This window comes from Phocoena sinus, chromosome X (genome assembly GCF_008692025.1).
Source record: "Phocoena sinus isolate mPhoSin1 chromosome X, mPhoSin1.pri, whole genome shotgun sequence".
NCBI lineage: Eukaryota > Metazoa > Chordata > Mammalia > Artiodactyla > Phocoenidae > Phocoena > Phocoena sinus.
In genome coordinates, this window is record NC_045784.1 from 53,490,682 (window position 1) to 53,779,039 (window position 288,358).

General features: G+C 38.5%; 1 protein-coding gene and 1 non-coding gene across 2 annotated transcripts; one reads left to right on the top strand and one right to left on the bottom strand.

The window, feature by feature from the left end:
• Positions 1–38,074: 38,074 nt before the first annotated feature.
• Positions 38,075–235,155, bottom strand: MTMR8 (myotubularin related protein 8). Its single transcript, XM_032618908.1, has 14 exons — positions 234,974–235,155; positions 221,035–221,158; positions 217,644–217,806; positions 216,203–216,360; positions 201,031–201,159; positions 199,712–199,846; positions 196,822–196,954; positions 195,158–195,267; positions 168,951–169,076; positions 168,039–168,088; positions 164,913–165,113; positions 162,369–162,497; positions 40,932–41,058; positions 38,075–38,545 (listed from the first exon to the last, which is right to left on the bottom strand). Exons 1-14 carry the CDS (start codon positions 235,153–235,155, stop codon positions 38,075–38,077), a joined length of 2,238 nt encoding a protein of 745 aa, XP_032474799.1.
• On the top strand, positions 160,357–160,460 carry LOC116748160. Its single transcript, XR_004348178.1, has one exon. It is a non-coding gene; the product is annotated as a U6 spliceosomal RNA (small nuclear RNA).
• Positions 235,156–288,358: the final 53,203 nt, after the last annotated feature.

The following is a 288,358-nucleotide window of genomic DNA, read 5'->3' on the forward strand; positions in this document are numbered from 1 at the left end:
CAGGTCCAGAGGGCTAATTTTAGGTTACCCTCCACCCTCCCTCCCAGGGCCGTATTATCTTACTAATGCCATACTGGGAGAGATACCAGTGAGAGAAGGGCCATCCTCAGGGAAGTCCTGGAAGGACTGACAGGAAGGTGTCTGGCTGGGTCAGGACTCAGGCTCCTAGTGTGTCCTAGGGTACCCCTCCCCACCATTCATATGGACTACAAGGCCAGACTCCTGTGCTGTGAGTGTTCTCATCCTTTCACCAACTGGCCTGAGAAGGCCTGGTCTCCCTTAGTGCACCTTCCTCTGGCCCAGGCCTCTTCTTTTTCTCTCCCTAACTTAGCCACTCTGGAATTCCTTTTTCCTTTTTTGAAGGACCCAGCAGCACATTGCTCTCTCCTTCCCCCACCCCAATGCCCCCACTCCCAAGAGTGAGGAGGATGGTGGGAAGCAAAGACCTCCATACTGGTACATATATCAACAAGGTTTTCTAAAATTTAAAAGGCCTGATCATTTATAAATGCCTCCCCAGTCCACCAACCTACCAGCTCAGCTTGAAGAAAATACCCATAGCCTCTACACTCTTCTCACACCTAAGGGATCAAACCAGATTCATGTGTCCAGCACTGGGAACTTTGTCAAAGCTCAGGTCTTAAATGTATTGTTTTAGCTCCCTGGTTGCCATGAAATGAAGGAAGTGGTAGGGAGCTACCTTTAGAAATAGTCACATTATCTACTTTAGATGTCACCCAAAAGAAAGTGGAAGCCAGCTCTTTCTTCCCTCTGGGAGGAAATGCCAGCCTAGCATTTGGTATACAAACTACATTACAAACCATCTGATCATGTCTGAGAAACACTTTATGGAGAAACTATCAAGAAGCCACTATGTGTAAGGTTCCAAATGCAGGAATAACACAAAGAAATGTAAAATATAGTATCCCTGAAAGAGTTTAGAGTTTATTAGGAAAAACAGACATGAAAACAATTGTATTTCTCATAATGCAAAAATGCCAGAACTAAAAGCTGTCTATGGTTATCTTGTGTCCTTGTCAATCTCCCAGATTAGTCTGGGGGGGTTACTGCAGGGTTCTATGTCCCTACATCCACCAAACCCAATAGTAACTTGAATTTTCCTGCAAAGAGATTCCAGTCTATATAGAATATTGATCCCAAGGCCTCAGAGTCCCTTTCTTTCCCTTCTAGTCATCAAGGAAGAGAAGGTTCCAGTCAGGAAAAAAGAAAAGCCAGTGAGGGAATGAGATATGTGTTGGGATAAAGCACTGGCAGCCCTGTTTCACATGATTACTTTGGTGTTAGAATCTGCACATTGAAAGGAAATTTCCACATTTCTGAGAGATGTTCAATGACTTCTGCTTAAATGCTTCCAATAATAGGACACCCTCTACATCCAGAAGTAACACATCTCATTATTGAACAGCTCAGCTAGTCCTTCTTTTTGCTAAGCCTATATCTGCATCTATAAAGCATCCCTGAGGTCAACTGCTGATCCGTTCTTCATTTACCCTTAGGACCTCAAAGAACACAGTTACTTTCTTTGCCTCAAAACAGCCCTCTAGGGATCTGAACCCAGGTATCTTATCCTTCATGTCACCTTATCTCAGTGAAAACAGCTCAGCTCCTTCAAGTATTTATTTCAAGCTGGTATCTATCCAGTCACTTCCCAAGTATTGTCTACCACACTCATGAAGTGGTCATGCAGCCTGCTTACACATTAACAGCACCAGGGAGTTCACAGGAGGTCAGATGACTTCTTAGGAAAGTGTCAAGTGTGTCTCAGTGTGATCAATGACTCTGACTATCAGAAACATCAAAAAGCATATCTGTTTCACCTCAGTTTGAACCAGTGGCCTGTAGCTGTTTATTATGAGGTTTCATGCAAACCTGATTAGCAGCCAATAAACAAGCTATTATGATGCAGTATTATTCTTGAAATAAAAGATTAGTAGGATTTTTAATAGAAAATTTTGGAGATAATTGTATATTAACATACAGTTGTAAAAATAATACAGAGATCCCCTGTAGACTTTACTATTTCCTCCAGTAGAATTTTGCAAGACAATGCAGTGCCACAAGTAGGATATTGACATTGATACAATCCACCTATCTTATTCAAATTTCCCAAAGTTTACCTGTAGTCGTGTGTGTGTGTGTGTGTGTGTGTGTTTACTTCTGTACAATTTTATCACATAGTAGGCTCTTGCATATACCACCACAGACAATATACAGAATAGTTCTATCACAATAAGGATACCTCAGATTTTCTTTTTATAGCCATATCCACTCCTTTCCCACTCTCCCTCCTTGGTCCCTAACCCCTGGCAACATCTAATCTCTTTTCCATTTCTATAATTTTGGCATTTCAAAATTATATAAATGAAACCATACTTTTCTTAAAAAAGTATTTTCCATGTCTCTATTTGACTTAAAAAAATTATTTATTTTTGGCTGCGTTGGGTCTTCGTTGCTGCATGAAGGCTTTCTCTAGTTGCAGTGAGCTGGGGCTACCCTTCATTGTAGTGCGCAGGCTTCTCATTGCAGTGGCATCTCTCATTGCGGAGCACAGGCTCTAGGCGCAAGCTTCAGTAGTTGTGGCACATGAGCTTGGTAGCTGTGGCTCACGGGCTCTAGAGAACAGGCTTAGTAATTGAGGTGCACAGGCTTAGTTGCTCTGCAGCATGTGGGCTCTTCCAGGACCAGGGATCAAACCTGTATCTCCTGCTTGGCAGGTGGATTCTTAACCACTGCACCACTAGGGAAGTCCCGAAACCATACCTTTTGAAAGTAGCTTTTTTTCATCCAGCATGCCCTTGGGACTCATCCAAGTTGTCGCCTGTATCAAGTTTTTGTTTTTGTGGTATGTATGTACCATGATTTTTTTAACCATTGACCCAATGAAGGACATCTGAATTGTATGTAGTATTTGGCTATTAAGAATAAGGCTTCTATGAACATCTGTGCACAGGTCTTTATCACTCTAGTAATATCATAGGCCTTATTGAGTAAAGTGATTACCCTAACCCTAACCCTAAAGTGATTACTCCCACTTTACTCTTCTGTGTCAGAATTCCTTTAGCTATACTAGGGCCTGTGGCTTTTAATATACCTTTTAGAATAAGCTTGCCTATGTCTACTAAAAAAAAAACTTGATGAGATTTTGGTAGAAACTGTGTTAAGTCTATATAACAATTTTAGGAGAATTGACTGCTTTACTGTGTTGAACCCATGCACATGGTATGTTTTTTTTAATTGTTATTGGAGTATAGTTGATTTACAATGTTGTATTAGTTTCTGCTGTACAGCAAAGTGAATCAGTTATACATATACATATATCCACTCTTTTTAAGATTCTTTTCCCATATAGGCCATTACAGTGTCTTGAGTAGAGTTCCCTGTGCTATACAGTAGGTTATTATTAGTTATCTATTTTATATATAGTAGTGTGTATATGTCAATCCCAATCTCCCAATTTATCCCTCATCTCCCCCCACTTTCCTCCCTGGTAGCCAAAAGTTTGTTTTCTACATCTGTAACTCTATTTGTATTTTGTAGATAAGTTTACTTGTACCCTTTTTTTAGATTCCACATATAAGCAATATCATATGGATTTTGATAAATGCTTTTACTGCATCGATAGATGTGGTCATGTAAGTTTTCTTCTTTAACCTGTTCCTATGGTGGATTATGCTCATTGATTTTGAAATGTTGAATCAGCCTTTCATCCTTGGAATAAATTCCACTTGGTAATGGTGTATAATTTTTTAATGCATTGTGGGATTAGGTTTGCTAATGTTTTGGCAAGAAATTTTATGTTTAAGTTGATGAGAAATATTGGTGTGTAGATTTCTTATTTTATTTTTCTTCTCTCTTTGATTTTGGTATCAGGGTAATACTGACCTCCCAAAATGAGTTTAGAAGTCTACTCTTTTCTTCTGTTTATGGAAGAGATTGTGTAAATCCATAAGATTGGTGTTAATTCTTTAAATGTTTTGTAGAATTCTCCAGTGAAACCATCTGGGCCTTGAGATTTTGGGGGCAGAGGAGCTTTTACATAATGAATTGCTGTTCTTTAATGGGTATAGAACTATTCATATCAGATACTTCATCTTTATTAAAGTTTTAGTAGTTTGTGGGTTTTGAAGGTCAATTTTCTCTAAATTGTCATATTTATAAGTGTGAAGCTGTTCATAGCATTCCCTTTTACAATTAATCAATTATTTTATTGTGGATATATATTTACCATTTTACTCACATTAAAAACATTATTTTTTGGTTTTATGTTCTGTTTTATGTATTGTTTTATGTTCACAGCAAAATTGAGAGGAGGCAAATAGATTTCCCATATGCCCCACCCCTATGCACAAATAGCCTTCTCCTTTATCAACATCCCCCACCAGAGTGGGCTATTAACAATTCATGAACCTACATCAACACATTGTAATCACGCTAAGTCCATAGTTTGCATTAGGGTTCATGCTGCTCAGTGTTGTACATTCTATGGGTTTGGACAAATGTATAATGATATGTATCCATCATTACAATATCATACAGAATATTTTCATTGCCTAATAATTACTCTGTGCTCCACCTATTCATCCCATCCCCAACCAAGCTCAGGCAACACTGACTTTTTATTGTCTCCAAAGTTTTGCCTTTTCAAGGATGTCATATAGTTAGAGTCATACAATATGTAGCCTTTTCAGAATGGCTTCTTGCACTTAGTAATATGCATTTAAGTTTATGTTGACCTAAAACAAATAGAGTACCAAATATTTCTCCAGCAAAAATGGCTTTCTTCAACATCAGCAGAGAATTGTAATTTGGGGTCTGTAATCATGGTGAGACATGTGCAAGTCCCCCCACAACAAGGGAAGAAGCACACTTTTTTTTAAAACACCTTTATCGGAGTATAATTGCTTTACAATGTTGTATTTGTTTCTGCTATATAACAAAGTGAATCAGATATATGTATACATATATCCCTATATCCCCTCCCTCTTGCATCTACCTCCCACCCTCCCTATCCCACCCCTCTAGGTGGTCACAAAGCAACGAGCTGATCTCCCTGTGCTATGTAGCTGCTTCCCACTAGCTATCTATTTTACATTTGGTAATGTATATATGTCAATGCTACTCTCTCACTTCATTCCAGCTTATCAATCCCCGTCCCCGTGTCCTCAAGACAATTCTCTACATCTGCGAATTTATTCCTGTCCTGCCCCTAGGTTCATCAGAACAATTTTTTTTTAGACTCCATATATATGTGTTAGCACATGGTATTTGTTTTTCTCTTTTTGACTTAATTCACTATGTATGACAGACTCTAGGTCCATCCACCTCACTACAAACAATTCAATTTTGTTTATTTTTATGGCTGAGTAATATTCCATTGTATATATGTGCCACATCTTCTTTATCCATTCATCTGTTGATGGACAACTAGGCTGCTTCCATGTCCTGGCTATTGTAAATAGTGCTGCAATGAACATTGTGGTACATGTCTCTTTTTGAATTATGGTTTTCTCAGGTTATATGCCCAGTAGTGAGATTGCTGGGTCATATGGTAGTTCTATTTTTAGTTTTCTAACGAACCTCCATACTATTCTCCATAGTGGCTGTATTGATTTACATTCCCACCAACAGTGCACGAGGGTTCCCTTTTCTCCACACCCTCTCCAGCATTTATTGTTTGTAGATTTTTGATGAAGGCCATTCTGACTCCTGTGAGGTGATATCTCATTTTAGTTTCAATTGGCATTTCTCTAATGATTAGTGATATTGAGCATTCTTTCATGTGTTTGTTGGCAATCTGTATATCTTCTTTGGAGAAATGTCTATTTAGGTCTTCTGCCCATTTTTGCATTGGGATGTTTCTTTTTTTGATATTGAGCTGCATGAGCTGCTTGTAAGTTTTGGAGATTAATCCTTTGTCAGTTGCTTCATTTGCAAATATTTTCTCCCATTCTGAGAGTTATCTTTTCGTCTTGTTTATGGTTTCCTTTGCTGTGCAAAAGCTTTTAATTTTCATTAAGTCCCATTTGTTTACTTTTGTTTTATTACAATTTCTCTAGGAGGTGGGTCACAAAGGATTTTGCTGTGATTTATGTCATAGAGTGTTCTGCCTATGATTTCCTCTAAAAAGAGTTTTATAGTGTGTGGCCTTAGATTTAGGTCTTTAATCCATATTGAGTTTATTTTTGTGTATGGTGTTAGGGAGTGTTCTAATATCATACTTTTACATGTAGCTGTCCAGTTTTCCCAGCACCACTTATTGGGGAGGCTGTCTATTCTCCATTGCATATTCTTGCCTCCTTTATCAAAAATAAGGTGACTATATATGTGCGGGTTTATCTCTGGGCTTTCTATCCTTTTCCATTGATCTATATTTCTGATTTTGTGCCAGTACCATACTGGCTTGATTGCTGTAGCTTTTTTGTATAGTCCGAAGTCAGGGAGCCTGATTCATCCAGTTACATTTTTCTTTCTCAAGATTGCTCTGGGGCTTCCCTGGTAGCACAGTGGTTGAGAGTCCGCCTGCTGATGCAGGGGACATGGGTTTGTGTCCCAGTCTGGGAAGATCCCACATGCCATGGAGCGGCTGGCCCATGATACATGGCCGCTGAGTCTGTGCATAGGAGCCTGTGCTCCACAACGGGAGAGGCCACAACAGTGAGAAGCCCACGTATTGCAAAAAAAAAAAAAAAAAAGATTGCTTTGGCTATTTGGGGTCTTCTGTGTTTCCATACAAATTGTGAAATTTTTGGTTTTAGTTCTGTGAAAAATGCCATTGTTACATTAATAGGAATTTCATTGAAACTGTAGATTACTTTGGGTAGTATAGTCTTTTCCACAATGTTGATTAATCCAATCCAAGAACATGGTATATCTCTCCATCTCCTTGTATCATCTCTAATTTCTTTCATCAGTGTCTTATAGTTTTCTATATACAGGTCTTTTTTCTCCTAGGGTAGGTTTATTCCTAGGTATTTTATTCTTTTTTTGCAAAGGTAAATGGGAGTGTTTCCTTAATTTCTCTTTCAGATTTTTCATTAGTTTATAGGAATGCAAGAGATTTCTGTGAATTAATTCTTATTTTTTGTGGTACGTGGGCCTCTCTCTGTTGTGGCCTCTCCCATTGTGGAGCACAGGCTCCAGACGTGCAGGCTCAGCAGCCATGGCTCATGGGCCCAGCTGCTCCATGGCATATGGATCTTCCTGGACCAGGGCACGAACCCGTGTCCCCTGCATCAGCAGACGGACTCTCAACCACTGGGATGCCAGGGAAGCTCCCTGTGCCTTAATTTTGTATCATGCTACTTTACCAAATTCATTGATTAGCTCTAGAAGTTTTCTGGTAGCATATTTAGGATTCTCTATGTATAGTATCATGATATCTGCAAAGAGTGACAGGTTTACTTCTTCTTTTCTGATTTGGATTCCTTTTATTTCTTTTTCTTCCCTGATTGCTGTGGCTAAAACTTCCAAAACTATGTTGACTAATAGTGGTGAGAATGGGCAACCTTGTCTTGTTCCTGATCTTCGTGGAAATGGTTTCAATTTTTCACCATTGAGAACGATGTTGGCTGTGGGTTTGATATATATGGCCTTTATTATGTTGAGGTAAGTTCCCTCTGTGCCTACTTTCTGGAGGGTTTTTATCATAAATGGGTGTTGAATTTTGTTGAAAGCTTTTTCTGCATCTATGGAGATGATCATATGGTATTTATCCTTCAAGTTGTTAATATGCTGTATCACATGGATTGATTTGCGTATACTGAGGAGTCCTTGCATTCCTGGGATAAACTCCTCTTGATCATGGTGTTTGACCCTTCTAATGTGCTTTTGGATTCTGTTTGCTAGTATTTTGCTGAGGACATTTGCATCTATGTTCATCAGTGATATTGGCCTGTAGTTTTCATTCTTTGTGACATCTTTGTATGGTTTTGGTATCAGGGTGATGCTGACCACATAGAATGAATTTGGGAGTGTTCCTCCCTCTTCTATGTTACCGAAGTGTTTAAGAAGGATAGGTGTTAGCTCTTCTAAATATTTGATAGAATTCGCCTGTGAAGCCATATGGTCCTGAGCTTTTGTTTGCTGGAAGATTTTTAATCACAGCCTCAATTTCAGTGCTTGTGATTGGTCTGTTTATGTTTTCTATTTCTTCCTGGTTTAGTCTCAGAAGGTTGTGCATTTCTAAGAATTTGTCCATTTCTCCCAGGTTGTCAATTTTATTGGCATATAGTTGCTTTTAGTAATCTCTCATGATCCTTTGTATTGCTGCAGTCAGTTGTTACTTCTCCTTTTTCATTTCTAATTCTATTGATTTGAGCTCTCTCCCTTTTTTTCTTCATGATTCTGGCTAATGTTTTATCAATTTTGTTTGTCTCCTCAGAGAAACAGGTTTTACTTTTATTGATCATTGGTATTGTTTCCTTCATTTTTTTTTTCATTTATTTCTGATCTGATCTTTATGATTTCTTTCCTGCTGCTAACTTTGTGGTTTTTTGTTCTTCTTTCTCTAATTGGTTTAGGTGCAAGTTTAGGTTATGTATTTGAGATGTTTCTTGTTTCTTGATGTAGGATTTTATTGCTATAAACTTCCCTCTTAGAACTGCTTTTGCTGCATCCCATAGGTTTTGGATCATCGTGTTTTCATTGTTATTTGTTTCCAGGTATTTTTTGATTTCCTCTTGGATTTCTTCAGTGATCTCTTGGTTATTAAGTAGGGTAGTGTTTAGCCTCCATGTGTTTGTAGTTTTTACAGGTTTTTTTCCAGTAATTGATATCTAGTCTCATAGCATTGTGGTCATAAAAGATACTTGATGAGATTTCAATTTTCTTAAATTTACCAAGGCTTGATTTCTGACCCATGGTATGATCTATCTTGGAGAAAGTTCCATGACCACTTGAGAAGAGAGTGTATTCTGTTGTTTTTGGATGGAATGTCCTATACATATCAATTAAGCCTATCATTTTTAATGTATCATTTAAAGCTCTGTTTCCTTATGTATTTTCATTTGGGATTATCTGTCCATTTGTGAAAGTGGGGTGTTAAAGTCCCCTGTTATGACTGTGTTACTGTTGATTTCCCCTTCTATGGCTGTTAGCATTTGCCTTATGTATTGAGGTGCTCTTATGTTGGGTGCATAAATTTTACTATTATTATATCTTCTTCTTGGATTGATCCCTTGATCATTATGTAGTGTCCTTCTTTGTCTCTTGTAATAGTCTTTATTTTAAAATCTATTTTGTCTGACAAGAGAATTGCTACTCCAGCTTTTATTTGATTTCCATGTGCATGGAATGTTTTTTCTATCCTCTTGCTTTCAGTTTCTATGTGTCCCTAGGTCTGAAGTGGTCTCATGTAGATAGCATATATACTGGTCTTGTTTTTGTATCCATTCAGTCAGTCAATGTCTTTGAGTTGGAGCATTTAATCCATTTACATTTAAGGTAATTATCAACATGTATATTCCTATTACCATTTTCTTAAATGTTTTGGGTTTATTATTGTAGGTCTTTTCCTCCCTTGTGTTTCCTGCCTAAAAAGTTCCTTCAGGCTTTGTTGTAAAGCTGGTTTGGTGTTAGTTTAGCTTTTGCTTGTCTGTAAAGGTTTTAAATTCTCCATCAAATCTGAATGAGATCTTTGCTGGATAGAGTAATCTTGGTTGTAGTTTCCTCCCTTTCATCACTTTACATATGTCCTCCCACTCCCTTCTGGCCTGCAGAGTTTCTGCTGAAAGATCAGCTGTTTACCTTATGGAGATTCCCTTGTATGTTATTTGTTGTTTTTCCCTTGCCACCTTTAACATTTTTTCTTTGTATTTAATTTTTGATAGTTAGGTTAATATGTGTCTTGGTGTATTTCTCCTTGGGTTTATCCTGTATCAGACTCTCTGCATTTTTTGGACTTGATTAACTGTTTCCTTTCCCATATTAGGGAAGGTTTCAACTATAATCTCTTCAAAAATTTTCTCAGTCCCTTTCTTTTTCTCTTCTTCCTCTGGGACCTCTATAATTCGAATGTTGGTGCATTTTATATTGTCCCAGAAGCCTCTGAGACTGTCCTCAATTATTTTCATTCTTTTTTCTTTATTCTGCTCTGTGGTAATTATTTCCACTATTTTATCTTCCATGTCACTTATCTGTTCTTCTGCCTCAGTTATTCTGTTATTGCTTCCTTCTAGAGAATTTTAAATTTCATTTATTGTGTTGTTCATCACTGTTTGTTTGCTCTTTAGTTCTTCTAGGTCCTTGTTAAATGTTTCTTGTATTTTCTCCATTCTATTTCTAAGATCTTGAATCATCTTTACTATCATTATTCTGAATTCTTTTTCAGTAGACTGCCTATTTCCTCTTCATCTGTTTTGTTTGGTGGGTTTTTACCTTGCTGTTTCATCTGCTGTTTGTTTACCTGTCTTCTCATTTTGTTTAACTTACTATTTTCGGGATCCACTTATCACAGGCTGCAGGTTCCTAGTTCCTGTTGTTTTTGGTGTCTGTCCCCCATGGCAAATTTTGTTTCAGTGTGTTGTGTAGGCTTCCTTGTGGAGGGGACTAGTTCCTGTGTTCTGTTGGATGAGGCTGGTTATTTTCTTTCTGGTGGGCAGGACCATGTCCGGTGGTGTGTTTTGGGGTGTCTGTGACCTTATTATGATTTTAGGCAGCCTCTCTGCTAATGGTGGTGTTGTGTTCCTGTCTTGCTAGTTATTTGGCATAGGGTGTCCAGCACTGTTGCTTGCTGGTCGTTGAGTGGATCTGGTTCTTAGCATTGAGATGGAGATCTCTGGGAGAACTTTCACCATTTGATACTACCTGGAGCCAGGAGGTCTCTCGTGGACCAATGTTCTGAACTTGGGTCTCCCACCTCCAAGGTACAGGATGACACCTGGCCAGAGCACCAAGACCCTGTCAGCCACATGGTTCAGAGGAAAAGGTAGAAAAAAAGATAAATAAAATAAAGTTATTAAAATAAAAAATAATTATTAAAACAATTAAATAGTAATTTAAACAAGAATAAAAGAATGAAAGAAAGAGAGCAACCAAACCAGAAAACAAATCCACCAATGATAATGAGCACTAAAAAGTATACTAAAAACACCCAAAACAAATAAAACGGACAGAGAGGCCCTAGGATAAATGGTAAAAGCAATGCTATACAGACAGAAACACACAACAAAGCATAAACATGCTCACTGACAAAAAGAGCAAAAGTAAAAAAATATATATATCGTTTCTCCCAAAGTCCACCACCTCAATTTTGGTATGATTCCTTGTCTATTCAGGTATTCCACAGATGCAGGGTACAGCAAGTTGACTGTGGAGATTTAATCCACTGCTCCGGAGGCTGTTGAGAGATTTCCCTTTCTCTTCTTTGTTTGCACAGCTCCTGGGGTTCAGCTTTGGATTTGGCTTTGCCTCCACATGTAGGTCACCTGTGGACATCTGTTCTTCACTAAGACAGGATGTGGTTAAAGGAGCAACTGATTAGGGGGCTCTGGCTCACTCAGGCCTTGCGGAGGGTTAGGTACAGAATGTGGGGTGAACTTGCAGCAGCAGAGGTTGGCGTGATGTTGCAACAGCCTGAGACATGCTGTGTGTTTTTCCGGGGAAGTTGTCCCTGGATCATGGGACCCTGGCAATGGAGGGCTGCACAGGATCCCTGGAGAGGAGGTGTGGATAGTGACCTGTGCTTGCACACAGGCTTCTGGGTGGCTGCAGTAGTAGCCTTAGCGTTTCACGCCCATCTCTTTTGTCTGCGCTGATTGCCACAGCTTGTGCCCATCTCTGGAGCTCGTTTATGCAATTCTCCGAATCCCCTCTCCTTGACCACCCCAAAACAATGGTCTCTTGCCTGTTAGGCAGGTCCAAACTCTTTCCCAGACTCCTTGATGGCCAGCTGTGTCACAGTAGCCCCCTTCTGGCTGTGTGCACACAGCCAACCCCAGTCTGCTCCCTGGGTTCTGAACTCTGAAGCCTGAGCCTCAGCTCCCAGCCCCCACCAGTCCTGGTTGGCGGGTGAGCAGACAAGCCACTCGGGCTGGTGAGTGTTGGCCAGCACTGACCCTCTGTGGTGGAATCTCTCAGCTTTGCCCTATGCACCCCTGAAGCTTCCCTTCCGCCACATGCCCCAATCTCCACCAGTGAAGGGGCTTCCTAGTGTGTGGAAACTTCCTCCTTCACAGCTCCCTCCCAGAGGGGCAGGTCCCATCCTTCTTTTTTTGTGGTATGCGGGCCTCCCACTGTTGTGGACTCTCTCGCCATGCAGCACAAGCTCCAGACGCGCAGGCTCATGGGCCCAGCTGCTCTTCAGCATGTGGGATCTTCCCAGACCAGGGCACGAACCCATGTCCCCTGCATCGGCAGGTGGACTCTCAACCACTGTGCCACTAGAGAACCTCCCCATCCTTATATTTTTGTATCTGTTGTTTTCTTTTTTCTTTTGCGCTACCCAGATATGTGGGGAGTTTCTTCTCTTTGGGGAAATCTGAGGTCTTCTGCCAGTGTTCAGTAGGTGTTCTGTAGGAGTTGTTCCATAGGGAGATGTATTTCTGATGTATTTGTGGGGAGGAAGGTGATCTCCACATCTTACTCTTCTGCCATCTTGAAGGTCTCCCCCAGTACCATGCTGACTTGATTACTGTAGCCTTGTAGTATAGTCTAAATTTGGGGAGCCTGATTCCTCCAGCTCCATTTTTCTTTCTCAAGATTGCTTTGGCTCTTCAGTCTTTTGTGTTTCCATACAAATTGTGAAATTTTTTATTCTAGTTTTGTGAAAAACGTCACTGGTAGTTTGATAGGGATTGCATTGAATTTGTACATTACTTTGGGTAGAATAGTCATTTTCACAATGTTGATTATTCCAATCCAAGAACATGGTATATCTCTCCATCTCTTTTTATCACCTTTAATTTCTTTCATCAGTGTCTTATAGTTTTCTATGTACAGGTCTTTTGTCTCCTAGGGTAGGTATTCTATTCTTTGTGTTGCAAAGGTAAATGTGAGGGTTTCCTTAATTTCTCTTTCAGATTTGTCATCATTAGTGTATAGGAATGCAAGAGCTTTCTGTACATTAAGTTTGTATCATGCTACTTTACCAAATTCATTGATTAGCTCTAGTAGCTTTCTGGTAGCGTCTTTAGGATTCTCTATGTATAGTATCGTGTCATCTGCAAACAGTGACAGCTTTACTTCTTTTCTCGTTTGGATTCCATTTATTTCTTTTTCTTCCCTGATCACTGTGACTAAAAGTTCCAAAACTATGTTGAATAATAGTGGTGAGCGTGGGCAACCATGTCTTGTTCCTCATCTTAGTGGAAATGGTTTCAGCTTTTCACCTTTGAGAATGATGTTGGCTGTGGGTTTGTTATATATGGCCCTTATTATGTTGAGGTAAATTCCCTCTGTGCCTACTTTCTGCACATTTTTTATCATAAATGGGTGTTGAATTTTGTTGAAAGCTTTTTCTGCATGTATTGAGATGATCATATGGTTTTTATCCTTCAATTTGTTAATATGTTGTATCACATGGATTGATTTGCGTATATTGAAGAATCCTTGCATTCCTGGGATAAACCCCACTTGGTCATGCTGTATGATCCTTCTAATATGCTGTTGGATTCTGTTTGTTAGTATTTTGTTGAGGTGTTTCGCATCTATGTTCATCAGTGATATTGGCTTGTATTTTTCTTTCTTTGTGACATCTTTGTCTGGTTTTGGTATCAGGGTGATCGTGACCTTGTAGAATGAGTTTGGGAGTGTTCCTCCCTCTTCTATATTATGGAAGAATTTGAAAAGGATAGGTGTTAGCTCTTCTCTAAATGTTTGAAAGCCTTTGCCTTTGAACCCATCTGGTCCTGGGCTTTTGTTTTTTGAAAAGTGTTTTAATCACAGTTTCAGTTTCAGTTTCAATGCCTGAGATTGGTCTGTTTATATTTCTATTTCTTCCTGGTTCAGTCTCAGAAGGTTGTGCTTTTCTAAGAATTTGTCCATTTCTTCCAGTTTTTCCATTTTATAGGCATATAGTTGCTTGTAGTAATCCCTCATGTTTCTTTGTATTTATGCAGTGTCAGTTGTTACTTCTCCTTTTTCATTTTTAATTCTGTTGATTTGAGTCTTCTCCCTTTTTTTCTTGATGATCCTGTCTAGTGGTTTATCAATTTTGTTTACCTTCTCAAAAACCAGCTTTTAGTTGTATTGTTCTTTGCTATTGTTTCATTCATTTCTTTTTCATTTATTTCTGATCTGATCTTTATAATTTCTTTCCTTCTGCTAACTTTGGGTTTTGTTTGTTCTTCTTTCTCTGATTGCTTTACGTGTAAGGTTAGGTTGTTTATTTGAGATGTTTCTTGTTTCTTTAGGTGGGATTGTGTTGTTATAAACTTTCCTGTTCGAGGTGCTTTTACTGCATCCCATAGGTTTTGTGTTATCGTGTTTTCATTGCCATTTGTTTCTAGCTATTTTTTGATTTCTTCTTTGATAGCTTCGTGATCTCTTGGTTATTTTGTAGTGTATTGTTTAGCTTCCATGTGTTTGTATTTTTTACAGGTTTTTTTCCTGTCATTGAAATCTAGTCTCACAGCATTGTGTTCGGAAAATATACTTGATAGGATTTCAATTTTCTTAAATTTACCAAGGCTTGATTTGTGACCCAAGATATGATCTATCCTGGAGAATGTTCCATTAGCACTTGAGAAAAATGTGTATTCTGTTGTTTTTGGATGGAATGCCCTATAAACATCAATTAAGTACATCTTGTTTAATGTGTCACTTAAAGCTTGTGATTCCTTCTTTATTTTCATTTTGAGTGATCTGTCTAGTGGGAAAAGTGGGGCGTTAAAGTCCTGTACTATGATTGTGTTACTGTCAATTTCCCCTTTTATGGCTGTTAACATTTGCCTTACATATTGAGGTGCTCCTATGTTGGGTGCATAAATATTTACTATTGATATATCTTCTTGGATTGATCCCTTAATCATTATGTAGTGTCCTACTTTGTCTTTTGTAACAGTCTTTATTTTAAACTCTATTTTGTCTGCTTATTTGCTACTGCAGCTTTCTTTTGATTTCCATTTGTATGGAATATATTTTTCCATCCCCGTACTTTCAGTCTGTATGTCCTTAGGTCTGATGTGGGTCTCTTGTGGACAGCATATACATGCATCTTGTTTTTGTGTCCATTCAGCCAGTCTACATCTTTTAGTTGGAGCATTTAATCCATTTACATTTAAGGTAATTATTGATATGTATGTTCCTATTACCATTTTCTTATTTGGTTTTGTTTTGTTTTTTTAGACCTTTTCCTTTTCTTGTGTTTCCTGCCTGGATAAGTTCTTTTATCATTTGTTGTAAAGCTGGTTTGGTGGTGCTAAATTCTCTTAATTTTTGCTTGTCTGTAAAGGTTTTAATTTCTCTGTCGAATCTGAATGAGATCCTTGCTGAGTAGAGTAATCTTGTTTGTAGGTTTTCCCCTTTCATCACTTTAAATATGCCCTGACGCTCCCTTCTGGCTTACACAGTTTCTGCTGAAAGTTCAGCTGTTATCCTTATGGGGATCCCCCTGTATGTTATTTGTTGTTTTTCCCTTGCTGCTTCTTTATATTTTTTCTTTGTATTTAATTTTTGATAGTTTGATTAATATGTGCCTTGTCATGTTTCTCCTTGGATTTATCCTGTATGGGACTCTCTCTGCTTCCTGGACTTGATTAACTATTTCCTTTCCCATATTAAGGAAGCCTTCAACTATAATCTCTCCAAATATTTTCTGTCCTTTTTTTTTCTTCTTCTTCTGGGACCCCTATAATTCGAACGTTGGTGCATTTAATGTTGTCCTAAATGTCTCTGAGACAGTCCTCAATTTTTTTTAGTCTTTTTTCTTTATTCTGCTCTATGGTAATTATTTCCACTATTTTATTTTCCAGGTCACTTATCTGTTCTTTTGCCTCAGTTATTCTGCTATTGATTCTTTCCAGATTATTTTTAATTTCATTTATTTTGTTGTTCATCATTGTTTGTTTGCTCTTTAGTTCTTCTATGTCCTTGTTGAACGTTTCTTGTATTTTCTCCATTCTATTTCCAAGATTTTGGATCATCTTTACTATCATTACTCTGAATTCTTTTTCAGGTAGACTGCCTATTTCCTCTTCATTTGTTTTGTTTGGTGGGTTTCTACCTTGCTCCTTCATCTGCTGTGTATTTCTGTGTCTTCTCATTTTGCTTAACTTACTGTGTTTGGTGCCTCCTTTTTGCAGGCTACAGGTTCATAGTTCCCGTTCTTTTTGGTGTCTGACCTCAGTGGGTAAGGTTGGTTCCATGGGTTGTACAGGCTTTCTGGTGGAGGGGACTGGTGCCTGTGTTCTGGTGGGCGGTGCTGGATCTTGTCTTTCTGGTGGGTAGGACTGTGTCTGGTGGTGTGTTTTAGGGTGTCTGTGAACTTACTATGATTTTGTTCAGCCTCTCTGCTGATGTGTGGGGTTGTGTTCCTGTCTTACTAGTTGTTTGGCATGGGGCATCCAGCACTGGAACTTGCTGGTCATTGGGTGGAGCTGGGTCTTAGTGTTGAGACAGATACCTCTGGGAGAGCTCTTGCTGATTGATATTACGTGGGGCCTGGAGGTCTCTGGTGGTCCAATGTCCTGAATTTGGCTCTTCCACCTCAAATATTCAGGCCTGACATAAGGGTGGAGTGCCAAGACCCTGTCAGCCACACCATAGATGAGTGGCTTATTATTGAGGATATTTAACCACACAACAAATTGCCAGATGAAGAGATTCATAGGCTGAGGTTGAGAACAAAGAAACTTCAGTCCTCTTGGAGTTTAGAGCCCAGCACAGTGGCACATGGAGGCATTCTGCTTCACCAACCTGGAAGCTCTCTGAAACCCCTCCTTTTGGATTTTAATGGTGGCTTCACTACACAGCCATGGTTGATTAAATCCTTAGTCATTGGTGATTAATTCAACCTCCAGAACCTTTCTCCTCCTTCTGGGTAATCAGGGTGTCAGCCTGAAAGTTCCAACTGTCTAATCAAGTTGGTTTCAGAACACTTTTATAGAGGGGAAAAGGAAGTTGGGAAGGCTATAGTAAACAGAATTCATCACTTTTCATTGGCAGAGTCCTTGCCAGGAAAAAAGTCCTCTTCTTCCTATTGGGTTCTGCTATCCTCACAGGGCATGAGAGCTCCCCCTTCTTTTCTCCCAACTATTTAATTGAGGGTTCTCTTGTTTTACTTTTACAGTTCTTCCATGTCTTTTTATCACTTAATATCTCATTTATTTTCAGTTGTGGATTACTTTCCATTGTTTGGATGTTCCACAATTTATTTGTGAATTCACCTACTGAAAGACATTTTGGTGGCTTTCAAGTTTTGGCGATTATAATGCTGCTAGAAACATTTGTATGTGAGTTTTTTGTGTGGATATAAGTTTTCAATTCCTTTGGGTAAATTCCAAGGAGTGCAGTTTCTGGAATGTATGGTAAAATTATGTTTAGCTTTGTAAGAAACTGCCAAACTGTCTTCCAAAGTGGCTGTACCATTTTGCATTCCCACCAGCGATGAACAAGGGCTCCTATTATTCCAGATCCTTCACAGCATTTGGTCTTAGTGTTCAGGATTTTGGCACTTCTAATAAGTGTGTAGTAGTATCTCATTTTTTAAATTTTGCATTTCCCTGATGAATATGATGTAAGCATCTTTTCATATGAATATTTGCCCTCTGTATATCTTTTTTGGTGAGGTGTCTGTTATGACCTTTGTCCCATTTTTTAATTGGGTTGTTTGTTTCCTTATTGTTAAGTTTTAAGAGTTCTTTGTGTAATTTGTATAGAAGTCCTTCATCAGATGTGTCTTTTGTGAATATTTTCTCCCAGTCTTTGGCTTTTCATTCTCTTAAAAGTGTCTTTTGCTGAGCAGACTTAAAAAAATTTAACTAAGTCTTGCTTATCAATAATTTCTTTCATTGATCATGCCTTTGGTGTTGTACCTAAAAAGTCATTGCCATACCCAAGGTCATCTAGGTTTTCTTCTAGGTTATCTTCTAGGGGTTTTGTAGTTTTCCATTTTACACATAGGTCTGTGATCCATATTTAGTTAATTTTTGTGAAAGTGTAAAGTCTGTGTCTAGACTCATTTTTTTTGCATGTGGATGTCCAGTTGTTCCAGCACCATTTGTTGAAAAGACTATCTTTGCTCCATAGTATTGCCTTTGCTACTTTGTCAAAGATCAGTTGACTATATTTATGTGGGTCTATTTCTGAGCTTTCCATTGATCTATTTGTCTATTCTTTGCCAATAACACACTGTCTTGGTTACTGTAGATTTATAGTAAGCCTTGAAGTCGAGTAGTGTCTGCTCTCCATTATTCTTCTCCTTCAATATTATGTTGCTTATTATGGGTCTTTTGCCCCTCTATATGAAATTTATAATAACTTTTAAATCAGTTTGTTGATATTCACAAAATAACTTCCTGAGATTTTGATCGAGATTGCATTGAATCTATAGATCAAGTTGGAAAGAACTGACATCTTGACAATATTGTGTCTACTATCCATTAACAAGAGCTATCTCTCCATTTATTTCATTCTTGATTGATTTCATTCATCAGAGTTTTGTAGTTTTCCTCATGTAGATCTTGTACATATTTTGTTAAGTCTATCCTTATGTATTTCATTTTTGAGTGCTAATGTAAATGGTATTGTGTTTTGGATTTCAAAATTATTCTTATTCATTGCTGGTATATAGGCAAATGATTGGCTTTTGTATATTAATCTTGTGTCCTGCAAGCTTGCTATAATTGCTTATTAGTTCCAGGAGTTGTTCTGTCCATTCTTTTGGATTTTCTACATGCAGTAATGTCATCTAGTACAAAGACAGTTTTATATCTCCCTTCCAAATTTTATACCTTTTATCTTCTTTTCTTGTCTTATTACATTATCTAGGACTTCCAGTATGATGTAGAAAAGGAGTGGTGAGAAGAGATATACTTGCCTTCTTGCCAATCTTCATTGGAATGCTTTGAAGTTCTTACCATTACATATGATCTTAGCTGCAGGTTTTTCACAGATATTGTTTATCAATTTGAGGACATTCCCCTCTACTCATGTTTTAATGAGTTTTTGCCATAAATGAGTGTTTGATATTGCAAAGGCTTTTTCTGCATCTATTGATATGATGATGTGATTTTTCTTTTTCAGTATGTTGCTATGATGTATTGCATTAATTGATTTTCAAATGTTGAACCAACCTTGTTATCATTCCACTTGTTCATGTTGTATTATTCTTTTTATACATTGATTTTATTTGCTAATATTTTGTTAAGGAGTTTTGCATCTATGTTCATGATAGATATTGGTCTGTACTTTTCTTATGAAGTCTTTGCCTGGCTTTGGTATTAGGATAGTGCTGGCCTCATAGAGTGAGTTAAGAAGTACTCCCTCTGCTTCAACTTCTGGAAGAAATTATAGGTAATTGGTATAATTGTTTTCACTTAAGTGTTTGGTAGAATCCACCAGTGAACCCATCTGAGACTGGTGATTTCTGATTTGGAAGGTTATTAATTTTTTTAGAAATTATAATTGACATACAATATCATATGAGTTTCAGGTATACAAGATAGTGATTCATCAACATGATAGGTCTAGTTACCATCTGTCACCAGACAGGGTTATTACAATATTATTAACTATATTCCATATACTGTACTTTACATCCCCATGACATTTCTTTTATAGCTGGAAGTTTGTACCCCTTAATCCCCTTCATCCATTCACCCATCACCCAACAATCCTCCCCTCTGGCAACCACCAATTTATTCTTCATACCTATGAGTCTGTTTCTGTTTTAGTTTGTTTGTTTGTTCATTTGTTTTGTTTTATAGATTCCAAAACATATAAGTGAAATCATACAATATTCATCTTTCTCTGACTTATTTCACTCCACCCATATTGTCATAAATTGCAATATTTCATTTTTTTATGGATGAGTAATATTCCATTATTTATATATCCCACCTCTTCTTTATCTATTTGTCTATCGATGGACACTTAAGTGGCTTCCATATCTTAGCTATTGTAAATAGTACTGCAATTAATATAGGGGTACATATATCTATTTGAATTAGTGTATTTTTATTTCTTTGGATAAGTATTCAGAAGTAGAATTGTGGATTACATAGTAGTTCTATTTTTAGTTTTTTGAGGAATCTCCATACTGTTTTTCATAGTGGCTGTACCAATTTACATCCCCACCAACAGTGTATGAGGGTTCCCTTTTCTCCACATGCTCTCCAACACTTGTTTCTTGTCTTATTGATAATAGCCATTCTGACAGGTGTGAGGTGGTATTTCATTGTGGTTTCAATTTGCATTCCCCTGCTGATTAGTGATACTGAGTATATTTTCATGTGCCTGTTGGCCATCTGTATGTCTTGCTTGGGAAAAAACATCTATTCAGCACCACTGCTTATTTTTTAATAGAGTTGTTGGTGTTTCGATATGGAATTTTTTATATATCTTGGATATCAACCCCTTATGGGATATATTGTTTGCAAACATCTTCTCCAATTCAGTAGGTCGCCTTTTTGTTTTGTTGACAGTTTTCCTCACTGTGCAAAAGCGTTTTTGTTTGTACTGTCATTTGTTTACTTTTTCTTTTGTTGCCATTGCCTGAGAAGACATGTCCCAAAAAAAATTGCTAAAACCAATGTCAGAGAGCATACTGCCTATGTTTTCTTGTAGGAGTTTTATGGTTTCAGGTTTTACATTTAAGTCTTTAATCCATTTTAAGTTTATTTCTGTATGTGGTGTAATGAAGTGGTCCTGTTTCATTCTTTTGCACGTAGCTGTCTAGTTTTCTCAACACCATTTATTGAAGAGACTGTCTTTTCCCCATTGCCTCCTTTGTTGTAGATTAATTGAGCATGTAAGTGTGGGTTTATTTCTGGGCTCTCTATTCTGTTTCATTATAATTTCTTTTTTTTCTTTTTCCGATACGCAGGCCTCGCACTGTCGTGGCCTCTCCCGTTGCGGAGCACAGGCTCCAGACGCGCAGGCTCAGTGGCCATGGCTCAGGGGCCCAGCTGCTCCACGGCATGTGGGGTCCTCCTGGACTGGGGCACGAACCCGCATCCCCTGCATCGGCAGGCGGACTCTCAACCACTGCGCCACCAGGGAAGCCCTCATTATTATTTCTTGATTAAATGTTTAAATAGATATATGCCTATTCAGATTGTCTATTTCTTCTTGTGTGAATTTTTGTTGATTTTGGCTTTCAAGGGATTGGTCTGTTTCATCTGGGTTATCAAATTTCTGGGCATACAATTATTCATAATATTCTCTTGCTATCCTTTTATTGTCCAATTAATAATTTGTGTCTTCTCTCTTCTTTGCATAATTAACTTGGCTAGAGGCTTAGCAATTTTAGTAATCTTTGCAGAGCACCAGCTTTTGGTTTTGTTGATTTTCTTTACTGAATTTCTGTCTTATTTGATTTTTTGATTTTCCTCAATGTCTGCTGTAATTTTAATTTTTTTTCTTCTCCTCTCTGGTTTAATTTGCTCATTTTCCCTAGTTTCCTAATGTGGAATCATTTGTTTTAGATCTTTCTTGTTTTCTATTCAATGCTATAAGTTTCTCTCAATGCATTACTTTCACTGCATCCCATGAATTTTGATAAGTTGTATTTTAATTTTCACTTAGTTAGAAACATTAAAAAATTCTCTTGAGGCTTCTTCCTTGACCCATGTGTTATTTAGAAGTGTGTCATTCAATCTCCTAGCATACTGGGCTTTTCCAGCTATATTTTGATTATCAGTTTCTACTGTAATTCTATTGTGGTCTGAGAATAAACTTTGTTTAATTTCTATTCTTTTATTTATTTTTCCAGCTTTATTGTGATATAATTGACATACAACGTTATGTAAGTTAAAGTATACAGTGTGATGATTTGATACACATATATATTGTAGAATATCTACCAAAATAAGGTTAGTTAAAACATCTTTCACCTCACATAATTATCATTTGTTGTTATGGTGAGAACATTAAAACTCTGTTCTCATAGAAACTTTCAAGTATAGAATATAGTATTGTTAACTGTATTTAACATGCTGTACCTTAAATCCCCTGAACTTATTCATCTTGTAATTGAAAGTTTGCACACTTTGACCAATGTCTCCCAATTTGCCCCATCCCTCAAACCCTGACAACCACCATTCTACTGTTTCTATGCGTTTGATGTTTTTAGATTTCACATTTAAATGAGATCATTCAGTATTTGTCTTTGTTTGTCTGAGTTATTTCATTTAGCATAATGCCCTCAACGTCCATCCATGTTGTCACAACTGGCAGGATTTCTTTCTTTGAAATGGCTGCATAATATTATATATCTGTATCTATATTTAAAATATTTTCTTTATCCATTTATCTTTCAGTGGACACTTAGGTTGTCTCCATGTCTTGGCTGTTGTGAATAATGCTGCTATGAACATGGCAGTGCAGATATATCTTTGAGACAATGATTAAATTTCCTTTGGATACACACTCAAAAGTGAAGTTACTGGATCATATGGTAGTTCTACTTTTAATCTTTTGAGTAACCATACCATTTTTCATAGTGGCTCTACTAATTTACATTCCTACTAGCTGTGCACCAGGATTCCCTTTCTCCACATCTTTGCCAGCATTTTGCCATCTTGTCTTTTTGGTAATAGTCCTTTTGAAACATGTGAAATGATATCTCATTGTGGTTTTCATTTGTATTTCCCTGATGATTAGTGACATTGAACACATTTTCATGTACTTATTGCCATTTGTATATCTTCCTTAGAGTCATGTCTCTTCAAGTCCTTCGCCCATTTTTTTTTTTTTTTGCGGTACATGGTCCTCTCACTGTTGTGGCCTCTCCCATTGTGGAGTACAGGCTCCAGACGCGCAGGCTCAGTGGCCATGGCTCATGGGCCTAGCCGCTCCACGGCATGTGGGATCTTCCTGGACTGGGGCATGAACCCGTGTCCCCTGCATCGGCAGGCAGACTCTAAACCACTGTGCTACCAGGGAAGCCCTGCCCATTTTTAATCAGGTTCATTTTGGGGTTTTTTTGTTGAGTTGTAACATTTCTTTATATATTTTAAGTACTAATCCCTTATCAGATATATGCTTTACAAATATTTTCTCTTATTCTATGTTTTACCTTTCCATTCTGTAAGTAATGTGTTTTGATAGACAAAAGTTTTTAAATTTGGTGAAATCCAATTTATATATCTTTCCTTTTGTTGTCTCTGCTTTTGATGACATGTACAAGAAATAACTGCTAAATCAAATATCATGAAATTTTTCCCCTATATTTTCCAATTCTATTCTTTGGTAGTAGATATCATTTTACCAGTACCACCTGTTGAAAAGACCATCCTTTCTCTATTGAATGATCTTAGCACTGTTATTGAGAATCACTTGATCATATGTATGAGAGTTTACTTCTTGACACTCTACTCCATTAGTGCATTTGCCTATCTTTATGCAAGTACTACATTGTTTTGGTAACTGTAGCTTTCTATAATTTATGAAATCAGGAAGTGTGAGGTCTCCAGCTTTGTTTTTCTTTTTCAAGATGTTTTTGTCTCTATGGGGATACTTAAAATTCCATATGAATTTTTGGATGGAATTTTCTCTTTCTGACAAAAAAATGTCTCTGGACTTTGATAGGGATTGTACTGAATCTGTAGATTACTTTGGGTAATATTGACATTTAACAAAATTAATTCTTCCGATCCATGAATATGAATGTCTTTCCATTTGTGTCTTATTTCTTTCAGCATCCTTTTGTAGTTTCAGTGTACATTTCTTTTACCTCCTTTGTTAAATTTACTCCTAGGTATTTTATTATTATACATGCTTTTGTAAATGGAGTTGATTTCTTAATTTCCTTTTCAAATCATTCATTGTTAGCATATAGAAATCCAACTGATTTTTTGCATGTTGATTTTGTATCCTGCAGTCTTGCTGGGTACATTTATAAGTTCTAACACTATATTGTATATTTCATTTATTTTATATCTTTATGTCTTCAAACATAGACAACAGATTATTTTGCCTCTTACTTTCCAGTTTGGATCCCATATATATATATATATATATATATTTTTTTTTTTTTCTTGCCAATAGCTCTTCCTAAAACTTCCAGTACAATGCTGAGTAGAAATGGTGTAAGCAGGAACTATTGTCTTGTTTCTGACTTTAGAGAAAAAGTTTTCACCATTGAGTATGATGTTCACTTTGGATTTTTCATATATGACCTTTATTATGTTGAGATAGTTTCCTTCTATTCCCAGTTTATTGAGGTTATTTTTTAATCATAAAATAGTGTTGAATTTTTTTCAAATGCTTTTACTTCATGAATTGAAATGATCATGTGATTTTTTCCCCTTTCATTTTATTAATGTAATAGGGAAGAACATATCTGACTCCATATTAGATCTGTTCTTTTTACTTTAACCTTAATTTAAGCTTTGTACTCTGTTGCCTGTGCTTAGGCTGTCTCTGCACCTTTTGTAAGAGAATGTTGCCTATATCTTGAAATATACAAAATAGCCTGACCATGACCTGACCTGAACAGAGAATAGCATTTGTCTTGTTGGAGGTTTACAGGAACATTGTGACCTGACTGTGACTTGACCTACATGGACAGCTGCAAGAACAAAGGATTCGACACCAAGAAGTTTGCAACAACTAACTACACTCCTCCCTCACCTTGCCTTTAAAAGGGCTTTGCTGAAAGCCTTCGGGTGTTTGGGCTTTTTAAGGCATGAGCTATCCGACTCCTTGCATGGCCCTGCAATAAACCTTTCTCTGCTTCAAACTCTGATGTTTTGGTATTGTTTGGCCTCACTGTGCATTGGGCACACAGACTTGCATTTGGTAACATTAATGTGACATATTATACTTATTGATTTTAGTATGTTGAACGATTTTTGTATTCCAGGAATGTATCCCACTTGGCTATAGTGTATGTGCTTTCAATGTGCTGTTGAATTGTTTGCTAGTATTTTGTTGAGGACATTTACTTCAATATTCAAAAAGAATATTGGCCTGTACTTTTCTTATAGTGTCTTTGTCTGGCTTTTGTATCAGGGTAATGCTGGCCTCATAGAATAATGTAGTAGGTGTTCACTGCTCTTCAAGTTTTTCATAATAGTTTAAGAAGAATTGAATTAATTCCTCTTCAAGTGTTAGAATCCACCAGGATTGCCATTTTGTACTGGGTTTTCTTTGTTGGGAGGTTTTTGATTATTGATTCAATATCCTTAGTAGTTATGGGTCTATTCAAATTTTTCTTTCTTCATGATCCATTCTTGGTAGGTTGTGTGTTTCTAGAACCTTGTTTATTTCATCTAAGTTATCCAAGTTTTTGGTATCCTCTATTATAATCCATTTCTATAAAATTCTATAATTAGAATATAGAAATGTATGGAAAATTTATAAAATTAGTAGTAATTCTATTAAATTCTATGTTTTAGATATATAGAAAATTCTATAAAATTGGTAGTAATTCTATAAAATTAGTAGTAATGTCCACTCTTTTGTTTCTAATTTCTGATATTTGAGTCTTCTCTCTCTCTCTTTTTCCTTAGTAAATCTAACTAAAGTTGCATGAATTTTGTTGATCTTTCCAAAGAGGCAACTCTTGTTTTTGATTTCCCTTATTGTTTTTGTATTTTCTATTTTACTTATTGAAGCTCCAGTCTTTATTATTTTCTTATTTCTGGCAGCTTTGGGCTGCTATATCTTTCTGGTGAATTGATACTTTTGTTATTATATAATGTCCTTCTTTGCTTTTTGTAATAGTTTTTACTTTAAGTCTATTTTGTCTAGTATTAGTATAGCCACCCCTCTTCTTTTTTGGTTACTATTTGCGTGGAATATCCTTTTCCAACCTTCTTCAATCTATTCATGCCCTTGGATCTAAGTTGGGTCCCTTGTTGATAGCATACAGTTAGATTCTATTTTTTTTAATCCATTTTGTCAACATATATCTTTTTATTGGGGAGTTTAATTCATTTACATTTAAAGTAATTACTGTTGGTGAAAAGCTTACTATTGTAATTTTGTTATTTGTTTACTGTGTTATACCTTTATTGAACCTCATTTTCTCCATTATTGCCTTCCATTGTGCTCAGCTGACTTTTTTTGTAGTGATACATTTTGATTCCCTTCTCATCGCCTTTTGTATATCTTCTTTAGATATTTTCTTTATGGTTACCATGGGGATTACATAAAACATCTTAAAGTTATAATAATCAATTTTAAATTTATACCAGCTTAACTTCAATTGCATCCAGAAACTACCCTTTACAGTTTTGCCTCCCTTTCTTTATGTTAGTGATGTCACAAGTTACATCTTTATACAACGTGCACCCATTGACACAGATTTCCAATTATTTTTTAGGCATTTGTCTTTTGCTTCAACTTGAAGGACTCAAGGTTTTTGAGTAGGGAAGGTCTTGTGATAACAAATGGCTGCTTATAAATGTAATAACTCCCCTAAGAGTTAACACCCCAGCTTCTCAAGGCTTTTGCTTTTATACTGTGTTCCTCTACCAGTATTTTCTTGCCTCCATTTTCTGTGGCTCTGTAGTCCTTCTGCGACTTTGAGCTGTGCTCACTTTCACGTGGTTTTTCCTAGCCCGAGATCTGAAGTCCATTTTAAACAACACAGAGGCTGATCCTTCCAGCAGCCCCCAGGAAGGTTACAGCATTGCAAATTAGTTCCACTCTGCTTTCTATGGTTTGACAAAGTAACTGGGGACGGGGCCACTGCTTCCCTCCATCCACACCATGCCAGGGAGGGAGTGGGTCAAGGATGAGTAAAAAAATCACAAAATTTTCTAGGTTTTTGAATGGGGCTTTTTCTTGATTGGGCATTTGCTTGGATACTATAGATATTTTTCTGATATCCAGAAGTCTTATAAAGTCATTTTATTTAGTCTCTAGTCATTTTAAAAAATGTTTCTATGGGGGAATGAGGATTTGGATCTTCCTATTCTACCATCTTGCTTTAAGCTTTTATCTCCTTCACATTTGAAGAATAATTTTACTGGCACAGAATTTTAGATTGGTGGTTTTCTTCTTTTAATGCTTTAAATATTTTATTCTACTCTCTCTGTGCTTGCATGGTTTTGAAGATTAGTTTGATATAACACTTATCCTTGATTTGTTATGGGTATAGCATTTTCCTCTCTGTGGCTCCTTTCAAGATTTTCTCTTTGTGTTTTATCTTCTGCATTTTAAATATGATTTACATATGTGCAGATTTTTTTGGTATTTATTCTTCTTGGTATTCTGTGAACTTCCTGGATCTGTGGTTTGGTATCTATCCTTAATTTTCAGAAATCTTTAGTCATTATTGCTTCAAATAGTGCTTGTTTTCCTCCCTCCCTCCTTCTTTCTTTCTTTCTTTCTTTCTTTCTTTCTTCTTTCTTTCCTTTTCTTTCTTTCTTACTTTCTTTCTTCTTTCTTTTTCTTTCTTTCTTCTTTCTTTTTCTTTCTTTCTTTCTTTCTCTTTCTTTCTTTCTTTCTTTCTTTCTTTCTTTCTTTCTTTCTTTCTTTCTTTCTTTCTTTCTTTCTTTCTTTCCTTCCTTCCTTCCTTCCTTCCTTCCTTCTTTCTTCTTTCTTCTCCTTACACCCATGTTATGCCTTATGTAATTGTTTCACAGTTCTTGGTTATTCTGTTATGTCATTTCCATTTTAAAAATCTCTTCAGATTTTAGTTTTGGAGGACTCTATTGATGTTTCTTCAAGTCCCTGATTCTTTCCTTGGCTGTGTCCAATCTATTGATGAGGTGATCAAAGGCATTCTTCATTTCTATTACATTGTGCTTCATTTCTAGCATTTCTTTTTCATTCTTCCTTAGCGTTCCCATTACTCAGCTAAAATTACCCATCTGTTCTTGCATGTTGTTCATGTTTCCCTTCTGTTGAAGAACTTCATTTAACCAGTATTTAAGAGTAGGTCTGAAAGCAATAAATTCTTTTAGTTTGCCATCATCTGAGGATGTCTTTTTCCTATGCATTCCTGAAGGATAGTTTCAGTGAGCACAGAGTTTGCAGTTAATAGGTTTTTTTTCAGCAGTTGAAAAAATATCCAACTCTTCTCTGGCTTCCACAGTTTCATATGAAAAAATCACTCTCACTTGAATTGGTAGCTCCCTATAAAATCTTACTGATAATGTGTCATTTCACTCTGGCTGTTCTCAATAGATTTTTTTTCTCTCAATATGTTTTGCCTTTAGTTTTTAGAAGTTTAATTATGTTGTGTCCTGACATGGATTTCTCTGGGTTTATTCTGTTTGGGGTTTGCTCAGCTGAAATCTGTAAGTTTGCACTTTTCACCAAATTTGGGAAGTTTTCAGCCATTATTGCTTCACATACTCTTTCAGCCCCATTCTCTTTCTACTTTCCTACTCCAATTCCAAAGATACGAATGTCGGCTTTAAAAAATGTTACACAGAGGCTTCCCTGGTGGCTCAGTGGTTGGGAATCCACCTGCCAATGCAGGGGACATGGGTTCAAGCCCTGGTCCAGGAGGATTCCACATGCCATGGAGCAGCTGGGCCTGTGCACCACAACTACTGAGCCTGCACACCACAGTCACTGAGCCCACACACCACAACTACTGAAGCCCACACGCTTGGAGCCCATGCTCCATGGCAGGAGAGGCCACCACAATGAGAAGCCCACACACCTCAATGAAGAGTAGGCCCCCCTCGCCACAGCTAGAGAAAGCCCACGTGCAGCAACAGAATCCCAACACAGCCAAAAATAAATAAAATAAACAAACAAAAAATGTTACACAGGTCCCTGACGCTCTATTTATTTATTTGTTTATTTTAAAAGTCAATTTTCTATGTTTTTCAGATTGGGTAAATTCTATTAACCTGTCCTTAAGTTCACAGATTTTATCCTGTTATCTTTATTCTACTAGGATACCATCCAGTGAAGTGTTTTTCTTTCTATTTTTTAATATGAAGTGAGAGAGTAACATTGACATGTACACTACCAAATGTAAAATAGATAGTGGGAAGCAGCTGCATAGTACAGGGAGATCAGCTCTGTGCTTTGTGACCACCTAGAGGGGTGGGATAGAGAAGGTGGAGGGATGCTCAAGAGGGAGGGATATGGGGATTTATGTATACATATAGCTGATTCACTTTGTTATACAGCAGAAAACTAACACAACATTGTAAAGCAATTATACTCCAATAAAGATGTTAAAAAAATTTATTGTATTTTTCTGTTGTATAATTTCTGTTTGGTTTTTTTTTTTAAATAACTTCTATTTCTTTGCTGTGACTTTCTATTTTTCATTTGTTTTAAAATAATTTACTTGCCTTTTTATTAGTATTTTATGATGAGTTGTAAAATCCTTTTCAGATAATATGATTCATCTCAGTGTTGATGTCAGCTGTTTGTCTTTTCTTATTCAAATTGTGATTTTCCTGGCTGGAAAATGACTTTCTATTGTATCCTGAACATTTTAGTTTAGTATGTTAGGAGACTCTGGGTCCTATTTAAATCTTTTTTAGTAGGCAGTCACCTTAATTTTAGCATGTGGATTCTGGCCTACTTCTCTCAGCTGTGGTTCCAATGGAAGTTTAGGTTTTAGAACCTTTGTGGTGCTATTTTTATGCCTGATTTATCTGGTGTCACCAGGGCTCCCACTGGTTTTTGCTTGTGCTACCTCAGAGGGTGGAAGGGCTTTCATCAGGCCTGTTGCCCAGTGTCTCTCACTGGGGGATGGAAATCTCAGGTCTGCAAGAACAAAGAGGCTTCCCTGGCTGGTCATTTACTTTTACAGGGTCCTCCCTGCCTGTGGAAATGGAGAGAGCTTCCTGGGATGAGCACTTGTTGTGGCAGGTCATCTCTTTTTGATGCCTCCTGGCTACTGCAGTGTCTCTGGGTGAGAAAGGGCAGAGATGAGAGTCCTTCATTTAGTTTATTATTATTAGTGGGGAATATGGTCTTGATCAATCCTCTTTGCTGATGCTGCCAGGCTCACCTCCTGTTAGAGGGAATCCTGTTCAATCTGGGGGAGAAATGATCCTCCCTGGGCTGCCTTCTGTTGTTAAGTTGGAGGTCAGGAAATACCCAAGAGAGGCCTAGAGAAATGAGGGAGACTTTCAAATGTGCTGTGACTCACATATACCCAAGTGGCATTTTCCACTTAAAGAATTGACATTGTCAGTTCTCAATTATTTGGTTCTTTGCTTCTGTGTGATAGCTTCTATGTTTGATGGGAAACCTGAAACTTCTAGGTTCAGTTTGACGGGATTTACCAATTTATATATGAAAAACACCTCCAAACTTATAAAGTGCTTTTGCAGCTACAACTTCCCTTGATTTCCACAATCACAGTGTGAGACCAGCAAGATTGAGATTATTCTTATTTTGCTAATAAGAAAACATAGTAAGTTGGGAGACTGAGACTCATCCAGAAGTGATTTCTCATTCAGAGCCTTCCATTGATACTTTTCCCCTTGTGAAACTAGACCTTTACTGGGTGACAGGAGGCTGTGGAAATAGTTGATTTAAGGGGACCCAGCTTGCCATGTCCTCGGCTGCAACTAACACAGTAGGTTACCATGGAACTATAGAGTGGATAAATTCCAAGTTCAAGCTTATATTCCATATAAAGTACCCTGAGAATTTGGAAATCAAATTACCCTTAGAGAATCTGTTGGCAAAAAATCTTCCCAGGTAGATGAAATTATCCACCTGAACAGGTCACCTCAGGGAAGAGGGTATCATATCAGAAAGGAGGTTGCTAAATTCCAATAGAGGGAAATGGGGTGTAATCCACAGAGGCAAGATTGAAATTTGATGTAGAAAGCTGTAGCCTGACCAAACAATAGGGAGTTGGTTGAATAGCTCATATAGTGAGATACAATGTGATCATTAAAAGTGAGATCAATTTATATAGATAGAAACGTGTTCAAAATATATAAGCAAGAAACATATAGGAGTGTATAGTATGATCTGATTTTTATTCTATATGCATGCATGTAGATTTACCTCTGCATAGAGGAATTATGAAGTCTTTTTTTGGTTCTCTATATTTTAAAAACATTCTATAATGAACAAGTGTTTCTCAGTTAATTATAAAAGAGCCATAGCCTAATCCACTTGTTATGAACTGAATGTTTGTGCCCACCAAAATTCATATGTTGAAATTCTCCCTCCCCCAATATGATAATAGGAGATGGAGCCTTTGGAGGTGATTTGGATTAGATGAGATGATGAAAATTGAACCCTCATGAATGGGATCAGTGACATTTTAAGAGTCATGAGAGAGCATGCTTCTCTGCTCTCCACCATGTGAGGATACAGTGAAAGATAGATGTCTAGAAAGCAGGCTTTCATCAGACACCAAATCTGCCAGGTCTTGGGCTTCCCAGCCTCCAGACCATGAGAAATAAATGTTTGTTTTTTATAAGCCACCCAGTGTTTGGTATTTTGTTATAGTAGGCTAAATGGACTGACAGAAATTGTATTGTAACCTTATTGTATTGTAACTTGATTGTCTAAAGACAATGTGTCAAGAATAAGAAGGGTGTTGAATGGATTGAAGAAAAAGGAAGCCTAAGAGTAAGAATTGGTTAGTTTAATTAGTAGCAACAGGGCTGAAATTAGAAGGAGCCTGACTAATGTATTTTGATTGATTTTTTAAAATTTGCCAGGCACTTAACCAGGTAGTACTTCACATGTTAGCTCAGTTAATCTGCATAACCACTCTGTGTGGAAGGTATGATTATTACCCCCATTTTCCAGATGAGGCCTCTGAGGCTCACAGAGGGGAAGTAACTTGCCCAAGGCCATACAGCTAATAAGTGGCAAAGCCAGGACTAGAACCCAGATCTCCTTGTGTTCTACCTGCTGGAGGCCCTGAGCATGTAGTTTCCAGAGAGGGAGGCTCTGCTTTGGGGCAAGGAGAGATCACTGGCCTCTTTTGTGGCCTGGAGGAAATAACCCCTGAGTTCATGAGGCTCCATGTGTGAATATTCTTGTTGGATGGGAGGTGGAGAAAAGAGAAGGGACCCTGGAGGGGGTGAAGAGCCAGATCCCTGGATAGATCTATCCCCCAATGTGAATTAACAAACTGGTGTTCAGTCAGTATGCTTTTGTGAGTTAAGTGGGTGTCAGTCTTTTCCTCCCATCTCATCAATGCTAGATAGACTCTGCACTCCACAGTGCTGTCAGAACCAGGCATCCTCTCTGATACCTGTTTTGTCTTATTTTAACATCAACATTTAACCTACCTGCAGATTCTGTCTTTATAAAGAGTTTCATCCATTAAGGCTAGGTTAGGGTACCTTTTTTTGAAGGTACGCCACCTTTCCTTTAATTTGTAGTTATTACACAGTAAACTCACACACATAAATGATTGAAGGTTTTAAATTCTAGACCAAAAAACTGTATCAACCAACATCTTCAAATCAGAACACAAGTGCAGAAGGGAGCCAGTGAGCCATTTAGCACTGGACTAAACAAATGACAGTGAACATTCTGACGGGGTCACACACCCATACTCCACTGGTGTGACAGGTTCAAGATAACACACGACAGGAAGTTTAAAGTCAATCATATACACTGTTGTGCCTTGGAAAGTTCAGACTTGATCTGTTGTGACAATCATTCTGTAAACCTGGGGCTAATGAAAAGTCAGGTTCTCAAAGAACCTACACAGCCTGGGTTCTGATTTATACATCAGTTGCATGATGTTCATGCAGGTATATGGCTAACATTATCACACTACAGGTAACAATGGTCATATATTTGAATACTACTTTTAAAGCTGCCTGATCAATACACCCCAGCAAAAAGGACAATTACTTCGCCATCACTTTGGTTTATATCTCTGGCTTAACAAGTCCTAAAGTCCCCATGGCACTTAGCTGGACAATATCAAAGTTAGAGGTCTAGCACTAAAACAGTTTTTTATTCTTGGATAAATTCTCTTCATCTGAATGCCCAAATGACCTGTCCAAACAGATGCTACTGAAGTTACAGTAAACACATACACATACACAAATACTCTTACTATGAGTTACATTCCAAAAAGACTGAATTTATTACCTGTTCCTAAGCCTGAGGCACTGTTAACTAGAATACAGGACATGGTATGTTTCAAAACTAGTATACATGCTCTGCATTTCTATTGGCATTCACAAAATACAGAAATAACCCTGTCTGCAAATGTGAGGTGGTGGCATGGAAATACTTTATATGAACTGGTGTGGCCAACTGCATGTGAGGTAGGATCAGAGACATGAGTCTTTTGACAGTGATCACCTAGTGACTTTGGTGTACATAGTCTCATGTGACTGGTGGAAGGGGGTCCAATGATGTTTCACCTACAAAGAGGCAAAGAAGGAACTCAGGACCCAACAGCCTTAGACACATATATTAATAGGAGAGAATACCACTTGCCATCCTTGACACTTTAAAAGAAAACCCAGGACCACATAACCTAGAAGAGAAAATTGTTGACGTAGAAAGTACACAACTCAGAGCATTCTAAAGGAAAGAATTTCTACCAGTGTAAAAGACAGCCTTAAAAGAAAATATGTCAGCCATAATACTACCTGGAAAAGAGGACCTTTTTTGGACCTTATTGGAGCACATTCAATCTTAATTAATTGGTATGCTGGTCATCCTGGACTAGCATATACTCCTTCAGCTTAATTGGCCAGGTGTATTTCTATATTACCTTCTCTTTCCTCCTCCATTCCCCCCACCTTCTCCACAACTGGGATCTATAAGGGCTAGTGTAGAGCTCTCTAAAGAGTCAGAGTACAAAGCCATGAAAGTGGTTGAAAAGCAACAAAGCTTTGGAAGAGAAAGAGGCTTTTAGGTCACCCCCAAAGCTTTAGAAAATGCCAGGGAAGAGGGCACCGGGCTTAACACAGAAGCTGTTGGTTTCACACAGGCCAACTTCTGAATATGTTTTTGTTTAGCCCCAGCAAGACACATGGGCCTAAATTAGCTTTCAACGCGCACTTGCCTTTTGTGAAGACAAGTCACAAATCACAGAGCATGTAACACACTTTTACTTGCACTGACATCTAAAGGAGACATGGGCTGCTGTGACTGGTGATGAAACCAATACTTCCTATTTAAGGGGAAGGCACAGACTGTCAAGTCTCACAGCCAGGGAATCAGAGAAGACATGTTCTGTATGGCTTGAAAATCACTTTTTTTTTTTTGCATTGGAAAAGCTTCTGTTACTGCCATCAAATGCTTTGAAAATGGAACTGCCTCTAAAAGGGAAACAAACTAAGAGTCCTTTACAACCCCAAATATTTTCCCTTGTCCTTTTTTTGTTTGGCGTCATCTAATAGCTAAGCCATTTCTTCACATTATGTTTAAAAAATAACCGAATAGGAAAAAAATTTAAGGCTTAATCCATGTTTACTTTTTGTTTATAAATGTCTATATAAAAACTCAGGTCTAGATTTGGCACTTAGAAGAAAGTAACCAGATTTGGTTACAATCACATCTGCCTGTATCATACATAGAATTCTGGGAAGGTGAGGCCTGAGGGTGGGGGAGAGATTTGGTACAACAGATATCATTAAATCATATACTTTGGAAACTGAGAGAGAAAGTGAGAATAATCTTCTTAGGAAGAAACCAATCTGAAGTATAGTATACCCCTTTTGAGACAAGTATTTTTTTCTTACAGGAAATTTACTTTTCCCTACACAACTGTTTTTATAAAATGCCACTTTATAAAACGCTCTCAGAAAGATTTCCCAGTGGTACATCAAAGCTTAATAGCATCAAGAAAAGGTGTTATGTGTTTAATAAAATTCACTATGTAACAAAGATCGGACATAGTTATTAAACTTCTCTGTCTGCTAAATTCAGGCCAAGCTTAAATATTTACAAATCTGGTTTGAAAGTAACTCATAAAAAGACTTGGATTCCTTCTGGTTGGAAGTATTCAAGGAAAGATCTTGCATTCTGTGAAGTGTGAAGTGTTTCTTAGACAAAGTATGTCCATGCATGTTGACAGGCATGACAACTGACTTGGTAGTAATTTAACAGTTTCTAGGGTGACTTTCCAAAAGATACCTGTGCCTAATACATGTACCATAAGCTTTACGTTCTTGCCCAGTTAGTGCCAAATAAAGTTTCATGCTTTCTTTCATACAGCAAACCCCATCCTTGAATTTCTTCTTTAAAAAGCTGTTACTTAGGTCTGTTATTTAGGATTGTTTTAGTTATTACCATGAGGAATCTGTTATTCTATAAACTAATCTTAATGAATTTTTAAGAAAGGTGTTCATGTAGAATCTGAGCATGGCCACACTCCCAGGCACAGAGCCTGCCTCACGCTTGGAAAAGATAAGGAGTGACCCCAGGCCCATGTAAGCTGTGTAGGAAAGAGGCAGATGTCAGGCTCATGGATAAGACAGTGGCAGGTGGTTAAATGCCTTCCTATTTAAGTCAGGCAGTCACATGAGAATGGAATTTTCTGCTCAGGGAACTGGAAGCATAGGGCAGTGGCAGAGGGCGTCACATTTCTTTCACAGCATAGGTGCTATATGAGGGTATGAAATGAAAGCCATTAATAGATGATATTTTCTAGTACACTCAGTAACTTTCCTTCAGGAGCCTCCCCTCTATTGCTAGGCTCCTGACTACAGATAGCTACTGGGTTTTTACCAGTGCATAAATATTTGGATTCTACTGAACTTTTTTCCTCCTTCAGATTTACAAATCCAACTGTAAAACAGAGAGGTGTTATGTGTTGAGATTAAATAGGGGACTTTTACAAGGTTTTCCTTAGTTCCATGTATGTCATATACAGGTAACATAGGACATGCTGGGGAATAAAAATAATAAAAGACCAAACAAATTGACTGGAATAGCAGTGTTGCTCTTCACCACTTCTCAGTCTAGAACTATATTGAAAAGAACTTTTCACTAATGATTAATTTTGTTTTGGATCTAAGAAATAAGGTTTGGTACTATATGCCACCCTTGTACAGGTCTGTAGAAATAAATCTGAGACCCTTAAACTAACTTTTTATAGGATTTGCAAAGGTTATTTGCCTTTTTTATTTCTCTGAAAAGACCTTAACACACTATCAGAAATATCATACTAGTTAATGGACTATAAAATTCAGATTGAGATATGGGAGAAAGCCCTGGGTATAAAGCAAGATCCAGAATAAACTCATTTGTAGCAGATGATTGGTATTGTCATACTCTTTGATAACTTCCTTCACAAAGCCAGGGTTTAGATGGAGCTTTCAGATCAAAATGACTTGTACAAATCCCAATTTTTTTCCAGAAGTAAGAAGTAAAGTGACAACTGGCAACATCTGATGATTTATGTTATACAAGCCAAAGACCAAACAGTGGAAAGAGGGGATGAGAAGATACAATAGGAAATCACATTGATGTTTTAAAATTATAGGAACAAGGCAGCTATCAAGGAGAGATAAGTAGAAAAATGGCCCCTATTTACATATAAAAAAGATAACCAAAATGACTTAGAGTTCTTCCTCTAAATAGGAATATTTTTTTATGTCCGTAGTTTAGCTAGGGGTAAGAAATCAAGGAACTATCCTTGGTCTTCTCTGCTACTTCTAACACTTCGATTAAAAGATCCCTCTTTCTTATAGAGAAAAGTAACAAATGAGGTGATCCTTCAGAGATGTCTGTATTTACAAATGGATATGGTAGTAACAGAGGTGGCTTTTTCACTAAGACATCTATTTTTTTAGCTTAAACCAGACATATGGTATACAGAATAGACATCCTATGTGAAGACATGGATGCTGTTGGCAATGGGAGTTCTGAAAATGCTGACAATATGTAGTGAACGACCCAAACTACCCAAGACTCACCTTACCCCAGCATGTGGAAGTGGATAAACTATGACTGGATATCCAATAGGAAAGTGTACAGCGTGCATCAACCCCAAATGGGGGAAAGTTTGGTGTTTAAACAACACATCCCCTTCTCCCTGGAGTATTTGGGCAAGCCAGGGTATAAAGCACTGAGATTTTCAGTTGTCTCCTGAACTGATGTTGAGAATGCTATTGATCAATATTATTAATTCAGACCTCACTATTTTGGAATTGATCATTTTAGAATGTAGTGGATTTAAGTTTATCAATGGGCTATCTATGAAAAAGGGATTTGGCTGAGACCTAACCAGGGTGTGAGTTGGGGAAAACAAGTGTTGTAACTTAAGAAAACTATTTTCTTATATGTTCTAAACCACCAAGCACACATGGATCTTTTGTTTGTTTGTTTTTTGCGGTACGCAGGCCTCTCACTGTTGTGGCCTCTCCCATTGTGGAGCACAGGCTCCAGACGCGCAGGCTCAGCGGCCATGGCTCACGGGCCCAGCCGCTCCGCGGCATGTGGGATCTTCCCGGACCGGGACACAAACCTGTGTCCCCTGCAACGGCAGGTGGACTCTCAACCACTGCACCACCAGGGAAGCCCCCCATGGATCATTTTGATTTATTTCTCAGGCAAATGTTGGGGTCTCTATTGGCAATAATGTTAGCTTACATTGTATGGCTAAATGTAATTGCAAGTAAAATTTTCTTTTAAGCTATTCTGCAATCCAGTTACCTGTTGCACACCATCTCTCCACCCCCTCAACAGGGTCTTAATTCTCCACTGTGACAATATTACAACTTGTTCTCATGCTATATGTTTTCATCTTCCTCATGTAAGGGAGGCTGATCTTTAAGGAAATTGGAATAATGGAACCAGCCTAATATCTCAGCTGAAAAGCAGTATTTTTAAAGCTAAATCCCATTCTAGAATAATAACATATTCTTTCTCTTGCCTATATTCTGGCCTGCTTGACATGCATATACTGGTTGCTTAACTAGTAAAGGCCCTAAATCCCCTTCCAGACTCTTAACTGGGAGGAGGGGTGCCCTGGCCCTGCCCATTTAATCCAATTAGAAAAGCAGCACAGCCTTTTTTGAGACAAGGATCATTGTGGGTGTTTCAGTTGCACCTAATATGGAAGCAGATGAATAGCTCACTGTTGCTTAGAGAAACCTGCCTCCTTGGTGATGGCCTTAAAGAGTCCTGTGTCTTCAGAGATGCCTGTGGTCCCAGAGAAGCTCATGGCCCCAGAGACGCTGATGTCTTCATAGAAGCCCATAGCCTCAGAGGTTCCCGTGTTGCCAGAGATGCCTGAGACCCCAGAGATGCCTGTGTCTCCAGAGAAGCCGACATCCCCAGAAATGTTTATGGCCCTAAGGCTGCCCATGGTCCCATAATAGTCAGGGTGGAGGTCTGCACACTGGATTTTTACTTGATCCATCTGAACTTGAAGGCCTCCTTCCCTAGAAAGAGTGCCACTCTCCATCAAGGTATTCAGGTCTCCATCAATACCCATAAAGCTGAGAGGATTGGTTAAAGGAGTTCCCAGGTGTTGAGATAATAAACGCCCTAATTGAGAGCAGGTACAGAATTCTTCTTGTGGCTCATCATGGGCTTTCATTTTCTGTCATGGGAACAAGGAATGATTGAAAAGAATTAGAAACCGGAGTAAAACTAGGCAAATATCACATTGACCTATACGGATCCTGCCTGCTGTCACTTATATGGTAGCAAATGACCTTTTGCCCCCTCCTCATCCTCAAACATCTTTTATTCATCACTTGACATAGTGCTTTAAAAGCCCTACTACTAAAGACCCTCAAGGGTCTTGTATATATAAAAGTTCCCTTTTCTGATAAATGCAATTTTATTACTGGGAGCAGGGAGGGCAAGGGAAAGGATCACTAACATTTATTGAATACCTCCATGTGCCAGGCACTTTACATATAGTGTTTCCTTTTATACTTAAGAGTCTTATTAGTTAGGAATTAGCTGTATTTTACAGATGAGGAAACTGAGGCTCAGAGAATTTAAGTCACCCCAAATTCACACATTTAGGAAGTGGTAGAGCTGGGATCTGATCCTGCCTCTCCTTAATGCCAAAGTCTATGATCTGTCTACTACTTCATGCTATGTCCAATGGATATTTTCACCTTCAGGGATAAAACAATGATTCACTGATACTTTACAACAGTGATTCTTAACTTTTTGTGGGTCATAGACACCTTTGAAAATCTGAAGAAAATGATGGACCTTCTCAGAAAACTGCATGAATTCACATATGAGTGGATGAGATGGAACACAGTTTTTAGGTATAATTTCAGGGGTTTCACAGATCCCCTGAAGGGCATCTGTGGACATCTATGGGTTCATGGACTCCAGTTAAGAGCTCCTGCCTTAGGGTATAAGCATACCACTCTTATTTTCCTGGAAATCACAAAATCTCACACACACACACACACACACACACACACACACACACAGAGTGATAAACCTTGGAGAGAGAAACTGAATGGGTAGGTGGCTGGGAGAGTTTTTTCAACATTCCATTTTGTACATTTTTATATTCTGCATATTCTAACTTTATACTTGTACTGCCTTTTTTTTTTTTTAAACGTCAACAGGGTTATCTGTTGGGCTGCTTTTGTTTATCTTCTCTGTATTAAAAAAGGAATGTTAATAGTTATTATTTTATTATTTTTTTGTGGTATGCGGGCCTCTCACTGTTGTAGCCTCTCCCATTGTGGAGCACAGGCTCCGGACGCACAGGCTCAGTGGCCATGGCTCACGGGCCCAGCTGCTCCGCGGCATGTGGGATCTTCCCGGACCAGGGCACGAACCCGTGTCCCCTGCATTGGCAGGTGGACTCTCAACCACTGCGCCACCAGGGAAGCCCAATAGTTATTATTTTAAAGGGAAGCCTTACTTACTTTTGAACTTTAGAATCAGAAAGTGATCTGATTCTATCTAGAATGAATCTGATTCTCTCAGGAATTAGGCAGGAATAAGTGAAAGGGCTGGGTTTACAATAGGACACCTGCTCGGGAGACCTTGTGGAGAAGGTTGCTAATAGGTAAAAAAAGGAGGCAGGAGACATCAGGAAAAAGGTTTCCTACTTCTCAGTTCTGCCTAGGGCTTGACCTTCCTGGGGCTGCTTGTTTCCTTTGTTTCCTATGATTTTAAGTTATGCTTCAGTTTTTTCCTTCCCCTTCCCCTTCTTCTTCTTTTTTTTTTTTTTAATGGAACCAAGTAATTAACTGACTGTTACCTGCCAAGAGGACATTCAAAAGTTTAGGATCTGATGTAGTCACAATACATTTATTTTCACAATAAAAGGATATTTGTTTACTTACAGTGAGCAGAAAAGCTATGCCTTATCTGGTCAAAAGGAGTTTCACACCCAGCACCTAAACAGCACACCCTTTCTAAGAATTCTTTTCTAAAAAATATCCCTCCCCTCTACTTCAAACATACCCCTAGGAACCTCTGGATTCCAGAAGCAGCTCAGCATTTTCCATTTATTGAAAGGAAATCCCTGTTGACTTGTTTAACCTCTAATTAAAAACAAGTGTGTGACTTTGGTTTTGCTGGTACAATGAGCAGAGTTTATAATCTACATGGGAAGGAAATCAGATTTTTTATAAGGTTTTCCTAATTGGAAATATAACAATTTCATTGTTCTCATTAGTACACCCAAGAAGTTATACTTATTGATGGATAACAAATACTTGTATTACTTCCCTGTCATTCCCTCTTGTTCCTCCTAATAATTCCATCCAGATCCAAAAAGGGAACCAATCCACTTGTTTAACTGAGTGTTATATTTACCACTTAATATGGAACATAAAAAAAGAGTTGTGCCTTAGAGCTTTATAGACACAGGATGCTTGGAATGCAGAGAGTATAACAAGCCAGCCAGGCAGCTTCTCACAAGTACCAATTCAACTCTCAGTGGATTGGGCCTACTCAGAAGGGACAAGAGGTTCTCATTTTGAGATTTAACTCTTCACCTTTTCTAGTTTGTGCACATCTGCCTCCAGCATTGATCTCTGCTTCTTAATTTCCAAGAGGCTCTCTAGTATACTCTGCTTGGGCTGCAGCCCTTTGTCAAAGTGGTTATACATCCCACACCAGAACCTTGAATAAACAAAAAGAAAAAAAGTGGGTTAGCTTAGCTGGAGAAATAGATTATTTATGTTTTCCTCATGTCAAGAAAATATTAGCCTGGCAGGTAGGCAGATCTCAAAAGTAAGGTAACTTTGATGACATTAAAAAGACTGGACATGCTCATAATTTAAGAGTAAAGTTCCTAGCAGAAAGATCTCTGCTGAAGACAGGCTTCCTAAAGTCATACTGAGCTCACAGCCACCTCTAAACCCACCCCTTGACATGGCCCTGCCCCCATAGGGACAAGACACAACTTCACCCACCAGTGGGCAGGCACAAGCCCCAGGACCAACCTTAACCACCAGGGGGTAGACACCAGAAGCAAAAGGAGCTACGATACTGCAGGCTGCAGAAAGGAGACCACAAACACAGAAAACAGACAAAATGAGATGGCAGAGAAATATGATCCAAAAGAAGGCACAAGATAAAAATCCAGAACAGCTAAGTGAAATGGAGACAGGCAATCTCCCTAAAAATATAATTCAGAGTAATGATAATAAAGATCTCAGAAAAAGAATGGAGGTACAGACAGAGGAGATATAAGAAATGTTTAACAAAGAGCTAGAAGATTCAAAGAACAACAAACAGATGAACAATACAATAATTGAAATGAAAAATACACTAGAAGGAAATCTATAGCAGAATGAATGAGGCAGAAGAATGAATAAGTGAGCTGGAAGACAGAGTGGTGGAAATCACTGCCACAGAACAAAGAATGAAGAGAAATGAGGACAGTCTCAGAGACCTTTGGGAAAACAGTAAATGCACCAATATTTGCATTATAGGGGTCCCAGAAGGAGAAGAGAGAGAGAAAGGGTCTGAGAAAATATTTGAAGATATAATAGCTGAAAACTTCCCTAACGTGAGAAAGGAAATGCTCATTCAAGTCCAGGAAGTGCAGAGTCCCATACAAGATAAACCCAAGGAGGAACACAGCAAGATACATATTAATCAAACTGACAAAAATTAAAGACAAAGAGAAAACATTAAAAGTAACAAGGGAAAAGAAACAAATAACATACAAGGGAATCAAAATAAGGTTATCAGCTGATTTTTCAGCAGAAACTATGCAGGCCAGAATCCAGTGGCATGATATATTTAAAGTGATAAAAGGGAAGAACCTACAACCAAGAATACTCTGCCTAGCAATGCTCTTATTCAGACTTGACAGAGAAATCAAAAACTTTACAGACAAACAAAAGTTAAGAGAATTCAGCACCACCAAAAAAGCTTTACAACATATGCTAAAGGAACTTCTGTAGGAGGAAATGAAAAGACCACAACTAGAAACAACAAAATTACAAATGGGAAGGCTCACCAGTAAAGGCAAACAAGAATTTGGTAAAGCTGCAGGATACAAAATTAATACACAGAAATCTCTTGCATTCCTTTACACTAACAATGAAAGATCAGAAAGAGAAATTAAGGAAACAATCCCATTTACCATCACATCAAAAATAATAAAATACCTACAATAAACCTTCCTAAGGAGGGAAAAGGCCTATACTTTGAAAACTATAAGACACTGATGAAAGAAATTGAAGATGATGCAGACAGATGAACAGATATACCATGTTCTTGGACTGGAAGAATCAAAATTTTGAAAATGACTATACTACCCAAGGCAATCTATAGATTCAATGCAATCCCTACCAAATTACCAATGGCATTTTTCACAGAACTAGAATAAAGCATTTTAAATTTGTATGGAAACACAAAAGGCCCCAAGTTACAAAATCAATCTTGAGAAAGAAAAAGGGAGTTGGAGGAATCAGGCTCCCTGACTTCAGACTATACTTCAAAGCTACAGTCATCAAAACAGTATGGTACTGGCACAGAAACAGAAATATAGATCAATGGAACAGATAGAAAGCCCAGAAATAAACTCATGCTCCTATGGTCAATTAATCTATGACAAATGAGGCAAGAATATACAATGGAGAAAAGACAGTCTCTTCAATAAGTGGTGCTGGGAAAACTGGACAGCTACATGTAAAAAATGAAATTAGAACATTCTCTAACACCATACACAAAAATAAATTCAAAATGGATCAAAGACCTAAATGTAAGGCCAGACATTATAAAAGTCTTAGAGCAAAACAAGCAGAACATGCTCTGACATGAGATTAGCTCAAGTTGGTGGAGTATAAGGATGTAAGCTCACACTTTTTTATGAGAACACCAAAATCACAACTAACTGCTAAACAAACATTGACAAAAAAATGCTAGAACTGACCAAAATGACACGCTATATCCAAAGGCAAAGAAGAAGCCACAATGAGATGGTATGATGGGCACAACTGTGATAAAATCAAATCCCATTCCCACCAGGTGGGTGACTCACAAACTGGAAAACAATGAAACCACAGAAGTTCTCCCACAGGAGTGAAATTTCTGAGCCTCACATCAGGCTTCCCAGCCTGGTGGTCAAGCACTGGGAGGAGGAGCCCCCAGATGATCTGGCTTTGAAGGCCAGCGGGGTTTGATCTCAGGAATTCCACAGGACTGGGGGAAACATAAACTCCACTCTTGGAGGGTGCACACATGGTCTCGTGTGTACCAGGACAGAGGGGAAAAAAGCAATGACCCCATAAAGACTGGGCCAGACCTACCTGCTAGTATGGGAGCATCTCCTGCAGAGGCAGGGGGCAGCTGTGGTTCACTGTGGAGACAAAGACACTGGCAGCAGCAGTTCTGGGGAGTACTCACTGGCATGAGCCCTCCTGGAGGCTGACGTTAGTCCTACCCAACAGCCTGTAGGCTCCAGTGTTGAGACACCTCAGGCCAAACAACCAACAGGACGGGAACACATCCCCACCCATCAGCAGACAAGCCTCTTAAAGTTTTCCTGAGCATGGTCCTGCCACCAGAGGGACAAGACCCAGCTCCACCCACCACTGGGCAGGAACCAGTCCCTCCTATTAGGAAATCACAGCAATATCTTTTCTGATCCACCTCCTAGAGTAATGAAAAAGAAACAAAAATAACAAATGGGACCTAATTAAACTTAAAAACTTTTGCAAAGCAAAGGAAACCATAAACAAAACAAAAAGACAACGCACAGGTTGGTAGAAAATATTTGCAAACAACGTGACCGACAAGGGGTTAATCTCCAAAATATACAAACAACTCATGCAGCTCTATGTCACAAAAACAAACAACACAATAAAAAAAATGGGCAGAATATCAAAATAGACATTGCTCCAAAGAAGTCATACAGATGGCCCAAAAGCACATGAAAAGATGCTCAACATCACTAATTATGAGAGAAATGCAAATCAAAATTACAATGAGGTATCACCTCACACTGGTCAGAATGGCCATCATCAAAAAATCTACAAACAAATGCTGGAAAGGGTGAGGAGAAAAGGGAACGGTCCTACACTGTTGGTGGAATGTAAATTAGTACAACCAATATGGAGAACAGTATGGAGGTTCCTTAAAAAACTAAATGTAGAAGTACCATATGATCCAGCAATCCCACTCCTGGGCATATATCCAGAGAAAGCCATAATTCAGAAAGATACATGCACCCCAATTGTAATTGCAGTGCTATTTACAATAGCCAAGTCATGGAAGCAACCTAAATGTCCATTGATAGAGGAATGGATAAAGAAGATGTGGTACATATATACAATGGAATATTACTCAACCTTAAAAAAGAACAAAATAATGCCATTTGCAACAACGTGGATGGACCTAGAGATGATCATATTAAGTGAAGTAAGTCACACAGAGAAAGACAAATAACATATGATATCACTCATATGTGGAATCTAATTTAAAAAATGATACAAATGAACTTATTTACAAAACAGTTTCACAGATTTCAAAAACAAACCGATGGTTACCAAAGGGGATACATGGGGAGCGGAGGGATAAGTTAGGATCCTAGGCTTATCATACACACACAACTATATATAAAATAGATAACCAACAATGACCTACTGTACAGCATAGGGAACTCTACTTAATATTCTATAATAACCTATATGGGAAATGAATCTGCAAAAGAATGAATATATGTATATGTATAACTGAATCACTATGCTGCACACCTGAAACTAATACAACATTGTAAATCACCTATACTCCAATAAAACAAACAAAAAACAAAGGACCTGAATCATTTTTTCAAATAAGAGATACAAATGGACAATAAGCACATGAAACTATCGTCACTACTCATTAGGGAAATGCAAACTAAAACCATAACATATCATCTCATACCCAACAGAATGGCTACTATTTGAAAAAACAAAAAGAAGTGTTGGCAAGAAGGTGGAGAAATTGGAACTCTTGTGCACCACTGTTGGACTGTAAAGTGCCACAGCTTCTATGGAAAACGCTATGGTCATTCGTCAAAACAATTAAAAATAGATTAACCATATGATCCATTAATTCCACTTCTCAGTATATATCCAAAAGAATTTGAAAATAGGGCCTCAAAAATACTTTTACACCAACATTCATGGCAGCATTATTTATAAGAACCAAAAGGTGGAAGTTATCCAAGTGTCTATAAATAGATGAATGGATAAACAAAATGTGATATGCAATCAATGAAATATTAGCCTTAAAAGAGAATGAAACTTCTGACAGAAGGTTCATATGGATGAACCTTGAGGACATCATACTAAGTGAAATAAGCCAGAGATGAAAGGACAGATAATATATGGTTCCACTCATATGAGGGATCTAGAGTATTCAAATACATAGAGACAGAAAGTAGAATGATAGTTGGCAGGGGATGGAGTGAGGCGGAAATTGAAAACTGTTTTAATGGATACAGAGATTTCAGTTTCGTAAATGGAAAATTTCTGGAGATTGACTGAACAATGCAGATATACTTAACATTACAGAACTGTACACTTAAAAATGGCTAAGATGGTAAATTTTGTGCTATGTGTATTTTACCACAATTAAAAAAAGTAATAGGGCTTCCCCGGTGGCGCAGTTGTTGAGAGTCCGCCTGCTGATGCAGGGAACGTGGGGTCGTGCCCCGGTCCGAGGGGATCCCGCATGCCGCGGAGCGGCTGGGCCCGTAAGCCATGGCCGCTGAGACTGCACGTCTGGAGCCTGTGCTCCGTGGTGGGAGAGGCCACAACGGTGAGAGGCCCGCGTACCACAAAAAAAATAAATAAATAAATAAATAAAGAGTGATCCCCAAAATGCTTTACCCAGGTTCTTCAAAGGATAACTAATATAATATCACAACTAGGATGATATTGATATAGTAAAGATAACAATTCCCTCACCATAAGGAGTACTTCTATTGTACTTTTATAGCCACACACACCTCCGTACCCTCTATCCTCCACCCTGTCCTTAACCCCTGGTAACCATTAATCTTAACCATTAATTTTGTCTTTTTAAGAAATTTATATAAATGGAAGCATAAAGTATGTAACATTTTGAGATTAGATTTTAAGATTCATCACAATTCTCTGCAAGGTCTTGCATGTATCAATAGTTCATTCCTCTTTATTGCTGAGTAATAATCTCTGGCAGTGATGTACCAGAGTTATTTTTACCTATAAACAATTTACTTGTTGAAGGAAATTTGGGTTGTTTTCAGTTTTTGGCTATTATGAATACAATTGCTATGAACATTAGTGTACAGGTTTCTGTGTGAACAAAGTTTTAATTTTTCTGGGATACATGTCCTGGAGTGCAATTAGTGCAATTGTTAGATCATATGGTAGTTGCATGTTTAGTTTTTTAGGAAAGTGAAAATCAGTTTTCCATAGTGATTATACTATTATACATTACTGTTATATAAATGAGCTAAAAATGGTCTCTGCATAATGGCTCTTTATTGTTTACTCCTTCATAGAAGGCTGGGACCTGTTAGCTGCAAAGCACATCAGTACCAAACTCAAAATTTTACCCATCCAATTGTTTTAAACATAGCCCAAATAAGCAGTTTTTAGCTATTTAAAGCCTACTTGTTTTGCATACCCTGAGAAACTGCACTCAGTATCTGCAAGCCATAGAAAAGATGAATTTCTGCGCAATAACTGAACAGGTGCTCTGAACCACTAGACATGTGTTGAATTCTGCCAGAGGGTGCTTCTCACCAGGGCACTGCCTAAATATGAGGTAGAAACTTAAACTTCTGGGGGAGATGAAATGGAAGACAGGACCCTATGAAAGAGGACTAGTGCCCACTAGAGGGAAAGGCAGCACGATACCATCATGATAGTGATGAGGATATATTACCCTCTGCTTTCCTGGTAACTACTTGCAAAAGTTAGATATAGAAATGGCACAAGGGCAAGGCCAAAAAGGAGGGGCTGGTTCTCAGTTGGATAAAGAGATATATCCTCTCCTTCTTCCTGAGGCCCAGTCTCTCCTTAAAGACCTAACCCTGGAATCAAGTAAAAAAGGGGCTGCCTGGCTATATAGAATAGATCTGGTGAGGAACAAGCTTCACCTTATGGGGGCTGAAGTTAAGCAATTGGTTGCCAGAATTGGTGGCTCAAAATGGAAAAAAATGGTGTCCCTACTAATTAGTGTGAAAGGTGGGAATGACCAACAGAGGAGGCTTTGGACCCCAGTCTATATATACCTTTTGATACAGATTTTTATGGCTTGGAGGGCTAACCATCCTATGTTAGGCCTCATAAAGGCCTAGGAAGACTGGCAATGGAAAATGTTAACTGAGGCCAAATATCTCCTCCATCAGCTGGGACGTTGGAGTGGACTTACTAGGTAATAGAGGATGCAGTATGGCGTGAAGTATGATGACTCTGCAAGTCCAGAGGTGACTTAATTAGGTCCTGAGTCTACCTAGTTGTTTGTCAGGAGGGCTTCTCTTAAGTATAAGTTCTTTTTATTAGCCATGACAGCTAATGCTAAAACAATTGAAGAGGTCAGAGCTGCCCTACATTTAAAAGAAACTCATGAAAGACAAACCCAGAGTTGTGTCACTTGTTAACTCTACAAACAATACCCTATTTGGCCTAAATTGAAATTGCTATCAACAGTGATGCCTCTTTCTCTAGGCTAAACAAACCAATTACAACCAGGTCCATGCTTAAGTGTGAACTATGAGATGAACAAGAGAGGTTATACTGGATCCAAAGAAACAAAGGGAATCCAAATTGGATTATCTCTGGTAAACTGGTGGAGTAATTACAATATTTACTAGGGTTAGATTACAATCCTCAAAATGCATCACCTTCAAAGACAGCTACCCCTGCAAAGACTACTCCTGATCTCCAGTGGCAGGCACCAGCCCCCATATAGGGATCTGGTAGGTTGTAGAAGCTGGCCCCTTCTAGTAGACAATCACACTTTCAACATATTAACTATAGTTTTTACTTTTTTGATATTGAGATGCATGAGTTGCTTGTAAACTTTGGAGATTAATCCCTTGTAGGTTGCATCATTTGCTAATATTTTCTCCCATTCTGTGGGTTGTCTTTTTGTTTTGTTTATGGTTTCCTTTGCTGTGAAAAAGCTTTTGAGTTTAAGTAGGTGCAATTTTTAAATTTTTGTTTTAATTTTCATTACTCTAGAAGACTGATCAAAAAAGATATTGCTGGGCTTCCCTGGTGATGCAGTGGTTGAGAGTCCACTTGCCGATGCAGGGGACATGTGTTCGTGCCCCAGCCCGGGAGGATCCCACATGTCACGGAGCGGCTGGGCCCGTGAGCCATGGCCACTGAGCCTGTGCGTCTGGAGTCTATGCTCTGCAACGGGAGAGACCACAACAGTGAGAGGCTCGTGTACCGCAAAAAAAAAAAAAAAGATACTGCTGCGATTTATGTCAGACAGTGTTCTAAGTTTTCCTCTAAGAGTTTTGTTGTGTCTGGCCTTACATTTAGGTCTTTAATCCAATTTGAGCTTATTTTTGTATATAGTATTAGGGAGTGATCTAATCTCATACTTTTTTATGTACCTGTCCAGTATTCCCGGCACCACTTATTGAAGAGGCTGTCCTTTCTCCACTGTACATTCCTGCCACCTTTATCAAAGATAAGGTGACCATATGTGCGTGGGTTTATCTCTGGGCTTTCTATCATCTTCCATTGATCTATCTTTCTGTTTTTGTGCCAGTACCATACTGTCTTGATTACTGTAGCTTTGTAGTATAGTCTGAAGTCAGGGAGCCTGATTCCTCCAGCTCTGTTTTTCTTTCTCAAGATTGCTTTGGTTATTCAGGGTCTTTTGTGTCTCCATACAAATTTTAAAGTTTTTTATTCTAGTTCTGTGAGAAATGCCATTGGTAATTTGATAGGGATTGCAGTGAATCTGTAGATTGCCTTGGGTAGTATAGTTATTTTGACAATATTGATTCTTTGAATCCAAGAACATGGTATATCTTTCCATCTGTTTGTGTCATCTTTGATTTCTTTCATCAGCATCTTAGTTTTTGGAGTACAGGTCTTTTGCCTTCTTAGGTAGGTTTATCCCAGGTATTTTATTCTTTTTGATGCAATGGTTAATGGGATTGTTTCCTTAATTTCTCTTTCTGATCTTTGGTTTTTAGTGTATACAAATGCAACAGAATTCTGTGTATTAACTTTGTAACCTACAGCTTCACTGAATTCACTGATGAGCTCTAGTAGTTTTCTGGTAGCATCTTTAGGATTGTCTATGTATAGTATCATGTCATCTGCAAACAGTGACAGTTTTACTTCTCCGTTTCTAATTTGGATTCCTTTTATTTCTTTTTCTTCTCTGATTGCTGTGGCTAGGACTACCAAAACAATGTTGAGTAAAAGTGGGGAGCGTGTACATTCTTGTCTTTTTCCTGATCTTAGAGGAAATGCTTTCAAATTTTCACCATTGAATATGATGTTAGCTGTGGATTGGTCCTATATGGCTTTTGTTATTTTGAAGTAGGTTCCCTCTATGCCCACTTTCCAGAGAGTTTTCATCATAAATTGGTGTTGTATTTTGTCAAAAGCTTTTGCTGCATTTATTGAGAGGATCATATGTTTTTTAGTCTCCAATTTGTTAATGTGGTGTATCACACTGATTAATTTGTACATACTGAAAAATCCTTGCATCCCTGGGATAAATCCCACTTGATCATGGTGTACAATCCTTTTAATGTATTGTTGCATTTGGTTTGCTAGTATTTTGTTGAGGATTTTTGCACCCATGTTCATCAGTGATATTGGCCTGTAATTCTCTTTTCTTTGGTATCCTTGTCTAGTTTTGGTATCAGGGTGATACCATAGAATGAGTTTGAAAAAACCAAACAACCCAATCAAAAAATGGGCAGAAGACCTAAATAGACATTTCTCCAAAGAAGACATACAGATGGCCAAGAGGTACATGAAAAGATACTCAACACCACTAATTATTAGAGAAATGCAAATGAAAACTACAATGAAGTATCACCTCACACCAGTCAGAATGGCCATCATTAAAAAGTCTACAAGCAATAAATGCTGGAGAGGTTGTAGAGAAAAGGGAACCCTCCTGCACTGTTGGTGGGAATGTAAATTAGTACAGCCAGTATGGAGAACAGTATGGAGATTTCTTTAAAAACTAAACATAGAGCTAGCATATGATCCAGCAATCCCACTCCTCAGCATATATCTGAAGAAAACCACAGTTCGAAAAGATACATGCATCCCGATGTTCACTGCAGCCCTGTTTACAATAGCCAAAACACGGAGGCAGCCTAAATGTCCATCTACATGTAAAGAAGATGTGGTACATGTAGACAATGGAATATTACTCAGCCATTAAAAAGCATGAAATAATGCCACTTACAGCAGCATGGATGGGCCTGGAAATTATCATACTAAGTGAAGTCAGACAGAGAAAGACAAATATCTTATGATATCACTTATATGTGGAATCTAAAACAAAAACCAAAAAGCAAATGAACTAATTTACAAAATAGAAACAGACTTACAGACATAGAGAACAAATTTTTGGTTACTAGGAATGAAGGGTCAGGGGCAGTGATAGATTGGGAGTTTTGGATTGACATATATACACTACTATATTTAAAATATATAACCAACAAGGATCTACTGTATAGCATAGGGAACTCTGCTCAATATTCTGTAATAACCTAAATGGGAAAATAATTTGAAAAAAGAAGAGATATGTGTATATGTATAATTGAATCACTTTGCTATACACCTGAAACTAATACAACATTGTAAATCAACTATAGTCAATATAAAATGAAAAAAAAAAACTATAGTTTGGGTTTCAAGATCTACACAGCACTGGCTGGCTTTATTGGCCACGTTTTTCCAAATCTCCCTTATCCCAGAAATCACTCATGTTTTAAAGGGACCCCTCGACTCCCCACCCCACCCAAGAGGTGATCAGCTTGAGAGGAAGAATAATTAAAATAGTAATTACCCACTTTATTAAAATTGGCCCAGTTGTACAGAAAGAACTTTCTGCTCTGGTTGTAACTGTCACCCCCTATACAAAGATTATCCATTTTTCTATTATGGGAATGGAGCTCTTCAGTCAGCAAGTATTACATGGAACAAGTTTAAGTGGTGGGCATTGCATGGTAGAAAACAGTTAATCATCCATTACTGGTGCAGGTGGTAAATATGACACAGTATCAGCTAAGACAAGGCACTGAAGGATTATGGCCTGACTTAAAGATCCCAGTAGGAAGCCTCACCTGTAAAAGGGTGCTATCAGGTGATCCATCCAGAACATCAAGGTATGCTGACTAGGAATACCCTTGTTGAAGTGAATCTGTGAGGTCTGGAAGAGGAGACTGTTTACTCAAATGTGCAGATCAGGTAAACATGACACCACCAAAGGAAATTAATAAAGTTCCAATAACTGACCCTAAAGAAACAGAGATCTATGATATGTCTGGCAAAGTATTCAGAATAATGCTCTAAAAGTTTAGTGAACAACAAGAACACACAAACAACTAAATAAAACTAGGAAAACAATCCATGAACACAATCAGAAATGCAATAAAGAAATAGAAACAAAAAAGTATATTCTAGAGCTGAAGAATACAATGACTGAACTGAAGAATTCAACAGAGCTTCAACAGCAGACTGAATTAAGAATAAGAAAGAATCAATGAACAAAAAGAAAAATCATATGAACTTATCCAGGCAGAGGAGCAAAAAGAAATAAAAAGTATGAAGAAAGCCCACTGGATTTATGGGAAAAACCAAAAGAAACAAAAAATGCATTATGGGAATCCAGGAAGAAGAGAAAGATAAAGGAGCAGAAAATATATTTAAAGCAATAAAGGCTGAAACTTACCAAATATATTGAGAGAAATGGACTTCCAGATTCATGAGCCCCAAAAGGCCCCCAAAAGGTTGAACCCTTTTGACACCAAAAGCAAAGGCAACAAAAGCAAAAATAAGCAAGTGGGACTATATCAAACGAAACATGTTTCTGCACAGCCAAAAAAAAAACATCAACACAATGAAAAGGCAACCTACCAGTTGAAAGAAAATATTTTCAAATCAAATATTTGACATGGGGTTAATAGCCAAAATACATAAAGAACTCATGCAACTCAGCAGCGACAAAAAAAACAAACAAACAAACACCCATTTTAAAAATGGGCAGAGGCTCTGAATAGGCATTTTTTGAAAGAAGATATACAGGTGGGCAAAAGGCACATGAAAAGATGCTCAACGTCACTAATAACCAGGCAAATGCAAATCATATCCACAATGAGATATCATCTCACATATGTTAGAATCACTGTTATCAACAAGACGAGAAATAACAATTGTTGGCAAGAATGTGGAGAAAAAGGAACACTTGTGCATTGTTGGTGGGTTAGTTGGACCACTATGGAAAACAGTATGGAGGTTGCTCAAAAAATTAAAAATAGAATTCCCAGATCCAACAACTCCACTTTTGGGTATATACCTGAAAGAAATAAACTCACTATTTCAAAGACATATCTGCACCCCTATGTTCACTGCAGAATTATTTACAATAGCCAAGACATGGAAATAACCCAAGTGTCCATTGATGGATAAATAGATAAAGAAACTGTGATATATATATATATATATATATATATATATATATATATATATATAATGGAATCTTATTCAGTCATAAAAAAGAGGAAATCCTGTCATTTGTGACAATATCGATGAACTTTGAGGGCATTATGCTAAGTGAAATAAGTCAGTGGAAGACAAATACTGTACGCTCTTACTTGTATGTGAAATCTTAGAAAATAAAACTTAAACCTAATACTAATACACTATTAAATGTCAATCAAATCTCAATTAAAAAAAGAAATGGGCAAACAATTTGAATAGACATTTCTCCAAAGAAGATACACAAATGGGTAATAATTACATGAAAAGAGGCTTAGTACTAACCATTAGGTAAATGCAAATCAAAACAATGAGATACAATTTCACACTCATTTGGATGGCTATCATAAAACAAACACACAAAGTAAAACAGAAAATAACAAGTGTTGGCAAGGATATTGAGAAATTGTGCCCATTATGCAATGCTGGTAGGAATGTAAAATGGTGCAGTTATTATAAAAAACAGTAAGGAAGTTCCACAAAAAATTAAAAATAGAATTACCATATGATCCAGCAATTTCATCTCTGGGTATATGCCCAACAGAATTAAAAGCAAAAACTCTAACTGATGTTGTGCAACCATGTGGATAGCAGCATTATTCACAGTAGCCAAAAAGTGGAAGCAACACATCCATCAACAGATAAACTGACAAACAAAATTTCATGTAAACATACAATGTAATATTATTGAGCCTTCAAAAGGTAGGAAATTACTTTTCATTGAGGTTTAGATGACGTAAAATGTTATATAATTTTCAGGTATACAATATAGTGATTCACAATTTTTAAAGATTATATTCCATTTACAGTTACCATAAAATAGTGGCTATATTCCATGTGTTGTACAATATATCCTTTTAGCTTATTTATTTTATACATAGTAGTTTATACCTGTTAATCACGTACCCCTATCTTGCCCCTTCCTCTTTCCCTCTCCCCACTGGAAACCACTAATTTGTTCTCTGTATCTGTTAGTCTGTTTCTTTTGATATATTCACAAGTTTGTTTTATTTTTTTAGATTCCACATAGAAGTGATAACATACACTATTTGTATTTCTCTGTCTGACTCCTTTCACTAAGCATAAAGCCAACCAGGCCCATCCATATTGTTGCAAAGGGCAAAATTTCATTCTTTCTTATGGGTGAGTAGTATTCCATTGTGTGTGTGTATATATATGTATATATACACATATATACCACATATTCTATTTAAAAACTTTTTATTGGAGTATAGTTGATTTACAATGTTGTGTTAATTTCAGGTGTATAGCAAAGTGAATCAGTTATACATATATATGTATATATATATATACATTCTTTTTCAGATTCTTTTCCCATATAGGTTATTAAACAATAATGAGTAGAGATCCCTGTGCTATATAGTAGGTCCTTGTTGGTTATCTATTTTATATAGTGTGCACATGTAAATCACAGTCTCCTAATTTATCCCTTCACCCCATGTTTCTCCTTCAGTAACCATAAATTTGATTTTGAGATCCATGAGTCTGTTTCTCTTTTATAAATAAGTTCATTTGTATCATTTTTAAATTAGATTCCAGATAGAAGTGATATCATTTGACATTGGTCTTTCTATGTCTGACTTACTTCACTTAGTATAATAATCTATAGGTCCATTCATGTTGCTGTAAGTGGCATTATTTCATTCTTTTTTATGGCTGAGTAGTATTCCATTGCATATATGTACCAATCTAGGTTTCATAAAAAAATTTTATGAGTATAGTTGATTCATAATGTTGTGTTAGTTTCAGGTGTACAGTAAAGTGAATCAGTTATACACATACATATATCCACTTTTTTTAAGATTATTTTACCATATAGAGTATTGGGTAGAGTTCCCTGTGCTACACACTAGGTCTTATTAGTTATCTGTTTTATATATAGTAGTATGTATATGTCAATCTCAATCTCCCAATTTATCCCTCCCCACCTTCCCCCCTGGTAACCATAAGTTTGTTTTCTACATCTGTGACTCTATTTCTGTTTTGTAAATAAGTTCATTTGTATCATTTTTTTAGTTTCCACATATAAGTGATATCATATGGTATTTGTCTTTCTCTGCCAGACTTCCTTCATGCAGTATGACAATCTCTAGGTCTATCCATGCTGCTGTGAATGGCATTATTTCATTCTTTTTTATGGCTGAGTAATGTTATATTGTATATATGTACCACATCTTCTTTATCCACTCATCTGTCAATAGACATTTAGGTTGTTTCCATGTCTTGGCTATTGCAAATAGTGCAGCAATGAACATTGTTATGCGTGTATCTTTTCAAATTATCTGGTTTTCTCCAGATACATGCCCAGGAGTGGGATTGGTAGATCATATAGTAGTTCTATATTTAGTTTTTTTTTTTTTTTTTTTTCCAGTTATATCTGTGTTATTTATTTATTTTTTTTTAACATCTTTATTGGGGTATAATTGCTTTACAATAGTGTGTTAGTTTCTGATTTATAACAAAGTGAATCAGCTATGCATATACATGTGCTCCCATGTGTCTTCCCTCTTGCGTCTCCCTCCCTCCCACTCTCCCCCTCCCACCCCTCCAGGCTGTCCCAAAGCCCCGAGCTAATATCCCTGTGCCTTGCGGCTGCTTCCCCCTAGCTATCTACCTTACTACGTTTGTTAGTGTGTATATGTCCATGACTCTTTCTCGCCCTGTCAAAACTCACCCTTCCCCCTCCCCATATCCTCAAGTCCGTTCTCCAGTAGGTCTGCGCCTCTATTCCTGTCTTATCCCTAGGTTCTTCATGACATTTTTTTCCCCTTAAATTCCATATATATGTGTTAGCATACGGTATTTGTCTTTGTCTTTCTGACTTACTTCACTCTGTATGACAGACTCTAGGTCTATCCATCTCATTACAAATAATTCAATTTCATTTCTTTTTAAGGCTGAGTAATATTCCATTGTGTATATGTGCCACATCTTCTTTATCCATTCGTCCGATGATGGGCGCTTAGGTTCTTTCCATCTCCGGGCTATTGTAAATAGAGCTGCAATGAACATTTTGGTACATGACTCTTTTTGAATTTTGGTTTTCTCAGGGTATATGCCCAGTAGTGGGATTGCTGGGTCATATGGTAATTCTATTTTTAGTTTTTTAAGGAACCTCCATACTGTTCTCCATAGTGGCTGTATCAATTTACATTCCCACCAACAGGGCAAGATGGTTCCCTTTTCTCCACACCCTCTCCAGCATTTGTTGTTTGTAGATTTTCTGATGATGCCTATTCTAACTGGTGTGAGGTGATATCTCATTGTAGTTTTGATTTGAATTTCTCTAATAATTAGTGATGTTGAGCAGCTTTACATGTGCCTCTTGGCCATCTGTATAACTTCTTTTTTATTTTTTCAAATTTATGCATTTAATTTTTTTTTTTTTTAAACATCTTTATTGGGGTATAATTGCTTTACAATGGTGTGTTAGTTTCTGCTTTATAACAAAGTGAATCAGCTATACATATACATATGTTCCCACATGTCTTCCCTCTTGCGTCTCCCTCCCTCCCACTCTCCCCATCCCACCCTTCCAGGCTGTCACAAAGCACCGAGCTAATATCCCTGTGCCTTGCGGCTGCTTCCCCCCAGCTATCTACCTTACTACGTTTGTTAGTGTGTATATGTCCATGACTCTCTCTCGCCCTATCAAAACTCACCCCTCCCCCTCCCCATACCCTCAAGTCCGTTCTCCAGTAGGTCTGCGCCTTTATTCCTATCTTACCCCTAGGTTCTTCATGACATTTTTTTTCCTTAAATTCCATATATATGTGTTAGCATACGGTATTTGTCTTTTTCTTTCTGACTTACTTCACTCTGTATGACAGACTCTAGGTCTATCCATCTCATTACAAATAGCTCAATTTCATTTCTTTTTAAGACTGAGTAATATTCCATTGTGTATATGTGCCACATCTTCTTTATCCATTCATCCGATGATGGGCGCTTAGGTTGTTTCCATCTCCGGGCTATTGTAAATAGAGCTGCAATGAACATTTTGGTACATGACTCTTTTTGAATTTTGGTTTTCTCAGGGTATATGCCCAGTAGTGGGATTGCTGGGTCATATGGTAGTTCTATTTGTAGTTTTTTAAGGAACCTCCATACTGTTCTCCACAGTGGCTGAACCAATTCGCATTCCCACCAGCAGTGCAAGAGTGTCCCCTTTTCTCCACACCCTCTCCAGCATTTATTGTTTCTAGATTTTTTGATGATGGCCATTCTGACTGGTGTGAGATGATATCTCATTGTAGTTTTGATTTGCATTTCTCTAATGATTAATGATGTTGAGCATTCTTTCATGTGTTTGTTGGCATTCTGTATATCTTCTTTGGAGAAATGTCTATTTAGGTCTTCTGCCCATTTTTGGATGGGGTTGTTTGTTTTTTTGTTATTGAGCTGCATGAGCTGCTTGTAAATTTTGGAGATTAATCCTTTGTCAGTTGCTTCATTTGCAAATGTTTTCTCCCATTCTGAGGGTTGTCTTTTGGTCTTGGTTATGGTTTCCTTTGCTGTGCAAAAGCTTTGAAGTTTCATTACGTCCCATTTGTTTATTTTTGTTTTTATTTCCATTACTCTAGGAGGTGGGTCAGAAAGGATCTTGCTGTGATTTATGTCATAGAGTGTTCTTCCTATGTTTTCTTCTAAGAGTTTGATAGTTTCTGGCCTTACATTTAGGTCTTTAATCCATTTTGAGTTTATTTTTGTGTATGGTGTTAGGGAGTGATCTAATCTCATACTTTTACATGTACCTGTCCAGTTTTCCCAGCACCATTTATTGAAGAGGCTGTCCTTTCGCCACTGTACATTCCTGCCTCCTTTATCAAAGATAAGGTGTCTATATGTGCGTGGGTTTATCTCTGGGCTTTCTATCCTCTTCCACTGATCTATGTTTCTGTTTTTGTGCCAGTACCATACTGTCTTGATTACTGTTGCTTTGTAATATAGTCTGAAGTCAGGGAGCCTGATTCCTCCAGCTCCTTTTTTCGTTCTCAAGATTGCTTTGGCTATTCGGGGTCTTTTGTGTTTCCATACAAATTGCGAAATTTTTTGTTCTAGTTCTGTGAAAAATGCCAGTGGTAGTTTGATAGGGATTGCATTGAATCTGTAGATTGCTTTGGGTAGTAGAGTCATTTTCACAATGTTGATTCTTCCCATCCAAGAACATGGTATATCTCTCCATCTATTTGTATCATCTTTAATTTCTTTCTTCAGTGTCTTATAATTTTCTGCATACAGGTCTTTCGTGTCCTTAGGTAGGTTTATTCCTAGATATTTTATTCTTTTTGTTGCAATGGTAAATGGGAGTGTTTTCTTGATTTCACTTTCAGATTTTTCATCATTAGTATATAGGAATGCCAGAGATTTCTGTGCATTAATTTTGTATCCTGCTACTTTACCAAATTCATTGATTAGCTCTAGTAGTTTTCTGGTAGCATCTTTAGGATTCTCTATGTATAGTATCATGTCATCTGCAAACAGTGACAGCTTTACTTCTTCTTTTCCGATTTGGATTCCTTTTATTTCCTTTTCTTCTCTGATTGCTGTGGCTAAAACTTCCAAAACTATGTTGAATAAGAGTGGTGAGAGTGGGCAACCTTGTCTTGTTCCTGATCTTAGTGGAAATGCTTTCAGTTTTTCACCATTGAGGATGATGTTTGCTGTGGGCTTATCATATATGGCTTTTATTATGTTTAGGAAAGTTCCCTCTATGCCTACTTTCTGGAGGGTTTTTATCATAAATGGGTGTTGAATTTTGTCGAAAGCTTTCTCTGCATCTATTGAGATGATCATATGGTTTTTCTCCTTCAATTTGTTAATATGCTTTATCACATTGATAGATTTGCGTATATTGAAGAATCCTTGCATTCCTGGAATAAACCCCACTTGATCATGGTGTATGATCCTTTTAATGTGCTGTTGGATTCTGTTTGCTAGTATTTTGTTGAGGATTTTTGCATCTATGTTCATCAGTGATATTGGCCTGTAGTTTTCTTTCTTTGTGACATCCTTGTCTGGTTTTGGTATCAAGGTGATGGTAGCTTCGTAGAAGGAATTTGGGAGTGTTCCTCCCTCTGCTATATTTTGGAAGAGTTTGAGAAGGATAGGTGTTAGCTCTTCTCTAAACGTTTGATAGAATTCACCTGTGAAGCCATCTGGTCCTGGGCTTTTGTTTGTTGGAAGGTTTTTAATCACAGTTTCAATTTCAGTGCTTGTGATTGGTCTGTTCATATTTTCTATTTCTTCCTGATTCAGTCTTGGCAGGTTGTGCATTTCTAAGAATTTGTCCATTTCTTCCAGATTGTCCATTTTATTGGCATAGAGTTGCTTGTAGTAATCTCTCATGATTTTTTTTATTTCTGCAGTGTCAGTTGTTACTTCTCCTTTTTCATTTCTAATTCTATTGATTTGAGTCTTCTCCCTTTTTTTCTTGATGAGTCTGGCTAGTGGTTTATCTATTTTGTTTATCTTCTCAAAGAACCAGCTTTTAGTTTTATTGATCTTTGCTATTGTTTCCTTCATTTCTTTTTCATTTATTTCTGATCTGATTTTTATGATTTCTTTCCTTCTGCTAGCTTTGGGGTTTTTTTGTTCTTCTTTCTCTAATTGCTTGAGGTGCAAGGTTAGGTTGTTTATTCGAGATGTTTCCTGCTTCTTAAGGTGGGTTTGTATTGCTATAAACTTTCCCCTTAGAACTGCTTTTGCTGCATCCCATAGGTTTTGGGTCGTTGTGTCTCCATTGTCATTTGTTTCTAGGTATTTTTTTATTTCCTCTTTGATTTCTTCAGTGATCACTTCATTATTAAGTAGTGTATTGTTTAGTCTCCATGTGTTTGTATTTTTTAAAGATCTTTTCCTGTAATTGATATCTAGTCTCATGGCGTTGTGGTCGGAAAAGATACTTGATACAATTTCAGTTTTCTTAAATTTACCAAGGCTTGATTTGTGACCCAAGATATGATCTATCCTGGAGAATGTTCCATGAGCACTTGAGAAAAATGTGTATTCTGTTGTTTTTGGATGGAGTGTCCTATAAATATCAATTAAGTCCATCTTGTTTAATGTATCATTTAAAGCTTGTGTTTCCTTATTTATTTTCATTTTGGATGATCTGTCCATGGGTGAAAGTGGGGTGTTAAAGTCCCCTACTATGAATGTGTTACTGTTGATCTCCCCTTTTATGGTTGTTAGTATTTGCCTTATGTATTGAGGTGCTCCTATGTTGGGTGCATAAATATTTACAATTGTTATATCTTCTTCTTGGATCGATCCCTTGATCATTATGTAGTGTCCTTCTTTGTCCCTTTTAATAGTCCTTATTTTAAAGTCTATTTTGTCTGATATGAGAATTGCTACTCCAGCTTTCTTTTGGTTTCCATTTGCATGGAATATCTTTTTCCATCCCCTTACTTTCAGTCTGTATGTGTCTCTAGTTCTGAAGTGGGTCTCTTGTAGACAGCATATATAAGGGTCTTGTTTTTGTATCCATTCAGCCAATCTGTGTCTTTTGGTGGGAGCATTTAGTCCATTTACATTTAAGGTAATTATCGATATGTATGTTCCTATTCCCATTTTATATATTGTTTTGGGTTCGCTACTATAGGTCATTTCCTTCTCTTGTGTTTCGTGTCTAGAGAAGTTCCTTTAGCATTTGTTGTAAAGCTGGTTTGGTGGTGCTGAACTCTCTCAGCTTTTGCTTGTCTGTAAAGGTTTTAATTTCTCCATCAAATGTGAATGAGATCCTTGCTGGGTAGAGTAGTCTTGGTTGCAGGCTATTCTCCTTCAGCACTTTCAGTATGTCCTGCCACTCCCTTCTGGCTTGTAGGGTTTCTGCTGAGAGATCAGCTGTTAACCTTATGGGGATTCCCTTGTGTGTTATTTGTTGTTTTTCCCTTGCTGCTTTTAATATGCTTTCTTTGTATTTAATTTTTGACAGTTTGATTAATATGTGTCTTGGCGTGTTTCTCCTTGTATTTATCCTGTATGTGACTCTCTGTGCTTCCTGGACTTGATTAACTATTTCCTTTCCCATATTAGGGAAGTTTTCAACTATAATCTCTTCAAATATTTTCTCAGTCCCTTTCTTTCTTTCTTCTTCTTCTGGAACCCCTATAATTCGAATGTTGGTGCGTTTCATGTTGTCCCAGAGGTCTCTGAGACTGTCCTCAGTTCTTTTCATTCTTTTTTCTTTATTCTGCTCTGCAGTAGTTATTTCCACTACTTTATCTTCCAGGTCACTTATCCGTTCTTCTGCCTCAGTTATTCTGCTATTGATCCTATCTAGAGTGGTTTTAATTTCATTTATTGCATTGTTCATCGTTGCTTGTTTCATCTTTAGTTCTTGTAGGTCCTTGTTAACTGTTTCTTGCATTTTGTCCATTCTACTTCCAAGATTTCGGATCATCCTTACTATCATTATTCTGAATTCTTTTTCAGGTAGACTGTGTATTTCCTCTTCATTTGTTAGGTCTGGTGCGTTTTTATCTTGCTCCTTCATCTGCTGTGTGTTTTTCTGTCTTCTCATTTTGCTTATCTTACTGTGTTTGGGGTCTCCTTTTTGCAGGCTGCAGGTTCGTAGTTCCCGTTGTTTTTGATGTCTGTCTCCAGAGGCTAAGGTTGTTTCAGTGGGTTGTGGAGGCTTCCTGGTGGAGGGGACTAGTGCCTGTGTTGTGCTGGATGAGGCTGGATCTTGTCTCTCTAGTGGGCAGGTTCACGTCTGGTGGTGTGTTTTGGGGTGTCTGTGGCCTTATTATGATTTTAGGCAGCCTCTCTGCTAATGGGTGGGTTTGTGTTCCTGTTTTGCTAGTTGTTTGGCATAGGTTGTCCAGCACTGTGGCTTGCTGGTCGTTGAGTGAAGCTGGGTGCTGGTGTTAAGATGGAGGTCTCTGGGAGATTTCCGCCGTTTAATATTATGTGGAGCTGGGAGGTCTCTTGTTGACCAGTGACCTGAAGTTGGCTCTCCTACCTCAGAGGCAGAGCCCTGACTCCTGGCTGGAGCACCAAGAGCCTTTCATCCACATGGCTCAGAATAAAAGGGAGAAAAAGTAGAGAGAATTAGTAGAAGTATGAGGAAAGAAAGAAGGAAAGGAGGAAAGGAAGGAAGGAAGAAAGAAGCAAAGAAGGAAAGAAAGGAGGGAGGGAGGGAGGGAGGGAGGAAGGAAGGAAGGAGGGAAAGAAGGAAAAAAGACAGAAAGAAAGATGATACAGTAAAAATAAAATAAAGTATAATATAGTTATTGAATTAAAAAATATTTAGAAAAAAAAAAAAAAGGGACGGATAGAACCTTAGGACAAATGTTGGAAGCAAAGCTATACAGAGAAAATCTTACACAGAAGCATACACATACACCTTCACAAAAAGAGGTAAAGGGGGAAAAATCATAAATCCTGCTCCCTGAGACCACCTCCTCAATTTGGGGTGATTCGTTGTCTAAAGGAGGGAAGGAAGGAAGGAAAGAAAGAAAGAACGAAGGTAAAGTATAATAAAGTTATTACAATTAAACTTAATTATTAAGAAAAATAATTTTTAAAAAAAAAGTCATGGACGGATAGAGCCCTAGGACAAATGGTGGAAGCAAGAGTATACAGACAGGATCTCACACAGAAGCATACACGTACACATTCACAAAAAGAGGAAAAGGGAAAAAAATCATAGATCTCGCTCCTAAATTCCACCTCTTCAATTTGGGATCATTCCTTGTCTATTCAGGTATTCCACAGATGCAGGGTATATCAAGTTGATTGTGGAGCTTTAATCCGCTGCTTCTGTGGCTGCTGGGAGAGATTTCCCTTTCTCTTCTTTGTTCTCACAGCTCACAGGAGCTCAGCTTTGGATTTGGCCCTGCCTCTGCGTGTAGGTCGCTGGAGGGCGTCTGTTTTTTCGCTCAGACAGGACGGGGTTAAAGGAGCCGCTGATTCGGGGCCTCCGGCTCACTCAGGCCGGGGGTTGGGGGATGGGGGTAGGAGGGGCACTACGTGCGGGGCGGGCCTGCGGCTGCAGAGGCAGCGTGACATTGTGGCAGAGGCCGGCGTGATGTTGCACCAGCCTGAGACCCGCCGTGCGTACACCCGGGGAAGTTGTCCCTGGATCCCGGGAACCTGGCAGTGGCGGGCTGCACAGGCTCCGTGGAAGAGGGGTGTGGAGAGTGACCTGTGCTCGCACACAGGCCCCTTGGTGGCGGCAGCAGCAGCCTTAGCGTCTCCCGCCCGTCTCTGGGGTCCGCGGTTTTAGCCGCGGCTCGCGCCCGTCTCTGGGGTTTGCGCTTTCAGCCGCGGCTCGCGCCCGTCTCGGGGGCTTGCGCCCTCAGCCGCGGCTCGCGCCCGTCTCTGGGGTTCGCGCTTTTAGCCGCGGCTCGCGCCCGTCTCTGGAGTTCCTTTAAGCAGCGCTCTTAAACCCCTCTCCTCGCGCACCAGGAAACAAAGAGGGAAGAAAAAGTCTCTTGCCTCTTCGGCCGGTGCAGGCTTTTCCCGGAACTCCCTCCCGGCTAGTCGTGGTGCACTAACCCCTTCAGGCTATGTTCAAGCCGCCAACCCCAGTCCTCTCCCTGAGCTCCGTCCAAAACCAAAACCCGAGCCTCAGCTTGCAGCCCCGCCCGCCCCGGTGGGTGAGCAGACAAGCCACTCGGGCTGGTGAGTGCCGGTCAGCACCGATTGTCTGTGCAGGAATCTCCCCGCTTTGCCCTCCGCACCCGTCGCTGTGCACTACTCCGCGGTCCCGAAACTCCCCCCTCTGCCTCCCGCAGTCTCCGCCCGCGGAGGGGCTTCCTAGTGTGTGGAAACTTTTCCTCCTTCACAGCTCCCTCCCACTGGTGCAGGTGCCGTCCTTATTCTTTTGTCTCTGTTTTTTCTTTTGCCCTACCCAGGTACGTGGGGAGTTTCTTGCCTTTTGGGAGGTCTGAGGTCTTCTGCCAGCCTTCAGTAGGAGTTCTGTAGGAGTTGTTCCACGTGTGGATGTATTTCTGGTGTATCCGTGGGGAGGAAGGCGATCTCCGCGTCTTACTCTTCCGCCATCTTCAAGGTCCCCCCTCTATATTTAGTTTTTTAAGGAACCTCCATAATGTTCTACAAAATGGTTGAACCAATTTACATTCCCACCAACAGTGTAGGATGGTTCCCTTTTCTCCACACCCTTTCCAGAATTTATAGTTTGTAAATTTTTTTGATGATGGCAATTCTGACTGGTGTGAGCTGATATCTCACTGTAGTTCTGATTTGCATTTCTCTGATAATTAGTGATGTTGAGCATTTTTTGATGTGCTTTTTGGCCATATGTCTGTCTTCTTTGAAGAAATGTGTATTTAGATCTTCCATCCATTTTTTAATTTTTTTTTCATATAGGTGCATGAGCTTTTTGTATATTTTGGAGATTAATCCCTTGTCAGTCACTTAATTTGCAAATATTTTCTTCCATTCTGTGGGTTGTCTTTTCATTTTGTTTATGGCTTTCTTTGCCATATAAAAGCTTTTACATTTAATAAGGTCACATTTGTTTATCTTTGTTTTGATTTTCATTACTCTAGGAGATGGATCAAAAAGACATTGCTGCAATTTATGTTAGAGAGTATTCTGCCTATGTTTTCATCTAAGAGTTTTATAGTATCCGGCCTTAAACTTAAGTCTTTAATCCATTTTGAGTTTATTTTTGTTTACAGTGTTAGAGAATGTTCTAATTTCATTCTTTTACATGTAGCTGTCCAGTTTTCCCAGCATCACTTACTGAAGAGACTGTCTTCACCATTGTATAATCTTGCCTCTTTTTATTGAAGATTAACTGACCATAGGTGCGTGGGTTTATCTCTGGACTTTCTATCCTGTTCCATTAATCTATATTCCTGTTTTTGTGCCAGTACCATACAGTCTTGATTACTGTAGGTTTTTGGTATAGTCTGAAGTCAGGGAGCCTGATTCCTCCAGCTCCATTTTTCTTTCTCAAGGTTGCTTTGGTTATTCAGGGTCTTTTGTGTCTCCATACAAATTTTAAAGTTTTTTTATTCTAGTTCTGTGAAAAATGCCACTAGTAATTTATAGGGATTGCAATGAATTTGTGGATTGCCTTGGGTAGTAGAATCATTTTGAAAATATTGATTCCTCCAATCGAAGAGCATGTTATATATTTCCATCTGCTTGTGTCATCTTTGATTTCTTTTGTCAGCATCTTATGGTTGCCAGAGTACAGGTCTTTTGCCTCCATAGGTAGGTTTATGCCTAGGTATTTTATTCTTTTTGATGTGATGATAAATGGGATTGCTTCCTTAATTTCTCTCCCTGATATTTTGTTGTTAGTGTATAGGAATGCAACAGATTTCTGTGTATTAATTTTGTATCTTGAAAATTCACCTAATTCATTGATGAGCTCTAGTAGTTTTCTGGTAGCATCTTTAGGATTTTCTATGTATAGTATCATGTCATCTGCAGTGACTGTTTTAGATACTCTTTTTCAATTTGGATTCCTTTTATTTCTTTTGCTTCTCTGAATGTCGTGGCTAGGGCTTCCAAAAACTATGTTGAATAAAACTGGCAAGTGTGGAATCCTTGTCTTTTTCCTGATATTATAGGAAATGCTTTCAATTTTTCACCTTTGAGTCTGATGTTCGTTGTGGGTTTGTCATATATGGCCTTTATTATGTTGATGTAGGCTTGCTCTATGCCCAGTTTCTGGAGAGTTTTTATCATAAATGGGTGTTGAATTTTCTCAATAGATTTTTCTGCATCTGTTGAGATGATCTTGTGGTTTTTATTCTTCAGTTTGTTAATATGGTGAATCACACTGATTGCCAATATTGAAGAATCATTGCATCACAGGGATGCATGGTATATGGTCCTTTTAATGCATTGTTGGATTCGATTTGCTAGTATTTTGTGGAGGATTTTTGCGTTTGTGTTCCTCAGTGATATTGGCCGGTAATTTTCTTTTTTTTTTTGTAGTATCTTTGTCTGGTTTTGGTATCAGGGTGATGGTGGCCTTGTAGAATGAGCTTGGGAGTGTTCCTTCCTCTTCAATTTTTGGAAGAGTTTAAGAAGGATAGTTGTTAACTCTTCTCTAAATGATTGATAGAATTTGCCTGTGAAGCCACCTGGTCCTGGACTTTTGTTTGTTGGAATTTTAAAATCACAGTTTCAATTTCAGTACTTGTGATTGGTCTCTCATGTTATCTATTTCTTCCTTGTTCAGTCTGGGAAGGTTGTACATTTCTAACGATTTGTCCATTTCTTCTAGGTTGTCCTTTTTATTGGCATACATTTGCATATAGTAGTCTCTTATGATCCTTTGTATTTGGGTGGTATCAGCTGTAACTTCTCCTTTTTCATTTCTAATTTTGTTGATTTGAGCCCTCTCCTTTTTGTTCCTGATGATTCTGACTAAAAGTTTATCGATTTTGCTTATCTTTACAAAGAATCAACTTTTACTTTCATCAATCTTTTCTATTGTTTTCTTTGTCCCTATTTCATTTATTTCTGCTCTGATCTTTATGATTTACTTCCTTCTAAGAACCTTGTGTTTTTTGTTCTTGTTTCACTAGTTGCTTTAGATGTAAGCTTAGGTTGTTTATTTAAGATTTGTCTTGTTTCCTGAGGTAAAATTTTACTGCTATGTACTTTTCTCTTAGAACTGCTTTCACTGAGTCCCGTAGGCTTTGGATCATCGTGTTTTTGTTCAAATCTGTGTCTAGGTATTTTTTGATTTCCTCTTTAATTTCTTCAGTGATCCATTGGTTGCTTAGTAGTATATTGTTTAGGCTCCATATGTTTTTGTTTTTTAGAGTTTTTTCCCGCTGTAATTGATTTCTAATCTCATAGTGTTGTGGTCGGAAAAGGTGCTTGATATAATTTCAGTTTTCTTAAATTTATTGGGGCTTGATTTATGCCTCAAGATCCTCAGAAATGTTCCATGTGCACTCATGTGTTCCTTGAGAAGAAAGTGTATTCTGCTTTCAGATGGAATGTTCTATAAATATCAATTAAGTCCATCTGGTCTAATGTGTCATTTAAGGCCCATGTTTCCTTAGTGATTTCCTGTCTGGATGATCTGTCCATTGGTGTAAGTGGGGTGTTAAAGTCCCCCACTATTATTTTGTTGTCAATTTCTCCTTTTATGGTTGTTAGCATTAGCCTCATATATTGAGTTGCCCCTATGTTTGGTACATATATATTTGCAACTGTTATATCTTCTTCTTGGAGTTATCCCTTGATCATTATGTAGTGTCCTTCCTTGTCTCTTGTAACAGTCTTTATTTTAAAGTCTATTTTATCTGATATGAATATATTGCTTCTCCAGCTTTCTTTTGATTTCCATTTGCATGTACACCAGTTTCCATCCCCTCACTTTCAGCCCATATTTGTCCCTAGATCTGAAGTGGGTCTCTTGTAGACAGCAAATATATGGGTCTTATTTTTGTATCCATTCAGCCAGTCTATGTCTTTTGGTTGAAGCATTTAATCCATTTACTTTTAAGGCAATTATCAGTATGCATGTTCTTATTACCATTTTCTTAATTGTTTTGAAATTTATTTTTTAGGTCTTTTTTCTTCCCTTCATCTTTTGTTCTCTTCTCTTGTGATTTAAGGACTATATTTAGTGTTGTGTTTGGATTCCTTTTTATGTTTTGTGTGTGTATCTATTTTAGTTTTTTGGTTTGCAGTTCCTATGAGGTTTTGATACAGCATTGTATACATATACAAGTTAGTTTTAAGTTGCTGGTCTCTTAATTTCAGATGCATTTCCCATTTCCTGCATTTCTACTCTCCTCATTGTTGCTGGTTTTGATGTCATATTTGTGTATGGATGATTGCTTACATCTACTGTATGTTTGCCTTTACCACTGAACTTTCCTATTTGTGATTTTCTTATTTTTTTACTAATTTTTAAATTTAAATATAGTTGATTTACAATGTGTCATTCTCTGCTGTACAGCAAAGTGACTCAGTTTTACACATATAAACATTCTTTTTTAAAATATTCCTTTCCATTATGGCTTATTCCAGTAGGTTGGATATAATTTCCTGTGTAATACAGTAGGACCTTTTTGTTTATCCATTCTAAATGTAATAGTTTGCATCTACCACCCCAAATTCCCAGTCCATCCCTCTCCCTCCTTCCTGCCCCTTGGCAACCACACAGTCTGATCTCTATGTCTGTGAATCTGTTTCTGATTTGTAGATAGGTTAATTTGTGTCATATTTTATATTGATATATATGTGATATCATATGGTATTTGTCTTTCTCTTTCTGACTTACTTCACTTAGTATGATAATCTCTAGTCACATCCATGTTGCTGCAAATGGCATTATTTTCTTCTTCTTTATGGCTGAATAGTATTCCATTGTATATATGTACCACATGTTCTTTATCCATTCATCTGTCAATGGACATTTAGATTGTTTTCACATTTTGTCTATTGTGGATAACACTGCTATGAACATAGTGGCACATGTATCTTTTGGAATTATAATTTTGCCCAGGTACATGCCCAGGAGTGGGATTGCTGGATCATATGTTAATTCTATTTTGAGTTTTCTTAGGAACCTCCATACTGTTTTCCATAGTGGCTGCACCAACTTACATTCCCAACAACAATGTAGGAGGGTTCCCTATCTCCACACCCTCTCCAGCATTTGTTATTTGTAGACTTTTTGATGAAGATAGAATAATGGAAATTACCCAGTCAAAATAGCAGACAGAAAGTAAAATGAATAATAAAATGAAAGCAATATAAGAGACCTGTGGGATAATATAAAGCATCCCAATCTATGTATAATAGGGATTCCAGAAGGAGAAGGAAGAGAAAAGGGAATTGAAAATGTATTTGAAGAAATTATGGTAGAAAACTTCCCAAACGTAAAGAAGGAAACAGATATCCAGATACAAGAAGCACAGAGGTTTCCAAACAAGATGAACCCAACAGACATATGCCATGACATAGTATAATAAAAGTGGCAAAAAAATTAAAGATAAAGAGAGGATTATAAATGTGGCAAATGAAAAGCAAAGAGTTAATTACAAGGGAACCCCCACTAAGGCTGTCAGCTGATTTCTCTACAGAAACACTGCAGGGTAGAACGAAGTGGCAAAATACATTCAAAGTCTTGAAAGGGAAAAATCTGAAACCTAGAATACTCTATCCAACAAGATTATCATTTAGAATAGGAGAAAAAATAAGGAATTTCTCAGACAAGCAAAAACTAAAAGAATACAACAATACTAAACCTATCCTAAAAGAAATATTGAAAGATCTTCTCTAAATAGATAAGGAGCAAAAAGATATAGAAAGAAGGAAATAATAATTTGAAAGTAAATCAAATTAGCCAGTACATAGATCAAATAGAGAAAAACAAACCTATTTGTGAAAGTGATCATAAACACAAACAACATCAAAAGGATGAATATGAAGATGTAAAAAAGGAAATAAAAATCATAAAATGTGGGAAAGGAGAGTACAAAAATGCAGGCTTTTTTAGAATGTGTTTGAGCCTGTATGACTATCAGTGTAAAGCAAGAAGATATAGGAAGGGCTTAACATTCATGAAAAACAGGGCAACAAAATATAAAAAACATACAATATATTCATAAAAGCCAAAAAGGAGAGAATATGAGCATAAAATAAAGGGAAATCATCAAAACACAAAAATAAAGACAAAAAGAGAAAGAAAAGAACAAAGAAGAAACAAAGAATCAACAGGAAAACATGGTGTAAAATGGCAATAAATACACATATATCAATAATTACTTTAAATATCAATGGACTAAATGCTCTAATCAAAAGACACAGAGTAGTAGATTGGATGAAAAAAAAAGAAGAAAAACAAGAGCCAACAATATCCTGCCTACAGGAGACCCACCTTAGGGCAAAGGACACACACAGGTTGAAATTGAGGGGATGAAAAAAGATATTTCATGCAAACTGAAATGAAAAGAAAGCAGGAGTTGCCATACTCATATCAGATAAAATAGACTTTAAAGCAAATGCTATAAAGAAAGATAAAGAAGGACACTATATAATGATAAAAGGATCAATAAAAGAAGAGGATTTTACAATCATCAACATATATGTACCTAACACAGAAGCACCCAAATATGTAAATCAAATACTAACAGACATAAAGGGAGAAACTGATTGGAATACAATAATAGTCGGAGTTTTTAACACCTCACTCACATCACTGGACAGATCTTCTAGAGAGAAAAATCAATAAGGCAACAGACATCCTAAATGATACAATAGAAAAGTCAGACTTAATTGATATTTTCAGGACATTACATCCAAAAAAAAAAAACCACATTCTTTTCAAGTGCACATGGAACATTCTCTAGGATTGACCACATACTAGGGCACAGAAATAACCTCAACAAATTTAAGAGTATAGAAATTATTTCAGTCATTTTCTCTGACCACAACAGCATTTCTAATTTCTAACTGAAATTAGAAATCAACCACAGGAAAAGAAATGAGAAAAAAAATGGCTACATGGAGACTAAAAAACATGTTACTAAAAAAAACAATTGTTCAACAAGGGAATCAAAAAAGAAATTAAAAATTACCTTGAGACAAATGACAATGAAAACACCACCATACAAAATCTATGGGATGCAGCAAAAGCAGTTCTTAGGGAGAAGCTGATAGCAATATAGGCCTTCCTCAAAAAACAAGAAAAATCTCAAATAAACACCTAATCTACCACCTAAAAGAATTAGAATAAGAAGAACAAACAAGGAGGGGGACCTTGAAGATGGCGGAAGAGTAAGACGCGGAGATCGCCTTCCTCCCCACGGATACACCAGAAGTGTATCCACACGTGGAACAACTCCTACAGAGCTCCTGCTGAAGGCTGGCAGAAGACCTCAGACCTCCCAAAAGGCAAGAAACTCCCCACGTACCTGGGTAGGGCAAAAGAAAAAAAGAAAAAACAGAGACAAAAGAATAAGGACGGCACCTGCACCAGTGGGAGGGAGCTGTGAAGGAGGAAAAGTTTCCACACACTAGGAAGCCCCTCCGCAGGCGGAGACGGCGGGAGGCGGAGGGGGGAGTTTTGGGACCGCGGAGTAGTGCACAGCGACGGGTGCGGAAGGCAAAGCGGGGAGATTCCTGCACAGACGATCGGTGCCTACCAGCACTCACCAACCCGAGAGGCTTGTCTGCTCACCCGCCGGGCGGGCGGGGCTGCGAGCTGAGGCTCGGGTTTTGGTTTTGGACGGAGCTCAGGGAGAGGACTGGGGTTGGCAGCTTGAACATAGCCTGAAGGGGTTAGTGCACCACGACTAGCCAGGAGGGAGTTCGGGGAAAACCCTGCACCTGCCGAAGAGGCAAGAGACTTTTTCTTCCCTCTTTGTTTCCAGGTGCATGAGGAGAGGGGTTTAAGAGCACTGCTTAAAGGATCTCCAGAGAAGGGCGCGAGCCGCAACTAAAAGCGCGAACCCCAGAGACGGGCGCGAGCCGCGGCTGAAAGCGCAAACCCCAGAGACGGGCGCGAGCCGCGGCTAAAACCGCGGACCCCAGAGACGGGCGGGAGACGCTAAGGCTGCTGCTGCCGCCACTAAAGGGCCTGTGTGCGAGCACAGGTCACTCTCCACACCCCTCTTCCGCGGAGCCTGTGCAGCCCGCCACTGCCAGGTTCCCGAGATCCAGGGACAACTTCCCCGGGACAACGCACGGCGGGCCTCAGGCTGGTGCAACGTCACGCCGGCCTCCGCCGCAACGTCACGCTGCCTCTGCCGCCGCAGGCCCGCCCCGCACGCAGTGCCCCTCCTTCCCCCATCCCCCAACCCCCGGCCTGAGTGAGCCGGAGGCCCCGAATCAGCGGCTCCTTTAACCCCGTCCTGTCTGAGCGAAAAAACAGACGCCCTCCAGCGACCTACACGCAGAGGCAGGGCCAAATCCAAAGCTGAGCTCCTGTGAGCTGTGAGAACAAAGAAGAGAAAGGGAAATCTCTCCCAGCAGCCACAGAAGCAGCGGATTAAAGCTCCACAATCAACTTGATATACCCTGCATCTGTGGAATACCTGAATAGACAAGGAATGATCCCAAATTGAAGAGGTGGACTTTAGGAGCGAGATCTATGATTTTTTTCCCTTTTCCTCCTTTTGTGAATGTGTACGTGTATGCTTCTGTGTGAGATCTTGTCTGTATACTCTTGCTTCCACCATTTGTCCTAGGGCTCTATCCGTCCATGATTTTTTTTTAAAAATTCTTTTTCTTAATAATTAAGTTTAATTGTAATAACTTTATTATACTTTACCTTCATTCTTTCTTTCTTTCCTTCCTTCCTTCCCTCCTTTAGACAACGAATCACCCCAAATTGAGGAGGTGGTCTCAGGGAGCAGGATTTATGATTTTTCCCCCTTTACCTCTTTTTGTGAAGGTGTATGTGTATGCTTCTGTGTAAGATTTTCTCTGTATAGCTTTGCTTCCAACATTTGTCCTAAGGTTCTATCCGTCCCTTTTTTTTTTTTTCTAAATATTTTTTAATTCAATAACTATATTATACTTTATTTTATTTTTACTGTATCATCTTTCTTTCTGTCTTTTTTCCTTCTTTCCCTCCTTCCTTCCTTCCTCCCTCCCTCCCTCCCTCCCTCCTTTCTTTCCTTCTCTGCTTCTTTCTTCCTTCCTTCCTTTCCTCCTTTCCTTCTTTCTTTACTCATACTTCTACTAATTCTCCCTACTTTTTCTCCCTTTTATTCTGAGCTGTGTGGATGAAACGCTCTTGGTGCTCCAGCCAGGAGTCAGGGCTCTGCCTCTGAGGTAGGAGAGCCAACTTCAGGACACTGGTCAACAAGAGACCTCCCAGCTCCACATAATATTAAACGGTGGAAATATCCCAGAGACCTCCATCTTAACACCAGCACCCAGCTTCACTCAACGACCAGCAAGCCACAGTGCTGGACAACCTATGCCAAACAACTAGCAAAACAGGAACACAACCCCACCCATTAGCAGAGAGGCTGCCTAAAATCATAATAAGGCCACAGACACCCCAAAACACACCACCAGACGTGAACCTGCCCACTAGAGAGACAAGATCCAGCCTCATCCAGCACAACACAGGCACTAGTCCCCTCCACCAGGAAGCCTACACAACCCACTGAAACAACCTTAGCCACTGGAGACAGACATCAAAAACAACGGGAACTACGAACGTGCAGCCTGCAAAAAGGAGACCCCAAACACAGTAAGATAAGCAAAATGAGAAGACAGAAAAACACACAGCAGATGAAGGAGCAAGATAAAAACCCACCAGACCTAACAAATGAAGAGGAAATAGGCAATCTACCTGAAAAAGAATTCAGAATAATGATAGTAAGGATGATCCGAAATCTTGGAAGTAGAATGGACAAAATGCAAGAAACAGTTAACAAGGACCTACAAGAACTAAAGATGAAACAAGCAACGATGAACAATGCAATAAATGAAATTAAAACCACTCTAGATAGGATCAATAGCAGAATAACTGAGGCAGAAGAACGGATAAGTGACCTGGAAGATAAAGTAGTGGAAATAACTACTGCAGAGCAGAATAAAGAAAAAAGAATGAAAAGAACTGAGGACAGTCTCAGAGACCTCTGGGACAACATGAAACGCACCAACATTCGAATTATAGGGGTTCCAGAAGAAGAAGAAAGAAAGAAAGGGACTGAGAAAATATTTGAAGAGATTATAGTTGAAAACTTCCCTAATATGGGAAAGGAAATAGTTAATCAAGTCCAGGAAGCACAGAGAGTCACATACAGGATAAATACAAGGAGAAACACGCCAAGACACATATTAATCAAACTGTCAAAAATTAAATACAAAGAAAGCATATTAAAAGCAGCAAGGGAAAAACAACAAATAACACACAAGGGAATCCCCATAAGGTTAACAGCTGATCTCTCAGCAGAAACCCTACAAGCCAGAAGGGAGTGGCAGGACATACTGAAAGTGCTGAAGGAGAAAAGCCTGCAACCAAGACTACTCTACCCAGCAAGGTTCTCATTCACATTTGATGGAGAAATTATAATATTTACAGACAAGCAAAAGCTGAGAGAGTTCAGCACCACCAAACCAGCTTTACAACAAATGCTAAAGGAACTTCTCTAGACACGAAACACAAGAGAAGGAAACGACCTATAGTAGCGAACCCAAAACAATATATAAAATGGGAATAGGAACATACATATCGATAATTACCTTAAATGTAAATGGACTAAATGCTCCCACCAAAAGACACAGATTGGCTGAATGGATACAAAAACAAGACCCTTATATATGCTGTCTACAAGAGACCCACTTCAGACCTAGAGACACATACAGACTGAAAGTAAGGGGATGGAAAAAGATATTCCATGCAAATGGAAACCAAAAGAAAGCTGGAGTAGCAATTCTCATATCAGACAAAATAGACTTTAAAATAAGGACTATTAAAAGGGACAAAGAAGGACACTACATAATGATCAAGGGATCGATCCAAGAAGAAGATATAACAATTGTAAATATTTATGCACCCAACATAGGAGCACCTCAATACATAAGGCAAATACTAACAACCATAAAAGGGGAGATCAACAGTAACACATTCATAGTAGGGGACTTTAACACCCCACTTTCACCCATGGACAGATCATCCAAAATGAAAATAAATAAGGAAACACAAGCTTTAAATGATACATTAAACAAGATGGACTTAATTGATATTTATAGGACACTCCATCCAAAAACAACAGAATACACATTTTTCTCAAGTGCTCATGGAACATTCTCCAGGATAGATCATATCTTGGGTCACAAATCAAGCCTTGGTAAATTTAAGAAAACTGAAATTGTATCAAGTATCTTTTCCGACCACAACGCCATGAGACTAGATATCAATTACAGGAAAAGATCTTTAAAAAATACAAACACATGGAGACTAAACAATACACTACTTAATAATGAAGTGATCACTGAAGAAATCAAAGAGGAAATAAAAAAATACCTAGAAACAAATGACAATGGAGACACAACGACCCAAAACCTATGGGATGCAGCAAAAGCAGTTCTAAGGGGGAAGTTTATAGCAATACAAGCCCACCTTAAGAAGCAGGAAACATCTCGAATAAACAACCTAACCTTGCACCTCAAGCAATTAGAGAAAGAAGAACAAAAAAACCCCAAAGCTAGCAGAAGGAAAGAAATCATAAAAATCAGATCAGAAATAAATGAAAAAGAAATGAAGGAAACGATAGCAAAGATCAATAAAACTAAAAGCTGGTTCTTTGAGAAGATAAACAAAATAGATAAACCACTAGCCAGACTCATCAAGAAAAAAAGGGAGAAGACTCAAATCAATAGAATTAGAAATGAAAAAGGAGAAGTAACAACTGACACTGCAGAAATAAAAAAAATCATGAGAGATTACTACAAGCAACTCTATGCCAATAAAATGGACAATCTGGAAGAAATTGACAAATTCTTAGAAATGCACAACCTGCCAAGACTGAATCAGGAAGAAATAGAAAATATGAACAGACCAATCACAAGCACTGAAATTGAAACTGGGATTAAAAATCTTCCAACAAACAAAAGCCCAGGACCAGATGGCTTCACAGGTGAATTCTATCAAACATTTAGAGAAGAGCTAACACCTATCCTTCTCAAACTCTTCCAAAATATAGCAGAGGGAGGAACACTCCCAAATTCCTTCTACGAAGCCACCATCACCTTGATACCAAAACCAGACAAGGATGCCACAAAGAAAGAAAACTACAGGCCAATATCACTGATGAACATAGATGCAAAAATCCTCAACAAAATACTAGCAAACAGAATCCAACAGCACATTAAAAGGATCATACACCATGATCAAGTGGGGTTTATTCCAGGAATGCAAGGATTCTTCAATATACGCAAATCTATCAATGTGATAATGCATATTAACAAATTGAAGGAGAAAAACCATATGATCATCTCAATAGATGCAGAGAAAGCTTTCGACAAAATTCAACACCCATTTATGATAAAAACCCTCCAGAAAGTAGGCATAGAGGGAACTTTCCTAAACATAATAAAGGCCATATATGACAAGCCCACAGCAAACATCATCCTCAATGGTGAAAAACTGAAAGCATTTCCACTAAGATCAGGAACAAGACAAGGTTGCCCACTCTCACCACTCTTATTCAACATAGTATTGGAAGCTTTAGCCACAGCAATCAGAGAAGAAAAGGAAATAAAAGGAATCCAAATCGGAAAAGAAGAAGTAAAGCTGTCACTGTTTGCAGATGACATGATACTATACATAGAGAATCCTAAAGATGCTACCAGAAAACTACTAGAGCTAATCAATGAATTTGGTAAAGTAGCAGGATACAAAATTAATGCACAGAAATCTCTGGCATTCCTATATACTAATGATGAAAAATCTGAAAGTGAAATCAAGAAAACACTCCCATTTACCATTGCAACAAAAAGAATAAAATATCTAGGAATAAACCTACCTAAGGATACGAAAGACCTGTATGCAGAAAATTATAAGACACTGATGAAAGAAATTAAAGATGATACAAATAGATGGAGAGATATACCATGTTCTTGGATGGGAAGAATCAACAGTGTGAAACTGACTCTACTACCCAAAGCAATCTACAGATTCAATGCAATCCCTATCAAACTACCACTGGCATTTTTCACAGAACTAGAACAAAAAATTTCGCAATTTGTATGGAAACACAAAAGACCCCGAATAGCCAAAGCAATCTTGAGAACGAAAAAAGGAGCTGGAGGAATCAGGCTCCCTGACTTCAGACTATATTACAAAGCAACAGTAATCAAGACAGTATGGTACTGGCACAAAAACAGAAACATAGATCAGTGGAACAGGATAGAAAGCCCAGAGATAAACCCACGCACATATGGACACCTTATCTTTGATAAAGGAGGCAGGAATGTACAGTGGAGAAAAGACAGCCTCTTCAATAAATGGTGCTGGGTAAACTGGACAGGTACATGTAAAAGTATGAGATTAGATCAGTCCCTAACACCATACACAAAAATAAGCTCAAAATGGATTAAAGACCTAAATGTAAGGCCAGAAACTATCAAACTCTTAGAAGAAAACATAGGAAGAACACTCTATGACATAAATCACAGCAAGATCCTTTCTGACCCACCTCCTAGAGTAATGGAAATAAAAACAAAAATAAACAAATGGGACGTAATGAAACTTCAAAGCTTTTGCACAGCAAAGGAAACCATAACCAAGACCAAAAGACAACCCTCAGAATGGGAGAAAACATTTGCAAATGAAGCAACTGACAAAGGATTAATCTCCAAAATTTACAAGCAGCTCATGCAGCTCAATAACAAAATAACAAACAACCCCATCCAAAAATGGGCAGAAGACCTAAATAGACATTTCTCCAAAGAAGATATACAGAATGCCAACAAACACATGAAAGAATGCTCAACATCATTAATCATTAGAGAAATGCAAATCAAAACTACAATGAGATATCATCTCACACCAGTCAGAATGGCCATCATCAAAAAATCTAGAAACAATAAATGCTGGAGAGGGTGTGGAGAAAAGGGGACACTCTTGCACTGCTGGTGGGAATGTGAATTGGTTCAGCCACTGTGGAGAACAGTGTGGAGGTTCCTTAAAAAACTACAAATAGAATTATCATATGACCCAGCAATCCCACCACTTGGCATATACCCTGAGAAAACCAAAATTCAAAAAGAGTCATGTACCAAAATGTTCATTGCAGCTCTATTTACAATAGCCAGGACATGGAAACAACCTAAGCGCCCATCATCGGATGAATGGATAAAGAAGATGTGGCACATATACACAATGGAATATTACTCAGCCTTAAAAAGAAATGAAATTGAGCTATTTGTAATGAGATGGATAGACCTAGAGTCTGTCATACAGAGTGAAGTAAGTCAGAAAGAAAAAGACAAATACCGTATGCTAACACATATATATGGAATTTAAGGAAAAAAAATGTCATGAAGAACCTAGGGGTAAGATAGGAATAAAGACGCAGACCTACTGGAGAATGGACTTGAGGATATGGGGAGGGGGAAGGGTGAGTTTTGACAGGGCGAGAGAGAGTCATGGACATATACACACTAACAAACGTAGTAAGGTAGATAGCTGGGGGGAAGCAGCCGCAAGGCACAGGGATATTAGCTCGGTTCTTTGTGACAGCCTGGAAGGGTGGGATGGGGAGAGTGGGAGGGAGGGAGACGCAAGAGGGAAGACATGTGGGAACATATGTATATGTATAGCTGATTCACTTTGTTATAAAGCAGAAACTAACACACCATTGTAAAGCAATTATACCCCAATAAAGATGTTTAAAAAAAAAAAAAGAAGAACAAACAAAACCTAAAGTCAGCATGAAGGAAATAATAAAAATTAGGGAGGAAATAATAAAATAGAGATAAAAACAATAGAAAAAAATCAATAAAATCAAGAGCTGATTCTTTGAAAGGGTAAACAAAACTTACAAACCTCTGGCTAGGCTCACCAAGAAGAGAGAGAACCCAAATAAACAAAATAAGAAATGTGAAAGGAGAAATATCAAATGATACCCTAGAAATACAAAAAAAAAAATGAGAATACTATGAACAATTACATGCCAACGAATTTGACAACTTAGAATGGAGAACTTTCTAGAAACATACAGCCCACCAAAATTGAATCAAGAAGAAATAGATAATTTGAACAGACAGATCACTAGATGTGAAATAGAATCTGTAACAATTTAAAAAACAAATCCTGGGCTTCCCTGGTGGCGCAGTGGTTGAGAGTCCGCCTGCTGATGCAGGGGACACGGGTTCATGCCCTGGTCTGGGAAGATCCCACATGCTGCGGAGCGGCTAGGCCCATGAGCCATGGCCGCTGAGCCTGCGTGTCTGGAGCCTGTGCTCCGCAACGGGAGAGACCGCAACAGTGAGAGGCCCGCATACCGCAAAAAAAAAAAAAAAAAAAACAATTCCCTACAAACAAAAGTCCAGGACCAGATGGCTTCACATGCAAATTCTACCAAACATACAAAGAAGAACTTATACTGATTCTTCTCAAATTGTTCTAAAACACTGAAGAGGAGGGAACACTCACAAAGACATTCTCTGAAGCCACCATCACCCTGATACCAAATCCAGACAATGATACCACCAAGAAAAGAAAATTACAGCAAAAATTCTCAGCAAAATATTAGCAAACTGAATCGAACAACACATAAAGAAGATCATAACCCATGACCAAGTGAGATTCATCCCAAGCTCACAAGGATGGTTCAACATATGCAAATCAATTAATGTAATACACTACATTAACAAAAGTCAAAATCCCATTTCTGATTTTCTTGTTTCTAGTTGTGGCCTTTTTTTTTCTTTTTCTCCCTCCTAGAGAAGTTCCTTTAGCATTACTTGTAAAGCTGGTTTGGTGGTGCTGAATTCTCTTAGCTTTTGCTTATCTGTAAAGCTTTTGATTTCTCTATCAAATCTGAATGAGAGTCTTGCTGTGTACAGTATTGATTTGAGGTTTTCCCCTTTCATCACTGGAAATATATCATGCCACTCCCTTCTGGCCTGCAGTGTTTCTGCTGAAAAATCAGCTGATAACCTTATTTTGATTCCCTTGTATGTTATTTGTTGCTTTTAACATTTTTTCTTTCTATTTAATTTTTGTCACTTGGATTAATATGTGCCTTGGCATGATCCTCCTTGGGTTTATCTTACATGGGACTCTCTATGCTTGCTGGACTTGAGTGCTTCCTTTCTCATGTTAGGGAAATTTTTGGCTATAATCTCTTCAATTATTTTCTCAGGACCTTTCTCTTTCTCTTCTCCTTCTGGGACCCCTATGATGCAAATGTTGGGGCATTTAATGTTGTTCCAGAGGTCTCATTTCTTTTAACTTTTTTTCTTTATTCTGTTCTGTGGCAGTGATTTCCACCACCCTGTCTTCTAGCTCACTTATTCATCCATCTGCCTCAGTTAATCTGCAATTGATTCCTTCTAGTGTATTTTTCATTTCAATTATTGTATTGTTTATCTCTGTTCTTTAAATCTTCTAGCTCTTTGTTAAACATTTCTTGTATCTTCTCGGTCTGTGCCTCCATTCTTTTTCTGAGATTTTGCATCATCTTTATTATCATTACTCTGAATTCTTTTTCAGGTAGATTGCCTATCTCCTCTTCATTTAGTTGTTCTTGTCTGAAACCTATTTCTCTCTCATCTCATTTTGTCTAAATTTCTGTGTTTGTTGTCTCCTTTCCACAGCCTGTAGGGCTGTAGTTCCTCTTGCTTCTGTTGCCTGCCCCCTGGTTGGTGAGGTTGGTCCAGTGGCATGTGCAGCCTTCCTTGTGGGAGGGTCAGGTGCCTGCCCACTGGGGGTGGAGTTGGGGTTTGTCCCTCTGGTCAGCAGGGCCATGTCAAGGAGTGTGTTTAGAGGTGGCTGTGATCTCAATATGACTTTAGGCAGCCTCTTTGCTAATGGATGGGTCTGTGTTCCTATCCTTCTGGTTGTTTGGCCTGGGGCATTCCAATACTGGAGCTTGCAGGCTGTTGGATGGGGCCAAGTGTTGCTGCCAAAATGGGGACCTCCAGGTGAGCTCACACGGATCAGTATTCCCTGGGGTCTCTGCCACCAGTGTCCTTGTCTCTACAGTGAACTACAGCCAACCGCTACCTCCCCAGGAAACCCTCTAAGACTCATAGGTAGGTCTATCCCAGGTTCCTGTGGAGGTACTGCTCTGTGCTGGGTCACAGTGCACCGGAGAACTTGTGTGCACCCTCCAAGAGTGGAGTCTCTGTTTTCCCCAGCCCTGTGGAGCTCCTGCACTCATGCTCCACTGGCCTTCAAAGCCAAATGCTCAGCAGGTTCTTCCTGTTGATGTCAGACCCTCGGACTGTCTTAGAGGGCTATTTTTATGTGGGAACACCCCTTTGTAGCCTGCGTGGGATAAATAATTTTTGGTATGAGGGCTGTTTTAAGTATGGATGTCTACCACCTCTTTCAGTGTATGCTGGCCATTATCTCATTGATAGGTGGTATGACTGATGCTATGGTGACCAGAGCCTGCACTGTATATTGAGTGGGTCCTCTCTGTTGCCCTGTGTTTGTCACTGCCCTTTCAGAGGCAGGGTCTGTTTCTTAGTTGTTGGAGTAGAAGCCTCAGGCCTATTTTTGAGCTGTGTTTCTGATCTGTGGTACGAGGTAGGTGGGATTGGAGCACTCCCATTGGGAAAGAAGACACTATTACTCCTCTGGAGCTGTTCACCTGTTGAGTGTGCTCTGTTGTGACACCTTTCACTTGCTGTGTGGGCTCACAAAAGTACACTGTTGTTGGAACTGCTCTCAGCACCACCTTAACTGTGGGTATGCTGACAATTGGCCCTGGTGTCTCTCGGACATTGTTTTCATCAGCCCACCAGTGCAGATCTACTGAAGTCAGGTCCCAGGACTGCAGTAGTCATGCACCTGGACCCGTTGTGGGAACTATGGAGGCAGCTCAGACTCTGGCCTGGCTCACCTCCACATGTATGTGCCCACAAAGAGCATAGCTGCTAAAGCCAGACCCGTCTCAGCTGCAGGAGCACTTGTCTGTTCAAATGTTCTTCAGGCATTGAATTTACAAAGCCGGCAATGGAGGTGTAAATCTGTGGTTTGCACAGCTGCACAGAGAGATTTCAGCTCTTTTTCCTTAGCTGCACAGCCCTGGGGCTTAGCTGTGGTTTCAGCCCTACCTCTGTGTGTGGACCACACACTGGCATCTGCTCCCAAGGCAGCCCTGGGGTACACAAGCCTGCCCATGTGGGAGTGGGCCAGGGCCATATTCAAGGCTCACAAGCCCACTCAGGTGGTAGTGGGTCAGAGCAGTGATTGGTTTGTGCAAGCCTGCTCAGGCAGAGGCCAGAGCAGTGATCAGGGCAACCATACTTATTCAGGTGGGAGGGGGCTGGAGTGGCAACTGAGGTGCATGAGACCACTCAGGTGGGAGGGGGCCAGGGTAGCAGTCGGGGTGCATGTGCCTGACCAGGCAGGAGGGAGCCAAGGCAGCGACTTGGGCACGGGAGCTTGCTCAGGCAGGAGGGGGCCAGGGTGGTGATCTGGGTGTACAAGCCTGCTCAGGTGGGATGGGGCTGAGACAGAAGTTGAGGCATGTGGGCCGCCCAGGCAGGAGTACTTCCTAGTGCCTGTGGAGGCACGGGTTGGCGTGTGAGGAAAGAGGCTGCAATGGTGGCCCCACTCTGTGTACCACTCAACAGTGGTGCTTTGCTTCTATGGCAGCCTGGGCTTATTGCATGAACATTCCTGGTTGTGGAGCTCCACACTCCTGTCTCTTCAAGCTGTCTCCATGCAGCCAACCGCAGTCCTCTCTGCAGATCTGCTCTCCCAACCCCATATTCCAGCACTCAGCCCCCCTCCACACCAGCAGACATGTCTCAGGCAGGGGCACACAGGGCTGTGGCACTGACCATCTGTGTAGGTCTCACTCTGTCCTGCCTGCCACAGACCAGTTGCCACACTCTCCTCCAAGCCCCTGAAGTTCTCCTTCTGTTCCTGAAGATCACTCTGCTGGTGAGGGGGCTTCCCTGGGTGTGGAACCCTCTCCTCTCCTTCAGCTCCCCCAGAGGCACAGGTCCCATTCCGCTTCCTCTTTTCTTTTCTTTTTTTTTTCTTTCATCCTACTCAGTTACGCAAGGATCTTTCTTGTCCTTTTAGGTGTCTGAGGTCCTCTGTTAGTGTTCAGCAGCTGCTCTGTGAGAATTGTTCCATTTGTAGATGTATTTTTGATGTATTTGTGGGAAGAGGTGTGCTCCATGTCTTCCTACTCCACCATCTTGACTGATACCACATATTCTTTATCCATTCATATGTTGATGGATGCTTAGGTTGTTTCCATAACTTAGCAATTGTAAATAATGCTGCTATGAATATTAGGGTGCATGTATCTTTTCAAATTAGTATTTTTTGGGGGATATATACCCAGGAGTGGAATTGTTGGGTCATATGGTAGTTCTATTTATAGCTTTTTGAGAAACCTCCATACTTTTTTCCACAGTGGCTGCAAAAATTTACATTCCCACCAACAGTGAACTAGGGTTCCCTTTTCTCCACATCCTTGCCAACATTTGTTGCTTGTGGCCTTTTTTTTTTTTTTTACGGTACGCAGGCCTCTCACTGTTGTGGCCTCTCCCATTGTGGAGCACAGGCTCCAGACGCACAGGCTCAGCAGCCATGGCTCACGGGCCCAGCCGCTCCGCAGCGTGTGGGATCTTCCCGGACCGGGGCACGAACCCTTGCCCCTGCATCAGCAAGCAGACTCTCAACCACTGCACCACCAGGGAAGCCCCACAATTTTTAAATCTATGCTCTATTTATAGTTATTATAAAACGTTGGCTATATTCCCTGTGTTATAAAATGGTCAACAGAGTTTTTACAAGGGTTCTAAGACCATTCAATGTGGAAATAACAGTCTTTTCAACAAATAGTGCTGGGAAAACTGGATATCCACATGCAAAAGAATAAAGTTGACCACACACAAAAATTAACTCGAAATGTATTAAAAACCTAAATATAAGAGCTAGATTATAAAATTCTTAGGAGATAAATAAAGAAAATCTTCACAACATTGGATTTGACAATGATTTCTTGGATATGACACCAAAAACACAGACAACAAAAGAAACAAATAGGTGAAATGGACTTGATCACAATTAAGAAATTTTGTGTATGAAAGGGCACTATCAAGAGAGTGAAAAGACAAAATAGAGAATGGGAGAAAGTATTTGCAAATCATATATATGGTAAGGAATTAATATACAGAATACATAAGGAATTGCTAAAGCTCAACAACAAAAAAACAAACAAGCCTATTAAATAATGGACAAAGGACATAAGTGCCTATCCAAAGAAGGTATACAGATGGCTAGTGAGCACAATTAAAGATGCTTACCATCACTGATTGTGAGGGAAATGCAAATCAAAACAATAATGAGATACCACTTCACACACATTAGGATTGCTGCTATCAAAAAAAATTGGAAAAAAGAAGAGTCAACAAAGATATGGAGAAATTGGAATACTTGTGCATTGCTGGTGAGAACAGAAAACTGCAGTCACTGCTGAAAACAATTTAGCAACCCTTCCAAAAGTTAATCATAGAATTACCATGTAATCCAGTAATTCCACATCTAGGTATATACTCAAAATAACTGAAAGCAAGGACTCAAAAAGGATATTTTTAAACCAATGTTAATAGGAGCATTATTCACAAGAGCCAAATATGGAAACAACCATATGGCTATCAACAGGTGAATGATTAAACAAAATGTTGTACAGACATACAAAGGAATATTATTCACCCTTAAAAAGCAATAAAGTTCTGGGAGAGTGGACAAGATGGGGGAGTAGGAAGACCATAAGCTCACTTCCTCCCAAGGGCACAATAAGATTACAACTATTTACAGAGTAACTATCAATAAGAATGACCTGAAGACTAGAAGAAAAGATCTTTTAGAAATAAAGGTATAAAGAAGGAACCACAATGACACAGGCAGAGGGGTCGAGATACAGTATAGTCAAAACTCATACACCCAGGTGGGCAACACATAAATGGGAGGATAATCACAGCTGCAGAGGTTCTCCCCAATGAGCGAGGGGTCCAAGGTCCACATTGGGTTCCCCAGTCTGAGGGCCTTGCACTGGAAGACAAATCCTAGAATATCTGGCTTTGAAGGCCAGTGGGGCTTACTTTCAGGAAAGACAGAGAGTTGTGGAAAAAAGACTTCACACATAAAGGCTACACACAAAATCTCACACACACCAAAACCCAAGGCAGCAGCAGTAATTTGAAAGCAGTCTAGATTAGACCTACTTGCTGATCTTGGAGAGCCTTCTGGAGAGGCAGGAGGCAACTGGGACTCACCCTGGAGAGACAGATATTGGTGGCAGCCATTTTGGGGAGCTCCTTCTACCACAGGGACACTGATACTGTCAAGCAGTATTTTGGAATCCCCCTCTCTAGCAGATTAGAGACAGGACTCCACCACACTGACCAGCTGGCCCTCACCAGTCCTGGGATACCCCAGGCAAAGCGGCTACTGTACGATTCCCTGAGCACCAAGTCTCCCCTTGATCCTGCCCCACCCACAAGAAGGCCCAGGACCCGGCCTCAACTACTAGTGGGCTGGCACTAGCCCCAGGACCCCTGAGGCCTGCAACCAGGAAGAAACTCAGCCCCACACTTCAACAGGCAGACACCAGTTCCAGGACCCTTGGGCCCTGCAGCCAAAGATCCCAGGACATGGCTCTGTTCACCAGTGCTATCCTCAAGATCCTCTGGGCCCTGGCCTTGCCCATCAATGGGCAGAAACCAGCTCAGGGAAACCTGGGCCCTGAAGGCAGAGACTCTAGCACATGATGGCACCCACCAGTGGCCAGACATCAGCCCTAGGATCACCTGGAACCCAACCTGGCCAACCAATGAGCTGACACCAGCTCTGGGACATTTTGACATTGCAGCCAGAAACTCCAGGAACTGCTTCTGTATACCAATGGGCTGAATCAGCCCCAGGACATGACCTCATCCACCAGAGGACCAACACCAGCTCTGGGATAACTTGGAACCCACAGCCAGCCAAGTCAGAGAACAGCCCCACCCATCAGCAGGCTGACACTAGCTCCAGGACCCACAGCATCACATACAGCCATCCTGGGACAAATTCCACCCACCAACGGGCCAGGAGTAGCACTGGGACCCTCCAGGGCATTGCACCCAACTGCCTCATGACCTGGCTTCACTCACCAGCAGACTAGCAACAGGACTGGGACTGCCCAGGACATGCAGCCAGCCATGCCAGGACCTGCCCACACCCACCACCAGCTAGCAGTCTTTGCACTAGGCAGGGCCTGGCAACCAAGTGGACTGGGGACCATCCAGTCAGGGCTACAAGCACATCCACAGTAGTAAACCTGCTACAACAGAAGGACCAATGCAGGCCATGTAGAAGGTAACCTTAGAACATATAGCACTAATGACCAGAGGAGAGTGTGCTGATGGAACCCATAGCATGTCTCCTACATAAGGCCACTTCTCCAAGAAATGTAACATGCCAAATATATAGAAATAAAAACAGCAAATTACACAAAATGAGACAACAGAGGAATATGTTCCAAACAAAAGAACAAGATAAAATACCAGGAGAACTAAGTGAAGTGCAGATAAACAACTATCCCGATAAAGAGTTCAAGGTAATGATCATAAAGATGCTCAAAGAACTGGGGAGAAGAATAAATGAACACAGTGAGAAGTCATAAGTTTCTAAAAAACGGTAAGAAAATATTTTTTTAAAAAGCAGAGCTGAAAAATACAATAACTGAAATAAAAAAAAAATAGACTGAGAGGAACCAACAGTAGATTCAATGATATAGTGGAAAGGATCAGTGAACTAGAAGAAAGAGTAGTGTAAATCACTCAAGCTAAACAACAACAAAAAATAATTTTAAAAAATGAGGACAGGACTTCCCTGGTGGTCCAGTGGTTCAGACTCCATGCTTCGACTGCAGGGGGCATGGGTTTGATCCCTGGTTGGGGAAGTCCCACATGCCGCGTGGTGTGGCGAAAAAAAAAAAAGAGACCTCTGGGATAACATCAAGCATACAAACACATCCTCATTATAGGGGTCCCAAAAGGAGACGAGAGAGAGAGGAAGTTGCAGAGAGTATGTTTGAAGACATAACAGCTAAAAACTTCCCTAACCTGGGAAAGGAAACAGACATCCAAGTCCAGGAAGCGCAGAGAGTCCAAAACAAGACGAAACCAAAGAGAACCAAACAAAGACACATTGTAATTAAAGTGGCAAAAATTAAAGAGAATGTTAAAATCAGCAAGGGAAAAGCAACTAGGTATGTACAAGAGAAATCCCATAAGGCTATTACTTGACTTTTTGGCAGAAAGTCTGCAGGCCAGAAGGCAGTGGCATAATATATTTAAAGTAAATATAGGAAAAAAACCTGTAACCAAGAATACTCTACCTGGCAAGGCTATCATAAATATATGAAGGAGAGGTCAAGAGTTTTACAGAGAAACAAAAGCTAGAAGAGTTCAGCACCATAAAACTGGCTTCAGAAGAAATGTTAAAAGGACTTCTCTAAGTGGACAAAAATGTCACAATTGGAAATATGAGAGAAAAATATCTTTGGTAAAGTAAAATATGCAGTAAACATAAGTAGATCAACCATTTATAAAGCTAGTAGGAAGGTTTAAAGACAAAAGTAGTAAAATCATCTGTTCCACAATAAGTAATTAAGGGATACACTGAAGAAAAAGCTGTAAAACATGATTCCTAAGACATCGAATGTTGGGGGGGTAGTAAAAATGCAGGGTTATGAAATGTGTTTGATCTTAAGAGATCATCAACTTAAAATATCATACATGTGTGACCCAGCAATCTCACTCCTAGGCATATATCCAGAGAAAACCATAATTTGAAAGGATGCATGAAACCCAATAGACTATTTACAATAGCCAGGACATGGAAGCAACCTAAATGTCCATTGACAGAGGAATGGATAAAGAAGATGTGGTACATATATACAATGGAATATTACTCAGCCATAAAAAGAAATGAAATAGTGGATGGACCTAGAGATTGTCATACAGAATGATGTAAGTCAGAAAGAGAAAAACAAATATCGTATAATATCACTTATATGTGGAATCTAGAAAAATGGTACAGATGAACTTATTTGCAAGGCAAAAATGGAGTCACAGATGTAGAGAAAAAACTTATGGTTACCAAGGGGGAAAGGGGGGGTGGGACAAATTGGGAGATTGGGATTGACATATATATACTACTATGTATAGAACAGATAACTAATGAGAACCTACTGTATAGCACAGGGAACTCTACTGAATGATCTGTGGTGACCTAAATGGGAATGAAATCTAAAAAAGAGTGGATATATGTATATGCATAATTGATTCATTTTGCTGTAGAGCAGAAACTAACACAACATTGTAAAGCAACTGTACTCCAATAAAAAATATCACATATGTGTATATGTAGATTTCTATATATAAACCTCATAGTAATGACAAACCAGAAACCTATAAGTGATACATATGCAGAAAAACAGAAAGGAATCCAAAAATAACACTAAAGATAGTTATTAAATCAAAAGGGAAAAGAGAAAAAGGAAAAGAAAGACAAAAAAAGTCCTAAAAAAATGTGAGTGGACTAAATGTTCTGATCAAAAAATACAGAGCAACTGAATGGATAGAAAAACATTACCCATCTATATGCTGCATACAGTAGAATCACTTCAGATCTAAAGAAACACATAGACTAAAAGTGAGGCAACGGAAAAAGTTATTCCATGCAAATGGAACTCAAAAGAAAGCTGGGGTAGCAATACTTTCATCAGAGAAAATAGACATTTAAATAAAGACTATAACAAGAGATAAAGAAGAACATTACAGGGCTTCCCTGGTGGCGCAGTGGTTGAGAGTCCGCCTGCCAATGCAGGGGACACGGGTTCGCGCCCCGGTCCGGGAAGATCCCACATGCCGCGGAGCGGCTGGGCCCGTGAGCCATGGCCGCTGAGCCTGCGCGTCCGGAGCCTGTGCTCCGCAACGGGAGAGGCCACAACAGTGAGAAGCTGGCGTACCGCAAAAAAAAAAAAAAAAAAACAAAAACAAAGAAGAACATTACATAATATTGAGATCAATCTAAGAAGAAACTATAACAATGGTAAATATATATGAACCAAAAATAGGAACACTTAAATATATAAAGCAAATATTAAGAGACATAAAGGGAGAAATTGATAGTAACACAATAATAGTAGGGGACTTTAAACCCCACTTACATCAATGCACAGATCATCCAGATGGAAAATTAAAAAGGAATCACTGACCTTAAGCAACACATTAGACGTATGAATATGTATATATATATATATATATATATATATATATATATATATATATAACATTCCATCCAAAAGCAGCATAACAAACATTATTTTTAAGTGAACATGGAACATTCTCTAGGAAAGAGCACATGATAGAACACAAAACAAGAGTCAATAAATTTTAGAAGACTGAAAGCATATTAATCATCTTTTTCAAACATAATGCTGAGTCTAGAAATCAATGATAAGAAAAAAATGCAGAAAAGACAAACATATGGAGTTTAAACGCTATGCTACTAAAGAACCAATGGGACACTGAATAAATCAAAGTGTAAATTAAAGAAATACCTAGAGACAAATGAAAATAAAAACACAGTAATTCAAAAATTATGGCACACAGCGAAAGCAATTCTAAGAGGAAAATTTATAGTGATACAAGCCTACCTCAGGAAACAAGATAAATCTCAAATAAACAGCCTAATCTTATACCTGAAGGAAACAGGAAAACAAGAACAAACAAAACCAAAGTTAGTAGAAGGAAAGAAATAATAAAAGTCAGAGTAGAAATAAATGAGAGACTGAAAAACAATAAAAAGATTAATGAAACTAAGTGCTGGTCATTTGAAAAGATTTTAAAAAATGATAAAACATTAGCCAGACTCATCAAGAAAAAAAGACAGAGGGCCCAAATAAATAAGTCCAGAAATGAAAGAGGAAAGTTACAACAGATACCACAGAAATACAAACTATCATAAGAGATTACTACGAACAATTATTTGCCAATAAAATGGACACCTAGAAGAAATAAATTCCTAGAAATGTACAGTCTCCCAAGACTGAACCAGGAAGAAATAGAAAATATGAAAAGACCAATTACCAGTAATGAAGTTGAACCAGAAAAAAAAACAAGAAAAACAAAAAATCAATGAAACAAACAAACAAAAAGCAACTCCCAACAAATGAAAGTCCAGGGCCAGAAGTCTTCACAGGTATATTCTGTCAAACATTTAAGAGTTAACATTTATCTTCTTCAACTATTCTGAAAAAATAACAGATGAAGGAGTGCATCCAAACTCACTTTATAAGGCCAACATCACCCTGGTACAAAAACCAGAAAAAGACACCATAAAGAAAGAAAATAGCAGGCCAATATCACTGATGGACATAGATGTAAAAGTCCTCAAGAAAATACTAGCAAACAGAATCCTACAGCACATTAAGAGTATCATACACCATGATCAAGTGGGGTTTATCCCAGGAGTGCAAGGATACTTCAGTATATGCAAATCAAACAAAGTTATACACCATGCTAACAAATTGAAGGAGAAAAACCATATGATATTCTCAATAGATGCAGAAAAAGCTTTCAATAAAATTAAACACTGATTTATGATTAAAACCTTCCAGAAAGTAGGCATATAGGGAACGTTCCTCAATATAACAAAAGCCATATATGACAAACCCACAGGCAACATCATCCTCAATGGTGAAAAACTGAAACCATTTCCACTAAGATCAGGAACAAGACAAGGTTGCCAACTTTCACCACTATTATCCATAGTTTTGGAAGTTTTAGCCACAGCAATCAGAGAAGCAAAAGAAACAAAAGGAATGCAAATCGAAAAGGAAGTAGTAAAGCTGTCACTGTTTGCAGATGACATGATACAATACATAGAGAATTCTAAGGATGCCACCAGAAAACTACTAGAGCTAATCAATTAATTTGGTAAAGTAGCATGGTACAAAATTAATGCACAGAAGTCTCTAGCATTCCTATACACTAATGATAAAAAAATATGAAAGTGAAATTAAGGAAACACTCCCATTTACCATTGCAACAAAAAGAATAAAATACCTAGGAATAAACCTACCTAAGGAGACAAAAGACCTGTATGCAGAAAATTATAAGACACTGATGAAAGAAATTAAAGATGATACAAATAGATGGAGAGATATACCACGTTCTTGGATTGGAAGGATCAACATTGTGAAAATGACTATACTATGCAAAGCAAACTACAGTTTCAATGCAATCCCTATCTAACTACCACTGGCATTTTTCACAGAAATAGAACAAAAAATTACACAATTTGTATGGGATCACAAAAGACCCCGAATAGACAAAGCAATCTTGAGAAAGAAAAATAGAGCTTGTGGAATCAGACTCCCTGACCTCAGACTATACTACAAAGCTACAGTAATCAAGGCAGTATGGTACTGGCACGAAAACAGAAATATAGATCAATGGAACAGGAAAGAAAACTCAGTGATAAAGCCAACCACATAAGGTCACCTTATCCTTGATAAAGGAGGCAAGAATATACAGTGGAGAAAACACAGCCTCTTCAATAAGTGGCGCTGGGATAACTGGACAGGTACATTTAAAAGTATGAAATTAGAACACTCCCTAACACCATACACAAAAATAAACTCAAAATGGGTTAAAGAACTAAATGTAAGGCCATACACTGTCAAACTCTTAGAGGAAAACTTAGGCAGAACGCTCTATTACATAAATCACAGCAAGACCCCCCTCCTATAGAAATGGAAATAAAAACAAAAATAAACAAATGGGACCTAACGAAACTTAAAAGCTTTTGCACAGCAAAGGAAACCATAAACAAGACCAAAAGACAACCTTCAGAATGGGAGAAAATATTTGCAAATGAAGCAACTGACAGACGTTTAATCTCCAAAATTTACAAGCAGCTCATGCAGCTCAATATCAATAAAACAAACAACCCAATCCAGAAAAGGGCAGAAGACTTAATACACATTTCTCGAAAGAAGATATACAGATTGCGAACAAACACATGAAAGAATGCTCCACATCATTAATCACTAGAGAAATGCAAATCAAAGCTACAATGAGATAACATCTCACACAAGTCAGAATGGCCATCATCAAGAAATCTAGAAAACTAGAAAAGGGAACACTCTTGCACTGTTAGTGGGAATGTAAATTGATACAGCCACTATGAAGAAGAGTATGGAGGTTCCATAAAAAACTAAAATTAGAAGTACCATACGACCCAGCAATCCCACTACTGGGCGTATACCCTGAGAAAACCATAATTAAAAAAGAGTCATGTACAAAAATATTCATTGCAGCTCTATTTACAATAGTCAGGCTGTGGAAGCAACCTATGTGTCCATCAACAGATGAATGGATAAAGAAGATGTGGCACCTATATACAATGGAATATTACTCAGCCATAAAAGGAAACGAAATTGAGTTATTTGTAGTGAGGTGGATGGACGTAGAGTCTGTCATACAGAAAGAAGTAAGTCAGAAAAAGAAAAACAAATACCATATTCTAACATATATATGGAATCTAAAGAAAATGGTCATGAAGAAACTACGGGCAAGATGGGAATAAAGACACAGGGCTACTAGAGAATGGGCTTGTGGATATGGGAAGGGGGGGGATGTAAGCTGTGACAAAGTGAGAGAGTGGCATGGACATATATACACTACCAAACGTAAAATAGATAGCTGGTGGGAAGCAGCTGCATAGCCCAGGGAGATTAGCTCGGTGCTTTTTGACCACCTAGAGGGGTGAGATAGGGAGGGTCGGAGGGAGGGAGATGCAAGAGGGAAGAGTTATGGGAACATATGTACATGTGTAAATGATTCACTTTGTTATAAAACAGAAACTAACACACCATTGTAAAGCAATTATACTCCAATAAAGATGTTTAAAAAAGTGAGTCTCTTGAAGACAGCATGTAGTCAGATGCTTTTATCCCTTTTGCCAACTTTTGCATTGTAATTAGACAGTTTAGTCCATTTATATTTAAAATAATTAGTGGTAGGAAGACTTCTGCTACTTTGCTGTTCTTTTCTTTGTATCTTACACCTTTTTTTGTTCCTTAGTTTCTTCATTACTATTTTGCTTTGTCTTAAATTGAATGTTGTGTGTATCATTTTGATTTTCCTCTCCTTTCCTTTTCTGTATGTTTTAGTTATTCTCTTATTGTTAACATTGGCTGTTACAATTCACATCTTAAATTCATAACAATCTAGTTTTAATTCATGCCAACTTTGCTTCAATAGTGTACAAAATATCTGCTTATATAGAGCTCCATTCTCCTCTTTATGTTATTGCCACAAATAACATTCTGTATATATTATACCCAATAACAAAGACATAGTTATTTAAGGGGGGAAAATCAGAATTATGAACCAAGAACACAATAATGTTGGCTTTTATATTTATCTAATTAGTTGCCTTTACTGGTATTGTTTATTTTTTGTTTGGATTAGAATTACTGTATAATGTCTTTTAATTTCAGCCTGAAGTTTACTTTACAGCTTTTCTTATAGTTTGAGACTGCTAATGATGATCTCCTTCAGCTCTACTTTATCAAGAAATATCTTAATTTCTCCTTCATTTTAGAAAGATCTGCCAGATACATAATTCTCGGTTGACAGGTATTTTTCTTTTAGCATTTTAAATACACCATACTACTGCCTTCTGTCCTCCATGGTTTATAATGAGAAATCAGCTGTTAATATTATTGAGGCTGGATCCCTTGTATGTGGTGAGTAGCTTCTGTTTTGTTGCTTGCCCGACACTCTCACAGTGTGGACCCCTTTGAATTCATCCTTCTTTTTGTTTATTGAGCTCTTTAGATGCACAGATTCATATCTTTCATCAAATTTAGGATTTTTGGGGGGGTGTTATGTTTTGAATATTTTTCCTTCCCGTTTCTTTAGTTTCTTTCTTTCTGGGACTGTCGTTGTGTGTTTGTTGGTATGCTCATGGTCTCCCACAGGCCCCTTATGCTCCCCACTTTTCATTGTTTTTCTTTCTGCCCCTTAGAGTGGGTAATTTCAGTGAACTTATCTTTGAGTTAAGTAATGCTTCTGACTGCTCAAATCTGTTGTTGAGTACCTCCAGTGAATTTTTCATTTCACTTATTGTACTTTTCTTCTCCAGAAACTCTATCTGGTTCTTTTATTAAAAATAATTTATCTCTCTTTATTAATACTCATTGTCTCCTGAGATTTCATTTACCTCTTTTCCTTTAGTTCTTTTAGCATATTTAAGACAATTAATTTAAAGTCTTATCCTAGTAAGACCAATGTCTGTGCTTCCTCATGGACAGCTTATATTTGCTTCTTTTTTCCTGTGAATGGGCCATACCTTCTTGCTTCCATGCATCATTTTTGGTTGAAAACTGGACAGTTGAATAATATAATGTGATAATTTCAGAAATCAGATTCTCTCCCCTCTTTAAAGTTTGTTGTTGCTAATTTTTGTGTGTTGTAGTTTTCTGATTACTGGCTTTTGAAAACTATTTTTGTCTAGATTGTATTCATTGTCATCAGTCATGACTGAATTCTCTTTCCATTAGCTTAGTTGTCAACTAGTGATTTGCAGAGATTTCTTTAAATGCCAAAAATAAAAATAGTCTCCTGTCTGTGCAGATTGACTCTGTATTGGTGTATACCTTCAGTGCTTAACCAGGTCATTTATAACTCTTCCTTAACCATCACTTCCTGCTTGAGCAGAACCTAGAAGTCACCAGCAGATGAAAGCTTAAGGTCTTCTCAGATATTTTCTGAACATGTGTCCAGCCCTGGTCATGTACCTGGCTGTCTACTTTCCCTTGTATATACAGGAGCTTTTCAGTGGCCTTATTTTCTCATGTATCTCCTTGCCAAGCCTCTTCCTAGGCTTTTCAGTCTGTCTGCTGTTTGCCCCATATATTAGCCCTTCCCTCAGGTGGCTGTGGATGGTATATTTGCCTTTAAATTTTTTGACAATGCCAGGAAGGCCACTCTAGCCCTGAAAAAGTTCTGAAGTGGACAAAAAAAGCCCCTGAACTCATCCAGGAGAAGCTACCAGGGAGGTCAAAATATACAACCACAATAATTTAATAACGAGGTCTGTGTTGTCCCCTCTGGTACCAGAAAGCCCCACTGTTAATGTGAACTGCCATTCCTAAAGTTTCTGGTAAGCTGGAGAGTGAGACTGGAAGGCAGGTAAATCAAAATGTTATAATACTCTTTTACCAAAATTCAGCAGGTTTTTCTTTGATTAAGTCTTCCCCTGATTGTTGTAAGCTTTTGCTTAGACTTTGAAGTTTAAAATAAGTTGATTATTGCCTGCTTAATCATTGCTTTAGTGAGAGGACAGAGTTTTGGAGATCGCTACTTCAGCCTCATCTTGGTTGCTTCCAGGTTTTAGCATCTATGAATTAGGTTGCTATAAACATTTTTGTGCAGGTTTTTGTGTGGACATAAATTTTCAACCCCTTTGGGAAAATATCAAGGACCACAGTTGCTGGAATATATGATAAGAATATGCTTAGTTTAGTAATAAACAATCAAACTATCTTTCAAAGTGTCTATACAATTTTGCATTCCCACCAGCAATGGAAAAGAGTTCCTGTTGTTCCAGAGCCTTCTCAGCATTAGGTTCTGATATTTTGGCCATTCTAATAGGTATGTAGTGGTATCTCATTGTTTCATTTTGCATTTCCATGATGGCATATAATGTAAGCATCTTTTCATATGCTTATTTGTCATCTGTAGACCTTCTTTGGTGAGGTATGTATTATGATCTTTGGCCCATTTTCTAATCAGGTTGTTTGTTTCCTTATTGTTGAGTTTTAAGATTTCTTTATATAATTTGTATAGCAGTCCTTAATCATATTTGTGTTTTGTAAATATTTTCTCCCAGGTTTTGGCTTCTCATTTTCTTAAGTGTCTTTAGTAGAGCACACATTTTTCTTCTTAACTTTAATGAAGTCCAGCTTATCAATGATTTCTTTCATGGATTGTGCCTCTAGTGTTTTACCTAAAAAGTCACTGCCAGACCTTCAAGATGGTGGGAGAGTAAGACATGGAGATCACCTTACTCCCCACAAATATATCAGAAAAACGTCTACATGTGGAACAACTTCTACAGAACACCTACTGAAAACTGGCAGAAGACCTCAGACTTCCCAAAAGGAAAGAAACTTCCCACGTTCCTGGGTAGGGCAAAAGAAAAAAACAGATACAGAAAAATAGGGACAGGACCTGCAACACTGGGAAGAAGCTGTGAAGGAGGAAAAGTTTCCACACACTAGGAAGCCCCTTCACTGGCGGAGACAGGGGGTGGCGTGGGGGAAGCTTCAGAGACACAGAGGAGAATGCAGCGATAGGGAGGGGTGCAGAGGGCAAAGTGGACAAATTCCCACACAGAGGATTGGTGCCAACCAGCACTCACCAGCCCAAGAGTCTTGCCTGCTCAACCGCCAGCCAGGACAGATGGGGTCTGGGAGCTGAGGCTTGGCCTTTGGAGGTCACATCCCAGGTAGAGGGCTGGGGCTGGCTGCATGAACATAGCCTGAAGGGGGCTAATGCACTACAGATAGCCAGGAGGGTGTTCGGGAAAAGGTGTGGACCTGCCAAAGAGGCAAGAGACCATTGTTTCAGGGTGTGCCAGGAGAGGGGATACAGAGCACCACCTAAACGGGTCTCAGAGATGGGCAAAAGCTGAGGTTATCAGTGCAGACACCAGAGACTGGCATGAAATGCTAAGGCTGTTGCTGAATCCACCAAGAAGCCTGTGCGCAAGCACAGGTCACTATTCACAGCTCCACTCCTGGAAGCCTGTGCAGCCCACCAATGCCAGGGTCCCGTGATCCAGGGGCAACTTCCCCGGGAGAACACATGGCACACCTCAGGCTGTTACAATATCATGCTGGCTTCTGTGACCACAGGTTCAACTCGCATTCCGTACAGCTCCCTCCCCACAGCCTGAGTGAGCCAAAGCCCATTAATCAGCTGCTACTTTTTTATTTTTTTTTAAACATCTTTATTGGGGTATAATTGCTTTACAATGGTGTGTTAGTTTCTGCTTTATAACAAAGTGAATCAGTTATACATATACATATGTTCCCATATCTCTTCCCTCTTGCATCTCCCTCCCTCCCACCCTACCTATCCCACCCCTCCAGGCTGTCACAAAGCACCAAGCCGATATCCCTGTGCCATGCGGCTGCTTCCCACTAGTTATCTACCTTACGTTTGTTAGTGTGTATATGTCCATGACTCGCTCTCGCCCTGTCACATCTCACCCTTCCCCCTCCCCATATCTTCAGGTCCGTTCTCCAGTAGGCGTGTGTCTTTATTCCTGTCTTACCCGTAGGTTCTTCATATTTCTTTTCTTAAATTCCATATATATGTGTTAGCATACGGTATTTGTCCTTTACTTTCTGACTTACTTCACTCTGTATGACAGACTCTAGATCTATCCACCTCATTACAAATAGATCAATTTCATTTCCTTTTATGGCTGAGTAATATTCCATTGTATATATGTGCCACATCTTCTTTATCCATTCATCCGATGATGGGCACTTAGGTTGCTTCCATCTCCGGGCTATTGTAAATAGAGATGCAATGAACATTTTGGTACATGACACTTTTTGAATTTTGGTTTCCTCAGGGTATATGCCCAGTAGTGGGATTGCTGGGTCATATGGTAGTTCTATTTGTAGTTTTTTAAGGAACCTCCATACTGTTCTCCATAGTGGCTGAACCAAATCACATTCCCACCAGCAGTGCAAGAGTGTTCCCTTTTCTCCACACCCTCTCCAGCATTTATTGTTTCTAGATTTTTTGATGATGGCCATTCTGACTGGGGTAGGATGATATCTCATTGTAGTTTTGATTTGCATTTCTCTAATGATTAATGATGTTGAGCATTCTTTCATGTGTTTGTTGGCATTCTGTATATCTTCTTTGGAGAAATGTCTATTTAGGTCTTCTGCCCATTTTTGGATAGGGTTGTTTGTTTTTTTGTTATTGAGCTACTTGTAAATTGTGGAGATTTATCCTTTGTCAGTTGCTTCATTTGCAAATATTTTCTCCCATTCTGAGGGTTGTCTTTTGGTCTTGTTTATGTTTTACTTTGCTGTGCAAAAGCTTTGAAGTTTCATTAGGACCCATTTGTTTATTTTTGTTTTTATTTCCATTACTCTAGGAGGTGGGTCAGAAAGGATCTTGCTGTGATTTATGTCATAGAGTGTTCTACCTATGTTTTCCTCTAAGAGTTTGATAGTTCCTGGCCTTATATTTAGGTCTTTAATCCATTTTGAGCTTACTTTTGTGTATGGTGTTAGGGAGTGATCTAATCTCATACCTTTACATGTAGCTGTCCAGTTTTCCCAGCACCACTTATTGAAGAGGCTGTCATTCGTGCACTGTACAGTCCTGCCACCTTTATCAAAGATAAGGAGTCCATACGTGCGTGGGTTTATCTCTGGGCTTTCTATCCTGTTCCATTGATCTTTCTTTTTTTTGTGCGAGTACCATACTGTCTTGATTACTGTAGCTTTGTAGTATAGTCTGAAGTCAGGGAGCCTGATTCCCCCAGTTCCTTTTCTCGTTCTCAAGATTCCTTTGGCTATTCGGGGTCTTTTGTGTTTCCATAGAAATTGTGATATTTTTTGTTCTAGTTCTGTGAAAAATGCCAGTGGTAGTTTGATAGGGATTTCATTGAATCTATAGATTGCTTTGGGTAATAGAGTCATTTTCACAATGTTGATTCTTCCAATCCAAGAACATGGTATATTTCTCCATCTATTTGTATCATCTTTAATATCTTTCATCAGTGTCTTATAATTTTCTGCATACATGTCTTTTGTCTCCCTACGTAGGTTTATTCCTAGATATTTTATTCTTTTTGTTGTAATGGTACATGGGAGTGTTTTCTTGATTTCACTTTCAGATTTTTCATCATTAGTATATAGGAATGCCAGAGATTTCTGTGCATTAATTTTGTATCCTGCTACTTTACCAAATTCATTGATTAGCTCTAGTAGTTTTCTGGTAGTGTCTTTAGGATTCTCTATATATAGTATCATGTCACCTGCAAACAGTGACAGCTTTACTTCTTCTTTTCTGATATGGATTCCTTTTATTTCCTTTCCTTCTCTGATTGCTGTGGCTAAAACTTGCAAAACTATGTTGAATAAGAGTGGTGAGAGTGGGCAACCTTTTCTTGTTCCTGATCTTAGTGAAAATGCTTTCAGTTTTTCACCATTGACGATGATGTTGGCTGTGGACTTGTCATATATGGCCTTTATTATGTTGAGGAAAGTTCCCTCTATGCACACTTTCTGCAGGGTTTATATCATAAATGAGTGTTGAATTTTGTCAAAAGCTTTCTCTGCATCTATTGAGATGATCATATGGTTTTTCTCCTTCAATTTGTTAATATGGTTTATCACATTGATAGATTTGCGTATACTGAAGAATCCTTGCATTCCTGGAATAAGCCCCACTTGATCATGGTGCATGATCCTTTTAATGTGCTGTTGGATTCTGTTTGCTAGTATTTTGTTGAGGATTTTTGCATCTATGTTCATCAGTGATATTGGCCTGTAGTTTTCTTTCTTTGTGACATCCTTGTCTGGTTTTGGTATCAAGGTGATGGTGGCCTTGTAGAAGGAATTTGGGAGTGCTCCTACCTCTGCTATATTTTGGAAGAGTTTGAGAAGGATAGGTGTTAGCTCTTCTCTAAATGATTGCTAGAATTCGCCTGTGAAGCCATCTGGTCCTGGGCTTTAGTTTGTTGGAAGATTTTTAATCACAGTTTCAATTTCAGTGCTTGTGACTGGTCTACTCATATTTTCTATTTCTTCCTGATTCAGTCTTGGCAGGTTGTGCATTTCTAAGAATTTGTCAATTTCTTCCAGATTGTCCATTTTATTGGCATAGAGTTGCTTGCAGTAATCTCTCATTATCTTTTTTATTTCTGCAGTGTCAGTTGTTACTTCTCCTTTTTCATTTCTAATTCTATTGATTTGAGTCTTCTCCCTTTTTTTCTTGATGAGTCTGGCTAGTGGTTTACCTACTTTGTCTATCTTCTCAAAGAACCAGTTTTTAGTTTTATTGATCTTTGCTATTGTGTCCTTCATTTCTTTTTCATTTATTTCTTATCTGACTTTTATGATTTCTTTCCTTCTGCTAGCTTTGGGGTTTTTTTGTTCCTCTTTCTCTAATTGCTTGAGGTGCAAGGTTAGGTTGTTTATTCAAGATGTTTCCTGCTTCTTAAGGTGGGCTTGTATTTCTATAAACTTTCCCCTTAGAACTGCTTTTGCTGCACCCCATAGGTTTTGGGTCATTGTGCTCCATTGTCATTTGTTTCTAGGTTTTCTAAAATTTCTTCTTTGATATCTTCAGTGATCACTTCATTATTAAGTAGTGCATTGTTTAGCCTCCATGTGTTTGTATTTTTTACAGATCTTTTCTTGTAATTGATATCTAGTCTCATGGCGCTGTTGTACGAAAAGATGCTTGATACAATTTCAATTTTCTTCAATTTACCAAGGCTTGATTTGTGACCCAAGATATGATCTATCCTGGAGATTGTTCCATGAGCACTTGAGAAAAATGTGTATTCTGTTGTTTTGGGATGGAGTGTATTATTAATATCAATTAAGCCCATCTTGTTTAATGTATCATTTAAAGCTTGTGTTTCCTTATTTATTTTCATTTTGGATGATCTGTCCATGGGTGAAAGTGGGGTGTTAAAGTCCCCTACTATGAATGTGTTACTGTCGATCTCCCCTTTTATGGCTGTTAGTATTTGCCTTATGTATTGAGGTGCTCCTATGTTGGGTGCATAAATATTTACAATTGTTATATCTTCTTCTTGGATCGATCCCTTGATCATTATGTAGTGTCCTTCTTTGTCTCTTCTAATAGTCCTTATTTTAAAGTCTACTTTATCTGATATGGGAATTGACACTCGAGCTTTCTTTTGGTTTCCATTTACATGGTATATCTTTTTCCATCCCCTTACTTTCAGTCTGTATGTTTCTCTAGGTCTGAAGTGGGTCTCTTGTAGGCAGCATATATAAGGGTCTTGTTTTTGTAACCATTCAGCTAATCTGTGTCTTTTGGTGGGAGCATTTAGTCCATTTACATTTAAGGTAATTATCGATATGTATGTTTCTATTCCCATTTTCTAAATTATTTTGGGTTCGTTATTATAGGTCTTTTCCTTCTCTTGTGTTTCTTGTCTAGAGAAGTTCCTTTAGCATTTGTTGTAAAGCTGGTTTGGTGGTGCTGAACTCTCTCTGCTTTTGCTTTTGTGTAAAGGTTTTAATTTCTGCATCAAATCTGAATGAGAACCTTGCTGGGTAGAGTAGTCTTGGTTGCAGGCTTTTCTCCTTCATCACTTTCAGTATGTCCTGCCACTCCCTTCTGGCTTGTAGGGTTTCTGCTGAGAGATCAGCTGTTTACCTTATGGCGATTTTCTTGTGTGTTATTTGTTGTTTTTCCCTTGCTGCTTTTAATATGCTTTCTTTGTATTTAATTTTTGACAGTTTGATTAATATGTGTCTTGGCGTATTTCTCCTTGGATTTATCCTGTATGGTACTCTCTGTGCTTCCTGGACTTGATTACCTCTTTCCTTTCCCATATTAGGGAAGTTTTCAACTATAATCTCTTCAAATATTTTCTCAATCTCTTTTTTTTTTCTCTTCTTCTTCTGGAACCCCTATAATTCGAATGTTGGTGCATTTAATGTTGTCCCAGAGGTCTCTGAGACTGTCCTCAGTTTTTTTTCATTCTTTCTTCTTTATTCTGCTCTGCAGTAGTTATTTTCACTATTTTATCTTCCAGGTCACTTATACATTCTTCTGCCTCAGTTATTCTGCTATTGATCCCATCTAGAGTACTTTTAATTTCATTTATTGTGTTGTCCATCGTTGCTTGTTTCATCTTTATTTCTTCTAGGTCCTTGGTAACTGTTTCTTGCATTTTGTCCATTCTATTTCCAAGATTTTGGATCATCCTTACTATCATTATTCTGAATTCTTTTGCAGGTAGACTACCTATTTCCTCTTCATTTGTTAGGTCTGGTGCATTTTTATCTTGCTCCTTCATCTGCTGTGTGTTTTTCTGTCTTCTCATTTTGCTTATCTTACTGTTTTAGGGTCTCCTTTTTGCAGGCTATAGGTTCGAAGTTCCTGCTGTTTTTGATGTCTGTCTCCAGTGGCTAAGGTTGTTTCAGTGGGTTGTGTAGGCTTCCTGGTGGAGGGGACTAGTGCCTGTGTTGTGGTGGATGAGGCTGGATCTTTTCTCTCTAGTGGGCAGATTCACGTCTGGCAGTGGGTTTTGGGGTGTCTGTGGCGTTATTATGATTTTAGGCAACCTCTCTGCTAATGGGTGGGGTTTTGTTCCTGTTTTGCTAGTTGTTTGGCATAGGTTGTCCAGCACTGTAGCTTGCTGGTTGTTGAGTGAAGGTCGGTGTTGGTGTTAAGATGGAGGTCTCTGGGAGTTTTTTGCTGTTTGATATTATGTGGAGCTGGGAGGTCTCTTGTTGACCAGTGTCCTGAAGTTGTCTCTCCCGCCTCAGAGGCAGAGCCCTGACTCCTGGCTGGAGCACCAAGAGCGTTTCATCCACACAGCTCAGAATAAAAGGGAGAAAAAGTGGAGAGAATTAGTAGAAGTATGAAGAAAGAAAGAAAGAAAGTAAGAAAGGAGGGAAGGAAGGAAGGAAGAAAGAAAGAAAGAAGCAAAGAAGGAAAGAAAGGAGGGAGGGAGGAAGGAAAGAAGGAGGGAAGGAAGGAGAAAAGACAGAAAGAAAGAAGATACAGTAAAATAAAATAAAGTATAATAAAGTTATTGAATTAAAAAATAATTATATAAAAAAAATAAGGGCAGATAGAGTCTTAGGACAAATGGCGGGAGCAAAGCTATACAGACAAAATCTTACACAGAAGCACACACATACACACTCACAGAGAGAGGTAAAGGGGAAAAATCATAAATCATGCTCTCAGAGACCACTTCTTCAATTTGGGATGATTCGCTGTCTAAAGGAGGGAAGGAAGGAAAGAAAGAAAGAAAGAGAGAAAGAAAGAAAGAAAGAAAGAAAGAAAGAAAGAAAGAAAGAAAGAAAGAAAGAAAGAAAGAAAGAAAGAAGAAAGAAAGGAGAAAGAAAGAAGGTGAAGTGTAATAAAGTTATTAAAATTAAAATTAATTATTAAGAAAAATATTTTAAAAAAACCATGGACGGATAGAACCGTAGGACAAATGGTGGAAGCAAAACTATACAGACAAGATTTCACACAGAAGCATACACATACACATTCACAAAAAGAGAAAAAGGGGAAAAAGTCATAGATCCTGCTCTCGCAGCCCACCTCCTCAATTTGGGATGATTCGTTGTTTATTCATGTATTCCACAGATGCAGGGTACATCAAGTTGATTGTGGAGCTTTAATCCGCTGTTTCTGAGGCTGCAGGGAGAGATTTCCCTTTCTCTTGTTTGTTCTCACAGCTCACATGGGCTCAGCTTTGGATTTGGCCCTGCCTCTGCGTGTAGGTCGCTGGAGGGCATCTGTTTTTTGCTCAGGACGGGGTTAAAGGAGCCGCTGATTCGGGGGCTCTGGCACACTCAGGCTCGGGGGAGAGAGGGGCAATGCGTGCGGGGCGGGCCTGCGGCGGCAGAGGCCAGCATGACGTTGCACCAGCCTTAGGCCTGCTGTGCGTTCTCCCAGGGAAGTTGTCCCTGGATCCCGGGAACCTGGCAGTGGTGGGCTGCACAGGCTCCATGGAAGAGGGGTGTGGCTAGTGACCTGTGCTCGCACACAGACCCCTTGGTGGCGGCAGCAGCAGTCTTAGTGTTTCCTGCCTGTCCCTGTGGCCCGTGCTTTTAGCTGCGGCTCGCGCCCGTTTCTGGGGTCTGCGTTTTTAGCCGCGGCTCACGCCCATCTCTGGGGTTCGCGCTTTTAGCCGCGGTTTGCAGCCGTCTCTGGAGTTCCTTTAAGTAGCACTCTTAAACCCCTCTCCTCACGCACCAGGAAACAAAGAGGGAAGAAAATGTCTCTTGCCTCTTCAGCAGGTGCAGACTTTTCCCCGGACTCCCTCCCGGCTAGCCGTGGTGCACTAACCCCTTCAGGCTATGTTCAAGCTGCCAACCCCAGTCCTCTCCCTGTGCTCAGACTGAAACCGGAGACTCAGCTCGCAGCCCCGCCCACTCCGGCGGGTGAGCAGACAAGTCTCTCGGGCTGGTGAGTGCCGGTCGGCACCGATCCTCTGTGCAGGAATCTCCCCACTTTGCCCTCCGCACCCCTGTTGCTGTGCACTCCGTGGCTCTGAAGCTCCCCCCTCCACCTCCTGCAGTCTCCGCCCACAGAGGGGCTTTCTAGTGTGTGGAAACTTTTCCTCCTTCACAGCTCCCTCCCACTGGTGCAGGTGCCATCCCTTTTCTTTTGCCTCTGTTTCTTCTTTTTTTCTTTAGCCCTACCCAGGTACGTGGGGAGTTTCTTGCCTTTTGGGAGGTCTGAGGTCTTCTGCCAGCCTTCAGTAGGTGTTCTGTAGGAGTTGTTCCACGTGTAGATGTATTTCTGGTGTATCTGTGGGGAGGAAGGTGATCTCTGCGTCTTACCTTTCCACCATTTTCTAGGTCCCCCCAATCAGCTGCTACTTTAAGCACATCCTCTCTGAGCAAAGAACAGATGCCCTCAGGTGACCTACATGCAGAGGCAGGGCCAAATCCAGAGCTGAAACCCAGGAGCTGTGTGAACAAAAAAGAGAAAGGGAAATTTCTCCCAGCAGCCTCAAGGGTAGCAGATTAAAACACCACAATCAACTAGATGTACCCTGAATCTGTGGGAAACCTGAATAGACAACGAACCATTCCTAAATAGAGGCAGTGGACTTCGGGAGGAAATATATACATACATTTTTTTTCCTTTTTCTCTTTTTTGAGTGTGTTTCTATATGTTTCTTTGTGTGATTTTGACTGTATAGCTTTGCTTTTACCATATGTCCTAAGGTTCTATCTGTCTGGTTTTTTTTTTTTTTGTATAGTTTTTAGTGCTTGTTACTATTGGTAGATTTGTTATTTGGTTTGATTGCACTCTTCCTTCTTTCTTTCTTTGTTTTTTTTCTTTTTTAAATTACTTTTTAATTTTTTATTTTTAATATTACTTTTAAAATCTTATTTTAATAACATTATTTTATTCTTTTCTTTCATTCATTCTTTTTTTTTTCTCCCTTTTCTTCTGAGCCATGTGGCTGACAAGGTCTTGGTGCTCTGGCCGGGTGTCAGGGCTGTTCCTCTGAGGTGGGAGAGCCGAGTTCAGGACATTGGTCCACCACAGATGTCCCGGCTCCATGTAATATCAAACCGTAAAAGCTCTCCCAGAGATCTCCATCTCAACACTAAGACCCAGCTCCACTCAACAAAGAGCAAGCTACAGTGCTAGAGAGTCTATACCAAAAAACTAGCAACAGAGCACAACAACCCCACCCATTAGCAGAGAGGCTGCTAAAAATCAACATGTCACAGACACCCCAAAACCCACCACCAGACGCCATCCTGCACAACAGAAAGACAAGATCCAGCCTCATCCACGAGAACACAGGCACTATTTCCTTCCACCAGGAAGCCTACACAACACACTGAACCAACCTTAGCCACTGGAGGAAGACACCAAAAACAATGGGAACTATGAAACTACAGCCTGCAAAAAGGAGAAACCAAACACAGTAAGTGAAGCAAAATGAGAAGACAGAGAAACACACAACAGATGAAGGAGCAAGGTTGAAACCCACCAGAGCAAAAAAATGAAGAGGAAATAGACAGTCTACTTGATAAAGAATTCAGAGTAATGATAGTAAAGATGATGCAAATCTTGGAAATAGAATGGAGAAAATAAGAGAAACATTTAAAAATGACCTAGAAGAACTAAAAAGCAAACAATGATGAACAAGATAAATGATATAAAAAATTCTCCAGAAAGAAATTATACCAGATTAACTGAGGCAGAAGAAAGGAAAAGTGACCTGGAAGATAAAATAGTGGAAATAACTACTGCAGAGCAGAATAAAGAAAAAAAAATGAAAAGAATGGAGGACAGTCTCAGAGACCTCTGGGACAAGAGTAGATGTACAAACATTCGAATTATAGGGGTCCCAGAAGAAGAAGAGAAAAAGAAAGGGATTGAGAAAATATTTGATGTGATTATAGTTGAAAACTTGCCTAATATGGGAAAGGAAATAATTAATCACGTTCAGGAAGTGCAGAGAGTCCCATACAGGATAAATCCAAGGAGAAACACGACAGGACACATATTAATCAAACTATCAAAAATGAAATACAAAGAAAAAATATCAAAAGCAGCAAGGGAAAAGGAACAAATAACATACAAGGGAATCCCCATAAGGTTAACAGCTGATCTTTCAGCAGAAACTCTGCAAGCCAGAAGGGAGTGGCAGGACATATTTAAAGGGATGAAAGGGAAGAACCTACCACCAAGATTATTCTACCCAGCAAGGATCTCATTCAGATTCTATGGGAAACTAAACGTTTACAGACAAGCAAAAGCTAAGAGAATTGAACACTAACAGCTTTACAACAAATGCTAAAGGAACTTCCCTAGGCAGGAAACAGAAGAGAAGGAAAAGACCTAGAATAACAAATCAAAACCAATTAAGAAAATGGTAATAGGAACATACATATTGATAATTACCTAAAATGTATATGGATTAAATGCACCAACCAAAAGATGTAGAGTAGCTGAATGGATACAGAAACAAGACAGGTATGTATGCTGCCTACAAGAGACGCACTTCAGACCTAGGTACACATACAGACTGAAAGTGACGGGATGGAAAAGGATATTCCATGCAAATGGAAATCAAAAGAAAACTGGAGTAGCAATTCTCATATCAGACAAAATAGACTTAAGTAAAGACTATTAGAAGAGACAAAGAAGGACACTACATAATGATCAAGGAATCCATCCAAGAAGAAGATATAAAAAGTGTCAACTTTTATGCACCCAACACAGGAGTACCTCAATACATAAGGCAAATGCTAAGAGCCATAAAAGGGGAAACTGACAGAAACATAATGATAGTAAGGGAGTTTAACACCCCACTTTCACCAATGGACAGCTCATACAAAATGAAAATAAATAAGGAAACACAAGCTTTAAACGATACTTTACACAAGATGGACTTAATTGATATTTATAGGACACTGCATCCAAAAACAACAGAATACACTTCCTTCTCAAGTGCTCATGGAACATTTTCCAGGATAAATCATATCTTTGGTTACAAATCAAGCCTTGGTAAGTTTAAGAAAACTGAAATCATATCAAGTATCTTTTCTGATCACAATGCTATGAGACTAGGAATCAATTACAGATAAAAATATGTAAAATATAGACACATGGAGACTAAACAATACACTACTTAATAACCAGGATATCACTGAAGAAATCAAAGAGGAAATCAAAACATACCGAGAAAGAAATGACAATGAAAACACGACGACCCAAACCCTATGGGATGCAGCAAAAGCAATTCTAAGAGGGAAGTTTATAGCAATACAATCCTACCTCAAGAAACAAGAAATATCTCAAATAAACAACAACCTAACCTAACAACTAAAGCAATCAGAGAAAGAAAAACAAAAGAACCCTCAAAGTTAGCAGAAGGAAAGAAATCATAAAGATCAGATGAGAAATAAATGAAAAAGAAAGGAAGCAAACAATAGCAAAGATCAATAAAACTAAAACCTGGTTCTTTGTGAAGATAAAAAAAATGATAAGCATTAGCCAGACTCATCAAGAAGAAAGGGAGAAGACTCAAATAAATAGAATTAGAAATGAAAAAGAAGTAACAACTGACACTGCAGAAATATAAAGGATCATGAGAGATTGCTACAAGCATCCTTATGCAAATGAAAGGGACAACCTGGAAGAATTGGACAAATTTTGAGGAAAGTACAACCTTCTGAGACTGAACCAGGAAAAAATAGAGCATATAAACAGACCAATCACAAGCACTAAAGTTGAGACTGTGATTAAAAATCTTCTAACAAACAAAAGCCCAGGATCAGATGGATTCACAGGCGAATTCTTTCAAACATTTAGAGAAGAGCTAACACCTGCCATTCTCAAACTCTTCCAAAATGCAGCAGAGGGAGGAGCACTTCAAAACTCATTCTACGAGGCCACCGTCACCCTGATACCAAAACCAGACAAAGATGTCACAAAGAAAGAAAACTACAGGCCAATATCACTGATGAACATAGATGCAAAGATCATCAACAAAATACTAGCAAACAGCTTCCAACAGCACATTAGAAGGATCATACACCATGATCAAGTGGGGTTTATCCCAGGAATGCAAGGATTCTTCAATATATGCAAATCAATCAATGTGATACACCACATTAACAAACTGAAGGTTTAAAAACCTATGATCATCTCAATAGATGCAGAAAAAGCTTTTGACAAAATTCAACACCCATTTATGATTAAAAACCCTCCAGAAAGTAGGCAAAGAGGAAACTTACCTCAACATAATAAAGGACATATATGACAAGCCCAGAGCCAATTTCCTTCTCAATGGTGAAAAACTGAAATAATTTTAACTAAAGTCAGGAACAAGTTTGTCCACTCTCACCACTGTGATTCAACATAGTTTTTGAAGTCTTAGCTTGAGGAATCAGAGAATAAAAAGAAATAAAAGGAATCCAAATAGGAAAGGACGAAGTAAAGCTGTCACTGCTTGCAGATGATACTGTACATAGAGAATCCAAAAGATGCTACCAGAAAACTACTAGAACTAATCAATGAATTTGGTAAGTAGCAGGATACAAAATTAATGCACAGAAATCTCTTGCATTCCTATACACTAATGATGAAAGAGATATTAAAGAAACACTCCCATGTACCACTGCAACGAAAAGAATAGACTACCTAGGTATAAACCTACCCAAGGAGATAAAAGATCTGTATGCAGAAAACTATAAGACAGTGATGAAAGAAATTAAACTTGATACAAACAGATGGAGAGATATACCATGTTCTTGGATTGGAAGAATCAACATTGTGAAAATGACTCTACTACCCAAAGCAATCTATAGATTCAATGCAATCCCTATCAAACTACCAATGACAATTTTTGCAGAATGAGAACAAAAATCTTCACAGTTTGCATGGAAACACAAAAGACCTGGCATAGCCAAAGCAATCTTGAGAACAAAAAACGGAGCTGGAGGAATCAGGCTCCCAAACTTCAGACTATACTACAAAGCTACAGTAATCAAGACAGTATGGTACTGATACCAAAACAGAAATATAGATCCATGAAACAGGATAGAGAGCCCAGATATAAACCCATACTTATGGTCACCTTATTTTTGATAAAGGAGGCAAGATTATACAATGGAGAAAAGGTAGCCTCTTCAATAGGTGGTGCTGGGAAAACTGGACAGCTACATGGAAAAGAATGAAATTAGAACACTCCCTAACACCATACACAAAAATAAACTCAAAATGGGTTAAAGACCTAAATGTAAGGCCATACACTGTCAAACTCTTAGAGGAAAACATAGGCAGAACACCCTATGACATAAATCACAGCAAGATCCTTTGTGACCAACCTCCTAGGGAAATGGAAGTAAAAACAAAAATAAACAAATAAGACCTAATGAAACTTAAAAGCTTTTGCACATCAAAGGATACCATAAACAAGATGAAAAGACAACCCTCAGAATGGGAGAAAATATTTGCAAATGAAGCAAGTGACAGTGGATTTATCTCCAAATTTTACAAGCAGCTCATGCAGCTCAATATCAAAAAAACAAACAGCCCAGTCCAAAAAATGGGCAGAAGTCCTAAATAGACATTTTTCCAAAGAAGATATACCGATTGCCAGGAAGCACTTGAAAGGATTCTCAATGTTGCTAATCATTAGAGAAATGCAAATCAAAACTATAATGAGATATCATCTCACACTGGTCAGAATGGCCATCATCAAAAATTCTACAAAAAATAAATGCTGAAGAGCGTGTGGAGAAAAGGGAACACTCTTGCACTGTTGGTGGGAATGTAAAGTGATACAGCTACTATGGAGAACAGTATGGACGTTTCTTAAAAAACTAAAAATAGAACTACCATACAACCCAGCAATCCCAATACTGGGCGTATACCCTGAGAAAACCATAATTCAAAAGGAGTCATGTACCACAGTGTTCATTTCAGCTCTATTTACAACAGCCAGGTTATGGAAACAACCTAAGTGTCCAACGACAGATAAATGGATAAAGAAGATGTCGCACATATATACAATGGAATATTAGCCATAAAAAGAAATGAAATTGAGTTATTTGTAAAGGTGGATGGACCTAGAGTCTGTCATAAAGAGTGAATTAATTCCGGAAGAGTAAAACAAATACCATATGCTAACACATTTATATATGGAATGTAAAAAAAAGAAAAGAAAGGAAAAAGGTCTGTAGAACCTAGGGGCAGGACAGGAATAAAGATACAGACGTAGATAATGGACTTGAGGACACGACGGGGGAAGGACCAGCTGGGATGAAGTGAGAGAGTGGCATGGACTTATATATACTTACAAATGTGAAATAGACAGCTATTGGGAAGCAGCTGCATAGTACAGGGAGATCAGCTCGGTGCTCTGTGACCACCTAGAGAGGTGGGATAGGGAGGGCGGGAGGGAGATGCAAGATGGAGGAGATATGGGTATATATGTATATGTATAGCTGATTCACTTTTTTATAAAGCAGAAAGTAACACACCATTGTAAAGCAATTATACTCCAATAAAAATGTTTAAAAAATTAAAAAATAAAAATAAATGTACCAAAAAAATTTCATTGCCATACCCAAGGTCAACTAGGTTTTCTTTTGTGCTATCCTCTAGGAGTTTTATAGGTTTTCATTTTACATGTAGATATCTGTGATCAAGTTTTAGGTAATTTTTGTGAAGGTGATAAAGTCCGTGTCTAGATTCCTTTTTTTTTTAAGTTTGTATGTGGATGTCCAGTTGTTCCAGCAGTTGTTCAAAAGTTTATCTTTGCTCCACTGTATTGTATTTGCTACTTTGTCAAATATCAGTTGATTAAATTTATCTGGGTCTGTTTCTGGGCTCTCTATTCTGTTCCATTAATCTATTTGTATATTATTTTGCCAATAGCACACTGTCTTGGTTACTGTAGGTTTATAGTAAAAAAAAAGTTTATAGGTTTATAGTTGAAGTTCAGTAGTGTCAGCCCTCCATTGTTCTTATCATTCAATATTGTGTTGGTTAGTATGGGTCTTTTGCCTCTCTCTATAAACTTCATAATCATTTTCTTGATATTTATAAAATAACTTGCTGGAATTTTGACTGGATTTGCACTGAATCTATAGATCAAGTTGGGAAGAACGAAATATTTAGTCTTCCAATCCATGAAGAAGGGCTATCTCTCTATTTATTTAATCTTTGAGTTCCTTCATCAGAATTTTGTAGATTTCCTCATGTATAGCTTGTACATGTTTTATTAAATTTATACCTATATATGTGATTTTTTCAAGTGCTAATATAAATTGGTATTATTTTAAAATTTATTTTTTATATTTGAATTATAATTAAACTATAATTTAATTTATAATTAAATTAAATTTAATTGGGTATTAATTTCAAATTCTACTTGTTCATTATTGGTATATAGTGAATTGATTGACTTCTGTATATTAACCTTGTATCCTGCAACCTTGATATAATTGCTTATTACTCCCAGGAGATTTTCTGTCCAGTCTTCCATGTTTCTACATATAATCATGTCATCTGTAAACAAAGACAGTTTTATGTCTTCCTTCCCAATCTGTATACCTTTTATTTCCTTTCCTTGTCTATTACATTAGCTAGGACTTCCAGTATGATGTTGAGAAGGAGTGGTGACAGGGGACATCCCTGCTTTGTTCTTAATCTTAGGCTTTGAGTTGCTCACCATTAGTTATGACGTTATCTGTAGGATATTTGAAGATATTCTTTATCAAGTTGAGGAAGTTCCCTTCTATTCCTAGTTTACTGAATGTTGGATATTGTCAAATGCTCTTTCTGCAACTGTTGACATTATGACTTTTCTTTTTATCATGTTTCTGTGATGGATTACATTAACTGATTTTCAAATGTTGTACCACCCTTGCATACCTGGAATAAATCCCCTGTTGTTATGGTGTATAATTCTTTTCTTTTCACTTTTATTTATTCAGTTTATTGTTTGAGCACCCACCTGCCCACAGGGACAGGAGTTCCCCTTATTTCCCAAGACCTCCTCCAACCACCCTACTTGGGCAGGAACACTAGGAACTTAGTTCAAAGAAGACTGGTCCTGCTGCAAGAAGCCAGGAAGAGAGCGAAAACCAGGAAGCACACCAGTCCACTAACACCGTGGCTTGGGTCTCTGCCACATGAGGTTACGGGTGGTCCTGCACATTCTGATGGCAGGAAATTTGTTCATGGTTGCTATGATACTCCTATTAACTCAGCTCTTTTCTTTGAATCACCCCTGAAGCATCCCAGAGCTCTGAGGACGCTTCTCTTTTAGATCACAGTCCCATACTCAACCCTTTCTGCCTAATGCTTAGCACAGTGCCAGGTGGGCCACATTGGAGAAGAACACAGCCCCAGCCTCCTGAGGTGCTGGAATAAATCTTCCCCATGGAGCCCGGTTCACTCCCCATGCATGGGACCACCTCAGCACATCCCAACAAGGGATCTCCTCATTGCACATAAAGGGAAAAGGCAAATGTTGATAAGCAACACACATTTTACATACCTACACCTATGCCTACACACAAACTTTCACTGGCAAGGATTGCCTGTTTGCCTTAAATTTTCATCACTTAGGGAGTCTTTTAAATCCTTCTCTACAATGAAGCAGTATCCTCCAAGGGACTGTTCTTGGCTTTACAGTAGAAATGGCACCTCATTCCAATACTAATTTTTCATAAAGAAAAGTCTGCTCCAAGACTATGGCTATTGAGTGAGTCCAGGTAATCATTATTCAGGACTTGAATGCTCATGGGGGAGAGTTAATCAGCCATTTTCATCTTCCCCAGCATCTGGTAGTTTTACCCAGCATTAACATTTTTTTAATTTGTAACACATGTAACTGCAAAGGATTAATATCCAAAATATATAAAGGGTGCCAATGGTCAAGAAAGAGTGTAGTAGAAAAATGGTCATTTCACACAAAGGACTAATATCCAAAATATATAAAGGATGCCAATAATTCTTTTTATAAATTTTTGGATTTGATTTTGTTGAGGACTTTCACATCTACCTTCATGAAACGTATTGGTTTATACTTCTTTTTCAAACTGTTTTAATGATTCTGGTTCCTTTGCCTTTCTATATACATTTCAAAATATTGACAATATCTCCAAAAATCTTTCTGGAATTTTGATAGGAAATGCATTATATCTATATAACAATTTGAGGAGAATGGACATCTTTACTATATTAAGTTTTCCAATCCATGACTATCTTATGTCTTCCCATTTATTTAGTCTTTTATTTCTTTCAGCAGTGTTTTGTAGTTTTCAGCACACAAGACCTATATATATTTTGTTAGATTGTCACTTAAGTATTTCTTTTTTTAAAATTAGATTGGTTAGATGAAATGTTTCCTGGTCACATTTTTTTTTTATTGTGGTAAAAAAGACATAACATTAAAATTACCATCTCAACCATTTTTAAGTGTAAAGTTCAGTAGTGTATCATTACATTATTGTGCAACAGATCTCTAGAACTCTATTTTGCAACACTGAAACTGTACACTTACTAAACATAAATTCCCTCCTCACCTGCACTCAGACCTTGGCAACCACCCCTCTACTTCCTGTTTTTCTGATTTTGACTACTTTAGATACTTCATAGGAGTGGAATAATACAACAGTTGGCCTTTCATGACTGACTGATTTCACTTAGTATAATATCCTCAAGGTTCTTCCATGTTGTAGCACATGACAGAAAGCCCTTATTTTTTAAGGCTGCATAATATTCCATTTTGTTGTATATACCATATACCCTTTATCCATTTCTGTGTCAATGGACATTTGGGTCACTTCTAACTTAATTCTTGGCTATTGTGAATAATGCTGTGATTAATGTGGGTATGCGAAAGTTCTTAGAGATACTGAATTATTTTAGATATAAATCTAGAAGTAGGATTGCTGTACCATATGGTAATTCTATATTTAATGTTTTAAGGACTGCCAAATTATTCTCAACAGTGAGTACATCATTTTACATTCCAACCAGCAATGTACAAGGGTTCCAACTTCTCTAAATCCCTACTGATTTATCTTTTTTACCATTTTTTTGATAGTAACAATCCTAATGGGTGTGAAGTAGTATCTCACTGTTGTCTGATTTGCATTTCCCTTATGATCAGTGATGTTGAAGGCTTATTGTCCTTCTTGTGCTTATTGGCCATCTGTATGCCTTCTTTGGAGAAGCGTTTATTTAAATCCTTTGCCCATTTTTGAGTAGGATTATTTGTTTTTTTGTTGTCAAGCTTTTAGAAGTTCATTATATACTCTGGATATTAATCTCATACCATATATGTGACTTGAAAATATTTTCCCATTTTCTAGTATGACTTTTCACTCTCTTGATAGTACCATTTTTTTGAGGGGGGGCACACCATGTGGGATTTTAGTTCCCTGACCAGGGATCGAACCCGTGTCCCCTGCAGTGGAAGCAAGGAGTCTTAACCACTGGACTGCCAGGGAAGTCCTGATAGTACCCTTTCATGCATGAAAGTTTTTAATTGTGATCAAGTCCATTTTGCCTAGTTTTTCCTTTTGGTCCACTCTTGGTGTCATATCCAAGAAACCACTGCCAAATCTAATGCTATGAAGATTTTCTCTATGTTTACAAATTTTATAGTCTAGATCCTACATTTAGGTTTTTAATCAATTTTTAGTTAATTTTTGTATTTGGTGTAAGGTAAGGGTCCAACTTCATTCTTTTACTGTGGATATCCAGTTTTTCCAGTACCATTTGTTGAAAAAACTGTCCTTTCTCCATTGAATGGTCTTCCAACTCTTATTGAATATCTATTGACTATATATGTGTGGGATTATTTTTAGGCTCGCTATACTATTCCATTGGTCTATTGTCTGTCCATATGCTAGTACACTATTTTGATTACTGTTGAGTTGTAGTAAGATTTGAAATCACAAAGTGTGAGTCCTTCAACTTTGTTCTTGTAATTTAAGATTGTTTTCTGGCTAGTCAAGATCTCAAGCATTATATTTATGGAAATGTTTATAAACAGTATACACATTTTTGTTTCTGTGTCCCTTTTTTCATTACTAATGCATGCAAACACAATTGATTTTTGTACATTCACCTTGTATCCTGTAATCATGAACTCACCTATTAGTTCTAAAAGGATTTTTACAAAATTTTTATTAGATTCCTTGGGCTTTTGAGCTTATCCATTCAGTATTTTTTTTAATTCCTATTATTTTATTTTTCAGTTGTATAATTTCCAATTGGTTCTATATGTTTTCAATTTCTTTTCTGAGTTTCTTCATTTGTAAATGTTTGTTGAAGAATTTTAATGATGGCTATCTAAAATCTTTGTCAGACAATTCTAACATCACTGTTATCTTTCTGTTGATGTCTACTGAATGCTTTTTTAATTTAAGTTGATACTTATGTTTGGTATGATGAGTAATTTTCAACTGAAACTTAAGAAATTTTGGTAATATTGTTAAAAGACTCTGGTGCTTACTTAAACCTTCTATTTTAGCAAGCTGACTATGACACTGTACTGGCAGAGGAAATATGGGTGCTTCTTATTAGTGCCAGGAGGAAACAGAGTTTAAGGTTCCCCACATGGCTTCCACTGACACTCAAGTTGGGGAGGGCCCCCACAGTATTGCTGCATGGGTGTGGGGATTCAAGCACCTCACTAGTGTTATGCTGAAAGTACCCCAGCTGGAGTGGGCAGACGTATTTCATTACTTCTCCCCATGTAAATTCTAATGATGCCATAGGGTTTGGCCTCATTAATGCTGGGTGGTAGTTAAATTCATGACTCTCCACTAGGCCTCCTTCAATACCATCAAACTGGGGAGAGGGAAAGGTAACTTATCATCAATGAGTAGAGGTGGAAATCCAGGTTCCCCACATGATCTCTACTGACACTAGCAAGAGGAGAGTATCTGGTGGTGATAAAAATCCCAGCTCCTCACTTGACCTTCTTTGACACCACTCTGGGGAGAGGATATAAGGGCACTTGGGTGCTTTGTTACAGCTTTATGAGGGTAGAAATCTAGGCTCTTTACTTGGCCTTTGCTAGATAGGTAGGGCCACAGTCTGCTTTCATAGTGTTTGACTGGAGGAGAACAGTTATTACCTAAAAGTTTTGTTTTGGTAGGCTGCTCCATTTTTGGTCCTTTGGCTAAAGAGAGCAGGCTTCACATATGTCTATTTCTTCTGTCTCCTTGATGTTTCTTGGTTGCCAACTTCTTCAGCTTCAAGTCTAGAATATATAAAGCAAACAAACAAAACAAAACAAAAAAACCAAAAACCATGGAACTCACCATTGTGTTTTCCTTTAGTTCTGTGGACCACAGTCGGTCTGCCATCTTCTTTCCACCTTTGGTAGTAGCTTAATGTTTGCTTTATAATACCCAGGGGTTTTAGTTTTACTTAGTGGGAGAAGCAGGGAAAAACATTTCTCCTACATCATTCCCTTAATAGGTATTTTGTTGCTTTTTAATAACAAAAAAATATCTATCATTGGTGATATTACTGAAAAGGATGAAGTAGGGATCTCCAAAACTCTGTCCCCTCACTAAAGCAATGATTAAGCAGGCAACAATCAACTTAATTTAAACTTCAAAATCTAAGCAAAAGCTTACACAATCAGGGGAAGGCTTAATCAAAGAAAAACCTGCTAAATTTTGGTAAAAGAGTATTATAACATTTTGATTTACCTGCCTTCCAGTCTCACTCTCCAGCTTACCAGAAACTTTAGGAATGGCAGTTCACATTAACAGTGGGGCTTTCTGGTACCAGAGGGGACAACACAGACCTCGTTATTAAATTATTGTGGTTGTATATTTTGACCTCCCTGGTAGCGCCTCCTGGATGAGTTCAGGGGCTTTTTTTGTCCACTTCAGAACTTTTTCAGGGCTAGAGTGGCCTTCCTGGCATTGTCAAAAAATTTAAAGGCAAATATACCATCCACAGCCACCTGAGGGAAGGGCTAATATATGGGGCAAACAGCAGACAGACTGAAAAGCCTAGGAAGAGGCTTGGCAAGGAGATACATGGGAAAATAAGGGCACTGAAAAGCTCCTGTATATACAAGGGAAAGTAGACAGCCAGGTACATGACCAGGGCTGGACACATGTTCAGAAAATATCTGAGAAGACCTTAAGCTTTCATCTGCTGGTGACTTCTAGGTTCTGCTCAAGCAGGAAGTGATGGTTAAGGAAGAGTTATAAATGATCTGGTTAAGTACTGAAGGCATACACCAATACAGAGTCAATCTGCACAGACAGGAGACTATTTTTATTTTTGGCATTTAAAGAAACCTCTGCAAATCACTAGTTGACAACTAAGCTAATGGAAAGAGAATTCAGTCATGACTGATGACAATGAATACAGTCTAGACAAAAATAGTTTTCAAAAGCCAATAATCAGAAATCTACAACCCACAACTAGTAGCAACAACAAACTCTAAAGAGGAGGGAGAATCTGTTTTCCGTAATTATCACATTATATTATTCAACTGTCCAGTTTTCAACAAAAAAAGAGGCAGGGAAGAAAGCAATAAAGTATGGCTCATTCACAGGAAAAAAGAAGCAAATATAAACTGTCCATGAGGAAGCACAGACATTGGTCTTACTAGGATAAGACTTTAAATTAATTGTCTTAAATATGCTAAAAGAACTAAAGGAAAAGAGGTAAATGAAATCTCAGGAGATAATGAGTATTAATAAAGAGAGAGAAATTATTTTAAAAAAAGAACCAGTAGAGTTTCTGGAGATGAAAAGTACAATAAGTGAAATGAAAAATTCACTGGAGGTACTCAACAACAGATGTGAGCAGTCAGAAGCATTACTTAACTCAAAGATAGGTTCACTGAAATTACCCACTCTAAGGGGCAGAAAGAAAAACAATAATGAAAAGTGGGGAGCATAAGGGACCTGTGGGAGACCATAAGCATACCGACAAACACACAACGACAGTCCCAGAAGGAAAAAAGATAAAGAAAGGGGTAGGAAAAATATTCAAAGACATAATGCCCCCCAAAAAATCCTAAATTTGATGAAAGATATGAATTGTGCATCTATAAAGCTCAGTAAACAATAAGAAGGATGAATTCAAAGGGATTCACACTGAGAGAGTATCAGGTAAGCAACAAAACAGAAGCTACTCACCACATACAAGGGATCCAGCCTCAATAATATTAACAGCTGATTTCTCATTATACACCATGGAGGACAGAAGGCAGTAAGAGAGTGTGTTTAAAGTACTAAAAGAAAAATACCTGTCAACCGAGAAGTATGTATCTGGCAGATTTTTCTAAAATGAAGGAGAAATTAAGATATTTCTTGATAAAGTAGAGCTGAAGGAGATCATCATTAGTAGTCTTGAACTATAGAAAAGCTGTAAAGTAAACTTCAGGCTGAAATTAAAAGACACTATACAGTAATTCTAATCTAAACAAAAAATAAAGAATACCAGTAAAGGCAACTAATTAGATAAAAATAAAAGACAACATTATGGTGGCCTTGGTTCATAATTCTCCTTTTTTCCCCCTTAAATAACTACGTCTTTGTTAATGGGTATACAATGTAGAGAATGTAATTTGTGACAATAACATAAAGAGGAGAATGGAGCTCTATATAAGCAGAGATTTTGTTCACTATTGAAGCAAAGTTGGCATGAATTAAAACTAGATTGTTATGAATTTAAGATATGAATTGTAACTTCCAAGGATAACAATAAGAGAATAACTAAAATATATACAGAAAAGAAAGGAGAGGAAAATCAAAATGATACACATAAAACTCAATTTAAAACATAACAAAATAGTAATGGAGAAATGAAGGAACAAATAAAGGTGTAAGATACAAAGAAAAGAACAGCTAAGTAGCAGAAGTCCTCCTACCAGTAATTATTTTATATATAAATGGAGTAAACTGTCTAATTACAATGCAAAAGTTGGCAAAATGTATAAAAACATCTGACTACATACTCTCTTCAAGAGACTCACTTTTTTTTTAGCATCTTTATTGGAGTATAATTTCTTTACAATGGTGTGTAAGCTTCTGTTTTATAACAAAGTGAATCAGTTACACATATACATATGTTCCCATATCTCTGTCCTCTTGCATTTCCCTCCCTCCCACGCTTCCTAGCCCACTGCTCTAGGTGGTCAAAAAGCACTGAGCTGATCTCCCTGGTCTATGCAGTTGCTACCCACTAGCTATCTATCTTACGTTTGGTAGTGTATATATGTCCATGCCACTCTCTCACTTTGTCACAGCTTACAATTCCCCCTCCCCATATCCTCAAGCCAATTCTCTAGTAGGCCTGTGCCTTTATTCCTGTTTTGCCCGTAGGTAATCCATGACCATTTTGTTTTTTAGATTCCATATATATGTGTTAGAATATGGTATTTGTTTCTCTCTTTCTGACTTACTTCACTCTGTATGACAGACTCTAGGTCTATCCACCTCACCAGAAATAACTCAATTTCATTTCCTTTTGTAGCTGAGTAATATTTCATTGTACATATGTGCCACAGCTTCTTTAGCCATTCATCTGTTGATGGACATTTATGTTGTGTCCATGGCCTGGCTATTGTAAATAGAGCTGCAATGAACATTTTGGTACATGACTCTTTTTGAATTATGGTTTTCTCAGGGTATATGCCCAGTAGTGGGATTTCTGGGTCGTATGCTACTTCTATATTGAGCTTTTTTAAGGAACCTCCATACTGTTTTCCATAGTGGCTGTAACAATTTACTTTCCCACCAATATTGCAAGAGGGTACCCTTTTCTCTACACCCTCTCGAGCATTCATTGTTTGTAGATATTTTGATGATGGCCATTCTGACTGGTGTGAGATGACACCTCATTGTAGTTTTGATTTGCATTTCTCTAATGATGAATGCTGTTGAGCATTCTTTCATGTGTTTGTTGGCAATCTGTATATCTTCTTTGGAGAAATGTCTATTTAGGTCTTCTGCGCATTTATGGATTGGGTTGTTTGATATTTTGATATTGAGCTGCATGAGCTGCTTGTAAATTTTGGAGATTAATCCTTTGTTATTTGCTTCATTTGCAAATATTTTCTCCCATTATGGTTTATGGTTTCCTTTGCTGTGCAAAAGGTTTGAAATTTCATTAGGTCCCATTTGTTTATTTTTGTTTTTATTTCCATTTCTCTAGGAGGTGGGTTTTGCTGTGATTTATGTCATAGAGTGTCCTGCCTATGTTTTCCTCTAAGAGTTTGACAGTGTCTGGCCTTACATTTAGGTCTTTAATGCATTTTGAGATTATTTTTGTGTATGGCGTTAGAGAGTGTTCTAATTTCACACTTTTACATGTACCTGTCCAGTTATCCCAGCGCCACTTATTGAAGAGTATGTCTTTTCTCCACTGTATATTGCCTCCTTTATCAAAGATAAGGTGATCATAATTTGGTGGTTTTAACACTGGGCTTTCTATCCTGTTCCATTGATCTATATTTCTGTTTTTCTGCCAGTACCATGCTGCCTTGATTACTGTAGCTTGTCAGGGAGCCTGATTCCTCCAGCTCCATTTTACTCTCTCAAGACTAATTTGGCTATTCGGGCTCTTTTGTGTTTCCATATAAATTGTGAAATTTTCTCTTCTAGTTTTGTGAAAAAATGCCAGTGGTACTTTGATAGCGATTGCATTGAATCTGTAGATTGCTTTGGGTAGTAGAGTCATTTTCACAATATTGATTCTTCCAATCCAAGAACATGGTATATCTCTCCATCTCTTTGTATCATCTTTTATTTCTTTTATCTGTGTCATAATTTTCTGCATACAGGTCTTTTGTCTCCTTAGGTAGGTTTATTCCTAGGTATTTTATTCTTTTTGTTGCAATGGTAAAGGAGAGTATTTCTTTAATTTCACTTACAGATTTTTCATCATTAGTTTATAGGAATGCTAGAGATTTCTGTGCATTAATTCTGTACCATGCTACTTTACCAAATTAATTGATTAGCTCTTGTAGTTTTCTGGTAGCATCCTTAGGATTCTCTATGTGTACTATAATGTCATCTGCAAACAATGACAACTTTACTACTTCCTTTTCGATTTGGATTCCTTTTATTTCCTTTTCTTCTCTGATTGTTTGGCTAAAACTTCAAAAACTATGTTTATTAATAGTGGTGAGAGTGGACAACCTTGTCTTGTTCCTGATTTTAGTTAAAATTGTTTCCGTTTTTCACCATTGAGGATGATGTTGGCTGTGGGTTTGTCATATATAGCCTTTATTATGTTGAGGAAAGTTCCCTCTATGCCTACTTTCTGGAGGGTTTTAATCATAAATCAGTGTTGAATTTTGTTGAAAGCTTTCTCTGCATCTATTGACAAGATCATATGGTTTTTGTTTTTCAATTTGTTAATATGGTGTATCACATTGATTGGTTTGTGTATATTGAAGAATCCTTGCATTCCTGAGGTAAACCCCACTTGATCATGGTGTATGATCCTTTTATTGTGCTGTTGGATTCTGTTTGCTAGTATTTTGTTAAGGACTTTTTACATCTATGTTCATCAGTGATATTGGCCTGTAGTTTTCTTTCTTTGTGACATCTTTGTCTGGTTTTTTTATCAGGGTGATGATGGCCTCGTAGAATGAGTTTGGGAGTATTCCTCCCTCTGCTATATTTTGGAAGAGTTTGAGAAGGATAGATGTTAGCTGTTCCCTAAATGTTTGCTAGAAGTCGCCTGTGAAGTCACCTGGTACTGGGCTTTTGTTTGTTGGAAGATTTTTAATTTCAATTTCAGTGGTTGTGATGGTCTGTTTATATTTTCTATTTCTTCCTGGTTCAGTTTTAGCAGATTGTGCATTTCTAAGCATTTGTTCATTTCTTCCTGGTTGTCCATTTTATTGGCGTAGAGTTGCTTGTAGTAATCTCTCATGATCCTTTGTACTTCTTCAGTGTCAGTTGTTACTTCTCCTTTTTCATTTCTAATTCTATTGACTTGAGCCTTCTCCCTTTTTTCTTGATGAGTCTGGCTAATGGTTTATCAATTTTGTTTACCTTCTCAAAGAACCAGCTTTTAGTTTTATTGTTCTTTGCTATCATTTCCTTCATTTCTTTTTCATTTATTTCTGATCTGATCTTTATGATATCTTTCCTTCTGCTAACTTTGGGTATTTTATGTTCTTATTTCTCTAATTGCTTTAGGTGTAAGGTTAGGTTGTTTATTTGAGATGTTTCTTGTTTCTTAAGTTAGGACTGTGTTGCTATAAACTTCCCTCTAAGAAATGATTTTGCTGCATCCCGTAGGTTTTGGGTCATCATGTTTACATTGTCGTTTATTTCCAGGTATTTTTTGATTTCCTCTTTCATTTCTTCAGTGATCTCTTGGTTATTAAGTAGTATATTGTTTAGCCTCCATGTTTTTGTATTCTTTACAGATATTTTTCCTGTAATTGATATCTAGTCTCATAGCATTGTGGTCGGAAAGATACTTGATAAGATTTCAATTTTCTTAAATTTACCAAGGCTTGATTTATGACCCAAGATATGATATATCCTGGAGAATGTCCCATGAGCACTTGAGAAGAATGTGTATTCTGTTATTTTTGGATGGAATGTCCGATAAATATCAGTTATCTCTATCTTGTTTAATGTAAAATTTAAAGCTTGTGTTTCCTTATTTATTTTCATTTTGGATGATCTGTCCATTGGTGAAAGTGCGGTGTTAATGTCCCCTACTATGATCATGTTACTGTCGATTTCCCATTTTATGGCTGTTAGCATTTGCCTTATGTATTGAGGTGCTCCTATGGTGGGTGCATAAATATTTACAATTGTTATATCTTCTGCTTGGATCGATCCATTGATCATTATGTAGTGTCCTTCTTTGTCTCTTGTAACAGTCTTTATTTTTAAGTCTGTTTTCTCTGATATGAGAAGTGCTACTCCAGCTTTCTTTTAATTTCCATTTGCATGGAATATCTTTTTCCATCTCCTCACTTTCAGTCTGTATGTGTCCCTAGGTCTGAAGTGGGTCTGCTCTAGACAGAGTATATACAGGTCTTTTTTTTTGTATCCATTCAGCCAGTCTATGTCTTTTGTTAGGACCATTTAATCTTTTTACATTTATGGTAATTATCAATATGTATGTTCCTATTACCATTTTCTTAATTGTTTTGGGTTTGTTATCGTAGGTCTTTTCCTTCTCTTGTGTTTCCTGCCTAGAGAAATTCCTTTACCATTTGTTTTAAAGCTGGTTTGATGGTGCTGAATTCTCTTAGCTTTTGCTTGTCTGTAAAGGTTTTAAATTCTCCATCAAATCTGAATGAGATCCTTGCTGGGTAGAGTAATATTGGTTGTAGGTTTTTCTCCTTCATCACTTTAAATATGTCCTGCCACTCCCTTCTGGCCTGCAGAGTTTCTGCTGAAAGTTCAGCTGTTACACTTATGGGGATTCCCTTGTGTGTTAATTGTTGCTTTTCCCTTGCTGCTTTTAATATTTTTTCTTTGTGTTTAATCTTTTATAGTTTGAATAATATGTGTCTTGCAATGTTCCTCCTTGGATTTATCCTTTATGGGACTCTCTGTGCTTCCTGGACTTGATTAATTATTTCCTTTCCCATATTAGGCAAGTTTTCAACTATAATATCTTCAAATATTTTCTCAGTCCCTTTCTTTTTCTCTTCTTCTTCTGGGACCCATATAATTCGAGTGTTGGTTCATTAATCTTTTCCCAGAATTCTCTGAGACTGTCCTCCATTCTTTTCATTTTTTTTTCTTTATTCTGCTCTGCAGTAGTTATTTCCACTATTTTATCTTTTAGGTCACATATTCAGTCTTCTGCCTCAGTTATTTTGCTATTGATCTCTTCTAGAGAATTTTAAATTTCATTTATTGTGTTGTTTATCACTGTTTGTTTGCTCTTTAGTTCTTCTAGGTCCTTGTTGAACATTTCTTGTATTTTCTCTATTCTATTTCCAAGATTTTGGAGCATCTTTACTATCATTATTCTGAATTCTTTTTCAGGTAGACTGTGTATTTCCTCTTCATTTGTTAGGTCTGGTGGGTTTTTCCCTTGCTCCTTCATCTGCTGTGTGTTTTTCTGTCTTCTCATTTTGCTTTACTGTGTTTGTCCTTTCCTTTTCACAGGCTGCAGGTTCGTATCTCCTGTTCTTTTTGGTGTCTGTCCCCAGTGGCAAAGTTGGTTCAGTCGGTTATGTAGGCTTCCTGGAGGAGCAGAGTAGTGCCTGTATTCTGGTGGATGTGGCTGGATGTTGCCTTTCTGGTGGACAGGTCCACGTCTCGTGGTGTGTTTTGGGGTGTCTGTGGCCTTATTATGATTTTAGGCAGTCTCTCTGCTAATTGATGGGTTTGTGTTCTTGTCTTGCTAGTTGTTTGGCATAGGTTGTCCAGCACTGTAACTTGCTGGTCGTTGAATGAAGCTGGGGTTTGGCATTGAGATGGAGATCTCTGGGATATTTTCACCATTTTATATTACTTTGCGCTGGGAGGTCTGTTCTGGACCAGTGTCCTGGTCCCTGTAAGTGTGCCCCTTAGGGGCACAGCTCTGACACCTGGCTGGAGCACCAAGAGCCTTTTGTCCACATGGCTCAGAATAAAAGGGAGGGAAAAAAAAGAAATAAAGAAGATAATATAAAATAAAGTAAAATAAAATAATTAAAATTTAAAAATATTAAGATTTTTAAAAATTGAAAACAAAACAAACAAAAACGGACAGGCAGAAACCTAGGACAAGTGGTAAATGCAATGCTATAAAGACAAAATCACACACAGAAGCATACACATACATACTCACAAAAAGAGAAGAAGGGAAAAAATATATGTATCTTTGCTCCCAAAGTCTACCTCCTCAATTAAGGATGATTCATTCTCTATTCAGGTATTCCACAGATGCAGGGTACATCAAGTTGATTGTGGAAAGTTAATCCTGTGGGCCTGCAGTTGCTGGGAGCAATTTCCATTTCTCTTCTTTGTTCTCACAGCTCCCAGGGTTCAGCTTTGGATTTGGACCCACCTCTGTGTGTAGGTCACCTGAGGGCATCTGTTCTTTGCTCAGACAGAATGGGGGTAAAGGAGTAGCTGATTCGGGGGCTCTGGCTCACTCAGGCCGGGAGGAGGGAGGGGTACAGAGTGTGGGGCTAGCCTGTGGTGGCAGAGGCTGGTGTGACATTGCAACAGCCTGAGGCACACTGTGTTTTCTCCAGTGGAAGTTGTCCCAGGATCACGGGACCGTGGCAGTGGTGGCCTGCCACAGGTGTTCTGTAGGAGTTGTTCCACATGTAGATGTGTTTCTGATGTATTTGTGGATACGAAGGTGATCTCTGCATCTTACTCTTCTGCCATCTTGGAGCTCCTCCCCAAGAGACTCACTTTTGATTCAAAGTGAAAAACTTGACTGAACAGAAAAAGATATTCCATGCAAAGAGTAAACAAAAGAGAGCTGGTGCAGCTGTATTAATAAAGACAAAATAGGCATTAAGTCAAAAATTGTTACAAGAGACAATGAAGGACATTATGTATTCCTAAGAGAATAAATTCATCTAGAAAATATAAATTATAATCACATAAGCACCTAACAATGAAGCCCAAAGTATATGTAGCAAAAATTGATGGAATTGAAGGGAGAAATAGACAATTTCACAGTTAGAGTCAAGACTTCACTATCCCACTTTCTATAATGGAGAGAACAATGAGATGGAAGATAAATAAGAAAACAGAAGATCTGAAAAACATCATATACCAGGTAACACTAACAGACGCATAGAACATTATGTCTAAAACAGTAGAATCAACATTCTTCTCAAATGATTCATATCATTCACAAAATAGATATTCTCCAGGACAGAACACATGTTAGCCATAAAACAAGTCATTAAAATTTAAAAAGATTGAAATAATACAAAGTATGTTCTCTGATAAGAACTGAATAAAGTTAGAAATCAACTACAGTTAAAGAAGGACAACCAGAGAATTCACAAATAAGTGAGGATTAAACAACACACTCTTAAAGTATCAGTGGATTAAAGAAGGAATATAAAACATATTTTGGGATTGCTGATGTCAGCATCGTGGTAATGTGAGACAATCTCTTTGTCTATCCCCTTCAATCTATAACCAGTAAAACATCCACAACTCAACAAAGGTTCCTTTGCTCAACACACCAGGACACTGAACAGTTCCATATATCTGTTCATCTAAAGGTGTGTGGACTGGAACAAATACAGGAGGTGAAACCAGAGGAACAGTGGAGGAGGTGCCTGTGATCACAGTGCCCCATCTGCAGTGGCTAAGCGTGCAGCCTCAGAGAACCTGGTAGCAGCAGGGGAGGTGATGCACATGACACTTGTTTCCCAGCTTCAGTGTTGTCTGTGGCCACAGCAAACCAGGTATCAGCAGCAGTGGGGCCTGCAATCCCACCACTCCAGCCATGGAGGCACCTGTGGTACTAGACCCCCACTCTCAGTGGCAGAGCCCAAGAACCCAACAACCCTTAGACATAGCAGAGGTGCCTGTAACCCCAGATCCATGACCCCAACATGTTCTCCTGAGGAAGTGGTGCTTGTGACTGAGAGGAACCCAGATGTTTTGGAGGCACCTCTCATCTTGACAACCCAGGCAGCAATGCTGAAGACAGCAGTGACACTGGCAGCAATAATGTACCAGTAAACCCAGAGGCACAAGGGCCTGGAAAGAAAGCACTGGGTGAAATCTCTGGCAGAGATGGTAGATGGTTGAAAGTGCCCATTCTGAAATATAGCAAGAGGCAGCTTGGAATCAAGTTATAAAAACTTTACTAGACATCATGGGTATGCTCTATCCTTGGGCCAAATTGAATTTGTTGACCATTCTAAATGTTGTTTCCCTGAGGCCTATAACAGATTCCAAACAAGATGGCAGAGTAGAAGGACTTGAGCTCAACTCCTATCATGAAAACACCAAAATCACAACTAGCTGCTGAACAACTATTGACAAAACAGGATGGAACCTACTGCAAAAGATATTTTACATACAAAGACAAAGAAGAAGTCACAATGAGATGGTACAAGGGGCACTTTTGTGATAGAATCAAATCCATAACTGCCAAGGGGGCGACCCACGAACAGAAAATAATTATATTGCAGAGGTTCTCCCACAGGAGTGAGAGTTCTGAGACCCACAACAGGATCTCCAGCCTGAGGGTCCAGCATTGGGAAGAGGAACACCCAGAGTATTTGGCTTTGATGGCCAGTGGGCTTGAGTGCAGGAGCTCCACAGGACTGGGAGAAACAGAGACTCCACTCTTGGAGGGCACACACAAGGTTTCATGTGCACTGGGGCTCAGGACAAAGCAGTGACTCCATAGAAGACTGGGCTAGACTTACCAGCAGGTCTTGGAGGGTTTCCTGGGGAGATGGGGGTTGGCTGTAGCTCACTGTGAGGGCAAGGACACTGGTGGCAGAAGGCCCAGGGAATACTGATTGGAGTGAGCTCTACCAGAGGTCACCATTTAGGCACCAAGATCTGGCCTGACCTAAGAACCGGCAGGCTCCAGTTCTGGGATGCCTCACACCAAACAACCAGCAGGGTGAGAACACAGCCCCACCCATCAGTAGACAGGCTACCTAAAGTAATACTAAGATCACAGCCACCTCTAAACACACCCTTTGACACGGCCCTGCCCAACAGAAGGACAAGACCCAGCTCTATCCAACATGGGCAGACACAAGTCCCTCTCACCAGGAAGCCTGCACAAGCCCCTGGACCAAATTCACCCACCAGGGGGCAGGCAACAGAAGCAAGAAGAACTATGAACCTGCAGGTTGCAGAAAGGAGACCACAAACACAGAAATTTAGACAAAATGATATGGCAGAGAAATATGGTCCAGCAGAAGGAAGAAGATAAAAACCCAGAACAACTAAGTGAAGTGGAGACAGGCAACCTACCTGAAAAATAATTCAGACTAATAATAGTAAAGATGATTCAAGATCTAGGAAAAAGAAAGGAGGCACAGATTGAGAAGATACAAGAAATGTTTAACAAACCGCTAGAAGATTTAAAGAACAAACAAACAGATGAAAAATACAATAACTGAAATGAAAAATAAACTAGAAGGAATCAGCAGCAGAATAACTGAAGCAGAACAAAAAAATGAGCTGGAAGACAGAGTGATGGAAATCAATGCCACGAAACAGAATAAAGAAAAAAGAATGAAAAGAAATGAGGACAGTCTCAGAGACATCTGGGACAATATTAAACACACCAACATTCACATTATAGGGGTCCCAGAAGGAGAAGAGAGAGAGAAAGGGCCTGAGAAAATATTTAAACAGAGTATAGCTTAAAACTTTCCTAACAGGGGAAAGGAAACACTCACTCAAGTCCAGGAAGCACAGAGAGCCCCATACAGAATAAACCCAAGGAAGAGCACATATTAATTAATTATTAATTAATTAATTATTAATACACATATTAATCAAACGGACAAAGACTAAAGACAAAGAGAAAATATTAAAAGCAACAAGGGGAAAGCAACAAGTAACATATAAGGGAATCCCCATAAGGTTATCAGCAGATTTTTCAGCAGAAATTCTGCAAGCCAGAAGAGAGTATAATGAAGTATTTAAAGTGATGAAAGGGAAAAACCTACAACCAAGAATACTCTATCCAGCAAGGTTCTCATTCAGATTTGATGGAGAAATCAGAAGCTTCACAGACAAGCAAAAGCTAAGAGACTTCACCACCACCAAACCAGCTTCACAACTAATGCTAAAGGAACTTCTCTAGGTGTAAAAGAAAAGGTCACAACAAGACACAAGAAAATTATGAATAAGAAAGCTCAACAGTAAAGGCAAACATACAATAAAGGTAGGACATCATCCATACTCAAATATGATATCTAAATCAGGAATCATGAGAAGAGAAGAGTATAAATGCAGGATATTGAAAATGCATCTGAAATTTAGAGACCAGCAAAATAAAACGATCTTGTAGATATATGATATGCTCTATCAAAACTTTATGTGGAATGCAAATAAAAATCTACAATGGATACACACACACACAAAGAAAAAGAAATCCAAACACAACACTAAAAAATAATAATCAAAACACAAGAGAAAAGAACGAAAGAGGATGAAAAGAAAAAGACCTACTAAAAATCCAAAATAATTAACAAAATGACAATAAGTACATACAGATTGATAATTACCTTAAATGTAAATGGATTAAAGGCTCCAACTGAAAATCATAGACTGGCTAAATGGATACAAAAACAAGATCCGTATATATGCTATCTACAAGAGACCAACTTCAGATCTAGGGAAACAAACAGACTGAAAGTGAGGGGATAGGAAAAGGTATTTCATGCAAATGGAAATCAAAAGAAAGCTGGAGTAGCAAACTTCATATCAGACAAAATAGACTTTAAAATAAAGACTGTTACAGGAGACAAAGAAGTACACTACATAATGATCAAGGGATCAATCCAAGAAGAAGATATAACAATTGTAGATATATATGCTCTAACATAGTAACACTTCAATATATAAGGGGAATGCTAAGAGCCATAAAAGGAGAAATTGACAGTAACACAATAATAGTGGGGGAATTTAACACCTCACTTACATCAGTGGGTAAATCATCCAGACGGGAAATCAATAAGGGAAAACAAGCCTTAAATGACACATTAGACCAGATGGCCTTAATTGATATTTATAGAGCACTGCATTCAAAAGCAACAGAATACACATTTTTCTCAAGTGCCCATCAAACATTCTTCAGGATAGATCACATGCTGGACCACAAAGCACACCTTGGTACATTTAAGAAAATTGAAATCATATCAAGCATCTTTTCTGACTACAATGCTATGGGCTTACAAGTCAATTAGAAGAAAATAAAGTGTAAAAAAACACAAACACGTGGTGGCTAAATAATATGTTACTAAACAACCAATGCATAAGTGAAGAAATCAAAGAGGAAATCAAAAAATACCTAGAGACGAATGACAATGAAAACACGACAATTCAAAAACCTATGGAACACAGCAAAATCAGCTCCAAGGGGGAAGTTTATAGCAATATAATGTTACCTCAGGAAACAAGAAAAATCTCAAATAAACAACCTAACCTTACACCTCGAGCAACTAGAGAAGGAAGAACAAAGAAAACCCAAGGTAGAAGGAAAGAAATCATAAAAATCAGAGTATAAATAAATGAATTGCAGATGAAGAAAACAGTAGAAAAGAACATTGAAACTAAAAGCCAATTAGTTGAAAAATAAACAAAATAAATAAATCTTTAGTCAGACTCATCAAGAACAAAAAGTAGGGGCCTCAAATCAATAAAATTAGAAATGAAAAAGAAGTTACAATTGACATCACAGAAATAAAAAGGATCATAAGAGAGTACTACAAGCAACTATATGCCAAAAAAAGGACAACTTGCAAGAAATGGACAAATTCTTAGAAAGGTACAATCTTCCAAGGCTGAGCCAGGAAGAAATAGAAAACATGAAAGGACCAATCACAAATACTGTAACTGAAAGTACTATTAAAATAATTTCAACAGACGAAAGTCCAGGACCAGATGGCTTCACAGGTGAACTCTATCAAACATTTAGAGAAGAGTTAACACCCATCCTTCTGAAATTCTTTTAAAAAATTGCAGACAGGGCTTCCCTGGTGGCACAGTGGTTGAGAGTCCGCCTGCCAATGCAGGGGACACGGGTTCGTGACCTGGTCTGGGAACATCCCTCATGCCACGGAGTGGCTAAGCCCGTGAGCCATGGCTGCCGAGCCTGTGTGTCCAGAGCTGTGCTCCACAACGGGAGAGGCCACAACAGTGAGAGGCCCACGTACCACAAAAAAAAAAATTGCAGACAAAGGAACACTTCCAATCTCATTCTATGAGTCCATCATCATCCTGACACTAAAACCAGAAAAAGATACCACAAGAAAAGAAAATTACAGGCAAATATTACTGATGAACACCAACACAAAAATCCTCAACAAAATGGTTGGAAACCGAATCCAACAATACATTAAAAGGATCATACACCATGATCAAGGGAGATTTATTCCAGGTATGCAAGGATTCTTCAGTATCCACAGGTCAATCAGTGTGATGTACCACATCCAAAAATTGAAGAATAAAAAACATATGATCATATCAATACATATAGAAAAACCTTTTGACAAAATTTAACACCCATTTATGATAAAAATTCTCGAGAAAGAGGGCATAGAGGGAACATTCCTCAATTTAATAAAGGACATATATGACAAACCCATAGCAAACATTATTCTCAATGGTAAAAAACTGAAAGCATTTCCACTAAGATCAGGAACAAAGCAAGGATGTGCACTCTCACCACTTTTATTCAAAATTAATTTTGGAAGTCCTAGCCATGGTAATCAGAGAAGAAAAAGAAATAAAAGGAATTCAAATTGGAAAGAAGAAGTATAACTGTCACTGCTTGTAGATGACATGATACTATACATAGAAAATCCTAAAGCTGCTACCAGAAAACAAGTAGAGCTCATCAATGAATTCGGTAAAGTTGCAGGATACAAAATTAATACACAGAAATCACTTGCATTCCTATACACTAACAATGAAAGAGAAATTAAGGAAACAATACCATTTACCATCCGATCCAAAATAATAAAATACCTAGGAACAAACTGACCTAAGGAGGTAAAAGACCTGTACTCAGAAAACTATAAGCCACTGATGAAATAAATTGAAGATGACTCACATGAAAAAATATACCATGTTCTTGGATTGAAAGAATCAATACTGCCAAGATGACTATACTACCCAAAGCAGTCTACACATTAATTAATCTTAAAAGCTTTTGTACAGCAAAGGAAACCATAAACAAAATGAAAAGTCAACCCACAGAATGGGAGAAAATATTTGCAAATGAAGCAACCAACAAGGGATTAATCTCCAAAATATACAAACAGCTCATGCAGCTCAGTATCAAAAAAATAACAACCCTATAAAAAATGGGCAGAAGTTGTAAATAGACAATTGTACAAAGAAGACATACCAATAGCCAAAAAGCACATGAAAAGTTACTCAACACTGCTAATTATTACAGAAATGCAAATCAATACTACAATGAGGTATCACCTCACACCGGTCAGAATGGCCATCATCAAAAAGACTACAAAAAATAAATGCTGGAGAGGGTGTGGAGAAAAGGGGAACCCTCCTACACTGTTGGTGGGAATGTATATTGGTGTGGCCACTGTGGAGAACAGTATGGAGTTCTTAAAAAACTAAAAATAGAGCTTCAATATGATCCAGCATCCCTCTCCTCGGCATATATTCAGAGAAAACCATAATTCGAAAAGATACATGCATGACAATGTTCACTGCAGCACTATGTACAATAGACAAGATGTGAAAGCAACCTAAGTGTCCATTGACAGATGAGTGAATAAAGAAGATGTTGTACATATATTCAATGGAATATTACTTAGCCATAAAAAGAATGAAATAATGCTATTTGCATCAACAAGGATGGACGTAGAGATTATCATACTAAGTGAAGTAAGTCAGAGAAAGACAAATATCATATAATATCACTTATATGTGTAATCTAAAAAATGATACAAATGAACTTATTTATAAAACACAAACAGACTCACAGACTTAGTAAACAAACTTATGGTTACCAAAGGGAAAAGGTGTGGGGGAGGGATAAATTAGGAGGCTGGAATTAACATATACACACTACTATATATAAAAGATAATGAAGAAGGTCCTACTGTATAGCACAGGGAACTATACTCAACACTCTGTAATAATGTATATGGGAAAATAATCTGAAAAGAATAGATATATGAATATGTATAACTAAATCACATTGCTGTATATCTGAAATTAACACAATATTTTAAATCAACTATATTCCAATATAAAATAAAAAATTAAAAAAAAATAAAAGCTTTACCTGAAGAAGAAAGGCTTTTCTGACTTCACATGCACCGGTAGATAAACGACTCATCAAGCACCATGAAAAAACACAGTAATATTGTTACACAAAAAGAAAATGACAATTCACCAGAAATCAAACTTAAAGTCATGGAATAGGTTAAGACTGGCAGAGAAAGCAGAATAGAAAGACCCTGAGTTGATCTCCTCTTAGAGGCACACCAAAATCACAACTATTTGCAAAAATAATTGATGAAAAAACCTAGAGCCTACCAGAAAAGATTTTCTACAACTAAAGAAATAAAGATGGAATCACAACAATATGGGCAAGAATGACTGTTCTCAATATAGTCAAGTCTCAATATAGACAAATACCCCTGGGCTGGCGACCCACAAACAGGAGAATCATTACAATTGTAGAGGTTCTCCTAAACTAGTGTGAGGTCTGAGCACAATGTTGGGCTCTCAAGCCCTTGGGTCCTGCACTAATAAGACAAGGGCCCAAGAGCATTTGACTTTGAAGGCCAGTGGGACTTACTGTCAGAGGGCTGTGAAACAGAGACTTCACTTTTAAAGGGTGCACACAAAAATCTCACACACTCTGGGACACAGGAAGAAGCAGTAGTCTGATAGGAGCCTGGGCTAGACCTATTTTCTGATCTTGCAGAGTCTGCCAGACAGGCGTGAGAAAACTGCAGCTAACCCTGGGGAAATAGACACTGTAAGCAGCCATTATAGGGATTTTGTTATACCACGTGGACACTGGTGCTGGCAAGTGTCAATGTCGAATTCTCCCTGTATCCAATTAGCCCCAGGGTCCAACCCCACCCCAGGCCAATGGACTATAGATAGCAGTACTGGGATGCCTCAAGTCAAGCAACTAACCAGGTAGGGACACAGCCCCACCCACCAGCAGACAAGCAACCTTAAGACCCCTTGAGCCCACAACTGCCTTTGGACCTGGTCATTCCCACCAGATGGCCCAGGACCCAGCTCCACTCACCAGTTGGCCAGAACTAGCCCCAGAATCCCAAAATCTTCCAGAATTCCATGGAGGGCCTTGTCTTCCAGGGGCCCTACCATAGCATCTGGACCAGCTGCACCCATCAGGGGGCAGACACTACAAACAAGAAAACCACAGTCCTGCAATTTGTGCACCTGATCTGCTCACCAGAAGGCCAGCCCCATTCTGGGACGAGCTGGGCCCTGACAATGCCACACTAGCAAACCTGCTCTAGCCTTGGGCTCAGCCTAACCCACCAGAGGGCAGACAGAAGCCATAAGAAAACAACAGCCACGTATCCACTGGACCCAGCCTACCCACTAGCAGGCCAGATTCTGCACTGGAACCAGCTGGGCCCTGGCCCCAACTACAAGCAGGTCAACAGAAGATTTAGGAGACCCCAGACTGTACAATGAACTGTGCATGGAACATGCCCCAAGCACCAGCAATCCAATACCAGCCCTTGGACCCTGGGCCTTGTAGCCAGACTCTAGGACATGGCACTGCCTGCAAGTAGGCCAGCACTAGACCCAGGACATGGCTTCACCCACCAGCAAACAGGCAAAATACCTGGAGTCTCCTAACCTTGACTCTTCCCACCAGTGACCCAGCACTTGCACCAGAGCCCCCCAGGGTTCCACAAAGACACCCTGTGTCCCAGTCCCACCAACCAGCAGCCAGCAGCCTCCATGTAAGGCAAGACATGGCAACCAACCAGACTGGCGACCAACAAATTTTACCAGACTGCCCACATAGTCAGCATAACACAAAAGAAAGACCCACAAATCCTACGTAGCAGGAACCCCTAGAGCATATATCTAGGGTTATGAGAGAGGAATTTGCTGCTGGGATGCATTAGGACGTCTTCTACAAAAGGCCACTTCTCTATGGCTGGGAATATAATCAACCTACAAGATACATAAAAATAAATACAGCAACTTAGGAAAAATGAGGTGACACAGAAACATGTTCCAAACAAAGGAACAAAATAAAACACCAGAAGAAGAACTAAGTGAAGTGAAAACAGGCAATCTACCTGACAGAGTTCAAGATAGTGATCAAAAATATGATCAAAGTACTCGGGAAAAAAATGGAGGCATAGGGTGAGAAGTTAAAAGTTTCAACAAAGAGAATGAAAATATAAAGAACAACCAGGAATGAAAAATACAATAACTGAAAGGAAAATAGAGAAGAAGGAATCAATAGTGGACTAAGTGATACAGAGGAACACGTCAGTGAGCTGGACAACAGAGTAGTGGAAATTAATGATGCTGAACAGAAAAAGAAAGAAAAGAATGAAATGAAATAAGGACAGTTTTAGAGACCTCTGGGACTATCAAACAGGCAATATTTGCATTCTAGGGCTCCCAGATGGAGAAGAGAGAGAGAAAGTGTCTGAGGACATATTTGAAGACATAATAGCTGAAAGATTCCCTAACCTGAAAATGGAAAGAGACATCCAAGTCAAGGAAGCACAGAGCCCCATATAAGATTAACCAAAAGATGAACATACCAAGATACATTGTAATTAAAATGGCAAAAATTAAAGATAAAGAGAGAATATTAGAAGGAGCAAGGAAAAAGTAACAAATGGCATACAAGGGAACACCCAAAAGGCTCTCAGTTGACTTTTCAGCAGAAACTCTGCAGGCCTGAAGGGAATAGCACCATATATTTAAAGTGATGAAGGGTAAAAACCTATGACCAAGAATTCTGTACCTGGGAAGGTTCTCATTCAGATTTGATGGAGAGATCAAAAGCTTTACAGACAAGAAAAAGCTAAAGGAGTTGAGCTTTACATTAAATGGTAAAGAATCTTCTCTAAGAGAAAAAGAAAATGTTACAACTAGAAACATGAAAATTATGAAAGAAAAGCTCATGGGAAAGACAAACATACAATAAAGGTAGAAAATCATCCACACACAAAACTAGTAGGAAGGTTAAAAGTTAAAAGTAGTAAAATCATCTACATCCACAATAAGCAGTTAAGGAATATATGAAAAAATTAGATATAAAATATGATATCAAAAACCGTAATCATGAGGAGAGGAGAATACAAATGCAGGGTTGTAAAAATGCATTTGAAATGAAGATATCAGCAACTTAAAACAATCGTGTATATAGATCAATTGCTATATGGTAACCACAAACTATAAAAAATACACACACACAAAAGAAAAAGGAATCCAAACATAACACTGAAAACAGCTATCAAGTCACAAGAGAAGAGAATAAAAGAAGAAAGGAAGACAAAAAAACCTACAAAGACAATGCCAAAACAATTAACAGAATGGCAAAAGAAACATGCATATCAATAATTACTTTAAATGTAAATAGATTTAAAGCTCAAATTAAAAGACATAGACTGGCTGAATGGATACAAAAACAAGACCTGTATATACAGGAGACTCAATTCAGATCTAAAAACAAAACATAGACTGAAAGTGATGGAATGGAAAAAGATATTCCATGCAAATGGAAATCAAAAGAACACTGGGGTAGTAATACATATATCAGACAAACAGACTTAAAAATAAAGGCTGTTATAAAGACAAAGACGGACATTACATAATGATCAAGAGATTGATCAAAGAAGATATAACAATTGTAAATATATACGTACCCAACACAGGAGCACCTAGATACATAAAGCAAATATTAAAAGACATACAGGGAGAAATTAACAGTAACACAATAATAGTAGGGGACTTTAATACCCCACTAACATCAGCGGACAGATCATTCAGACAGAAAATCAATTAGGAAACACTGACCTTAAATGACATATTAGACCAAATGGACTTGATATATATATTATATAAAACAGTCCACACAAAAGCAGCACAATACACAATTTTTTAAGGTCACATGGAACATTCTCAGGGGTAATCACATACTAGGTTGCAAAAGAAGCATCAGTAAATTGACGAAATTTAAAACTTACCAAGCATCTTTTCCAACCACAAAGCTGTGAGACTAGAAATCAACTACCAAAAAAACCTGCAAAACAACAAACACATGAGGCTAAACATATGGTACTAAACAACCAATGGGTCACTGAAGAAATAAAAGAGGAAATCAAAAAATACCAGGAGACAAACACAAAACACAATGATCCATAATCAATGAGACACAGCAAAAGCAGTTCTAAGATGGACATTTGTAGCATGACAAGCCTACCTCAGGAAACAAGAAAAACCTTGAATAAATAATCTAACCTCACACCTAAAGGAGCTACAAAAAGAAGAACAAACAAAACCCAAAGCTGATAGAAAGAAATAAATCATAAATATCAGGGCAGAAATAAGAGAAATAGAGACTAAAAAATAAAGATCAATGAAAATAAGAGCTGGTTCTTGGAAAAGATAAACAAAACTCATAAACCATTAGCCAGACCCATCAACAATAAAAAACGAAGGCCCAAATAAGTAAAATCAGAAATGAGAAAGAATTTACAACTGACACCAGAGAGATACAAAGGATCATAAGAGATTACCATGAACAATTACATGCTAAAAAAATGGACAACTTAGAAGAAAAGGACAAATTCCTAGAAATGTGCAATCTCCTAAGACTGAACCTGAAAGAAATAAAAAATATGAATGGACCAATTACCAGTAATGAAATTGAATCAGTAATAAAAATACTCTCAACAAAAAAACCCTCAAGAACCATACGGCCTAACAGGTGAATTCTACCAAACATTTAGAGAAGAGTTAACATATCTCCATAAATTATTCCCAAAAATTGCCAAGGAAGGAATGCTTCTGACCTCAATCTATAAGGCCAGCATCACCCTGATACAAAAACCAGACAAAGACAACACTAAAAAGAAAATTACAGGCCAGTATCACTGATGAACACAGATGTAAGAATCCTCAAAAAGATATTAGTAAACCACATGCAAAAACATATTAAAAGGATCACACACCATTATCAAGTGGAATTCATCTCAAGGATGTAAAGATTTTTCAATATCTGCATATCAATCAGTGTGATATATCACATTAACAAATTGAAAAATAAAAACCATATGATTAGTTCAATAAATGCAGAAAAAGCTTTTGACAAGATTCAACTTCTATTCATGATAAAAAGAACTCTCATCAAAGTTGGTATAGAGGGAACATAACTCAACATATGGATTGGAAGAATTAATTTATTGAAATGAGCATACAACCCAAAGCAATATACATAATCAATGCAATTCTTGTCAAAGAAAGGAACTTTTAAGAGAACTAGAACAAGTAATTTTAAAACTTCTATGGAAAAAATGAAAGACCTCAAACAGACAAAACATTCTTGAGAAAGAAAACCAGAGCTGGAGGAATCATGTTCCCTGACTCCAGATTATACTACAATGCAAATCAAAGCAGTATGGTATTGGCACAAACACAGAAACGTAGATCAATAGAACAGAATAGAGAGTCCAGTAATAAACCCACACAACTATGGTCAATTAATCTATGACAAAGGAGGCAGAAAATTACAATGGAGAAAAGATAGTATCTTCAATAAGTGGTGCTAGGAAAACTGGACAGCTACATGTAAAAGAATGAAATTAGAACACTCTCTAACATCATATACAAAAATAAATTCTAAATGGATTAAAGACCTAAATGTAAATCTACAAACCATAAAACTCCTAGAAGAAAACATAGGCAGAACACTCTTTGAAATAAAGCATAGCAGTATTTTTTTGGAACTGTCTCCTGAAACAAAGAAAATAAAAGTAAAATAAACAAATTGGACCTAATAAAACTGAAAAGCTTTTTGCACAGCAAAGGAATCCATTGACAAAACAAAAAGACAACCTACTGAATGGGAGAAAATATTTGCAAATTATATGACTGATAATGAGTTAATACAAAAAATACATAAAGAGTTCATACAACTCAACATTAAAAAAAAACAACAACCCGACTGAAAAATGGGCAAGAGAACTGAATAGACATTATTCCAAAGAAGAAATGCAGGTGACCAACAGGGACATGAAAAGATGCTAAACTTCATTAATAATCAGAGAAATGCAAACCAAAACCCTAATGAGATATCACCTCACACCTGTCAGAATGGTCAAAAGATGTCAGAATCCAAAAAGAACACAAATAAGGATGTGGAGATAAAGGAACTCTTGTACACTGTTGGTGGGAATGTAAATTGTTATAGTCACTGTGGAAAACAGTATGGAGGTTTCTCAAAAATCTAAAAATAGGGCAGGAGACGAGGGGAAGATGGCAGAAGAGTAAGACGTGGAGATCACCTTGCTCCCAACAGATACAACAGAAATACGTCTACACGTGGAACAACTCCTATAGAACTCCTACTGAACGCTGGCAGAAGACCTCAGACCTCCCAAAAGGCAAGAAACTCCACACACACCTGGGTAGGGTAAAAGAAAAAAGAATAAACAGAGACAAAAGGATAGGGACGGGACCTGCACCAGTGGGAGGGAGCTGTGAAGGAGGAAAGGTTTCCACACACTAGGAAGCGCCTTCGTGGGCAGAGACTGTGGGTGGTGAAGGGGGAAAGCTTTGGAGCCATGGAGGAGAGCAGAGCAACAGGGATGCGGAGGGCAAAGCTGAGAGATTCCCACACAGAGGGTCAGTGCCGACCAGCACTAACCAGCCCAAGAGGCTTGTCTGCTCACCCGCCGGGGCGGGCAGGGCTGGGAGCTGAGCTGAGGCTCGGGCTTCAGCCAGAGCGCAGGGAGAGGACTGGGGTTGGTGGTGTGAATACAGCCTGCAGGGGGTTAGTGCACCACGGTTAGCTGGGAGGGAGTTCAGGGAAAAGTCGGGATCTGCCACAGAAGCAAAAGACTTTTTCTTCCCTCTTTGTTTCCTGGTGAGTGAGGAGAGGGGATTAAGAGTGCTGCTTAAAGGAGCTCCAGAGACGGGCGCGAGCAGCGGCTAAAAGCACGGACCACAGAGACGGGCATGAGACGCTAAGGCTGCTGCTGCCGCCACAAAGAAGCCTGTGTGCGGGCACAGGTCACTATCCACAACCACCTTCCGGGCAGCCTGTTCAGCTCACCACTGCCAGGGTCCCGGGTTCCAGGGACAACTTCCCCGGGAGAATGCAGGCCACGCCTCAGGATGGTGCAACGACATGGAGGCCTCTGCTGCCACAAGCCCGCCCTGCACTCCAAGACCCTCCCTCCCGGCCCCCCCCCCCCCCGGCTTGAGTGAGCCAGAGTCCCTGAAGCAGCTGCTCCTTTAACCCCATCCTGTCTGAGCAAAGAACAGAAGCCCTCAGGCGACATACATGCACAGGTAGGGCCAAATGCAAAGCTGAGCCCCTCAGAAGCAGCAGATTAAAGCTCCACAATCAACTTGACGTACCCTGCATCTGTGGAATACATGAATAGACAATGAATCATCCCAAATTGAGCAGGTGGACTTTGAGAACAATATTTATGATTTTTTCCCCTTTTCCTCTTTTTGTGAGTGTGTATGTGTATGCTTCTGTGCGAGATTTTGTCTGTATAGATTTGCTTTTACCATTTGCCCTAGGGTTCTATCCATCTGTTGTTTTTTCTTAATAATTATTTTTTATATGAATAACTTTATTTTATTTTACTTAATCTCCTTTCTTTCTTTCTCTTTCTTTCTTTTTCTTTCTTTTCTTTCTTTCTTCCTTTCTTTCTTTCTTTCTAGCTTTCTTTCTTTCTTTCTTTCCTCCCTTTCTTTCCTATAGACAACAAATCATCCCATATTGAGGAGGTGGACTTCGAGAGCAAGATTTATGATTTTTCCCCCTTTTTCTCTTTCTGTAAGTGTGTATGTGTATGCTTCTGTGTGAGATTTTGTCTTTATAGCTTTACTTCCACCATTTGTCATAGAGTTCTATCTGTCCATTTTTTAAAAAAATTTTTTCTTAATAATTATTTTTTATTTTATTTTATTATATTTTATCTTACTATATTTTATTATAATTTACCTTTTTTCTTTCTTTCTTTTGCTCCTTCCTTCTCTCCTTCCTTCCTCCTTCCTTGCTCCCTCTATCCATCCCTCCCACCTTTCTTTCTTTCTTTCATTCTTTCTTTCTTCCTTCCTTCCTTTTTTTCTTCCTCTACTAATTCTTTCTTTCTACTTTTTCTCCCTTTCAATCTGAGCTGTGTGGATGAAAGGCTCTTGGTGCTACATCCAGGAGTCAGTGCTGTACCTCTGAGGTGGGAGAGCCAACATCAGGACACTGGTCCACAAGGGACCTCCCAGCTCCACATAATATAAAATGGCAAAAATCTCCCAGAGATCTCCATCTCAACACCAGCACCCAGCTTCACTCACGAACCAGCAAGCTACACTGTTGGATACCCTATGCCAAACAATTAGCAAGACAGGAACACAACCACACCATTAGCAGAGAGGCTGCCGAAAATCATAATAAGTCCACAGACACCCCAAAACACACCACCAGATGTGTACCTGCCCAACAGAAAGACAAGATCCAGGCTCATCCACCAAAACAAAGGCACTAGTCCCCTCCACCAAGAAGACTACACAACCCACTTAACCAACCTTAGCCACTGAGGACAGACATCAAAAACAACGGGCACTATGAACCTGCAGCCTGCAAATAGGAGACCCTAAACAGAGTAAGATAAGCAAAATGAGAAGACAGAAAAACACACAGCAGATGAAGGAGAAAGACAAAAACCCACCAGACCTAACAAATGAAGAGGAAATAGGAAGTCTACCTGAAAAAGAATTCAGAATAATGATAGTAAAGATGATCCAAGATCGTGGAAATAGAATAGAGACAAAATGCAAGAAACATTTAACAAGGATGTAGAAGAACTAAAGATGACACAAGCAATGATGAACAATACAATAAATGAAATTAAAAATACTCTAGATGGGATCAATAGCAGAATAACTGAGGCAGAAGAATGGATAAGTGACCTAGAAGAAAAAATAGTGGAAATAACTACTGCAGAGTAGAAAAAAGAATGAAAAGAACAGAGGACAGTCTCAGGGACCTCTGGGACAACATTAAATGCACCAACATTCGAATCATAGGGGTTCCAGAAGAAGAAGAAAAAAAGAAAGGGACTGAGAAAATATTTGAAGAGATTATAGTTGAAAACTTCCCTAATATGGGAAAGGAAATAGTTAATCAAGTCCAGGAAGCACAGACACTCCCATACAGGATAAATCCAAGGAGAAACACGCCAAGACGCATATTAATAAAACTGCCAAAAATTAGATACAAAGAAAACATATTAAAAGCAGCAAGGGAAAAACAACAAATAACACACAAGGGAATCACCATAAAGTTAACAGCTGATCTTTCAGCAGAAACACTGCAAGCCAGAAGGGACAGGCAGGACATATTTAAAGTGATGAAGGAGAAAAATCTGCAACCAAGATTACTCTACCCAGCAAGGATCTCATTCAGATTTGATGGATATATTAAAATATTTACAGACAAGCAAAAGCTGAGAGAGTTCAGCACCACCAAGCCAGCTTTACAACAAATGCTAAAGGAACTTCTCTAGGCAAGAAACACAAGAGAAGGAAAACACCTACAATAACGAACCGAAAACAATTAAGAAAATGAGAATAGGAACATACGTATTGATAATTACCTTAATTGTAAATGGACTAAATGCTCCCACCAAAAGACACTGATTGGCTGAATGGATACAAAAGCAAGACCCATATATTTGCTGTCTACAAGAGACTCATTTCAGATCTACAGACATACACAGATTGAAGGTAAGGGGATAGAAAACTATATTCCATGCAAATGGAAAGCAACAGAAAGCTGGAGTAGCAATTCTCATATCAGACAAAAGAGACTTTAAAATAAAGACTATTAAAAGAGACAAGGAAGGACACTACATAATGATCAAGGGATTGATCCAAGAAGAAGATATAACAATTGTAAATATTTATGCATCAAACATAGGAGCACCTCAATATATAAGGCAAATACGAACAGACATAAAAGGGGAAATTGACAGTAACACATTCATAGTAGGGGGCTTTAACACCCCAATTTCACCAATGGACAGATCACCCAAAATGAAAATAAATAAGGAAACACAAGCTTTAAATGATACATTAAACAAGATGGACTTAATTGATAGTTATAGGACATTCCATCCAAAAACAACAGAATACACATTTTTCTCAAGTGCTCATGGAACATTCTACAGGATAGATCATATCTTGGGCCACAAATCAAGCCTTGGTAAATTTAAGAAAATCGAAATTATATCAAGTATCTTTTCTGAGCACACCGCTATTAGACTATATATCAATTACAGGAAAAGATCTCTAAAAAATACAAACACATGGAGGCTAAACAATACACTACTTAATAACGAAGTGATCCCTGAAGAAATGGAGGAGGAAATAAAAAAATACCTAGAAACAAATGACAATGGAGACACTATGAACCAAAACCTATGAGATGCAGCAAAAGCAGTTCTAAAAGGGGAGTTTATAGCAATACAATACTACCTTAAGAAATAGGAAACATCTCGAATAAACAACCTAACCTTGCAACTAAAGCAATTAGAGGAAGAAGAAGAAAAAAAAACCCAAAGTCAGAAGAAGGAAAGAAATCATAAAAATCAGATCAGAAATAAATGAAAAAGAAATGAAAGCAATGATAGCAAAGATCAATAAAACTAAAAGCTGGTTCTTTGAGAAGATAAACAAAATGGATAAACCATTAGCCAGACTCATCAAGAAAAAAAGGGAGAAGACTGAAATCAATAGAATAAGAGATGAACAAGGAGAAGTAACAACTGACATTGCAGAAATACAAAAGATCATGAGAGATTACTACAAGCAACTCTATGCCAATAAAAGGGACAAACTGGAAGAAATGGACAACTTCTTAGAAATGAACAAGTTGCCAAGACTGAATCAGGAAGAAATAGAAAACATGAACTGACCAATCACAAGCACTGAAATTGAAACTGTGATTTAAAATCTTCCAACCAAAAAAGCCCACAACCTGATGGCTTACCAGACGAATTCTATCAAACAGTTAGAGAAGAGCTAACACCTATCCTTCTCAAATTCTTCCAAAATATAGCACAGGAAGGAACATTCCCAAGCTCATTCTAACGAGGCTACCTTCACCTTGATACCAAAACCAGACAAGGATGTCACAAAGAAAGAAAACTACAGGCCAATATCACTGATGAACATAGATGCAAAAATCCTCAACCAAATCCTAACAAACAGAATCCAACAGCACATTAAAAGGATCATACAACATGATCAAGTGAGGTTTATTGCAAGAATGCAAGGATTCTTCAATATAAGCAAATCAATAAATGTGATAAACCATATTAACAAATTGAAGGAAAAAAAATATGTGATCATCTCAATAGATAGAGATAAAGCTTTGGACAAAATTCAACACATATTTATGATAAAAGCCCTGCAGAAAGTAGGCATAGAGAGAAATTTCCTCAACATAATAAAGGCCATATATGACACAGCCAACATCATCCTCAATGGTGAAAAACTGAAAGCATTTCCACGAAGATCAGAAACAAGACAAGGTTGCTCACTCTCACCACTCTTATTAAACATAGTTTTGGAAGTTTTAGCCACAGCAATGAGAGAAGAAAATGAAGTAAAAGGAATCCAAATCGGAAAAGAAGAAGTAAAGCTGTCACTGTTTGCAGATGACATGATACTATACATACAGAATCCTAAAGATGCTACCAGAAAACTACTAGAGCTAATCAATGAATTTGGTTAAGTAGCAGGATACAAAATTAATGCACAGAAATCTCTGGCATTCCTATACACTACTGATGAAAAATCTGATAGTAAAATCAAGAAAACACTTCTATTTAGCATTGCAACATATAGAATAAAATATCTAGGAATAAACCTACCTAATGAGAAAAAAGATCTGTATGCAGAAAATTATAAGACACTGGTGAAAGAAATTAAGGATGATACAAATATATGGAGAGATATACCATGTCCTTGGATTGGAAGAATCAACATTGTGAAAATGACTTTATTACCCAAAGCAATCTACAGATTCAATGCAATCCCTATCAAACTACCACTGGCATTTTTCAGAGAACTAGAACAAAAAATTTAACACTTTGTATGGAAACACAAAAGACCCCAAATAGCCAAAGAAATCTTGAGAACAAAAAACGGAGCTGGAGGAATCAGGCTCCCTGACTACAGACTATAATACAAAACTACAGTAATCAAGACAATATGGTACTGGCAGAAAAACAGAAATATAGATCAATGGAACAGGCTAGAAAGCCCAGAAATAAACCCATGCACATATGGTCACCTTATCTTTGATAAAAGAGGCAAGAATATACAGTGGAGAAAAGACAGCCTCTTCAATAAGTGGTGCTGGTACAACTGGGCAGATACATGGAAAAGTATGATATTAAAGCACTCCCTAATATCATACACAAAAATAAGCTCAAAATGGATTAAAGACCTAAATGTAAGGCCAGAAACTATCAAATTCTTGAGTAAAACATAGGCCGAACACTCTATGACATAAATCACAGCAAGATTCTTTTTGACCCACCTCCTAGAGCAATAAAAACAGAAACAAAAATAAACAAATGGAACATAATGAAACTTCAAAGCTCTTGCACAGCAAAGGAAACCATAAACAATAGCAAACGACAACACTCAGAATGGGAGAAAAGATTTGCAAATGAAGCAACTGACAAAGGATTAACCTCCAAAATTTATAAGCATCCCATGCAGCTCAATAACAAAAAAACCAAAAAACCCAATCCAACAATGGGCAGAAGACCTAAATGGACATTTCTCCAAAGAAGATATACAGACTGCCAACAAACATATGAAAGAATGCTCAACATCATTAATCATTAGAGAAATGCAAATCAAAAGTACAATGAGATATCATCTCACACCGGTGTGAGTATCCATCATCAAAAAATCTAGAAAAATAAATGCTGGAGAGGGTGTGAAGAAAAGGGAACACTTGCACTGCTGGTGGGAATGTGAATTGGTACAGCCACTATTGAGAACAGTATGGAAGTTCCTTAAAAAACTGCAAATAGATCTACCACATGACCCAGCAATCCCACTACTGGGCATATACCCTGAGGAAACCATAATTCAAAAAGAGTCATGTACCAAAATGTTCATTGCAGCTCTATTTACAATAGCCTGGAGATGGAATCAACCTAAGTGTCCATCATCAGATGAATGGATAAAGAAGATGTGGCACATATATACAATGGAATATTACTCAGCCATAAGAAGAAAGGAAATTGAGCTATTTGTTATGAGGTGGATACACTTAGAGTCTGTCATACAGAGTGAAGTAAGTGAGAAAGACAAATACCGTATGCTAACATATATATATATATGGAATTTAAGAAAAAAAATGTCATGAAGAACCTAGGGGTAAGACAGGAATAAAGACACAGACCTACTAGAGAATGTACTTGAGGATATTGGGAGGGGGAAGGGTAAGCTGTGACAAAGCAAGAGAGAGGCATGGACATATATACACTACCAAACCTAAGGTAGATAGCTAGTGGGAAGGAGCCACATAGCACAGGGATATCAGCTCGGTGCTTTGTGACAGCTTGGAGGGGTGGGATAGGGAGGGTGGGAAGGAGGGAAATGCAAGAGGGAAGAGATATGGGAACATATGTATGTGTATAACTGATTCTCTTTGTTATAAAGTAGAAACTAACACATCATTGTAAAGCAATTATACTCCAGTAAAGCAAAATAAATAAATAAATCTAAAAATAGAACTATTATACCACATAACCCAGCATTTCCCCTGCTGGGTGTATATCTGAAGAAAATGAAAACACTAATTCGAAATGCTGATTGTGCTCCAATGTTCACAGCAGCATTACTTACAATTGCCAAGATATGGAAACAACCTAAGTGTCCATCAACACACTAACGAACAACCAACAGGGAGGGAACCCAGCCCTACACATCAACAGTCAAGCAGATTAAAGTTTAACTCAGCTCTGCCCACCAGAGTAACAGTCAGCTCTACCCAATACCAGGCCCTCCCATCAAGAAACATACCCAAGCCTCTTAGATAGCCTCATCCACCAGAGGGAAGACAGCAGAAGGAAGAAGAACTACAATCCACAGTCTGTGGAACAAAAAAACATTCACAGAAAGATAGACAAGAAAAGGTAGAGAGCTATGTACCAGATGAAGGAACAATATAAAATCCCAGAAAAACAATGAAATGATGTGGAGATAGGCGACCTTACAGAAAAACAATTCAGAATAATGATAGTGAAGATGATCGAGGACCTCAGAAAAAGGATGGAGGCAAAGATCGAGAAGATGCAAGAAATGCTTAACAAAGAACTAGAAGAATTAAAGAACAAACAAACAGAAATGAAAAATACAATAACTGAAATGAAAACTACACTAGAAGGAATCAATAGCAGAATAACTGAGGGAGAAGAATGGATAAGTGACCTGGAAGACAGAATGGTGGAATTCACTGCTGTGGAACAGAATAAAGAAAAAAGAATGAAAAGAAATGAAGACAATCTAAGAGACCTCTGGGACAACATTAAGTGCAACAACATTCACATTATACGGGTGCCAGAAGAGAGAGAGAAAGGACCCAAGAAAATATTTGGAAGAGATTATAGTCAAAAAGTTCCCTAACTTGGGAAAGGAAATAGCCACCCAAGTCTAGGAAGCACAGTGAGTCCCATACAGGAAAAACCCAAGAAGAAACATGCCAAGACACATAGTAATCAAATTGGCAAAAATTAAAGACAAAGAAAAATTATTGAAAGCAGCAGGGGAAAAATTAGAAATAACATACAAGGGAACTCCCATAAGGTTAACAGCTGACTTCTCAGCAGAAGCTATACAAGCCAGAAGGGAGTGGCATGATATACTTAAATGTGATGAAAGGGAAGAACCTACAACCAAGGTTACTCTACCTGGCAAGGATCTCATTCAGATTTGGCAAGGATCTCATTCAGATTTGATGGAGAAATCAAAAGCTTTACAGACAAGCAAAAGCTAAGAGAATTCAGCACCACCAAACCAACTCTACAACAAATGCTAAAGGAACTTCTCTAAGTGGGAAACACAAGAGAAGGAAAGGATCTACAAAAACAAACCTAAAAGGCTTCCCTGGTGGCGCAGTGGTTGAGAATCAGCCGGCCAATGCAGGGGACACGGGTTCGAGCCCTGGTATGGGAAGATCCCACATGCCGCAGAGCAACTAGGCCCGTGAGCCACAACTACTGAGCCAGCGCATCTGGAGCTTGTGCTCCACAACAAGAGAGGCCGCGATAGTGAGGAGCCCGTGCACCGCTATGAAGAGTGTCCCCCACCTGCCACAATTAGGGAAAGCCCACACACAGAAATGAAGACCCAACACAGCAAAATAAATAAATTAATTAATAAACTCCTACCCCATCTTCTTTAAAAAAAAAACCTAAAACAATTAAGAAAATGGTCATAGGAACATACATATTGATAATTACCTTAAACGTGAATGGATTAAACACTCCAACCAAAAGATACAGGCTTGCTGAATGGATACAAAAACAAGACCCCTATATGTGCTATCTGAAAGAGACCCACTTCAGACTTAGGGACACAAACAGACTGAAAGTGAGGGGATGGAAAAAGATATTCCATGCAAATGGAAATCAAAAGAAAGCTGGAGTAGCTATACTCATATCATATAAAATAGACTTTAAAATAAAGAATGTTACAAGAGACAAGGAAAGACAGTACATAATGATCAAGGGATCAATCCAAGAAGATATAACAATTATAAATATATATCCACCCAACATAGAAGCACCTCAATACATAAGGCAACTGCTAACAGCTATAAAAGAGGAAATCAACAGTAACACAATAATAGTGGGGGACTTTAGCACCTCACTTACACCAATGTACAAATCATCCAAAATGAAAATAAATAAGGAAACAGAAGCTTTAAATGACACAATAGACCAGATAGATTTAATTGATATTTATAGGACATTCCATTCAAAGATAGCAGATTACACTTTCTTCTCAAGTGCGCTTGGAACATTCTCCAGGATAGATCACATCTTGGGTCACAAATTAAGCCTCAGCAAATTTAAGAAAATTGAAGTCATATCAAGCAATTTTTCTGACCACAACGCTATGAGATTAGAAATGAATTACAAGAGAAAAACGTAAAAAACACAAACGCATGGAGGCTAAACAATAGGTTACTAAATAATCAATAGATCAATGAAGAAATCAAAGAGGTAATCAAAAAATGCCTAGAGAGAAATGACAATGAAAACACGATGAAGCAAAACCTACAGGATGCAGCAAAAGTAGTTCTAAGAGGGAAGTTTCTAGCTATACAAGCCTACCTCAGGAAACAAGAAAAATCTCAAGTAAACAACGTAACCTTACAAGTAAAGGAACTAGAGAAAGAAGAACAAACAAAACCCAAAGTTAGCAGAAGGAAAGATGTCATAAAGATCAGAGCAGAAATAAATGAAATAGAAACAAAGAAAACAATAGCAAGATCAATAAAACTAAAAGCTGGTTCTTTGAGAAGATAAAAAAATGATAAAACATTAGCCAGACTTATCAAGAAAAAAAGGGAGAAGGCTCAAATCAATAGAATTAGAAAGGAAAAAGGAGAATAACAACTGACACTGCAGAAATACAAAGGATCATGAGAGCTTACTACAAACAACCATATACCAATAAAATGGACAACCTGGAAGAAATGGACAAATTCTTAGAAATACACAAGCTTCCAAGACTAAACCAGGAAGAAAGAGAAAATATGAACAGACCAATCACAAGCACTGAAATCGAAACTCTGATTAAATATCTTCCAACGAACAATAGCCCAGGACCACATGGCTTCACAGGCGAATTCTATCAAACATTTAGGGAAGAGCTAACACCCCTTCTCAAACTCTTCCAAAAAACTGCAGAGAAAGGAACACTCCCAGACTCATTCTATGAGGCCACCTTCACCCTGATGCCAAAACCAGACAAAGATACTACAAAAAAAGAAAATTACAGACCAATATCTCTGATGAATATAGATGCAAAAATCCTCAGCAACATACTACCAAACAGAATCCAACAACACATTGAAAGGATAATACACCTTGATCAAGTGGGATTTATCCCAGGGATGCAAGGATTCCTCAATATAAACAATTTAACCAATGTGATATACCATATTAACAAATTGAAGAATAAAAACCATATGATCTTCTCAATAGATTCATAAAAGGCTTTTGACAAAATTCAACACTGATTTATGATAAAAAGTCTGCAGAATGTGGGCATAGAGGGAACCTACCTCAACATAATAAAGGCCATATATGACAAACCCACAGCAAATATCATTCTCAATGGTGAAAAACAAAGCATTTCTTCTAAGATCAGGAACAAGACAAGTATATCCACTCTCACCACTATTATTCAACATAGTTTTGGAAGTCCTATCCACAGCAATCAAATAAGGAAAAGAAATAAAAGGAATACAAATTGGAAAAAAAAGAAGTAAAACTGTCAATCTTTGCAGATAACATGATACTATACATAGAGAATCCTAAAGATGCCACCAGAAAACTAGTAGAGCTAAGCAATGAATTTGATAAAGTTGCAGGATACAAAACTAATGCAGAGAAATCTCTTGCATTCCTATACACTAATGATGAAAAATCTGAAAGAGAAATTATGGAAACACTCCCATTTATCATTGCAACAAAAGGAATAAAATACCTAGGAATAAACCTACCTAGGGAGACAAAAGATCTGTATGCAGAAAGCTATAATACACTGAGGAAAGAAATTAAAGATGATACCAACAGATGGAGAGATATACCATGTTCTTGGATTGAAAGAATCAATATTGTGAAAATGACTCTATTACGCAAAGCAATCTACAGACTCAATGCAATCCCTATCAAATTATAAATGGCATTTTTATGGAACTAGAACAAATCATCTTAAAATTTGTATGGAGACACAAAAGACCCCGACTAGCAAAATCAGTCTTGAGGAAAAAAAACAGCTGGAGGAATCAGACTCCCTGACTTCAGACTATACTATAAAGCTACAGTAATCAAGACAATATGGTACTGGCACAAAAACAGAAACATAGATCATAACCCAGAGATAAACCCACACACCTATGGTCAACTAATCTATGACAAAGGAGGCAAAGATATAGAATGGAGAAAATACAGTCTCTTCAATAAGTGTTGCTGGGAAAACTGGACAGCTACATGAAAAAGAATGAAATTAGCACACTCCTTAACGCCATACACAAAACTAAACTCAAAATGGATTCGAGATCTAAATGTAAGACCGGACACTATAAAACACTTAGAGGAAAACATAGGAAGAACAATCTTTGACATAAATCACAGCAAGATCTTTTTTGATCCACCTCCTAGAGTAATGGAAATAAAAACAAAAATAAACAAATGGGACCTAATGAAACTTCAAAGCTTTCACACAGCAAAGGAAACCATAAACAAGATGAAAAGACAACCCTCAGAATGGGAGAAAATATTTGCAAACAAAGCAACGGACAAAGGATTAATCTCCAAAATATATAAACAGCTCATGCAGCTCAATATTAAAGAAACAAACAACTCAATCCAAAAATGGGCAGAAGACCTAAATAAACATTTCTCCAAAGAAGACATACAGATGAGCAAGAAGCACATGAAAAGCTGCTCAAGGGCTTCCCTGGTGGCGCAGTGGTTGAGAGTCCGCCTGCCGATGCAGGAGACACGGGTTCGTGCCCCGGTCCAGGAAGATCCCACATGCCGCGGAGCGGCTGGGCCTGTGAGCCATGGCCGCTGAGCCTGTGCGTCCGGAGCCTGTGCTCTGCAATGGGAGAGGCCACAACAGTGAGAGGACCGCATACCGCAAAAAAAAAAAAAAAAAAAAAGCTGCTCAACATCACTAATTATTACAGAAATGCAAATCAAAACATTGAGATATCACCTCACACCAGTTAGAATGGGCATCATAAGAAATCTACAAAGAAGAAATGCTGGAGAGGGTGTGGAGAAATGGAACCCTCTTGTACTGTTGGTGGGAATGTAAATTGATACAACCACTATGGAGAACAGTATGGAGGTTCCTTAAAAAACTAAAAATGGAACTACCATATGATCCAGCAATCCCACTACTGGGCATATACCCACAGAAAAGCATAATTCAAAAAGACACATGCACCCCAATGTTCCTTGCAGCACTATTTACAATAGTCAGGTCATGGAAACAACCTAAATGACCATCGACAGACAAATGGATAAAGAAGTTCTGGTACATATATACAGTGGAATATTACTCAGCCATAAAAAGGAATGAAATTGAGTCATTTGTTGTGACGTGGATGGACCTAGAGACTGTCATACAGAGTGAAGTAAGTCAGAAAGAAAAAAACAAATACCATATTAACGCATGTATGTGGAACCTAGAAAAATGGTACAGATGAACCGGTTTGCAGGGCAGAAGTTGAGACACAGATGTAGAGAACAAATGTATGGACACCAAGGGGGGAAAACCACGGTGGGGTGGGGATGGTGGTGTGGTGAATTGAACGATTGAGATTGACATGTATACACTGATGTGTATAAAATTGATGACTAATAAGAAGCTGAAGTATAAAAGAACAAACAAACAAACAAAAAAAACTAATACTAAACTTTCTTTGGGTTATTTGTATGGAAATACGTTAATATAAATATTTCAGATATTACATGAAATTTCTAAACATCTTATATGTTCTTGTATAATGTTATAAGTCATACTTCTAGTTATTACTTTAAAATGTATATGTCAGAAATAACTAAATTTCCTTGTCAATTGCATCATCATGAACTTTCATCAAATCTTTAACCATGGTCACTTTTAAGTCTTTTGTCATTTACAGACAGTTCTGGGTGTACTCTGATGCTTTTGCAAAAATGTTCCTATAACAGGGTTTCATTTTCAATGAATTCATGGAAAAGACTCTGACAATTACAGGTTTCTGGTAACTGACTATACTGCTGAACTGAATGAATAAGCATTTTCAGAATTCTAATGGAAAATGGATAAATTTATAAAAGTGCTAACAAAAGATCAAGATTAAAAAAAATTAATTACATGTGACTGAGTGAAATGATGAGGATGCTTATAATTTTTGTGATTTTCTGTTTGAATTAAAAAAATCCCACAAGGACTCAGAGGCAAAAAATATACAAATCAGTTTTCACTGCAAAGTAAAGGAGCTGTTACAGTGGAAGATTACTGGATTGAGGGTCAATATTATGACATAGTATGAGTGTGTTACGTGTTTGGTAATTGCAATCACTGTTGCTTTTGTTGTGGTCATCCATTTACAATGCTTGGTGTCAGTTTATTTATCTCTTGTAAAAATAAAATACAGTGTGTGTGTGTGAAAAAATAAGAATGAAATATTGCCATCTGCAATCTCATGGATGGACTTGGAGGATATTAGGCTATGTGAAATAAGTTATACAGAGAAAGACAAATGCTTTATGCTATCACTTACATGAGGAATCTAAAAAATAAAACAGACTAGTGAACATAACCAAAAGAAAATGACTCACAGTTATAGAGAAGAAACTAGTGGTTACAGGTGTTGAGAGGGAAGATGGGTGTGGCAAATTAGGGGTAGGGAATAAAGAGATATCAACTACTATGTATAAAATGTGTAAGCTACAAGAATATATCATACAGCATATGGCCATTATTTTAAAATCACTATAAATGGAATATAACCTTAAACAATTGTATCACAATGTTGTATACCTGAAACTTATATAATATTGTGCATTAACTATACCTCAGTGAAAAAAATGTCATGGATTACGGTGATCTGATTGAAAATTCAAAATATCTCTCATGAAGAAACTCAATACGCTATAAGAAAACTAAGAAAGACAGTTCAATGAGCTCAGGAATAAAATTAAGTAACAGAAGGAATAATTTACCAAATAGATTAAAACTCCAAAAAAGAACCAAACAGTAATTCTAGAACTAAAGACCATAATAAACGAGATGAAGAATGCAACAGAAACCATTGGAAAACAGAGTTGACCATACAGAAGAGAAAATTATTGAGCTTGAAGATAGGAATCTAGAAATGACACAAGTAGAAGAGGAAAGACAAATGAGATATTAAACAATGAAGAAATTGCATGAGAGCTGTCCATCTCTTTTAGGCAGGTCATCATTAGGGTAATGTGTATCCCAGAAGGATAAGAGAAGGAAAGGGAGTATAGAGTTCATTTGAAGAAGTAATAGCTGAGGACTTTCCCAACCTGGGTAAGGAACTAGATATATATGTCCATGAAGCCAAGAGAACATCTAATTATCTTGGTGAAAAAAGACCTTCTCCAGGAAATATTATATTAAAACTGTCAAAAGTTAATGACAAAGAAAAAAATTCTAAGGCACCCAAGGAAAAATAGAAAGTAACCTACAAAGGAACCTACATTAGGCTATCAGCATATTTCTAAGCAGAAACTCTACAGGCCAGGAGGGAATGGGATGCCATTCTAAAAATACTGAAAGATTAAAAACTGTAACCCAAGAATACTCTCTCCAGTAAAGTTATCATTCACTTATGAAAGAGAAATGAAGGTTTTCCCAGAGAACAAAAGCTGTGGAAGTTCATCAGCACAAGACTTGCCTTACAAGAAATGTTAAAAGGAGGTCTTCTACCAGAAAGAAAAAGGCAAAAGTACAGAAAATGTTGAATAAGGTGGTAAATAGAATCAGAAAATTACAACTGTATATTAGAATAGATTGTTTAAAACTTAATTATAACATAAAAGTTAAATTGAAAAAGAAGCAAAACTGACTATAGCTACTTCAACTTAGTAACAAACTCACAACTTAAAAAGAGATAATTTGAGACAACAGAAATATAAAAAGGGAAGAGGAAAAGGATGGAATCTGTATAGAAAAATGAAGATAAGATGTTATCAGAAGAAAAAAACTACTTTATTTAAGAGACACTTTGTGTAAACCTTATAGTAACCACAAAACACAAATCTAGAGCAGAGCACAAAACATGAAAGAGGTAACTGAGAAAAACATCATAGTAAACCACCAAACTAAAATAGCAGACAGAAGCACAAAGAAAAAGAAACAATAGAAATATATATCAACCATAAACAAAAGTGTATATGGCATTACTAAGTCCTTGATAGCAATAATCACCCTAAATGAAAATCGGTTGAATTTAGCAATCAAAAGACACAGAGTGGCTGGACAAATTAAAAAACAAGACCCTACTACATGCTGCTTCCAGGAGACTCACCTCAGCTCTAAAGACAAACATAGGCTCAAAATGAATGAAATGACAGCCAAAAAATAAAGCAGGTGTAGCTATACCATATCAGACAAACATACTATGCCAAAAAAAAATGTAACAAGAGACAAAGATGGACATTATAAAATGAAAAAGGTACAATTCATCATGAAGATATAAAAATTATTAATATATATGCATCATATTAAGGAGCACCAAAATATATAAAGGAATTATTAACATAATTAAAGGGGTACATTGAAAGCAACATAATAATTATAGCAGACATTAACACCACACTTACATCAATGGACAGATCATCCAGGCAGAAAGTCTTCAAGGAAACAGCAGCCTTGAAGGAAACATTAGACCAGGTAGATCTGATAGATTTGTATTGAACATTCCTGAAAAATACAGCATAATACACATTCTTCTCAAGTGCACATGGAACATTCTCAATGATAGATCATATACTAGGACACAAAAAAAGTCTCAATTTAATTTCAGAAGTCTGAAATCATATCAATCCTCTTTTCTGATCACAGTGGCATATATAATTAGAAATCAACTGCAAAAAATAAGCTGGAAAAAAATCACAAATACGTGGAGACTGAAAAACATGCTACTAAACAACTCTTCGGTCAATGAAGAAATTAAAGGAAAAGTCAGAATATACCTGAAGACAATGAAAATGAAAATATGACATACCAGCAGAAGGAAAGAAATAATAAAGATCAGAGTGGAAGCAAGATAAATAGAGATTAAACAGACAATAGAAAAGGTAAATGAAACTAGGAGATGGTTCTTTGAAAAGATAAACAAAATTGACCAACATTTACCTTAACTTATAAAGAAGAAGAGAAGGCTCAGCTAACTAAAATCAGAAATAAAAGAAAAGAAATTACAATGGATACCACAGAAATACAAATGATTATAAGAGAATACTATGAACAGCTATATGGCAATAAATTAGACAACCTAAAATATGGACCTTCCAAGACTGAATCATGAAGAAATGGAAAATCTGAATAGACCGATCACTAGTAAAGAGACTGAAGCAGTAACCAAAAACTCCCCCCAAGAAAAAAAATCGAGAACCAGATGCCTTCACAGGTAAATTCTACCAAACATTTAAAATTGATTTAATGCCTACCCTTCTCAAACTCTTCCAAAATATTGAAGAGGAGGGAATGCTTGCTAACTCATTTTATGAGCTCAATACTACCTGATACCAAAACCAGACAAGGGCAATGCAAAAAAAGAATTGTATACGTCAGTATTTCTAATGAACATAGATGCAAAAATTGTCAACAAAATATTAACAATGCATATACAACAATACATTAAAAGGATACAACATGATCAAGTGGGATTTATTCCAGGCATGCAAGGATGGTTCAACATTCACAAATCAGTCAATGTGATATACCACATCAACAAAATGAAGGGTAAAAATCATATGATCATCTCAATAGATGCAGAAAAATAATTTGACAAGAATCAACACTTGTTTATGATAAAAACTCAATAAAATGGGTATAAAATAAATGTACCTCAACATAATAAAAGCCATACATAACAAGCCCATAGCTAACAACATACACAACAATGAAAAACTGAAAGCTATACCTCTAAGATCAGGAAAAAGACAAGGATACCCACTCTTGGCAGTCTTATTCAAAATAAGAAGTCCTAGCCAGAGCAATTACAAAAGTAAAATAAATAAAAGACATCAAAATTGGAAAAGAAGAAGTAAAACTGTAACTATTTGTGGATGACATAATTTTATATATAGAAAAACCCTAACAACTCCACCAAAAATCTATTAGAAATAGTAAATGAATAAAGTTGCAGGGTACAAAATCCATATGCAAAATCTGTTGAGTTTCTACACACTAACAACAAGCTAGCAGAAAGAGAAATTAAAAAGAAAATAATCCCACTTACAGTCACAACAAAAAGAATACCTAGGAATAAATTTAACCAAGGAGATGAATGACCAGTACACTAAAATCTGTAAGATACTGTTGAAATAAACTGAACAAGACACAAAGAAATGGAAAGATATTCCATGGTTGTGGCTTAGAAGAATTAACATTGTTAAAATGTCCATATTACCTAAAGCAATCTACTGATTCAATACAATCCCTATCAAAACCCTGATGACATTTTTCACAGAAATAGAACAAATCATCTGAAAATTTATGTGGATCCTTAAAAAACCCTGAATAGCAAAATAAATCCTGAGGAAAAAGAACAAAGTGGAGGTATCATCCTCCCTGATTTCAAAGTATACCACTAAGCTGCAGTATCAAAACAGCATAGCATTGGCAGAAAAAAGACACATAGACCAATGAAACAGAAATGATAGCAAAGAAATAAACTCATGCATATATGGACAATTAATTTATGACAAAAGAACAAAGAATGTACAATGGAGAAAGATATCTTTTCAATAAATGGTGTTAGGAAAACTGGAAAATCCACATACAAAGAAAAATGAAACTAGACCACTATCTCATACCAGACACAAAAATCAAATCAAAATGGATTAAATCCTTGAATACAGACCTAAAACCATAAACCCCCTAGAAGAAAACATAAGCAGTACACTCTTTGACACTGGTCTTAGCAATATCTTTATGGATATTTTCCTCAGGCAAGAAAGACAAAAGCAAAAAACAAACAAATGGGACTACATCAAACTAAAAAGCTTCTGTACAGTAAAGGAAACCATCAGCAAAATGAAAGGACAACCTACCAAATGGGAAAAGTTATTTGCAAATCATATATCTGATATGGGGTTAATATCCAAAATATATAAAGAACTCATACAACTCAACAACAAAATAAACAATATGATTAAAAAATGGGCAGAGGATCTGAAGAGACATTTTTCCAAAGAAGACATACAGATGGCCAACAGGCACATGAAAAGATGTTCAACATCACTAATTATTAGGGAAATGCAAATCAAAACCACAACATATCACCTCATGCCCATCAGAATGGCTAGTATCAAAAAGGCAAGAAACAACAGGTGTTGGAAAGGATGTGGAGAAAAGGGAGTCCTTGTGAACTGCTAATTGGAATGTAACTTGATGCAGCCACTATGGAAAGAAGTATGGAGATGGCTCAAAAAGTTAAGAACAGAAATATCATACTATCCAGCTAATCCACTTCTGGGTATTCATCTGAAGAATGCAAAAATAATAATTTGAAAAGACACATACAACCCCTATATTTGTTGCAGCTTTATTTACAATAGCACACAACCACTATATTTGTTGCAGCTTTATTTACAATAGCCTAGGTATGTATGGAAACAACCCAAGTGCTCACTGATGGATGAATTGATAAAGAAGATGTCACATATGTGTACACACACACATACAACACACAAAATACACAATGGAATACTACTCAGCCATAAAAAAGCCAAAATCTTGCCATTAGTGACAACATGGATGGATATTAAGGGTTTTATGTTAAGTGAAACAAGTCAGATGGAGAAAGACAAATACTGTATGATTTCACTTATATGTGGAATAAAAAGAAAAATGAACAAACAAAACGAAACAAGACAAACACATAGATAACAGAGAATAGGGTAGTGGGAGAGGGGAAGCACGGATACAGGCCCATTGCAATAGGCTCCAATATAGCTCATCACAGCACTGGTCAGAACCCTAAATTGTTGATGAAATGGGTCAGGGGAAAAGGGCAGGGCTGTCTCCTGAAAGAAGTAGGTAGAGGGGCTGGTCTGGGAAGTCAAGCTCTGCCTGCTGAGAGAGAGAGGAGCAGATGACCCCAACAAGAGGGTCAGGCTCAAGAAGAAACAACTAAGGCTAATCTGGCATCACCTACTAACAAATTAAACACACACATTCCCTTCAACCCACATATTCCCTTCCTTCGAATGTATTCCATAGACCTTTAAGGAATAAAGTGATTTAACTGACTGCTTCCTGGAACCTGCATGGGAAAAGGGATGTCCAGGGGGTCTCACCTGGGTGAAGATGACACCAAGGGAGATGAGAGAAGTTGTGCCTTGAATGCCCCAATTCACCATTTCTTACTCTTTTTTTTTTAACATCTTTATTGGAGTATAATTGATTTACAATGGTGTGTTAGCTTCTGCTTTATAACAGTGAATCAGTTATACATATACACATGTTCCCATATCTCTTCCCTCTTGGGTCTCCCTCCCTCCCACCCTCCCTATTCCACCCCTCTAGGCGGTCACAAACTACCTAGCTGATCTCCCTGTGCTATGTGGCTGCTTCCCACTAGCTATCCACTTTACACTTGGTAGTGTATATATGTCCATGCCACTCTGTCACCTCGTCACAGCCTACCCCTCCTCCTCCCCATATCCTCAAGTCCATGCTCTAGTAGATCTGTGTCTTTATTCCCGTCTTACCCCTAGGTTCTTCATGACCTTTTTTCTTTTTTCTCCTCAGATTCCATATATATGTGTTAGCATACGGTATTTGTTTTTCTCTTTCTGGCTTACTTCGCTCTGTATGACAGACTCTAGGTCCATCCACCTCACCTTAATTTTTAACTGTAACTTTCAATTCCATTTCTTTATACATTTTAGAACTGTCTTTAAATTCATTAAAGGGACATGTCATCCAAGCTTTTTAAGCAAATTATTTTTTGTTTATCTGAAATTCAAATTTTAAAATACTTTGGGATGGGTATAAACAAAAACACAATATACCAAAATTTATGGGATACAGAGAAAGAACTGCTAAGAAGGAAATTTATGGCTGTAAATGCATTCACTAAAAAAGAAGAAAGATCTCAAGTAAATCACTTTATACCTTATGAAACGAAAAAAGAAGAGCAAATTAAAACCAAAGTCAGCATAAGGAAAGAAATAATAAGGTTTAGAACAGAGAAAAAAGAAATAAAGATTATAAAAAAATAGAGAAAATCAACAAAACTAAAATTGGTTCTTTGAAACGATCAATAAATTCAACAAAACTTTAAGCTAAACTGATTAAAAACAATGAGAGTGCTCACTTTAGCAGCACATATAATATAGTTGGAATGATACAGGGATTAGCATGGCACGTGTGAAAGAATAACATGCAAATTTGTGAATTGTTCCATATTTTTGCTATGAGTGCAGAGCTTTAATATTCTCACCATAACAACAGCAACAGCAAAATGGCAATTGTATGAGGTAGAGGATGTGCTAACTGATCTTATTGTGGTAAGCATTTCACAATATTTACATGTATCGATCACCACATTGTACACCTTAAACTTACACCATGTTATATGTCAATTATATCTCAATAAAGCAGGAAAAATGCCCCCCAAACCCCTAAATGTCATAGAAATGTATAATTTAATATGTATTATCCAGTTTACGTACAGGATGCTTTGGATATTAAAGTATTTCGGCCTCAAAAAATAAAAGAAAAAAGAGAAAAGTCTCAAATTACTAAAATCATAAATTAAATTAAGGATGTTACTACTGAACTTACAGAAATAAAGAAAAATATGAGAGAATATCCTGAACAATTGCATGCCAACACATTAGACAGATGAAATGAACGAATTTCTAGAAACATAGAAACTACCAAAAATGACTCAAGAAGGAATAAAACATTTGAACAGGCCTATAACAAGTAAAGCCACTGATTCAGTCATCAAAAACTTCCCAACAAAGAAAATTCCAGGACCAGATGGCTTCACTGGTGAATTCTACTAAACATTTAAAGAATTAACAACAATCCTTCTCAAACTATTCCAAATATTGAAGAGAATGGAACACTCCCAGCTCATTCTATGTGGTCACCATTACCCTGATACCAAAGCCAGACCAGGACATCACACAAAAAAAATGTAGATTAATATGCTTTATGAATATAGATGCAAAAATCCTTAACAATATAGTAGCCAACTGAATGCAGCAGCATATTAAGAGGATTATACACCATGGCCAAGTGGGATTTACCCTAGGAAAGCACGGGTGGTTCAACATCTGAAAATCAATCAAATTTATACACCATATTAATAAAATTAAGGAGAGGGAGCTCCCTGGTGGCCTAGTGGTTAAGATTCTGGGCTTTCACTACTGTGGCCTGGATTCAATCCCTGGTCAGGGAACTGAGATCCTGCAAGCTGTGCGGCATGGCCAAACAAAAAAGAAACAAAAAAGTAAATAAAATTAAGGAGAAAATAACACATAGTCATCTCATCTGCATCTCAACATGATTCAGGAAAACATCTGATATAATCTAACACCCTTTCATCACAAAAGCACTCAACAAACTAGGAACAGAAGGAATGTCCTAAAGGTGATAAAGGTCATTTGTAAAACAAAACAAAACAAAAATATAACATACTCAATGGTGAAAGACCAAAAGGTTTCCCCCTAAGATCAGGAACAGTACAAGGATGTCTGCTTTCACTACTTCTATTCAACACTGTAAGTTCTAAACAGGGCATTAGGCAAGAAAATAAAAGGCATCCAAATTGGAAAGGAATAAGTAAAACAATCTCTATTCAGAAATGACATGATCTTACATATATAAAATCCTAATGAATATACAAAATAAACCGCTAGACTTAATAAATGCATTCAGTTCTGTCTTGTACTCATTGAGTTGTAGTCAGTGAACATGGCACCCTATACTTTACACTTTTGGGGGAAAGTAGAGCAAACAATACCAGCACATTCTCTTTCTCTGTTTTTCCTTCTCTTTGTTAGGGAAAAGGATGGGAAAGAAGAGGAATATACAAGGAAAGACACAAAGGAATGAAACAACCTACATCTTGACTGGTTGTATTACTACAAATCAACTATTGTTTCTTGTTTATTTCCCTCAGCAAGTAACAACAACCAAAGGGAGTGTGGTCTTGTTTTCAGAGGCAGCAAGGAATGGGTGATCTGGGGAGAGAGTGTCCTACTCCATAGCCAGGCTTATGGAGATGATGTCAGCTATAAAAGGAGAGGCAAAGCAGCTGAGGCCCTGGGCTTGCTGTAAGAAAGGATGGGACAGCTTAGGAACTTACTGAATGTTGTAGGGCACAGTACTAGGATTGAGTACCCCATACACAGTGAAGCCTATATAGAGAGGGTTCCTGAAGTCTGGTTTCCTCTGAACCAAGAAAGGCCACACGGAATGGGTTTTCTCATAGATTCTGTCAGAAAGAAAAAGCAAGCCAAAGAATTAAAAGCAGCAAGCAAGTAAAATCAACAGTCCTGTTGAACATGATAATCACCCAAATTGTATTAACAATTAACCTAATTCAAGACAGAGGGATAGGATATGATAGAAGGAAAGTGAAAATAAGTGGTAATGAACACTGATAGAGTAACAAATTATCTGGGCTTCAACTTACCCACTTTTAAATGAATTAGAGGTTAGAAAGTGTTCCACATTGAAGAGCAACAGATGCTGAGTATAGTCTCTGCCATGGAGTAGCTATGTAATCTGAGGAATGTCTCTAGCTCTTTCTGGGACTATTTCCTCATTTGTAAAATATGACCTTTAAGGTCTCTTCCAAATCTCAGATTCTATGAACTAATGACCTTCCCAGTTTTAAAAAATCTAGAATTGCTTTAAAAAATATGGTAAGTTAACAGAAAGACCAGAGGGTGAATTTCTGGCTTTTCAATATTTTATTTTATTTCAAGCTAGCTTCTCCTCCTCTCAGAAGGTGTAAGACAGTGAAAGACAATTAGCAATTTATATTAGCAAATATTTGTGAGTTATCTAGGTGAGCAGCACAGACTGTGATATTTATATTGCAAGACTGATTCTTCTTATACCTTAGTTGAGTCCTTCAGGAGCCACTTAGTTAACACTGCACAAAACATGGCATCCATTGTCCCAATGAGAGCTGCTGCATAACCATGCATGGATAGTTCATTTACTCACACAGTGTCAAAGAAAGTTCAAGGAGGAAAACAAAGAGAAGCGGTATGGGTTGTAGGACCTAAACATTGTAGTCTTGTAACTTTTAGAATCCTCAGACCATTTCAATGAGGTCAAAGGACTTGTATATCCATCTTTCTCATTTGCTTTTGGTTGAAAAAAAATCTTGCAGAGGTAAGGTAACTAGTATTTGTTGAGTATGTACTATGTGTGAAACACTGTTCCAGACTCTACCTAAAATACTTCATTAAATTTTCATAATAAAACCCTGTGAAATATTTTATCCCCAAAATAATAATGAGAAAATGAGACAAAAAATAATTTGAAAAAAGTTACATAGCTAGTAGGTGAACCCCAGTCTTTCTGATTCTAGAGTCCATGCCTTTTCTTTTATGGATGAATGATATTTCTGTTTATTTTATGCAATCACTATTTTAACATGTTAAAATTTTCAACTTTTGTACTTTTACATGGAGATTCAGATTTGTGTGGGGAATGGGTCTAGGATATATTAGCCTCACTTTAAGAGGGCGGAGAAAAGAATATGGAAAAGAGCTTAGATTTTAATGCTAGAAAAGCAGGTCAGAGACAGAATGAATGTGTCTGAAAGCGTCTGCGAAGAGGGTAAGAAAGGTCTAGTTGCAAAATGAAATAGAAATGTGCGTAGAAGCTACCAAGTAAGCACAAATGTTAAAGCAGCAAGATCCATCTCTGTGTTGACAAGAAAACAGAATTAGAGATGTCATCCAATTCATCCAGGATACATCATAGAGGGGTCTGAGAACTTGAGCTAACTGCCACTCAACCAACAGCTATGAAACAAGAGTGGGCTGTGTGACAGCTACTTCCCTCTCTATTTCATTTTCTCTGACTCTAAAACAAGGAGAATACTATTCACAGAAACTCTATCTTGTCAACTTCAAAAATTATTTACGTTTTATATATTGTGAGGATGTTAGAGTTTTAAGTCTGGTGCAAATCTAACTGCCTATAGGAGCTGAGAAGATAACATTAGAAGTGCGCTGAGAATAAACTATAGAGAATGGTGAGAACTGTGGCAAACCAGAGTGTGTGCTTCATTCAAGTGGAGCAGCTGTTATTCAGCTTTAGCTGATAACTGCCATTAGAAAATGCAGGTCCAGTACTGCCAGAGCTCCTGATTTTGCAGAATATCTTGGCACAACAGCTTTTTGATTTAGGAAAAAATCCTAAAATAACTGGATTTTTATGTGAAATATCGTGATATTTAAATGTTGACAACTTATTCACAGTTTAAAGAATACTCCACAGACTAAACAAAATATACCTGTTAAGCTAGATTTGGCCTATGAACTGCCATTTGGTGATCTCTGACACAAATGATAAAGGACTGTAGCTATTGACTACTCACACCTGCACAGTAGTTCATTCCTTACAAAGTCCTTGCACATCCATTGTTTTACTGGTTCCTCAGGATTGCTCTGAAAAGTAGGTATTATCCCTATTTCACAGATAAAGAATCTGAGGTTTTGAGGAATCTCCATGCAAACACTGAGTGATTTATGCTTCAAAAGTTATTTTTATAGTTGTCATCTCCACCCCTTTTGTGAACTGTTGTCCCAAATTCAAGGTGATGGGTAAATTTCTTTTACACTGATACCCTCTCCTTATTCAGTGTTTTTTCACAAACTGAATTCACCTCAGATCTTCTCGATCCTTCTGGCAGTTTCCAAGGAAGTTCCGAAACTGGCAGGAGAAAACATGGTCATGAATTTCCAGCAAGAAATTTTCATTAAACTCAAAGGCACAAGGAAATTGTTCCATTAACTGCCAGATACAGTCTAGGAACTGTGTGAAGACAGGGGATACTTCTTTAGCATCCCCATCCAGGTGGCCACACCTGAGAGATGCAAATAAAGGTAAAGAAAGACAATGATTAACATCAGGGATTACACTGTTTGGAATAGGCTATAGCAAGTTCACCTTTTGTCTCTGTTGGCATTGGTAAGGAAATGCCTAATGCCAAAATGCCACCCAGAAATCAAAGTTCATTAATCCCAATGGACCTCTTAGCCACTAGCATCCTTCACTATTATCAAGATTGTAAGCCTTTGGTAATCTATTCTATTTCCTTTTACATCCTCTACAATAGAACTTTCTGCAATGATCAAAATGTTCCATATTTGTGCTGTCCAATATGGTAGTCACTAACTATTAAGCCCTTGAAATGCAGCTAGTGTGACTAAGGAACTGAATTTTCAATTGTATTTAATTTTAATTAATTTAAACAGCTACCTTTAGCTTCATGTGAGCAAGGACCATATCTATCTTGTTTACTGGACAGTGCCTGGTATGAAAAGGGTATTTAATAAGTTTATTAAATGAATGAAAAAACCTCATCCCAGAATTGTTTAATGTTTCCTCTCTCATGATGTCCTCTTTCCCAACTCTACCATCCATTCCACTAGAAATAAACATGGCATCCTTAGCTTTTACATTGAATGTTCTACCTTTTGATTTAATTGAAATCCATCTCACCAAGGACACTACTTCTTCTTGGGGCCCAAATCAAATGGAGAATGCTCATCATTCCATTCTCCATGTATAATAATCCTAAAGCAGAGCAGAAGTGGGATCGGCTTTCTCCTTTCTACTACTCCTTTCACTCTCTTAAAAACACTTCCACTATGGGTCATGCTGTTGTTCACTTTCCTCAATGTTGTGTTCCACAATCTTTGGGTCACTTCTCCACATTTTCTGAAGAATCTGACTCCAGTCATAAGTACTTATCTTTGGAGTCGATGCAGATGACCTACACTTGGCTTAGCAGGTTCCTTAACTACCTCGAATCTAATTATCTTCACCGATCTTTACCTCTACTTCACATCAGCCTCTCGTATCCATGGCTGTTTCTTGATGTTAGCTAAAGGTCCTTCCTCCACTTTGATACCTTAATCTCAATATCCTACTCTGATCACTGTATATTATATTTCCAAAGGCTGCTCATCTTATCTACTCCAGCCCAATCTCTGGACCTATCACCTTTCCAGATTCCTACTAGCTTCCCTTTCTTCCTTACCCAGACTATATTCTGCCCCATCAACTATTCTGTCCCCATTTTCTTCAATTTTCTGGTCATTTTTTTGTCATTATTCTCCTTCAATATCCAACCATTGATGAGCCTAAGAAGCTATGTTCTCTACTCCCAAATCTTGACTGATAAATGCTGCTTGAGAAAATTATAAAACCATGCAAATTGATACCATAAGTCTCCATACTCAGCTGGAACTTAATTGCTCCCAAATAACCTTTATGTATATCCTTAACACAGTTTTCCCATTAAACCTTACAGCTCTTGCAAATTTTAACCTATCTTCTTAAACCCTAACCCATTTCACATTGATGTATATACAGTGTTAATGAAAAAGATCAAGGCTATCAAGTAAAAATATCTAACTTCTGCCTTGGACACTCAAAAACTTAGTTCCTTCTCCTCCTGTCCTTCCATGGAGTCTCCATGTAGAGAAAAGGGAACCATCCTACACTGCTGGTGGGTATGTAAATTGGTGCAGTCACTGTGGAAAACATTATGGAGATTTCTCAAAAACTAAAAATAGAATCAACCTCATCTTCTTAATGTTCTAAAATGCCATCAGTTCTAGAAAGCTTTCTTTGCCCAGAATAGGTAAGGTTCCCTTGTATATGTTTACCTTTGACTTAGCACTTATCATACTATACTATCATCATTGATTTTATTTTCTATAAAAGAAGGGACAGAGACCATATCTGATCTAATACAGTCTCCTTAAAACCTGGCATATTGCCTGGCCCAATGTTTGTTGACAAAGGAAGAATGAATGGATGGACCCAAATAGCTAGAGAGCGATAATCAAATGAAATTAAATGGATATACACCAATGCAGGAGAATAAGACCTGAATAGTAACCTCCTTGAGGGTAAAACTCACATTGCATGTGCCTTTGGCACCAGCTCAGTGTCTGATATAGTATACAGCGTATTGTTAGGTGTTCAGTAAACATTTGTTATTGTTCTCATAACACACATAAAGTCTCAGTGAGGCTGTTTGGCTTATAGCAGCATTAGGTCACTAAATAAATGTAAGTCCTTGCCTCCACCTCTTACCAAAGAACAGAAATGCGCACATGCCTTTTCTTCTTATACAAGGTTAAAAGGTACATTGTGGGCTTCCCTGGTGGTGCAGTGGTTGAGAATCCGCCTGCTGATGCAGGGCACATGGGTTCATGCCCTGGTCTGGGAAGATCCCACATGCCGCAGAGTGGCTAGGCCTGTGAGCCATGGCCACTGAGCCTGCACATCTGGAGCCTGTGCTCCGCAATGGGAGAGGCCACAACAGTGAGAGGCCCGCGTACTACAAAAAAAAAAAAAGGTACATTGTCTTAGATATTATTCCCTCTGCCTGAATGCCCACTGTTCTCTCTAGCAAACACCTATTCATTCCCTAAAATTCACTTTTAAATACTGCCTATTCCTGGAAGGCTATCCTGTCTTCTTCAGAAACAGTTACGCACTTTTTCCTCTGTGGCCCATGATGTCTGTTCTTCCCTGAAATATTTAACAACTTGATATAATCATTTGCTCACTTTGAAGGCAGATATGATATTCTAGTCACCCTTGTAGCCCTAGTCCCTTAGCATAGTGTCTGGAATATGTGTTTCTTGATGAAAAGAGATTTATGCCATGTTCAACCTACTCTTCCTTCTTTCACAAGAATAAATTGGGGTTTTTGATAAATCTCACTCTAATAAATTCTCCTTAGCCTCTACCTTTAAAGTAATATTTTTACCTTTGGGAGAACTTGTGGCCCATGGATATCCATTCCTTCTCTATCAGGATCTTCATTTTTATACAAAAAGAAAATTTTGCATTAGAAAAATCATAAAATTAATTAACCATACCTATAAAATAGCAAAACACTTTGCTGAAGTAGACTTTGTACAAATTTGCATTGAACTGATCATAAAGTTAATTTCCCAAATGATTAATAAGTTACTTGGATTTCATTTAAAAGCCTATACAGGCTGCCTTCAAATTTCAAAGCTCTCAGGAGAAATTATTCTGGATTTGTATCCATTGTCACATTTCTTTTGGCTTTTACATAATGTGTGACAAGCCATTTGAGCCATAACTAAGTGAAATCTTGATAAACATATTACATTCAACCTATGAAAAAACAGGGATCCAAAGGCAGTACTTGAGTTTATACCAAGAACAAATCTTGATATAAACACATTTTCAAGCATTAAAAAAAATAAAGCCTTTCCAAAAGAAAAATGAGGATAAACCCCTACTGTGAGTTCTGTTTCATAGAAAGACAAACTAAGAAACCTTGGATTCAGCACCAGAAAAAAATCATGAGTCTGACATCCAGACAGCTGATGCTGAAGATGATGAGCCCATCAGTCTGCTTATTTAACAGTCATCCATTAAATTTTGCAAACTTTTGGAGTCTTTCCTACCCCTTACATCAGCCTATTACATCCAACTTATCTTCTGATGGATAAGAAACTATGTTGAGTGTGAAATGTAAAGTATATAGACTGTAAATGCCTGGTTTAGTAGAAAGAAGTAAAATTGAAAAACAGAGCTGTTTTCGTAGACCTCTTTCTTGTAGAAAACAAGTTGGCTTAGAGTTATTTTTGATATATTCACAATCTCCCACTTGTCCAAAGTAAAATCAAATCACTTGTTCTCTTACCATGAGTCCCTTGAATGTCCTATAAAATGGATCTAGGAAGATGCTGGCCACAGAGCAGACCTGTGCTGTGTGGTCCCACCCATCAAAACAATGGACTAAGACATTGGTCTTTTCTACCTTCACTGCCTGTGAAGACAAGAGGCAAAAAGTAGCACAGACAATTTTTCATAGCATGCCGGGTTAATAAATAGGGTTACCACCCCTACAGCAGAGAACTTGGTCTTACTGGGCTACATGAATTTCTTCTCAAAATATTAACACCCTGTATGGGAATGACAAAGAAAATAAAGGGGAGCTGCGAAGGAGAGCGCAACCACAGGGGTGCGGAGGGCAAAGCAGTGAGATTCCCGCACAGAGGATCAGGGCCAACAGGCACTCACCAGCCCGAGAGGCTAGTCTGCTCACCCACCGGGGTGGGCGGGGCTTGGAGTTGAGCTCCGGTTTCAGTCAGAGCTCCTGGAGAGGACTGGGGTTGGTGGCCTTGAACACAGCCTGCAGGGGATTAGTGCACCACAGCAAGCCGGGAGGGAGTCCGGGGAAAAGTCTGGACCTGCCAAAGAGGCAAGAGACTTTTTCTTCACTCTTTGTTTCCTGGTGCATGAGTAGAGGGGATTAAGACGATTGCTTAAAGGACCTCCAGAGATGGGCGCGAGCCTCGGCTAAAAGCGAGGACAACAGAGATGGGCATGAGACGCTAAGGTGGCTGCTGCTGCCACCAAGAAGCCTGTGTGCAAGCACAGGTCACTATCTACACCATCCTTCCGGGGAGCCTGTGCAGCCCACCACTGTCAGGGTCTCCGGATCCAGGGACAACTACACCGGGAGAACGCACGGCGTGCCACAGGCTGGTGAAACGTCATGCCAGCCTCTGCCACTGCAGGCTCGCCCCGCACTCTGTGCCCCTCCCTCCTCCCAGCCTGAGTGAGCCAGAGCCCCCGAATCAGCGGCTCCTTTAACCTCGTCCTGTCTGAGCGAAGAACAGACGCCTTCCGGTGACCTACACGCGGGGCCAAATGCAAAGCTGAGCCCCTGGGAGCTGTGAGAACAAAGAAGAGAAAGGGAAATCTCTCCCAGCAGCCTCAGAAGCAGCGGATTAAAGCTCCACAGTCAACTTGATATACCCTGCATCAGTGGAACATATGAATAGACAACGAAACATCCCAAATTAAGGAGGTACACTTTGAGAGCAAGATTTATGATTTTTTCCCCTTATCCTCTTTTTGTGAGTGTGTATGTGTATGCTTATGTGTGAGATGTTGTCTGTATAGCTTTGCTTCCACCATTTGTCCTAGGGTTCTATCCATCTGTTTTTTTTTTTTTTTTTACTTTCATTTCCTTTTCTTTTTATTTCTCTTAATAATTATATTTTTTATTTTAATAACTATTATATTTTAATAACTTCATTATATTTTATCTTTATTTGTTTTACTTTATCTTCTTTCTTTCATTTTTCCTTCCTTCCTTCCTTACTCCCTCCCTCCCTCCCTTCTTTCTTTCTACTTCTACTAATTCTTTCTTTCTACATTTTCTCCCTTTTATTCTGAGCTGTGTGGATGAAAGGCACTTGGTGCTGCAGCCAGGAGTCAGTGCTGTGCCTCTGAGGTGGGAGAGCCAACTTCAGGACACTGGTCCACAAGAGACATCCCAGCTGCACATAATATCACACGGCAAAAACACCAGCACCCAGCTTCACTCAACAACCAGCAAGCTACAGTGCTGGACATCCTATGTCAAACAACTAGGAAGACAGGAACACAAACCCACCCATTAGCAGAGAGGCTGCAGAAAATCATAATAAGTCCACAGACACCCCAAAACACACCACCAGACGTCGACTGGCCCACCAGAAAGACAAGATCCAAACTCATCCACCAGAACATAGGCACTAGTCCCCTCCACCAGGAAGCCTACACAACCCACTGAACCAAACTTAGCCACTGGAGACAGACACCACCAACAACGGACACTACAAACATGCAGCCTGCAAAAAGGAGACAACAAACACAGTAAGATAAGCAAAATGAGAAGACAGAAAAACACACAGCAGATGAAGGAGCAAGATAAAAACCCACCAGACCTAACAAAAGAAGAGGAAATAAGCAGTCTAACTGAAAAAGAATTCAGAATAATGATAGTAAAGATGATCCAAAATCTCGGAAATAGAATAGAAAAAATGCAAGAAAAATATAACAAGGACATAGAAGAACTGAACATGAAACAAACAATGATAAACAACAGAATAAATGAAATTAAAAATACTCTAGATGGGATCAATAGCAGAATAACTGAGGCAGAAGAACGGATAAGTGACCTAGAAGATAAAATAGTGGAAATAACTACTGCAGAACAGAATATAGAAAAAAGAATGAAAAGAACTGAGGACAGTCTCAGAGACCTCTGGGACAACATTAAATGCACCAACATTCGAATTATAGGGGTCCCAGAAGAAGAAGAGGAAAAGAAAGGGACTGAGAAAATATTTGAAGAGATTATAGTTGAAAACTTCCCTAATATGGGAAAGGAAATAGTTAATCAAGTCCAGGAAGCACAGAGAGTCCTATACAGGGTAAATCAAAGGAGAAATATGCCAAGACACATACTAATAAAACTGTCAAAAATTAAATACAAAGAAAATATGTTAAAAGCAGCAAGGGAAAAACAACAAATAACACACAAGGGAATCCCCATAAGGTTAATAGCTGATCCTTCAGCAGAAACTCTGCAAGCCAGAAGGGACTGGCAGAACATATTTAAAGTGAGGAAGGAGAAAAAACTGCAACCAAGATTACCCAGCAAGGATCTCATTCAGATTTCATGGAGAAATTAAAACCTTTACAGACAAGCAAAAGCTGAGAGAGTTCAGCACCACCAAACCAGCTTTATAACAACTGGTAAAGGAACTTTTCTAGGCAAGAAACACAAGAGACGGAAAAGACCTAAAATAATGAACCCAAAACAATTTAAAAAATGGGAATAGGAACATACATATCGATAATTACCTTAAACGTAAATGGACTAAATGTTCCCACCAAAAGACACAGATTGTCTGAATGGATACAAAAAGAAGGCCCATATATTTGCTGTCTACAAGAGACCCACTTCAGACCTAGAAACACATACAGACTGAAAGTAAGGGGATGGAAAAAGATATTTCATGTAAATAGAAACCAAAAGAAAGCTGCAGTAGCAATTCTCATATCAGACAAAATAGACTTTAAAATAAAGACTATAAGAGACAAAGAAGGACACTACATAATGCTCAAGGGATCGATCAAAGAAAAAGATATAACAATTGTAAATATTTATGCACCCAACATAGGAGCACCTCAATACATAAGGCAAATACTAACAGCCATAAGCACGGAATTCGACAGTAACACACTCAGAGTGGAGGACTTTAACACCCCACTTTCACCCATGGACAGATCATCCAAAATGAAAATAAATAAGGAAACACAAGCTTTAAGTGATACACTAAACAACATGGACTTAATTGATATTTGTAGGACACTCCATCCAAAAACAACAGAAAACACATTTTTCTCAAGTGCTCTTGGAACATTCTCCAGGATAGATCATATCTTTGGTGACAAATCAAGCCTTGGTAAATTTAAGAAAACTGAAATTGTATCAAGTATCTTTTCCGACCACAATGCTATGAGAGTAGATATCAATTACAGGAAAAGATCTGTAAAAAATACAAACACATGGAGGCCAAACAATACACTACTTAATAATGAAGTGATCACTGAAGAAATCAAAGAGGAAATTTAAAAAAACTTAGAAACATATGACAAGGGAGACACGACGACGCAAAACCTATGGGATGCAGGAAAAGCAGTTCTAAGAGGGAAGTTTATGGTAATACAATCCTACCTTAAGAAAGGGGAAACATCTCGAATAAACTATCTAATCTTGCAGCTAAAGCAATTAGAGAAAGAGGAACAAAAAAACCCATAAGATAGCAGAAGGAAAGAAATCATAAAAATAAGATCAGAAATAAATGAAAAAGAAATGAAGGAAACGATAGCAAAGATCAATAAAACTAAAAGCTGGTTCTTTGAGAAGATAAACAAAATTGATATATCATTAGCCAGACTCATCAAGAAAAAAAGGGAGAAGACTCAAATCATTAGAAGTAGAAATGAAAAACGAGACGTAACAACTGACATTGCAGAAATACAAAAGATCATGAGAGATTACTACAAGCAACTATATGCCAATAAAATGGACAACCTGGAAGAAATGGACAATTTCTTAGAAATGCACAACCTGCCAAGACTGAATCAGGAAGAAATAGAAAATATGAACAGAACAATCACAAGCACTGAAATTGAAATTGTGATTAAAAATCTTCCAACAAACAAAAGCCCACAACCTGACGGCTTCACAGGAAAATTCTATCAAATATTTAGAGAAGAGCTAACACCTAATCCTTCTCAAACTCTTCCAAAATATAGCAGAGGGAGGAGCACTCCGAAACTCATTCTACGAGGCCACCATCACCCTGATACCAAAACCAGACAAGGATGTCACAAAGAAAGAAACCTACAAGCCAGTAACACTGATGAACATACATGCAAAAATCCTCAACAAAATACTAGCAAACAGAATCCAACAGCACATTAAAAGGATCATGCACCATGATCAAGTGGGGTTGATTCCAGGAATACAAGGATTCTTCAATATACGCAAATCTATCAATGTGATAAACCATATTTACAAATTGAAGGAGAAAAATCATATGATCATCTCAATAGATGCAGAGAAAGCTTTTGACAAAATTCAACACCCATTTATGATAAAATCCCTGCAGAAAGTAGGCATAGAGGGAACTTTCCTCAACATAATAAAGGCCATATATGACAAGCCCACAGCCAACATCATCCTCAATGGTGAAAAACTGAAAGCATTTCCACTAAGATCAGGATCAAGACAAGGTTGCCCATTCTCACCACTCTTATTCAACATAGTTTAGCAAAATTTAGCCACAGCAATCAGAGAAGAAAAGGAAATAAAATGAATCCAAATCGGAAAAGAAGAAGTAAAGCTGTCACTGTTTGCAGACGACATGATACTATACGTAGAGAATCCTAAAGATGCTACCAGAAAAATACGAGAGCTAATCAATGAATCTGGTAATTCTGCAGGATACAAAATTAATGCACAGAAATCTCTGGCATTCCTATACACTCATGATGAAAAATCTGAAATTGAAATCAAGAAAACACTCCCATTTACCATTGCAACAAAAAGAATAAAATATCTAGGAATACACCTACCTAAGGAAACAGAAGACCTGTATGCAGAAAATTATAAGACACTGATGAAAGAAATTAAAGATGATACAAATAGATGGAGAGACATACCATGTCCTTGGATTGGAAGAATCAACATTGTGAAAATGACTCTACTACCCAAAACAACCTACAGATTCAATGCAATCCCTATCAAACTACCACTGGCATTTTTCACAGCAGTAGAACAAAAAATTTCACAATTTGTATGGAAACACAAAAGATCCTGAATAGCCAAAGCAATCTTGAGAACGAAAAACGGAGCTGGAGGAATCAGGCTCTGTAACTTCAGACTATACTACCAAGCTATAGTAATCAAGACAGTATGGTACTGGCACAAAAACAGAAAGATAGATAAATGGAACAGGATAGAAAGCCCAGAGATAAAGCCACACACATATGGTCAACTTATCTTTGATAAAGGAGGCAGGAATGTACAGTGGAGAAAGGAAAGCCTCTTCAGTAAGTGGTGCTGGGATAACTGGACAGGTATATGTAAAAGTATGGGATGAGATCACTCCCTAACACCATACACAAAAATAAGCTCAAAATGGATTAAAGACCTAAATGTAAGACCAGAAACTATCAAACTCTTAGAGGAAAACACAGGCAGAACACTCTATGACATAAGTCACAGCAAGATCCTTTTTGACCCACCTCCTAGAGAAACGGAAATAAAAACAAAAATAAACAAATGGGACCTAATGAAACTTCAAAGCTTTTGCACAGCAAAGGAAACCATAAACAAGCCGAAAAGACAACCCTCAGAATGGGAGAAAGTATTTGCCAATGAAGTAACTGACAAAGGATTAATCTCCAAAATTTACAAGCAGCTCATGCAGCTCAGTAACAATAAAACAAACAACCCCATCCAAAAATGGGCAGAAGACCTAAATAGACATTTCTCCAAAGAAGATATACAGACTGCCAACAAACACATGAAAGAATGCTCAACATCGTTAATCATTAGAGAAATGCAAATCAAAACTACAATGAGATACCATCTCACACCAGTCAGAATGGCCATCATCAAAAAATCTAGAAACAATAAATGCTGGAGAGGGTGTGGAGAAAAGGGAACACTCTTGCACTGCTGGTGGGAATGTGAATTGGTTCAGCCACTATGGAGAACAGTATGGAGGTTCCTTAAAAAACTACAAATAGAACTACCATATGATCCAACAAACCCACTACTGGGCATATACCCTGAGAAAACCAAAATTCAAAAAGAGCCATGTACCAAAATGTTCATTGCAGGTCTATTTACAATAGCCCAGACATGGAAACAACCTAAGAGCCCATCATCGGATGAATGGATAAAGAAGATGTGGCACATATATACAATGGGATATTACTCAGCCATAGAAAGAAACGAAATTGAGCTGTTTGTAATGAGATGGGTAGACCTGGAGTCTGTCATACAGAGTGAAGTAAGTCAGAAAGAGAAAGACAAATACCGTATGCTAACACATATATATGGAATTTAAGAAAAAAAATGTCATGAAGAACCTAGGAGTAAGACAGGAGTAAAGACACAGACCTACTGGAGAATGGACTTGAGGATATGGGGAGGGGGAAGGGTGAGCTGTGACAAAACGAGAGAGAGTCATGGACATATGCACACTAACAAACGTAGTGAGGTAGATAGTTAGTGGGAAGCAGCCGCATAGCACAGGGATATCAGCTCCGTGCTTTGTGACCACCTGGAGGGGTGGGATATGGAGGGTGGGAGGGAGGGAGACGTGTAGTGGAATAACTGAGGACATGGAAAGGAGACGTGGCCCATGAGCCACCCCCCCCAGCAAACTGGGGGCTGGCGAATAAGCCAGAACTGGAAACAGTCCTGATTGCTTTGAGCCCCCTCCCCCCCCCGGCAAAACGGGGGCATGGGAATAAGCCAGAACTGCAAACAGTCCTGGATGCTTTGAGTCACCCCTCCTCACTCCACCCCACCCCCGGCAAACCGGGGACTTGCGAATAAGCATTGAGTGCTTTGGGTACTGATCCATGTGATGTCCTCAGTATAATCAGAATGGTGGGAACACAAGAAAATGTCCTTGTGCTGCTTTTGCGCTCAAGGACGAAGCAGGGCATGTCTTCAAGAAAGCCAATTGTTGCTTGTATAATCAATAAAAGCATATGTTGCTGCTTTGGCATTTCTGGAATGTTAAGAAAACAAGTCTTAAAATGTAAACATAGATAATGCTTAAATAAAAGCTACCACAGCAGGACAGACGGCGCTGTTTTGCCTGAGCGAGCGGCAGCCCTCTACTGCTGTGTTTTGGCACAGTTCATCTCGTGTGATGAGCTTGCTTTCGGAAACCCTGTCATAAGAAAAATTGCAACATTTGACGCCCAAACAGGGACCTGAAAGTAAGTAATCGCGTGATCGCGGGACCGAAGGGGAATTTGGTACGCTCAAGAGTAAGTGAAACCTTCGGGAGCAGTAGAGTAACTGTAATGGGGAATTCCCATTCAGTAGAATTTCAATACATTAGACTCCTGAAACAGTTATTACGGAGTTCAGGAGTGAAAGTGAAACCAGAATCTTTTGATGAATTGTTTGCACTGGTTCGTAAACATTGTTACTGGTTTCAACCTACTGGTCATAACCAGTTGAATTTAAAAGTTTGGAAACAGGTTATGCAAGCCTTAAGAAGAGCTCATCAGCATGGAGACCCTATATCTGTCCGTGTTTGGTCTCTTTGTAAATTAATTTCCCTTGCCCTGGAAACATTACAATCTGAAACTGAAAGTGAAAATGGGGTGTGCCCTCAGCGTCCGAATTCTGCTCCCGATCATTCTACTGCTTTTTCTACTCTGTTTCGTGAGTCTCCTATAGAGGACCTTCCTCCGCCTCCTCCTCCCCTTGTGTCTGAGACAGGAGAGGATTTTTCAGGTTCCAGTGATGAAGGGGCTTTTTCTGATGATGATAAAGATCGGGAGCAGGCTAGCAAACAAAATGAGATGCCACTTTCTCAACCGAATGAGATTTCTGATATACTTTCAAAGTTAAAAAATTTGATGGTTAAATTGGAAGAAAATAAAAACAATGCTACCACTCCTTCATATCAGGAGCCATGTCCTACTATTCCTTCGGCTCCTCCTTTAGAATTAGCAGCTTATCCTGTTGGAGGCTCTCATCAGTTTTGCTTTCCTCTAAAACCTGAATCTAATAGACTATTGTTGGAAGAAGAGATGAATAAGGAAGAAAAGCAATATTCTGAATAATTTTTTGCTTTCCCTATTGTTAGACCAGCTATGCCTGCTAATGATCAATTTCCGAATGGATATGTAAATGTTGAGTATAACCATCATGATATAAACATTTTAAAAATGCTAAAAGAAGCCATTAATGCATATGGGATGCATTCTAATTATGTTCAAGGTCTTTTGTCTAGGTATGCTTCCGAAAACATATTAATTCCTCAGGATTGGGAGGCGCTTGCCAAGACTGTTCTTGAACCTGGACAATATATGCAGTTTAAGACTTGGTGGAAAGAAGAAGGTGCCTCCATTGACCTGGTGGCAAGTGAAAAAGTTTACAGACACTACCAAAAATCTTATCATTTCACAGGGTGAACCCCTCAATAGCACCAATCTTTTTGAGGCCATGATGGCAGTGTTGTCTGCACAGGTAATAAGCATATCAGCCAATGAGATAAATTGTACTAACCATACTTATTGGACTTATATTCCTAACCCTCCTCTTAATATGGGGGTTACCTGGTGGGATGCCCCAATTCTTGTATATGTAAATGAGTCTGGATGGTTGCCTGGTCCTTTTGATGATAGAGGCCCTTTGAAGCCAGAAGAAGAAGGAAGGATAATAGAGGATTACACGGTGGGTGTTAGTGGACCTCCTATTTGTATGGGAAAGGGAGATCATTGCCTTAAAATGAATTATCAGGCATGGTTAAGTGTTGTCAAAAATGAAAGCAGATATCATGGGTTATATCTTTTGAGTCCTTATAGTTTTAAAAGTTCTAATTCTACTCTTAATGAGAATGTTTCTGCACCTTACTTGCCTCCATGCCAGGTGCCTCTTGTGGATCAATTATCGGATTGGGTCCATTGGACTCGATGCCAAGGGGAAATGGCTCGGGTTCTTGTTAATACTTCTTGGGGAAGTGTCACTGATTGGAGCCCTTTTGGCTCTACCTGAGGAAAAAGGGGTCTGAAGAATTTACACTGGCATAGAGAGGATAACACTATTTATAGCAATACTATAAATGATACCATAGTATGGCATGCAGGAGGGTTTTCTCCTCCTGGTCCTCATTTAAATGGATATCCCGTCAAAAAGAACTTGTGGAAGCTTATGGCAGCTTTGGAAAAGATTCATGCTTGGGTAGGACATATGGTTAACAAATCTGGAAATCATAGTTTGACTTTTCATAAAAATGTTACTCGGTATACTCGTAGTTGTGTAAAATTACCTTATATATTGTTAAAGGGACCAGCTGAATGGAATAAGACTCTAGGTATTATAATATGTAAAAATTGCTCTCTGTATACCTGCATTAACTCTAGTATATCTTTTAACATATCTACTAAAAGTTTGTATATCTTACGAGTTCGGACAGGTTTTTGGCTTCCTGTCAATCTTGGAAGGGAATGGCAAGAATCTCTTCCTATGGCTGTTTTGCAATATTTAACTGATGCATTAAAAACAAGTAAAAGATTTGTAGGAATGTTGATTGCAGCTGTCATGGGTATTATAGCCATAACAGCTACTGCTGCAGTAGCTGGAGTTGCTTTAGTACAATCTATTCAGACAGTTGATTATATAACTGATTGGCATAAAAATTCTGAAATGCTTTGGTCCTCTCAACAACAAATTGATTTGGAAATACATTCGGAAATAGCAGACTTACAACAAGCTGTGGTTATGTTGGGGGTCCAACTTGTAAATTTACAAAGACAAATGAAGCTACGTTGTGACTGGAATCAAAGTGCCTTTTGTGTCACTTCGGTTCTATATAATCAGTCTGCATTCCCCTGGGCAAAAATAAAAAAGCATTTATTACATCACAAAAATTTGACAGAAAAAATTGTGAATTTACAAGGGAAAATTCAACAAACTTTTCAGAAGAAATTACAACGACTTAATTCGCAAGAAATATGGTCTGGAATTATTCAAGGATTTAATAATTTAAATCCCATGTCTAAATTACATGCTTTATTTGGATCTACTGCAGGATTGCTAATGCTCATTATAATAATAATCATATGTTTAATTGTAGTCCGACGACGAGTGAAAGCTACCCACCATGCAACACTGCAACAAGCTGCCGTGTTCTCGTTGATGCTGCACAAGCTGCAAAACAAAAAGGGAGAAATGTAGTGGAATAACTGAGGACATGGAAAGGAGACGTGACCCATGAGCCCCACCCACCCAGCAAACTGGGGGCTGGCGAATAAGCCAGAACTGGAAACAGTCCTGATTGCTTTGAGCCCCCTCAGCAAACTGGGGGCATGCAAATAAGCCAGAACTGCAAACAGTCCTGGATGCTTTGAGCCTCCACCCCTGGCAAACCGGGGGCCTGCGAATAAGCATTGAGTGTTTTGGGCACTGATCCATGAGATGTCCTCAGTATAATCAGAATGGTGGGAACACAAGGAAATGTCCTTGTGCTACTTCAGTATAATCAGAATAATGGAAACAAAAGGCAATGTCCTTGTGCTGCTTTTGCACTCAAGGACGAAGCACGGCATGTTTTCAAGAAAGCCCATTGTTGCTTGTATAATCAACAAAAGCATATATTGCTGCCTTGGCATTTCTGGAATGTTAAGAAAACAAGTCTTAAAATGTAAACATAGATAATGCTTAAATAAAAGCTACCACAGCAGGACAGACAGCGCTGTATTGCCTGAGCGAGTAGCAGCCATCTACTGCTGTGTTTCAGCATAATTCATCTCGTGTAATGACCTTGCTTTTGGAAACCCTGTCATAAGAAAAACTACAACAGAGATGCAAGAGGGAATTGATATGGGAACATATGTATATGTATAACTGATTCACTTTGTTATAAAGCAGAAACTAACACACCACTGTAAAGCAATTATACCCCAATAAAGATGTTAAAAAAAATCCTTAACAAAACACTATCAAACAGAATCCAACAGCACATCAACTGGATCATACACCATGATCAAGTGGGGTTTATTTCAGGAATTCAAGGATTCTTAAATAGAAGCAAATCACTCAACGTGATACACCATATTAACAAATTGAAGGAGAAAAAATTATGATCAACTTAATACATGCAGAGAAAGCTTTCAACAAAATTCAACACCCATATGTGATAAAAAAAAAAACCCTTCAGAGTGAGCCACGGCTAAAAGCACGGACCCCAGGGATGGGCGGGATACGCTAAGGCTGCTGCTGCCACCACCAAGGGGCCTGTGTGCGAGCACAGGTCACTATCCACACCCCTCTTCCAAGGAGCCTGTGCAGCCTGCCACTGCCAGGTTCCCGGGATCCAGGGACCGCTTCCCCGGGAAAACACACAGCGGGCCTCAGGCTGGTGCAACATCACGCTGGCCTCTGCTGCTGCAGGCCCGCCCCGCACGCAGTGCCCCTCCCTCCCCCCACGGCCTGAGTGCGCCAGAGTCCCCGAATCAGCGGCTCCTTTAACCCAGTCCTGTCTGAGCAAAAAACAGACACGCTCCAGCGACCTACATGCAGAGGCAGGGCCAAATCCAAAGCTGAGCCCCTGTGAGCTGTGAGAACAAAGAAGAGAAAGGGAAATCTCTCCCAGCAGCCTCAGAAACAGCGGATTAAAGCTCCACAATCAACTTGATATACCCTACATCTGTGGAATACATGAATAGACAACGAGTCATCACAAATTGAGGAGCCGTGTGGATGAAAGGCTCTTGGTGCTCCAGCCAGGAGTCAGGGCTCTGCCTCTGAGGTAGGACAGCCAACTTCAGGACACTGGCCAACAAGAGATCTCGCAGCTACACATAATATCAAATGGCAAAAATCTCCCAGAGACCTCCATCTTAACACCAGCACCCAGCTTCACTCAACGACCAGCAAGCTACACAGCTGGACAACCTATGGCAAACAACGTAGCAAAACAGGAACACAACCTCACCCATTAGCAGAGAGGCTGCCTAAAATCATAATAAGGCCACAGACACCCCAAAACACACCACCAGACGTGAACCTGCCCACTAGAGAGACAAGATCCAGCCTCATCCACCACAACACAGGCACTAGTACCCTCCACCAGGAAGTTTACACAACCCACTGAACCAACCTTAGCCACTGGAGACAGACATCAAAAACAGCGGGAACTACGAACCTATAGCCTGCAAAAAGGAGACCCTAAAACAGTAAGATAAGCAAAATGAGAAGACAGAAAAACACACAGCAGATAAAGGAGCAAGATAAAAATGCACCAGACCTAACAAATGAAGAGGAAATAGGCAGTCTACCTGAAAAAGAATTCAGAATAATGATAGTAAGGATGATTCGAAATCTTGGAAATAGAATGGACAAAATGCAAGAAAAAGTTAACAAGGACCTAGAAGAAATAAAGATGAAACAAGCAATGATGAACAACACAATAAATGAAATTAAAAGTACTCTAGATGGGATCAATAGCAGAATAACTGAGGCAGAAGAATGGATAAGTGACCTGGAAGATAAAATAGTGGAAATAACTACTGCAGAGCAGAATAAAGAAAAAAGAATGAAAAGAACTGAGGACAGTCTCAGAGACCTCTGGGACAACATGAAACGCACCAACATATCAATTATAGGGGTTCCAGTAGAAGAAGAGAAAAAGAAAGGGACTGAGAAAATATTTGAAGAGATTATAGTTGAAAATTTCCCGAATATGGGAAAGGAAATAGTTAATCAAGTCCAGGAAGCACAGACACTCCCATACAGGATAAATCCAAGGAGAAATACGCCAAGACACATATTAATCAAACTGAAAAATTAAATACAAGGAAAGCATATTAAAAGCAGCAAGGGAAAAACAACAAATAACACACAAGAAAATCCCCATAAGGTAAACAGCTGATCTCTCAGCAGAAACCCTACAAGCCAGAAGGGAGTGGCAGGACATACTGAAAGTGATGATGGAGAAAAACCTGCAAATAAGGCTACTCTACCCAGCAAGGATCTCATTCAGATTTGATGCAGAAATTAAAACCTTTACACAAAAGCAAAAGCTGAGAGAGCTCAGCACCACCAAACCAGCTTAACAACAAATGCTAAAGGAACTTCTCTAGAAAAGAAACACAAGAGAAGGAAAAGACCTATAATAACGGACCCAAAACAATTTAGAAAATGGGAATAGGAATATACATATCGATAATTACCTTAAATGTAAATGGACTAATTGCTCCCACCAAAAGACACAGATTGGCTGAATGGATACAAATACAAGACCCTTATATATGCTGTCTACAAGAGACCCACTTCAGACCTAGGGATACATACAGACTGAAATTAAGGGGATGGAAAAAGATATTCCATGCAAATGGAAACCAAAAGAAAGCTGGAGTAGCAATTCTCATATCAGACAAAATAGACTTTCAAATAAGGACTATTAGAAGAGACACAGAAGGACACTACATAATGATCAAGGGATCGATCCAAGAAGAAGATATAACAATTGTAAATACTTGTGCACACAACATAGGAGCACCTCAATACATAAGGCAAATACTAACAGCCATAAAACAGGAAATCGACAGTAACACATTCATAGTAGGGGACTTTAACACCCCACTTTCACCAATGGACAGATCATCCAAAATGAAAACAAATAAGGAAACACAAGCTTTAAATGATACGGTAAACAAGATGGACTTAATTAATATTTATAGGACACTCCATCCAAAAACAACAGAATACACATTTTTCTAAAGTGCTCATGGAACTTTCTCCAGGATAGATCATATCTTGGGTCACAAATCAAGCCTTGGTAAATTGAAGAAAATTGAAATTGTATCAAGTATCTTTTTGGACCACAACGCCATGAGACTAGATATCAATTACAGGAAAAGATCTGTAAAAAATATATACACATGGAGGCTAATCAATACACTACTTAATAATGAAGTGATCACTGAAGAAATCAAAGAGGAAATTAAAAAATACCTAGAAACAAATGACAATGGAGACACAACGACACAAAACCTATGGGATGCAGAAAAAGCAGTTCTAAGGGGAAAGTTTAGAGCAATACAAGCCCACCTTAAGAAGCAGGAAACATCTCGAATAAACAACCTAACCTTGCACCTCAAGCAATTAGAGAAAGAAGAACAAAAAAACCCCAAAGCTAGCAGAAGGAAAGAAATCATGAAAGTCAGATAAGAAATAAATGAAAAAGAAATGAAGGAAACAATAGCAAAAGTCAATAAAACTAAAACCTTGTTCTTTGAGAAGATAAACAAAATAGATAAACCACTAGCCAGACTCATCAAGAAAAAAGGGAGAAGACTCAAATCTATCGAATTAGAAATGAAAAAGGAGAAGTAACAACTGACACTGCAGAAATAAAAAAGATCATGAGAGGTTACTACAAGCAACTCTATGCCAATAAAATGGACAATCTGGAAGAAATGGACAAATTCTTAGAAATGCACAACCCGCCAAGACTGAATCAGGAAGAAATAGAAAATATGAACAGACCAATCACAAGCACTGAAATTGAAACTGTGATTAAAAATCTTCCAACAAACAAAAGCCCAGGACCAGATGGCTTCACAGGCGAATGCTATCAAACATTTAGAGAAGAGCTAACACCTATCCTTCTCAAACTCTTCCAAAATATAGCAGAGGGAGGAACACTTCCAAATTCCTTCTACGAGGCCACCATCACCTTGATACAAAAACCAGACAAGGATGTCACAAAGAAAGAAAACTACAGGCCAATACCACTGATGAACATAGACGCAAAAATCCTCAACAAAATACAAGCAAGCAGAATCCAACAGGACATTAAAAGGATCATACACCATGATCAAGTGGGGTTTATTCCAGTAATGCAAGGACTCTTCAATATACGCAAATCTATCAATGTGATAAACCATATTAACAAATTGAAGGAGTAAAACCATATGATCATCTCAATAGATGCAGAGAAAGCTTTTGATAAAATTCAACACCGATTTATGATAAAAACCCTCCAGAAAGTAGGCATAGAGGGAACTTTCCTCAACATAATATAGGCCATATATGACAAGCCCACAGCAAACATCATCCTCAATGGTGAAAAACTGAAAGCATTTCCACGAAGATCAGGAACAAGACAAGGTTGCCCACCCTCACCACTGTTATTCAACATAGTTTTGGAAGTTTTAGCCACAGCAATCAGAAGAGAAAAGTAAATAAAAGTAATCCAAATTGTGAAAGAAGAAGTATAGCTGTCACTGTTTGCAGATGACATGATACTATACATAGAGAATCCTAAAGATGCTACCAGAAAACTACTAGAGCTAATCAATGAATTTGGTAAAGTAGCAGGATACAAAATTAATGCACAGAAATCTCTGGCATTCCTATACACTAATGATGAAAAATCTGAAATTGAAATCAAGAAAACACTCCCATTTACCACTGCAACATAAAGAATAAAATATCTAAGAATAAACCTACCTAAGGAGACAAAAGACCTGTATGCAGAAAATTAAAAGATACTGTTGAAAGAAATTAAAGATGATACAAATAGATGGAGAGATATACCATGTTCTTGGATTGGAAGAATCAACATTGTGAAAATGATTCTACTACCCAAAGCAATCTATAGATTCAATGCAATCGCTATCAAACTACTACTGGCATTTTTCACAGAAGTAGACCAAAAAATTTCACAATTTCTATGGAAACACAAAAGACCCCGAATAGCAAAAGCAATCTTGAGAACGAAAAACGGAGCTGGAGGAAACAGGCTCCCTGACTTCAGTCTATACTACAAAGCTACAGTAATCAAGATAGTATGGTACTGGCACAAAAACAGAAGATAGATCAATGGAACAGGATAGAAAGTCCAGAGATAAACCCATGCACATATGTACTCCTTATCTTTGATAAAGGTGGCAGGAATGTACAGTGGAGAAAGGACAGCCTCTTCTATAAGTGGTGCTGGGAAAAATGGACATATACATGTAAAAGGATGAAATTAGATCACTCCCTAACACCATACACAAAAATAAGCTCAAAATGGATTAAAGACCTAAATGTAAGACCAGAAACTATCAAACGCTTAGAGGAAAATATAGGCAGAACACTCTATGACATAAATCACAGCAAGATCCTTTCTGACCCACCTCCTAGAGTAATGGAAATAAAAGCAAAAACAAACAAATGGGACCTAATGAAACTTCAAGGATTTTGCACAACAAAGGAAACCATAAACAAGACCAAAAGACAACCCTCAGAATGGGAGATATTTGCAAATGAAGCAACTGACAAAGGATTAATTTCCAAAATTTACAAGCAGCTCATGCAGCTCAATAACAAAAAAACAAACAACCGAATCCAAAAATGGGCAGAAGACCTAAATAGACATTTCTCCAAAGAAGATATACAGACTGCCAACAAACACATGAAAGAATGCTCAACATCATTAATCATTAGATAAATGCAAATCAAAACTACAATGAGATATCATATCATACCAGTCAGAATGGCCATCATCAAAAAATCTAGAAACAACAAATGCTTCAGAGGGTGTGGAGAAAAGGGAACACTCTTGCACTGCTGGTTGGAGTGTGAATTGGTTCAGCCACTATGGAGAACAGTATGGAGGTTCCTTAAGAAATTACAAATAGAAATACCATATGACCCAGCAATCCCACTACTGGGCATATACCCTGAGAAAACCAAAATTCAAGAAAGAGTCATGTACCAAAATGTTCATTGCATCTCTATTTACAGTAGCCCGGAGATGGAAACAAGCTAAATGCCCATCCTCGGATGAATGGATAAAGAAGATGTGGCACATATATACAATGGAATATTACTCAGCCATAGAAAGAAACAAAATTGAGCTATTTGTAACAAGGTGGATAGACCTAGCGTCTGTCATACAGAGTGAAGTACGTCAGAAAGAAAAAGACAAATACCATATGCTAACACATATATATGGAATTTAAGAAGTAAAAAAATGTCATGAAGAACCTAGGGGTAAGACAGTAATAAAGACACAGACCTACTGGAGAAGAGACATGAGGATATGGGGAGGGGGAAGAATGAGCTGTGACAGGGTGAGAGAGAGTCATGGACATGTACACACTAACAAACATAAGGTAGATAGCTAGTGGGAAGCAGCTGCATGGCACAGGGATATCGCCTTGTGCTTTGTGACCGCCTGGAGGGGTGGGATAGGGAGGGTGGGATGGAGGGAGACGCAAGAGGGAAGACATATGGGAACATATGTACATGTATAACTGATTCACTTTGTTATAAATCAGAAACTAACACACCATTGTAAAGCAATGATACCCCAATAAAGATGTTAAAAAAAAAACCTGCAGAAAGTAGGCATAGAAAGAAATTTTAACAACATAATATAGGCCATATATGACAAACCCACAGCCAACCTCTTCCTCAGTGTTGAAAAACTTAAAGCATTTCCACTAAGATCAGGCACAAGACAAGGTTACCCACTCTCACCACTCTTATTCAACATAGTTTTGGAAGTTTTGGAAATTTTAGCCACAGCAATCAGAGAAGCAAATGAAATAAAAGGAATCCAAATGGGAAAAGAAGAAGTAAAGCTGTCACTGTTTGCAGACGACATGATACTGTACATAGAGAATCCTAATGATGCTACCAGAAAACTACTAGAGCTAATCAATGAATTTGGTAATGTAGCAGGATACAAAATTAATGCGCAGAAATCTCTGGCATTCCTATACACTAATGATGACAAATCTGAAAGTGAAATCAAGAAAACACTCCCATTTACCATTGTAACATAAAGAATAAAATATCTAGGAATAAACCTACCTAAGGAGACAAAAGACCTGTATGCAGAAAATTATAAGACACTGATGAAAGTAATTAAAGATGATACAAATAGGGAGAGATATACCATGTTCTTGGATTGGAAGAATCAACATTGTGAAAATGACTCTACTACCCAAAGCAATCTACAGATTCAATGCAATCCCTATCAAACTACCACTGGCATTTTTCACAGAACTAGAACAAAAAATTTCACCATTTGTATGGAAACACAAAAAACCCTGAATAGCCAAACAACCTTGAGAACGACAAATTGAGCTGGAGGAATCAGGCTTTGTGACTTCAGACTATACTACCAAGCTACAGTAATCAATACAGTATGGTACTGGCACAAAAACAGAACGACAGATCAATGGAACTGGATAGAAAGCCCAGAGATAAAGCCACACACATATGGTCACCTTAACTTTGATAAAGGAGGCATTAATGTACAGTGGAGAAAGGACAGCCACTTCAATAAGTGTTGCTGGGAAAAGTGGACAGGTACATGTAAAAGTGTGAGATTAGATGACTCCCTAATACCATACACAAAAATAAGCTCAAAATAGATTAAAGACCTAAATGTAAGGCCAGAAACTATCAAACTCTTAGAGGAAATCATAGGCAGAACACTGTATGACATAAGTCACAGCAAGATCCTTTTTGACCCACCTCCTAGAGAAATGGAAATAAAAACAAAAATAAACAAATGGGACCTAATAAAACTTCAAATGTCTTGCACAGCAAAGGAAACCATAAACAAGACCAAAAGACAACCCTCAGAATGGGAGAAATTATTTGCAAATGAAGCAACTGACAAAGGATTAATCTCCAAAATTTATAAGCAGCTCGTGTAGCTCAATAACAAAAAGACCAACAGCCCCATCCAAAAATGGGCAGAAGACATAAATAGGCATTTCTCCAAAGAAGATATACAGACTGCCAACAAACACATGAAAGAATGCTCAACATCATTAATCATTAGAGAAATGCAAATCAAAACTACAATGAGATATCATCTCACACCAGTCAGAATGGCCATCATCAAAAAATCTAGAAACAATAAATGCTGGAGAGGGTGTGGAGAAAAGGGAACACTCTTGCACTGTTGGTGGAAATGTAAATTGATATATCCACTATGGAGAACAGTATGGAGTTTCCTTAAAAAACTACAAATAGAACTACCTTATGACCCAGCAATCCCACTACTGGGCATATACCCTGAGAAAACCAAACTTCAAAAAGAGTCATATACCAAAATGTTCATTGCAGCTCTGTTTACAATAGCCCGGAGATGGAAACAACCTAAGTGCCCATTATCGGATGAATGGATAAAGAAGATGTGGCACATATATACGATGGAATATTACTCAGCCATAAAAAGAAACAAAATTGAGCTATTTGTAATGAGGTGGATAGACCTAGAGTCTGTCATACAGAGTGAAGTACGTCAGAAAGAGAAAGACAAATACCGTATGCTAACCCGTATATATAGATTTCAAGAAAAAAAAACATCATGAAGAACCTAGGGGTATGACAGGAATAAAGGCACAGACCTACTAGAGAATAAACTTGAGGATATGGGGAGGTGGAAGGGTAAGCTGTGACAAAGCGAGAGAGAGGCATGGACACATATACACTACCAAATGTAGGGTAGATAGCTAGTGGGAAGCACCCACATAGCAGAGGGAGATCAGCTCGGTGCCTTGTGACAGTTTGGAGGGGTGGGATAGGGAGGGTGGGAGGGAGGGAGAGAGATGCTAGAGTTAAGAGATATGGGAACATATACATATGTATAACTGATTCACTTTGTTATAAAGCAGAAACTAACACCATTGTAAAGCAATTATACTCCAATAAAGATGTAAAAATAAATAAGAAGAATCTGCCTTCCAATGCAGGGGACGTGGGTTTGATCCATCGTTGGGGAATGAAGATACCACATGGCATGCGGCACCTAAGTCTGTGTACCACAACTACTGATCCCGCCCGCTCTGGAGCCCGTGCACCACAACTAGAGAGTAGCCCACACGCTGCAACTACAGAAGCCTGTGTGCCTCAACAAGAGACCACATGCAGCAATGAAAGATCCTGCATGCAGCACCAAAGATCCTGCGTGCCAAAACTAAGACCCGACATGGCCAAATAAATAAAATATTAAAAAAAAAAGAAAATAAAGGAGTGTAACAGAAGGTGAGCTTACCTAATAAGGAAAAGAAAATCAAAGTCAACACATGATACAGGTTAAAAAGAAAAACTGAAGGTCTACATTCATAAAACTTCTGAAAAAGACATGGATCAATTCTCAATTCTCAGAGAGAGAAGTGGGCAAGAGGAAGAATTCATGCTCAAAAACAGACAGGACTGTTCTGCATTCCGGTCCCAGACCTGATAATAATTTCCTCTGGAAGCTTTATCCATTTAGCCTTACTAATATAAGTCCTTCCAACTTAAGATGGAGAGGTTTACCTGTCCTAGGTCAGTTTCTGTACAATCAGAACTATGTAAAAATATGGGCATTTACTCAACCTGTGCAATTTTGGCAATGGTAGATATTGAGCATTCACTTATTCATTCTAACACTTAATTATGTATACCTCTGTGCCAGGTATGTGCTAAGTATTAGAGATACAAAGATGAGACTCAGTTTCTGACTTCAAAGAGCAAACTAGTCAGGGTGACCAAAGGTAAATAAATAAATACAATGCAGTGCAAAAACTGCTGCTATAGGGTTATGTGTAGTAACTATATCCTTTTGCAGGAGCCAGGGAAGCTTGAGCCTTGAAGAAAATGTAGGATTTTCTCAGGTGAGGAAGGAGAAGGAAATTTATTCACTCATTCACTCATCTACTCACCTAGCCAATAATTACTGAGTGACTATACAAGATGCACTATTGTGTACACTAGGTACACAAAAAAAGACAAACATTTAAATGAATGACTACAAACCAATGATAACCCAAACAATAAAAGTTTATACCAGGTACAACAAAGGCACACAATACCAAAGAAGAGGAGACAACTAAAGTGGGTCTTGTCAGATGAGTAGGCATTTGTCAGATGGACCAGGAGGAAAGGACATTTCAGGCAAGGGGCATAATATAACAACATGTACAAAGGCAAGGATGTGAGGCATAGGTGAGGAATTCTTAACTAGCTTGGTGGTTGAGGCTAGGCTGGGAGTGAAGGAGTGAGGAGAGACAGGTCTGGCCAGGAGGGCAAGGGTCGACTGACAAGTGTGCATTTTATCTGGTGGCAACAGAGAGTCACTGGAGTGTTAAAAGCAGAGGAGTGCCATGATCAGATGTACTCACTGTGGTGACAGTAGGAGAATAGAGGACATAAATTTGGATTTAGGAAGACCAGTCAAAGAGTTACTAAAATTGTGAAATGCAACAAGGACCTGAATTAATGCAGTAGCAGTGGGTCTGAAAAGGATGTTAAGAATGAAGATTCAACAGGACATAGTAAGAGAATGGATGTGGAATGAAGGAGAAAGAAAAGTCAAAGATGACTCTTAAATGTGTCACTTAGTAACTAGGTGGATTACAGTACCATTATCCTAAACAGTGAACACAGAAGAAGAAACAAGTTTTAGTTGGTGTTGGGAGTAGATAAGATTTCATTTGGGGCCATGGAGATTCTGAGGTAGTTGAGGGACATCTAATGGAGCATCCAGTGGACAGCTGCATATGTGGGTCTGGAGTTCAGGAGAAGGAAGAATCTGAGCCAGAGTATAGATTTGACCACTATATGAATACAGATGATAGTGGAAACTGTGCATGGCTGGTGCTGTCCAGGCAGAGACCAAAGTGAGAAAAGGAAAGACCTTAGAAAGTAGTAACGTTTAAAGGGAAAGTAGAGGAAGGGGGGGGGGGTGCTATTACAGGAGTCAGCTTGTGAAAAAGAAGGCTGAAAGGTAGAAAGAGAACCAGGAAGTAGCAGTGGGATTAAGGCCAGAACTACAAAAATGGTTCAAAGAGAAAGGGGATAACAATGTCAAATGCAGCAGAGTGGTCAAAATAGAATAAAGATTAGAGTGACCCTGAGATTGACAAGTTAGGGGTCATTAGTGACCTCAGCAAGAACAGTAGTAATGGTATGTAAACTGGATCACAGTGAACTGAAGAGTGAAGGGAGGTGAGGAAGTGCATATAGGGAAGGCCAATTACTTTCAAGAAAGCTCTAAGCAAGAGGAAAGAGAACAGTAACTAGAAGAGAATAAGAAAAGTTCTTTTTCTTAGGAATAAGAAAGTATTGAGCGTATTTCTGAGGGATGAAGCCAGTGAAAGGAAAAGTTTGAAAATGTAGGGGAAAGAGGTTCCTTGAAGGAGGGGATGGGATTAAGAATACAGGTAAAGGGATTAGTCTTACACAGAAGATGAGGCACCATTTCCTCTGAGATAGCAAGAAAGGAGCAAAAAAATTTGGTAAGAATAGTAGTGGGAAGATGAGAGATTACCTTTATTTTTCTATGAAGAAGGAGACATACCTGAATATGTGTTTACTGAGAGGGGAGTAACAGTGGTGTAGCCAGCTTGAAAGTAAAATACAAATTAGGAATATCTGCTTGGTGGAACAGGGCTGGGAACCAACCAGGGACACATAAAATGACTGTTAAGTGGTCCTAAGACTATAGGACTACAGTCAATATTATAGACCATAAACCTGTAATTATACCAAGTAACATGGCTATGGGATTTATTTCTTTGTGGCAATGTTTAGTTGTCAGGGCATAAGAGCAGAGAAAGTAGAGAATGATTGGGATTAACAGGGCGGGTAGAGTGGAAGGATAAAGAGGCAAGGTGGAATAGATGAGGTGCTACACCACTAGGTTTTGGCTTGATACGAAAGAAGGTAGGAAAAGGTGGGAAAAGTGGAGTTAAAAGTGTAGAGGTCTCCATGGGATAGAAGAACCAGGTCAGCTGGAGTAAGAGTGTAAGAACTGGAGTACAAAAGCTCAAAGAACTATCAGTGCAGAGTGTTTTATAGGTTGTACATGGACATTCAAATCTTCTGGGATTGAGAGGAAGAATCAGGATGGAGAGGAAACCACCTACCTAAAGTGGTTTCCAAAGTCCTTAATGGAGAAAGAAGAGTCATTAGGAGAGGTACAGAGTGGTATAGCTAAATGCAATAGACCTAAAAGGAGGAAGGAGTTTTGTAAGGAGCAAGGGGAGTATTGAACCTGTCATGGACCGTGCAGTTCATGGGGTTTGGGAAAATGAGTAACTTTTGTAGTAGAAGGTAAAAGAGAAATGATATTCCTAGAAGGATATTTAGGTTGCGAGTAAGACAAGAGTCAGAGAGATCTGGAAAAAAGTTTCTCAACCTTTAAATCCCTCAGGTAACCAGATACCTCAGATAGTATCAGAGGCCTAATAGTAGCGATTATACTCTTTCCTTAGGACTCCAAATGGAGTGAAAAGTCACTGGTGGACAGGAAAAGATGCTAAATTTCACTAATGATTAAAGAAATGCAAATTAAAACATGACATAAAATGCATAACCTATCAAATTGGCAAAGATTAAAAAGATTGATGATAACCATTGCTGGCTATGTGGAGAAAGAGGCATTGTTGGTGGGAATGGAAACTGGTGCATCCTATTTGAAGGGCAATTTGGCCACATCTAGTAAAGTCTGAAATATTCATACTCTTCAACTGAAAATCCACTTTTAGGAATGCCCACACATATAAAGATATATGGTCAAGGATATTTGATGCAACAATGTCTGCATTTGTGAAAAATGTGAATAACTGAATTGCCCATGAACAGGGACCATGATAAATTCACTTAATGGAATATTATACAGTCACTGAAAAGAATGAGGTCACACTGACTGAACTAACCTGGAAAATGTTCACCATACATTAAGTATAAAAAGTTAGTTGCAGAAAAATATGCATAACACAATCTCATTTTTACAAATTAGTAATAATATATGTAGCTATATATATGTTGAAAAATTCTAGACCTGTACTGTCCAATATGGTAGTCACTAGCCACAAGTGGCTATTTAAATTTAAATTGATCAAAACTAAATAAAATTAAAAATTCAGTTCCTCACTTTCACTGGCCACATTTCAAATGCACAACTGCCACATGTGGCTAGTGGCTACTGTATTAGTACAGATACAGAACATTTCCATCATCACAGAAAGTTCAAATAGTGCTGATCTAGCAGCATACATTAAACTATTAATAGTGTGTGTTGTGGGGCAAACTACAGGGAATATTTACATTTTACATTATATATTTCTGAAATGTATATGTCTTAGATAACGTACATGTATAACTTTTATAATGAGAAAAAATAAATAAAGATAATGAGAGACAAAACGAGAGAGGGAGGGATACTATAGTGTTTTTGGGAGAAACAAGAATCTCACTAATTACCAGGGTCTTATGGGCAATGAGGAACCATTGGAGTATTTTGAGTTTAAAGTGACATTATCATATGTGCTCAAGAAAGATGGCTTTAAAAGCAATCTGGTGGCCATACTGGGGGGAGCAACTACTAAAGACAAGTAAACCACTCAGGAAGTTATTATAGTGCTTAAGGCAGAGGTGGGGAAGAACGGATATTTGAGAAACACTTTTGAGGAGAACTGACAGGATGAGGCAATTGCCAGGTGGAGGGGAAGAGAGAGAATTCAAGGCTTACTTGAGTTTTCAAGCTTGGGATACTGGGTAGGTACTGATGGAGATGGGAAGCACAGGATAATCGTGCAATCACAAGTCTATCTTTTTCATCCACTCATTTTAATTCAACCAATATTTATGAGGTTGTATGGTCTATCAAATCTATCCCTCTTCTCCATCCTCACTCTCTTTGGTCTAATAAAGTCAGTTTCAGAAAGGAAATAGAAATTTATGGGTATAGGGCATGCGAAAAAGGAACAGTATAAAGAATGGCTAGAACAGTGGGCTTGAAATGACCAAGGGGGTCACATAGTAAGCACTAATAATAAATTACAGTGAAAAATGTAGGCAACAGGATTAGGAAATTGTAAAACAATAGGGCTGGATAGTTAAGACAGTTAATTACACACACTCTCTAAAAACCTTTTAAGCCAGAAGCTATAAATCTCATTATCTTCAACTGAAAAAATGACAGCAGAGAGGTGAAGAGTGATTCTCTCCTTTTCTTTACTTCTACCAAATAATAGGGGTGTGGTGAAAAGAGCAAGTTCTCATGTAAGAATGTATAAACAAAACTTCAAAATGAGAAAATGTACACTCCAAATTTCTTCTTTTTTTTAAAAAAATATCACCTAACAATGATACAGAAGCCAGGGTTCTGAAGGTCAGAAAATAAGTGAGTCAGCATAAATGAGTGATGAAGCCTACTTAGACTGCATTCAGAGGCATACCTAGACAAAGAAGTCAGAAAAGCCTGCTTTATACTCAGAGCTCTGAAAACCCATAGAAACACAAGCTCTGCATTTATTTTACAACCAGTCTTACTTCCACTTGATACCTAAGAATCAACACAAAAATACATCAGAGTATTTGAGCTGGAAAGATTATGAGAATATTTGAGCTGAAAGGACCATGAGAGATTATCTAAGAGTTTTTAACTTGAGATCTGGGGTCTGTGTACCCCCTGAAATTAAGGTCTATTTTCTGTATGTATAGCCATATGTACATTTTTCTAGGGGCAGAAGGTCAATCATATTCTCAAAGAGTTCAGTGGGCCCCCCAAAACTTATACCATTAGATTCTAGTAGAACCACCTTGTTTTACAGACAGAGAAACTGAGGCCCACAGAAGGGAAGAGATTTTCCAAGGGCATGCAGTAAATTAGTGGCTGACCTGAATCTAGAAACCAGGTTGTTTTTCAATATTCTTTCCACCATGAATACACTGCTACCTCAAGAGATCCCATAATTAAGTCAGTGCAAGTTCTTAAAAGTCCTGATTATTACCTTTGCAATGAAAATTCCAGCATCCATAATAGCTTTAATGTGTCTCAACCACCCTGAGCTCTCCAGGCTGCTAAGAAATTCACTCATTGTTGGAGTTTTCAATTCACAAACTAAGGTAGAAAAGGAAGCAGAGATTGAAATTCACAATTACCTCAGTTTTTCACCAAGAAAGGGGACAAAATGGATCCCCATTTTGTAAATGAGGAAGCTGAGGCACAGAAAGGTTAAATGATTAGTTGGAAACCGCACAGTGAATCAGGGACAGGACTAGGGCTAGAGCCTACCATATCTCCTAGCTCGGGTCTCTGCTTTCTTGACTTGTAGAACCCACCCCAAGCCCACAGAGATCTCTGAGGAACAGAGCCAGAAGACTGAGTCAGCATCCACAGGAAAATACATCTCCTCTGATTAGAAAACACATTTCAGAGCTTCCCTGGTGGCGCAGTGGTTGAGAGTTTGCCTGCCGATGTAGGGGACACGGGTTTGTGCCCCGGTCCGGGAAGATCCCACATGTCACGGAGCGGCTGGGCCTGTGAGCCATGGCCGCTGAGCCTGCGCGTCCAGAGCCTGTGCTCCGCAACGGCAGAGGACACAATAGTGAGGCCTGCGTACAGCAAAAAAAAAAAAAAAAAAAAAAAAAGAAAACACATTTCATTCCCATCTTAACTCCTCCTACTGAGCCGAACTTTGTAGACCCTTAACATCTGTCTCTGCTTCCACATCCCCACCTACTCCCTTGCAGCCCTGTGCTGTCTCAACAGGTTGAAAAAACCATCAGTTAATTTTCATGCATTTTGCACTGGTTATCCAGCAGACGGCAATCTTTTGCCTCAAAAAATCTGCAAAATGTCCTCTTACACTCCTACTATAGAATATTCTGGGACAAAAAAGAAAGGAGGAAGAGACCCAAGGAAGAGGAACATTAATATCCAAAAAGGGCTGCAGACTGAGAAGACAGGATCTGATAAGGGTTGTGTAAGGGAGAGGTCTTGGCAGACAGCATAAGTGAACAATTGAAGAAAAGAGAGGAAGAACGGGGAGTTCACTTAATGAGAGCAGGTTTTCCCTATGTGTGTCTGAGATGACATACCACATCATGGAATCCTGGGTAGTGGCTTTGGGAGAAATGTTCTAGACTCAAGAGTCCTGTAAAGCCCTGATCTCACCTTGCCCACATTCTGATCCCAATTACATTGTGGTGATGACAGATGACCCAAATTGTCTGATAGCAGCTTTATTCCTTTGAAGTCTAAATTCGCCCCCTTCATCAGCACAGTGATGAAATTGGACTGACCCCTTACAGCAGATTAAATGAGGAAGATGAAATAAATCCCAGTTCATTTATATTTATGTTGACCTACCCACCCCTATACAGCAGTCTCTGTAATTCTATAGAGAGAAATTATTTCCATAGCCACTAAACCCAGATGAACTCCACAGAGTTATGAAAACTAAACATTGTAGTTCCTCTGTCAGACCAACACTGCTATAATTCAGTATTACCTATGCAAACTGGATTTATACTATAGTCAAAAATCTTATCACCTGTTAATTCTGCTCACCTGGTTGCTTTTATGTTTCACCACAAAATCAGGCATACTTTTTGCTTACATAATTATGCAAGCTATATAGCCTCTGGCCTAGCCCAGGTGAAATCCCTGTACCTTCCAAGAGTTTCTGCAGGCTGCTCCACATCACATGGATGTTCTCAATGCCTATGAACCTGAAGCGAATGTTGGCATAGTTGTCTTCATTTTCATAACCCTTCCCAGCTGCTCGGTTGGCCATGGCATTTAACTGCAATATAGAGGACATAACAGAACAGATGGGGCAGATGATAAAAGAACATGGTTCATCAATCTCAATGCTTCATTCTAAACAGTTTTAAATCTTACCCACTTAAAAAGAAGTTAGATCACATAGGGCACATTCTGGGATGAAGAGAATCTCACTGGCATTTAGATCAGGTATCTTAAGTAACAGTAGTATAGGGAAAGAGAAGGAGATTTAGTGTTTTTATTTTATTATTAAAACTCTGCTTAAGAGATTGATTGAAGGATATGGCAGCTATGAGGATATCTGATCCGAAGAACTAAAATTATAATTTTGAGCTTCCTATCACAAACAAATGGGCTTTATACTGAGAAACATGTGAAAATTCAAAAATCCTTATTACTGAGAAGCTCTAGAAAGAAGTCTAAGAACTTCAGGGTCAACTAATTATAAACAGCTACTCTAGAAAAATGTCTAGAACATGACTGCATAAGATAAATGACTTTCATTCACTGATAAAATTGAAATGGAGATACCAAGAGCTGTTTTAACACTATATTCAGAATACTTCGAGGTCATATGAAGAATGTTGGATGGGGTAGTGAGTAAATGAGACTTGCAGAGAGGAGACATTAATTCAAAAACTAGAAAGGGGCTTCCCTGGTGGCACAGTGGGTTGAGAATCCACCTGCCAATACAGGGGACACGGGTTCAATCCCTGGTCTGGGAGGATCCCACATGCCACGGAGCAACTAAGCCCGTGAGCCACAACTACTGAGCTGGCGTGCTGCAACTACTGAAGCCTGCGTGCCTAGTGCCCGTGTTCCACAACAAGAGAAGCCACCGCAATGAGAAGCCCGCGCACCGCAATGAAGAGTAGCTCCCACTCGCTGCAACTAGAGAAAGCCCGTGCACAGCGATGAAGACCCAACACAGCAAAAAATAAATAAATTTATATATAAAAAAACTAGAAAGCAGCCAAGATATCTTATATGATTATAACCATCTTAATAATTAAATGATTTTCTGTTGTCTGGGCCTATTTTCTAATCTCCCATTATTGTGCATTTCAGAAGGTAGGAGGAGAATGTATATGGATAGGGTGTCATTTTTGTATTAATAAAAAAAGAATGCCATTAAAAACGTCAAAAGCACAAACTATTCACATTAACACATGCAGGGAAGAAAAATCTACATGTCAACATATTCTATTTAGCATGCAGGATATTTGTTAAAGGGAGAAACATGATGTTAATTTTGATCGCTTATCACACAAAGAATGTCACTGAGCTTTCATTAAATTAATGACAAATCAGTGGGACACCTGAGGAGGTGTAAGCAACAGCAACCTAGTAACAAAAAAGTCTGTTATGACTGATGGATGCTTCAGTAAATGAAACAATAATTACGGCAGTCCCTACCCAGGTCTGGGCAGCAGTAGAAAGGCCAGCTACTACAGATAGCTAGCTACATCATACCAGTATACACTCTTTGGGAATAGGACTGGCATATCTGAGAAACTGCTACATATTAGTAGCCTAATGTTCAAGTAGGAAAGAACATATAATATTTACTGAGCCCCTAGTATGTATGTGCCAGACACTGTGCTAGATCCTTCACTTATATTATCTCATTTCATCCTCATGACAGCTCCTAAAGATAGGTACTATTATTATTCCCATAAGGAAACAAGTTCAGAGAGGTAAACCAATTTCAACCAGGATCATATGGATAAAAGCTGAAGGCAGGATCTGACCCCAGATTTGACTGACTCCTAAGAATGTAACTTTGTCACTACAATACAGTTTCTACTAAAAGTATATATCTAGCCATCCAGAAGAAGAGTGTTGCTAGATATTTCTAGGCTCTCTGAGAGAGGAAAAAGGGACCTATTAAAATGGACTTTTTGGTCTTTCATTTGGCCAAAGGGCATCAATCCTTTAGTTTTTCAAAAGCTTGGTACTTCTCTTTATCATTTTAAGACTAATATGATGGAAGACACAGATTTGATTAAACTCTTTCTAATCCCAGAATGTCAAACGCAGTTATAGTTGAAGCAAGACAGAAAAGTTCTGAGAAACTGAAGGATGGTACCTGAGCAGAAAGGGAAATTTTTTTTTCTATTGAGCCCAGTCAATTATAGGTAGCCCTGCAGAACAGTCAGTGAGAGATCCCCAAAATGGGCAGACATCTGTCTAAGACCACTATCTGGTTTCAAGCACAACCAATTGCTTAACTCTGAAGTCACAACCACCTGGCTTAGGCTTAAAATATAAATCACTTACTTAGCAATCCCTAGTTAGCAATGAAACCTCCTAATCATCCACAGTCAACATATCAAAGTATAAGCAAAATTATTTCTTTCTGGGGCTGTTTGTGAAAAGAACAGCCTTTAAAAAAAGGAAATCTGTCCTTTACTTGCCTTGTGGGGCACAATTAATTCCTCTACGATCCCTTATTAAAGCTAGACAAAATGTTGAGGGTCAAGGAATTAATGCAGGAGTTTAGGTTGATCTGAGGACCCTCCTCTCTGTGACATTCACAGGCAGTGGCAAGACTAAGTTGTTCAAAGTACCTTCTCATAGTCTTGCTTGACAGTGACAGCTATGATAAAAGGAGTTCCAAATGGCTTACTCAAATGATTTTACACAGTTATGACATAATAAGCCCATATACACAAACCTAACTTTCCCATTAACACTGCAAAACTCAACATGTGGGGAAGGGGATTATAACATGAGTAAAGTAGGGGTATTAGAGAGGTCATTGATACATAGATACTTTTGGTCTTGTGTCTACAACATGCATAAACTGGCTCTCTGGGTTCGTCTGGCTAATAGCCTCTAGCAGGAGCTCATCATCTATGCAATGAGTATAAAATCCAGACAGAGGCTGGCTACAGTGGTAAAGGGCAGGCTGTAAGGAAAAAATATATCATTTGAGTGGTCCAATGTACAGGTGGTCAAAAATCCTCCTTGATCCCATATTCAGTGAGTAGAAGAAGAGGATGAGACAACTCAGGATAGTGAAATAAAAAGAAATGTAGCTCTGAAGCCCAGGCATTCCACTGACATTAGGCTCAGCCTCCTGCCTCCATCCCCACTCCAGCATGTGGGCTGTATTATCACAAACCGTTGTTCAGATAGTCTTTTTTTCTTCTACATGACTATGATTCCCAACCCAGTCTCGGCAAAACCAGACTTCAAGAAAATCACACCCTGAGTGTTTCCTTAATAAAATTCTTTGTATTTTCAATATGTATTAGGCTAGTATTTACCGGAAACTTTCTTGCTTTTTATAGTCCCAGTAATATCATCCATATAAACCAGAGGCTCACAGTGACAGCAGAATTCAAAGACCTAGAGTCTCTTAAGAGAACAGGGTTCACTCGTTTCAGGAGTTAATGCCAAATCAGAGGGCTGGTTTGTTTCAAGCCATTTCAATAGGAAAACAACATAGCTATTTAACAGATACATCTGGTAATAATTAGTTAGTGAACTGCATTACACTTTGGTGTGTTTTTTATAGAGTCTGCTTACTTTGATAGTTTGACACAAAGACACCCACTTGTATTACTGTACTTTTTAGCACTTGATAGTTGCCTACCTGAGAACTTGACTGTCTAATTCCAGATCTCAGAGAGACCACAAGAGGCAAGAACTATTATCCCTTCCTATGGAAGGGGACTCAAATAGAGAAGTCAAGCGAAATATTCCCCTACTAGCTTAAATTGTATGAAAATAGTGAGAAAGAATCAAGGACATGTGTGTTCTAATGGGAAGCCACAGTGCCCAAATATCCTTTCATACAGCTGTTCCCTTTTATTCAACAACTTGCCATCAAGCAGGAGCCCATAGAGAAGAAAAGAAATAAATGAACGCACTACAAATGCCACTTAACATCTGCACAACACTTTAAAATTTACAAAGTACACATATATTTTTCTCTCATATTACACACTTAAAAACTCTCAGAACTACCAAAGTTCAGAGAAGTAACTTGCTTGAGGTCACATAGCTAGTTAGTGGCAATGGTATGACTTAAACTCAGGTCTTCTAGCACCAAGTTAAGTTCTCACGAGAGAAGTTTGCTCAACTCACATTGTTCTCTTTGTAGAGATAGGAAAGCATAGGCACACGTTCTTTACTTCTGAACTTCGAACTTCCAACCACCGTTCCCAATGTAACAGATTTAGGAACCACTATTTCAGGAGGGTAGGTACTGCATATCTAAAACAAAATAAACTCAATTTTTTTAAACTCAATTTTTTAAAATATATTTTTACCTGCTAGCAACAGGTTAGAATAGCAATCACTCAAGAATTAGCTGTCTGTTATTTATCATCTAGAATCATCCATTCCTCAGAAATAAGAACAAACACCCTTGATGGGAGGACACTCAAGACGGCGGAGGAGTAAGACATGGAGATCACCATCCTCCCTAAAAATACATGAAAAATACATCTACATGTGGAACAACTCCTACAGAACATCTACTGAATGCTAGCAGAAGACCTCAGACTTCGCAAAAGGCAAGAAACTCCCCACTTACCAGGGTAGGGCAAAAGAAAAAAGAAGAAAAACAGAGACAAAAGAAAAGGGATGGGACCTGCACCTCTGGGAGGGAGCTGTGAAGGAGGAAAGTTTCCACACACTGGGAAGCCCCTTCACTGACAGAGACGAGGGTGGTCAGGGGGAAGCTTTGGAGCCACAGAGGAGAATGCAGCAATAGGGGTGTAGAGAGCAAAGCAGAGAGATTCTCACACAGAGGATCAGTGCCTACCAGCACTCACCAGCCTGAGAGGCTTGTCTGCTCATGTATTGGAGCAGGTGGGGACTGGGAGCTGAGGCTTGGGCTTCGGAGTTAAGATCCCAGGGAAAGGACAGGGGTTGGCTGCGTGAACACAGCCTGAAGGGGGCTAGTGCAGCACAGCTAGCTGCCAGGGAGTCTGGGAGAGAGTATGGACCTGCCTAACAGGCAAGATACCATCGACTCAGTGTGCACAAGGAGAGGGGATTTGGAGCATCACATAAATGAGCTCCAGAGATGGGCACGACTACGGCTATCAGCATGGACAACAGAGACGGGCATGAAACACTAAGGCTGCTGCTGCAGCCAACAAGAATCCTGTGTGCAAGCACAGGTCACTATCCACACCTCAACTCCCAGAAGCCTGGGCAGCATGCCACTGCTAGGGTCCCATGATCCAGAGACAACTTCCCCGGGAGAACACATGGCATGCCTCAGGCTGTTGCAATGTCACCTTGGCTTCTGCCGCTGCAGGCTCACCCCACATTCCATACCCCTCCCTCCCCACAGACTGAGTGATCCAAGGCAACCTAATCAACCACTCCTTGAACACCCTCCTGTCTGGGCAAGGACCAGACGCCAGACGGGGACCTACATGCAGAGATGGGACCAAATCCAAAGCTGAACCCCAGGAGATTTGCGAACAAAGAAGAGAAAGGGAAATTTCTCTGGGAAGCTTCAGGAGCAGTGGATTAAATAGCAAAAATCAACTTGATGTACCCTGCATATCTGGAATACCTGAATAGACAATGAATCATCCCAAAATTGAGGTACTGGACTTTGGGAGAAACTGTAGACTTGGGGTTTTTGCTGTATGTAACTGACTAGTTTCTGATTTTAGGTTTATCTTCGTACAGCTTTCAGCACTTGTTATAAGTGGTGGCTTTGTTTATTGGTTTCATTGCACTCTTCTTTTCTTATTTAATTACATTAAAATTTTTTTTAATTTTAATATTTTTTATTTTAATAACTTTTTATTTTATTTATCTTTTCTTTCTTTTTTTTCTCCCTTTTCTTCTGAGACGTGCGGTTGACTGGGTCTTGGTGCTCCAGCCGGGTGTCAGGCCTGAGTCTCTGAAGTGGGAGAGCCGAGTTCAGGACGTTGGACCACCAGAGACCTCCCGGCCCAATGGAGCATCAATAGGTGAGAGCTCTCCCAGAGACTTCTAACTCAATGCTAAGACCCAGCTCCATTCAACAACCAGCAAGGTCCAGTGATGGACACCCCATGACAAACAACAGCAAGACAGGAACACAACACGATCCATTAGCAGAGAGGCTGTGTAAAATCATAATAAGGTCACAGACACCCCAAAACACACCACCAGATGTGGTCCTACCCACAAGAAAGACAAGATACAGCCTCATCCATCAGAACACAGACACCAGTACACTCCACCAGGAAGCCTACACAATGCACTGAAACAACCTTACTGACTGGGGGAAGACACCAAAAGCAACAGGAACTACGAACCTGCAGCCTGCAAAAAGGAGAACCCAAACACAGTAAGTTAAACAAAATGAGAAGACAGAGAAATATGCAGCAGATGAACGAGCAAGGTAAAAACCTACTAGACTAAACAAATGAAGAGGAAATAGGCAGTCTAACTGAAAAAGTATTCAGAGTAATGATAGTAAAAATGATCCAAAATCTTTGAAATAGAATGGAGAAAATAAAAGAAACATTTAACCTAGAAGAACTAAAGAGCAAACAATGGGGAACCACACAATAAATGAAATAAAAAATTCTATACAAGGAATCAACAGCAAATTAACTGAAGCAGAAGAATGGATAACTGACCTGGAAGAGGAAATAGTGGAAATAACTACCGCAGAGAAGAATAAAGAAGAAAGAATGAAAAGAATTCATGACAGTCTCAGAGACTTCTGGGACAACATTAAACACACCAACATTTGAATTACAGGGGTTCCAGAAGAAGAAGAGAAAAAGAAACAAACTGACAAAATATTTGAAGTGATTATTGTTGAAAATTTCCCTAATATGGGAATGGAAATAGTCAATCAAGTCCAGGAAGCACAGAGTCCCATACAGGATAAATCCAAGAAGAAACACGCCAGGACATATATTAATCAAACTATCAAAAATTAAATACAAAGAAAAAATATTAAAAGCAGCAAGGGAAAAGCAACAAATAACATAAAAGGGAATCCCCATAAGGTTAACCGCTGATATTTAGCAGAAACTCTGTAAGCAAGATGGGAGTGGCAGGACACATTTAAAGTGATAAAACGAAAAACCTACAACCAAGATTACTCTTAATCAGCAACGATCTCATTCAGATTCAACAGAGAAATTAAAATCTTTAAAATCTTTACACACAAGCAAATGCAAAGAGAATTCAGCACCACCCAACCAGCTTCACAACAAATGCTAAAGGAACTTCTCTACACAGGACAAAAAAGGAAAGGAAAAGACCTACAAAAACAAATACAAAGCAATTAAGAAAATGGTAATAGGAGCATACACATTGATCATTACTTTAAATGTAAATGGATTCAATACTCCAACCAAATACACAGATTGGCTGAATGGATACAAAAACAGGACCTGGATATATACTGTCCAGAAGAGACCCACCTCAGACCTAGGGATACATACAGATTGAAAGTGAACAGATGGAAAAAGATATTCCATGCAAATGGAAATAAAAGAAAGCTAGAGTAGTAATTCTCATATCAAACAAAATAGACTTTAAAATAAACACTATTACAACAGACAAGAAGGACACCACATAATGATCAAGGAATCAATCCAAGAAGAAGATATAACAATTGTAAATATTTATGCAGCCAATGTAGGAGTACATCAATACATAGGGTAAATGCTAACAGGCATAAAAGGGGAAATCAATAGTTACACAATAATAACAGGGCACTTTAACACCCCAGTTTCACCAATGGACAGATCGTCCAAAATGAAAATAAATAAGAAAACACAAGCTTGAAATGACACATTGAAAAAAGATGAACTTAATTGAAACTTATCAGACATTCCATACAAAAACAAGAGAATACACTTTCTTCTCAAGTGCTCATGGAACATTGTCCAGGATAGATGATATCATGGGTCACAAATCAAGCCTTGGTAAATTTAAGAAAATTGAAATTGTATCAAGTATCTTTCCTGACCACAACGCTATAAAACTAGATATCAATTACAGGAAAAAGAAAACATAAAAACACAAACACATGGAGGATAAACAGTATGCTACTAACTAACAAAGAGATCACTAAAGAAATCACAGAGGTAATCAAAAAATACCTAGAAACAAATGACAATGAAAACACAATGAACAAAAACCTATGGGATGCAGCAAAAGCAGTTCCAAGAGGAAAGATTATAGCAATAGAATCTTACCTCAAGAAACAAGAAACATCTCAAATGAACAGCCTAAACGTACACCTAAAGCAATTAGAAAAAGAAGAACCAAAAAAACCCAAGGTTACCAGAAGGAAAGAAAACATAAAAATCAGATCAGAAATAAATGAAAAAGAAATGAAGGGAACAATAGCAAAGATCAATAAAACTAAAAGCTGGTTCTTTGAGAAGATAAACAAATTGATAGCCATTAGCCAACCTCATCAAGAAAAAAAAGAGAAGACTCAAATCAACAGAATTACAAATGAAGAAGGAGAAGTAACAACTGACAGTGCAGAAATACAAAGGATCAGGAGAGATTACTACAAGAAACTCTATGTCAATAAAATGGACAGCCTGGAAGAAACGGACAGATTCTTAGAAGAACACAACCTTCTGAGACTGAACCAGGAAGAAATAGAATATATAAATAAGCCAGACACAAGCACTGAAATTGAAACTGTGACTAAGAATCTTCCAAGAAACAAAAGCCAAGGACCAGATGGCTTCACAGGCGAATTCTAGCAAACATTCAGAGAAGAGCTAACATGTATCTTTCTCAAACTCTTCCAAAATATAGTAGAGGGAGGAATACTCCCAAACTCATTCCACGAGGCCACCATCACCCTGATAAAAAAAAAACCAGACAAAGATGGCACAAAAACAGAAAACTACAGGTCAATATCACTGATGAATATAGATGTAAAAATCCTCAACAAAATACTAGCAAATAGAATCCAACAGCACATTAAAGGGATCATACACCGTGATCAAGTGGAGTTTATCCAAGGGATGCAAGGATTCTTCAATATACGCAAATCAATCAATGTGATACACCATATTAACAAACTGAAGGATAAGAACCATATGATAATCTCAATAGATGCAGAAAAAGCTTTTGACAAAATTCAACACCCATTCATGATAAAAACTGTCCAGAAAGTAGGCATACATGGAACGTATCTCAATATAATAGAAGCCATATATGAAAAACCCACAGCCAACATTGTTCTCAATGGTGAAAAAATGAAACCATTTCCTCTAAGATGAGGAGGAAGACAAGGTTGCCCACATGCAACACTATTATTCTACATAGTTTCAGAAGTTTTAGTGACAGAAACGAGAGAAGAAAAGAAATAAAAGGAATCCAAATCAGAAAGGAAGTAAAACTTTCACTGTTAGCAGATGACATGACACTATATATAGAGAATCCTAAATATGCTACAAAAAACTACTAGAGCTAATCAATGAATTTGGTGAAGTAGCAGGATACAAAATTAATGCACAGAAATCTCTTGCATTCCTATACACTAGTGATGAAAAATCTGAAAGAGAAATTAAGGAAACACTCCCATTTATCATTGCAACAAAAAGAATAAAATATCTAGGAATAAACCTACTCAAGGAGACAAAAGACTTATATGCAGAAAACTATAAGACAGTGATAAAAGAAACTAAAGATGATACAAATAGATGGAGAGATACACCATGTTCTTGGATTGGAAGAATCAACATTGTGAAAATGACTCTACTACCCAAAGCAATCTACAGATTCAATGCAATTGCTATCAAACTACCAGTGACATTTTTCACTGCACAATTTGCATGGAAACACAAAAGACCCCAAATAGCCAAAGCAATCTTGAGAAAGGAACACAGAGCAGGAGGATTCAGGCTCCCTGAGTTCAGACTATACTACAAAGCTAGAGTAATCAAGACACTATGGGACTGTCACAAAAAACAGAAATATAGGTCAAAGGACCAGGATAGAAAGCACAGAGATAAACCCACCTACATATGGTCACCTTATCTTTGAAAAAGGAGGCAAGAATATAAAATGGAAAAAAGACAGCCTCTTCAATAAGTGGTGCTGGGAAAACTAGACAGCTACATGTAAAAGAATGAAATTAGAACACTTCCTAACATCATACACAAAAATAAAGTCGAAATGGATTAAAGCCCTAAATGTAAGACCAGACACTATAAAACTCTTAGAGGAAAACATAGGCAGAACACTCTATGACATAAATCACAGCAAGATCCTTTTTGACTCACCTCCTAGAGAAATGGAAATAAAAATAAACAAATGGGACCTAATGAAACATAAAATCTTTTGCACAGCAAAGGAAACCATAAACGAGACCAAAAGACAACCCTCAGAATGGGAGAAAATATTTGCAAAGGAAGAAAATGACAAAGGATTAATCTCCAAAGTTTACAAGCAGCTCATGCAACTGAATATCAATAAAACAAAGAACTCAATCCAAAAATGGGCAGAAGACCTAAACAGACATTTATCCAAGGAAGATGTACAGATTGCCAACAAACACATGAAAGAATGCTCAACATCACTAATCATTAGAGAAATGCAAATCAAAACTACAATGAGGTATCACCTCACACCAATCAGAATGGCCAGCATCAAAAAATCTACAAACAATAAATGCTGGAGAGGGTGTGGAGTAAAGGCAACCCTCTTGCACTGTTGGTGAGAATGTAAATTGACAGAGCCACTATGGAGAACAATATGGAGGTTCCTTAAAAGTCTAAAAATAGAACTACCATACGACCAAGCAATCCCACTACTGGGCATATACCCTGAGAAAACCGTAATTCAGAAGGAGCCATGTACACCAATGTTCATTGCAGCTCTATTTACAATAGCCAGGACATGGAAGCAACCTAAATGTCCATCAACATATGAATGGATAAAGAAGATGTGGCACATATATACAATAGAATAATGTTCAGCCATAAAAAGAAACGCAATTGAGTTATTTGTAATGAGGTGGATGGACCTAGAGTCTGTCATACAGAGTGAAGTAAGTCAGAAAGAGAAAAATAAATATGCTAACAGATATTTATGGAATTTTAAAGGAAAAAAAAGGTCTGAAGAACCTAAGGGTAGCACAGGAATAAACACACAGACATAGAGAATTGACGTGAGGACATGGGGAGGGGTAAGGGTAAGCTGGGACGAAGTGAGAGTGGCATGAACATATATACTCTACAAAATATAGCCAGTGGGAAGCACACGCATAGCAGAGGGAGATCAGCTTGGTGCTTTGTGACCACCTAGAAGGGTGGGATAGGGAGGGTGGGAGGGAGACACAAGAGAGAGGGGATATAGGGATATATGTATACATATAGCTGATTTACTCTGTTACTCAGCAGAAAGTAACACAACGCTGTAAAGCATTTATACTCCAATAAAGATGTTAAAAAAATATCCTTGATGTAAAAAGCTTTTCCAAGTATGCTATTATTTTCTAGAAAGGAAGATGTTGAGATATATAAGAACAAAATGTACCTTTACTATAACTTTATAGGTAGAAATGAATGTATAATCTACCCTGAAATTCCTACACTTGCCTAACCAAGAAAACAATGTATATTATAAGCAAGTAAATTAAGATAAATAGACTCAAATGCAAGCCAGACAGGTAAAGAAGGGGGAAACATGATTTATCCTTTCTTAAAATGCCTACTAGGTTCATAATATGCACATCTTGAGGACCTTTAAAATCCTAGTCAGGCTAGAAGTGTCAACATTTTAGGTAGGACTTACTCTATAAGACTGATAAACTATCTCTAATTTATCATCCTTTAGTGGTATCCAAAATATATTGTTCCTAAGAGACAGTTACAAAATATTATAATGGCACAGACCTGATATTAGCATATTAATTCTAATCACTCCTCTAAGAATGGATCAAACAAATTAAAAAATGAATATGCAAAAGAAGTCCAAGTCAGTATTTAGTGGATATTCAAAGTGTAATTACTGGAGAAGGACCTTCAAGATGACAAGGAGTATGACATGGAGATCACCTTCCTCCCCACAAGTACATCAAAAATACATCTACATGTGGAAAAACTCCTACAGTACACCTACTGAAGGCTGGTAAAAGACCTCAGACTTCCCAAAAGGCAAGAAACTCCCCATGCACCTAGTTATGTGGTTGACAGGATCTTGGTGCTCCAGCCAGGTGCCAGGATTGAGTGTCTGAGGTGGGAGAGCCGAGTTCAGGACACTGGACCACCAGAGTCATCCTGGCCCCACAAAATATCAATCAGCGAGAGCTCTCCCAGAGACCTCCATCTCAATGCTAAGACTCAAACCCACTCAACGACCAGCAAGCTCCAATGCTGGACACCCCATGCCAAACAACTAGCAAGATAGGAACACAGCCCCACCTATTAGCAGAGAGGCTGCCTAAAATCATAATAAGGTCACAGACATGCCAAAGCACACAACTGGATGCTGTCCTTCCCACCAGAAAGACAAGGTCCAGCCTCATGCATCAGAACACAGGCACCAGCCCCTCTACCAGGCAGCCTACAAAAACCACTGAACCAACATTACCCAATGGGGGAAGACACCAAAAACAACACGAACTACAAACCAGCAGCCTGCAAAAAGAGGATGTCAAAAACAGTTCAGCAAAATGAGAAGAGAAAGAAATATGCAGTAGATGAAGGAACAAGGCAAAGACCCACCAGACCAAACAAATGAAGAGGAAATAGGCAGTCTACCTGAAAAACTATTCAGAGTAATGATAGTAAAGATGATCCAAAACCTTGGAAACAGAATGGAGAAAATAAAAGAAACGTTTAACATAGAATAACTCAAGAGCAAACAATGATGACCAACATGATAAATGAAATAAAAAAATCTCTAGAGGGAATCAATAGGAGAACAACTGAGGCAGAAGAGTGGATAAGTGACCTGGAAGATAAAAATGTGGAAATAACTACTACAGAGCAGAATACAGAAAAAGGAATGAAGAGAATTGATGGCAGTCTCAGAGACTTCTGGGAAAACATTAAGCACACCAACATTCAAATTATAGGGGTTTCAGAAGAAAAAGAGAAAAAGAAAGAGACTGAGAAAATATTTGAAGAGATGTTAGTTGAAAACTTCCCTAATACGGGAAAGGAAATAGTCAATCAAGTGTAGGAAATGCAGAGTCCCATACAGGATAAATCCAAGGAGAAACATGCCAAGACACGTATTAATCAAACTATCAAGAATGAAATACAAACAAAAAGTGTTAAAAGCAGTAAGGGAAAAGCAGCAAATTATATACAAGGGAATTCCCATAAGGTTAACAGCTGATCTTTCAGCAGAAACTCTGCAAGCCAGAAGGAAGTGGCAGGACATATTTAAAAGGATGAAAGGGAAAAACCTACAAACAAGATTACTCTACCCAGCAAGGATCTCATTCACGTTCGATGGAGAAATTAAAATCTTTACACACAAGCAAAAGCTAAGAGAATTCAGCACCACCAAACCAACTTCACAGCAAATGCTAAAGGAACTTCTCTACGCAGAAAAGACAAGAGAAGGAAAACACCTACGATAACAAATCCAAAGCAATTAAGAAATGGTAAGAGGAACATAAATATCGATCAATACTTTAAACAAAAATGGATTAAATGCTCCAACCAAAAGACACAGATTGGCTGAATGGATACAAAAACAGGACGCGTATATATCCTGTCAACAAGAGACCCACTTCAGACCTAGGGACACATACAGACTGAAAGTGAGAGGATGGAAAAAAATATTCCATGCAAATGGAAATCGAAAGCTGGAATAGAAATTCTCATATCATACAAAATAGATTTTAAAATAAACACTATTACAACAAAGAAGGATACTACATAATGATCAAATAATCAATCCTACAAAAAGATATAACAATTGCAAATATTCATTAGGCCAACATAGGAGCACGTCAATGTATAAGGCAAATGCTTACAGCCTTAAAAGGGGAAATTGATAGTTACACAATAATAATAGAGGACTTTAACACCTCACTCTCATCAATGGAGATATTATTCAAAATGAAAATAAATAAGGAAACACAAGATTTTAATGGTACATTAAGCAAGATGCACTTAATTCATATTTATAGGACATTCCATCCAAAAACAAGAGAATACACTTTCTTCTCAAGTGCTCAACGAACATTCTCCAGGATGAATCCTATCTTGAGTCACAATTCAAGCCTTGGTAAATTTAAGAAAACTGAAATCGTATCAACTATCTTTTTTGACCACAACTATGATATCTCTAGCTATGAGACTGGATATCAATTACAGGAAAAAAAACTGTAAAAAACACAAACACATGGAGGATAAACAATGTGCTACTAAATAACCAAGAGATCATTGAAGATATCAAAGAGGAGATCGAAAAATATCTAGATACTAATGACAATGAAAACACGATGATCCAAAACCTATGGGATGCAGCAAAAGCTGTTATAAGAGGGAAGTTTATAGCTATACAATCCTACTTCAAGAAACAAGAAAATTCTCAAAAACACAACCTAACATTCCACCTAAAGCAATTAGAGAAAGAAAAACAAAAGAAACCCAAAGTTAGTAGAAAGAAAGAAACCATAAACTAAGGTCAGAATAACTGAAAAAGAAAAGAAGAATATGATAGCAAAGATCAATGAAACTAAAAGCTGGTTCTTTGAGAAGATAAACAAAATTGATAAACCATTAGCCACACTCACCAAGAAAAGGAGTGAGAAGGCTCAAATCAACAGAATTACAAATGAAAAAAAGTAACAACTGACACTGCAGAATTACAAAGGATCATGAGAAATTACTACAAGCAACTATATGCCAATAAAATACACAACCTGGAAGAAATGGACAAATTCTTAGAAAACACAAACTTCTGATACTGAACCAGGAAGAAACAGAAAATATAAACAGATGAATCAGAAGCACTGAAATTGAAACTGTGATTAAAAATCTTTCAGCAAAAAAGCCCACAACCGGATGGCTTCACAGGCGAATTATATCAAACATTTAGAGAAGAGGTGACACTTATCCTTCTCAAACTCTTCCAAAATATAGCAGAGGGAGGAACACTCCCAAACTCATTCTACGGGGCCACCATCACCCTGATACCAAAACAAGACAAAGATGTCACAAAGAAAGAAAACTACAGGCAAATATAACTGATGAACACAGATGCAAAAATCCTCAACAAAATACTAGCAGAATCCAACAGGACATTAAAAGGACCATACACCATGATCAAGTGGGGTTTATACAAGGAATGCAAGGATTCTTCAGTATATGCAAATAAATCAATGTGATATACCATATTAACAAGCTGAAGGCTAAAAACCATATGACCATTTCAAAAGATGCAGAAAAAGCTTTTGACAAAATTCAACACCGATTTATGATAAAAGGCCTCCAGAAAGTAGACATAAAGGGAAGTTACCTCAACATAATAAAGGCCATATATGACAAACCCACAGACAACACTGTTCTCAATGGTGAAACTGAAACAATTTCCACAAAGATCAGAAACAAGACAACTTTGCCCACTCTCACCACTATTATTCAGTATAGTTTTGGAAGGTTTAGCCACAGCAATTTAGAGAAGGAAAAGAAGTAAAAGGAATTCAAATTGGAAAAGAATTAAAACTGTCACTGTTTGCAGATGACATGATACTATTCATAGAGAATCCTAAAGATGCCACCAGAAAACTACTAGAGCTAATCAATGGATTTGGTAAAGTAGCAGGATACAAAATTAATGCACAGAAATCTCTTGCACCCCTATACACTAATGATGAACAATCTGAAGAGAAACTAAGGAAACACTCCCCTTTACCATTGCAACAAAAAGAATAAAATACCTAGGAATAAACCTACCTAAGGAGACAAAAGACCTGTATGCAGAAAACTATAAGATACTGATAAAAGAACTAAAATATGATACAGATGGAGAGATATACCATGTTCTTGGATTGGAAGAATCAACACTGTGAAAATGACTATACTACCCAAAGCCATCTACAGATTCAATACAATCCCCATCAAACTACCAATGGCATTTTTCACAGAAGTAGAACAAAAAATTTCACAATTTGTATGGAAACACAAAAGACCCTGAACAGCCAAAGCAATCTTGGGAAGGAAAAATGGAGCTGAAGGAATCAGGCTCCCTGGCTTCAGGCTATACTGCAAAGCTACAGTAATCAAGACAGTATGGTACTGACAGAGGAACAGAAATAGAGATCAATGGAACAGGATAGAAATCCCAGAGATAAACCCACACATATTTGGTCACCTTATCGTTGATAAAGGAGGCATGAATATACAAAGGAGAACATACAGGATCTTCAATATGTTGTGCTCGGAAAACTGGACAGCTACACGTAAAAGAATGAAATTAGATCACTCCATGACACCATACACAAAAATAAACTCAAAATGCATTAAATACCTAAATGTATGTCCAGACACTATAAAACTCTTATAGTAAAACAGACAGAATACTCTATGACATAAATCACAGCAACATCCTTTTTGATCCACCTCCTAATGAAATGGAATTAAAAACAAAAATAAACAAATGGGACCTAATGAAATGCAAAAGCTTTTACACAGCAAAGTAAACCATAAACAAGATGAAAAGAACCCTCAGAATGGAAGAAAATATTTGCAAACGGAGCAACTGACAAAGGATTAATCTCCAAAATATATAAGCAGCTCATGCAGCTCAATATCAAACAAACAAACAACCCAATCCAAAAATAGGCAGAAGACCTAAATAGACATTTTCTAAAGAATATATACAGATTGCCAACTAACACTTGAAAGGATGCTCAACATCACTAATTGTTAGAGTAATGCAACTCAAAACTGTAATGAGGTATCCCCTCACACCAGTCAGAATGGCCATCATCAAAAAATTTACAAACAATAAATGCTGGAGAGGGTGTGGAGAAAAGGGAACCCTCTTGCACTGTTGGTGGGAATCCAAATTGATACAGCCACTATGGTGAACAGTATGGAGGTCCCTTAAAAATCTAAAAATAGAACTACCATACGATGCAGCACTACTGAGCATGTACCCTGAGAAACCCTTAATTCAAAAAGAGTCATATACCACAATGTTCATTGCAGCTCTATTTACAATAGCCCAGACACAGAAGCAACCTAAGTGTCCATCGACAGAGGAATGGATACAGAAGATGTGGCACATATATACAATGGAATATTACTCAGCCATAAAAATTAATGAAATTCAGTTTTTTATAGTGAGGTGGATGGACCTAGAGTCTGTCATACAGAGTGAAGTAAGCCAGAAAGAGAGAAACAAATACCGTATGCTAACACATATTTATGGAATCAAAAAAAAAAAAAAAAGGTTCTGAAGAACCTAGGGGCAGGAGAGGAATAAAGACACAGACATAGAGAATGGACTTGAGGCCACCAGAAGGGTGAATGTTAAGCTGGGTTGAAATGAGAGAGTGGCATGGACTTACATATACTCCCAAATGTAAAACTGATTACATTTGATTACATTGATTACACATAGCATACATGTGCTATGTGGGAAGCAGCCACATAGCACAGGGAGATCAGCTTGTGCTTTGTGACCACCTAGAGGGGTGGTATAGGGAGAATGGAAGGGAGATGCAAGAGGGAGGAGATATGGGGATATATGTATAAGTATAGCTGATTCACTTTGTTATAAAGCAGAAACTAACACACCATTGTAAAGCAATTATACTCCAATAAAGATATTAAAAGAAAACAAAACTGAAATACCAGAAAGTCATTAAATTTACTGTCTTTTTATGATAGTAAAAAGCTGGAAATGAAGATTCAACAATTCAGAAATACCACTTAAACTCCCTATGCAGAAAAGTTATCATAGCAGGCCTGACTGCTGTCCTTGGAAAGGCCAACTTGCAAGGTTGCCCCTTGGCTGATGCCTGTGAGCTTGAATTTTGGAAAGGTTCCCTCCATTGCATAACTGATAAAAGTGACTCACTGTGCCTAAACTGTACAAACAATTTGGCTTATGCTAAATACTTGCTTTCCTTGTGAGCATCTAGAACTTTGGTATACACCAAGCAGAGTCCTTATGTGACCAGCCTCCAATAAAAATCTTGGCACTGATTCTCCAATGAGCTTCTCTAATAAACAACACTTTTCACATGTTGTCACAAGTTGTTGCTAGAGGAGTTAAAGCATGTCCTATGTGACTCCACTGGGAGAGGACTCTGAAGCTTGTGCCTGGTTTTCTCCAGACATCACCCCTTTTCCCTTTGCTGATTTTGCCTTCTATCCTTTCACTGTAATAAATCACACTCACAAGTATGACTATATGCCAGGTCCTGAGAGTCCTCCTACTGAATCAATGCGCTTGAGGGATGGTCTTGGGGACCTCCAATACATTCCCAAACTTCTATATTTGGCTCAGAGCTCCTTCTTGAGACCTAGACTCAAATGCTTGATATCAAATACCTGATATGTCTTTAATCACCTTGTATTCAATCTAAAACTGAAGACACTGTCTGTCCTAATTCTTGTGCTGCTTGCTAACATATCCATAACCACTTGGGTCACCTAAGCCAGAAACCAGGAAACCTGGGATGCATACTAAACTTCTCCCTCTTTCTCCCAACCACATTAATGTGTCACCAGGTTCTTTTAATTCTACCACCTAAATATCTCTTAAAACCATCTCCTCCTCTCCATCCACAGTCATTGCCTTAGTTCAGGTTCTCATCACTTCTCATATCATTCTCCTGCATTCTTAGCTCCAGCAAACCAATTCTCCATACCAAAACCAATGTCATCTTTCTAAAATAAAAATATACTTACAGCCCTTTCCAGCTTAAATCAAATACTCTTGTGGTTGCTCTCTTCAGGATAATGTTCAAATTCTTCAGTCTAGCCACGAAGCCTTTCATGATCTGAGTTCACTTACTGACCTCTTTCCTTCTCTCCCTGCATAAGTTAGGATAGAATTCCTTCTCCAGGCTATTACCCAATGAATAAGGCTGTTTCTGGCTTCCCAGTCTGATTTCCATATTCTTCATCTATGCTCCCTATGCTTTAGACTATGAGAACTCTGACTCGGTGTTTTGAGTGCACTAGTTATTTAATAAAAGCTTGTTGAATTGCTGAATGTTGAATGAAAAGGAGAGATCATGAGTTTTTTTTCCCCTTTTTTAAAAAAAATTGTTTGCTGGTATTATTCTGTTTTAATTAAATGAACCAAAAGAAAGCAACAATGAAAAAATTACCTCATAGTTTCTGTTGGCGTCTGTTATGGTCCAGTACCTGTTGGGAAGTCCCATACGTCCAAAGTCTGATATTGGGTCAATCAGCTTCAATCCATTTTCCCTCATCTCTTTTGAGGATTTTGGATTGTAAGAAAAAGCATACAGATATTCATGTAATTCTAGAGAAGAAAGATAGGCATGAAAACAAAGTAATAATGAGTGAAACTTAATACCAAATAGTGCAAAAAAGCCTAGATTTTCTTCTCTCTAAGGGAATGTTTGTCAACAGCCCCTGAAAAGGACAATAGTTTGTGTACAAGGTTGCTTTTATTTGTATACAAGGCATAAGAACTGAAATATTGCTTCAGAGTCTTCTTTTAAAAATATTTAAATTTATATGATACCAATACAAAGCAGGAACATTCTGCCTGGTTTCCTGTGAATTGTTGGATAATGGACTGAACTCAAGCTTCCAGGTTTCACATGCTAAGAAAGTGGTCCTTACCATAAGTTTTTAACAGAACTTCAATGTCCCAATTGCACTGTTTGTTGTAACATACTGCAAAACATTAACAGTGTTCTTGCATTCTACTCTTCAGGTCAATACCTGATTCTGGCTGATAAATAGCCATTTCTTCTCTTCTTCCGGTCAACCCCACTTCCTCCCTTCACAAAGTTCAACACGTAATCAATAACTCATTTGACCAACTTATGTGGCAGTAACTTTTCCAGAGATGGATGGAGTCTTCCAGAGCCTTTTACAAAGTGTTGGGCCAGCTAACAGATAGCCTCTGTCAATAGAGCACCAGCAAATTCTGAGAAATTGTTCTAGGAAAAGGGTAGAAGAAAATGGGGAGGGAAATGTAATTTTAATCCACAGACTAGGACATTAGTCCACAGACTAAAATCAGAGGAAGCTGATGGGTTAGCAACCTGGAGTTGGGGCTGGAAGATGAGAGGGTGAGGCTGGAGGAAGCAGGGATAACTGCATTAAGGACTCTGATAAACTTCCCTAGTTTGCTAGTTGGAACTAAAAGTAGGGGTAGGAACAATAGGCCAAACATAAAGCTTGCAGGACAACAGTAAACAAATTTCGCTCCAAAGCAGTCTTACTTCCTGAAGTGTTGAAAAATTTACAAGTTGATACTTAAGAGGAAAGAGGGAAAGTGAAGGAAATAACAGCTGTTAAACATCTACTATATACCAAGTACAGAGTAAAAATGCACACATGCATTTAAACCTCAAAACAACCACCACAGGGACCTTATACTATCATTATTTTTACAGGTAAGGAAGCTGAGTTCAAAGGTTATGTATCTTGTCCAAATATCATGGAACTGTAAGAGGCAAAACCCAGATTCAAACTCTGCTCTATTTAACTCCATAACCAATGATCTTTCCATTATGCCATTCTGGGAGAAAAATTACAATGGTTTTAGGTAAAAAATACTATCATAACGACCTGGCTGAGAAAGCTTTAACAGTGAAATGTAAACCTCATGGCACACAACGTCAGATTCTAAAACAAAGTGGGCCACCTGGAAGTTTTTACAGCGGAGGATCAGGGGACAACCCAGGCTAGTGATGAACAACTTCTCCACAGTGGCAATATGATGCAGTGCAATCTACAAAACAGAAAAGAACCAAAATAATTCACAGACATGCACTAGATCTATCACTCTCAGTGTGCCTGACTCTCAGTAACGGTAACAGCATGGCCAGAGATGTGATCACATCTACAGCCTACAACCATCCTTTGTATGGTACAACTGGGTTTCTTTTAAACAGAAGTAAATAGTGGTAATGCAATGAAAAGCAAATTACGATATTATAAAACTTACTTCTCCTTAGGGATATAAGGTTAAGAGATTTACGGGGCAATTGTGGTGAACTGGCTCAGAACAAATGGCTTCTAGCATGCTGTGGTGGAGTTTAAAAATCATAGTAGAATGATTGTCAGAGAGGAAAATAGAACTTCATTTTGTTCTAACAAATTACTAATTAAAATGATTAATAATTGGTATTGTGCTTTACTGCTCATGAGGTAGTCCATAATCATTAACTATTTAATCCCTGTAACAACACTTTTGACGTATAATCATCCCATTTCAGGAATGAAGAAACGAAAGCTCTGAGAAGTGAACTCTTCATCAGAGGCCACACAGCCAAAAAGTGGCACAAACAGGATTTGAACCATGGCAGTCTAACTTTGTTCAGGATTATTTCTCTAGAAATTCTAAACTCTAGTCCTGGAATTAGGATTTAACTAGAAATATTACAGGGAAAATTTCTCTTCCACATTTTAGACTCTAGTGACAGTAAAGCAAAGAATGAAATGGGGGAAATTTTTACCTAAGTGACTAAGGGAATGAGTGGAGACTGTAAGACTAAGGACTAAAGGAACTATACATAAGCACCGTACTGCAGTTAATAAAGTTGTTTCCCATGGGAGTACAGGTTAATAATTCAGATTTTTTTTAAAAATGAAGGATTATTAAATTTTTAGTCTCATCATTCCTGCTCATGCTGATGCCAGCAAAAAAGAAATGCATGGAAAGGGAACCGGTACAAGAAACTGTATACAAATAATACAAGTCTCTCTTTATAATTTCAAAAAGCCATGGGATCATGGTTTTACATTTTAGTCTTTGATGTTCTCCTCCTATCTGTGTCTCTGATGTTTCCTACAACTAGAGCCTGAATGTACTCTTTTCATTCTCTGGACTCCCTGTCTTGTGCCTGGAATGGCCTTCCGATCATCATTATCTTTTCTTTTCTTCCATCTCACACAGTCTATGCCCCAGCTCCCATTTATTTGGAAAAGAAATCTCTTCCTGAAAATCTTTCAATCATATCCATCATCTAAGAATGGGGTAGATGTAGGGACTATTCACATATTCTGAGAAGGAATTTTCCATCTTAATTTCTGTCTTAACTATTCTGCCAAACTCAATTCCTGTTATGGCAGTTTTGAAGGGTCATAAAAACTACTGATAATGTAACAGGACTTAATGTATCAAATTTCAAGAAAATCAAAGCCCTGTTGATCAATATGGGAGACCTGTGTTTGGGTAGTAAAACAGTGATCATCGAGATCAGGTGCCAGGTAAAAACTGGTGAATTGGAAAGAGGCAGAAAGTGAAGCAGACTAAGGATGGAAAGAGCTTCATTAATAGTACTAATTGGGTAAATATGCCTCCCTTGACATATAGAAATAATTAACATAAGTTCTCCCTTCCTGATCTAGTCCATTAGGTTTGAAATAATATCCAGTAGAAACAAATCTGGAGACATGTGCTGTCTGTAAATGCAGGTAGAAAGGGGAAGGTCTCATGGTACAGTACTAAAGAACTGGTTCCCAAACTGTTAGAAATTGAAGAGTCCTTACTAATTATATAATCTAACAACTTCGTTTTACATATGAGGAAACTGAAGCCCAGAGAGCAAGAGTAACTTACCCAAGGTCATATAGCCAGTTAGTGCACGACTGAGTCTAGCTAGAATGAACTCTCCTGATTCCTCTTTTCTCATTCCTTTCATCATGCCAAAGTGAACAAGATACAATGTCATATGGGGAAAGCTCATAGTGTTTTTAAAAAGGAAGTATTGGGGCTTCCCTGGTGGTGCAGCGGCTGAGAATCTGCCTGCCAATGCAGGGGACACGGGCTCGAGCCCTGGTCTGGGAAGATCCCACATGCCGCGGAGCAACTAGGCCCGTGAGCCACAACTACTGAGCCTGCGCGTCTGGAGCTTGTGCTCCACAACAAGAGAGGCCGCGATAGTGAGAGGCCCGTGCACCGCGATGAAGAGTGGCCCCCACTCACCGCAACTAGAGAAAGCCCACGCACAGAAACGAAGACCCAACACAGCCAAAAATAAATAAATAAAAATTAAAAAAAAAAAAAAAAAGGAAGTATTAAAATGCTTCTTTCAAATGTATATTCTGTTTAATTCAGTTTATACTTATATAATCGTATCTATCATGTGCCAAACACTGTTTTAAGCATTTACAACATTAACTTTTTTATTCCATAGCCAGGTATTATTTCCTCTGTTTTATAGATGAGGGAAGTGAGCCTCAGATAAGTTAAATAACTTGCCCAAGGTTACAAAGGTAGTAAATGTTGAAGTTGGGGTTTCACCTTAAGCAGACTGGCTCTAGAGTCTGTGATCTTAACCACTATGCTATGCCATATACCAGAAACATGTTTTACTTGTTACAGAGGACTAAGAATAAGTCTGGCTAATGATTAAGATTAAATGGTCCTACTTTAGGATGAGGTAGGCATAAAGTAACATTAGCGGTGCTAAACTAATTAGACAACATTGTTTAAAGGTATAACAAAACATACACACACACACACACACAAACACACACACACCACCCTGTCTTAGGTCAGAGTGTTGGTCTAAATTATTGATACCTAAAATGTAGTCCATGAGCCACCAGCATCACCTGAGAGCACTTTAGAAATTTAAAATCTGAGGCCTGAGATTCTGCATTTTTAACAAGCTCCCAGGTGATACACATGTTCTTGGTTTTTGGACCACATTTTATGGGTAGCAAGGCTTTAAATTACTTTGGGATGCTTACCAAGTAAGCTCAGAAAATGAGCAGAGACTACTTTACCTAAAAATATTGAGGAAAAGTCCCATGTAGCTTAAGATGACTAAGTCAACAACTTGAGGGACGAGAAATCATATGATTCAATCTCTGAAAAGACCCCCCCAGAATAGATTCTTTGAAGAAAAGGTTTTACAGCAATTTAACTGTTAACTGAAATTTAACCATTTTAGAAAGCATGTATACACAACTCTTCCAGACCCTTTGATATTTCTTCTCATGAACATACCCATGTCATTTTTCGGGCTGCACCAGAAGCCTCCACATAGATCAGGTGGGTTGCAGTAAGATATAGACTCCCATTAGCTGGTTTCTTACCTGCATAATGATCCAGTAATTTCACATTTTCTACCCGTTATATGAGGGGGGAGAAAAACACTGATTAAGTTATCAACTCACCACCTGTGATTAAAGTGGTGTAATTCAAAGCAAGATAAATGCTGTTAATTTGCTATAAAACTTCTTTGAGGCTTTCTAGGTCCTGTGAAAGTGGCAAACTGGTATGATCTGTTTCCTTTTCCTAAATCAGCCCTGAAGAAACTATAAAAGTGAGAGGGAAATGTGGATTCTAAGAAGGATTAAAATTCTAGATGATGTTACTATGATGGGGTAGAAGTGTGTGGAAGATAAATAGGACATAAGAGCCTGCTGAGGTACTAATCTTGTTAGAGGGAAGTGGCAGTTACTGTATGTGGAAAAATCAATAGGTGTAAATAACGTGAGATTAGATCTTAAGTTAAAGGGCAAGAAAGTAGAGTATATAATTTTCTAAAAAGCAGGAGAAAACTTGATCTATCCAGTGGAAAGTAGGAATGAAAAAAAAAAGAAGCAAACAAACAAACAAACAAAAAACCAAAAAGAGTACCATAAATGGAAAGCATAAAATTAAATGCCAGAAATAAGTCCCAATATAAGAGAAATAAAAAAATGTACACAAATTAAACTTACCAGTTAAAAGACAGACTTACAGACTGAATTAAAACAAATACTCAACAATATTCAGTCTAGAAGATTATACCTAAAATAAAGAGATGTAAATAAGTTGAAAATAAAAAGATAGAAAAGATATACTAGACAAATGTGAACAAAGCTTGAGTAGATTTAATATCTGACAAAATAGAATCAAGAGACAAAGAACAACAGGACAAGAAAATATATTTATCATAAATATATATGCATCTTATAAGAAGTTTCAAAATACATCTGGCTTGATGTACTTGCTTGTAGCAGAGCTGCAGAAAGAAAAGAAACACTTGGATACTTTAACACTTTAGTTAGGAATTGATAGATCAAGCATACAAAAATAAAAAACAAAAATGAATAGAGATACAGTATACTTGCACAGTACAACTACAAAGTTCAAGCTATTAGATACACAGAGAACACTATATCCAACAAATGAAGAACATAAAGTCATTCAAGACAACTAATAGAACATTTCTAAAAAGACATCATGATAATGGCTGTAAAGGAAGCCTCAATAAATTCTAAAGGTTCAATATCATACAGTCTACATTCTCCAACCATGACACAACGACATTAGAAATTAATAACAAAAAAATAGGCAAAGTTAGCATATGTTTGGAAACAAAATAGCATATTATTAAATTAACCTTGGGTTAAAAGGAAATCATAAATAAAATTAATAAATATTTAGAAGTGAATAATAATAAAAACACAACAAATGAAAATTTGTGGGGCACAGCTAAAGCAGAAATAAGAAGAAATTTATACCTTTAAGTACACTTATCATCAAAGAAGAAATGTTGATAAACTAGTTAAGCATTCAATGCAATGAAGAAAGCAAAAGAACAGAGAAACAAGGAATACAACGGACAGAAATTAAAAAGCAGAGAATTGCCCCCCCCACATACACACACACACCAAAAAAAATAGAAAAGACGAACAAAACTAGAATTTACTTATTTAAAAAGGTTAATAGATCTTCTTAAATTAATTTTTATTGGAATATGGTTGCTTTACAATGTTGTGTTAGCCTCCACTGCACAACAAAATGAATCAGCCATATACATACAGATATTCCCTCCCTTTTGGACTTCCCTCCCATTTAGGTAGAGTTCCCTGTGCTATAGCTTATGTTCCCAAGAGTTGTCTATTTTATACATAGTATCAATAATGTATATGTGTCAATCCCAGTCACCCAGATTCTCCCACTGCACACCTTTCCCCATTGGGATCCATACATTTGTTCTCTACGTCTGTGTCTCTATTTCTGCTTTGCAAATAAGATCATCTATACCATTTTTCTAGATTCCACATATATGCATTATTATATGATATTTGCTTTTCTCTTTCTGACTTAACTCACTCTGTACTACACTCTCTAGGTCCATCCACGTCTCTACAAATGACCCAATTTCATTCCTAAATGTTAATACATCTTTGACAAGACTGATCAGGGAAAAAAGGGAAAACAGGCAAATACACAAGCTACAGAATGAAAAAGGGAAGACAATGTAACAAATTTCTTTAAATGAGAGTATTATGAACAATATGCTAATAAATTGAAAAACCTACGTGAAGTGAAAAAATTCCAAGGAAAATACCTCAGTATGACTTATTAGTGAATTCTACCAAATTTCCAAGAAACAAACTACCTTATCCAATTGATTCCAGTTATTAGAAAAAGAATGATAGTCTATTTTATGTATGAGGCTAGCATAATCTTGATCCTAAAACCAAACAGACAGCTATAACAAATGAAAATTTATACCCATTTCACTTAAGAAATGTAGATGCAAAAAAATCCAAATAAAAATTATTTAGTGAATCAACAGTATATTTTAAAAAATACATTTGATCAAGTAAATTTAACTCAAGAAAGCAAAGATAGTTCAACATTGGAAAACTTCAATGGAAAACATCACATTAACAGATTAAAAGAGAAAAATCAAATGCTTTATCTCAATTAATAGAGAAAAATACTTTTGAGTTCACTTCTATTTATGATAGCTCTTAGTGAATTAGGAACTGAAGTAAACATCCTTAACTTGGTAAAGATTATATATCAAGAGCCTACAAAGAATGTCATGTGTAATGGAGAAACTAAATGCATTAATTTAAAATCACAAAAATGACAAACTGGACCCATCTATCACTGCTACTCTTTTAGATATCCTAACCAATACAATAAGAAAAAAGAGGGGAGAAATTAAGACATGAAAGGATTGGAACTGAAGTGCTATATCTGGCACAATTTACTGGGAAGATAATTTTCCCAATAAAAAGATAACAGAAGATCTTCTACCAAGAAAAAAACAAAAGAATCAACAAACTATTAGAACTTAAATCAGAGGAATTAAGCAAGGTTGCAAGATAAAATATCAACCTACAAAAATCAAGTGTTTCTCTAAACCAGCAATAACCATTAAGAAAATACCACTCACAGTGGCAACAAACACCATGATGAATCCAGGATTTAGCTTAACCAAGAATATATGAGACTTTTACAGAGAAAACTGTAAAACTCTAATAAGAAAACTAAAGACAACTTAAAGAAATGAAGAGACATTCATGCTCTTGGATGGGACAACTTAATTTTGTGAAGTTGGCAAATATCCCACAAATTAATCTATAAATTTAATGCAACTACAATTAAATTTCAAAGTGGATTTTCCACAAATGAATTCTAAATTTAAGTAGAAGACTATATCCATAAGTAGCTAAATAAATCTTAAAAGAGAACAGTGAAGAAGGGCAGACTTGCTCTGCTAGATATTAAGATATACCCAAAGCCACGGGGTAAAAAAAAAAACAAAAAACTTGAAGTCCTAGTGCAACAACAGACAAATAGACCACTGATAAAGGACCATAGCTCAAAGGCAGACTCGTGTATGAATGGGTGCTTCATATAGGATAAATGTGGTACTACAAATTATGAAAAAAAGGTAAGAGTACTTATTAAATGTGTTGGGGAAACTGTATGAATACATGGAGGAAAATAAAACTACATCCCTGAAACACCATGTACAAAAGTGGAATCTAGATATATCTATATGTAAGAAGTAAAACTATAAAATTACTAGAAAAAATGCAAAACACCCTAGGTCTAGAGACAGGAAAATACTTCAAAACTTAAAAACAGGGCTTCCCTGGTGGTGCAGTGGTTGAGAGTCCGCCTGCCAATGCAGGGGACATGGGTTCGTGCCCCAGTCCAGGAAGATCCCACATGCCATGGAGCGGCTAGGCCTGTGAGCCATGGCTGCTGAGCCTGCACGTCCAGAGCCTGTGCTCCACAATGGGAGAGGCCACAACAGTGAGAGGCCCGCATACTGCAAAAAAAAAAAAAAAAAAAAAAAAACACTTAATAATGGAATAGAAGAAAATATATAAAATGTCTGAAATTAACAAGAGATTATTAGGGAAGAACCAAGACGGTGGAGTAGTAGGACGTGCTCGTACTCCCTCTTGTGAGAACACCAGAATCACAACTAGCTGCTGGACAATCATCGACAAGAAGACACTGGAACTCACTAAAAAAGATAGCCCACATCCAAAGACAAAGGAGAAGCCACAATGAGACGGTAGGAGGAGCACAATCACAGTAAAATCAAATCCCATAACTGGTGGGTGGGTGACTCACAGACTGGAGAATACTTATACCACAGAATTCCACCCACTGGAGTGAAGGTTCTGAGCCCCACGTCAGGCTTCCCAACCTGGAGGTCCGGCAACAGAGGAGGAATTCCTAGAGAATCAGACTTTGAAGTCCAGTGGGATTTGAGTTCAGGACTTGGACAGGACTGGGGGAAACAGAGACTCCACCCTTGGAGGACACACAAAAAGTAGTGTGTACATTGGGACCCAGGGGAAGGAGCAGTGACCCCAGGGGAGACTGAAACAGACCTACGTGCTAGTGTTGGAGGGTCTCCTGCAGAGGCAGGGCATGGCTGTGTATCACCATGGGGACAAGGACACTGGCAGCAGAAGTTCTGGGAAGTACTCCTTGGTGTGAGCCTTCCCAGAGTCCGCCATTAGCCCCACCAAAGAGCCAGGGTAGGTTCCAGTGTTGGATTGCCACAGGCCAAAGGACCAAGAGGGAATGAACCCAGTCTCACGCATTAGCAGTCAACTGGATTAAAGTTTTACTGAGCTCTGCCCACCAGAGCAACAGTCAGCTCTACACACCACCAGTAACTCCCATCCGGAAACTTGCACAAGCTTCTTAGATAGCCTCATCCACCAGAGGGAAGACAGCAGGTGAAAGAAGAACTACAATCCTGCAGCCTGTGGAACAAAAACCACACTCACAGAAAGATAGAAAACATGCAAATACAGATAGCTATGTACCAGATGAAGGAACAAGATAAAACCCCAGGAAAACAACTAAATGAAGTCAAGATAGGAAACCTTCCAGAAAAAGAATTCAAAATAATGATGGTGAAGATGATCAGATGCAAGAAATGTTTAACAAAGACCTAGAAGAATTAAAGAACAAACAAACAGAGATGAACAATACAATAACTAAAATGAAAGCTACACTAGAAGGAATCAATAGCAGAAAAACTGAGGCAGAAAAACGGATAAGTGACCTGGAAGACAGAATGGTGGAATTCACTTCTGTGGAACAGAATAAAGAAAAAAGAATGTAAAGAAATGAAGACAGCCTAAGAGACCTCTGGGACAACATTAAATGCAACAACATTCACATTATAGGGGTGCCAGAAGGAGAAGAGAGAAAGGACCGGAGAAAATATTTGGAAGAGATTATAGCCAAAAAGTTCCCTAACTTGGGAATGGAAATAGCCACCCAAGTCCAGGAAGTGCAGAGAGTCCCATACAGGACAAACCCAAGGAGAAACACAAGGAGACACATACTAATCAAATTGGCAAAAATTAAAGACAAAGAATAATTATTGAAAGCAGCAAAGGAAAAACAACAAATAACATATAAGGGAACTCCCATAAGGTTAACAGCTGATGTCTCAGCAGAAACTCTACAAGTCAGAAGGGAGTGGCATGATGTACTTAAAGTGATGAAAGGGAAGAAGCTACAACCAAGATTACTCAACCCAGCAAGGATCTCATTCAGATTTGATGGAGAAATCAAAAGCTTTATTACAGACAGAAAAAAGTTAAGAGAATTCAGCACCAGCAAACCAGCTCTGCAACAAATGCTTACAGGAACGTCTCTAAGTGGGAAACACAAGAGAAGGAAAGGACCTACAAAAACAAACACAAAACAATTAAGAAAATGGTCATAGGAACATACATATTGATAATTACCTTAAATATGAATAGATTAAATGCTCCAACCAAAAGACACAGGCTTGTTGAATGGATACAAAAACAAGACCCATCAATATGCTGTCTAAAATAGACCCACTTCATATCTAGGGACACATACAGACTGAAAGTGAGGGAGTGGAAAAAGATTCCATGAAAACTGAAACCAAAAGAAAGCTGGAGTAGCAATACTCATATCAGATAAAATAGACTTTAAAATAAAGAATGTTACAAGAGACAAGGAAGGACACTACATAATGATCAAGGGATCAATCCAAGAAGAAGATATAACAAATATAAATATATATGTACACAACATAGGGGCACATCAATACATAAGGCAACTCCTAAAAGCTATAAAACAGGAAATCGACAATAACACATAAATAGTGGGGGACTATAAAACCTCACTTACACCACTAGACAGATCATCGAAAATGAAAATAAATAAGGGAAAAGAAGCTTTAAATGACACAATAGACCAGATACATTTAATTGAGATTTATAGGACATTACATGCAAAAACAGCAGATTACATTTTCTTCTCAAATGCACAAAGAACTTTCTCCAGGATATCATGGGAAATAAAGCAAGCCACAGTAAATTTCAGAGTATTGAACTCATATCAAGTATCTTTTCTTTTTTTTTTTTTTCAGTTTAAGGAGAACACTATTTTTTTAACATTTTTATTGGGGTATAATTGCTTTACAATGGTGTGTTAGTTTCTGCTTTATAACAAAGTGAATCAGTTATACATATACATATGTTCCCATATCTCTTCCCTCTTGCGTCCCTACCTCCCACCCTCCCTATCCCACTAATCCAGGCGGTCACAAAGCACCAAGCTGATCTCTCTGAGCTATGCAGCTGATTCCCACTAGCTATCTACCTTACGTTTGGTAGTGTATGTATGTCCATGCCTCTCTCGTGCATTGTCACAGCTCACCCTTCCCCCTCCCCATATCCTCAAGTCCGTTCTCTAGTAGGTCTGTGTCTTTATTCCTGTCTTACCCCTAGGTTCTTCATGACATTTGTTTATCTTAAACTCCATATATATGTGTTATCATACGGTATTTGTCTTTCTCTTTCTGACTTACTTCACTCTGTATGACAGATTCTAGGTCTATCCGCCTCATTACAAATAGTTCAATTTCGTTTCTTTTTATAGCTGAGCATTATTCTATTATATATGTGCCACATCTTCTTTATCCATTCATATGTTGATGGACATTTAGGTTGCTTCCATGTCCTGGTTATTGTAAATAGAGCTGCAATGAACATTGTGGTACATGACTCTTTCTGAATTACGGTTTTCTCAGGGTATATGCCCAGTATTGGGATTGCTGGGTCATATGGTAGTTCTATTTGTAGTTTTTTAAGGAATCTCCATACTGTTCTCCATAGCGGCTGTACCAATTCACATTCCCACCAGCAGTGCAAGAGTGTTCCCTTTTCTCCACACCCTCTCCAGCATTTATTGTTTCTAGATTTTTTGATGATGGTCATTCTGACTGGTGTGAGATGATATCTCATTGTAGTTTTGATTTGCATTTCTCTAATGATTAATGATGTTGAGCATTCTTTCTTGTGTTTGTTGGCAATCTGTATATCTTCTTTGGAGAAATGTCTATTTAGGTCTTCTGCCCATTTTTGGATTGGGTTGTTTGTTTTTTTGATATTGAGCTGCATGAGCTGCTTGTAAATTTTGGAGATTAATCCTTTGTCAGTTGCTTCATTTGCAAATATTTTCTCCCATTCTGAGGGTTGTCTTTTGCTTGTTTATGGTTTCCTTTGCTGTGCAAAAGCTTTTAAGATTCATTAGGTCCCATCTGTTTATTCTTGTTTTTATTTCCATTTCGCTAGGAGGTGGGTCAAAAAGCATCTTGCTGTGATTTATGTCATAGAGTGTTCTGCCTATGTTTTCCTCTAAGAGGTTGATAGTTCCTGGCCTTACATTTAGGTCTTTAATCCATTTTGAGCTTATTTTTTTATGGTGTTAGGGAGTGATCTAATCTCATACTTTTACATGTGGCTGTCCAGTTTTCCCAGCACCACTTATTGAAGAGGCTGTGCTTTCTCCACTGTACATTCCTGCCACCTTTATCAAAGATAAGGTGTCTATATGTGCGTATGTTTATCTCTGGGCTTTCTATCTTGTTCCATTTATCTATCTTTCTGTTTTTGTGCCAGTACCATACTGTCTTGATTACTGTAGCTTTGTAGTATAGTCTGAAGTCAGGGAGCCTGATTCCTCCAGCTCCGTTTTTCGTTCTCAAGATTGCTTTGGCTATTCGGGGTCTTTTGTGTTTCCATAGAAATTGTGATATTTTTTCTTCTAGTTCTGTGGAAAATGCCAGTGGTAGTTTGATAGGGATTGCATTGAATCTGTAGATTGCTTTGGGAAGTAGAATCATTTTCACAATGTTGATTCTTCCAATCCAAGAATGTGGTATATCTCTCCAACTATTTGTATCATCTTTAATTTCTTTCATCAGTGTTATAATGTTCTGCATATAGCTCTTTTGTGTCCTTAGGTACGTTTATACATAGATATTTTATTCCTTTTGTTGCAGTGGTAAATGGCAGTGTTCTCTTGATTTCACTTTCAGATTTTTCATCATTAGTGTATAGGAAAGCCAGAATTTCTGTGCATTAATTTTGTATCCTGGAACATTACCAGATTCATTGATTAACTCTAGTACTTTTCTGGTAGCATCTTTAGGATTCTCTATGTATAGCATCATGTCGTCTGCAAACAGTGACAGCTTTACTTCTTCTTTTCCGATTTGGATTCATTTTATTTCCTTTTCTTCTCTGATTGCTGTGGCTAAAACTTCCAAAACTATAGTGAATAAGAGTGGAGAGAGTGGGCAACCGTGTCTTGTTCCTGATCTTAGTGGAAATGCTTTCAGTTTTTCACCATTGAGGATGATGTTGGCTGTGGGTTTGTCATATATGGGCTTTATTATGTTGAGGAAAGTTCCCTCTATGCCTACATTCTGCAGGGTTTTTATCATAAATAGGTGTTGAATTTTGTCAAAAGCTTTCTCTGCATCTATTGAGATGATCATATGCTTTTTCTCATTCAATTTGTTAATATGGTTTATCACATTGACTGATTTGTGTATATTGAAGAAACCTTTTATTCCTGGAATAAACCCCACTTGATCATGGTGTATGATCATTTTAATGTGCTGTTGGTTTCCGTTTGCTAGGATTTTGTTGAGGATTTTTGCATCTATGCTCATCAGTGATATTGGCCTGTAGTTTTTTTTCTTTGTGACATACTTGTCTGGTGTATGTATCAAGGTGATAGAGGCCTCGTAGAATTAATTTGAGAGTGTTCCTCCCTCTGCTATATTTTGGAAGAGCTTGAAAGGATAGGTGTTAGCTCTCCTCTAAATATTTGACAGAATTCTCCTGTGAAGCCATCTGGTCCTGGGCTTTTTTGTGTTGGAGGATTTTTAATCACAGTTTCAATTTCAGTGCTTGTGATTGCTCTCTTCATATTTCTATTTCTTCCTGATTCAGTCTTGGCAACTTGTTCATTTCTAAGAAGTTGTCCATTTCTTCCAGTTTGTCCCTTTTATTGGCATAGAGTTGCTTGTAGTAATCTCTCATGATCTTTTGTATTTCTGCAATGTCAGTTGTTACTTCTCCTTGTTCATCTCTTATTCTATTGATTTGAGACTTCTCCCTTTTTTTCTTGATGAGTCTAGCTAATGGTTTATCTATTTTGCTTATCTTCTCAAGGAACCAGCTTTTAGTTCTATTGATCTTTGCTATCATTTCCTTCATTTCTTTTTCATTTTTTATTGATACGATTTTTATGATTTTTTTCCATCTGCTAACTTTGGGGTATTTTTGTTCTTCTCTCTCTAACTGCTTAGTTGCAAGGTTAGGTTGTTTATTCAAGATGTTTCCTGTTTCTTCAGGTGGCCTTGTATTGCTATAAACTACCCTCTTAGAACTGTATTTGCTGCATCCCATAGGTTTTGGGTCATCGTGTCTCCATTTTCATTTGTTTCTAGTTATTTTTTTATTTCCTCTTTGCTTTGTTCTGTGATCACTTCGTTATTAAGTAGTGTATTGTTTAGGCTCCATGTGTTTGTATTTTGTACAGATCTTTTCCTGTAATTGATATCTAGTCTCATAGCGCTGTTGTCAGAAAAGATACTTGATACAATTTCAATTTTCTTAAATTTACCAAGGATTGATTTGTGACCCAAGATATGATCTATCCTGGAGAAAGTTCCATGAGCACTTCAGAAAAATGTGTATTCTGTTGTTTTTGGATGGAGTGTCCTATAAATATCAATTAAGTCCATCTTGTTTAATGTATCATTTAAAGTTTTTTTTTTCCTTATTTATTTTCATTTTGGATGATCTGTCCATTGGTGAAAGTGAGGTGTTAAAGTCCCCTACTATGAACGTGTTACTGTCGATTTCCCCTTTTATGGCTGTTAGTATTTGCCTTATGTATTGAGGTGCTCCTATGTTGGGTGCATAAGTATTTACAATTGCTATATCTTCTTCTTGGATCGATCTCTTGATCATTATGTAGTGTCCTCTTTGTCTCTTCTAATAGGCTTTATTTTAAAATCTATTTTGTCTGATATGAGTATTGAGGTGCTCCTATGTTGGGTGCATAAATATTTACAATTGTTATATCGTCTTCTTGGATCAATCCCTTGATCATTATGTAGTGTCCTTCTTTGTCTCTTCTAACAGGCTTTATTTTAAAATCTATTTTGTCTGATATAAGTATTGCTACTCCACCTTTCTTTTGGTTTCCATTTGCATGGAATATCTTTTTCCATCCCCTTACTTTCAGTCCGTATGTGTCTCTAGGTCTGAAGTGGGTCTCATGTAGACAGCATATACATGGGTCTTGTTTTTGTATCCATTCCGACAATCTGTGCCTTTTGCAGGGAGCATTTAATCCCTTTACATTTAAGGTAATTATCGATATGTATGTCCCTATTCCCATTTTGTACATTGTTTTGGGTTCATTATTGTAGGTCTTTTCCTTCTCTTGTGTTTCTTGCCTAGAGAAGTTCCTTTAGCATTTGTTGTAAAGCTGGTTTGGTGATCCTGAACTCTCTCTGCTTTTGCTTGTCTGTAAAGGTTTTTTATTTCTCCATCAAATCTGAATGAGATCCTTGCTGGTAGAGTAATCTTGGTTGCAGGTTTTTCTCCTTCATCACTTTAAATATGTCCTGCCACTCCCTTCCGGCTTGCAGAGTTTCTACTGAAAGATCAGCTGTTAACCTTATGGAGATTCCCTTGTGTGTTATTTTTCCCTTGCTGCTTTTAATATGCTTTCTTTGTATTTAACTTTTGACAGTTTGATTTATATGTGCCTTGGCCTATTTCTCCTTGGATTTATCTTGTATGGGCTTCTCTGTGCTTCCTGGACTTCATTTACTATTTCCTCTCCTATATTAGGGAAGTTTTCAACTATAATATCTTCAAATATTTTCTCAGTCACTTTCTTTTTCTCTTCTTATTCTGGAACCCCTATAATTTGAATGTTGGTGCATTTAATGTTGCCCCAGACGTCTCTGAGACCGTCTTCAGTTCTCTTCATTCTTTTTTCTTTATTCTGCTCTGCAGTAGTTATTTCCACTATTTTATCTTCCAGGACACTTATCCGTTCTTTTCGCTCAGTTATTCTGCTATTGATCTCATCTAGAGTATTTTTCATTTCATTTATTGTGTTGTTCATCGTTGTTTGTTTCATCTTTAGTTCTTCTAGGTCCTTGTTAAATGTTTCTTGCATTTTCTCTATTCTATTTCCAAGATTTTGGATCACCTTTACTACCCTTATTCTGAATTTTTTTTCAGGTAGACTGACTATTACCTCTTCATTTGTTAGGTCTGGTGGGTTTTTATCTTGCTCCTTCATCTGCTGTGTGTTTTTCTGTCTTCTCAGTTTGCTTATCTTACTGTGTTTGGTGTCTCCTTTTTGCAGGCTGCAGGTTCTTAGTTCTCGTTGATTTTGGTGTCTGTCCCAGTGGCTAAGGTTGTTTCAGTGGATTGTGTCAGCTTCCTGGTGGTGGGGACTAGTGCCTGTGTTATGCTGGATGAGGCTGGATCTTGTCTCTCTGGTGGGCAGGTACAGGTCTTGTGGTGTGTTTTCGGGTGTCTGTGGACTTACTATTATTGTAGGCAACCTCTCTGCTAATGGATGGGGTTGTGTTCCTGTTTTGCTAGTTGTTTGGCATAGGGTGTCCAGCACTGTACCTTGCTGGTCGTTGATTGAAGATGGGTGCTGGTGTTGAGATTGAGATCTCTGGGATATTTTCACCATTTGATATTATGTGGAGCTGGGAGGTCTCTTGTTGACCAGAGTCCTAAAGTTGGCTCTCCCACCTTAGAGGCACAGCACTGACTCTTGGCTGCAGCACCAAGAACCTTTCATCCACACGGCTCAGACTAAAAGTGAGAAAAAGTAGAGAGAAAGAATTACTAGAAGTAGGAAGAAAGAACAAAAGAAAGAAAGGAGGAAAGGAAGGAAGGAAGGAAGGAAGGAAGGAAGGAAGGAAGGAAGAAGAAGGAAAGAAGGCAGGGATGTAGGGAGGGAAGCTGGGAGGAAGGAAGGAAGGAAGGAGGGAGGGAAGGAAAAAAGAAAGAAAGAAAGAAAGAAGTTAAAGGAAAATATAATAAAGTTATTAAATTAAAAATAATTATTAAGAAAATAATTTTTTAAAAAAACGGACAAATAGAACCTTAGGACAAATGGTGGAAGTAAAGCTATACAGAGAAAATCTGATACAGAAGCATACACTCTCACAAAAAGAGGAAAAGGGGAAAGAATCATAAATCTTGCTCATGTATTCCACAGATGCAAGGTATATCAAGTTGATTGTGGAGCTTTATTCTGCTTCTGAGGCTGCTGGGAGAGATTTCCCTTTCTCTTCTTTGTTCTCACAGTTTCCAGGTGTTCAGCTTTGGATTTGGCCCCGCCCCTTCGTGTAGGTCGCCGGAGGGCGTCTGTTTTTAGCTCAGACAGGACAGGGTTAAAGGAGCCGCTGATTCTGGGACTCTGGCTCACTCAGACCTGGGGGAGGGACGGGCATGGAGTGCAGCGAAGGCCTGCGGTGGCAGAGGCCAGTGTGACATTGCACCAGCCTGAGGTTCGCCATGCGTTCTCCCAGGGAAGTTGTCCCTGGATACCCGGATCCTGACAGTGGTGGACTGCACAGGCTCCCCAGAAGAGGGGTGTGGATAGTGACCTGTGCTCACACACAGGCTTCTTGGTGGCGGCAGCAGCAGCCTTAGCGTCTCCCGCCCATCTCTGGGGTCCGTGCTTTTAGCCGTGGCAAGCGCCCGTCTCTGGAGCTCCTTTAAGTAGCACTCTTAATCCCCTCTCCTCATGCACCAGGAAACAAATAGGGAAGAAAAAGTGTCTTGCGTCTTCAACAGCTCCAGACCTTTTCCCGGACTCCCTCCTGGCTAGCCATGGTGCACTAACCCCTTCAGGCTGTGTTCACGCCGCTAAAACCAGTCCTCTCCCTGCGCTCCGACTGAACCCCAAGTCTCAGCTCATAGCCTGCCTGCCCTGGCGGGTGAGCAGACAAGCCTCTGAGGCTGGTGAGTGCCAGTCGGCACCGATCCTCTGTGCCAGAATCTCCCTGCTTTGCCCTCCGTACCCCTGTTGTTGCACTCTGCTCCGTGGCTCCGAAGCTCCCCCACTGCACCAACCGCAGTCTCCACATGCAAAGGGGCTTCCTAGTGTGTGGAAACATTTCCTCCTTCACAGCTCCCTCCCACTGGTGCAGGTCCCATCCCTATTCTTTTGTCTCTGTTTTTTCATTTTTTCTTTTGCCCTACCCAGTTATGTGGGGAGTTTCTTGCCTTTGGAGAGGTCTGAGGTCTTCTGCCAGCATTCAGTAGGTGTTCTGTAAGTGTGGTTCCACGTGTAGAGGTATTTCTGGTGTATCCGGCCCATCGTCTGCATGACTGTCGTGGCTTCGGGCGCTGGGGACCCTGCAGAGCCGGCAGCCTCAGTGAGGCTGCCCTCCCCTCGGCCTCCGGGGCAGTTCTGTGATGGCAGAGGGAAGAGACCCCGAGCTGTGATAGTTCCAGCTCTCTCAAGCATCTTTTCTGACCACAACGCTATGAGATTAGAAATGAATTACAGAGAAAAAATCGTAAAAAATACAAACACATGGAGGCTAAACAATAAGTTACTAAATAACAAAGAGATCACTGAAGAAATCAAAGACAAAATCAAAAAATGCCTAGAGAAAAATGACAATGAAAACACGATGATCCAAAACCTATGGGATGCAGCAAAATCAGTTCTATGATGGAGGTTTATACCTATACAAGTCTACCTCAAGAAAAAAGAAAAATCTACCCTTACACCTAAAGGAACCAGAAAAAGAAGAACAAAACCCAAAGTTAGCTGAAGGAAAGAAATCATAAAGATGAGAGCAGGAATAAATGAAATGGAAACAAAGAAAACAATAGCAATGATCAATAAAACTAAAAGCTGGTTCTTTGAGAAGATAAAGAAAATTGATAAACCATTAGGCAGACTCATCAAGAAAAAGAGGGAGAGAACTCAAATCAATAAAATTAGAAATGAAAAAGGAGAAGTTACAACAGACACCTCAGAAATACAAAGCGTCCTAAGTGACTACTACAAGAAACTCTATGCCAATAAAATAGAACACCTGGAAGAAATTGACAAACTCTTAGAAAGATATAACCTTCCAAGACTGAACTAGGAAGAAATAGAAAATATGAACAGAACAATCAAAAAGAATGAAATTGAAACTGTGATTAAAAACCTTCCAACAAACAAAAGTCCAGCAACAGATGGCTATACAGGTGAATTATATCAAACATTTGGAGAAGAGCTAACACCTATCCTTCTCAAACTCTTCCAAAAAATTGCAGAGGCAGGAACACTCCCAAACTCATTCTACGAGGCCACCATCATTCTGATACCAATACCAGACAAAGATACTACATAAAAAGAAAATTACATAACAATATCATTGATGAATATAGACGCAAATATCCTCAACAAAATACTACCAAACAGAATCCCACAATACATTAAAAGGATTATATACCATGATCACATAGGATTTATCCCAGGGATACAAGGATTCTTCAATATACGTAAATCAATCAATGTGATAAACCATATTAACAAATTGAAGAATAAAAACCATATGATCATCTCAATACAAGCAAAAAGCTTTTGACAAAATTCAACACCCATTTATGATAAAAACACTCCAGAAAGTGTGCATAGAGGGAACCTACCTCAATATAATAAAGGCCATATACAACAAACCCACAGCAAACATCATTCTCAATGGTGAAAAACTGAAAGCATTTCCTCTAAGATCAGGAAGAAGACAAGGATGTCCACTCTCAGCACTAATATTGAATATGATTTTGGAAGTCCTAGCCAAGCAATCAGAGAAGAAAAAGAAATAAAAGGAATACAAATTGGAAAAGAAGTAGTAAAACTGTCACTGTTTACAGATGACATGATATTATACAGAGAGAATCCTAAAGTTGCCACCAGAAAACTACTATTGTTAATCAATGAATTTGGTAAAGTTGCAGGATACAAAATTAATGCACAGAAATCTCTTGCATTCCTATACACTAATGGTGACAAATCTGAAAAAGAAATTAAGGAACCACTCTCATTTACCACTGCAACAAAAAGAATAAAATACCTAGGAATAAACCTACCTAGGGAGACAAAGACCAGTATGCAGAAAACTATGACACTTATGAAAGAAATTAAAGATGAAACCAACAGATGGAGAGATATATCATGTTCTTGGATTGGAAGAATCAATACTATGAAAATGACTATACTACCCAAAGCAATCTACAGAATTAATTCAATCCCTATCAAATTACCAGTGGCATATTTTATGGAACTAGAACAAAAAAATCTTAAAATTTGGATGGAGACAAAAAAGACCCCAAATAGCCAAAGCTGTCTTGAGGGAAAAAACGGAGCTGGAGGAATCAGACTCAGTGACTTCAGACTATACTACAAAGCTACAGTAATCAAGAAAATATGGTACTGGCACAAAACCAGAAACATAGATCAATGGAACAAGACAGAAACCCAGAGATAAACCCATGCACCTATGGTCAACTAATCTATGACAAAGGAGGCAAAGATATACAATGGTGAAAAGACAGTCTCTTCAATAAGTGTTGCTGGGAAAACTGGACAGGTACATGTAAAAGAATGAAATTAGAACACTCCCTAACACCATACACAAAAATAAACTCAAAATGCATTTGAGACCTAAATGTAAGACCGGACAATATAAAACTCTTACAGGAAAACATAGGCAGAACACTCTGTGGCAAAAATCACTGCAATATCTTTTTTGATCCACCTCCTAGAGTAATGGAAATAAAAACAAAAATAAACAAACGGGACCTAATGAAACTTCAAAGCTTTTGCACAGCAAAGGAAACCATAAACAAGATTAAAATACAACCCTCAGAATGGGAGAAAATATTTGCAAATGAATCAACAGACAAAGGATTAGTCTCCAAAATATATAAAGAGCTCATGCAACTCGATATTTAGAAAGCAAACAACCCAGTCCAAAAATGGGCAGAAGACCTAAATAGACATTTCTCCAAAGAAGACATACAGGTGGCCAAGAAGCACATGGAAAGCTGCTCAAAATCACTAATTATTATAGAAATGCAAATCGAAACTACAATGAGGTATCACCTCACAACAGTTAGAATGGGCATAATCAGAAAATCTACAAACAATAAATGCTGGAGAGGGTGTGGAGAAAAGGGAACCCTCTTGCACTGGTGGGGGGAATGTAAATTGATACAGCCACTATGCAGAACAGTATGGAGGTTCCTTAAAAAGCTAAAAATAGAATTACCATATGATCGAGCAATCCCACTACTGGGCATATACCCAGATAAAACTATAATTCAAAAAGACACATGCACCCCAATGTTCATTGCAGCACTATTTACAGTAGCCAGATCATGGAAGCAACCTAAATGCCTATTGACAGAGGAATGGATAAAGAAGATGTGGTATGTATATAAAATGGAATATTACTCAGCCATATAAAGGAATGAAATTCGGTCATTTGTTGAGACGTGGATGGATCTAGTGACTGTCATTCAGAGTGAAGTAAGTCAGAAAGGGAAAAACAAATATCATATATTAACGCATATATGTGGAACCTATAAAACTGGTACAGATGAACCGGTTTGCAGGGCAGAAATTGAGACACAGATGTAGAGAACAAACGTATGGACACCAAGGGGGGAAGGCAGCAGAGGGGTGGGAGTGTGGTTGTGATGAATTGGTCTATTTGGACTGACACGTATACACTGATGTGTATAATATTGATGACTAATAAGGACCTGCTGTATAAAAAAATAAATAAAATAAAATGAAAAACCAAACAAGAGATTATTATCTAGACAATATAAAGGACTACTGTAATTCAAAGAGAAAAAGACAGAGGCTGTAATAGAAAAATAGGCAAAACATAAAAAGGCAAGTTACAGAATAGGACATCCAATAAGCATACAACCATGAAGAGACACTCAAAACATTGGAATCATATAAACGAAAATTAAAACCAAAGGATATTGCTTTAAGGCTGTAAGACTGGCAAAAACTAGAAGGCTAGAAAATGCCAAGTGTTGATAGGGATATGGGGATAAAAGAACCCTCATCTACTACAACTGGCAGGGGGCGAGGGGGTATAGAGAGATTGAGACTATTTAGGAGGGCAATCTGGTACTACATAAGCAAAGTACACATAAAAATGTACACTCTATGACCCAGGAATTCTATTCTTGAAAATGAGCCCAAAGAAATTTTCATACAGGTTCTAAAGAGGATATATACAAGAATGAACATTTCCATCACTGTTAGAATAGATAGGTCAGATGTGCTGGAGCATTAAGCAAGTATTAGCATTAAGCAAGTATTAGAAGCAATGCATTGGAGGTACACATAGCAACATGAATAGATCCATAGATCTAAATCCATAGATGTATAATTTAGTGAAAAAGTAAGAAACAGAATGATATACTGCAGATATCACTAGTTACATAAATTAAAAATTCATGCATATGAAACAACCATCATGTTTTAAAGGACATATTCATTGAATCTGTAGATTGCTTTGTGTAGTATAGTCATTTTTACAATGTTGATTCTGCCAATCCAAGAACATGGTGTACCTCTCCATCTATTTGTACCATCTTTAATTTCTTTCATCAGTGTCTCATAATTTTCTGCACACAGATCTTTTGTCTCCTTAGGTAGGTTTATTCCTAGATACGTTATTCTTTTAGTTGCAATGGTAAATGGGAGTGTTTTCTTAATTTCACTTTAAGATTTTTCATCATTAGTGTATAGGAATGCAAGAAATTTCTATGCATTAATTTTGTATCCTGCTATTATACCAAATTCATTGATTAGCTCTAGTAGATTTCTGGTAGCAAATTTAGGATTCTGTATATATAGTATAATGTCGTCTTCAAACAGTGACAGCTTTACTCCTTTCCCAATTTGGATTGCTTTTATTTCTTTTTCTTCTCTAACTGCTGTGCCAAAAACTTCCAAAACTATGTTGAATAATAGTAGTGACAGTGGGCAACCATTTCTTTTTCCTGATCTTAGTGGAAATGGTTTCAGTTTTTCACCATTGAGGATGATGTTGGCTGTGGGTTTGTCATATATGGCCTTTATTATGTTGAGGAAAGTTCCCTCTATGTCTACTTTCTGGAGGGTATTTTAACATAAATGTTTGTTGAATTTTGTTGAAAGCTTTCTCTGCAACTATCGAGATGATCATGTGGTTTTTCTCCTTCAATTTGTTAATATGGTGTATCACATTGATTGATTTGCGTATATTGAAGAATGCTTGCATTCCTGGGATAAATCCCACTTGATCATGTTGTATGATCCTTTTAATGTGCTGTTGGATTCTGTTTGCTAGTATCTTGCTGAGGATTTCTGCAACTATGTTCAACAGTGATATTGGCCTGTAGCTTTCTATCAAACTAACACTGGCATTTTTCACAGAACTAGAACAAAAACGTTCACAATTTGTATGGAAAAACAAAAGAACCTGAATAGCCAAATCAATCTTGAGAAAGAAACACGGAGCTGGAGGAATCAGGCTCCCTGACTTAAGACTATACTACAAAGCTACAGCAATCAAGCCAGTATGGTTCTGGCACAAAAATAATAATATAGATCAATGGAAAAGGATAGAATACCCAGCGATAAACCCACGCATATACGGTCACCTTATCTTTGATAAAGGAGGCAAGAATATACACTGGAGAAAAGACAGCCTCTTAAATAAGTGGTGCTGGGAAAACAGGACAGCTACATGTAAAAGAATGAAATTAGAACACTCCTTAACAACATACACAAAAATAAACTCAAAATGGATTAAAGGCCTAAATGTAAGGCCAGACAGTATCAAAGTCTTAGAGGAAAACATAGGCAGAACACTCTATGACATAAATCTCAGCAAGATCCTTTTACACCCACCTCCTCGAGAAATGGAAATAAAAACAAAAATAAACAAATGGGACTTAATGAATCTTAAAGGCTTTTGCACAGCAAAGGAAACCATAAACAACACCAAAAGACAACCCTCAGAATGGGAGAAAACATTTGTAAATGAAGCAACTGACAAAGGATTAATCTCCAAAATTTACAAGCAGCTCATGAAGCTCAATAACAATAAAACAAACAATCCAATCCAAAAATGGGCAGAAGACCTAAACAGACATTTCCCCAAAGAAGATATACAGACTGCCAACAAACCCGTGAAAGAATGATCAACATTATTAATCATTAGAGAAATGCAAATCAAAACTACAATGAGATATCATCTCACACCGGTCAGAATGGTCATCATCAAAAAATCTACAAACAATAAACATTGAGAGGGTGTGGAGAAAAGGGAACCCTCCTGCACTCTTGGTGGGAATGTAAATTGATACAGCCACTATGGAGAACAGTATGGAGGTTCCTTAAAAACTAAAAATAGAACTACTATATGACCCAGCAATCCCACTACTTGGCATATACCCTGAGAAAACCGTAATTCAAAAAGAGTCATGTAACAAAATATTCATTGCAGCTCTATTTACAATAGCCAGGACATGGAAGCAATCTAATTGTCCATCAACAGATAAATGGATGAAGAAAATGTGGCACATATATACAATGGAATATTACTCAACCATAAAAAGAAATGAAATTGAATTATTTGTAGTGAGGTGGATGGACCTAGAGTCTGTCATATGGAGGGAAGTAAGTCAGAAAGAGAAAAATAAATACCGTATGCTAACACACATATATGGAATTAAGAAAAAAAAAGGTCATGAAGAACCTAGGGGCAAGACGGGAATAAAGACACAGACCTACTAGAGAATGGACTTGAGGATACAGGGAGGGGGAATGGTACGCTGGGACAATGTGAGAGAGTGGCATGGACATATATACACTACCAAACGCAAAATAGCTACTGGGAAGCAGCTGGATAGCAGAGGGAGATCAGCTCTGTGCTTTGTGACCACCTAGAGGGGTAGCATAGGGAGGGTGGGAAGGAGGGAGATGCAAGAGGTAAAAGATATGGGAACATATGTGTGTGTATAACTCATTCACTTTGTTATAAAGCAGAAAATAACACACCATTTTAAAGCAATTATACTCCAATAAAGATGTTTTTAAAAAGACATATTCAAATATAACATTATTCACATTAGAATGCTTGCATATAATAAGGAAGGGAAAAGAAGAAAAGGGGGATAAATTAATAGGTCCAGGCATACCTTGTTTTAATGTGTTTCATTGCTCTCTGCAGATATTTAGTTTTATACAAATTGAAGGTTTGTGGCAAACCTGTGTCTAACAATTCTGTCTGTGCCATTTTCCAAAAGGATTTGCTCATTTCGTGTCTCTGTGCCGTATTTTGCTAATTCTCACAATGTTTCAAACCTTTCCTTATTATTATATTTGTTATGGTGATGTGTAATCAGTGATCTTTGATGCTTCTATTATAATTGTTTGGGGATGACATTAACCATGCCCATACAAGACAGGGAACTCAATCAATAAATGTTGTCTGTGTTCTCACTACTCCACCAACAGCCATTCCCCTTCTCTCTTCCTCTCCTTGGGGCCTCCCTATTCCCTGAGACACCACAGTATTGAAAATAGGCCAATTAACAACACTACAATGGCTTCTATTGTTCAAGTAAAAGGAAGAGAAGCATGTCTCTCACTTTAAGTCAAAAGCTAGAAATGATTAAGATCAGTAAGGAAAGTAGACCTTCAGGATGGTGAAGGAGTAAGACTTGGAGATCACCTTCCCCTACAAATACATCAGAAATACATCTACATGTAGAACAACTCCTACAGAATACTTACTGAACGCTGGCAGAAGACCTCAGACTTCCCAAAAGGCAAGAAACTCCCCATGTACCAGGGTAGGGCAAAAGAAAAAACAGAGACAAAAGCATAGGGACAGAACCCGCACCACAGGGATGGAGCTGTGAAGGAGGAAATCTTTCCCCACACCAGGAAGCCCCTTCACTGGCAAAGACGAGGGGGGTGTGGGAAGCTTCAGAGCCACAGAAGAGAATGCAGCAGTAAGGATGCAGAGGGCAAAGCGGAGAGATTCCTGCACAGAGTTTCGGTGCCAACCAGCACTCAGCAGCCTGAGAGGCTTGTCTGCTTACCCACTGGAACAGGTGGGAGAAGGGAGCTGAGCCTCCAGCTTTGAAGTTCAGATCCCAGGGAGAGCACTGGGTTTGGCTGTGTGAAGACAGCCTGAAAGGGGCTAATGCACCACAGCTAACAGGGAGGGAGTCCAGGAAAAGGTCTGGAACTGCCTAAGAGGCAAGAGACCATTGTTTTGGGGTGCAGGAGGAGAGGGGATTCAGAACACTGCCTAAACGAGCACCAGAGTTGGACATAATCCGTGACTATCAGCGCAGACACCAAGATGGGCATGAAATGATAAGGTTGCTGTTGCAGCCACCAAGAAGCCTGTGTGCAAGCACAGGTCACAATACATACCTCCCCTCCCAGGAGCATGCACAGCCTGCCACTGCCAGGGTCCTGTAATCCAAGGAAAACTTCACTGGGAGAACAAACGGCACGCCTCAGGCTGCTGCAACGTCACACCGTCCTCTGCTGCCAAAGGCCTACCCCGCATTATATAACCCTTCCTCCCCCCAGCCTGAGTGAGCCAGAGCCACCTAATCAGCTACTACTTTACCCCTGTCCAGTCTGAACGAAGAACAGACGCCCTCAGGTGACCTACACACAGAGGTGGGGTCAAATCCAAAGCTGAACCCCAGGACCTGTGGGAAAAAAGAGGAGAAAGGGAAATTTCTCCCAACAGCCCCAGGAGCAGCAGATTAAATCTCCACAATCAACTTGATGTACACTGCATCTGTGGAATACCTGAATAGACAACTAATCATCCCAAAATTGAGGCAGTGGATTTTGGGAGCAACTGTAGACTTGGGGTTTACTTTCTGCATCTAATTTGTTTATGGTTTATGTTTATCTTAGTTTAGTATTCAGAATATATTATCATTGGTAGATTTGTTTATTGGTTTGGGTGCTCTCTTCTTTCTCTCTTTCTTTTCTTATTTTTATTTTTTCTTAATTTTTAATAATGTTTATTTTTTATTTTAATAACTGTATTTATTTATTTATTTTTCTTTCGTTCTTTCTATCTTTCTTCTCCCTTTTCTTCTGAGCTGTGTGGATGAAAGGATCTTGGTGCTCTGACCAGGTTTCAGACATGTGCCTCTGACGTGGGAGAGCCGAGTTCAGAACATTGATTGACAAGAGACCTCCCAGCTCCATGTAATATCAAATGGCGAGAGCTCTCCCAGATAGCTCCATCTCAACACTAACACCCAGCTCCATTCAATAACCAGCAAACTTCAGTGCTTGATACCAGATTCCAACAACTAGCAACATAGGAACACAACCCCACCCATTAGAAGAGAGGCTTCGTAAAATCATAATAAGGTAGCAGACACCGAAAAACAAACCACTGAATGCAGTCCTGCCCACCAGAAAGAGAATATCCAGGCTTATGCAACAGAAAACAGGCACCAGTCCCCTCCACCAGAAAGCCTACACAACCCACTGAACCAACCTTAACCACTGGGGTCAGACACCAAAAACTATGGGAACTATGAACCTGCAGCCTGCAAAAAGGAGACACCAAACACAGTAAGTTAAGCAAAATGAGAAGACAGACAAACACACAGCAGATGAAGAAGCAAGGTAAAAACCCACCAGACCAAACAAATGAAGAGGAAATAGGCAGTCTACCTGAAAAAGAATTCAGAGTAATGAGAGTAAAGATGATCCAAAATATTGGAAATAGAATGGAGAAAATTCAAGAAACGCTTAACAAGGACCTATAAGAACAAAAGAGCAAAGAAACAATGATGAACAACACAATAAATGACATTAGAAATTCTCTAGAAGGAATCAATACCAGTATAACTGAGGCAGAAGAATGGATAAGTGACATGGAAGATAATAGTGGAAAAAACTACCTCAGAGCAGAAAAAGGAAAAAAAAGTGAAAAGAATTGAGGACAGTCTCAGACCCCTATGGGACAACATTAAATGCACCAACAGTGGAATTATAGGGGTTCCAGAAGAAGAAGAGAAAAAGAAAGGGACTGAGAAAATATTTGAAGAGATTATAGTTGAAAACGTCCCTAATAAGGGAAAGGAAATAGTCAATCAAGGCCAGGAGGCACAGAGAGTCCCATACAGGATAAATCCAAGGATAAACATGCCAAGACACATATTAATCAAACTATCAAAAATTAAATACAAAGAAAAAATATTAAAAGCAGCAAGGGAAAAACAACAAATAACATACAAGGAAATCCCCATAAGGTTAACAGCTGATCTTTCACCAGAAACACTGCAAGCCAGAAGGCAGTGGCAGGACATATTTAAGGTGATAAAAGGGAAAATTCTACAACCAAGATGACTCCACCCAGCAAGGATCTCATTCACATTTGATGGAGCAATTAAAATCTTTACAAACAAGCAAAAGTTAAGGTAATTCATCACCACAAAACCACCTTTACAACAAATGCTAAAGGAGCTGCTCTAGGCAGCAAACACAAGAGAAGGAAAAGACCTACAACAACAAAGCCAAAACAATTAAGAAAATGGTAATAGGAACATACATATCAATAACTACCTTAAAAGTGAATGGATTAAATGCTCCTACTAAAAGGCAGAGACTGGCTGAATGGATACAAAAACAAGACCCATATATACGCTGTCTACAAGAGACCCATTTCAGACCTAGGGACACATACAGACTGGACATGAGGGTATGGAAAAAGATATTCCATGAAAATGGAAATCAAAATAAACCTGGAGTAGCATTTCTCATATCAGACAAAATAGACTTTAAAATAAAGACTCTTCCAAGAGACAAAGAAAGACACTACATAATGATCAAGGGATCAATCCAAGAACAAGATATAACAATTGTAAATATTTATGAACACAGTATAAGAGCACCTCAATACATAACACAAATGCTAACAGCCATAAAAGGGGAAATCAACAGCAGCACATAAGAGTAAGGGACTTTAACACCCCAGTTTCAACAATGGACAGATCATCCAAAATGAACATAAATAAGGCAACACAAGCTGTAAATTACACATAAAACAAGATGGACTTAATTGATAGTTATAGGGCATTCCATACCCCAAAAAACAGAATACCCTTTCTTCTCAAGTGCCCATGGAACATTCTCCAGAATAGATCATATATTGGGTCACAAATCAAGCCTTGGTAAATTTAAGAAAATCGAAATTTTATCAAGTATCTTTCATGACTACAATGCTATCAGACTAGATATCAATTACAGAAAAAAACCTGGAAGAAATACAAACACACGGAGGCTAAACAATACACTACCAAATAATCAAAGATCACTGAAGAAATCAAAGAGGAAATCAAAAATTACCAAGAAACATATGACAATGAAAACACAATGACCCAAAACCTATTGGATGCAGCAAATACAGTTCTAAGAGGGAAGTTTATAGCAATACACTCCTACGTCAAGAAACAAGAAACATCTCAAATAAACAACCTAACCTTGCACCTAAAGCAATTAGAGAAAAAATAACAAAAAACCCCAAAGTTAGCAGAAGGAAGGAAATCATAAAGATCATATCAGAAATACATGAAAGAAATGAAATAAAAGAAATGAAGGAAACAGTATCAAAGATCAATAAAACTAAAAGCTCGTTCTTTGAAAAGATAAACAAAACTGATAAACTATTAGCCAGACTCATCACGAAAAAAAGGCAGAAGACTCAAACGAACAGAATTACAAATGAAAAAGGAAAACTAACAAGTGACACCACAGAAATACAAAGGATCATGAGAGATTACTACAAGCAACTATATGCCAATAAAATGGACCACCTGGAAGAAATGGACAAATTCTGAGGAAAGTACAACGTTCTGAGACTGAACCAGGAAGAAACAGAACGTATAAACAGACCAATCACAAGCACTAACATTGAGACTGTGATAAAAAATCTTCGAACAAAGAAAAGCCCAGGATCAGATGGATTCACAGGAGGATTCTTTCAAACATTTATAGAAGAGATAACACCTGTCATTCTCAAACTCTTCCAAACTATAGCAGAGGGAGGAGCACTCCCAAACACATTCTATGAAGCCACCATCACCCTGATACCAAAACCAGACAAAGATGTCACAAAGAAAGAAAAATACAGTCCAATAACATTGATAAATACTGATGCAGAAATCCTCAATAAAATACTAGCAAACACAATCCAACAGCACATTAAAAGAATCATACACCATGATCAAGAGAGGTTTATCCCAGGAATGCAAGGATTCTTCAATATACATGAATCAATCAATGCAATACACCATATTAACAAACTGAAGGAGAAAAACCATATGATAATCACAATAGATGCAGAAAAGGCTTTTGACAAAATTCAACACCCATTTATGATAAAAACTCTTCAGAAAGTAGGCATAGAGGGAACCTACCTCAACATAATAAAGGCTCCATAGGACAAACCCACAGCCAACATCATTCTCAATGGTGAAAAACAGAAACTATTTCCACTAAGATCAGGAACAAGACAAGGTTGCCCACTGTCACAACTATTATTCAACATCGTTTTGGAAGTTTTCACCACAGCAATCAGAGAAGAAAAAAAAAAGGAATTCAAATTGGAAAAGAAGAAGTAAAACTGTCACTGTTTGCAGATGACATGATAGTATACATAGAGAATCCTAAAGATGCTACCAGAAAACTACTAGAGCTAATCAATGAATTTGGTAAAGTTGCAGGATACAAAATTAATGCACAGAAATCCCTGGCATTCCTATACACTCATGATGAAAAATCTGAAAGAGTAATTAAGGAAACATTTCCATTTACCACTGCAACAAAAAGAATAAAATACCTAGGAATAAACCTACCCTAGGAGATAAAAGACCTGTAGGCAGAAAATTATAAGTCACTGATGAAAAACTAAAGATGATACAAACAGATGGAGAGATATACCATGTTCTTGGATTGGAAGAATCAACATTGTGAAAATGACTATAGAATCCAAAGCAATCTACAGATTAAATGCAATCCCTATCAAACAACCAATGGCATTTTTCAAAGAATGAGAACAAAAAATTGCACAATTTGTATGGAAACACAAAAGACCCTGAATAGCCAAAGCATCTTGAGGAAGAAAAACGTAGCAGGAGGATTCAGGCCCCCTGACTTCAGACTATACTACAAAGCTACAGTAATCAAGACAGTACACTACTGGCAGAAAAACAGAAATATAGGTCAATGGAACAAGATAGAAATCCCAGAGATAAAGCCACCCACATATGGTCACCTTATCTTTGATAAAGTAGGCAAGAATATGCAGTGGAATAAAGACAGTCTCTTCAATAAGTGGTGCTGGGAAAACTGGACAGCCTCATGTAAAAGTATGAAATTAGAACACTCCCTAACACCATACACAAAAATAAAATGGATAAAAGACATAAATTTAAGGCCAGACACGATCAAACTCTTAGAGGAAAACATAGGCAGGACCCTATTACATAAATCACAGCAAGATCCTTTTTAACCCGTCTCCTAGAGAAATGGAAATAAAAACAAAAATAAACAAGTAGGACCTAATGAAACTTAAAAGCTTTTGCACAGCAAAGGAAACCATAAACAAGACGAAAAGACAACACTCAGAATGGGAGAAAATATTTGCAGATGAAGCAATTGACAAAGGATTAATCTCCAAAATTTACTAGCAGCTCATGCAGCTCAGTAACAAAAAAGAACAACAACCTAATCCAAAAATGTGCAGAAGACCTAAATAGACATTTCTCCAAAGAAGATATACAGATCGCCAACTAACACATGAAAGGATGCTCGACATCATTAATCATTTGAGAAATGCATATCAAAACTACAATTAGGTATCACCGCACACCTGTCAGAATAGCCATCATCAAAAAATGTACAAACAATAAATGCTGGAGTGGGTGTGGAGAAAAGGGAACCTTCTTGCACTCTTGATGGGAATGTAAATTGATACAGCCACTATGGAGAACAGTATGGAGGTTCCTTAAAAGTAAAAAGTATAATTACCATATGACCCAGCAATCCCACTACTGGGAATATACCCCGAGAAATCCATAATTCAAAGAGTCATATACCACAGTGTTCATTGCAACACTGTTTACAATAGCCAGGACATGGAAGCAACCTAAGTGTCGATTGACAGATGAATGGATAAAGAATATGTGGCACATATATACAGTGGAATGTTACTCAGCCATAAAAGGAAATGAAATTGAGTTATTTGTAGTGAGGTGGATGAACGTAGAGTCTGTCATACACAGTGAAGTAAGTCAGAAAGAGAAAAACAAACACCATATGCTAACACATATATATGGAATCAAAAAAAAAGTTCTGATGAACCTAGGGACAGGACAGGAATAAAGACGTAGATCTAGAGAATGGACTTGAGGACACGGGAGGGGGAACTGTAAGCTGGAATTAAGTGATAGAGTAGCACTGACATATATACACTACCAAATGTAAATAGATAGCTAGTGGGAAGCAGCCACATAGCACAGGAAGATCAGCTCAGTGCTTTGTGACCACCTAGAAGGGTGTGATAGGGAGGGTGGTGGGGAGATGCAAGAGGGCAGGGATATGGGGATATATGTATACACATAGCTGATTCAATTTGTTATACAACAGAAACTAACACAACATTGTAATGCAATTATACTCTAATAAAGATATTTAAAAAACACATATCTGAAAAATGACAGGTATACATATATATAAAGAACAATTAAAACTCAGCAATAAGACAACAGACAACCCAATAAACAAATCGGCAAAATTCTGAATAGACATCTCACTAAAGAAGATATGTAGGACTTCCCTGGTGGTGCAGTAGTTAAGAATCACCTCTCAATGCAGGGTACATGGGTTCGAGCCTTGGTGCAGGAAGATCCCACATGCCGTGGAGCAACTAAGCCCATGCACCACAACTCCTGTGCCTGAGCTCTAGAGCCCACGTGGTGCAAATACTGAAGTCCGTGTGCCTAGAGCCTGTGCTCCACAATGAGAGAAGCCACCGCAATGAGAAGCTGGCACACCACAACAAAGAGTAGCCCCCTCTCACCACAAGTAGAGAAATCCTGGGCACAGCAATGAGGACCCAACACAGCCAAAAATAAATTTTAAAAAAAGAAGATATGAAGATGGCACATAAGCATATGAAAAGATGCTCCACATCATAAGTCATGAAGGAAATGGAAATTAAAACAACAATGAGATACCACTATACACCTATTAGAATAGCCAAAATCCTAAACACTGACAACAGATGGTGAGGATGTAGAGCAAAGGGAACTCTCATTCATTGCTTATAGGAATGCAAAACAGTACAGTCACTTTGGAAGACATTTTGGTGGTTTCATACAAAACTAAACATAATCTTACCATAAAATACAGCAACTGTGCTCCTTGGTATGTGCCCCAATCAGTTGAAAATTTATGCCCACATAAAACGTGCACACATTTATTGCAACTTTATTCATAATTGCCAAAACTTGGAAGCAACCAAGATATGCTTTAATAAGTGAATGGATAACGAAACTGTGTTACATTCAGTCATTAGAATACTATTCAGTGATTTAAAAAATGAGCTATCAAGCCATGAAAAGACATGGAGAAATCTTCAATGTATATTGCTAAATGAAATAAGCCAATATGAAAAGGCTACATACTGTATGATTCCAACCACGTGGCATTCTGGAAAAGGCAAAACTCTGGAGGCAGAAAAAAGATCTATGATTCCAGGAGTTGGGGGGTGGGAGGAGATAAGAATGGGCAAAGCATGCAGGCATTTTAGGGCTATAAAAATATTCTATATGATACCATACTGATGGATACATTTGTCCAAACCCATAGAACGTACAAAACCAAGAGTGAACCCTAATGTAAATGATGAACTTAATCATAATAATGTTTCAATATTGGGTCATCAATTGTAAGAAATGTATCACACTAATGCAAGATGTCAATAACAGGAGAAACTGAACAGGGCAGGGGGAGGGTGGATGAGGGTGTATATGGGAAAACATCCCAATTTTTCTGTAAATATAAATTGCTCCAAAAAACTGAAGTTTTCTTTTTTTAAAGAAAGAATGAAAGGAGTGGCCTGAATTCTCAGTAATTATCTCACTTGATCTACAAGCAGACATAGTTAGCAATCCTTCCTCCTTGAAACACATAGAAAGTTAATGGCAAACCTGAGTTGAAACTGAATAGATATAGAAAAAGAGGGTTAGATCAAAAAAGATTCTACTCAAATTGGGTGATTATTTATTCTGGTTAAAAGACTGAAAGAGAGTATGTACTCATACTGGAGGGAAAATATTTTTTTCAAGGTTGTGTGCATGGCATATTATAGAACAACACTGTGCAATAGGAAACCTGGGTACAAATTCAGCTCTGCCAATAGGGTAACCTTAGGGAACATACTTCAACTCTCTGTACCAGTTGCCTCACCTGTAAAATGGGGAAAATTATGCCTGCCATGTGAATTTATTATAAATATCAAATTATATAATGGCACTTAATAAACCATAAGAGGTGATTACTACAGGATAGTTTGACCCAGAAAAGCTCACATATTTAGATTCTAACTAAAGAATTAGGTTATATCTATAGCAATTAAAACTCTGCAGTGTCTTAGTCTCACAAGCACAAATTTCCTTTCAGGTAAATTAATGGTCTTCAACATGGGTTATATACCAGAGGAGCTTTAAAACAATGCAAAATAAAAACAAAACAAAAGAAGGACTATGCAGGCCTCAGCCCCCAAACTGATTTTATTGGTCTGGGGTGGGGAAGTGGAATTTTTTAAAACCCCACAGGTGATTCTAATGTGTAGTCATCATTGAGAACCAGTGAATCATTCCAAATAACATAACTAAGTAAAATGTACAGTCGAGAAAAACATAGACATGCAAAATTAATGGAAGCCAAAATCATTAAATATTTAAATGTAAATATAGATTAATAAATATAAATGTGCGTATATATGTATACATACACACGCACACACATATATACATATATATATATATATATATATATAAATGCTTAGCTAAATATTGGAATCAACTGGGCAACTTTAAAAATACTGATGCCTGATTCCCACTCCTAAGGGTTTTGATGTAATTTGTTTGGTCTTGGAAGTTTGAAAAAGTTTCCCCAGGTGATTCCAGTAAGTAGCCAGATTGAGAACGACATCTTTAGGGAGTTACAACTTCATCCTTTTATTTTCCAGGGTTAGGTTCCAAGTTTCACCTCTCAAACACAGGAACAACTGTAATAACAAAATATAGAAGTTACTATGCACCAATTATTGTGCGTTACATGCTATGTTTCATTTTAATCTTTACTACGACCCAAAGTAGTTATGATTGAGAAAAAAATCTCTCTTGAACACCGGCCCCTAGGACTCAATCCAGCAAAGTCATTCTTAAAACTGTTCTCCAGTACTGAAAGTCCTAACCAGAGCAATCAGACAAGAAAAAGAAATAAGAGGCATCCAAATTGGAAAAGAAGAAGTAAAATTATCTCTGTTCACAGATGACATGATCTTATATGTAGAAAATTCTAAGGATTCCACCAAAAAACTGTTACAATAAACAATTTCAGTAATGTTTCAGGATACAAAATCAACATACAAAAATCAGTTGCATTTCTATAAGCTAAAAATGACCAATCCAAAAAGGAAAATAAGACAACAATCCCATTCACTATAGCATCTAGAAGGATGAAATATTCAGGAATAAACTTACCAAGGAGGTGAAAGACTTGTACACTGAAAACTAGAAAACATTGTTAAAAGAAGTCAAAGAAGATACAAATAAGTAGAATTGATATTCCATGCTTGTTGATTGGAAGACTTAATATTGTTAAAATGTCCACACTGGGCTTCCCTGGTGACACAGTGGTTGAGAGTCTGCCTGTCAATGCAGGGGACACAGGTTTGTGCCCCAGTCTGGGAAGATCCCACACGCCGTGGAGCGGCTGGGCCCATGAGCCATGGCCACTGAGTCTGCACGTCCGGAGCCTGTGCTCCACAACAGGAGAGGCCACAACAGTGAGAGGCCTGTGTACAGCAAAAATAAAAAGTCCACATTACCCAAAGTGATCTACAGATTCAATGCAGTTCCAATCAAAATCCTGAAGTAATATTTTGCAGAAATAATAGAATGATCCTAAAATCTAAAATTCATACGGAATCTCTAAGGATCCCAAATAGCGAAATCAATCTTGAAAAAGAAGAATAAAGTTAGAGGTCTCACACTTCCTATTTTCAAAACATACTACAAAGCAACAGTAATCAAAATGTGTGCCACTGGCATAAAAACAGATATACAGACCAATGCAACAGAATAGAGCCCAGAAATAAACCTATGCATATTTCAGTAAATGATTTTTGATAAGAGTTCAAAGACTACACAATGGGGAAAGGACAGTCTCTTCCACAAATGGTGTCAGGTAAACTGGCGTGATGTTAGACCCTTACTTTATATCATATAAAAAACTTAACTCAAAATGAATTAAAGAGCTGAATGCAAGAAAAAAACTATAAAACTCCTAGAATAAAACATAGGGGAGGGCTTCCCCGGTGGCACAGTGGTTGAGAGTCCGCCTGTCAATGCAGGGGACGCGGGTTCATGTCCCAGTCCAGGAAGACCCTACATGCTGTGGAGCAGTTGGGCATGTGAGCCAGGGCCACAGACACTGCGCGTCCGGAGCCTGTGCTCCACAATGGGAGAGGCCACAGCAGTGAGAGGCCCGTGTACCACACACACACACAAAAAAAAACATAGGGGAGGGATGAGAAGTTGGCGGAGTAATATGCGGAGATCACCTTCCTCCCCACAGAAACACCAGAAATACATCTACACGTGGAACAACTCCTACAGAACACCTACTGAACGCTGGCAGAAGACCTCAGACCTCCCAAAAGGCAAGAAAGTCCGTACATACATGGGTAGGGCAAAAGAATAAACAGAGACAAAAGGATAGGGACGGGATCTGCACCAGTGGGAGGGAGCTGTGAAAGAGGAAAGGTTTACACACACTAGGAAGCCCCTTCGCAAGTGGAGACTGTGGGTGGCAGAGGGGCAAGCTTTGGAGCCACGGAGGAGAGCACAGCAACAGGGCTGCAGAGGGCAAAGTGGAGAGACTCCCGCACAGAAGATTGGTGCCGACCAGCACTCACCAGCCCGAGAGGCTTCTTTGCTCACCCACTGGGGTGGGCGGGGATGGGAGTTGAGGTTCCGGCTTCCCTCAGAGCACAGGGAGAGGACTGGTGTTGACTGCATGAACACAGACTGCAGGGGGTTAGTTAGTGCACTACAGCTAGCCAGGAGAGGGGATTAAGAGTGCTCCTTAAAGGAGCTCCAGAGACAGGCACAAGCAGTGGTTAAAAGCGCAGAGCCCAGAGACGGGTATGAGATGCTGAGGCTGCTGCTGCCACCAACAAGAAGCCTGTGCGTGAGCACAGGTCACCATCGACACCCCCCTTCTGGGGATCCTGTGCAGCCCACCACTGCCAGGGTCCCGGTATCCAGGGAAAACTTCCGTGGGAGAATGCACGGTGCGCTTCAGGTTGGTGCAATGTCACACCGGCTCTGCCACTGCAGGATCACCCCACACTCCGTACCCATCCCTCCCCCAGGCCTGAGTGAGCCAGAGTCCCCGAAGCAGCTTCTCCTTTAACCCCATACTGTCTGAGTGAAGAACAGACGCCCTCTGGTGACCTACACACAGAGGTGGGAACAAGTCCAAGGCTGAGACCCAGGGGCCTTGAGAACAAAGAGGATAAAGGGAAAACTCTCCCAGCAACCTCAGAAGCAGTGGATTAAAGCTCGACAATCAGCTTGATGTACCCTGCATCTGTGGAATATATGAATAGACAACGAATCATCCCAAATTGAGAAGGTGGACTTTGAGAGCAAGATTTATGATTTTTTCCCCTTTTCCATGTTTTGTGAATGTGTATGTGTATGCTTCTGTGTGAAATGTTGTCTGTATAGCTTTGCTTACACCATTTGTCCTAGGGTTCTATCTGTCCAATTCTTTTTTAATTTAAAAAAAATTTTTTTTTCTTAATAATTATTTTTTATTTTAATAACTATTTTAATTTATATTACTTTACTTTATTTTATTTTATCTTCTTTCTTTCTTTCTTGCCTTCCTTCCCTCCTTCCTTCTTTCATTGTTTACTCCCTCCCACCCTCCCTCCCTCCTTTCTTTCTTTCTTTCTTTCTACTTTTTCTCCATTTCATTCTAAGCTGTGTAGATGAAAGGCTCTTGGTGCTCCAGCCAGGAGGCAGGGCTCTGCCTCTGAGGCGGGAGAGCCAAATTCAGGATACTGGTCCATAAGAGACTTCCCAGCTCCACATAATATCAAACATCGAAAATCTCCCAGAGATCTCCATCTCAACACCAGCACCCAGGTTCACTCACCAACCAGCAAGCTACAGTGCTGGACACCGAATGCCAAGCAACTAGCAAGACAGGAACACAACACCACCCATTAACAGAGAGGTTCCCTAAAATCAAAATAAGTTCACAAACACCCCAAAATACACCACCAGACGGGGAGCTGACGACCAAAAAGATAAGATCCAGCCTCATCCACCAGAACATAGGCACTAGTCCCCCCGACCAGGAAGCCTACACAACCCCCTGAACCAAACTTAGCCACTGGGGACAGATACCAATAACAACGGGAACAACGAACCTGCAGCCTGCAAAAAGGAGACAACAAACACAGTAAGATAAGCAAAATGAGAAGACAGAAAAACACACCGCAGATAAAGGAGCAAGATAAAAACCCACCAGATGTAAAAAAGGAAGAGGAAATAGGCAGACTACCTGAAAAAGAATTCAGAATAATGGTAGTAAAGATGATCGAAAATCTTAGAAATAGAATATACAAAATGCAAGAAACATTTAACAAGGACCTAGAAGAACTAAAGGTGAAACAAGCAACGATGAACAACACAATAAATGAAATTAAACATTCTCTAGATGGGATCACTAGCAGAATAACTGAGGCAGAAGAACGGAAAAGTGACCTGGAAGATAAAATAGTGGAAATAACTGCTGCAGAGCAGAATAAAGAAAAAAGAATGAAAAGAACTGAGGACAGTCTCAGAGACCTCTGGGAAAACATTAAATGCACCATCATTCAAATTATATGGGTTCCAGAAGAAGAAGAGTAAAAGAAAGGGACTGAGAAAATATTTGAAGAGATTATAGTTGAAAAGTTCCGTAATATGGGAAAGGAAATAGTTAATCAAGTCCAGGAAGCACAGAGAGTACCATACAGGATAAAACCAAGGAGAAATATGCCAAGAAACATATTAATCAAACTGTCAAAAATTTAATACAAAGAAAACATATTAAAAGCAGCAAGGGAAAAACAACAAATAACACACAAGGGAATCCCCATAAGGTTAACAACTGAACTTTCAGCAGAAACTCTGCAAGCCAGAAGGAACTGGCAGGACATATTTAATGTGATGAAGGAGAAAAATCTGCAACCAAGATTACTCTACACAGCAAGGATCTCATTCAGATTTGATGGAGAAATTAAAACCTTTACAGAAAAGCAGAAGCTGAGAGAGTTCAGCACCACCAAACCAGCTTTACAACAAATGTGAAAGGAACTTCTCTAGGCAGGAAACACAAGAGAAGGAAAATACCTACAATAACGAACCCAAAACAATTAAGAAAATGGGAATAGGAACATACATATGGATAATTACATTAAATGTAAATGGACAAAATGCTCCCACCAAAAGACACAGACTGGCTGAATGTATACAAAAACAAGACCCATATATATGCTGTCTACAAGACACCCATTTCAGACTTAGAGACATATACAGACTGAAAGTAAGGGGATGGAAAAAGAAATTCCATGCACATGGAACCAATAGAAAGCTGGAGTAACAATTCTCATATCAGACAAAATAGACTTTAAAATAAAGACTATTAGAAGAGACAAAGAAGGACACTACATAATGATGAAGGGATCGATCAAAAAAGAAGATATAAGAATTGTAAATATTTATGCACCCAACATAGGAGCCAATACGTAATGCAAATACTAACAGCCATAAAAGGGGAAATCGACAGTAACACATTCATAGTAGGGGACTTTAACACCCCATTTTCACCAATGGACAGATCATCCAAAATGAATATAAATAAGGAAAGGCAAACTTTAAATGAAACACTAAACAAGATGGACTTAATAGATATTTATAGGACATTCCATCCAAAAACAACAGAATACACATTTTTCTCACGTGCTCATGGAACATTCTCCAGGATAGAACAAATCTTGGGTCAAAAATCAAGCCTTGGTAAATTTAAGAAAATTGAACTTATATAAACTATCTTTTCCGACCAAAAAAACACCTAGAAACAAATGACACTGGAGACACGACGACCCAAAACCTATGGGATGCAGCAAAAGCACTTCTAAGAGGTAAGTTTATAGCAATACAATCCTACCTTAAGAAAGAGGAAAAATCTCGAATAAACAACTTAACCTTACACCTAAAGCAATTAGAGAAAGAAGAACATAAAAAAACCCCAAAGTTAGCAGAAGGAAAGAAATCATAAAGATCAGATTAGAAATAAATGAAAAAGAAATGAATGAAATGATAGCAAACATCAATAAAACTAAAAACTGTTTCTTTGAGAATATAAACAAAATTGATAAACCATTAGCCAGACTCATCAAGAAAACAAGGGACAAGACTCAAATCAATAGAATTAGAAATGAAAAGGGAGAAGCAACAACTGACACTGCAGAAATACAAAAGATCATGAGAGATTACTACAAGCAACTCTATGCCAATAAAATGGACAACCTGGAAATAATGGATAAATTCTTAGAAATGCACAAACTGCCAAGAAAGAACCAGGAAGAAATAGAAAATATGAACAGACCAATCACAAGCACTGAAAATTAAACAGTGATTAAAAATCTTCAAACAAACAAAAGCCCAGGTCCAGATGGCTTCAGAGGCGAATTGTGTCAAACATTTAGAGAAGAGCTAACACCTATCCTTCTCAAACTCTTCCAAAATATACCAGAGAGAGGAAGACACCTAAACTCATTCTACGAGGCCACCATCACCCTGATACCAAAACCAAACAAGGATGTCACAAAGAAAGAAAACTACAGGCCAGTATCACTGATGAACATAAATGCAAAGATCCTCAACAAAATACTAGCAAACAGAATCCAACAGCACATTAAAAGTGTCATAAACCATGATCAAGTGGGGTTGATTCCAGGAATGCAAGGATTCTTCAATATACACAAATCAATCAATGTGATACACCATATTAACAAATTGAAGGAGAAAAAAACATATGATTATCTCAATAGATACAGAGAAAGCTTTTGACAAAATTTAACCCCATTTATGATAAAAATCCTGCAGAAAGTAGGAATAGAGGGAAATATCCTCCACATAATAAAGGCCATATATGACAAACCCACAACCAACATCGTCCTCAATGGTGAAAAACTGAAAGCATTTCCACTAAGATCAGGAACAAGACAAGTTCGCCCACTCTCACCACTCTTATTCAACATAGCTTTGGAAATTTTAGCCACAGCCATCAGAGAAGAAAAAGAAATAAAAGGAATACAAATCGGAAAAGAAGTAAAGCTGTCACTGTTTGCAGATGACATGATACTATAAATAGAGAATGCTAAAGATGCTACCAGAAAACTCCTACAGATAAACAATGAATTTGGTAAGGTAGAAGGGTACAAAATAAATGCACAGAAATCTCTGGCATTCCTGTACACTAATAATGAAAAATCTGAAGGTGAAATCAAGAAAACAGTCCCATTTACCATTGCAACCAAAAGAATAAAATATCTAGGAATAAACCTACCTAAGGAAACAAAAGACCTGTATGCAGAAAATTATAAGACACTGATTAAAGAAATTAAAAATGATACAAATAGATGGAGAGATATACCATGCTCTTGGATTGGAAGGATCAACATTGTGAAAATGACTCTACTATCCAAAGCAATCTACAGATTCAATGCGATCCCTATCAAACTACGAGTGGCATTTTTCACAGAACTAGAACAAAAAATTTCACAACTTGTATGGAAACACAAAAGACCTCGAATCACCAATGCAATCTTGAGAACGAAAAATAGAGCTGGAGGAATCAGGTTCCCTGACTTCTGACTATACTACAAAACTACAGTAATCAAGACAGTATGGTACTGGCACAAAAACAGAAAGATAGATCAATGGAACAGGATCGAAAGCCCAGAGATAAACCCACGCACATATGGTCACCTTATCTTTGATAAAGGTGGCAGGAATGTACAGTGGAGAAAGGACAGCCTCTTCAATAAGTGGTGCTGGAAAAACAGAACAGGCAGTTAGGACTCCCGGCCTGGGAACTAAGATTTTGCTTCCAGCTACTGCTCGCTGATGCTTGCTGAAAGCTGTTGCTTACTGATGCATGCATTCAAAATCAGGAAGGCATTTGTTTGCAGCACAGAGTCACCTGTGCTTGAGGTACAGTTATAGAAGGTGGCTAAAGGTTGACTGGAGAAAAAGAAGGAAGGGAAAGATAGCAAGAAGTGCCCAATTAGAAAGGGAATAAGGGTGGAAGGACAAGGCCAGAGAAGGAGTAGAGTTAAGCAAAAAACCAAACTCAGAAGGCCCAGTATAAGATAAAGAAAAAAGAACTATTAGAACCTACGAGATACTTTAAGGTCAAAAACCCAAACGGAGAAGGAAGGTGCTTTGGTCTGAATGCTTGTGTCCACACTCCAAATTCATATGTTGAAATCCTAATGTCCAAATGTGATGGTATTCAGAGGTGGGGCCTTTGGGAGGTGATTAAGTCATGAGGGCACAGCTCTCATAAATAGGAGTAGTGAGATTAGTACCCTTATAAAAGAGGCTTCAGAGAGATTCCTTGCCTGCTTTTGCCATGTAAGAATAGGGTGAGAAGTCATCGGCAGTTTGCAACTCAGAAGAGGGACTTTACCAGAACCCAAACAAGCTAGCACCCTAATGTTACACTTCTAGCCTCTATAACTGTGAGAAATAAATTTCTGTTGTTTATAAGCCACCAAATTGTGGTGTTTTTATAAAAGCCCAAATGGACTAAGAAGAGAAAAAAAATAAAGAAAGAATCCACAGCACTCTTCAGGCAGAGAACAAGTAGAAGAAGGTTAGGAATGAGGTATGGGGTAAAAATGCTTATAGGTCCCATTTGTTTATTTTTGTTTTTTATTTCCATTTCTCTAGGAGGTGGGTCAAAAAGGATCTTGCTGTGATTTATGTCATAGAGTGTTCTGCCTATGTTTTCCTCTAAGAGTGGCTTGGACATATATACACTACCAAATGTAAAATAGATAGCTAGTGGGAAGCAGCCACATAGCACAGGGAGAACAGCTCGGTGCTTTGTGACCACCTAGAGGGGTGGGATAGGGAGGTTGGGAGGGAGGGAGATGCAAGAGGGAAGAGATTTGGGAACATATGTATATGTATAACTGATTCACTTTGTTATAACGCAGAAACTAACACACCATTGTAAAGCAATTATACTCCAATAAAGATGTAACAAAAAAATGCTTATAGGAAATGCTGCAAAGTAATGCTGCAAAAGAAACAGGAGTGCATACCATTTCCTTTCCTGATGAGGAAGCTGTATGTAGGCATTTGCTAATCTGAATGCAGGAGGCAATTTAAAATTGATGAGAATAGTTTGGTAAAAGCATGTGATTGCTTCAGCTAATTGAAAGTTAAAAGGAAGTAGTCTTGCTGTTGCTAGAAGGAACTATATTGTGATTAGGTTAACAAAAGACATCAGTGCCAGTTGGAATAAGGGCTCACTCTCTCATACTCAGGAAAATAAGTCACACTTCAGGAAAATAATGGCAATGGGTGACGAGTAGAAACTGAAACTATAAAGCATCTTTAGCACTCTCGTGCTTGTCCCAGGACAGGCAGCCTTGAATGAAAGGAAATATTCAACAAAGGGGAAAATCGGCCACTCAAAAGGAGTTGCTGCTAAGGCCCAGGGCACTATCTACCAAAAGGCTACAATGTCCGTGTATGAAGGTTACCAAGTGCCTCAGAGAGAGGGAAATTGTTAATATTGAAACTGTTAATATGGACTTCCTGTGGGGTTCACACTGCAGGGAACCTGTGTGTATTAGCAGGTAGGACCTTTTAGGAAACCTGCGATAACTCAGACCTACCCCTTTCTCTATTCATAGGCACCAGAGATCCCTCTGGTTCTAAGACAGTGTGTAAGAGGGTGTCTCTGCCTGGTGTGCTTTTTTCCCACAGAAATCTGTGTCCTATAGTATGTGTATAGGGGGAAGAGAGAAAGAAAAAGAGAGGTGCGGGGAAGAGACTTAAAAGACCTGAGGGTAGGGCTTCCCTGGTGACGCAGTGGTTGAGAGTCCGCCTGCCGATGCAGGGGACATGGGTTCATGCCCCGGTCTGGTAAGATCCCACATGGCGTGGAGCAGCTGGGCCAGTGAGCCATGGCCGCTGAGCCTGCGCGTCCGGAGCCTGTGCTCTGCAACGGGAGAGGCCACAACAGTGAGAGGCTCGTGTACCGCAAAAAAAAAAAAAAAAAAATGACCTGAGGGTAGGGCTTCCCTGGTGGCGCAGTGGTTGAGAGTCCACCTGCCGATGCAGGGGACACGGGTTCATGCCCCAGTCCGGGAAGATCCCACATGCCGTGAAGCGGCTAGTCCTGTGAGCCGTGGCCACTGAGCCTGCACGTCCGGAACCTGTGCTCTGCAACGGGAGGGGCCACAACAGTGAGAGACCCGCGTACAAAAAAAAAAAAAAAAAAAAAAAAAAAGACCTGAGGGAGGGTAGGGTGACGGGAGAGAAAGGATAGAGGGGGGAGAAAAGGGAAAAAGGAGAGAGGAAGAGAGAAGGGAGGAGAGGGAGAGTAAAGAGAGAGAGATGGAGCGAGAAAGAAAAGAGGTGAGAAGAAGATGACCACCGCTAAGTACTATAGAGACTCTAATTCCCAGTAAGGTCACCCAACTGCTTTGCTAGTTTTGCACACCTGGACTGTAAACAGAACATGCTGACATTTACAAGATCTTTGCTCTTAGAGAAGATGTAGACCATAAACCATGTTGGTTTTTTTGTTTTTCATTACCCTTCCAGGAAGGGAGGAAGGGAGGAAATCAGGTGCACTTCATAGTTCTCTGAATTCATTTACCATCCTTATTTGTCACAATTACTGGTAACAACTTGGAAACACTGCAAAAATAATTAAATAAAAGACAGGACATCTTGCTCGAGGACTAACAACGTGGTGATATCTGACAGCCCGTGTTCCACATAAGCCCTGCTCCATGTGGCGTCACCTCTGACAACAGAGTATTCATCATGAAAACAATTGTTTCATCCTGCACATATTAAAAAAAGATTTCTCCTATTTTCATAACAAGCATCTCTGATTTAAGTCTCTTCTTTTAAGTAATAAGTGAGAAAATATGTAACAGTTGAGGAAGGAGGAAAGGAAAATGTAGAGGGCAAATGAAGTCTTTTGTGTCAAGACGTACAAGGTCATCTGAAGCAAGTGTTAAAAATGCAACCCAGACCAGCCTTGAATTTATACCTCATCACACCGTAATTTGCAGCACCCCTCCAATTAAAGAAAATTTGAGACTCAGAAAGGAATGCTGCATTTTACAGTCCACACAGCTATCATTATTAAGTGCTGGAAGCACTTAAGATAATGAATCTTCCAGATTAACACCAGCATTTCTCAAAGCACGTTCTATAAACCCTAGTTCCACAGAATGTTAATAGGTGTGTGTGCATGCACACGCACACACACGCACATGCACACAGAGTTCTGTGGTCAGGTTAGGGAAACACTGCATTATAAGCAGGTTTCTTACAGGGTTTCTTAGAGACCTTAACAGGTGAAAATTCACTATCAATCTCCACAGTGTTTGTGGTGTCAACATATTTTACCTTAGAATACTTTTTTTCTTTTTTAAACAACTTATCTTGTGGGACTAGTGGTCATCAGGAACAAAGTTTAAGAAGTGCTGGTATAATCCAATCTGCTGATTTTATTGAAGCGGTACAGTGTAGGGGTTAAGAGCACAGGCTTTTGAGTCCAGACTGCTTTCTGACTCTCAGCAAGTTGCTTAAGCTTTCTGGGTCTTGATTTCTTTATCTTTCAAATGAGAATAATGATAGTTATTGTTGTGAGTCTTAAATGAGTATATAAATATGCAATATCTATGTAAAGCACTTACAATAGTGCCTGGCACTTAGTAATTGCTCAATAAAGGTTAGATATTATTATTTTATCCACAAGGAAAATAAAACCTAAGGTCATGCAGCATGTAAGTATCAGCTCAGGCCTCCTGACTCCCTGTCCAGTATGCATTTCTCAACCAAGGAACATGTCTTTGGAGATTATCAATAACTCTTTCTAAAGCACTTAAATATTGCACCACAAAACCACAAAACCACAAAATGATTTTTAAAAGACACAACCCTAAAATAAATCCCAATGGTTTCTAGCAGTAACAGCTTCATTGGGGTTTCCCAAGTATAAAGTTATGTCAAAGGAGGAAGTTCTGGTGGTGAGGAAAACAACTCCAATCCCTATAAAATAGTGGCCACAATGTCAGACCACTGCTACCAGGGCTTCCTCGGTAGGCTTTCTCTTTGAACTGTAATACCAAGAGCCTTGGTACTCAGGATGCTCAGGAAAATACTCCTCTTTGAGATGGGCTGATCTTTGAGACTTTCGACGACTAATATATATACTAAAGCCTCTACCATTGCTGTTTGGCTCTGATGGAAAAAGAAGGGAATACATAGTCATGGAACACTTAATTTGTGTCAGTCCATTATCATACAATATTTTAATCTTCATCATAGTCCCAAGATGTAAATATTACCTCCATTTTACAAAGGAGGAAACTGAGACACAGATCTTTTGAGTGATTTGCCCAAGAACTCAGAGTTAAGAAATAATACATCTGGAATTCAAACCTGGCTCTGTCCACGTTTTTTCGCCACTACATGATACTACTTCCGCGACTGAAAGGATCAAAGCGAAGCCAACTGGATTTAGGTTTTTGAGAACTGAAAGAGAAGTACAAACGTTGTCTCAAGAAGTCACATTTCCTTGCTAATGAAAAACACTTTACCCACTTACATCTTGATTGATTTTGACCTTACCTCTTTCCTAAATTAATTTGAGTTGGTTTATAATAAAACATAAATCTACAGTTAGGCTAACTGAACTGAAAATCAAAGCCATGAAAAAGGAGGAGGAAGAAATAATGCTAAATACAAGGGCTAATGTAGTTAAAATGATTGAACACTAAATTTATTTCTCAGTTTCCTGGAAGTCAAGCCAAAAATTATCTGCTTTTAGGAAAGCTTCATATATTTTTTTTTACCTTAATTGGAGTATAATTGCTTTCCGATGGTGTGTTAGTTTCTGGTTAATAACAAAGGGAATCAGTTACACATATACATATGTTCCCATATCTCTTCCCTCTTGCATCTCCCTCCCTCCCACCCTCCATATCCCACCACTCTGGCTGGTCACAAAGCACTGAGCTGATCTCCCTGTGCTATGCGGCTGCTTACCACTAGCTATCTATTTTAGGTTTCATAGTGTATATATGTCCATGCCACTCTCACTTTGTCACAGCTTACCCTTTGCCCTTCCCATATCCTCAAGTCCATTCTCTAGTAGGTCTGTGTCTTTATTCCTGTCTTACCCATAGGTTATTCATGACATTTGTTTTTTCTTACATTCCATATATATGTGTTAGCATATGGTATTGTCTTTCTCTTTCTGACTTACTTCACTCTGTATGACAGACTCTAGGTCTATCCACCTCATTACAAATAGCTCAATTTCATTTCTTTCTATGGCTGAGTAATATTCCATTGTGTATATGAGCCATATCTTCTTTATCCATACATCCGATAATGGACACTTTTGTTGTTTCGATCTCCTGGCTATTGTAAAAAGAGCTGAAATGAATATTTTAGTACATGACTCTTTTTGAGTCATGGTTTTCTCAGGGTATATGCCCAGTAGTGGGATTACAGGGACATATGATAGTTCTACTTGTAGTTTTTTATGAACCTCCATACTGTTCTCCATAGTGGCTATAACAATTCACATTCCCACCAGCAGTGCAAGAGTGTTCCCTTTTCTCAACACCCTCTCCATCATTTATTGTTTCTAAATTTTTTGATGATGCCATTCTGACTGGGGTGAGATGATATCTCATTGTAGTTTTGATTTACATTTCTCTAAAGATTAATGATTTTGAGCATTCTTTCATGCGTTTGTTGGCAGTCTGTATATCTTCTTTGGAGAAATGTCTATTTAGGTCTTCTGCCCATTTTTGGATTGGGTTGTTTGTTTTTCTTTGTTATTGAGCTGCATGAGCTGCTTGTAAATTTTGGAGATTAATCCTTTGTCAGTTGCTTCATTTGCAAATCTTTTCTCTCATTCTGAGGGTTGTCTTTTGGTCTTGTTTATGGTTTCCTTTGCTGTGCAAAAGCTTTGAAGTTTCATTAGGTCCCATTTGTTTATTTTTGTTTTATTTCCATTTCTCTAGGAGGTGGGTCAAAAAGAATCTTGCTGTGATTTATGTCATAGAGTGTTCTGCCTAAGTTTTCCTCTAAGACTTTGATAGTTTGTGGCCTTACATTTAGGTCTTTAATCCATTTTGACCTTATTTTCGTGTATGATGTTAGAGAGTGATCTAATCTCATACTTTTACATGTACTTGTACAGTTTGCCCAGCACCACTTATTGAAGAGGCTTTCCTTTCTCCACTGTACATTCCTGCCTCCATTATCAAAGGTAAGGTGACCATATATGCGTGTGTTTATCTCTGGGCTTTCTATCCTGTTCCATTGATCTATCTTTCTTTTTCTGTGCCAGTACCATACTGTCTTGATTACTGTAGCTTTGTACTATAATGTGAAGTCAGGGAGCCTGATTCCTCCAGCTCCATTTTTCGTTCTCAAGATTGCTTTCGGTACTCGGCGTCTTTTGTGTATCCATACAATTTGTGAAATTCTTTGTTCTAGTTCTGTGAAAAATTCCAATAGTAACTTCATAGGGATTGCATTGAATCTGTAGATTGCTTTCGGTAATAGAGTCATTTTCACAATGTTGATTCTTCCAATTCAAGAACATGGTATATCTGTCCATCTTTGTATCATATTTAATTTCTTTCATCAGGGTCTTATAATTTTCTGCTTACAGGTCGTTTGTCTCCTTAGGTAGGTTTATTCCTAGATATTTTATTCTTTATGTTGCAAGGGTAAATGGGAGTGTTTTCTTGATTTCACCTTCAAATTTTTCTTTTTGTTTTTCTACATCTTTACTGGAGTATAATTGCTTTACAATGGTATGTTAGTTTCTACTTTATAACAAAGTGAATCAGTTATACACATACATATGTTCCCATATCTCTTCCTGCTTGCATCTCCTTCCCTCCCAACCTCCCTATCCCACCCCTCCAGGTAGTCACAAAGCACCAAGCTGATCTCCCTGTGCTATGCGGCTGCTTCCCACTAGCTATCTACCTTATGTTTCACAGTGTATATATGTCCATGCCTCTCTCTCGCCTTGTCACATCTTATCCTTCACACCCCCCCATATCTTTAAGTCCATTCTCTAGGTCTGTGTCTTTATTCCTCTCTTACCCCTAGGTTCTTCATGACATTTTTTTCCCTTAAATTCCATATATATGTGTTAGCAAACGGCATTTGTCTCTCTCTTTCTGACTTACTTCACTCTGTATGACAGACTCTAGGTCTGTCCACCTCATTACAAATAGCTCAATTTCGTTTCCTTTTATGGCTGAGTAATGTTCCATTGTATATATGTGCCACATCTTCTTTATCCATTCATCTGATGATGGACACTTAGGTTGTTTGCATCTCCTGGCTATTGTAAATAGAGCTGCAATGAACATTTTGATACATGACTCTTTATGAATTATGTGTTTCTCAGGGTATATTCCAAGTAGTGGGAATGCTGGGTCATATGGTAATTCTATTTGTACTTTTTTAAGGAACCTCCATACTGTTCTCCACAGTGGCTGTACCAAGTCACCTTCCCACCAGCAGTGCAAGAGTGTTCTCGTTTCTCGCCAGCATTTATTGTTTCTACATATTTTTATTATGGCCATTCTGACTGGTGTGAGATGATATCTCATTGTAGTTTTGATTTGCATTTCTCTAATGATTAATGAGGTTGAGCATTCATTCATATTTATGTTGGCAGTCTGTATATCTTCCTTGGAGAAATGTCTATTTAGGTTGTCTGCCCACTTTTGAATTGGGTTGTTTGTTTTTTTGTTATTGAGCTGCATGAGCTGCTTATAAAATTTGGAGATTAATCCTTTGTCAGTTCCTTCATTTGGAAATATTTTCTCCCATTCTGAGGGTTGTCTTGTCGTGTTGTCTATGGTTTCCTTTGATTTGCAAAAGCTTTGAAGTTTCATTAGGACTCATTTGTTCATTTTTGGTTTTATTTCCATTTCTCTAGGAGCTGGGTCAAATAGAATTTTGCTGTGATTTATGTCATAGTGTCTTCTCCCTATGTTTTCCTCTAATACTTTGATAGTTCCTGGACTTACATTTAGGTCTTTAATCCATTTTGAGCTTATTTTTATGTATGGTGTTATGGAGTGATCTGATCTCATACTTTTAAATGTACCTGTCCAGTTGTCCCAGCAGCACTTATAGAAGAGGTTGTCCTTTCTCCACTGTATGTTCCTGCCCCTTTATCGTAAATAAGGTGACCATATGTGCGTGTGTTTATCTCTGGACTTTCTATCCTGTTCCATTGATCTATCTTTCTGTTTTTGTGCCAGTACCATACTGTCTTGATTTCTATAGACTTGTAGTACAGTCTGAACTCAGGGGGCCTGATTCCTCCAGCTCCGTTTTTCATTTTCAAGATTGCTTTGGCTATTCGTGGTCTTTTGTGTTCCCATACAAATTGTGAAATTTTTTGTTCTAGTTCTGTGAAAAATGCCAGTGGTAGTTTGATAGGGATTGCATAATATCTATAGATTGCTTTGGGTAGTAGAGTCATTTTCACAATGGTGATTCTTCCAATCCAAGAATACGGTATATCTCTTCATCTATTTGTATCATCTTTAGTTTCTTTCATCAGTGTCTTATAATTTTCTGCATACAGGTCTTTTGTCTCCTTAGGTAGGTTTATTCCGAGATACTTTATTATTTTTGCTGCAGTGGTAAACGGGAGTGTTTTCTTAATTTCATTTTCAGATTTTTCATCATTAGTGTATAGGAATGCCAGAGATTTCTGTGCATTAATTTTGTATCTTGCTACTTTACCAAATTCATTGGTTCACTCTACTAGTTTTCTGTTAGACTCTTTAGGATTCTCTATGTATAGTATCATGTCATCTGCAAGCAGTGAGAGCTTTACTTCTTCTTTTCTGATTTAGATTCTTTTATTTACTTTTCTTCTCTGATTGCTCTGGGTAAAACTTCCAAATCGTGTTGAATAAGAGTGCTGAGAGTAGGATACCTTGCCTTGTTCCTGATCTTAGTGGAATAGCTTTCAGTTTTTCACCATTGAGGATAATGCTGGCTGTGGGTTTCTCATATATGGTCTTTATTATGTTGAGGAAAGTTCCCTCTATGCCTACTTTCTGCAGGGTTTTTATCATAAATGGGTGTTGAATTTTGTCAAAAGCTTTCTCTGCATCTATTGAGATGATCATATGTTTTTTCTCCTTCAATTGGTTAATATGGTGTATCACATTGATATATTTGCGTATATTGAAGAATCCTTGCATTCCTGGAATAAACCCCAGTTGATCATGGTGTATGATCCTTTTAATGTGCTGTTGGATTCTGTTTGCTAGTATTTTGTTGAGGATTTTTGGATCTGTGTTCATCAGTGATATTGGCCTATAGATTTCTTTCTTTGTGACATCCTTGTCTGGTTTTAGTATCAAGGTCATTGTGGCCTTGTAGAATGAGTTTGGGAGTGTACCTCCCTCTGCTATATTTAGAAAGATTTTGGGAAGGACAGTTGTTAACTCTTCTCTAAATGTTTGATAGAATTCGCCTGTGAAGCCATCTGGTGCTGGGCTTTTATTTGTTTGAAGATTTTTAATCACAGTTTCAATTCCAGTGCTTGTGATTGGTCTGTTCATATTTTCTATTTCTTCCTCTTTCAGTCTTGGCTCGTTGTGCATTTCTAAGAATTTGTCCATTTCTTCCAGGTTGTCCATTTTATTGGCATAGAGTTGCTTGTAGTTATCTCTTATGATCTTTTGTATTTCTGCAGTGTCGGTTGTTACTTCTCATTTTTCATTTCTATTTCTATTGATTTGATATTCTCCCTTTTTTTCTTGATGAGTCTGGCTAATGGTTTATCAATTTTGTTTATCATCTAAAAGAACCCGCTTTTAGTTTTATTGATCTTTGCTATCATTTCCTTCATTTGTTTTTCCTTTATTTGTGATCTGATTTTTACGATTTCTTTCCTTCTGCTAACTTTGGGGTTTTTTTTGTTCTTCTTTCTCTAATTGCTTTAGGTGCAAGGCTGGGTTATTTTTCGAGATGTTTCCCTTTTCTTAAAGTAGGATTGTATTGCCATAATCTTCCCTCTTAGAACTGCTTTTGCTGCATCCCATAGGTATTTGGACGTCGTGTCTCCATTGTCATTTGTTTCTAGGTATTTTTTGATTTCCTCTTTGATTTCTTCAGTAATCACTTCGTTATTGAGTACTGTATTGCTTAGGCTCCATGTATTTTTATTTTTTACAGATCTTTTCCTGTAATTGATATCTAGTCTCATAGCGTTGTGGTTGCAAAAGATACTCGATACAATTTCAATTTTATTAAATTTACCAAGGCTATATTTGTGACCCAAGATATGATCTATCCTGGAGAATGTTCAATGAGTACTTGAGAAAAATTTCTATTCTGTTGTTTTGGATGGAATGTCCTATAAATACCAGTTAAGTCCACCTTGTTTAATGTATCACTTAAAGCTTGTGTTTCCTTATTTATTTTCATTTTGGATGATCTGTCCATTGATAAAAGTGGGGTATTATAATCCTCTATTATGATGTGTTACTGTCAATTTCCCCTTTTATGGCTGGTAGTATTTGCCTTACGTATTGAGGTGCTCCTATGTTGGGTGCATAAATATTTACAATTATTATATCTTCTTCTTGGATCGATCCCTTGATCATTATGCACTGTCCTTCTTTGTCTGTTGTAATGCTCTTTACTGTAAAGTCTATTTTCTCTGATATGAGAATTGCTACTCCAACTTTCTTTTGGTTTCCATTTGCATGGAATATATTTTTCCAACCCCTAACTTTCAGTCTGTATGTGTCTCTAGGTCTGAAGTGGTCTCTTATAGACAGCATATATATGGGTCTTGTTTTTGTATCCATTCAGCCAATCTGTGTCTTTTGGTGGGAGCATTTAGTCCATTACATTTCAGGTAATTATCGATAAGTATGTTCCCTTTCCGATTTTCTTAATTGTTTTGTGTTCGTTATTGTAGGTCTTTTCCTTCTCTTGTTTTTCTTGCCTAGAGAAGTTCCCTTAGCATTTCTTGTAAAGCTGGTTTGGTGGTGCTGAACTCTCTCAACTATTGCTTGTCTGGAAAGATTTTAATTTCTCCATTAAATCTGAATGAGATCCTTGCTGGGTAATCTTGGTTGCAGGATTTTCTCCTTCATCACTTTAAATATGTCCCGCCACTCCTTTCTGGCTTGCAGAGTTTCTGCTGAAAGATCAGCTATTAACCGTATAGGGATTCCCTTGTGTGATATTTTTTTTTCCCTTGCTGCTTTTAATATGTTTTCTTTGTATTTAATTTTTGACAGTTTGACTAATATGTGTCAGCATATTTCTCCTTGGATTTATCCTGTCTGGCACTCTCTGTGCTTCCTAGACTTGAATAACTATTTCCTTTCCCATATTAGGGAAGTTTTCAACTAAAATTTCTTGAAATATTTTCTCAGTCCCTTTCTTTTTCTCTTCTTCTTCTGGAACCCCTATAATTCGAATGTTGGTGCATTTAAGGTTGCCCCAGAGGTCTCTGAGACTCTCCTCAGTTCTTTTCATTCTTTTTTCTTTATTTTGCTCTGCAGTAGTTATTCCCACTCTTTTATCTTCCAGGTAACTTATCCGTTCCTCTGCCTCAGTTATTCTGCTATTGATCCCATGTAGAGTATTTTTAATTTCATTTATTGTGTTGTTCATCATTCTTTGTTTCATATTTAGTTCTTCCTAGTCCTTGCTAACAGTTTCTTGCATTTTGTCTATTCTATTTCCAAGACGTTGGATCATCTCTACTATCATTATTCTGAATTATTTTTCAGGTAGACTGCCTATTTCCTCTTCATTTGTTAGGTCTGGTGGGTTGTTACCTTGCTCCTTCATCTGCTGTGTGTTTTTCTGTCTTTTCGTTTTGCTTATCTTAGTGTGTTTGGGGTCACCTTTTTCCACCTGCAGGTTCATAGATCCCATTGTTTTTGGTGTCTGTCCCCAGTGGCTAAGGTTGGTTCAGTGGGTTGTGTAGGCTTCCTGGTGGAGGGGACTACTGCCTGGGTTCTGGTGGATGAGTCTTGATCCTGTCTTTCTGCTGGGCCGGTCCTCATCTGCTGGTGTGTTTTGGGGTGTCTGTGGACTTATTATGATTTTAGATAGCCTCTCTGCTAATGGGTGGGGTTGTGTTCCTGCCTTGATAGTTGTTTGGAAGAGGGTGTCCAGCACGGTAGCTTGCTGGTCATTGAGTGAAGCTTGGTGCGGGTATTGAGATGGAACTCTCTCGGAGATTTTCGCCGCTTGATATTATGTGTAGCTGGGAGGTCTCTTGTGGACCAGTGTCCTGAGGTTGGCTCTCCCAACTCAGAGGCACATCACTGACTCATGGCTGCAGCACCAAGAGACTTTCATCCTCATGGTCAGAATTAAAGGTAGAAAAATTAAAAGAAAGAATTATAGAAGAAGAAAGAAAGAAAGACAGAAAGAAGAAGGGAGGGAGAGAGGGAGAGAGGGTGGGGGGAGGAAGGAAGGAAGGAAGGAGAGAAAGAAGGAAAAAAGAAAGAAAGAAGATAAAGTAAAATAAAATAAAGATAAAATATAATAAAGTTATTAAAATAAAAAATAATTATAAAGAAAAAACATTAAAAAAAAAAAACATGGATGGATAGAACCCTAGGACAAATGGTGGAAGCAAAGCTATACAGACAAAATCTATTCAGAACCATACACGTACACACTCACAAAAAGAGGAAATGGGGAAAAAATAATAAATCTAGCTCGCAAATTCCACCTCCTCAATTTGGGATGATTCGTTGTCTTAAGGAGGGAAGGAAGGAAAGAAAGGAAGAAAGAATATAAAGTAAAATAAAGTTATTAAAATAAAAAAATAATTATTAAAAAAAAATGGACAGGGGGGACCTTGAAGATGGTGGAAGAGTAAGATGCGGAGATCGCCTTCCTCCCAGGGATACACCAGAAATACATCCACACGTGGAACAACTCCTACAGAACTCCTACTGAAGGCTGGCAGAAGACCTCAGACCTCCCAAAAGGCAAGAAACTCCCCACGTACCTGGGTAGGGCAAAAGAAAAAAAGAAAAAACAGAGACAAAAGAATAAGGACGGCACCTGCACCAGTGGGAGGGAGCTGTGAAGGAGGAAAAGTTTCCACACACTAGGAAGCCCCTCCACGGGTGGAGACTGCGGGAGGTGGAGGGGGGAGTTTTGGGACCGCGGAGTAGTGCACAGCGACGGGTGCGGAGGGCAAAGCGGGGAGATTCCTGCACAGACGATCGGTGCCGACCAGCACTCACGAACCCGAGAGGCTTGTCTGCTCACCCGCCGGGGCGGGCGGGGCTGCGAGCTGAGGCTCGGGTTTTGGTTTTGGACGGAGCTCAGGGAGAGGACTGGGGTTGGTGGCTTGAACATAGCCTGAAGGGGTTAGTGCACCACGACTAGCTGGGAGGGAGTTCGGGGAAAAGCCTGCACCGGCCGAAGAGGCAAGAGACTATTTCTTCCCTCTTTGTTTCCTGGTGCGCGAGGAGAGGGGTTTAAGAGCGCTGCTTAAAGGATCTCCAGAGAAGGGCGCGAGCCGCGGCTAAAAGCGCGAACCCCAGAGACGGGCGCGAGTCGTGGCTAAAAGCGCGAACCCCAGAGACGGGCGCGAGCCGCGGCTGAAAGCGCAAACCCCAGAGACGGGCGCGAGCCGCGGCTAAAACCGCGGACCCCAGAGACGGGCGGGAGACGCTAAGGCTGCTGCTGCCGCCACCAAGGGGCCTGTGTACGAGCACAGGTCACTCTCCACACCCCTCTTCCGTGGAGCCTGTGCAGCCCGCCACTGCCAGGTTCCCGGGATCCAGGGACAACTTCCCCGGGACAACGCACGGCGGGCCTCAGGCTGGTGCAACGTCACGCTGGCCTCTGCCACCGCAGGCCCGCCCCGCATGCAGTGCCCCTCCTTCCCCCATCCCCCAACCCCTGGCCTGAGTGAGCCGGAGGCCCCGAATCAGTGGCTCCTTTAACCCCGTCCTGTCTGAGCGAAAAAACAGACACCCTCCAGCGACCTACACGCAGAGGCAGGGCCAAATCCAAAGCTGAGCTCCTGTGAGCTGTGAGAACAAAGAAGAGAAAGGGAAATCTCTCCCAGCAGCCACAGAAGCAGCGGATTAAAGCTCCACAATCAACTTGATATACCCTGCATCTGTGGAATACCTGAATAGACAAGGAATGATCCCAAATTGAAGAGGTGGACTTTAGGAGCGAGATCTATGATTTTTTTCCCCTTTTCCTCTTTTTGTGAATGTGTACGTGTATGCTTCTGTGTGAGATCTTGTCTGTATACTCTTGCTTCCACCATTTGTCCTAGGGCTCTATCCGTCCATGATTTTTTTAAAAAAATTCTTTTTCTTAATAATTAAGTTTAATTGTAATAACTTTATTATACTTTACCTTCGTTCTTTCTTTCTTTCCTTCCTTCCTTCCCTCCTTTAGACAACGAATCACCCCAAATTGAGGAGGTGGTCTCAGGGAGCAGGATTTATGATTTTTCCCCCTTTACCTCTTTTTGTGAAGGTGTATGTGTATGCTTCTGTGTAAGATTTTCTCTGTATAGCTTTGCTTCCAACATTTGTCCTAAGGTTCTATCCGTCCCTTTTTTTTTTTCTTTCTAAATATTTTTTAATTCAATAACTATATTATACTTTATTTTATTTTTACTGTATCTTCTTTCTTTCTGTCTTTTTTCCTTCTTTCCCTCCTTCCTTCCTTCGTCCCTCCCTCCCTCCCTCCTTTCTTTCCTTCTCTGCTTCTTTCTTCCTTCCTTCCTTTCCACCTTTCCTTCTTTCTTTACTCATACTTCTACTAATTCTCCCTACTTTCTCTCCCTTTTATTCTGAGCTGTGTGGATGAAAGGCTCTTGGTGCTCCAGCCAGGAGTCAGGGCTCTGCCTCTGAGGTAGGAGAGCCAACTTCAGGACACTGGTCAACAAGAGACCTCCCAGCTCCACATAATATTAAACGGTGGAAATCTCCCAGAGACCTCCATCTTAACACCAGCACCCAGCTTCACTCAACGACCAGCAAGCCACAGTGCTGGACAACCTATGCCAAACAACTAGCAAAACAGGAACACAACCCCACCCATTAGCAGAGAGGCTGCCTAAAATCATAATAAGGCCACAGACACCCCAAAACACACCACCAGACGTGAACCTGCCCACTAGAGAGACAAGATCCAGCCTCATCCAGCACAACACAGGCACTAGTCCCCTCCACCAGGAAGCCTACACAACCCACTGAAACAACCTTAGCCACTGGAGACAGACATCAAAAACAACGGGAACTACGAAAGTGCAGCCTGCAAAAAGGAGACCCCAAACACAGTAAGATAAGCAAAATGAGAAGACAGAAAAACACACAGCAGATGAAGGAGCAAGATAAAAACCCACCAGACCTAACAAATGAAGAGGAAATAGGCAATCTACCTGAAAAAGAATTCAGAATAATGATAGTAAGGATGATCCAAAATCTTGGAAGTAGAATGGACAAAATGCAAGAAACAGTTAACAAGGACCTACAAGAACTAAAGATGAAACAAGCAACGATGAACAATGCAATAAATGAAATTAAAAGTACTCTAGATAGGATCAATAGCAGAATAACTGAGGCAGAAGAACGGATAAGTGACCTGGAAGACAAAGTAGTGGAAATAACTACTGCAGAACAGAATAAAGAAAAAAGAATGAAAAGAACTGAGGACAGTCTCAGAGACCTCTGGGACAACATGAAACGCACCAACATTCGAATTATAGGGGTTCCAGAAGAAGAAGAAAGAAAGAAAGGGACTGAGAAAATATTTGAAGAGATTATAGTTGAAAACTTCCCTAATATGGGAAAGGAAATAGTTAATCAAGTCCAGGAAGCACAGAGAGTCCCATACAGGATAAATACAAGGAGAAACACGCCAAGACACATGTTAATCAAACTGTCAAAAATTAAATACAAAGAAAGCATATTAAAAGCAGCAAGGGAAAAACAACAAATAACACACAAGGGAATCCCCATAAGGTTAACAGCTGATCTCTCAGCAGAAACCCTACAAGCCAGAAGGGAGTGGCAGGACATACTGAAAGTGATGAAGGAGAAAAGCCTGCAATCAAGACTACTCTACCCAGCAAGGATCTCATTCACATTTGATGGAGAAATTAAAACTTTTACAGACAAGCAAAAGCTGAGAGAGTTCAGCACCACCAAACCAGCTTTACAACAAATGCTAAAGGAACTTTTCTAGACACGAAACACAAGAGAAGGAAACGACCTGTAGTAGCGAACCCAAAACAATATATAAAATGGGAATAGGAACATACATATCGATAATTACCTTAAATGTAAATGGACTAAATGCTCCCACCAAAAGACACAGATTGGCTGAATGGATACAAAAACAAGGCCCTTATATATGCTGTCTACAAGAGACCCACTTCAGACATACAGACACATATAGACTGAAAGTAAGGGGATGGAAAAAGATATTCCATGAAAATGGAAACCAAAAGAAAGCTGGAGTAGCAATTCTCATATCAGACAAAATAGACTTTAAAATAAGGACTATTAAAAGGGACAAAGAAGGACACTACATAATGATCAAGGGATCGATCCAAGAAGAAGATATAATAATTGTAAATATTTATGCACCCAACATAGGAGCACCTCAATACATAAGGCAAATACTAACAACCATAAAAGGGGAGATCAACAGTAACACAATCATAGTAGGGGACTTTAACACCCCACTTTCACCCATGGACAGATCATCCAAAATGAAAATAAATAAGGAAACACAAGCTTTAAATGATACATTAAACAAGATGGGCTTAATTGATATTTATAGGACACTCCATCCAAAAACAACAGAATACACATTCTTCTCAAGTGCTCATGGAACATTCTCCAGGATAGATCATATCTTGGGTCACAAATCAAGCCTTGGTAAATTTAAGAAAACTGAAATTGTATCAAGTATCTTTTCCGACCACAACGCCATGAGACTAGATATCAATTACAGGAAAAGATCTGTAAAAAATACAAACACATGGAGGCTAAACAATACACTACTTAATAATGAAGTGATCACTGAAGAAATCAAAGAGGAAATTAAAAAATACCTAGAAACAAATGACAATGGAGACGCAACGACCCAAAACCTATGGGATGCAGCAAAAGCAGTTCTAAGGGGGAAGTTTATAGCAATACAAGCCCACCTTAAGAAGCAGGAAACATCTCGAATAAGCAACCTAACCTTGCACCTCAAGCAATTAGAGAAAGAAGAACAAAAAAACCCCAAAGCTAGCAGAAGGAAAGAAATCATAAAAATCAGATCAGAAATAAATGAAAAAGAAATGAAGGAAACAATAGCAAAGATCAATAAAACTAAAAGCTGGTTCTTTGAGAAGATAAACAAAATAGATAAACCACTAGCCAGGCTCATCAAGAAAAAAAGGGAGAAGACTCAAATCAATAGAATTAGAAATGAAAAAGGAGAAGTAACAACTGACACTGCAGAAATAAAAAAAATCATGAGAGATTACTACAAGCAACTCTATGCCAATAAAATGGACAATCTGGAAGAAATGGACAAATTCTTAGAAATGCACAACCTGCCAACACTGAATCAGGAAGAAATAGAAAATATGAACAGACCAATCACAAGCACTGAAATTGAAACTGTGATTAAAAACCTTCCAACAAACAAAAGCCCAGAACCAGATGGCTTCACAGGTGAATTCTATCAAACGTTTAGAGAAGAGCTAACACCTATCCTTCAAGAACTCTTCCAAAATATAGCAGAGGGAGGAACACTCCCAAATTCCTTCTACGAGGCCACCATCACCTTGATACCAAAAGCAGACAAGGATGTCACGAAGAAAGAAAACTACAGGCCAATATCACTGATGAACATAGATGCAAAAATCCTCAACAAAATACTAGCAAACAGAATCCAACAGCACATTAAAAGGATCATACACCATGATCAAGTGGGGTTTATTCCAGGAATGCAAGGATTCTTCAATATACGCAAATCTATCAATGTGATAAACCATATTAACAAATTGAAGGAGAAAAACCATATGATCTTCTCAATAGATGCAGAGAAAGCTTTCGACAAAATTCAACACCCATTTATGATAAAAACTCTCCAGAAAGTAGGCATAGAGGGAACTTTCCTCAACATAATAAAGGCCATATATGACAAGCCCACAGCAAACATCATCCTCAATGGTGAAAAACTGAAAGCATTTCCACTAAGATCAGGAACAAGACAAGGTTGCCCACTCTCACCACTCTTATTCAACATAGTTTTGGAAGTTTTAGCCACAGCAATCAGAGAAGAAAAGGAAATAAAAGGAATCCAAATCGGAAAAGAAGAAGTAAAGCTGTCACTGTTTGCAGATGACATGATACTATACATAGAGAATCCTAAATATGCTACCAGAAAACTACTAGAGCTAATCAATGAATTTGGTAAAGTAGCAGGATACAAAATTAATGCACAGAAATCTCTGGAATTCCTATATACTAATGATGAAAAATCTGAAAGTGAAATCAAGAAAACACTCCCGTTTACCATTGCAACAAAAAGAATAAAATATCTAGGAATAAACCTACCTAAGGATACGAAAGACCTGTATGCAGAAAATTATAAGACACTGATGAAAGAAATTAAAGATGATACAAATAGATGGAGAGATATACCATGTTCTTGGATGGGAAGAATCAACATTGTGAAAATGACTCTACTACCCAAAGCAATCTACAGATTCAATGCAATCCCTATCAAACTACCACTGGCATTTTTCACAGAACTAGAACAAAAAATTTCGCAATTTGTATGGAAACACAAAAGACCCCGAATAACGAAAGCAATCTTGAGAACGAAAAATGGAGCTGGAGGAATCAGGCTCCCTGACTTCAGACTATATTACAAAGCAACAGTAATCAAGACAGTATGGTACTGGCACAAAAACAGAAAGATAGATCAGTGGAACAGGATAGAAAGCCCAGAGATAAACCCACGCACATAAGGACACCTTATCTTTGATAAAGGAGGCAGGAATGTACAGTGGAGAAAGGACAGCCTCTTCAATAAATGGTGCTGGGAAAACTGGACAGGTACATGTAAAAGTATGAGATTAGATCACTCCCTAACACCATACACAAAAATAAGCTCAAAATGGATTAAAGACCTAAATGTAAGGCCAGAAACTATCAAACTCTTAGAAGAAAACATAGGAAGAACACTCTATGACATAAATCACAGCAAGATCCTTTCTGACCCACCTCCTAGAGTAATGGAAATAAAAACAAAAATAAACAAATGGGACCTAATGAAACTTCAAAGCTTTTGCACAGCAAAGGAAACCATAACCAAGACCAAAAGACAACCCTCAGAATGGGAGAAAACATTTGCAAATGAAGCAACTGACAAAGGATTAATCTCCAAAATTTACAAGCAGCTCATGCAGCTCAATAACATAAAAACAAACAACCCCATCCAAAAATGGGCAGAAGACCTAAATAGACATTTCTCCAAAGAAGATATACAGAATGCCAACAAAGACATGAAAGAATGCTCAACATCATTAATCATTAGAGAAATGCAAATCAAAACTACAATGAGATATCATCTCACACCAGTCAGAATGGCCATCATCAAAAAATCTAGAAACAATAAATGCTGGAGAGGGTGTGGAGAAAAGGGGACACTCTTGCCCTGCTGGTGGGAATGTGAAATGGTTCAGCCACTATGGAGAAGTGTATGGAGGTTCCTTAAAAAACTACAAATAGAATTACCATATGACCCAGCAATCCCACTACTGGGCATATACCCTGAGAAAACCAAAATTCAAAAAGAGTCATGTACCAAAATGTTCATTGCAGCTCTATTTACAATAGCCCGGAGATGGAAACAACCTAAGCGCCCATCATCGGATGAATGGATAAAGAAGATGTGGCACATATACACAATGGAATATTACTCAGCCTTAAAAAGAAATGAAATTGAGCTATTTGTAATGAGATGGATAAACCTAGACTCTGTCATACAGAGTGAAGTAAGTCAGAAAGAAAAAGACAAATACCGTATGCTAACACATATATATGGAATTTAAGAAAAAAAATGTCATGAAGAACCTAGGGGTAAGACAGGAATAAAGACGCAGACCTACTGGAGAACGGACTTGAGGATATGGGGAGGGGGAAGGTTGAGTTTTGACAGGGCGAGAGAGAGTCATGGACATATACACACTAACAAATGTAGTAAGGTAGATAGCTGGGGGGAAGCAGCCACGGGGCATGGGGATATTAGCTCGGTGCTTTGTGACAGCCTGGAGGGGTGGGATGGGGAGAGTGGGGGGGAGGGAGACGCGGGAGGGAAGACATATGGGAACATATGTATATGTATAGCTGATTCACTTTGTTGTGGGGCAGAAGCTGGCACACCATTGTAAAGCAATTATACCCCAATAAAGATGTTAAAAAAAAAAAAATGGACAGATAGAACCCTAGGACAAATGGTGGAAGCAAAGCTACACAGACAAAATCTCAGACAGAAGCATACACATTCAAACTCACAGAAAGAGGAAAAGGAGAAAAAATCATAAATCTTGCTCCCAACGTCCACCTGCTCAATTTGGGATGATTCATTGTCTATTCATGTATTCTACAGATGCAGCGTACATCAAGTTGATTGTGGAGCTTTAATCTGCTGCTTCTGAGGCCGATGGGAGAGATTTCCCTTTCTCTTCTTTGTTCTCACAGCTCCCAGGGTCTCAGCTTTGGATTTGTCCCCATCTCTGTGTGTAGGTCTCCGGAGGGCATCTGTTCTTCGCTCAGACAGGACGGCGTTAAAGGAGCAGCTGCTTCGGGTACTGTCACTCACTCAGGCTGGAGGGAGGGAGGGGCATGGAGTGCGGGGCAGGCCTCTGGCGGCAGAGGCCGGTGTGACGTTGCAGTAGCCTGAGGCACGCAGTGCAATCCCCCGTGGAAATTGTCCCTGGATCCTGGGACCCTGTCAGTGGCGGGCTGCACAGTCTCCCTGGAAGGGGGGTGTGGATAGTGACCTGTGTTCGCACACAGGCTTCCTGATGGCAGCAGCAGCAGCCTTAGCATCTCATGCACATCTCTGGGGTGCGCGCTTTTAGCCGTGGCTCACGCCCGTCTCTGGAGCTCTTTTAAGCAGCGCTATTAATCCCCTGTCCTTGCACACCAGGAAACAAAGAGAGAAGAAAAAGTCTTTTGCATCTTCAGCAGGTCCAGACTTTTACCCGTATTCCCTCCCGGCTAGCCGTGGTGCACTAACACCCTGCAGGCTGTGTTCACGCCACCAACCCCAGTCCTCTCCCTGGGCTCTGACCAAAGCCCGAGCCTCAGCTCCCAGCTCCGCCCACCCTGGCGGGTGAGCAGACAAGCCTGTTGGGCTTGTGAGTGCCAGTCAGCACTGATCCGCTGTGTGGGAATCTCTCCACTTTGCCCTCCGCACCCCTGTTGCTGTGCTGTCCTCCTCGGCTCCGAACCTTTCCACCTCCACGACCCACAGTCTCCGCCCATGGAGGGGCTGCCTAGTTTGTGGAAATCTTTCCTCCTTCTCAGCTCCCTCCCACTGGTGCTGGTCCCATCCCTATCCTTTTGTCTCTGTTTATTCTATTTTCTTTTGCCCTACCCAGGTATGTGGGGACTTTCTTGCCTTTTGGGTGGTCTGAGGTCTTCTGCCAGCGTTCAGTAGATGTTCTGTAGTTGTTCCACGTGTAGAAGTATTTCTGATGTATCTGCGGGGAGGAAGGTGATCTCTGCGTCTTACCCTTACCCATCTTCCCCTCGCTCCCCCCTCACCTTCTGATTTTTCATTAGTGTATAGGAATGCCAGAGATTTCTGTGCATTATTTTCTATCCTGATACCTTACCAAATTCATTGATTAGGTCTAGTAGTTTTCTGGTAGCATCTTTAGGATTCTCTATGTATAATATCACGTCTTCTGTAAACAGTGACAGCTTACTTCTTCTTTTCTGATTTGGATTCCATTGATTTCCTTTTCTTATCTGATTGCTGTGGCTAAAACTACCAGAACCATGTTGAATAAGAGTGGTGACAGTGGGCAAACATGTCTTGTTCCTGACCTTAGTGGAAATGCTTTCAGTTTTTCACCATTGAGGATGATGTTGGCTGTGGGTTTGTCACATATGGCCTTTATTATGTTGAGGAAAGTTCCCTCTATGCCTACTTTCTGGAGGGGTTTTATCATAAATGGGCATTTAATTTTGTTGAAAGCTTTCTCTGCATCTACTGAGATGATCATATGGTTCTTCTTCAAATTGTTAATATGGTATATCACATTGATTGATTTGTGTATATTGAAGAATCCTTGCATTCCTGGAATAAACCTCGCTTGATTATAGTGTATGTTCCTTTTTATATGTTGCTGGACTCCGTTTGCTAGTATTTTCTTGAGGATTTTTGCATCTATGTTCATCAGTGATACTGCCCTGTAGTTTTCTTTCTTTGTGACATCCTTGTCTGGTTTTAGTATCAGGATGATGGTGGCTATGTAGAATGAGTTTGGGAGTGTTCTTCCCTCTGCTATATTTTAGAAGAATTTGAGAAGGATAGGTGTTAGCTCTTTTCTAAATGTTTCAAAGAAATCGCCTGTGAAGCCATCTGGTCCTGAGCTTTTGTTTGTTGGAAGGTTTTTAATCACAGTTTCAATTTCAGTGCTTGTGATTCGTCTGTTCATATTTTCTATTTCTTCCCGATTCAGTCTTGGCAGGTTGTGCATTTCTAAGAATTTGTCCATTTCTTCCAGGTTGTACAATTTATTGGCATAGAGTTCCTTGTAGTAATCTCACATGATCTTTTGTAATTCTGCAGTGTCAGTTGTTACTTCTTTTTCATTTCTAATTCTATTGACTTGAGTCTTCTCCCTTTTTTTCTTGATGAGTCTGGCTAATGGTTTATCAATTTTGTTTATCTTCTCAAAGAACCAGCTTTTAGTTTTATTGATCTTTTCTATTGTTTCCTTCATTTCTTTTTCATTTATTTCTGATCTGATCATTATGATTTCTTTCCTTCTGCTAACTTTGGGTTTTTTTTGGCTCCACATTCGCTAATTGCTTTAGGTGCAGTGTAAGGTTGTATATTCGAGATGTTTCCTGTGTCTTAAGATAGGACTTTATTGCTATAAACTTCCTTCTTAGAACTGCTTTTGCTGCATCCCATATGTTTCCGGACATCGTGTCTCCATTGTCATTTGTTTCTAGGTATTTTTTGATTTCCACTTTGATATCTTCAGTGACCACTTTGTCCTTAAGTAGTGTATTGTTTAGCCTCCATGTATTTTTTACAGATCTTTTCCTGTAATTGATATCTAGTCTCATAGCGTTATGCTCAGAAAAGATACTTGACACAATTTCAGTTTTCTTAAATATACCAGGGCTTGATTTGTGACCCTAGATATGATCTATCCTGGAGAATGTTCCATGAGCACTTGAGAAATATGTGTATTCTGCTGTTTTTGGATGGAATGCCCTATAACTATCAATTAAGTCCATCTTGTTTAATGTATTATTTAAAGCTTGTGCTTCCTTATTTATTTTCATTTTGGATGATTTGTCCATTGGTGAAAGCGGGGTGTTAAAGTCCCTTATTATGAATGTGTTACTGTCGATTTCCCCTTTTACGGCAGTTAGTATTTGCCTTATGTATTTAGGTGCGCCTATGTTGGGTTCATAAATATTTACAATTGTTATATCTTCTTCTTGGTTCGGTCCCTTGAGTATTATGTAGTGTCCTTCTTTGTCTCTTCTAAGAGTTGCTATTTTAAAGTCTATTTTGTCTGATATGAGAATTGCTACTCTAGCTTTCTTTTAGTTTCCGTTTGCATGGAGCATCTTTTTCCATCCCCTCACTTTCAGTCCGTATGTTTCTCTAGGTCTAAAGTGGGTCTCTTGTAGACAGTATATATAAGGGTCTTGTTTTTGTATTCATTCAGCCAGTCTGTGTCTTTTGGTGGGAGCATTTAATCCATTTACATTTAAGGTAATTATCGATATGTATATTCCTATTCCCATTTTCTTAATTATTTTGGGTTTGTTATTGTAGGTGTTTTCATTCTCTTGTGTTTCTTGCCTAGAGAAGATCCTTTAGCATTTGTTGTAAAGCTGGTTTGGTGGTGCTGAACTCTCTCAGCTTTTGCTTGTCTGTACAGGTTTTAATTTCTCCATCAAATCTGAATGAGATCCTTTCTGGGTAGAGTCATCTTGGTTGTACATTTTTCTCCTTCATTGCTTTAAATATGGACTGCCATTCCCTTCTGGCTTGCAGAGTTTCTGATGAAAGATCAGCTGTTAACCTTATGGGGATTCCCTTGTGTGTTATTTGTTGTTTTTCCTTTGCTGCTTTTAATGTTTTCTTTGTATTTAATTTTTAACAGTTTGATTAATATCTCTCTTGGTGTGTTTCTCCTTGGATTTATCCTGTATGGGACTCTATGTGCTTACTGTACTTGATTAACTATTTCCTTTCCCATAATAGGGAAGTTTTCAACTATAATCTCTTCAAATATTTTCTCAGTCCCTTTCTTTTTCTCTTCTTCTCCTGGAACTCCTATAATTCGAATGTTGGTGAATTTAATGTTGTCCCAGAGGTCTCTGAGACTATCCTCAGTTCTTTTCATTCTTTTTTCTTTATTCTGCTCTGCAATAGTTTTTTCCACTATTTTATCTTCCAGGTCACTTATCCGTTCTTCTGCCTTAGTTATTCTGCTGTTGATCCCATCTAGAGTATTTTTAATTTCATTTATTGTGTTGTTCATCGTTGTTTGTTTCATCTTTAGTTCTTCTAGGTCCTTGTTAAATGTTTCTTGCATTTTGCCTATTCTATTTCCAAGATTTTGGATCATCTTTACTATCATTATTCTGAATTATTTTTAAGGTAGACTGCCTGTTTCCCCTTCATTTGTTAGGCCTGGTGGGTTTTTATCTTGCTCCTTCATCTGCTGTGTTTTTCTGTCTCCTCATTTTGCTTATCTTACTGTGTTTGGAGCCTCCTTTTCACAGGCTGCAGGTTCGTAGTTCCCGTGGTTTTTGGTGTCCGTCCCCAGTGGCTAAATTTGGTTCAGTGGGTTGTGTAGGTTTCCTGGTGGAAGGACCTAGCACCAGTTTTCTGGTGGATGAGGCTTGATCTTGTCTTTCTGGTGGACAGGTTCACTTCTGCTCTTGTGTTTTGGGGTGTCTGTGGACTTATTATGATTTAGGCAGCCTCTGTGCTAATGGGTGGTGCTGTGTTCCTGTCTTGCTAGTTATTTGGCATAGGGTGTCCAGCACTGTAACTTGCTGGTCATTGAGCAAAGGTGGGTGTTGGTGTTGACATGGAGACCTCTCAGAGATTTTCGCCATTTGATATTACGTGGAGCTGGGAGATCTCTTGTGGTCCAGTGCCCTAAGTTGGCTCTCCCACCTCAGAGGCACAGCACTGACTCCTGGCTGCAGCATCACGAGCCTTTCATCCACACGGCTAAGAATAAAAGGGAGAAAATGTAGAAAGAAGGAAAGAAAGAGGATAAAATTAAGTTATTAAAATAAAAAAAATATTAAGAAAAAAAATTTTAATGTAAAAAAAAAATAGGATGCATAGGACCCTAGGACAAATTGTGAAAGCAAAGCTATACAGACAAAATCTCATTCTGAAGCATTCACATACACACTCACAAAAAGAGGAAAAGGGGGAAAATAATAAATCTTGCTCTCAAAGTCCACCTCCTCAAATTGGGATGATTCATTGTCTATTCAGGTATTCCACCAATGCAGAGTACATCAAGTTGATTGTGGAGATATAATCCATTGCTCCTGAGACCACTGGGAGAGATTTCCCTTTCTCTTCTTTTTTCGCACAGCTTCCAGGTTTCAGCTTTGGATATGGCACTGCCTCTGCATGTTCCTCATAGGAGGATGTCTTTTCTTCGCTCAGACAGGACGGGGATAAAGAAGCTGCTGATTCGGGGTCTGTGGCTCACTCAGGCTGGGCTGAGGGAGGGATACAGAGTGTGAGGCGAGCCTGCAGTGCCAGAGGCCAGCGTGCCATTGCACCAGCCTGAGACATGCCATGCGTTCTCTTGGGGAAGTTGTCCCTGGATCCCGGGACCCTGGCAGTGGCGGACTGCACAGGCTCCCTGGAAGGGAGGTGTGGAGAGTGATCTGTGCTCACACACAGGCTTCTTGGTGGCACCAGCATTAGCCTTAGCATCTCATGCCCATCTCTGGGGTCCGCGCTGTTAGCCACGGCTCGCGCCCATCTCTGGAGCTCCTTTAAGCAGTGCTCTTAATCCCCTCTCCTCGCACACCAGGAAACAAAGATTGAAGAAAAAGTCTCTTGCCTCTTTGTCAGGTCCAGACTTTATCCCAGGCTCCCTCCTGGCTAGCCCCTTCAGGCTGTGTTCACACCACCAGTTCTCTCCCTGCACTCTGACCGAATCCCGAGCCTCAGCTCCCAGCCCTGTCCACTCTGGCAGGTGAGCATACAAGCGTCTTGGGCTGGTGAGTGCTGGTCGGCACCAATCCTCTTTGCAGACATCTCTCCTCTTTGCCCTCTGCACCCCTGTTGCACTCTCCTCCGTGGCTCTGAAGCTCCCCCCTCCACCACCTGCATTCTCTGCCCGCAAAGGGGCTTCTAGTGTGTGGAAACTTTTCCTCCTTCACAGCTCCCTCCCACTGGTGCAGGTCCTATCCCTATTCTTTTGTCTCTGTTTATTCTTTTTTCTTTTGCCCTACCCATGTACATGTGGAGTTTCTTGCCTTTTGGGAGGTCTGAGGTCTTCTGCCAGTGTTCAGTAGGTGTTCTGTAGGAGTTGTTCCATGTGTTAACGTAATTCTGATGTATCTGTGGGGAGGAAGGTGATCTCTGCATCTTACTCTTCTGCCATATTTCGATATCTTCATATAAATTTTTACGTTGGGAGCAGGTAGGGTGGCTTGAAAAGCACTTTGTAAACAGTAAGGTACTATAAAGTGTTATTACTTACTACTATTATTCAGAATAGCATTGCATACCCATCCAGCATTCCCAATTATTTTGGCTCTTGTTTCAATGATAATTCCTTACAATATATCATAGTATGAACCAGTCATGCATACTAAACAACAAAAAGAGAATGCTGGCTCTGACACTTGCTAAATGTTTGACCTTGGACAAGAAACTTCAGCAATCTGGGCCACAGCTTTCGCATTTGTGAAATAAGAGGCTTGGACTATCATGAGATGATCTTACTCATTCATTCGTTCATTCATTCATAACTTTAATGAACTTACAAACCATAAAATTCACTTGTTTTGCATGTACAATTCATTGATTTTTTTAGCGAATTTACAGAATTGTAAAACCATCACCACAATATAATTTTAGAACATTCCCATCATGCAAAAAAGAAACTGCATTCCCATTCCTCAATTAGATAATATTTTTAAAGGTCCTTTCTTTTTTTTTTTTAAACATCTTTATTGGGGTATAATTGCTTTACAATGGTGTGTTAGTTTCTGCTTTATAACAAAGTGAATCAGCTATACATATACATATGTTCCCATATGTCTTCCCTCTTGCATCTCCCTCCCTCCCACTCTCCCCATCCCACCCTTCCAGGCTGTCACAAAGCACCGAGCTAATATCCCTGTGCCTTGCAGCTGCTTACCCCCAGCTATCTACCTTACTACATTTGTTAGTGTGTATATGTCCATGACTCTCTCGCCCTGTCAAAACTCACCCTTCCCCCTCCCCATATCCTCAAGTCCGTTCTCCAGTAGGTCTGCGTCTTTATTCCTGTCTTACCCCTAGGTTCTTCATGACATTTTTTTTCTTAAATTCCATATATATGTGTTAGCATACGGTATTCGTCTTTCTCTTTCTGACTTACTTCACTCTGTATGACAGACTCTAGGTCTATCCATCTCATTACAAATAGCTCAATTTCATTTCTTTTTAAGGCTGAGTAATATTCCATTGTGTATATGTGCCACATCTTCTTTATCCATTCATCCGATGATGGGCGCTTAGGTTGTTTCCATCTCCGGGCTATTGTAAATAGAGCTGCAATGAACATTTTGGTACATGGCTCTTTTTGAATTTTGGTTTTCTCAGGGTATATGCCCAGTAGTGGGATTGCTGGGTCATATGGTAATTCTATTTGTAGTTTTTTAAGGAACCTCCATACTGTTCTCAATAGTGGCTGAACCAATTCACATTCCCACCAGCAGTGCAAGAGTGTCCCCTTTTCTCCACACCCTCTCCAGCATTTATTGTTTCTAGATTTTTTGATGATGGCCATTCTGACTGGTGTGAGATGATATCTCATTGTAGTTTTGATTTGCATTTCTCTAATGATTAATGATGTTGAGCATTCTTTCATGTCTTTGTTGGCATTCTGTATATCTTCTTTGGAGAAATGTCTATTTAGGTCTTCTGCCCATTTTTGGATGGGGTTGTTTGTTTTTTTGTTATTGAGCTGCATGAGCTGCTTGTAAATTTTGGAGATTAGTCCTTTGTCAGTTGCTTCATTTGCAAATGTTTTCTCCCATTCTGACGGTTGTCTTTTGGTCTTGGTTATGGTTTCCTTTGCTGTGCAAAAGCTTTGAAGTTTCATTAGGTCCCATTTGTTTATTTTTGTTTTTATTTCCATTACTCTAGGAGGTGGGTCAGAAAGGATCTTGCTGTGATTTATGTCATAGAGTGTTCTGCCTATGTTTTCTTCTAAGAGTTTGATAGTTTCTGGCCTTACATTTAGGTCTTTAATCCATTTTGAGCTTATTTTTTTTTTTTTTGAGCTTATTTTTGTGTATGGTGTTAGGGACTGATCTAATCTCATACTTTTACATGTACCTGTCCAGTTTTCCCAGCACCATTTATTGAAGAGGATGTCCTTTCTCCACTGTACATTCCTGCCTCCTTTATCAAAGATAAGGTGT

What these genes read in the sequence shown, in the direction of transcription:
- MTMR8 (XM_032618908.1), bottom strand. Translation starts at nt 235,155, where the DNA reads ATGCTTGAGAGAGCTGGAACTATCACAGCTCGGGGTCTCTTCCCTCTG. An exon ending in CACCAGAAATACCTCTACAC is followed by an intron (nt 221,159 to 234,973) that starts GTGGAACCACAC and finishes CCTCATATAACG; the next exon opens with GGTAGAAAATGTGAAATTAC. An exon ending in GGACATTCAAGGGACTCATG is followed by an intron (nt 168,089 to 168,950) that starts GTAAGAGAACAA and finishes ATAAAAATGAAG; the next exon opens with ATCCTGATAGAGAAGGAATG.